This window comes from Helicoverpa zea, chromosome 1 (assembly GCF_022581195.2).
Source record: "Helicoverpa zea isolate HzStark_Cry1AcR chromosome 1, ilHelZeax1.1, whole genome shotgun sequence".
Lineage (NCBI taxonomy): Eukaryota > Metazoa > Arthropoda > Insecta > Lepidoptera > Noctuidae > Helicoverpa > Helicoverpa zea.
The window spans coordinates 7,779,903-7,992,443 of record NC_061452.1 but is presented as its reverse complement, the minus strand read 5'-3'; the positions used below and the strand labels follow the sequence as shown (position 1 = coordinate 7,992,443).

The 212,541-nt window shown below is 38.1% G+C and overlaps 10 protein-coding genes across 21 annotated transcripts; 5 read left to right on the top strand and 5 right to left on the bottom strand.

Moving 5' to 3' along the window:
* Window positions 1–6,516: 6,516 nt before the first annotated feature.
* Window positions 6,517–11,433, bottom strand: LOC124634439 (uncharacterized transmembrane protein DDB_G0289901-like). The gene is made up of 3 exons (XM_047170025.1): window positions 11,301–11,433; window positions 7,129–10,623; window positions 6,517–6,870 (listed from the first exon to the last, which is right to left on the bottom strand). Exons 1-3 carry the CDS (start codon window positions 11,395–11,397, stop codon window positions 6,854–6,856), a joined length of 3,609 nt encoding a protein of 1,202 aa, XP_047025981.1. The 5' UTR covers window positions 11,398–11,433; the 3' UTR covers window positions 6,517–6,853.
* Window positions 11,434–13,911: 2,478 nt separating this feature from the next.
* On the bottom strand, window positions 13,912–24,645 carry LOC124634450 (serrate RNA effector molecule homolog). Of its 4 annotated transcripts, none has more exons than XM_047170061.1 (16): window positions 24,365–24,645; window positions 23,564–23,812; window positions 23,289–23,474; window positions 22,311–22,377; window positions 22,030–22,225; window positions 20,872–20,942; window positions 20,623–20,791; window positions 20,158–20,501; window positions 19,891–20,031; window positions 19,499–19,708; window positions 18,809–19,096; window positions 18,616–18,729; window positions 18,391–18,534; window positions 18,029–18,153; window positions 17,263–17,382; window positions 13,912–14,193 (listed from the first exon to the last, which is right to left on the bottom strand). In XM_047170061.1, the coding sequence occupies exons 1-16, from the start codon at window positions 24,502–24,504 to the stop codon at window positions 14,115–14,117; spliced, it is 2,643 nt and encodes an 880-aa protein (XP_047026017.1). In that variant the 5' UTR covers window positions 24,505–24,645; the 3' UTR covers window positions 13,912–14,114. The 4 variants fall into 4 exon arrangements, with proteins under 4 accessions (XP_047026017.1, XP_047025991.1, XP_047025999.1 ...); XM_047170035.1 differs by having other exon boundaries at window positions 20,872–20,951; window positions 24,365–24,644; XM_047170043.1 differs by having other exon boundaries at window positions 17,263–17,379; window positions 20,872–20,951; window positions 24,365–24,644.
* Window positions 24,646–30,050: 5,405 nt separating this feature from the next.
* Window positions 30,051–51,149, bottom strand: LOC124641119. 2 transcript variants are annotated; one of them, XM_047179218.1, is made up of 5 exons: window positions 50,958–51,149; window positions 31,489–32,584; window positions 30,976–31,176; window positions 30,767–30,886; window positions 30,051–30,395 (listed from the first exon to the last, which is right to left on the bottom strand). In XM_047179218.1, the coding sequence occupies exons 2-5, from the start codon at window positions 32,525–32,527 to the stop codon at window positions 30,163–30,165; spliced, it is 1,593 nt and encodes a 530-aa protein (XP_047035174.1). In that variant the 5' UTR covers window positions 32,528–32,584; window positions 50,958–51,149; the 3' UTR covers window positions 30,051–30,162. The 2 variants fall into 2 exon arrangements, with proteins under 2 accessions (XP_047035174.1, XP_047035098.1); XM_047179142.1 differs by lacking the exon at window positions 50,958–51,149 and adding an exon at window positions 34,343–34,895.
* LOC124640865 (sphingomyelin phosphodiesterase) lies at window positions 35,459–67,339 on the top strand. 4 transcript variants are annotated; one of them, XM_047179056.1, is made up of 13 exons: window positions 35,461–35,761; window positions 60,526–60,620; window positions 60,707–61,188; window positions 61,271–61,502; window positions 61,675–61,835; window positions 62,135–62,307; window positions 62,792–62,986; window positions 63,072–63,325; window positions 63,434–63,543; window positions 63,643–63,827; window positions 63,940–64,131; window positions 66,556–66,633; window positions 66,948–67,339. In XM_047179056.1, the coding sequence occupies exons 2-12, from the start codon at window positions 60,551–60,553 to the stop codon at window positions 66,587–66,589; spliced, it is 2,088 nt and encodes a 695-aa protein (XP_047035012.1). In that variant the 5' UTR covers window positions 35,461–35,761; window positions 60,526–60,550; the 3' UTR covers window positions 66,590–66,633; window positions 66,948–67,339. The 4 variants fall into 4 exon arrangements, with proteins under 4 accessions (XP_047034800.1, XP_047035012.1, XP_047034950.1 ...); XM_047178844.1 differs by lacking the exon at window positions 66,556–66,633 and having other exon boundaries at window positions 35,459–35,761; XM_047178994.1 differs by lacking the exons at window positions 35,461–35,761; window positions 66,556–66,633 and adding an exon at window positions 48,986–49,282.
* LOC124641341 lies at window positions 39,516–41,265 on the top strand. Its single transcript, XM_047179438.1, has 2 exons — window positions 39,516–39,687; window positions 40,116–41,265. The coding sequence occupies exons 1-2, from the start codon at window positions 39,564–39,566 to the stop codon at window positions 41,090–41,092; spliced, it is 1,101 nt and encodes a 366-aa protein (XP_047035394.1). The 5' UTR covers window positions 39,516–39,563; the 3' UTR covers window positions 41,093–41,265.
* Window positions 67,340–67,398: 59 nt separating the features above from the next.
* Window positions 67,399–71,446, bottom strand: LOC124641251. The gene is made up of 2 exons (XM_047179330.1): window positions 70,114–71,446; window positions 67,399–70,003 (listed from the first exon to the last, which is right to left on the bottom strand). Exons 1-2 carry the CDS (start codon window positions 71,149–71,151, stop codon window positions 69,734–69,736), a joined length of 1,308 nt encoding a protein of 435 aa, XP_047035286.1. The 5' UTR covers window positions 71,152–71,446; the 3' UTR covers window positions 67,399–69,733.
* A 1,444-nt stretch (window positions 71,447–72,890) lies between these two features.
* Window positions 72,891–79,646, top strand: LOC124632768 (zinc finger protein 391-like). The gene is made up of 11 exons (XM_047167731.1): window positions 72,891–73,172; window positions 73,670–73,867; window positions 73,998–74,031; window positions 74,328–74,586; window positions 74,687–74,938; window positions 75,007–75,180; window positions 75,677–75,880; window positions 76,187–76,357; window positions 77,007–77,196; window positions 77,824–77,994; window positions 78,439–79,646. Exons 1-11 carry the CDS (start codon window positions 73,050–73,052, stop codon window positions 78,511–78,513), a joined length of 1,851 nt encoding a protein of 616 aa, XP_047023687.1. The 5' UTR covers window positions 72,891–73,049; the 3' UTR covers window positions 78,514–79,646.
* Window positions 79,647–84,106: 4,460 nt separating this feature from the next.
* On the top strand, window positions 84,107–110,422 carry LOC124639290 (delta and Notch-like epidermal growth factor-related receptor). The gene is made up of 12 exons (XM_047176600.1): window positions 84,107–84,389; window positions 85,149–85,741; window positions 88,683–88,916; window positions 89,025–89,197; window positions 89,613–89,731; window positions 89,807–89,960; window positions 91,211–91,465; window positions 105,023–105,165; window positions 106,066–106,188; window positions 107,334–107,436; window positions 107,822–108,018; window positions 108,801–110,422. The coding sequence occupies exons 2-12, from the start codon at window positions 85,239–85,241 to the stop codon at window positions 109,017–109,019; spliced, it is 2,223 nt and encodes a 740-aa protein (XP_047032556.1). The 5' UTR covers window positions 84,107–84,389; window positions 85,149–85,238; the 3' UTR covers window positions 109,020–110,422.
* Window positions 93,828–95,458, top strand: LOC124639196. Its single transcript, XM_047176491.1, has one exon. The coding sequence runs from the start codon at window positions 94,162–94,164 to the stop codon at window positions 95,278–95,280; it is 1,119 nt and encodes a 372-aa protein (XP_047032447.1). The 5' UTR covers window positions 93,828–94,161; the 3' UTR covers window positions 95,281–95,458.
* Window positions 110,423–110,755: 333 nt separating the features above from the next.
* LOC124643240 (protein grainyhead) lies at window positions 110,756–206,872 on the bottom strand. 5 transcript variants are annotated; one of them, XM_047182173.1, is made up of 15 exons: window positions 206,441–206,865; window positions 203,827–204,462; window positions 149,931–150,140; window positions 142,929–143,088; window positions 142,132–142,551; window positions 140,058–140,215; window positions 132,876–133,038; window positions 122,871–122,982; window positions 118,167–118,261; window positions 116,856–116,912; window positions 115,581–115,679; window positions 115,146–115,480; window positions 114,286–114,484; window positions 113,571–113,635; window positions 110,756–113,141 (listed from the first exon to the last, which is right to left on the bottom strand). In XM_047182173.1, exons 2-15 carry the CDS (start codon window positions 204,363–204,365, stop codon window positions 113,000–113,002), a joined length of 2,754 nt encoding a protein of 917 aa, XP_047038129.1. In that variant the 5' UTR covers window positions 204,366–204,462; window positions 206,441–206,865; the 3' UTR covers window positions 110,756–112,999. The 5 variants fall into 5 exon arrangements, with proteins under 5 accessions (XP_047038129.1, XP_047038206.1, XP_047038285.1 ...); XM_047182250.1 differs by lacking the exon at window positions 206,441–206,865 and adding an exon at window positions 206,147–206,348; XM_047182329.1 differs by lacking the exon at window positions 113,571–113,635 and having other exon boundaries at window positions 206,441–206,872.
* Between the last annotated feature and the right edge of the window lie 5,669 nt (window positions 206,873–212,541).

The following is a 212,541-nucleotide window of genomic DNA, read 5'->3' as shown; positions in this document are numbered from 1 at the left end:
TATGTATTCTAACTACAATAGTACCTAATGAACACACATTAATAACTTATTATGTTTACTACAGTAAGCTTTATTCACTACCATCAATACATATTTATTTTAAGTCGTGCAATTGCTGTGTTAATAATTTGTATTTATAAATGTTCTCAGTGAGATACTTACGCATTAATAACGCCAAGTTTATCCCATGGCCAACTTGAGAGGAATAACAAGCAGTCGATGTACCTCTATTATCGTGTAAAATAACGGTAGATACAATGTTGTTTTGTTTTGGATAACAGCAGCTATTTTATCCCTTCTTATTGCTCTTGGATAAAGGAGAGAAAAATAAAAGATAATCATGTTTCTTTAAATGTACTACAATAGGCTGGTCGGCGAAAAATTATAGGTACCTTTTTTTAAGCGTTTAAGTTACTTTATTTTTACCGACATTTTCCATTACCTGACACTCACATAGTCAGTAAATTAATTGTATACAGCACACTTAGTAATATTGTGACATCCCTAAAAATGTGTTTAAATAAATAATAAAAAAATATCTAGCGGTCATCGCTCGGTGACACAAGGTGACTGGCTCAGATGATGAGCTCGATGTATATTTTTTAAAGTAAATACACCATAAACCACTGCATGAGTCGAGTGCTAGCAAAAAAGTCGTTACTTATTCCATACGTGAGGCTTTAAAGGTTAACGAAATGCCATTCCGCACAATGGACAATCGGATTTTCTTAATCTTTTTTCACTTAATTTATTGCGGGTTAATCTTTACGTAATTTTATGTGAGATCAATGATCTATCGTAGTTTTTGCGTCTAGTTAAAAAAGCACCATCATTAAACAACAAAAGCTTCGTAGAGAATAGAGTACTAGTGAATAAAAAAAAGTTGATACTTATGATAACTTTTTATCTTTACAATAGAATTGGCAACTATGGGAAAGTGTTGCAAAAAAACCGTTTTTTTTCTAGTGTGAAAAAAAACCTTGAAAAAAAAACAGATAAAAAACTGTTTTTTTTCTGGGCCTTGTTTTTTTCAAGAGTATAATAACTCTTAAATTGTTAGGGCATTTACCGTTAAAGATTAATACTTAAGGTTACATAAAAGAGTCTTAGGTTTATTCTTGAATCTACGGTACTTTTCTGATAAAACAGAACCAAATTTCATGAAAATGTTGGCAACATTCATTGATATTAACTCAACGAAAGGGAAATTTTGAAAATTGAACTAAAAAGTAGGCTAGAAAAAAAAACAACGATGCAAAGTTTTTTTTCATGTTTTTTTTCAATAAAGTGAAAAAAAACAAATCGTTTTTTTTCATTTTACATCACTGAAACCAAGCAAGCTTTTCGATAAAACAGACAAACTCGATACCACCATCATGTTTGATTTGTATGCAATTCTTTGGTACATAATAATAAGTACATATTACCTACTTAAAATGTCGTGCAATTGACCAATTCGTAATACATTTTATGATAAATAAATATGCAATAGGTACATAAAATGTCAGACATGTAAGAATTTACAACAAGAAATGTAGCAGGTCCGCATATTTTAGACGCGGAATCCTGAATGAATTATATTGAAAGTATAAAAAATTCTGCAAAAAAATATTCAAGCGATGGATGCGTAATGTTTATATACTGATACGTACAGTACCTTTTACGGATGTAATGTTGAATGACAGGATATGGCCCTGACCAACCTTAGTCGATATCGAGTGGGTGTGGAGCGACGAACTATATGAACTCAACGTTCCAGTGAAGGTATTCGCTTAAATCGGCATATTCTAGGAATGCTGCAGGTGGCCTGTCGTCTGACTATAATATTGGTTCTCAAGTAGGTATACAGTTCTGTTTTTCTTTATCTTAAGTTATACATAATATTACAAAGTAGCAAACTTCTTTCTTTTGTTACTTTCATTCGTCCTGCTGGTTTAAGTCTGCAAACTTTGCCAGTAACAGAGAGCTACATTATTGAACCACACATGGTAGTATAAACCAGACGATGTCAGAGATGAAACAGAATAAATTAATACATTAAACTAGACTTTTATCGGTGGTTAGGTACTAGCATATCAACCTTCTTCCCACAAAACAATTCACTTTTTGATGACGAAGTTCTGAAATACCGTAGTGAGTCACACATCTAATAACTACATTAAAACATTGCCTGTTACATTTCGAAGCCGGATATTTTGATCACGTTCTGTGGAACTCCCTCGACCCTCACCGCTGACGCAGCACTTATTAAGAACATAATTTAACACAAGAACATTGAACTATGGGATTTACGAGAATCAGTTCTTGGTCGATTCTTGAAAATTATACTCATTTAGATTGCACGATTAGTATTAATTTACTTACATCATCAAAACAAGCTTGTATTTACATAAATGGTTTTGTAATCATTATCCTCACCTCGCATTGTATATTATCTTTATTTTAATTACTACATTTTTATATATTAGGATTATTAATTTTGTTTAAGATAACTATTAAATTATTTATCGTTGGCACACTCATTAATTGTTAGACAATAATAATGCCAGTGAGCCGAATTAATTGGCCATAACACAACGTCTGACTAAGGAACATTTATTATTAGAGCTAGCTTTAGTGTTAAAAGTCAAGCTTTAAATACTACTTCGATAATAATAACCACGATTCCACTGATCAGATGATACGATAACGCACGCGATTATTAAAAGTAAATTAACCGTTTAAAGTAATTCGCCAATTTTCATAAAACCGGATTCGAGTTGACGCACAGAAACAAAAAACTAAAATTGAAACAATTATTTTCACGGTTATGAACTAAAACCTGACTTAATATGGATATATGGTCATATATGGTCTGCGACCTGTTCCTAGGCGATGACAGACGGCTATTTTTTATATTTAGGTAGGTACTATTATAGCTATTCTATCCAAAGTACCGAACACTGAAAATGGTCTTGATGATCAGGAATCGACGACGACAAATATGATAAGTGCCGCCCGTTCATTATCTATAGATATCTTGTATACACTCAGCTGAATGCGGACTTTTTCAAGAGTGCGGATTGTGCCAAGTGATATTTTGTTATAATCTTATTATTATTATTTTTTTTACCGTGCTTGTTAGTGATCCTAAGTTGTCTGTTACTTTTTCAGTTTCTACCCGTGAGAATCTATAATTGGCTTACTATATCATATAGAATTGTTATCCCTTTGTTACAGCTGTTGATTCTCCTTCTAGTAAATAAATAAATAAATAAATAAATATACTGTAATTACAAAGAAGAATATTTTTTTAGTAACAAATAGTAGGTACTATAAATAACAATAGTACTTGGGTACATTCCTATAACTGTCTCAAGAGGGCTTCAGAGTGTTAGTCCCACGTTCGCCTCCCAAAAATCTGCGACTTAGTAGTCCCGTGGTCTGGTTAATACCTACATAATAGGGATATTTCATGTATGTAGATTAGTCCCGTGGTCTGGTAAAGACGTACAGGGATGTTTCTTGTAGGTACATAGATTGATCCAATTTACAGAACCACCGACTCTTATATTCTTGAAGTGTTCTTCAAATCAGCATAATAGAGTTATATGCTGTCATGTTACAATTATTGTTACTAATCAGGGTCAGTGCGTCACGCACTCCAGCTATGTAAGTAGGTAGATGTGTTCTTTGTACTTAACATACGACACTTAATTAGTGTTGCGATTAAAATATTCTGGTAAATTATTTTGACGGGTTACAGTGCTAGGGTGTAAAAAGTACGTAGCTAGCCCAATGCAGCAACGAACTTCTGATTGTGGGATTGCGAAAATTGTGTCTATAACTCATCCAGACACAAATTTTTTTAACGTTTCACGGTTTCTATGAAGTATTCCTACGAGCCTAACTCCTTCTCCCTATGTATATGTATATATTATTAAAGTCTTATAGCAGTAACGATGGTGAATCGTTAACCACCTCGATTATTAAATTAAATTAAATTAAATATTGTTTATTTCAGGTAATTACCCATAACATACACGAGATATAGACACACTAACACAAACATCATGACTTAAACTTTGAAATACATAATACTTAATAAAATAAAATAACAAAATGAAATAAAAATAAAAACTTAACCTACATGTAATTAAAAATTAATAAAAGTCTTTCATCTCTCGGGTTAGATGGACGTTATGAAAAACAGAGGACACAATTTTGTTGGTACTCAGGGCTGCTCTGCTGTAGAATGACACCCTGAGCTTCTGTACTAGACCAACAAACCCTGCAACACTGCTCTCAGCGAACATGTCAGTCGCACTACACCGCCAGGGCAAGTTCATCATTACCCGGAATGCATTATTATATTGTACACGAAGAGTGTTATACGCACTCCTCGTGTACCGGTACCAGAGTTGGCTGGTGTAGAACGACTGACAGTACGCCTTGAACAGCGTCACCTTCACCTGTTTAGAGCAGTGGTAGAAACGCCTGGCTAGCATGTTACTTCTACAGGCTATACTGCGCCTCTGCCGTTCCATATCGTCATCATCCATCAAGTTTTCTGTAATAATATGTCCCAGATATTTAAACTTCGTAACAATTTTAAGCACGGTTCCACATAAGCTTATCGGTAGAAGTACATTATACCTAATCGTGGTGAAAATAATAAATCTAATTGAATACCGCATACCAGTACAGCAAGTAATTTATGTATCTAATAATATCATTCGATAGGTACTAATTATACAATAATTAATTCTTTACCATTGAAAGAATTTTAATTATAATCGCGACAATGTACATAGTTACTTTTATGTGCGCCTACGTAACATAGTTGAGGTGACAGGGATTATATTAGATGAATAAAGAATGGGTGATCAACGCTATTAATAATATATAAATAATGTTGACATCTAGAGTATGATATTCAAAGTATATTTTTACTTGCACAGATATTTTGATAACAATCTGCTCCTTTACTCCAAGGAATATATATTAGCCACCCATAACAATCACTAGGTGCAAATTCAAACTAGGTACCGGCTTCTTTTGAGAATTGAGAAATTCCTGGTGTGAAAACCCAACACCTTGCCAGGTGACCTCCGTAGAGGGGGTCACTGAACCAAAGACACTTGAGACTTCATATAGGGACAGCACTATATCGGTACCTATGCTATTATATTCCATAGTCTAATATCCGCATACACAATTAGAGTAAGACTTGTATACGTAGACCTTCATACTAATAAGTAACGCGGTAAGTAGGTGCTGATGGCAGATGGATGTCGAACGTTTATGAATAATTTATTCGCACAGCATCCGTGAACTAGCCTTAAACAATGGATGAGAGAAGTGGATGATTATATCAGCAAACATACGAGTATGACACGGTTCGTGTGATTTACGATCTGAACAAAATGGGTCCTCGGTTTACCTCCTTAGAAGGCTGCACGTAATTATTGCAATCATTGTTATTCCCATCGTTTCAATGTAATGATAGATATAAAATGATTTTATATTTAACGTATTAAATGATTATCAATGTAAGTATCATTAGGTAGGTACTTTGTTTAGGTACCTATAACTTCGATGCTCATTATACCAAAAGGATGTGGATCGTAATTTTATATCGCGTTTAAATGATTTTCCTGATCATTTAAACTGATAAGTGACTGTTTAGTTCACGGTTCAACACTGGAACATTTAGAAGGGTAGGTATGGGTATGGAGAAGTAGTTTCTCAAAATTCTATCGAAATAATAAGTAACTCCCACACATCTTCTGCATTTATACAATAATTGTTTTAGACATGTTTTGACTATATTGATCATCCCCATGACAAAGTTTTAATTAGTCGTAAATAATTAGGGAATTATGAGATTCGATCTAGGCGCCATTGTAACTTTAGACAGGTCATAATCTCAAGAGGTACAGACGAACATTATTTAAAATTCAATCACTAGAAGTACTACTCTTAGTCACAAAAAGTGGTTGGTATACCTCGTTAGCTATTCATGAAGCGTGTTAAAAATTTAGATAGGTAGGTAGGTACCTACGTAGAGGTGGGTTGTCGCAGTCAAGTTCAAAACAAACATTTCTATATCCTCGTGGGAAGATACATGAGGTGACGTAATACTACTCTAACACTTGGTTGATTAGATCTTCGATATAAATTATTATTGAGACAGCAAATAAAAAAGACGATTTTAGATTGCAATTTGTCATTGATGGCTCAAAATGGGAGTGGTACAGTCTGACGTTTTTATGTGGCTTATCAGAAAAATCTTAATTGTCATTTAATTTTAAAATAGATATGTATTTCCAACATGAATGGAGGAAATAAATTATTCTGGGTAAGGAGGATTTCCTAATTGATTTGAATGCTGTGAATGTGATTTTGATACACATGTCCCGATCGATTTGAACTATGAGTAATGTGACATTTAGTAAGATTTTTTTCTGTAAATGGCATTTGTAGCTAGCTAGGAAGTTATGATTTTGTTGGGTCTTCGGTAAACTATTGAAACGATTTGTAATTTATATCTTTTTTTTATTTCTTTTTCATATAATGCTTTAACAATAATAGTCTTTACTGAGCATACATTCATTGCATATCGATAGCGGATCCAATATCGATACCAGAACTCTCCCGATGACATTTGTTTTTTTTTATGAATTCACACATAGAACAAACGAGAGTGGTATAATAAAAGAAAAGCGTTTATTTCTTTACACAATTTTCCATTATCTATCACATCGTTATCACAATATCTATCGACTATCGTACTTACAAAGTAAAAGTTACATTAAATAAGTCTTCGTTTCCATAACAATCTAATAGGTACGTCTTTAGTTAAATTCGGTGTTTATCGTTTTCCGTAACCTGAAACAAATGGATGAAAAAATTAGATAACCGTTTTCAAAGCTTTTAATTGACTACCTATCCAAGATTGATAAAATGTTTTTTTGTACAGACGCAAATTAAAGTTAAAAAATAAAGAGATATAAGCTTAGAACTGTGGGGAAGTTTTCGTCACACGAAATTAGATTGAAACTCTAAATCACCCACGTAATTAGTAGTAAACATCGTTTAAAAGTTCTGGGTTAAGTGAACGTCTTATGGTGATTTAATGATTCTTACCTCCTTTAGTGTAGGCTCCAGCTGAAGCATGCGCACTGGCGGAGCTGCTGGCGAAGCTGCCTCCCAGACCGAAGGCGTTGGCGCCTGCCAGACTCTTTGCCGTGGCGGCTGATAGACTGCCCGAGCCCGTCAGCCCATCTGAGTAACCAAGCTTTGGAGAACCGAGACCGCCACTGAAATCATAGCCTGAACCTGTGTTATGAGCGCCACCGCTCAAACCGCCATTATAAGCTCCGCCAGTAGAACCACCGCATCCTCCTCCACAAGGACTTCCTCCTTTTGTATTTCCCGCGTGGTTGTAGCTTGATCCATGTGTGTTATATCCGTGGGAACCAGCTGAAGCACCGGCTGCAGCCCCTGCGAACGCCGCCGCACCTGCTGCACTGCCAGCATGAGCACCATTGCCATGAGCTCCAGAAACCCCGGCAGGTCCCGTTATACCACTGTTCGCTCCAGGAGCTGTTCCGTGAGCCGAATTAATGTTTGCGTTGGGAGAACTATAGCCGCCTGCGTGAGATCCGTGAGATTGTCCACCGTGGGCAGGTTTAGCTCCACCTTTACCATCATCATAAGGTTCAAGGACGCCAGGTGGTCCTCCAAATCCGCCAGTGTACGCAACAGCATTAGCATCAGCTGCAGCTGTTGCGTGAGCTGTATTGGAAGCATCGTTATGAGAGTGTGAAGCAGAGCCTTGAGGATGTTGAGAACTGCAACTACCAGAAGTGCAAGCGGCAGGCTTTGAAACGCCAGTTGGTTTATTATTGGGTGTGGCACCTACGGCAGGAATAGTATAATCATTCGGATTTAATATACCTGGAGCCCCTCCAAAGCCACCCGAGTAGGTGGGACCGCTAGGTTTTGTGGTTCCGTATGATCCTGTTTGAGAGTTAGACCCAGATTGAGTATTAACTCCAGATATAGCTACACCTGTGGCCGTGGGTGAACTGACGCAATTTGGTGTCTTGCAGCCCTCAGCACCACTGCCTGCAGTTGGTGTATGTTGGTGAGGTTGGAGTGTACCCGACTGGTCATTATAACCTCCGGTATATTGTGAATTCACGGGATTGGCGTATGCAGGCTTGGTAACTCCAAACGATCCGGATTGCGTATAAGCGTCTGCTGATGATGATCCACTGACAGGGTAAACGCCACAGTTCCCAGTTTTACATCCACCTGTATGACTTCCCGGTGTCGATTGCGACTGTGTAGGAGTATAGTTCGGACCCGATACGGTTGCACTGATTTCATTAGGTTTGTTTACTACAGAAGGACTTTGGTAACCACCGGTGTATGAAGGCACTGTTGAGGGGTGGGCACCGGAACCAGGTTTTATGATACCAATGGGGTGCGCATTTGCATTAGCTGAAGCAGAACTGCCCTGAGGGGAATAACAATTTGGTGTTGTGCAGCCTCCAGAGGTGGGGTTGATATAAGTTCCTGAGGGAGTATGAGCAGGGCTAGTGGGACCGGTTTGATGGGCATCATATTTATTGGGATTAAAAACTCCATCTGGTCCACCGAAACCTCCGGTATACGTTGGAAGTTTTTCGTTGGAATTTATGCCAGTATTCGGTTTCGTACTACCAGAGTATCCTGGTGATATAGGCCCAGTTGTAGCACCTGCGCTTGGTGAATACGCGCCACAATTTCCAGTTTTGCATCCTGTAATGCCATTGTTGTTCACTGGCGACTGTGTGTTATGTGATGAACTGCCTGGGTGAGCATAGTCATTTGGTTTAAGCATGCCAGCGGGTCCACCGAAGCCACCTGTATATGTTGGTAATTTATCATTAGGTGTTGATCCACTGGGTTTGTGACCATACGATCCTGATGGAGTAGCGGATCCAGGAGCAGAGGGGTATCCAGAACAGCTAGGCGAATTGCAACCAGTTTGATAACTACCTGAAGGTTGTCCATTTTGTGGCGTAGTTCCATGAGCGTGGCTTGGGTGTCCGGTCGCTGTAGGTGCAGCTACATCAAACTCATTGGGATTTAATACTCCAGCAGGGCCGCCAAAACCTCCTGTATATACTGGAAGTTTGTCAGCTGATGGTTTACTTATATCAGTTGGTTTCGTGTGACCAGCGTGTCCCGGTAAATTAATCGAAGGTTGCTGTCCAAAATTAAGGGGAGCTGGTGTTGGGGTATAAGTAGGCGCACCCGAATTTTGATTTGCTGGCGAGCCAAAACAGTTTGAACCAGCGCAATTGGAGCTTGGAGTATTATAAGATGGACCATTCGTCACGTAATTGTCTGCCGAAGGTGAATGTTGTTGGTAGCCTGTTGTAAATGTATTGGTATTTGGGGAAGAATATGGCCCTTTAGGTTGGTTATCACATTTACCACCATCACAAATCGGTTTCTGCGCACCATTGTTGTATGCTCCATGAATGGGTACATTATAACTTGAAGGTGAACTGTCATATGAACCAGATGGTCCTGCTGGTTCAGCATGACAGTTTCCCGAGCTGCACTTTGAACTCAACTTAGGTGTTTCCAAATGTGTGGATGGTTTCTGATAGTGAGAGGTTACTCCAGTATTTGAATTAGATGGTTGATGATTGTTTGCAGCGCTGGATCCTTGGTTGGAGTTTCCGGCACCATAATAGTTGGGTTTTGAACTTAATGGTCTAGCGGTATTGCAGTTTCCGTTGGAGCAATCGGAATTGGCAGCATTATATGAGGTTTTGTCAATATTTGAGGATTGGTCTTTCGCATCATGAGCGGAATCTGTTACAACACGAATATCATTTGAACCATAGTCTCCTTGAGATACACCACCTTCTAGGCCCGATCCACACTGACCCGAAGCACATTTGTGTGAATCTGAACCAGTTGAACTTCCGCTGGGAGACTTAGGTTTACACTGCCCAGACGTACATTTTTCAGAACTGCCATCACAACTAGGTCCCTGACATCCGGGTCCTGATAAAGCTCCTGCTCCTGCTCCAGCTGTAGCTGCGGCATTAGCTGTATTATATCCTGAAGAGGAACCATGAGGAATTGATACTGCATTATCTCCTCCAGTCGAGCAGGATCCGGATGAGCATCCTCCATTGCCATGTGCTCCACCATTCAAACCATAACCAGCGGCTCCTGAAGTGGAACCATGGGTGGCTGATACGCCATTATCTCCTGCACTCGGACAAGATCCAGAAGAGCATCCTCCATTGCCAAGTGCTCCAGCATTTAGCCCAGCACCACTAGCGCCTGAAGAGGAACCGTGAGGAACTGCTACACCACTGCCCCCAGCGTTCGGGCAGGATCCAGATGAGCATCCTCCATTTCCGTGTGCTCCGCCATTATATCCGAGCCCATTGGCTCCGGAGCCGCTGTAGCTAAAAGAGCTAGAGCTTGAACTTGAACTAGCACTTGAAGAAGAAGAACTGGACGATGATGATTTTGAGAAACTTCCTGAATAGCTAGCTCCAAGCGGTATAGCCACAGGTATGTCACCTACGCCACCAAAGGAACCAGCAGCGGCACTCGATTCAGCTGAAAAAAAATACATACGATTGATCAATAAAATTATGCAGGTAATTATTAAATATTTAAAGTAAATCGGGAAGGTTTTAAATTAGACCTAGACTAGACCCTAGATTAGACCTATCCTGTGAGTCATAATAAAAAATGTTGGTAATCGAAAAAAAAAGGGCCGGAATCAAACCAGTATCTGCGCTAACCGTGGTGGTAATTGAGTATTGTTATTGTGATGTACTTACTCAATGTAAGCAATTATGAATTGTAATTTATGTTAATAATGGGAGATCTTAACTGTTACAAAGTTACAATATTTAAAACTAACAAAAACATATCAAGGGAGCTTCTTAGGTAATGTTGTTTCAAATATAAACCTACTGTTACATACCACACAGAATAACGTGTGGGTACCTCCCCTCCCAAAATACACAAAAAATACGGTACATAAAAAAACCATAGATAGGTACCCCGTACCCGCATAAATAAAGTTACAAAAAATACATAAACATAATGGCCACCAGATTTTATCACTCATCACTATTTTGAATGCCAATTACTTAGATATAATTAGATAGTTGCCCGATAATGAACTTGAACTTAATATAAAATTAATGGCAATATGACTTAATTGATGGTTTCTAATTAGTACGGGCTATACAGTAGGTAACAGCATGATATAAGGATACACCTACCTTTAGCCGCTGCCCCACCCTTGACCCCATATCCGTAAGGGGTAGCTGTCACTAAGCTCGCTGATATCAGAAGCACGGCACAGGTGAGCTCCATCATGGTGAAGCTTCTCACACACAATGTTTTTGTTCTGCAGCCGCTTGCTTTTATAAAGCGATACACAAATAGACGCTAGTGTATTATAGCAAAAAACCAGTTGGTGTTACCGCGAATCGGAGGCTGTATTAGCGTAGGCAGTGAGTATTGTTTCCCGTGTTCTTAAAGCGCTCTACAGCTCATTGTAATACAGACGTGGTTCTTACCGATAGTGGCTACCTGATAATAATAAACGTATTACTCATTCCATCATATGTCATCCAAAAACTAAATGGTCGGGAAAACACGCTGACATACCCATACTGTGTATTATGATATTTTTATTGTTGCCTGAAGTAGCAATGTCAGTGATGAGATGTGAGCGCGATACTAATTAGTAGAGGAATGCTTTTGTTGTTCATTGAGTAGCACAAAGAGCTTTAAGTCAGTGCTGAAGCTAGTGGTCTTAGAGATTTGAAATACATCATACATATATACAGAAATACACAGCTGTTATGCCTTTGCAGAAATGTGTATTGGGCAGTTACAGTCAGCTCCTCAGGCGTAAATTCTGGTTTCCTCAAGATGTTACTTACGATTCAAAGAACGATGAGACAATTAAATATACCTACAAAAAACACGGATATTAAACTGAACTGCAATCAATAAATTCTACTCAGCTACTGCCAGTTAATGGCCCTACCGACCATTACTAAGTAAATATTGATGGACCCAAAAAAAAATGTTCAATAAAAACATGGAAGTAACAAATTGTTATAACGCATTTTGTTTCCTTCTCTGCCTTTGTCGATTTATTGATACAATCGTCAGCATCCAATAGATCTCAGTTCAAAAGAGCTTTTCAGAAGATCCTGAGCAGAAGCAAAGATTTGGTAGATAAATAAGTAATTTCCAAAACCTTGCTGATCCAATTTGTGTAGTATGCATATGTTAATAGCATTAATGAAATGAGTCACCAGATATTTTTATCAGGCACTTGTCACATTAATTAGCACTCTGGTCACATATTTCTGACAACTTATACGACGTACCTAAGTATGCAAGAAACCAACTTACCTCTGTATTTGTTTATAAAACTCCGTTAGCAGCGATATTCTTAATACTGGCTCAGGTTCTTTACCTAAGTATTCTCTTGGGTAACTGGATATTCCAGGGGTCAATCCTGGGTCCTTATCAGATTTGCATTTGTGATGTCTTGAATATATGTAATTCCCATAATTGTAAAGGACTATAAATAGACAGACGTGAACATACCTGAATAATATTTTTCAAATATTTTCTATACTCTATGCAGATGTTAGATAGAATCTTTCCAAATGCAATTCCTATTCATGAAGGTTGGTGTGCCCATTTGATGGGCATGCAATCCAAAGTCAGCTCCGCTATGCAGCTTGTTGTAGCGTTTTCTTGGTAGCTAATGTTTAAGGGCTAGACATCTGGTTCCATAACATAGAATTTGTAAAAAAATGGATTTTATTTACAACTTTATATACCGAAATCCATAGACATGAAGGTTCTTTTTCAACAGGGTTGGTATAGACTAGATTTGAAAAATTAGATTATGAATAACAGCATCAAAACTTTGAAAGGATCTCAAGTATAGCGATTGCAATGCAATTGTTAAGACCCATAAATATGCTATTGTAGGTTACGTAAGCGAGGGTTGACATGCAGCGAGTCGCTTCGCTTGTCGTGTGACCGCAAGCGTGCATCCCGCACACATCCGGGTGACGCGTCGCCGTCGCATGGATGTTCTCACCACAAATTCTCCACACATACCTTCTATATTTGTACCAATCATACATACAGAGTCGTGCACTCGGCATTGACTTACACGGAATATAAAAATACCAATCACGTAATGGATTGTCCTCTTATGGTTTAATTTATGTATTTATCCCTAAGATGTAATGGAAATGGAAATATGATACAATAAGTTGTTATGCGATCACTTGTGGAAGAATCAGTAAATGACAACAGCTCAGCGTTCCAGCTAGCCTAATGTAAGATCCAAGGTAATTCCAGAGGTCAAGGTTTATATAGCTAACCTTGCAGAGGATACAGCTTTAAGTATTTATGGAACGATTTACTTGGTAACATTTTAAAAGGTTTATTCATAAAACACATCATTCTTAAGTAAAATTATAAATATTTTCCTGTTTGGTCCTAATTTCGAAGAACCGTACAAAAAGGTCATTACAACAACGAATGAGTTTCAATGCTATTAGAAAGAGCTCTGAGATGTTAATTCCGTGTCCGCCACGTATGACATCACAATTCCATTCCAATACGTGATCCTAATAAGTCTAGTAGACTCGTAGTGTGCTCGTATGTCAATTCTGTTGAATAGCAACTGAGAGACAACTGCGGCCTTCTTTTACAATTAAAGAAGTTTTACTATATTCGCTACTAGTTTTACTATATGCAATCATTCAAAATCATGGTTGATGGTAAGATAGGAATGTTCCTGTATCAAAATAAGCGGGATCTATATCTACTCAAATAAAATATCAAACGTGAAAATAACTTATGTATTCGTAAAATACACTTAAACATGTGACATATCTTTTCCATAGCTTAAATCTAAGAGATGCAATTAATTTTAGTGGTAAAACAAGTGAAATTATATACAATGATTTTTTAACAAAATGTTGTTTGTGACCAAATCTAAGTGCCTTTGTGACCGTGTCCGTTTGGGGTCACTGTTGTAAGGGTCCACGTTAAATGAACTCGTCGGGTTCGCGTGGGGCGTCCAAGTCACGGTAGTGTATCACCGGGCGGAATTCGGCGCCGCCTCCCCTTTAACAATCAACCACATTAACTACGTTAGTGGCAACTCACCCAGCGCACATATCAAATGGAATTGCACTCACAAACACTATTTTACTACTGAAAATCACACTGCATCAACTACGGCATTTTGTTTGACATCTTAGCTTCCCGGGAGGTTATTTATGTGAAGTTATAGAGGATTTATAAGTCAAGGTTGTAAGGAATCAGAATAAAAAGATGGCACGTTAGAATTTTGGACAGTTTATTAAAAAACATACAATAAATATGGTGGTAGAAGTTGACATTGTAAACATAAATAGGTAATCCCTTCAGAAAAATACAGTTAACATATTTATTTAACCGTGTAAGTTTTAAAGGTTTATATTAGACTAATTTCAAAAAAGTATAGTCTTGAATGTATGGATAATTACAATTTATTTTGGATTAATATTTGTTTAAAGTATCATTTTACTACGCATTGAATAGGTTACTTGGACTCGTTACAAGTAAAACCGTCAAGGTTCAAAAAATATTATACAAAATTGTATTGAAATCGAAAGAGAATTTGACTCTATACATGTATGTATCAGCTTATTCACTAATCAAATGATCAGACAACGGAATGCTTACAATAACAATAAAATCTATAGACAATTATTATACTCTGTTATCTACACACATGTTTAGAATATGTCACCGCTGTCCGGGAAGTCAAGATCGTTGTATGCAATAATAGGCCGGGACCGGTCCACATTTTCCCTGGAAATTATTTTAACTTATATGTCCATCGCAAATAATTCTTCGGCGAGTATATGAGGATGCACATTGAATAGTTGGATGCAAAAACCCAAATCAAAATATAGCCACATTCAAAACCAAGCAATAAATATAGGCAACAAAATAAATCAAAATGTTAAGGTCATGCAAAAAATGTACATCATTCATATTGTTTTAATGCTTGCTCTAAATATTAAGTTAAATTCGTCCTCTATTCTCACATGAACTAGTCATCGGGGTGATACAAGTTTGGGTTGTTTATTGGTTACCGGTATTTTTATTTTATTTTGGATCAGTTAAAATGCATACATGTTACTTGGAAACGAAACCGCAAAGAGTACCTTTAGCACGTTCCCGGAGAAATATATTTTTATTTGACATAGTAATGCTTAGCACGATCATTTTGAATACATTATTGAATCTCCATAACGAGAATGCATTAACTTTTGAATACATAGTTGGTGCAAAAAGCGTGATACAAAAGTTGTTTTTAGAATAGTTATTTTTAATCGTTTTTACAGATGCATTAATATCTATTGTGCCATTTATGGCCAGTTTCTGAGCTTACTTACCGATTATTTATATAAAGAAGTTACGGAAATTACGTGAAACAAAAGTCAGACAAAATGTGAACAATAATTTTGCAAAGGCTGTTTCATATGATAAATAATAGGTAGATGTTGACGTTGCACATGCTTATTTTCGAAGCATAAAAAGACTATTGATTATGTTAAATTGAGTCTACCAATGATCTAATATCTTATTACCATTCCGCGTTGTATGTGGTTGCACTGCATCTATGCAGTATGAATTTAAATCTGCATTTTTAACTTTTTACGACGAGACCAACTTGAGAATGTCTATAGTAACAATTATAATACAGTGTAAACTCTCCATGTGATGATGATGATGTCCTCCTAGCCGAATATCGGCTACGACGGCTGTTCTCACGTAAGGAGATTAACCAACTGCGCAGGACATATTATAGTGCACGAGCATTTGCGCAGACACAGGTGCACTCACTATTCCTTAACTCTCATAGCCCGATGGGACGGTAATCCGACACGGCCGGAGAGAGATCAGGCGCAGGACCGACATTTACGTGCTCTCCGATGCACGGGTGTATCAATCACCAACTTCCAGGCTCCGGGCTGCTTTGTGAAAGTCTTCTAAAACCCACAAAGCGATTTCGGCCCGACTCGGGAATCGAACCCGAGACCTCGTGCTCAGCAGCCGCACTTGCGACAGCTAGACCAACGAGGCTCTCCATGTAACCCTCGATTTAACGACAAACTCCCAAGAGCGTCGAAATCAATTGGCTTTAATTGGTTAAGCTTGTTTTCAATTCTGAGTTTTCTTCTTTCCATTTAACGTCACGTCTTTATAACGCCATAAAATGCAGTCCCTTCATTGTCGTTATATAGAGATAGCACTGTAGTAGAAATTGCAATTATAACCTATTATTTATTTTTATAACCTAGCTTTATTAAATGTTTTAAATATCTGTAATACAATAGTAATTACATAATATTTGTAAGTAGTGAGTAACGCGGTTTTAAGATTATTATTTTTTATTATTTATATTTATTCTGTCTAACTTTGAAATCTTTTGGTGATGTTTAGGGTCAGAAAATACAATTTAAACGTACTTAAAAAGCAGATAGCATGCATTCTTCAACTACATTCTGTTTCATGCCTTTGTGAGTGTAAAGAAGTGTTTACATTTAACACATATTTGTGAACAGCTGTAAAACTTCATTGTGACTGGACACATTTAGATTATGATAGATTTAAAAGTTATGTTAGTTTCAAATTGATGTTTGTTCGATGATTTGTGGAGGGTAAATGGTACATGACCACTAATTTAATTGAAAATAAATATTATTATACATTATATCTACATTAAAATAAAGGTGGAAATTGGCCGAGAAACATAATGTAAACATTATCAAGCTTTTTACGCAGTTACTTTTCAATGTCAGTTAATAGTTTAGGTGTCAAAGTATACTTTTTCCCGCATTAACATGGTAGTTGAAAGATTTGTCGGGGAAGGCACCTCTTGTAAGTTTCATAGAATGTTGTATTGTGACTTAGAAACCCTTTCACAAATAGACGAACGTATATAGCGTCTTCAGAGTTTTGACTTACTAAAAGCTTATGAACTGATAAATAAGTATTACATTTATCAGGTATTAGTGAGAGTTTGTTAGAAGCCAATTTCATATTTCAATGACAACGTCGGTAAAAAAAGCCTGATACAGTGTAGGTATACATTACAAAGCAAAAGCACAGATGAATAGAGTGGTGGTGCAATGTTACCTGGGCCTGCTGAAGCGCGGGTGCCGGGGCGCATAGGCGGCGGGCGGCGCCCACGCGCCCCAGCCCCAGCCGCGCGCGCCGCCCGGCCCGCCCGGGCCCCCCGGCCCACCGCCGTACCTGCTAAGGGACACAACAACTAATAAAGCCCAACTGAATACACACAAATTTTAGAAGATTCTGCTAAATAGTTTGGTGTGTTATGGATAAAAATGATCTTAATGACCAACCTAATCTCCATCTAGAATCATAAAAAAAAATATATTGGCACTCGATAGCTGTACCTGTTATTTGTAAATAGGCTTCATAAACAGGGGATTTTAAAACTCAATGATAACCTGGTACTCAGTCCGAAATAGTCCTTGCCAAGTTTTTACCTCAGTGACTTATGCAGTCAAGTTTAGTTTACTTTTGACTTCACATGATCTCCTTCATATCGTTCAAATTGACATAGAGCTATTGTGAAAGTGTTTGTAAGTCGTGGTGGCGAACTAGGTAAAGCGCCAATCTCTTAGTGAGTGTGTTCTATTCCAGGCAAGTTTTCTAAGTTTGTATGTACTTTCTAAGTGCATATATCCTGGAGACCAACGACTGATTAAAGGTGAAGGATAACATCTCGACCCGCATTGAGCAAGCCTGGTGATTAACGCTCAATCCTTCTCTGTGTGAGAGGAGACCAGTGCCTCTGAGTGGGACAAAAAACGATGATGATGATGTATGCAGGTATATTATGTATATTCTAATAGTGTAAGTATAGCGGTGTACTGACGGTGCGGGCGGCGGCGGGTGCGCGGGCTGCGGCGCGGCGCGGGCGGCGGGCTCGGGCTGCTGCGGCCGCCGCACGTCGCGCACGTACGCGTTGAAGTACGCCACCTCGCGACGCACCTCGTCCACCTGCCAGACAAAAACGAATTTAAAATTATATCTTGTAAAATAACCGCGAATGTTAAAGGCCTTTAGATATCGGCGCAATATGGCGGAGAATTGAAATGTTTGACAAAAGACATTTCATTTTAATCGGTCTAATGAGACTCATTTCGAAAGATGACGACAAAATTGATTCAAATTAACGCAATGGCTTCGAAAAGGTTTTCCTGACAGAACAAAAATATTCATAATGATATTCCTTACCTTTTCACCATGCTTGTTGAATATATGTTTTCTGATGAAGTCGGGACCTTTGAACTTCTTGCCACTGAGGGGACACAACCATTTGTCCTTTGCCAACTCTTGTGTGTTGGCCAGAATGAACTTCTCGACTTCGGCGTCCGTATCCTAAACAAAGAAAACATAATGAAATATTGCTATAAAAGTATCCTGTTTTTTAACTCGTTCAGTTTGAAGTCAATTAATTACCTTAATTCCAAGTTTTTGCAACTCTTCGTCAGAAAGTGGTTTCACGTCTTGCAAGAATGCCGACATCTTGCCTTCAAATGTTTTCACGTAGTCTTGTATCTCCTGCTGTGTTGGCTGCAATAAAAATCCAACTTTAAATATATCTTCTATTTATATGTACAACAAAACAAGCTATAAACGGGGCCTCTGTTACCTTGTTAGCAGGAGGTCCAGACCTCGCGTGCATGATACCGCAGCGATTAGGCATTTCATCTTCGTAAGGATACTCGCAATGGTTGTAGTAATCCACAGAGTGAACAATACGCAAGTATAGCACCAGCCGATCTAGCACCTTCATGAGCTCCGGGTCCGGTTGTTCAGAGGAGACAGACTCGGACGAAGCTTCAAGTCCTAATAACTCTTCCTCTTCAGTCGACGCTTCTTCTATTAAATGTTCCGTTATCTTGTGAAGCACCGGGTTCTTTGAGTTCAAACTAAAGCTCTGTAGACAAGAATAACAATTTTCAGCTTAGACTTTCCGAAATTCACAACCAGTGATTGTACAGCACTCTATATGTACTATCGACTAATGACATGAATAATCAACTCCGTCGTCGTTTGAAACTGTCAAAATAATAATGGCTTTACTACAAAAACTTAAACATCTGTTTTACACTTGTCTAAAAAAATTGTGGCTGCAAAATGAACCATATGTCAACGTCATAATCTGTCATTTTTTTAGACAAGTCTTAAACTGACGTTTAAAAGTTTTTGTGGTAAGACGGTATAGATTTAGGTATTCATTTTAGGGCATGCTGAATTTTGTTTTTAGATGTAATTGGTTTGATAGTACATAGTCATGAGTCAAGCTGCAAATAACAACACAATACACGAAGTATTTTACCTCAGTCCTGTTGCCTTGATCGCCATCATTAGCTTGTTCATCAGAGCTGTCGTGCCAGAGCTTGGTGCGCGTGTCGAGCAGGTGCGCGAGCCGCGCCGCCAGCCGCGCGTCCGCGCGCAGCACCGGCCGCTCCAGCGTGATGCCCGACACCGGCCGGATGCGACGCTGCAGGTCGCGGTTCACTATAGCACCCAGCTCACATTCGCGGAGCTAAAATAAATAAATAAATAATATATTGAAGAAATATCATTAATAGTGGTGCTAAGCTGCGTCCAGTTAGACTGGAAGGGAAAGCTCTTGACTGTTGCTTGCAAATTATATAGAAACCAAATAATGTTATGCTTTTTGTATTTGAAAAGTTAACTAAATTAGAAATCAGTGTTGGTACTCACCCTGATATTATTAAGGTTCCAACAAATATCTTTGATGTTGACGTCACGACGGAAGGTGACCCAGCCGCGACGGAACCAGCGGCGCTCTGGGAGCGGGTCAGCCAGTGCCACGCGAAGGAAGCCACCGTAGCGTTTGCACATCTAAAAAGCAAAAACCTTACAGAACGCTTTTTCTTTCCCTTTTTTGAGGTCAAGTCGGCAATTTATCAAAGCATGTATCGTATGGCATGATACAAACACAACATGACAAATAACGTTATTACTTACAGCTTCAACTTCAGCCTTAGTAATAGTTGGAGCTAAATTCCTCAAGAATATGGAAGTAGTTTTGTGTAACGCGCGAGTTTCCTTCTTCTCCATAACGACGTCACTGACGGACTCTGCTTTCTCATCGCCACTTTTATCTTTTTCTTTGTCAATTTCATTGTTGTTTTCAGAAATTTTCTCCACGCTCGGAGACTTTGACTTGGACTTTTCCTTCAGTTTGGGGGATTTGTCAGGTGTTTTAGATTTGGACTTGGATTTACGTCGAGTGGTTGCTTCGCCTTCGTCTTCTGAACTTGATGATGAAGAGCTAGATGACGAGGAACTTGATGAAGAGCCTGGCGGTGCTGTGAAATATCATTAAGACTTAATTTTTGTTGCTAGTTTCCTTAAAATATTAATAAATAATAATGGCCATTTTTTGTTCGTATTGTTTTCTATTTCAATGTACAAGTTTTTGACACTTACGAGGTTCCTTCTCTTTCTCCTTTTCCTTTTCTTCGGGCTCCCCCTCAGTACCGGTAGAGTTGAAGCGGGAGAACAACTTCGCTTGCTCCTGAAGTTGACGCAAATGGGGATCAATCTCCATTGTAAGTGGCGCTGTGGGTTTCGGCGACTCTGGCTTTTTCTCTTCTTTCTGTACACCAGAAAGATTTTTATTTCAGCCACCATATTTTTCATAGACAAATAAACAAAATAAAACATTACACAACAAACCTTATCATTATCATCCTTCTCCTCCTTAATTTTGACATCATCATCATCAATAATAACTGGCTTGTCAGGATCTAATTTATCTAAAAAAAAATATGTATTTTAATATAATATACACTAGCTGCCGCCAGCGGCTTCGCCCGCGTGGTGTGTTGATAAAAAGGGGAAATTATAAGTCTAGCCACAAAATTATTTATTGGACACATGAATAAACTTCTAATTTTATAACTAAGCAATGGGCAAATGACATAGCCTCTAATAAACTAATTCATGTTTTTTACAACGCCAACTACTAGAAAGCTTCAATAAAAGATCATCAATTATTGTGACCTTCTTATTTATACATTGTCATCTAATTTACTAACTCGGCCTCATTTTTCCAAAATCGCTCTTTTTTTTATGGTAGAATTTAATTTGAATTAATTTTATTTAGCATATTGCCATTTATAACCTTCAATTAAAAAACATTGTATTAAAAATTGAAGTTAGTGACGAAAACGAATCGCTGCAAAACCGACTCCACGTAGTCTTGTTTGCCCTACCCCTAGAGTGCAATTCAAAACCGCGTAGACCGCCGCAGCCGTGACAGAAGCCATGCTTGCTGCATGTTGCATGCTTACTTCCATGCTGGGTCTATTAATATGGGATTTGTTATATTTTAAACAAAAAACTCAGTACAAGTTAAAAAATTAGAAGCTAAATAAATATTTTTATGATGTCACTTAATAGTATTTAGAAGTTTACTAATTTGTAGCATGCATTCTAACGCATGCTACAAATTTAGATGCAAAAAAATAACCATCATGCTGAGTTGTATTTAGAGTGGAAGATAACAAGTGGCTAAGATAGTATTATTAAGATGCTCGACGTTTTATTAATTGTGGCTGACTTAATAATTTAGAAGGCAACATACATTTTTGGGGGTGAATAATGATATTAAAAAGAAGCCTGTTTAATTAGCACCCAATAAAAAGTAGCCTATGTGTTAATCCAGGGTATCACCTATCTACATACCAAATTTCAATCAAATCGGTCCAGCCGCTTTTGCTTGATTGAATAACAAACATACATCCATACATTCTCACAAACTTTCATATTTATAATTAAAGTAGGATTTAGGAATATAATATTGTAAATTATATTTAATGTATTTAGCAGTACCTGCTTTGTCATTAGTTGTAACATTGTCCTGTGGTGGGGGTTCATCCAGCTCCTTTAAATCTTCTTCAGTGCCACCCTCAAGTTTAATGACAACAGTATCCAGAAGTCTTATCAGTTTGTCAGACTTGTCAATATCTACAGAGACCTTGTCTAGTTCACCTTTCTCCAGTAACTCGAGAAACACATTGAGCCGATTCTGCAATCATCAGTTTTAAGTCAGTTTTATGCTTACAAATGAAGGGAAAATGTGATTCTGGGATTCAAAACATATTTTAGTCTACCTTCAATGCACCAAGCTGCTCCTCTTTTCGTTTTACAGACTCTTCAGGGTGGTATTTGATCTTGAACCTAAGAAACAAAATACGTACATTAGTTTTAATTTTTTTAAAGGCTGTCAAGTCCATAAAACACTAAAGAAACAAAGTAAATAGACCGATTTTTATACAAGGAATTATAAAATGCTAAAAGCAAATTAAAATTCTACAACATTTTTATGTGGTAGCCTAAACATTCAACTTGATGACAATGGCAATATACTGGTAAAATTTCAATTAAATTTTGATCAACAATATCTGTTGCAGTACATTTCCCTTACATATACATAAAATAGATACAATACATATAAAACACAAGTGGAAGTTTGTGTTTAAAAATCGGCCTCTGCAAATAACTACATATAAGAAATAAACAACCTTGTGTAACACATCCAGACTGGTTGAACTTCATGTCACAGAAAACTAAAATTGCTTAGTATACATATATTTAAAAAATCTCATAATCTCACCTGTTCCACACATGTGGAATATAATAGCCCTACCCCTAACAGAAACGAAACCTGTAGCATTGCGCGCTACGGGTCAACGCGAAATAAACTAGCTACACACAGCATTTAATCATTTGATAAAGTTTGATTAAATTTTTCTTAATGATGTCCGGCAATCCACGCGAATACACTGTAGACTGTAGGAAAAAAGGTAATTGTTAACATTTGCATAGCATCTTTGAGAAATTCTAACCATAACTTGGGAAACTTAACATCTATATTATATAATAATTTTCTTTTGTTGGGACTGAGAAATGTATGCTTAGAATTTCTCGATAACCAGCAAATTATACAAAGAGTAAGTTATTGATTCTCCATATTAAAGAGTCCAATTCCCCACTTTAATTTAATCATGCAAAAATAATTTAGATCCCCCATTATTTTTGAAGATTTTAAGGTGCTTCTAGGTAAGTAAATTAATTTGAATGATGCATACCATTCCTCATCTTTATGAGCAACAAAAAACTCATTTAGCTGTTGTCTCCTAAACTCCAGCTTGTATTCATTGTACTTCTGAATAGCATCATCAACGGTGATGGAGTCATCTTGGGCTGCAAGGAATGCCTTGAATGACATCATAGTTGGAGGGCCATCTGTTGCTCCCAGTGGCAGAACAGTATCCCTGTAAACACAATGGTTACAAGATTAGAGATATGCAAATTTTATACTGTTGTAATTCTAGGGAAATGTACAATAACAATGATATCACACCTTGCAGGTACTGGTGCCATAGGCTGGCCATAGCCTTGATGTGCAGGATGAGGGCTGAAGTGATCATGAGGCCAGCCATACCCATATGAGTCATGTGGCATGCCCCCATATCTCCTGTCATCAATAGGCCAGTCAGGTCTGATGCGCTTGCTGGGTGGACCTTCACCCCTGACTGGAGAGTATCCTCGGCTAGCACTTGCTCCACCTCGATAATCCCTGTAATCAGGGCCGGATCTACCTCCACGAGACCTAACAGTCAAGAAATACATATTTTATTTATGAAAACTAACAGCACAATTCTAAATACTCATTATGTACCCTAATTACTTAACACTGGAACTTAGACAACTAACTAGATGTGACTTTTCAATGAACAAAAGTATATACACTATTATTTGAAAGGGCTATTTGTACATTTCATTAGTTACATAGTAAGAACTAATAAAGTTCAACGGTTATAAGCATTTTACTTCTATGTGTGAATGAGGTCACCTAGAAGAAAATATGTGTCCACATCAACATTATGGCTAATACATACCTGTTGTAAAATTTAATTTTCAAATATTATATAATGTAGATTGCAACTTACTGATGTCTCTCCTACTTAATACGAATATTTACAAAGGTTTAATATAATATTACCTTATTATGAGAGCTATAGAACGTTTTATAGGTTTTGAGACTTGGGTGGGAATTTTTGGTGGTTCAAAGGATTGAGGTTGGGATCTGTAAGAAATCAGGGACGCGGGGATTAGTAATTCTTAAAGTAAGTATTTATAGTAAACATAATGTTTGGAATACCTCTCGGACCAGTCTTCTCGACCACGACTCCTTTCTTCGCGTCGGTCACTGCTACGGTAACTGCTTCCTTCTGCGGTGCCCCGCTCACCGCGAAACTTATCGCGTCTTTTCCGATCGTATTCATCATCACTATCAGCCATATTGGAACAATAAATCTACCCTTTTGTTAACAAAATCACCTTATTTTAATACTTTTCTAGTTATCTGGGTAAACTTTCAATTAAAACGAAAGCGAAAGAAATGAATGAAATCATTCATAGACTAAACAGAGAGAAACCGACAGACAGCTAATTCATAGATTGTAGAGTGTTGCTCTATGGTTCGTTCAATTCGAAACGCATCATTGTCTTTGGCTTGGATTCCGGAGGGGAATGTCCGCGGAGATTCCGCGGTAAAATAATATAAAAATCTGTCATCATCATCATCATCATCAGCCTATCGCAGTCCACTGCTGGACATAGGCCTCTCCAAGTGCACGCCACTGAGATCGATTTTCGGCTTCTCGCATCCAGCTCCTGCCAGCCGTCTTGCGCAAGTCATCACTCCACCGTGCCTGAGGACGTCCTACACTACGTTTGCCGAGGCGTGGTCTCCACTCTAGAACTCGTTTACCCCAACGGTTATCGGTTCTTCGGCTAATATGGCCAGCCCACTGCCACTTCAGCTTGCTGATTCGGTGGGCTATGTCGACGACCTTGGTTCTCTGACGGATTACCTCATTACTGATGCGATCCCTCAGAGAAATGCCGAGCATAGCCCTTTCCATAGCCCGCTGAGCGACTTTAAACTTGTGAACCAGCCGTACCGACAGTGTCCACGTTTCGGCTCCGTAAGTCATGACAGGTAGGACGCACTGATTGAAGACTTTTGTCTTTAGGCACTGTGGGATCGACCATGTTAGGACTCGACGTAGCTTCCCAAATGCAGCCCAACCCAACTGAATTCTCCTATTCACCTCGTCCTCAAAGTTGTTTCTACCTAACTGCAATGTCTGCCCGAGGTATACATATTTCCGAACAACTTCGAGAACGGCGCCGTGTATCGCAATCGGTTCCGGTAGAACATGTTCATTGAACATGACCTTGGTTTTGTCCAAGTTCATCCGTAGGCCGATGCGTAGAGAAGATTCAGCCAGGTCGTTCAGCATCTGTTGTATCTGTTGTTGTTGTCCTGCAGCGTTTCCGCCATGATGACGATATCGTCAGCAAATCGCAAGTGAGAGATGTGTTCGCCATTGATGTTGATGCCGCGTCCTTTCCAGTTCAGCGTCTTGAACATAATATCCTCCATTGCATTAGTGAACAGTTTCGGGGAAATAACATCCCCTTGTCTCACTCCTCGATGCAACGGTATGGGCCTTGTTTGCTGATTCTGTACTTGGACGGACATTGTAGCGGCTTCGTAAAGACATCTCATCACTTGGATGTATCGCCAATCTACTTGACAACGCTGCAGGGACTCCAGAACCCACCAGATTTCAACCGAGTCAAAGGCCTTCTCATAGTCCACAAATGCTAGACACAGGGGCTGATTATACTCTTCGGTCTTCTGTATAATCTGCCGCACTGTGTGGATGTGGTCTGTGGTGCCGTATCCGCTCCGAAACCCAGCCTGCTCCGGTGGTTGGAATTCGTCGAGTCTTCGCGCAAGTCGGTTCGTGATCACTCTTGAGAACAGCTTATAGACGTGGCTTAGGAGGGAAATGGGTCGATAGTTCTTCAGCTGGGTTTTGTCTCCCTTTTTGAAGAACAGGACGACAACACTCCTACTCCACGCCTCTGGAGTTCTCCCTTTAAACAGGACGGCATTAAAAAGCTTCTGGAGCTCCCCCAGTAAGGGGTTTCCTCCTGCTTTTAATAGCTCTGTTGTAATGCCATCCTCACCAGGGGCTTTTCCATTTTTGAGCTGTCTCAGAGCGATCTCGATTTCGCCACTGCTGACTTCTGGCAGGTCTTCGGTGAAATGGCGTGTTAATGTGGCTCTAGAATCCTCATTTCCGGGATCAGGTCGAGATGCATGCGATGCGTATAACCGGCCATAGAAATTTTCCACTTCCGAAAGGACTGCCGGCACCGAAGAAACGACTTCTCCACTTGTTGTGGTCAGCTTCGTCAAGTGGCTTCTTCCAAGAGATTGTACGAACACCTTTGACCCCCGATTCAGCTCAATTGCTCTTTCAATGGCAAGAGTATTGGAGCACCGGAGGTCGCGTCGTATGTGCTTGTTGATCTCTTGGTAAAAATCATTGGACAATTGGATAAAAATCTGTACGACTTGAATAAGGAAAAAAGAACAACGAACATGATACATATTTTGATATTTATCAGGGAGTTCCATATGCTTACTAACACGTAAGTATGATTTATTAATTACTAGCTGGTGCCCGCGATTTCGTCTGCGCAGGTTTAGTATTTCGAACAATATGTTTACAAATTGTAGCCTATGTGTTATTCTGATGTATAAGCTATATTATTGTAAAGGACAATGCTATTCTTTGTATGGAAGTTGGGCTCAAGTGTTGCCCACAGTAACTGCATAGTGTATTATGTTCCATAGGCTTATATTAGGTCCCAGACCAAAGCATTTCGAAATCTATCCCGGGAGTCCGGAGAAAAGCTGGTTTGACTCTTATTCAATATTACATAAAAATAAGCTTACGAACTCTTAACTATTCCACTTTTATTACCTTAATTGAAATGAATTATATTCATTGACAAATACGAGGTATTGTACACGACAACTTTTTTTTAACCGACTTCCAAAAATGGAGGAGGTTCTTAATTCATTTGTATTCTTTTTACTCATAACTCCGTCGTTTACCAACCGATTTCAACAATTATTTTATTGTTTGAAAGGGCTTACTTCCTCAATGGTTCCTTTGTCATCCGGCCCAGGGTCTAGTGATGGAATCTCTAAAAAAATCGGGAGCGACTCTCGAAAATTGTAGACACATATCGAGTAAAATCATTCGGGTATATGTCTCAGACACCACAAAACTGTAAAGGTTAAGATCTGACCTGACAATGGAGACGACAGAGAGACGAGGGAACTCCTCAACGGTATCTACTAACTACCTCATGTTCGAGCTTATATTATTCGTCTTGATATGATGTTTCTAGAAGATAGCTCATTGCGCAGGCGTAGCCTTGTAGATTTAAACCGTAAATTCAAAAATATTGCGGTAATTGCCTTTTTTTCAGAAAATCATTGTCAGTTCTTATTAGAATCCAACGCTTTTAGAATTTATTTGAAAATCACAGTAAAAAAAACCATTCCAACATTTTCCAGTACTGGATCCTGACAGCGAGATCCTTAGCATTGAGATCGACAATATACATATGAGTAAGACTTATTTGGCAGAAAAGTCTTATCAGATTAATTTCTCGGGACCCCTGGGACCGATTTCAAAAATATTTTCTTTTCATGTTAAGAGTGAAGTAAAGAACCTATTTCAATCACTCCCACTACTGGGCAAATGGCACAGACTTTGTAAAGCGATTGTTCATGTGGAATATTAGAACCGGTTTTTCTCCGGACCCCAGGGACCGATTTCAAAAATATTTGGATTTCATGTTAAGAGTGAAGTAAAGAACCTATTTTGACCACTCCCACTACTGTGCAAATGCCAAAGACTTTGTTAAGTGACTGTCTAAGGAGAATATTTGAACCGGTTTTTCTCGGGACCCCTGGGACCGATTTCAAAAATATTTTAATTTCATGTTAAGAGTGAAGTAAGGAACCTATTTCAATCACTCCCACTACTGGGTAAATGACACAGGCTTTGTAAAGCGACAGTTCATGTGGAATATTAGAACCAGTTTTTCTCCGGCCCCCAGGAACCGATTTCAAAAATATTTGGATTTCATGTTAAGAGTGAAGTAAAGAACCTATATTGACCACTCCCATTACTGGGCAAATGCCAAAGACTTTGTTAAGTGACTATCTAAGGAGAATATTTGAACCGGTTTTTCTCGGGACCCCTGGGACCGATTTCAAAAATATTTTAATTTCATGTTAAGAGTGAAGTAAGGAACCTATTTCAATCACTCCCACTACTGGGTAAATGACACAGGCTTTGTAAAGCGACAGTTCATGTGGAATATTAGAACCAGTTTTTCTCCGAACCCCAGGAACCGATTTCAAAAATATTTGGATTTCATGTTAAGAGTGAAGTAAAGAACCTATATTGACCATCCCCATTACTGGGCAAATGCCAAAGACTTTGTTAAGGGACTATCTAAGGAGAATATTTGAACCGGTTTTTCTCGGGACCCCTGGGACCGATTTCAAAAATATTTTAATTTCGTGTGAAGAGTGAAGTAAATAACCTATTCCAACCACTCCTACTACTGGGCAAATGGCTCAGGCCTTGTAAAGTGACTCGTCATGGAGAATATTTGAACCGGTTTTCCTCGGGACCCCAGGGAGCGATTTGAAAAATATTTGCATTACGTGTTCAGAGTGCACTAAGGAACCCCCTGAAACTACTCCCATTGCTGGGCAAACTATGAGCCCAGACCCTGGCATTGTCCTTTCATTAAAATCCATTCAGTAGTTTTTGCGTGAAAGAGTAACAAACATCCATACATACAAACTTTCGCGTTTATAATATTAGTAGGATTTAGTGCTCTACAGATGATTTTATTGTAGGTAGACGATCAGCAAAGATTTTTTTATTTAGAACTTCCGGATGACAGAGAAGAATTTTAATTTAGTTTTCAGATATGTTTACTTACTTGAAACAGATATTGGGTAATCGAAAACGGACAGCTGAAGATGTGAGTGAAACAGTAGGTACAGTAGATAGGTACTTAACTTACCTACATAAACATATTATAGGTACGTCACATTTATTTTTGAGTAGCCGTTTGGGGTTGAAACCCTCGGCCTGTGGGGTCCAAGTGCTCATCTGATTTTTAAAGATCTGGCAAAGCGACTTGGTGACACTCCAAGTGACCATAGGCTGGTTTTTATTTTGGTTAAAAATTAAGCATTGCCATCCAACGTGGCAATGCTGCCAGCCTCTTGGGTACCCTCCCGGTGGGCAGCGATGAGGAGTTTTTTGATGCCATTTTATAATTGTTTTTAGTTGTATATATATATATATATAGGTAAATAAGATTATTTTATATGTTTTTGTGTACTAGTCCTTTATTTAATTCTGCTATATACTCCCCTATAGACTACCTATGTATGTAGCTATCCTATCTAGCCCCTAATATACTCTTAATACCACTTCTTTAGGTAACTACTCCATTATGTACTACCCCTTGCGAATGTGAATTTACATCCTTTTCGGATGGATGTGCCCACAACCTATTTTAAGGACTAGATCCCCTTTTTTATTGAACCCTGGATAAAAATTGGTTAGTAGGTTGTTAGTAGATAAATTAAACATTTTTGTTGAAATAAAATGGCACGTTAAACTGTAGGTCCCGGCTGTCATTGAACATCCTTGGCAGTCGTTACGGGTAGTGAGAAGCCAGTAAGTCTGACACCAGTCTAACCAAGGGGTATTGGGTTGCCCGGGTAACTGGGTTGAGGAGGTCAGATAGGCAGTCGCTCCTTGTAAAGCGCTGGTACTCAGCTGAATCCGGTTAGACTGGAAGCCGACCCCAACATGATTGGGAAAAGGCTCGGAGGATGATGATGATGATGTTGAAATAAAATGAATTAAACGAAAACGTTTATAAAAATCAATTTATTCCAAAACTGTTTCTCTGACATCTATTGCTGAAAGACACGAGACGGATGGTTTAATTTAAATAGGAGAGAAAACAATTTCACTACTGTAGGTATTATTTAGAACAATGCAGTTCATCAGTGAGGTCGCCACAATTGTCATGATTGTCGCATTGCGCAGCTCGTGGCACGCAACGTTGATTCCTGCAACGCAATTCATGTGCACCGCAACTGCCACCGCAGCCGTCAGGTTCGTCGCTTCCATCCGCACAATCGGCCAGGCCGTCACAGAATCTTGAACTCAAAATACACTGGCCATCAGTGCACGTGAATTGATCGGCAGGACATTCTGTAAAATTAAACAAACAGTAGATATTATTTGGATTCAGCTATTCTCCTTAGAATACTGGGTCAATGTTGAGGCAGTAAAATAATAGGAAGCGAACTGCGTATTTTGGAAGATTAGGTAGAAGTCAAATTATTCCTACATTTATCTTCGCGTCGGGTTCAAGCTGATGAAAAGCTAAGAACCAATATCAAATTCCACGACTTCTCGACTCACGAGTCTTACGATTTGAACGTGGTTGTAGGGGATGCCTGAGGTTTTGATAGTCACAGGTAACGTAAGTAGAAGAGTTCTGTCAGCTAATTTATTTATTCTAAGTATCATATATCATAGGTACCTCCTATGTATATAAAATCAAAATCTACATATCTTACCAGTGGTGCAGTTAACTTCATCGTACCCATCCCAGCAATCGATTACTCCGTCGCATAATTTCGTGTGAGAGAAGCAAGATATGGAGTGGCCGCACCGAAACTGCTTCGTCAGATCGCATTCTGGTGGAGTTTGATTATTGTTAGTATGTTTGAAATAGCCTTTTGGTATAGATAGATAGGACGTTATTTTTGTACCTAAGACACCTTACCACAGTACATTTCATCAGATCGGTCATAACATTGAATTGAACCATCGCACCGCGCTTCAGCAGGCACGCAGAGGCCATTCCGACATCTCCACTCATCTGGCGAGCACGTCACAAGCGTCAGCAAGCGGCACACGCGCACTCCTCGTGCTTTATCTACTAATTGACAAGCTTCAGTTTCTAAGGCACATAGTCCTCCACAACCTGGAATATAACATGAGTTTTATACTGTTGTTATCTATTGTCATGGGAACTTAAATAACAGTTAGTTCTCGAAAGCGCCACTGGCCCTGGACAAGGTTCGACTCCTGAGTCGGTAAGTGGTTGACGTTTTAGCGTTCCCGCACCTGCTTTAGAGGACACGCCAGCCCAGTCGCAGTCGTCTTAGAAAATCCACGTTTGAGGCATATTAAAAAAAGTCTAAGATCAGAGCTTGTTAGGTGATTAAACCTCCAACTCTCTCGATAAGAACTAGAGGCTATAATTAATATATAAGGATTTATTCAACCTGCTTACCTGTAGGGTCATCATGATCTATAGGTTTTCTACAAACGGACTTCCCGCTATTTTCATCTAACATGCAGATTTCGTTTCTTTGGCACGAGCAAAATCTTTGAGACAAATCTCGGTTGTTGACCTCCTTTGGCTTTTCAGATTCATCCGCCTTTCTTGAAAATTTAGGATATGTTCTTATGTTCTTACGTATTTTGGATATTACGTTCATTAATGTTGAATTATCAATGTTGAAAGAACTATCATACTCTGTTGTAGTTAAATATTCGTCTGTAGTATTGACCTCTGTCATTGAACCTAGGTCCAAATAAACTTTCGTTATAGCTGACGCCGTCTCATTGATATCTACGTTTTTTGTTGGCACTACGGTTGTACTAATTTTGTTGGTCATACCTTTTAAATTAGGATTAGTAAAATTGACCAAAATAAAACTTATTATTACAATAGCTACAATCATCACACTTATTGAGCAGGCTTGTATTTGAGTTCTCTTCTTCACAGGACTATCAGCCGAAGCAAAATTAATTATACACCCAAAACCTCTCAGGCTTTTTCTCAGTCTCTGTCGACCCACACTATTAGTATCCATTTCGTAAGAAGTGTATTTTTGTCTAAAGCTGGAATCAATTTGTTGTGATATGGAAGGAATGCGTAGTTGGTTTTCCACATTTGTGGGCTCTAAGTCTCTTGTAAAGCTTTTGTTATATGAACAAACATCTTGTCTTACATTTGTATCAATAAGTTGTACTTGGCGTTCATTTACAACCGCTTCATCTCTTTCTATTGTTACGTCTTTGTTAGGAGTGGAATGATTATGTGGCGTGAAGTTTCTCGGTGGCTTCAGTTCATATTTTCTTATTTTACCTTTGCATGTGTAGCAGTATGTTATCACATTTCTATCTTTAGGCGGAGCTGTAATAATAGCACTCCGTAAGTTACTATTTGTCCAAAGATGGGAACAATATAGTGAGTTTAAATTCACCGAACTGTCGGTGTTAACAGTTGTCGCTACGGAGCCATCGAAACTCTCTGATAAGGTCATTATGTTCTATAAAGTGCTTGTTTGTCATAACTTCTATAAATAGACATAATTTAAATCCTGAAACAAAAATCATGATAAATGTAGTTAATGGTTTTGACGTTATCGATGCAATTCATAAAAAGCTGTTCTTTCTAAATATGTTTTAGGGAAAGATACCCCTTAAACACCCTTAGAAACATTTGGGTAAGTTCCAATTTGTAATAATGTAGTTACTTATATGTATTATACTTGTAAAAGTAGGTATAGATTATAATAAATATCGCGTAACAAATTAAACAGTAATTTGATTCTGAAGAAGACCTAACCAATTAAGATCCCCCTTACATGGTGTAGAGTTCACTAAATTATATAGAAGTAACATAATCTCTGTTAATGAAGCGTGTAAATGATATAGTTTCCAGTTCACAACCCTAATTTTCTTTTTAACCCTTCCAGGTCTTGTGGGTCTTAGGCCTCGGCCTCGAATTTTGCGGGCAGCGGGGCGGCAGCGGCTGCGGCGCGGGAGCGGCAGGATCTTACGCGTATAATCAAATGGACCGGCCCTCGAATACAGCGGCGCGGGAGCGGGCAACGAGCGGTACACTCGGTGGCCGCCCGCGCCGCCGCCGCTGCCGCCCCGCTGCCCGCAAAATTCGAGGCCGAGGCCTTATAGGTAGCTACTGCTTCAGTTCGATTAGTTAATTCAGCGCTTATTCGGAAAAAAATCATGTCATCCGGAATAACAATGCTATTATTCATAATAAACTGTCGTCAAATCTGGTATATATAGGTGAAAACAAACCTAAAACGCGCCATGAGTCTTGGCGGCTGTGGCTGCTAGGCACTTGATCGATTCGATGGTTTAGCTTTCTTATGTAAGTGCGTTTTTAACAGATTGTGTACGCACAAAAACGAGAATTCTAAGTATTTCTCTCAAATGTGATTCATTAATTTGAGAGTTTCTTTGATAGAATTAACCAGTGTAGCGGTTTGAAGAATTACAAACAATATTGTCATTTATTTAAATTCGCTAGTCATCAACGGTGTCAAAGCCCCATCATAGCACATTTTTTGCGTTAAGTCGATTGTATTGAAATCAAATGATTGTAACTATAGCAGTACCTCATGTCTTTGAAATGTTTTGTACACATTTTAGAAATGGCTCCCCTACTGAAAACTTTCACCCGCCTCGACTGAACGCTGAGAGCTGTTACATAATTAATAATACATCTGATGCACTTTACCAGCACTCTGCAGTATTTTTCTATTTTAACTAAAATCTCCAGGTTCATATGTACTTTTTATTAAATGATCCTAAACTTCTTTTGTTATCCATATAGTGTTTAATTTTACTATTTCGTACAGATTCGTTAATGCTGTGTATCTTTATTAACATTAAAATTATTTTGGTATTAACTCCTTCCAATACAAGTTACTACAAATATGTAAAACCGCATCAAAAGTTCTACACACTCCAGCTAACCTCAGCTCTGTTCCGTGGCAAGCCTACTTACTATCTTCATTTTTTTTTATCAAATGTAGGTAACATGTAGTTTGGAGAGGTACTGATACAAATTATTATATCGAAGAATAACTTCAACTGATCTTGACATCGAACTATGCACTAATTACATTAAAACGCAATGTAAACAAAACAAGATAGCAAATGCTTTTAGCGCGGTACAAAACACAATTTTAATATATAAAATAGACAAATGGTAGGTCAAGAACAATTTCTAGGTCAAACCAGCATTTCAACATCGTCTTAAGTCTACTTGAACTACTCCAGCTCCATAAACACTGACTCTAGCTGTTATAAAATTAAGATACACTTACATGAAGTGGTGTCGTCCATTTCGTTCGTCTATATCACTTCTCAATAATTAACTATTTTAAAATATTGTCAATTGGAAGTTATCGAACACGTCAGGTCGCTATGCAGCCGCGTGCCGTGTATCGGACTACCGTTGCCGGTGACAACGTCTAACAACCTTACATCAACACCAGCACCCCGTACATCGTACCAGTGTGCGAAAGGGATTAATAATACAGCTGCAAGGCCAGTTAGAAAGGGATGAAATAATAGGGTTGAAGTCGTATGGTGTACCAGCGGCCAAGGTCCGTGCTCGTTCAAGAGTGACACGTGCTATGCAACTGTACGAACATCTGTTCTCTTATACTGGTAATAATTTAACGGTAGATCCACTGTTAGGTAAGGCTATATCCTGATAAGTCTATTTTGACACGTAGATAATTTGTTTGACCTACTAATTGTCTGCCGATATTTAACAAGTAATTAGGAATCAATTTTCAATAAAGCGCTTTGCAAAATTGCGTTTTGCTAAAGCTTGCTGGTGAGGAATAAACATGATAATATTTATTACCTGCTAACTTGGAAGCAGTGCATAAACTATAGTAGAAATAATGAAAATGGCCCACTCGGTATTTTGAAAATCCGAGTTTGTGTTTTGCATGTTCCATGTTGAAAATAAGGAATGGCTTGGTTCGGAAACCTCCGTGGAAAAAAAATCCGCTGATTGAGACAGAGACTCGACTATTTTATAAATAAACATAAATTATGAGTACCTAGCCCTATATGGTAGTTATTATAGTTTTTGCTGTTGTTGATATTGATGTATTTTTTATCAGTCAACAAATATGATTCACCCGCTGCAGCAGCGCATTGACCGGGTCATACAAATTTAAAATATGGATGGTGTAAATTATAGTGATTGATTGACACGACATTTTTTATGCGGATGTTATTAGGCCGTTGCTAAAACGGTCTTGTGTGTACCGCTTATCCCGTGAGTATTGGTGCCGAGCAGAATTGTCGCAGCGCCGCAGTGCTAGGTGCGCGGTGTCGGCGGGACGCGGGTGCATGTGCAGCATCTCGCGGATGCAGCCGCGGCCTTCGGTGGTCGGCGTGGTGGCTGAGACACGCAACTGGAGGAAGGCACAACTCTCACTGCGCGCGCCGCGTGCGGTTGTGGTCACTCGCCCACCTCCTCGCCTCGTTCGCTCGGACGTGCTGCGGCTCCACACACCTCAGTGTTCTGTCACACAGCTACCCGTATGCGCGTTATACCGTACGTCGCGCAGTTTCTCTCGAAAATTAATTAGTATGTGAATGCGGAGTTTTTATTTGTTCAACACGAAAACGAGTGAAATGTTGTTCGCTCACTGATCAGCACGCATTTGCTTCGCCTTTGGACAGGCTTCATGTGAGGGACTGACCACTTCTTTTCAGTTACGGTAAGTGTGATACAAAACATTTTAGCACTGCAATTTTTTACCAAGTTAACACAGCAAACTTTCACTATACGTTGAAAGATCCTTTCAAACGACTCCAAACTATTCTTCAGTAAGTTGGATTAAAACATAACAATCCAATTTGCTCTGTAATTGAAGAACCAAGAATACAGTGTGTAGGTCAGAAAGTCAGATGTCCCACTTCTCATCGAAACGACATCGAGTTACCAGCAGGCGAACTGTTATTTTGTTCGCTTATTGGTTACGATTTTCGCTACTGATCCAAATTAATTGAGTCGCTCTAAATCTTTTTGAATTATTTGCGTCTGACCTTTAATTTTGCCTTTAGTATTAAGAATTAGACTTTACTTTCTTATCAGATATGGGTTACGCAAAATAAAACATGCAAATAATAACAGGTCGTTACCCTTATCTAGCAAAACATTTAGGTAATGTCGTAGGAACCTAGTTGTAAATTATAACGTCATCAAAATAATACTTATTGACCTACTAGATAAAAAGAAGAGGACTTAAAAATACATTCCTACATTTATTTGTACATGTTTGAAATGTAAACATTCCTTGATACGAAAACGTAATTTAATCATGTTGAAATAAACATTTCGATACATTCGGATATTGAGGAAAAATTGGGGCAATGATGCTCATTTTTATTATATTATCTGTTTCATCATTTTATAATCATGGTGAATTGTTAAAATGTCTCCGGCGAAAGCCTACCTAACTAGAAAGGTTACTTAGATGATAAAGCAGACTTAAACCGTAACTATCTATCTCTGTGTACTGAGTATCGAAAAAAGTGAAATTCGTTTGTGTTTACAGATTCCCAGCATTTCTTACAGTCACGTCTGAACTCAATTATGTGTGCAGATGATGATGATGATGTAGTAAATCCAGTTAGTTCTTCTTAACTTAATGTATTCTATGCTTGGGTTTGGTTTTGTTAAAATTTGACTTTTTCGTCATATAGGAATCACCCCTACTCCAAAATTAGATTAAATGCGTGAGTATTGCATAAGCATAAAGGTAAACATATTTGGTTTAGGTTGCCTTATTATGGTAATTTTGGGGACATTTTACGTTTTTTCACTCTCTCTAATGTTTATTTTTATTTAAAATGGTTTATTGTTAAACCAATTTAATAACTTTTTAGTAATAAATTTTGCATCGCCTTTTGAGACTCGTCCGAAAAAAAAATTTAAGCGTATCTGCCTATATTTTTACAAACAGATTGAAACCTTACTCAAAAATTAGCGAATGATAGTATCGAAACCACTGTGATTGCAACTACTTTCTTTCTGGCAAGCCAAAGGAGGCTAACGGCGGTTGTCACTGTGCTCAGAATTAATAAGTGTTATGGCACGTTTTGTATTACCCGCATGGAATATAAATAGCTGTGACAATTTTGATAATGCGTTATTTTTATTGTTATTCAGTTGAGTGTACAAGTAATGCACAAATAGATACTTACTTACAAATGTTTGTCGTTTACAAATCGAAATTGATGTCCCGGATATGACTTCTAAACCTAGTTTTGCAGCTTTAAACTTTCCTATGAATACTAATTGATTTGTGATTCCTCGAGTTGCACTGGCTTTACTTCTTAAATATTCATGTTGACGCAAAATATTGAGGTATCACTTAAAAGAGCTTTAAAGTTTCTTTGCTGAAATGTTAAAATAAAGAATCTCGTTGTCAGTGTTCGTAAAATAGGTTCGAAATAAAATTAGGCAATTTGTCATTAATTTTCAATTAAGCATCAATCGGTGCCTATAATAATCGTTATTATAACATCATTAGACAACATTTACTTTATGGAAATGGCGGCTTCATTACGCATCAATAGTAAGGTGGTTTCTCCTAATTGAACCTAAATATTAAAGACAAGTATGCAATCTGCCGCACACTATAATACAATTATCACTTATTAGAGCAATATCCATTTATGGATATTTGGGCCTGTACAGATGGTCATTGTATTTTTGTGCAAGAACTAGGAAATACTAAATTACGTCTTCCTGTTGCTCATGCAAATTAGGTGTCACACAGTATAGTGTTTATCAGGACTGGTAGCAATCGAGTAACTAGGTAAGACTTATGTGGCGAAAAGAGGGACTATTCAAATTTCTAACAGATCTCCAGCTATTAGTTAGTACGATTTGTCATTTAAGAATTTGATAAAATTGTGAGTCTCTTCGACTTCTGGATTAAACTTATGACCCAAGAAGTCGCGCTTGCGACTTCTAGAATGAGCAACATCCACCTTTACACCAAATAAACATTCAAAAGATGAAGTAACAACAGCTACCGACTTGCTGAATTTATTTGTATAAGGATGCGTTTAAGAACTTGCGTCATACATGGAAAGCATGCTTGCCTTGGCTGTAATAAAACCACTTGTATGCATTGGACCAGGGTGGCGCGACGTTATGTTGAAATGTCAACGTCTGTTGGTAACTTTTGCCATCCGTATAATAAAATATGTACTCATCTAAATTTTATTTGGTTAAATAACTAAAAAAACGCAATCAATATAAGTCGTAGATCTTTGTAGTAAATACTACATACGCAAACGAAATGGTTCGTGATAAAAATAATTAAACGCTACGTGAGTCCTACACACAATGCGTCCTTGTTTCAAAACAAAGGAGTTGATCGAACAAAGGGTCCACCTCTGAACATACAAGGAATTTATTGTTCTTATCACTTTATCGTCAATGTTTCCGCTATCTTGGATGAGTCTAAGGACTGAATTATTGACTGCGTCTTAGTAATCTTCCTTAGTTAGGTAGAGGTACCTACCCATAGCAGGAGCTACAAACTGCTTGTATTGATGATTGATGATTGTACAATTTGCTAAGTAACGACAGTTACGCACGCTAATATTTATTTTATAAGACCTAGATAAATATTAATAACTTAGTTTATAACTTTATTGTTCCACTTGGTTACGATGAGGCGATGTTTTAAGATAATATCAAACATCTAATTTAACAAGGTACCTAGATATTATTTCAATTGTATTAGGTACATTATAGAGAATTACAATAATTCAGGGCCTGAATTACAGTTTGTTATGATTAATTCTTCTATTGGCTCAAAAGTAAAACACACTGGCTAAAGCCACATGGATATGTAAAAGTGTAGTGTACCATTTTGATCTTTAAATCTGATATTTATTTAAAACTAGAAACAATGTTATATTTTGGAGGTATTTTGCTAATAAATTCGAGCTTATTAGATGCGTTTTAGGCTAGCTATACAGGAAAATGGATTCGTATTTTTGAGTTTCCTCATGGATATTTATACTAGGTTTAAATGATTTGTATTTTTAAATATTATGCCATGCAAAACTCTTTTACATAAAGTTTGAGGATTTGTTTTTTAATTTGTTACCTAATTTTAGAGGAGCGTCCTATTTTTCTAAAATCTGTATTATCAATTAATTATCAGAAAAAAATTAAGCGACGGGGTCGTTAACGTATAACGCGATAAAGATAACAGATAGATTAGATAGATAGCATAATAATTCCTATAATACGCATGCAAGTTTATTATTATACTCAGGCTTCGTCCTCGGGATTAGCAAATAATACTTGTAGTACCGCCTAGTGTAGCCATTCACGCACTTTATTTGAGGGTAGATAAAAAAAAAATAAAAAGTCACTTCTGTCACCGAGGTGGGAGTTCTCCTGTCACGCGTCATTCGCTTTTTAGTGCTCGCCACGATCGCACATCGTGTCTTCCCACTGTTAAATAGTGTTAAAAAGTGTTAATAAATAACATGCCGAAACGTAAAAGTGAAGAAAGTTGTGATAAATTATTTAAGAAACTCAAGAAATTGGAGAAAAAACTACGACAACGTTGTCGCAGCCGATCTTCGAGTTCATCAAGGTCCGGTATTCAAGGTCAGTTCACAATTAATTATATTATCAGGTATAATGTGCCTATTGTGAATGAGTATTAATTTAAATGTTGCAAATGATCTTTGTAAAATCATGATCGACAAAAAATTGTTATACCCCCTGGAACTTATTTATTTATTTCTAACTGGTTTTTTCTGCTGGGTTTGCGTGCTTCTCTTTGGAGATGATACTACCCGTTTAATTAGTTTTGCGGACAGTATTGTAGGACTGTTTCTTAACTAATAAGCAGACAATGACATTTTCTAAATACCTACATACCTATTATTTATTAGAGTGTATGTACATGGTGTTTAATGTTACCGATTCGGGTTTGCGTACTTCTCTTTGGAGCTGTACTACCCAATAAATTAGTTTTGCGAACAGTACTTTGGTCTGTTTCTTAACTAATAAATATCGTATATCGGTTACAGAAGAACATGTGGCTTATAGCGAGGACTGCGAGAATAACATTGTTGAATTGCTCGACGGAAGCAACCTGTCTAATGTGGAAGCTATCAGCGGCGGCGATGCCGACCCGCTCCCGGAGTGCACCGCGAGCCAGGCTGCGGAGCCCGTCGTAGCCGCTGGTACCAGCGCGACGCCTACTGACAATGTTGCCAATGCGCTTTCTTGTGCAGAATCCGCGGATGCAATACCAGAGAGCGTGATACTTGATATACTAGGTGAAGATCCTACCATATCGAATACTTACGGACCCGAAGTACAAAAGGACTTAGCAGTCAGATTGGAGCATATTGCCACGCATGGACTGACTAAGGAGCTCCGCAAGGATCTACAAGACAAGTATCTGTTGCCGAACAACTGCAGATTAATTAACGCGCCCGGCCTGAACGCTGAAATAAAAGCCGCTGTTTCCGATGTTAACATCAAACGGGATAGAAACATCGAATTTAGACAAAAACAGACTGCTACAGCCATAGCATGTCTGAGTCAAGCAATAAATAAACTTATTTCAAAAAATAACGCAGATCCAGAATTAACAAAAATGTTAATGGATTCGGAACGTATATTATGCGATTTGCAATACAATGATTCAGTTATCAGAAGGAATTTCATTTTATCTTCGTTGAATAAGGATATGAAGGACCAACTGCTTAACACCAAGCCGGATAATTTATTGTTTGGTCAAAACCTGTCCGAAACGATAAAGACGGCTAAAGCCATTACTAGATCAGGTGCCGATTTGAAGACGCCAGTGCAGAAGCCTCAGGCAAGTAATAAGAAGCCACCGGCATCGACATCGACACCCAGGAATTTAAACTGGAAGGGCCCCTTCCCCCCACGGAAACAGCCGAATCAACCGAAGGCGAAGGGGCCACCTCCGAGCAGTCGGCCATCGAGCTCATCGAGACACTCGCAGCAACCGCCGAAGCGCAGCCGCCGCTAGACGTGGTAAATTATGCAGGCAGGTTGCCTTTATTTTATAAACAATGGTCACTCATTACTAATAATCCTTTGGTATTATCTTGTATCAGAGGCTATGAAATTCCTTTTGCGTGTCCAGTTAACCAATTATCTCCTCCGATTACTAAATCATATTCAGAGACGGAAAAACGTGCCTTTTATGAAGCTATAAACAATTTATTAGCTAATGGAGCTATTTCAAAATGCCAACCTGTAAAAGGCCAGTTCTTATCAAGTGTGTTTTTGGTACCTAAACCAAATGGTAAATTTCGTTTTATTTTGAACCTGAAAAATTTAAACAAATTTATTAATACTAATCATTTCAAAATTGAAGACTTACGTACAGTACTAAAACTAATAACACAAGATTGTTATATGACAAAGATTGATTTGAAAGATGCTTATTATTTCATAAAAATTCATCGTAATTCCAAAAAATATTTAAGGTTTCAATTTGAAGAAAATTTATACGAATTTAATGTTTTACCATTTGGATTAAGTACTGCACCTTATATTTTTACAAAGGTGATGAAACCTATTGTCCGTTTGCTGCGCTCCGCCGGACTTATATCAACTAATTACTTAGATGATTACTGGTTGATGGGACAGTCTTATGAACAATGTTTATATAATACAACACAGACTAAGAAATTAATAACCTCCCTTGGTTTCCTAATAAATGAGGAAAAAAGTTCTATGATACCTAGCAAGATATGCACGTTTTTAGGATTTGTATTAGATTCTGAAAATTTCCAGATTACCTTACCTACTGAAAAGATTACTCGTCTTAAGTCTGAAATTCAAAAATTTTCAAACATAAATAGATGTAAAATTCGTGAATTTGCACGACTCGTTGGAACATTGGTTTCAGTTTGTCCAGCTGTGGAATACGGCTGGTTATATACTAAGCTTTTTGAACGTATAAAATACTTAAATTTAAAATCAGATGATAATTATGATAGATATATGAGTTTACCAGTTGTAGGAAGAAATATAAATGGGTTTGGTATTTACATCGATATATTTACATAATATTTACAAGATAAATTGAGACAATAAAAATATACATTTTCTTCCTACCAAAGAGAAAAAACCGACTGCCGACTGGTTTGACAAGTCTTCATTTTTACGAACGTAGCTGCCAAACCAGCCGGCCAGTACCAATAAGTGGCGAAAGAGGTAGGTCACCACATCACCCCCCCCCAGAGACCTTCAAGGGCGATAATAAGCTGGGAAGTGGACGCGACGTCCTGACCGCGTCGTTCTGATGACGCCATCGTCAGCCGAAGGTAAGCCTCGGTTATCCGCGTCAGGTGAGTAGTGATGAGTGTTATTGTCGAGTGGTGACTGTGGTGAGTTATGTGCGATAGTGTTGTGTGGTGAGTGTGCTGTGGTGTCAGGGTCACGCAGTATGAAGGCCGGCTTGATGCGGTCTATCGATACTGTGACCTGTTTACCGTTCACCAGTAGTTTGAACACCTTGTCACCTCGTTCGAGCACCTTGTGAGGTCCAGAGTATGCCGGTTTCAGACCACCACCAGCAGTGCAGTCCCTAAGGAACACGTGCGTGGCTGTAGCCAGCTCCTTGAAGACAAATGTCTTGAAGCGGCTGTTGTGTCTGACTGCTGGTGCTGGCTGCAAACTCCGGACAATACTCCGAAGCCTAGAAAGGTAATCGGTCATGTCGACCGTTTCCTCGACCTGCGGGTCGAAGAACTCGCCTGGAAGGCGCAGTGGCTGGCCGAACACTAACTCGGCAGCGGAAGCCTGTACGTCTTCCTTGAAGGCACTGCGCACTCCTAACAGCACAAGTGGAAGAGATTCCACCCAACTGCTGCCTGCGTGGCAGGTGATTGCAGCCTTCAGTTGACGGTGGAATCGCTCCACCAGTCCGTTGCAGGCTGGATGGTAGGCAGTGGTCCTACGATGCTGAAAGCCAGCAATGCCGGATAGGCACTTAAAGAGGGCCGATTCGAACTGCCTACCTCTATCGGTAACGATATCCGATGGGCAGCCGAATCGGGCAATCCATCCACCCAGTAAGGCCTTTGCCACGGTTTCTGCAGTGATGTCTGCCAGGGGTATTGCCTCAGGCCATCGCGTAAAGCGATCGACGGCGGTGAGACAATACCGGAAACCTTGACACAGCGGCAAAGGTCCTATGAGGTCAATGTGGATGAAGGCAAATCTCGCCTGGGGCAACTTAAAGGTCTGCAGTGGTGCAGAGACGTGCCGTGTGGTTTTAGAGCGCTGGCAAGCCAGACAACTCTGAGCCCAGTTACGACAGTCCTTCCTAACCCCAGGCCACACATAGCGGGCTGCAATCAGCCTGGCAGACGCCTTAGTACCAGGGTGACTCAAGGAGTGCAGGCTGAGAAAAATTGACCTGCGCAGCTCCTTGGGTACAAAAGGTCTAGGCGTGCCGCTGCTGAGGTCGCAGTACAGCTGCTGTTGTGAACCTGGGACGCTAACCAACTGCAGACGCAGTGAGTTGTCCCCGGCGAGCAGCTGCTGCAGCTCCTGGTCATCTTCTTGTGCTGCAGCGATCCTCTCGACGGGCACAGGTTGAGTAATCTCCTCAACCCGCGAAAGGGTATCCGCCACGACATTATCCTTCCCGGAGATGTGCCTGATGTCAGTAGTGAACTGAGCAATCAGGTCCAGGTGACGGAACTGTCGTGGGGAACAGTTTTCTTTACGAGAGGTGAAGGCGAATGTGAGAGGTTTGTGGTCCGTGTAGATCACGAAGTCACGAGCCTCCAGCATATGCCTGAAGTACTTCACGCTCTCGTAAATAGCGAGCAGTTCACGGTCGTAAGGAGAGTACTTAACCTGCGCGTCGCTCAGCTTCCTGGAAAAGAATGCCAGAGGCTCCCATGCTCCTCCGGTACGCTGCTGTAGAACTGCACCTATAGCCTTGTCAGACGCATCCGTGACCAGCGCCATCTTGGCGGTGCAGTCAGGATGCGCCAACAGTGCTGCTCGACACAGACTGTCCTTGCAGCCCTGGAACGCCTCACGTTGGTCCGCTGTGAAATTGACAGGGTGCGAACCCTTCACGGAGTCGGAGAGCAGGCTGTTGAGAGGTGCTTGACAGGCTGCGGCATTCGGGATGAACCTGCGGTAGAAATTTAGCATCCCGAGGAATCTGCGCAGCTCCCTGACCGTTTTTGGCTCAGGAAAATTCTGGACAGCCTCAACTTTGGCAGGCAACGGTCTCGTCCCTTTGGAAGAGATGTGATACCCTAAAAAATTAACCTCCGACGCACCAAAGACGCACTTAGCACTGTTGATGACCATACCATACTCTCGCAGTCTGGTGAACAGCTGACGCAGGTGCAGCTCGTGCGTCTTTTGGTCTTTCGAGAACACCAAAAAATCGTCAAGATATGCGTATGTAAAGTCCAAACCCCTGAGCATCTCATCCACGAAGCGCTGAAACGTCTGTGCGGCATTTCGAAGCCCGAACGTCATGAACGGAAATTCGAAAAGCCCGAACGGAGTCGTGATCGCAGTCTTCGGGATGTCATCCGGATGCACTGGAATCTGGTTATAAGCCTTAACTAGGTCAATCTGCGAGAAGATGGTACAGCCAGACAAGCTGTGCGCGAAGTCCTGGATGTGCCGGATAGGGTATTGATCCGGGACAGTGCGTGCGTTCAGCATCCTGTAGTCGCCACAAGGGCGCCATCTATTGCCCTTTTTAGGAACGAGGTGAAGAGGCGACGACCACGGTGACTCGGATAAACGGCAGATACCGGACCGCAACATGTCATCAAACTCGGCCTTCGCAATTTTTAATTTGTCCGGTGCTAATCTGCGTGGGGATGAAGATACTGGTGGTCCTGGCGTAGTACGAATGTGGTGTACTGTATTGTGTTTGGATGTGTCGTGTATGCCGCGAGGTCGAGTGATGTCGGGATATTCCCGCAGTATGTGTGTAAACGCGGAATCACCGAGACTCACCCTCACCGAAGACACATCATCAGAGCGGCGGACAGGCGACGCCGGGGTGGAGAGCGTAGTATGGTTGTCGATGAGGCGTTGGTTCCTGCAATCGACAACCAAATTATAATAAGACAAAAAATCCACACCTATTATCGCCCTTGTAACGTCTGCAACAATAAATCGCCAGGCGAAGTCGCGGCGCAACCCTAGGTTTAATGTTAAGCTCACAAAACCGTAAGTGTTTATCACAGTGCCGTTTGCTGCACGCAGTTCATACTCTGTTTTTCCTAATCGTCGCGGAATCGCCGACCGGGGGTATACACTGAGGTCGCTGCCGGTGTCAACCAAAAACTGTATCTTCAACCTTTGGTCGGTGACGAAGAGGCGACCAGCGCTCGGACAATCATCGGCCGCCATCACAGATTGCCCCGCGCATTTCCCGACGTTGTGTAGTCGCACGGTTTAATACACTTCTTAGCGTTATCACCGAACCGCTGGTGGTACCAGCACTGCGATCTTCTGGAGCTGGACCGGTGACGTGAGCGACTACGGGAACGGCTCCTGTTGCGGGATAACCTCTCGAGCTTGAGCGCCATCTTCTGCATCTGCCGGTTTAGCGCGGCGATCTCGGCGTGCAGACCGCTGGTGGACGACGACGGTGCAGTGGCGACGGCAGCTGTTGATGCCACCTGCGCGGGACCGGTGATGACGTGGATACGGTCCGCTAACTCGGCCAGCTCGGCCAAGTCCAGCTTGGATTGCGACGCCACTATGGTCTGCGTACCTGCTGGCAGACGGCTCGTCCACATCGTCCGCAGAAACTCCTCGGGAACACCTGGACCGGCGAGGTTGAGGAGGTGCCGGTAAAACTGCGACGGCTTCCGGTCGCCGAGCTCCTCGTGCATGAGAAGCTGCTTCACCTTCTCCTCGCGTGAAGCTGACTGCCTCTTGATGAGCTCGGCCTTGAGCTTTTCATACTTATCGCTGGCGGGCGGGTTGGTGATTATGTCTTCGACGACGTCGGCGTATTTCGGGTCGAGGTGACCCGTGACGTAGAAGTACTTCGTCTCGTCGGTTTTGATGTTCGCCAGCGCGAATTGCGCGTCCATCTGCGCGAACCAAAGCGCCGGCTTCTCAGGGTAAAACGGTGGAACTCGCACGCCCACGCGGCATGCCTCCGCAGCGTCGATGCCGACTTTGCTAGTCTCAGCACCGTCAACGTCGGCTTTGCTGATCGACATTGTTGTCGTGCTCAGACGGGGTCACCAAATGTAGGAAGAAATATAAATGGGTTTGGTATTTACATCGATATATTTACATAATATTTACAAGATAGATTGAGACAATAAAAATATACATTTTCTTCCTACCAAAGAGAAAAAACCGACTGCCGACTGGTTTGACAAGTCTTCATTTTTACGAACGTAGCTGCCAAACCAGCCGGCCAGTACCAATAAGTGGCGAAAGAGGTAGGTCACCACACAGTAATACTGCAACCTGATCTGAAGTGGTGGTATGCTGCATTACATAAACCTTTCAGTAGAATTAGAGAAGATTGTTATAGTCTGGAAATTTTCTCAGATGCCTCAAATACGGGGTGGGGGGCTGCCTGCGGAGAAGATAGGGCCAGTGGGTTGTGGAGTGCACAAGATAGAACACAGCACATAAACTTTTTAGAGATTCAAGCTGCCTTTTTTGGTTTAAAAGTCTTTGCTAAAGAACTAAGTAATTGTCAAATTCTGCTTCGCGTTGACAACACGACGGCCATCTCTTATATTAATAGAATGGGCGGAGTTCAGTTCCCTCACCTCACGGATATAACAAAGCAATTATGGCAGTGGTGTGAGGCTCGTGCATTATTTGTTACAGCTTCTTATATTAGTTCCTTAGATAACAAAACGGCGGATGCAGAATCTAGGCGCGTACACCCCGATATAGAATGGGAATTAGCTGATTGGGCCTTTCAGAAAATAGTATTAAATTTTGGTACACCTCAATTAGACTTGTTCGCTAGTCGAATAAATAATAAGTGTGCTGATTATGTTTCATGGCATAGAGATCCAGATGCGATGACAATCAACGCATTTACAATTAATTGGGCCGAATATTTCTTTTACGCATTTCCCCCCTTTTCTGTTATTTTAAAAATGTTGAGAAAAATTTTATCTGACAAGGCTAAGGGTGTTGTTGTTGTTCCCTTGTGGCCCACACAACCCTGGTATCCTCTTTTTAAGAATCTTCTAGTATCAGACTTAATATATTTTGAAGCCGATTGTAATCCAATTGTATCTTTCCATTCTAGCAACCACAACATCCACACCAAGATTACCCTGGTGGCAGGGATATTGTGCGGACAGCGTGGTTGAGGAGAAGTATACCACCTTCAGCGATTAATGTAATGATGGCCTCCCTTGCCGACAGTTCATTCAGACAATATGATGTCTATCTTAAGCGCTGGTTCTACTATTGTAATGAAAATGGTTATGATTTGTACAATGCATCAGTCCCACATATTATCTATTTTCTAACTAAGCTTTATGAAGAGGGATCCCAATATGGAACGCTGAATTCTTGTAGATCTGCTTTAGCTCTAATAATTAGTAGTAACCTAGGAGCAGATGACAGGATTAGAAGATTTTTTAAAGGCATATTTCGTTTGCGTCCCCCCTTACTCAAGTATTCCGTAACATGGGACACTTCAATTGTTATTAATTACGTAAGTTTACTATATCCAAATGAATCATTACATCTTGATAAAATTTCAAAGAAGTTAGCAACTCTTTTAGCATTATTAACTGCACACAGAGTACAAACCTTTTCTAAAATTAATATAAAAAACATCGAGACATTTCCTTCAAAAATAATAATTAAGATTCCTGACTTTTTAAAAACAACACGCATAGGTTGCATGCAACCAATTTTAGTTTTACCATTTTTTGAGCAACAGCCTGAAATATGCCCAGGAAAAGCCTTGCTAGCATATCTGGAAAAGACCAGACTACTTCGGGAAGATGTTGACTCCCTCTTCATAAGTCTTAAAAAGCCATATAGGGCTGTAGGTCCTCAAACTTTGAGTCGATGGATCAAAGAGACCTTAGGTGATAGTGGGATCGATGTAACCATATTTACAGCGCACAGTACAAGACATGCAGCTACGTCTGCGGCGCACAATTTAGGAATAAATCTAGATCTTATTAGGAAGACCGCCGGCTGGAGCGGTTCTTCCAATACATTCTATCAGTTCTATAATAGAACCATAAGTAATGTTAATACCATAGAAGATGATTCCTTTGCAAGGACGATTGTTAATAGAACACTTAATCAATAACTTTGATTGTTGCTCATATAAAAGTTGATTGTTGTTAATATTGATTATAGAAGTCTAAATAAAGCAAATTAATTTTTTCACTTAAATCTCTAAAAGTCTACAAGTATTATTTGCTAATCCCGAGGACGAAGCCTGAGTATAATTAGTGGTTAAACGAACTTACCTGTAAGTGAAGTTCTATCACAATTATGCGAAGGCTTCGTCCGAAGGGATTAGCAACCCTCCCTCCCAGTTGTCCATAGACCCCCCATAGTCGTGAAATAATTATTTGCTTCCTCTCTAAACTAAATGACGCGTGACAGGAGAACTCCCACCTCGGTGACAGAAGTGACTTTTTATTTTTTTTTTATCTACCCTCAAATAAAGTGCGTGAATGGCTACACTAGGCGGTACTACAAGTATTATTTGCTAATCCCTTCGGACGAAGCCTTCGCATAATTGTGATAGAACTTCACTTACAGGTAAGTTCGTTTAACCACTAATTATTACTTCCATTCATCATTGTTTACTAGATTCACGTCTCTATTTGTATTGATTTAAGATTAATACGCATCGTTCAGGGACAGAGTTCACGACGAGGCCTCGACATGCTAACTGCGATATTTATTAATAAACATTGATCAATAGGTACGTACTTAGTATAACAAAGAGAACGCTGCTAAAACAAGGAAACTTCGTGGGAATTACTACTTAGTTGCAATTACTCGTCACCATTAATACACTGAATAGCGTTTGTTATTTAAACACAAGGAGTGTAGTGTATATTAATGGGGATTTTAAAAGTTCAACCGTTGAAGCTACGAATGGGTAGTAGGTGTACATAATAATGATTTGAATGTGTAAAGTGCTTGATAACAAACCTCATTAACTTTTTAATTAGAATCGCGGTAATTGTAGGTAAGTGTTGTTAATTTATAAATTAATCGTACGCAAAACACGTGAGCATCCGTGCGACTGGCTGGCATCGCATATAACGACATGTAACACTAGCCTGGTTACAGCCTGCCTCGTGTGCTGCTCACCTGGGACACGTCCTACAATGTAAGGTTTCCCTTAAGTACATACTCAAAAATAACATGTACCTTTGTTTATTACTTTTCTGTTTCGTTTTTATGGAGCGCACTGGTACTGCAATTAATGGAACAGCGAGTTAAATTATAGCTTTGTATTAGTCATCCATTCCTCGATTCCTATGAGAATTGTCATATGCTTTCAATGTCTCAGGTACCTACGGCTATGTAGGTAGGCCTTATTAGGTAGGTACTGCTATTTTCAAAATATGCTGGAAAACTTTACACAAAACGCTAGGAGTCCAATAGGCAAATTACCCAAGTTAATAAAATAAAAAGCTGTATTTTAGGTTTACGTCACAGTATTAGATTTTAGTTTTAACTAATAAATGCGAAAGTTGGTTTATTTTCTACGCTTTCACGTTAAAATCTGCGATTGAGGACTAGATTCGGTATGGCTTGAACCCTGCTTTACCTCCGAATATCCATAGATAAAAATTAAAATTACATTAACAGAAAACCTAATTTTATCGATAGTTAAAGACTTATTTTTTTTCCGAGTAGTTTTGTAAGTTACGTACGGTAATATTTGTGAATCGCGTAACTGAGTCATGAAATATTAGATCAAAGAAGCTTACGGTACATTATTTGACCCAGATATTATACAGATGACGTCAACACATTTTTTCAGTAAGCAGTAGTATTTTAAATCACATTACCATAATGTTATTGCGAATACATAATATGTAATATTTTATTATAAATAAAAAGCATTGTGTCAATAAACTGCTGATAAGTGAACATACATCAGTGATCACCTATAATATCAATACTTATACTTAATATTAACATACTTACTACCCTACACAGAGTATTTTTCTTTATATGATAATATGTAAGTAGTCTGTAGTTAGTATTTAGATCATCTTGTAACCATAGCAAAGTTTTCTTATCACGAAAGTCCCGTTGTTATGAAGGTTAATCGTTCGAGAACAATATTGTTTTGGAATAACATCATCTGTTTTTAAAGTGTATCATAGTATAAGGCACGTCTGAGTAATCGCACGACAGAAGAGGTCAGTCTTTTTATCTGAACAGCGTCACAGCGCCGGCGGTGAGGTCAATTATCGTCTGATTTCCACAAGTGCTTTATTAACGCAATCGTCTAATAACTGTTGATTCTATTAATTCATCGATATTACTCACAAGCGTGTTTTTAAGATAAAACTTTATTTTTTTAATTGCCTCAAGCCAAAAAAGAAACTAGATTACTGTTCAGATACAGTCCAGTATTAGGTGTGTGTGTTCCTTGCGAGCAGTGCTTGGTGATTTTGCAAAAATTTACACTAGTAGATAAAACATTTTAGAGGTACGTGATTTTGCTCGTATTTGTGATCAATTAACACGCTATTAAGGGTGCATTATTAAGAGTTCTGATTCAAAAATTTCTGTACAAAAGTGAGTAGGTTAGCACATTGTTTTTGTATTGATGTTTTTGTTTGGTGTTCGGCGTAATAGATTTTCATGTACGTGAGAGAGATAATTTGCACTTTATTACTCACCTCAAAAAGAAAATCGATGTCAGAAAAGTTTAATAATTGATTTTCAGGAGAACACACTAAGAAATTGTATTAATCCAATTGATTAGATAGCCGTATGCGTTTGTACACGTTTTCCGGCGTCCAGGCCGGCTACTAACACTATTTATACTTCACTATAGATAGCTTGCGCTGCGCGACACGGACACTGAATAGCAAATGAGAAAAATCTGAGCAATGACCACGTCGCGCCCTCAACCTCGACCAGCCTGCAGACGCTTAATTCTACATCAATTTAACATGATCTTATGCGTTACCTATTGTCTTTTAAGAAATTTAAACGAGCATTGCCTTTATTAATATTCAATCACGAGATTTGTTTGCCAAGAATTTTATCAACATGCTCTTTCAGCCATTTGTGATAAATTGCTGTTAGGCATAAAATTCTCATTAAATTCCAAAATAGACGCAAATTCCACCTGTCCTTCGAGTCCGCCCCGGTTTATAATTTGATTAGCATTTCCAGCGAGGAGAACGAATACGTAATATATACATAACATCAGACAGGCGTATTATCTATCTAATAGAGGGGACGTGCTAACAAATATAATTGAAGTGCATTCCGATGAGAGCATGTGCTCACAATAGGTGAAAGTAAGTTCGATGAACCAAACGAAAGTTTTTACAAAGGGATTCTGGATGCCAGCCGGGACAGCGCGTGTGAACGCGCACTCTCCAGAAAGTAAAATGTGCAATTGTCTATACAACAATGAAAATAGTTTCTAACTGCGAAACATATTTTTCTGTAATTCAATTCAGAATATGTGTAATTGTGTACATATCTTTCTTATTTTTAATTAATTGTCTTAAAAAAATATGTTTTTAAAAGCCTTCGTATCGTTGCTCAAACGCGTTTATTTAATTGCACCCGGTAGAACCCCTTGGAACTTATTAAAAAGAAGTCCCTACATATCTAGATAGCAGGAATATAAAATAAGGAAGCCAAAATTATGTTAAACTAATGAAGTGAAAAGATAGAAGCGAGTATCAGCTGTTTTTACTAAAGCGTATAATAGCGTTTGTTTAATAAAAAAATAATAATAAAATTGTGCGATAAAAGCGTTTGTTTACATCGAACGCACGGCCATGATTTCTTTGACGAAACTGTATATTTAGCGAGCACCATATTGGGGCAAGTTGTTGCATAGATGCTACTAGTGACAGCCAACACTTAGGTACGCCTTTGCATCATTCATGAATGCATCGTGAATTCGCGACCGTGACATTTTTGGAGAAAGTAGAATATAATTAGAGTTTGTTAATAGTTTAGAGGTGTCCGAATTAATTGTAGAGATTATTTATGAATTATTTATATTAGAATACTGACTCTTTAAAACAAGTAATACAAGATTCACATAATAAAATAATGATAAGGTGACAGATAATGAAATTATGATTCATAAATAATAAATAAATATCATTACAATAACGTAAACCACAAGATGTGAAGGAGCAATTTAGAGAAAGCTTATCGAGAAAGCTTGGCACTAGTCCAGAACACGTAAACCGACTACAAGAAAAATATGTCGCTTGTTGGAGTTATATCACAAAGCCTACCGTCATTATGTTTAATGGAATTTAATTTTATGATGGGGGATAGAATGGTGTTGCATAATCATAAACCCGCATGGTTATATCGAATCAACTTTGTTCGGTATTTAGTCCATTGACCTGAAATCGAGTTTTAAACTATTAGCATTGAGATATAAAGGATTTGAAATATTTATGAAAACATATGCGGGTATTTTTCAGTAAACTTATCTAGGTATGTGAACTCGTATTTCACCTCTTGTAGGTACGTTACAGCGAAAGAAGATAATGAAGATATTCTTAATTAGTTCACGGTCGAACCCCACAAGTTATTCATTGCTGGAAAAGTGTTCTAGTTCTTCAGTCAAGGTTTATGACAAATACATATATCCCATGGTTAAAAATCCTAAAAGAAATATATAACTTGTTATTATATAACGAATGTACTTAATCAGAAGAGACATATTTGGTTGCCAGTTTACTGACTGGTTGTGTCTATTTGCGACCTCATTTAGCGACCTTCGGGGTTAGGCAAAGATTGGTAATACTACATGCCCTCCAAAAACTCACACTTATTCGAAGCAAACTTAACTACTACGTTACTGCATCTACTGCATTTAATAATCTTAATAATACATACATTTTTATGTGCAGTAATTACTGCAAAATCACCTTTCTTTTTCTTAGTCGCGTGTAATTGGAGTGGCGGGAACCCATAGTTGCTCATTGAATCTGTTTCACATTTTGGGGAAATGCAGAAAATTCACTTGGAGACTTCAGATAGTCGTCCTGTATCTAGAGCGAGCAACTGAGCGATAGGGTCCTGGATCGACTTCAATCGCATCTTCATCACACCTAAATCGAAATACCTAATGTGAACAGTTGGTAATTTGGTATTGCCACAAAGAAAAGTTTTATATACCTTTGTTTTCATTCTTGGTGTGATAAATAAGGTGGTATTTTTAAGAAAAGGTTACTTGGAACAGGTTTTTAAGAAGTTTTTTTCCCTTTGCTTTGCGAAATCGGCAATTTTCTTGTTTACAAGTATGGTAACTTAAAGGACAATCACCCTTACCTTTTCAAATTCCTCCTTTATCTTTGTGGTATTTATTTACTGCCACTCAAATATACCGGCAGGATGCAATTAGGAATGCCATCACGGGTAGGTATTGTTGTAGAGCGAATAACAATTTATCCGATTCGCAAATCTCGCAAAATAGTGACTAACCGTTTAACGGTTTTTTTTCGTTAATAACAAATCTGAGATAGTTATTGTTGTTTAAGCTTGAAAGACAGTAAGTACCAGCAGTGGTTATACAATTAAATCAACTAAGAAAGAAGACAATCAGTAGGTAATAGACAGGCCCGCCGCTAGCTGTTTGTTCGCCCGCGTGCAAAACTGATTATGCCGCCCTACGACTACATACGTTTTGTCAAAAAATATATAAGGGGGGGGGGATCCAGGGGGTCCGGACCCCCCGCCCATTCATATCCATCTTACTTGTCCAACAGAAAAAAATATGTACATGCACCGCTCTGATTGCAGAAAACCCACCTACTTTTGGATAAATAACTATTGCAATACATAACATACATTACACATAACTTTTTATTTACTTGAAATGTATAAGCCCATAAGCAAACTAAGCAATTGCTTAGGGCATCAATGCAGTGCAATCATTACCCAAGTGGCCCCTATGTATTGAAAGATTGTGATTAACTTAAACTAACGCACTTAAATATCTATAACAATGTTTAAAGTCAGTAAAATACGTTATTTGGTGGGTTTCCCGTAGAAAAATTATAAGACAAATTCCATATGTAAGGAAGCGCGAGCGGAGCGAGCGCGAAATTTTTATTTTTAAAGGACACAAAACAAATAAAAATCACTGTAAATTAACAAAGCAAAGTCAAAAAGTAAGATATGCACAGAAGTGAAGTGCAAAAGCCGCGAGCGAAGCGAGCGCGATTTTTTCCTTAGAGTTTTCATGAAGTAAACATATCATAAAAAGCCATAACGGACGTGCGCGAAAAATGTTTATTCGGAATTGAATGCCTCAACAATTAAACAAAGATAAAATGCGATATCTGATATGGAGCCGCGAGCGCAGCGAGCGCGAATTTTTTTGGGGATGCAAAGGGTGAAACAGTCAAAATTGATAGGAGACGACCAAAGCTAGGGCGGCTTTTTCCGAAATTTTATTGGTTTAATTTTGCCGCCCCCTAAATAGCATTTGCCCCACGCTACGCCACTGGTTGATCTTAAATCGTTTTTAAGAATCTTTAATTTTGAAAATGTCCTTTCAACAGATGTACCTAACTGAAACCGGCAGTATAAGTAATATTCTTAGCGCTATTGCTGAGTTCGGAAATATTGAAATCAAATCATTAATAAAAAGATATTGTATTTTTTAAATATTACGTGATAACTCGCTAGATTTGCCGCCCCCTAGGACGTGCCGCCCGCGTGCTGTGCACGCGCTGCACGCCCGCTTACGGCGGGCCTGGTAATAGATACGGCATGCATAAGACATGATATTGTAATACATCCGTGGAGGGTTAATGAATTAGTGTTTCGTAACCAATAAGTATTAAGTATAATTAAAACCCTACGGAAGGCGATCGTTATGCAAGTGCAATGTTCCGTTGGCGACAGTAGCTGCGGTAACGGTGAGCAGCGAGACGGTGACTGTTCCTCCCTACCACCAACAGGAGAGATTACATACAGGTTTTACTTGCACATCCAAACAAGAAATCTAGACTCGTTTAAGAATCTAGAATAAAATAGAAAATTACGGACACATGACTTAAATTGGTCATAGAAATAGAAGCATAGCTAAATGGTGTGTCAATTCATTTGAGTAACGAACTATGTAAATGTGTTATATAACTTTAAATAATAACTTAAGAAAATAATACTTTCTCGTCACAATGCGTGCAATAAATAGAATTTAATGTGAATAGGAAAAGACATATCATCATATACATATGATTACAATGATTACGAATAACCTCATTTACCTGTTACTGTTGGTAGGTACATACTTGAGTGTCGGATAGCGAGCACAGTCATCGTAACAGTGAACAAAAAATGACAAAGGCTCGATGGCGTTGATTAGGTAAGCTCACGAATATCCAAATTACGACCATAAAGGGAGAGCACGCGGTATGGCCAGTGAAAGTGGACACATGCTGTTTCAAGCGGGCAGTGGAAAGAAAGTGGCCTGGATGAATAATCCTTGATTTGACTGCCATCCGCGGAGAGAAAACTTACGCAACCACAACTTTACGTTTTTATGCAATTGCAATATGAACCTGCAATATTCATTTTTAACCGACTTCCCAAAAAGGAGGAGGTTCTCAATTCGGCCGGTATGTTTTTTTTTTTTTTTTTTTTCTATGTATGTACATCGATTACTCTGAGGTTTATGGACCGATTTACGTGATTCTTTTTTTGTTCGACGCGGAATAGCTGCCAGTTGGTCCCATATTCATCAAGTCAGGATCTGATGATGGAAACCCTGAGAAATCGAGGGCAACCTTCGAAAGTTGTAGGCATACATAAGGTAAAAACTTTACACTCAGGCGTATGCCTGAAAGCACTATTCAACAGTGAAGGTTTGGAGCTGACCTGATGATGGAGACCAGAGAGGGTCGAGGGAACTCGACAACTGAATATGTAAACTACCTCGTGTTTGGGCTTATATTATTTGAATTGACTAGACCTTTGCAACAGTGAAGGTTCGGAGCTGACCTGATGATGGAGACCAGAGAGGGTCGAGGGAACTCCATAACAGAATATGTAAACTACCTCGTGTTTGGGCTTATATTATTTGTATTGACTAGACCTTTGCAACAGTGAAGGTTTGGAGCTGACATGATGATGGAGACCAGAGAAGGTCGAGGGAACTCGACAACTGAATATGTAAAATACCTCGTATTTGGGCTTATATTCTTTGTATTGATGAGAACTTTCCACTTATATGGATAGTGACAAGTATTTGTATCACTGAAAAGCTGTAAATAAAAAACTTTTTTACAAAAAAATTAAACCGACTTCCAAAAACACTAAAAAGCAAAAAAAAAAAACTAATTTTAGGTGCATCGGCCTAGAAGTCGGTGGCAAAATTAACTTAGTAACATCCATTAGACACCGACTTCTAGGCCCATGCACCTAAAATTAGTTTTTTTTTTTTGCTTTTTAGTGTTTTTGGAAGTCGGTTTAATTTTTTTGTAAAAAAGTTTTTGATAAATAACAATATTATATTTTATACACTTTTCGAAATTTGAATTAAAATATACCTGTAATTTTCAACCTTTTTTCTTCAATCCCATCATGTTCACTGTAGGAAGTTGTGGTTTCACAAAGAGCTCTTACTTAAAAAGATCATTTTCCACTTGTATACCTACAGGGACCGTCAATTTTCACTTTCCGTGCCTGGTGGTGGAAAGGTCAAAATAATTTCTAAGCTGCGCGGTTAACTATCTATACTGCGTTATATTATATTTTGTAGAGGTATATTTTCGTTCCTTATCTTAATGTTTCAATTGTTGTCATGACATAGAAAAAAATATGGACCCTATGAACTTTCAACTCATCTGGACATTGACACTGTGGCCTGATCGATTTTAATCGTTGTTGTCACCAACAACAGTGATGTATGTACTACTTGACGAAGATAGAGTTTAACTTAAAATTAATTTATGAAATAAACAATACGGTAGATTTTTATATCTAAAAGTAGAGTTGTGTGACTTACACACACTTTTCTTTCGTGGCGAATTTACTTAACCCAACGTAATCATACAAACTTCAGCCTTTAGCTAAGCTTGTTTCCCATAAACGCAATTTTTACAGTTTGTCAGTCAGCACACACTTTGATACACCCCTTTTTCTGTTTTAAAAACGCGCTGGCGCGGCTTTGCCTCAGCCACGAGTTCTATTTACGAATCATAATTTCTATGACGATTGTGTGAACCAATTTTAATAATTATTTTTTTATTTGAAAGAAGATAGCGTAAGGAATAAAAAAATATGTAAACTAAGTTAAAAAATGCTTGCATATACGATTAAATTACAAACTTAGTTTAAAATCAATTAATTATTTTTCATTTCTATACACAATAAAACACATGAATTTTGTGAGTTATATATCTAGGTATACCTATGTATATTCTACCTATCAACGTTGCATGTCAACAAATGCTTTTATTGTTGGCGTGGCGTGGCGTGTGCAAGCATGATAGTCATCATGATATCCTCCGGCTAGCACAAATGACGGTTCCTATGTGAAATGCATTTCTTTTGTGCAACCACGGCATTATTTCATTTAAAAGCAAAATTTTTATACCTTAATCATCATGGACAAGCCTAGTTGGTACCATGTAATATATCGTATTAATTCTACCGTTAAGTTTGAAAACCAGATTGAAGATGCGATATTTTTTTCTTCCAATGAAAACACACGTAGAAAATTGTAAAAGGATTGAAACAAAAATACTCGGTACTTACTGCACACGTCTACTGCAATGAACCCACTGGCACAATGAGAACCGTACAGCTAATAGAAGTACCTAATCTACTTGAAAATCGCTCAGGATTAATCAAAATTACATATTCAGGTATATTTGACCTATTGTCGGCTCTGAGTCATAATACGTAACACAATGTTAAGATGTATGAAGCTGATTACTATAACAACAATGTATTGAGCGATTGCATTGTTGTGGAGTTATGATAGGTGAGCAAACGCACCGTGCGATACGACCGTCACTTTCCAGCAAAGTCAATGAAGCGGGGAGAAAGTGCCGACCTCCACGTCCGTATACAACTGCCGTCTGTAAAATCCGCTGACTCATAAAACATTCGCACTTCACGCGTATCGTGGAAGCAGTGGGTATTCCTTACTGCCATTGCAAGTATGCAGTTCTATTCTTATGGATTTAGGCCCTGACCAACGGACTCAATTATAATATTTTATATTCATGTTAATCCAATTATATTATTTCCGTTAAGTTTGTTTTGGTTCCGCTTTAACTTTTTTTTATATCGGAAAAGGATTATTTATATAAAGAAAAAGTTTTAACTGTCTGCTAATTATTATTAATATGAAGCACGTATAAGTTGCCTACTCATTTTTCCTGTGCAAATGTAAAAGTATGAGTCAATTTCCGAGACATCTTGTTAAAAGTGAAACTGACATTTAAACTTGGAATGGCCAAAAAAACAATATAACGTTACAATATTATGTAAAACAGGATTTGCTGCACAGTTTCACTTTTAGCTAATATCTGCCTACAGCGAAGAGCTAAGAAAACTAATCCTGCTAAACTATGCTACCACCAAGTTATGCATTTGGCAATTTAAATACAACTATAAAATTAATTAAGTATCAGTTTCGAAAAACGAATAACTCATGATTAAATGAAATTCAATTGTGTAATGAATTACTATGCATAATTTCAAATGAATTTTAAGCTCCTGGTAAGTAGATGGGTCGACTGTAATTGACCTCCTATTAATAAACTTACCTATACTTACATATGTTTACGACTAGGAAAGGTGTTTAATTCGAAAGTTTTCTGTAAGAATTTTAATTTGTTTATAAGGTATTTACCACATAATAGCTAAAATAACGGAACTTTATGGACAAGTATAGAGGATATCGTTACTAAGAAAGAGAGAGCGCTTTTATGACTTTCACGATTTAAATGAGAAACGCTTTGTCATATTCTATGCCTAACTTAGTATTCACATAAATATAGATATACGATATTTACTTAGTTGTAAAGGTTACGATGATGTCAGAGGTCATTGATGCGATTCGTTCGGTTTCATTCCGCGGTTTCTGGTGGTCATGGCATAAATCTAGACGAACGAAACGAGCTTTCTTTACAAGATAGTGAAGAAGAAAAAGTGATGGATGTTTGACAGCATTGAGGAACTTGAGGAATAAGCATTTTAATTGATAGCTAAGCTTTTCGAAAGGCAAACACTAACGAAAGGCTATCAAGCAATAAAAATATCTACGTAATAAAGTTGAACTTTTATAATAAACGTTAGTTTCATTGCCTGTTGAGATTTGTTATTTTAATTGCGTCTATTCATTAGTCAGGCCCTTAAGTGTTTACAGTAGCCGTACCGTTATACAATATTTTAATGACATATTAAAATGTATCACAATAAGACGTGTGTATTTGTGTTATGGGGAGCTGGTTACATAAATGGTAATGTGTGGCGTGAACTAGTTTGTTTGTCATGATGTAACTGATATAACACATTTAACGGCATAGGACATGATGGCCAAATGAAAGTTAGGTGATTCTAAATGAAAGCGGCCTTCACATGTTAGGGCATATGCGAGTACTTGTAGTGACCCTTGCATTTCGTAAACGAAAAAATAGAAATTGAGTTCTAACATTTATCTCTATGTCCTAATTTATTTTTATTTATTCATATATGTATATGGGAAGAATAGTATAGTTTTATAGAAAAGATTTATCAGGTATTTAAATACCTACTTCATTGAAATGTAGACGATGAAACAAAAAATAGGCTAAGAGACAGGATACGGATGAAGCGAAAAAGTACCGTTAGCGAAAGTCGGATAACCCAATTTTTATCATAACAGAACATAATTTAGGCGTATTAAATAAATCAGAACGGATGTTAGTCAAAATAAACTAAACACGAAATGTTGCATTGTATAATTTTATGACATTTGGCAGTTATGTAAAAATTGTGATAAACAACAATCACTGCTATTCGTCCTACTTCTTCACAAGTTACGAGCTTGCTTGGATCAAAACTAACATATCATAAAAATGCTGCCATTTAGTAAATACGTTATTATGGTAGAGTAGTTTCCTTCAAAAACGTTTTTCTGGACCTTGATAGTTTTTTGCCAGGATTGATCTGGTAGACGCGGTCACTGCTTTGTTTAGTTAGATTATAAATCTACGTAATCAATTAAACTCATTTGTATTATTGATATTGTTTCAGATACTTCTTTCTTCTTCTCTCAGTTATGATTATAAGGATACGATGGCTCATGCAATGGATCGCCACAGTTTCTCTAAGTCTGATGATGACTTCAGGTAATTTCCTAAAAACAATTATTTATTGAGTTCGTTTAAATTAACCATATGCCAAACATTCACCAAGTAATTTGTCATGATTACAGGTAGCCCTATATTTCTGCAACAAACCGGAAGGAATCATCGGCCAGTGATAAAATGGATGCCACCTAACGACGATTGGAACTGGACGTTGACGCCACGCAACGAGGAACCATTCTTCCTTCCTTCTAATTATAATCATACACTACCGCCATCCGCTAACGAGACTGAACTCATTGCTCACATGACAGCTTTAAAACGAAATTACTCTCGTCTTCTATGGGACAGCGACAAGAGTACTAACCTTCCAGTATTTGTGGAAAAAGCTTTAAAACTTCTTAATTTAAAACAAGTTTATTACGAAGTAGAGCACTCTGTTATGTCTAAGGTATCGTGCACGGCTTGCAAAGCCGGCGCCGGCCTTCTTCAACATTACATAAGACTCGGTAAAAGCAAAGATGAGATCAACAAGATGATATATCAATTCTGTGTATCGTTAAAAATTCAATCGGCTCGTGTTTGTGAAGGTATTACGAGACTGTTTGGGGTAAGCAACTTATGAAAACCGAACAAATTAATTGTTTTTTCTCGTAATATCAGTTCTTTACCATAATCTTCTCTTATTTCAGAGTGAAGTAGTCTACGTATTGAAGCGTATCACAATAGGTCCCGACGAAATCTGCAGTTTTGTGATCGGTGACGCGTGTGGCGATGTCTACAACCCTTACCACGAGTGGGAAGTCGCTTTCCCTCCTGTGCCCAAACCCGCTGTGCGAGCACTTGACGCTCCTGTCAATAAGGCTCCCACGTTTAAAGTGCTGCAGATTTCCGATACACATTTTGATCCTTATTACGCTGAAGGTGCGTGTTAATGGTTTTGAGTAATAGAAAACTGACCAGCCTAATTTACGGTCATTAATTTTGTCGTTAATATCAAAACCAATTAAAGATACAATAAGGTCAGGTTGATATACATGGAGGACAACATTATAAAATTTATTTGTTATATTTATTATTGTTAACCCAATTCCAGGTGCAAATGCGGAGTGCAACGAGCCTCTCTGCTGCCGAGCGTCCAGTGGGCCTGCACTGACGCCGGGCGGAGGCGCCGGCCGCTGGGGGGACTACCGCAAGTGTGACACACCCAAACGTACCATAGACCACATGTTGAAGCACATAGCAGACACTCACACCGTACGTATCATTCTAATATTTAGTAAATAAACCCATCTGAAGCCAAGACTCAGTAAAATGGTAAAATCTAATAAGCATAAAAGGGGAATGCGACCATAATGGGCTGCATGACAATTTGACATGGGAAGCAGTGCGGTGCCTTAATTGGATAACCACTTTGTGATGCTCGAAATGAGACCGTACCAGTTCTCGTAATATTATAAAAAAAAAATGGCCCAACACCGGAAGTTTGAAATCGAGCTGCACCAATCTAATAAATTACTTTGAAAAGATAATAATTTACTATTGTATTTTTTCAGGACATTGATTACATATTATGGACGGGAGATCTTCCACCTCACGATGTATGGAACCAAACCAAAGAGGAGAATTTAAAAGTGTTACAAGAAACTGTAGCACAAATGTCAGACATGTTCCCCGGAGTTCCGATATTCCCTGCCCTTGGGAATCATGAGTCATCTCCAGTCAATAGGTAAGAATATGTGATAACACTGCACGTCGCAATTTATCAAGTGCCGTCGGGGTCATTTTAATTATGATCCCTTTCTAGATCGTGTGTTCTTGGAATATAAGCAGTGTAAATTACGCAATGACAGCATTGATGCGGATGTAATACCACAGATACATCTATATAAATATTACTCATTGATTGCTTAGCGTGCGGAAATACCTGGCCGGTGGACACTAACCGCAATAATGTCGTGTTGCTATTCCGAGAAAGCATGCTAGGAATACATTAGATCAACAACGGTTCTGACGGAGTGTGGGAAACTCGTCTGCACTTTGTGACCTTTTAAATATTTTACAGACTTTTATATCAAACTTTCAAGTTGCTCAGGTACTATATTTTCTAGCATGATCGACCTATCTTCCAAACGCCAAAAAACTATTCAATGAGGATGAATCTATTTGATACAAAATGTTGACATGTCACTTACCGATTTGTTCACTTTCAGCTTCCCACCGCCTTACATAGCATCTTCAGAGCTGAATATAGCGTGGCTGTACGACGAGCTGGACGCACAGTGGCGTCGCTGGCTGCCCGCTGGAGTCTCCCACACGGTGCGTCGCGGGGCCTTCTACTCGGTCCTCGTGAGGCCCGGCTTCCGCATCATATCGCTCAATATGAACTACTGTAATAATAAGAACTGGTGAGTACATATAAGTACCTTTGATCATCAGTTCCTCAATTGTAATTTTGCGAGTAATTAAATCCGTCATTTTCCATTTTTCCAGGTGGTTGTTAATGAACAGCACAGATCCAGCAACGGAACTTCAGTGGTTAATTTACGAACTGCAATCTGCGGAGTTCAGTGGTGAAAAGGTCCACATCATTGGCCATATACCACCGGGCCATTCTGACTGTTTGAAAGTGTGGAGCCGAAATTACTACGCCGTAGTTAACCGATATGAATCAACGATAACAGCACAATTTTTCGGGCACACTCATTTCGATGAATTCGAAGTTTTTTATGATCCGAACGACCTTGGTTAGTGAGCCTTATCAATTTTATCGAACTATTTAAAAGTCACATAATACTTTTGCATGTTGTGTTTCATTTCATAAATAACCGTCATATATGTTATTGTATTCGCAGGTCGAGCAACAAGCATAGCGTACGTAGGTCCCTCTGTGACACCGTACTACGATTTAAATTTAGGTTATCGAATATATTATGTAGATGGTGACCATGAAGCCACTACTCGGGTAACTATCTGTTGATTTACTAGCTATTTGCATAAATAAGCAAGTAAACATAAATCTGGTTTATTCTGTTCACTTAACTTACCTAAATACATTTTTCAGCAAGTGGTCGACCATGAAACTTGGATTATGAACTTGAAAGAGGCCAATCTGTTTGGTTACCCGATCTGGTACAAGTTGTATTCGGCACGGTCTTCATACATGATGCCGGCACTCCGGCCGCAGGACTGGGACAAGTTCATCGACGACATGACTACCAAAGAAGATGTTTTTAACTTATACTACAAGTAATCTATCGATTTCAATAATATTAGCTATTTATACTGCTAATTTTAGCACTTATCAGATTTATCTACAAATGGAGATGATTAAAGTAATATTGAACTTACTATGTTCCAGACACTATTGGAAGAACAGTCCACGTCGAGGCACGTGTGACGGCGAGTGTCGCAAGCGGCTGGTGTGCGACGCGCGCTCGGGGCGGTCGCACGACAGACGCGCGCTGTGCGGCCTCATAGAAGCCCGCATCGACGGCGCCGCGCCCACCCCACAGACCTGGCGAGCCTGGCTCTATAATAGCCTGTCTGTCTCGTGAGTTGCTCGCTACTTAACAACGCTTTGTACTTACGCCTTGTATATATCTGTGTTGGGCACATCGCATTATGCTCGGAAAAACTTTTAATATCTAGCCTGCTAGTCATTTAAACATCTCTCACTCTACTCTTTAAAAAATATAAGTACACATGTAGTGAGCAGGCTAATTGGTCAATCACAAAATTGCTTTGATACGAGTATAATGTGGCTGAACAGAATATAAGTAACTGCAACTAATAATAACAGGTCGACATTAATTCGCGGCTTCAATTGGCATGAGGCGAATTAGGCCTAAAGCATGTCTCTATAATGTATATGTTATGGACCATGTGATTAATTCGGGCATTATAAATAATGCCCGAGCATTATGAATAATGTCTAGCTTTATCGGGCCAAGTGATTAATAACTATCTTAATTTCATTATTTATCACATTGCACGGGCATTATTATATTGCTACATGACAGTTGGGCAATTTGATAATAAAGCAAAAAATTGAAGTTAGTGACGAAAACGTATACCACGTAACGGTTGCCCGGGTAACTGGGTTGAGGAGGTCAGATAGGGCAGTCGCTCCTTGTAAAGCACTGGTACTCAGCTACATCCGGTTAGACTGGAAGCCGACCCCAACATAGTTTGGGAAAAAGGCTCGGAGGATGATGTGACGTAAACGTATCGCTGCAAAACCGACTCCACGTAGTCTTGTCTGTCCTACCCCTAGAGTGCAATTCAAAACCGCGTAAGTGTGGAGGGGCGAGGCGGCCTGCGAGCTGAGGCGCAGGTAGTTTTAACGCTCGCCGACGCGGCTGAGGCTGGCCGGCCGAGCCGGCCAGCAAGCTGAAGCTGCGGCGGTGAGCGTGAAAACCATCTGCGACGATAAGCTCGCATGGGACCGCCGGAGCCCCGCAGCACCGGAGCCGTGACAGAAGCCATGCTTGCTGCATGTTGCTTGCTTACATTTTAAACGTACTGAGTTAAAAAATTAGAAGCTAAATAAATAAATTTTATGATGTCATTTAATAGTATTTTAGAAGTTTACTGTTAGAATGCATGCTACAAATTTAGATGCTAAAAAATAACCATCATGCGGAGTTGTATTTAGAGTGGTTTACTTAGATATAACGAGAGAGGATAACGAGTGGCTGAGATAGTATTATTTAGATGCTCGTTAATTGTGGCTGACTTAGTAATTAAGAAGGCATCATATATTATTCGGGGCGAATCCCCTTTAAATATGACTTTCCTTAACTTTTAAATGCAAAAACTAGTGGATTTTTAAGGCAGAAGTCCTTCATAATTAATCCAAATCATGAGGCTGATTATTTAAGTGGTTTAATATTTATATGTTACAGCCTTTTTATCGTCCCACTGCTGGGCACAGGCCTCCTCTCACACGGAGAAGGATTGAGCATTAAATTAAATGGCAATAACAATAAAAAATTGAATATAAATATGTTATTACTTTGCTTGTATTACTTTGCCCAAAAGGTCACGGGCAATATGTATAGTGCTCGGTCAATTTGATTATTTGAATAATTATTATCAAATTGCACTCTCATATTGGGCATTTTTCATAATGACCGGGCATTATGTATACTGCTCAATTTATCACTTGGTCCATAACATATATATTTTTTTTATTCTAATGGACTATAATCATGGTTGTTACCAGCTTTTACAGGATCTGGCTACAGCCAATTATGTGCATCTGCAAGATAAAGGACTGTGTTCCTCTTGATAGGACATTATATAATAAAATAACTACCTCCGTATTAACTGCCAATTTATGCAAATATTGGCCAGTGAATTCGAGAAACTATAGTTTTGGCCGGGTCGTCAAAGTCGGCCACTTGTTCACTGCCTTCTTTAAAGTGGAACATAGCGGTATATGAGAACGATAAAGTAACCGCATTCCAATTCCTACGTCAGTCAACGGCTTTAGTATTTGCGCAGTACTTATAGTTCGGCCATTCAGAGAATGCGTTCCTGACACGTCGCGATTGAACTGACGACGTAATAACATTCATTGATTATTGATATAATAATGTTGTTTTAATGCTCCTCAATTGTTAAAACGGTAAACAACCAGCAAAAATATTTTTATCGTAACTGCAACGCCATTGCAAAGTTACGTCGTCAGTTCAATCGCGACGTGTCAGGAACGCATTCTCTGAATGGCCGAACTATAATACAATGTAATAAGCCTTTTCCGCTCTGGCCCTTCAGCTGGTCTGAGTTTATGCGCATGTGCGCATTCGAATGACTGAATCAATCAAAGAGTCTTTATTAAAAGTCGGCAGTCTGGCCTGTAATTCTTCTTCATGCACGGTCCGGAGAATCTGGTTGCCATATGTAAATACAATATGTAAAATGCTTATATTAAAAAAAAAATATATTTTGTAAATATATTTCTTACATGCAGAGAGCCTCCTCCTCCTTCTGTACAGCAAGTATAACGGTGGTGGAATTAGAATTAAGTTTACTGCACAACAATGCTAAGGTGAGCATAATCTATACTAAGCTATGATTCTATGTATATTTATAAAGCATGGATGTATTCTATTCTTTCCTAGTAATATCTAACGCAGCCAAGATCGGTAATGCCCACGCAATTTATCGTGGTTCAGGAAGTTAAAGGCAGCAAGTAATGGTGATGGTATAAATTCTACCCTGATTCGACAACTACCTAGGTATCTAAACCTTCCCAACAAAAAAATATGTAAATATTTCAATTTTTTACTCTACAGAAAAAACAATATTTCAGTTGTTTCATATTTTAGAATTTTAATGTTAAGACATTTTTATAATTTTCAGGATGTCCATGATAATGCAGATACCTCAAGTGGCGTATCAAATACCAAAGTTCGTGATGGGCCTCGGCTGAGAAAATCTTTAATATAGAATGTGCAAAAGTAAGCAGGCCACCGGGCTAATCTCGACGAAATAACATTTCTACAAACGTTCGTCGATAGCCTCCTCCTAATCACCATAAACAGTTATTTATTATTTCAAATTATATCAATTAAACGATGTGCCTTATTCTGTTTTAATGAGTAGTTAATTACTCAAAGTTATTTTATTAAATGAATCAGGAAACTTCTATCGAACAACATGTTTCGGTGGTTTTTAATAGCGACCACATTAAGTTCTAAGCGTATTTGTAAATATTATTTTTAATTGTATAATAAATTACTTAGTTTGGCTAATGCTCGCTTTTTATTTCCTATAAATAATAAATGATGTAGGAATATTGACAACAGTTAAATTATTTTTAAAACGTTTTATTACCAATCAAAGACATAGTGGAAATAACACTATTTACAAGATAAAAAGGAAAACTAATAATACATGTCATGAATTTCGAAATTTAAAATTAATTATTCGACAAAATCAGTATCAATTGACATACACGTCGTCATTCATAAAATTAAATCTTGAGTATTATAATTATTTTTAAAATTAAAATGTGTATACTTGGCCCCGATATACCGTCATCATTTAATAGATTAGGCATAAATAGATACACTAAACTTAAAACACTGGTCTTTTCACAAACAAACAATTTGATATTTTACAAAATATTGACCTTTCAGCAGGTGCCTCTGACTAACCTACATACATTATTTACAAAGCATAACAAACTACACACTCTTCTTACATAACTTATAGATAAAAAAGTTTGTCCATGTTTGAAATATTTCAAACTACATTACTACAACTGAAGGCGAAGTAAAGGCACGTTGTAAAGGCCACTTGCCACAGCCAGAAGTCGCGCAGAAATTATATATTATTGGTGTTCGTAGCGCCAGGCTACTGTCCTGCACCGGCCATGATAATGACCTGAATGACGAGTACCTTCTTATACATCTGTCGTTTTTCCGGGCTACACAACTTGCAGCTGGTCACTTTTGGCTATTGCCAGAGACTCGTGAGAAGGCGCCTTTATTAGTAAGGAGTGTAAAATGGTTCTCAAACAAATAAATGTAGTATTCCTCTAGTTCACGGGTAAAGGGTAAGGCACCGGTATAGTTATTATTATGCAGCCTAAGATAAAATTTCTATTTAATCTTTTGAACACCGTTTTATGTCCTATCAGTTGCGAGTTAGGTCATGTAAATGTCGTACAAAATATTTCTGCTCAGTATTTTCCTGTAAGTTTAAAACTATAGCATGATATCAGAACCAGATACCTAATCATTATCATGCAAGACTAGGGCGCAGTTTCGCAGAAAAAAAACAATGACTTTAAAAAATAATTTGGGTAATAATTTAGTATGTGCGATAATTTAGGTTACGATACCTCTAAAATAGGTTATAATCAAATTAGAATAAAGATAAGATGAAAATAACAAAATTGACGACGAGACGACATTAGTCGTCAAGCAATTAATTAATCACTCGAAATTTTTTCAACTACATAGTTTTTAGGAAACATTTGAATTCCTTTTATTTAGCTATATTTTATGTTTAGGTAGGAAATCTGCATAGGTATTATTGAAATTAACAAGAGATTAAATCGAACCCTCTACCTGTATACAGAATATATAATTCACAGGAACAGAAGCAGTTCTCTAGATTTCAGTACATTTATCGCACATTAAAATTTTACCCTATTTAACGCCATAACACGCTTAGTATGAACCTTAGTAGAAGGTATTCATTGTAGGCATACCAAGTAGATTACAGATAAAACCTATAATAGCTAAGTAATAGTAGTGATGTCTTATAAACCAGTCTTACTTTTGAGTAATACATAATGATTTGTAATGCACATAGTCAGTCCCATTTTGAAAAGTTATCTTTGAATCACATCGTAAGGAGGTCTTAATGAACCAATGACAGTTATCCTGATATTCAGGTTGATTGAGTAACCATGTTCTCTTACAGAAGTTTAGTAGATTCTTAATATTGGTTGTAATTAGAGTTACTGGTCAGAAATAAATTCATAAACTATTGATATTGAATTTGAAAAACGAGTTTTCTTGTTCCTCCATTATGTAAGTGCCATTAAGTAAGACGTTAGCTTTTCCCAGGAAGAAGAAGAAGAAGAAAATATTTATGCCATGATAATTAAAGCTTCGTTTTGCCAACACTCAATATGCGAAAGTGGGTCATAATTGCTTACTATTGTAATAAAGTCAGGATAAGTTATTGATTCATGCTGCTTGTAAATCAGCATCTATACATGTTAGGATAACTACTCAATGACAACTGTTCAAGAAAGGACTACCTATGTTGTTTTCTGAACACGATTTTGAAACAACTATATCTTTTGTGAATTTAAAAATATGAAAACCCGTAGAGATCCTTAACATAAAATAGTAATGGTACCTAATATAAAACTGCCAAACACTCTTCCTACTGACTTTGTGGTGAACTATAAATTCATTAATTGATAAAAAAATGGCACAAAATCAGACATGGGTTTACCCCCTTAATCTCAAATAGGATTAAAATAGTTATTTCAATGCATATACAATGCAAATTAATAATAATCAAATTTAGCTACTTCAGTAACATTGCTTATCAATTGGAATGTAATTGAGAAATTAAACAAAAAAAAAAATAAAATCACTGGCATAAATTGAGTTGTAGAGAGATCACAGAAGTCTACGCAAGTTCTTTCTGCTTTTCTTTGTGCCAACAGCATAATCACATTTCTTTCTTTTGGAGGGGCTGGGAGCATTAAGGTCGTATTGATCACAGCTCTTACCTGGATGCCTGCTGCAATTACAATGTCTGCAAAATTGGAAACAACAAGAAGCACTTGTGCACTCAACCCACTCCTCTCCTGTAGGTTCTTCTGTTACTTTCGCAGGTTGTGAGCAACGGACACAGGACACCTGCATTCTTGAATCCATTGATGCAGTCTGAAAAACATAACACATTAAGTTCACGAGACTTGACTTTTATAGTTCTAGCTTAGATGTAAACATGCATAAAAATATGGCTTTTTTCTTAAAAAAAGAAAAACAAATACCTTCATGAACTTCCTGAATCTGTTTGTTCTTGGTGAATACTGTGGACTACTGGGTGTACTGCTTACAGGGTAATCTTTCATATCATTGTTGATATCTTTGAGACAGGCATCATACAACCTTGTGCCTTTGATGATCCTACTACTGCGCTGTTTAGCACGATTCTCTCTGTTTTCTTCTGCTGATTTAAGATACTTTCTTATTTCCAGTTTCTTTTCAATACTGCTATGTGAGTTCCAAATATCATTCCATGTGCTGCTTACAGCACAAAAGTTGCAAATATCTTCATTACTTAGATAGCGAAAAATATTTTTTAAAGGTGGTATGGCACATTTCTGGTTTAACAATCCTAATATATCTATTTTTTGGTTGGGTCTGGCTAGAACAGGTTGTGGCTCTCCTAGTGTAGGTTGTAATATTTGCTTGGGTACTGTTGGTAGCTCATGCCTATCACATGATAGTGAATGTATGACAAAATCTAGTTTCCTACCAGATTTTTTACAGGGACTTAATCTACAGTTCCTCTTCACAGGCGTTATTGGATATGAAAATTTCTGTTCGCATATGTTCAATCTGTAGATAAATCTTTTATGTCTTCCAGTACCATGTGAGGTTTCTGATGGTGTACTTGTGGTGGTGTTTTCTTTATCTTCACTGACTTCCAAACTCTGAATTTTACCCGCAATCCATGTTGTAGGAGTAGGGATTGTCGATGCTTGTTTTGTAGATTCGACGCTAGAATAAGGGCGTTTTGCAGCCCGTCTTGGCGGTGGAGTGTTCGTACAATTGTCATTACGAGGTTTTAACTGACCGTACCTATATGCCACTTCAGGTGTAACATAATCCACATGGATTTGATCAATGTAAGCTGTAGTCGCTACCACAGATTGATCCAGAAATGCACTCGATAGTTCCGAATGTTCCAAGGAACCAGGTGTGTACGATGTATGATATCCGCTGTCCTCGGCTTTGTAGTAATTCAAGTTGTCGAAAGAGAGGATAGACCTCGCATTTTCAACGTAATCGGAGTGCACATCCATTGTAATTTTTGTTACTTATCAATTTCTTTTCACTTTAATTCCATGGTAGACGCCAATTTCTAACGCAGAATCCTCATTTTGAGTAAGAGACACTTCAGAAGTATTTAGGCACATAATACAACTTAATATATATCGTTGTTAGTATCGTTAATGAAATCACTTTTTAATCATAATTCGTTCGACTACATACTTTCAACAATAATTCAAGTAATTTCAACAAACACAAAAATCATCACAAAACGTCCATAAAACTAGATTGTTGAAGCATCGTTGAAGAGCAGCAACAGCTAAGCACAGATAACTAATTGTTGCAAAAGTGAACCGTTGAAAACCAGCTGAGCGGGAATAGGCAGTCTGTGGAGTCTTATTCCCGCTCCCCGCTGAGCTGGTATTCAACGGCTGGAATTCAAAATTGATTTAATATTATTTTTTATCGATACGTATGTAGGTATACTACGTCAATGTTATTTTTTTTGAGAAATTCTGTGGAAATTATAACAGCTGCTCATCAATTATTTATTTATAAAATTCATTCTTATGCAGTTTCTGGGAAAGCCAGTGAAACTTTGGATAGTCAAAAATAATTCTGAATTTAAGTTGCATTTCAAAGTAATATTTATTTAGTTGGAAGTCTATGTTTCTTTATTTATGCAATATTCGGATTAAGTATTTGTCATAGATATAATATTACTAAACAAGATTGCGCACGCTCAAAATATATATTTACGAAAATGAACTCTATTCTAACGCAATAAGGTACTAAATTGGTTGCATAATACACAGAGGCAAATCCGAGCCGAGAGGGATAGTTCGAACGGAGGCTGTTTGTCTCTTTCTAACACCTTGCCAGCATAAAAAAATGTTGTGATCAAAAGTTTTGTCTTCCCAAAAACAATTGAATCACTTATATTTTTATCTTATTTTAACAATTGTAAGTCAACAAATAAATAACAATCGCATTAATTTATTCGTATTTATTATTAAAACATAAACAACATAAATTTTTATTTTGCTTTTTTTTATTTTCTAGCGGTAACCCTGAACATTCTTGGCGCGTAATCAGCATTTAAAATTTTGTTTATATTTTTTTGTATTAAATCAATTTAAACTATTAAAATGGTGAAAAAGTGTTGCGTTTCTACTTGCAAAAGTGAATCCTATGGTGGTTGCAATATATCGTTCCACAGGTTAGCTAATAATAACATTTTCGTAAACCAAACAACTAGGGTGCCCATGAATTCTTGTAACGAGTTAAAATATGGGTGATGGATTTTAAAACTGTTGTACTATTGTTATAGCTTCCCAAAAAATGAAGAAAGGCGACATAAATGGCTCAGCAGTCTATATATGAAGTAGAAATACAAAAAAAACAGTCTTCACTTCGAATCTTCCTGCTTTTATACTGCTAATTTCCGCTAATTATTAAAAGCCTTTATTAGTATTTTAAGGTCACAAACTGCGTAAGTTAAAACTTCAATACTAATCTGTGTTTAATAATCTTAGCTAATTCGGATTTGTCTCACATAGCTTATTCTCATAGTCACCCTATTAGAAAGGGACAGACAGCCTCCGTACTAACTGTTTCACTCGGCTCGTTTTTTGGGTTTATATGCGCAGTCCTGTTTACTAATATTATGTCTATGGTATTTGTTCTCATTTCATTATAGCTTGCTGCAACATATAGGATAATCTGTGGCTCATTCATTCTCTTGTCCTTGTCTTAAAAAAATACTGATTATTTATGGTTAATGGTGGGTTACAGTGAAATAAATAAATATGTATTTATTTTTCGTTTCTAAATTGCAAATGAAAGCAAACTGACAAGAAAAATATAATAAATGTTCTTTTCTTTAAATCGTTTCATATTCCCAGTTGTTAGTTAGGGGATTGTTTCTAATATGGCTTTGAGTGTTAGAGATTTGTGTAGACTGTGTGCAAAGAAAGACGAGTTTTCAAAAGATCTATTGCACGAAAATAATCGCAATGTCTTAAAACTGTTACAAGATTTCATACAAATTACCGTAAGTGATACTTTTACAGTATTTTGTTTCCCTTATTATTATAAAACTCTAGCAAGACATGATTGAAAATAAAATTGTACCATTACTTTAATATCTAATACGTCTTTAGAACATGAATTAATTTGTTTTTATACTCTCACGCTGATCAAAAAGTACCATAATGAAAAGTTAATTATTTCCAATTCACAAACAGAATCACATCTGAAAAATCACATACTAAAACAACTTACGGCCCTTTCACACGGCAGTCCAGTTTTTTGCAGGATACCGTTTTTTGCAGGATCCCGTTTGATCGCAAAAGATATTATATGCTAGTGTTCACACGAGCAAACCGCATGCAGGATCCTGCAAATTGCTGTTCCCGTCGTAATATCTTTTGCGATCAAACGGGATCCTGCAAAAAACGGTATCCTGCAAAAAACTGGACTGCCGTGTGAAAGGGCCGTTAGATAAACTATTTTTGCATGACTCAATACTTAACATTAACTTTATCATAGATCTACGAGGACGACTCTTTGCCGACGAAGATCTGTCTGAACTGTGAAGAAAAAATGGTGTCATTCCAACTTTTCATTCTTGAATGTTATAAAACCCAAGACACACTGCAAAAGATGTTTGATGATCATGACTCCCATGACATCAAGGTAGAACAAACACAAGCAGCTATGGAATATGATGTTTCTATCAAATCAGAGGTAATCATTACATTGCATACAACTATGTTTTTATTTCCAAGTTTAAAACATATTTCATAAAATAAATTAATTTTTATATCTTTTCCGCAAATCTTATTTGTTATTGATATGTTGATGTATAAAATTGCAGGTCAAAGATGAAATGTCAGCAGAAGACATAGTTTGTAAGTACAATTTTTCTATTTAAATATGTATAGCCTTCTTAAACAAAATGATTATAAAAGCTGGTAGTACCGTAAAATGGGGAAATTATTGACATTGCAAATTCCATGTGCATTTAGCATTATACACAAATAAATCGTGGCTGGGGGCTGAAGTTGTTGAAATGTGTTCTAGTCAGAAATAAAATGTTATGTCACTTTTAATTAAACTTTTTTTAGTGCATATCTTGTATTATCATTATATATTTCTTAAAATTAAAACTATTAAATGGTGATTATATTCCGACTAATGGTTACAGGTGCATTAAACAATGATCCATCATTGTCAGTAATTGATGCTTTCCCTGACAGCAATGATGAACATGATGACATTGACATACACAATGTGGACGTTAAGAATGATGATGATGATGAAGACTATCTTGATGATATTGCCATAGCAGCACTGAAACCTATCAAAACAAAACGCATCACAAGAAGGGAAGTTACAGAACAGGACACAGAAAAGTTAAACCAAGTTCTTAGAAAGTCTTATTCAAAAGTAAAGGATTTTGTAAAGTAAGTGAGCAAAAGATTAGTTTGAACTGCCACCTGATGACCATATTGAAATTCCTCATGACAATGTTGACTAAACAAATCAAAAACATTATTTTTTTAGGATGCAATGTGATTTTTGCGGAGAGAAACAGAAAACATGGAGTCACCTTCGAATACATTATTTCAAAGAACATAATAGTGGGCCATATGCTTATTGCCTTTGTGGGTTTGTTGTAAGATCCAAAAGTGTTCTTTACAAGCATGTATCAGAGCACAAGTTAGAAAGTAGAAAATTGAGGAAGGAGGAAGAAGATGATAATGAAGAGAAACAAAAGAGGGAATATGCAAGTTTGAATGTTAAAGATTTTATAAGGTAGTATTTTTATCAAGTAATAGAAACAAGATAATATGAATCAATCTGTAGATGTTATATGTTTTCAGGTTTATATGTCCACATTGTCAGAAAGAATGTCCAAGTTGGTATAGACTAAAGGCACATTCTGAGAGTATGCATAAAGTATCACCAGTAGTGTCTTGTATATGTGGCATCACACTGAAATCTAAGTCAGTAATGTACAAGCATGTGCATGATCATAGAAATCCTAATGTACTGTCGTGAGTATCATATCTGCATTTACGTCAATATTTAGCCATACATAAGAGAGAACCGTGCTGAGTCTTCTCGGCTCACCAAGTTAGCCCAGTAGCATTCACTGGAGCTCGATATCGTCGCAACACAAACACCCTGACAAGACTTACATGTTACAAACCCAGTGTCTTCAAGACTTTTGCAGTGATACTGCTACAGCTCGTGAAGATTGTGAAGTGCTACCCACATAGATCGGTCATCGTACAATGGCCGTTTAGATACCGTAGGATATGCCTATGGACGTCCCGCGAATTATACGCATTTGAATTCTGCTGCGGCGTTATTTTAAAATATTGTACTTTTGATTGAGATTGACTGTCGTTAAGTAACAATTAAAATCCTTTGCTATTCTGACCCGTGTGTTTAGCTGCTCACGATAGTAGGACTCACGCCGCAACTCTCCCGTCCGTGCCGATGTCTCATCAAATTAATTTACTACAATATTTCCTTTTAATTCAACAGGTGTGACAAGTGTCCCCGCATAACAAAAACATTATCAGCTTTAAATAAACATAAGATGAGACACATACCGAAATCTGAAAGAAAGTTTTGTTGTGCATCTTGCGATAAAATATTTACTTCAAAGGACGCGTTGAAATCACACGAGAGATCTCACATTCCGATAGAGGAACGAAAAATATATCGCTGTGATATGTGCAATATGAAGTAAGTAATAACTATAACCAAAGGTTTTTTTTTAATTAAATTCTGGTGGTTTTATATCAATATTATTATACGTGTAGTATAATAATTGTGACCATGGTATGATTATTAACGATAACTCGCAACATAGTCACACTTATACTATCATTGTTTGGCCGTCGTCTTTCTTCAATGCAAGAGTTGTGCCGCCGGCCAAAGAGTCGGTATTAAAAGAAATCTTTAAGTAAACATCTTTCGTGAGTGAAACTTTTGCATTTTAGCACTACACTATGCAATAAAACAAAAAATTAAAACAATATTGTCCGTCAGGTTCACGACGCGTTCATCGGCGGCGTCACACAAGCGCGTGGTGCACGACAAGATCAAGGGCTACGTGTGCGACCTGTGCGGCTACGCGTGCGGCACCAACGGCGAGCTGCGCCAGCACCGCGCCATACACAGCGACGACAAGCCCTTCGTCTGCAGGAAGTGCTCCAAATGGTTTGTAGATGTGCTTTTATACAGGAATTACTTTTATCCAGTGCGCAAACTTTGTCAACTTATAGTTAAATAAGTTTTATAGATACGTATATTTTTATTTTGTAGTGTTTTAGTACAAAAAAGAAAAGTTATTGATATCTAAAGATGTTTATTTTGTAACCGATAGTACGGTCACAGGCGAAACCAGTTTACTGACGGAGCTCCGCTCGGCGCGCGTAAGAATAGTTGGTATCCATATTTTGCTGATTTTAAGGCGGACAAAAGAATGAAAAATTTTTTTTTTACTGATGGTGCAGATATGTTCTGTTAACGATTCTGGACCACCAGTTTTTTTTTACGCACTGCTTAAAATTCATTCCTGTATGAAAAAGTAACAATTTAATTCAGCCATTTTTGCGTGAAAGAGTAGAAAACACCCACGCATACAAACCTTCACTTTTTCGGGACCGTACCAGAAGGGACTCCATTACTAAAGCTTCGCTGTCCGTCTGTTAATAGGTATTATCTCATGAATCGTGATAGTTAGGCAGTTGAAATTTACACAGATCATGTACTTGTGTGTTTAATAGATGTGATTCTTTGGCTCGTTTTATAGATAATGGTATGGGATTCTTCTTAGTTTTATATATAATATTAATATGACTTACAGCTTCAAGACGTACTCAAACCTGAAGACACACATGGACACTCACGCGGACACGTCGTACGAGTGCTACATCTGTCGCCGCGTGCTCAACAGCCGCCGCACGCTGCGCAAGCATCTGCTCGTGCACGAGGAGAAGTGCAAGCATGTCTGCTCCTACTGCAACAAGGCCTTCAAGAGGCGACAGACTTTGAAGGTATGGGATTTTATTTTAGAAAGATAATTGCTTTATTATGATTATTGGTTTGCTGTTTGTAATTATCCGAAAGTTAAACGACCATGCAAACTCCTTGCAAACTAATCACATCAAACCAAAGACTTCATACATTGCAAGTTTATTTTTTTATTACGGATAATTAATCCACAAAAATGCCCAGTGGTCAGTTGCATTTGATGGACAAATCGATATCGATCAAATAGACATATTGACAGTATTGCCTTTCAATCATCCACAAACAAGCAGCACATTCAGGCTTTTCTTCCAATTAAATAAAAAAGATATCAGTAATGAAAACTTTAAACACAATAATATCATGTAAATCACATGACATTGATATTTTTAACCAGGCCACAGTGAGAAGGATGCTGAGCCGTGTTTTCTGTAAAATAAATCTAATTTGATTGTATTGGTCGATTCAGCTTTGTAGTTGTGTATTACTGTGTAATTTAATACTCATGTCTGTACACGATATATTTAGATGGTACACAATAGTTTAAAAGTGGGGACCTATAATTGGCTGCATATTACATAAGGCGTTTTATAATTATTTCATGTTAATGCTGTTGGTACTCCAAATAATAAATAAGAAATATATTTGGTCAGGTACACATGTACACACACACGGGCGACAAGCCGCTGTCGTGCAAGTGGTGCGACGAGCGCTTCTCGTACGCGTCGACGCTGCGCTCGCACCGCCTGCGCTGTCACCCCGACAAGATGGCCGCGCAAGCGCATGAGAACTACTCCAGTTATGCGCATGCCGCCATGCAAGAGGTATGTCGATAATCCTATACTATATAACTAATATTAATCTTCATTGTTTTCTATTTATATTAACTTACTAGCTTCCGCTGCCTGTGTTAATCCAGGGTCTCACCTATCTACATACCAAATTTCAACCAAATCGGTCCAGCCGTTTTTGCGTTTGTTTCAAATTTCATTTGTTCATCATATATTAGTAGGATTATCTGTTTATGGCATCAAATAAGAATATAATTGACGTGAATATTTTTGTGTTTTTCGCTATTCTTACAAAAGTAAGTTATGGTTCTATATTTTCATTCAGTACTTGAAATGCTTATTTGTGTCACTGTTATTCCACCCTTCTTTATCTTCGTCTTGTCACAGAGCAGTCGATATAATGGCCGGTCACGTCTTTTATTTCTTCTATCTTTATGAATATATTAAAAAAAATCTTAATATTCAATTAATTTACAGGATTATATCAAAAACGACGTGGCAGCCGTAAATCTTCCAGTATCGGTAGCGAAAAATGAAGTCGAGGCTATGTAACCAATGAAGGCAGTGCCGATGATAACGCGAACTATATGCAATCAGCAAAGAAGGAATTTAGCACTTACGTACATCGTACAGAATAGGTATTATTAGACTTAGTAGAAAACAATATTTCAGTTAAAATTCTATTGTTCCAATATGATTTTTTTTACTCTAAGACAAATATATAGATGTAAATATTTATTCATAGTTATACTTATCAAATACATAGTTATTTGACACATATATTTCTTACTTAAAATTATTTACATAATTAACCTAGCTGCAATATACCGTATTGGATCAGTTTTAAAACTGACTAGTGTGCGAATTTTACAACTAAATTATAGGTACTTTTGACAATAACGTCAATGTATAAACTTATAAATGTTTTAGCCCAGTCAATTTAGACATTTGAAATAACAAAAATTTGAATTTTGACCCTAACGTTTACACGTAAAATTCATAAAAAGTCAGCATAATAGGCCGTGGAGCAGGCCCAACAGAAACACATTAAAGAAAATGCATCAATTACGCTGCTTCGCTGGTACATCTATATATACGAAAATGAAACCCGCTTTCCGTTGTCACGAAATAACATGAAAACGGCTTGACCGATTTGGCTGAAAATTAGAGGGGAGGTAACTTAGTTTTTGTCACCATCCGGCTACGGGACGCGGGTGAAACCGCGGGCGAAAGCTAGTAAATAAATAAAATGTATCTAGCTGATATCTTACAATCACTATATCTTTGAAATGGTGATTCTTATGAAAAAAGTGAATTATTTTATAGATATTTTAATGATCTACAGTCATGGTCCCAAAAATGAGAAAAAGTCGATTTTGCTCACTGTAACAAAACCTACATGCTTGAGCTACTGAAGTGAAAATATTTTATTTCTAATGATGAACTCAAGGTCTTCACCAAAATACCGCTCTTTGCGAATTTATGTTATTTAAGCACCATTATGTTGTCTCAATTGACTAGGCTATTTTGGCAATTCAAGAAGTTTAGTGCCTCTGAAATAATAGATAGATAAAAAAACACTTAATAGTTTTTAGTTAATCATAATTGTTTAACGCAATTACGTTGTAATTCTTTATGGAAGCATGTAAGTTTAAAACTGGCTAGTAAATAAACTGATGACCATACCTTCGATGTCTTTTTGTTAAACTAACAAAACCCTCTATCAAATGAATCGACGTATCGAAATCGATCTTTATAAAGGACTTTTACACAACACGCCTCTGGTGTATAGAGAGACTCGTGATTGCATAACATCTGGATCTCCTGTTCGAGATTACGGGTTCAATTACGTAAGTTCTAATGTGACTGGCCGATCAACTCTGAATGGAAATATCTGTCTACTAAAGAAAAAAGCGAATGTGCCCTAAGTAGGCCTCAAGTTATCTTTCGACATAAACAGGTGGTTAGCAACCTAGTAACCATTCTGAAATTGAGCTAGAAATACTTTTTTTTTCTTAGTCCTAACTGTCCCACTGTTGGGCAAAGACCTTTGTTAATTAAGTGTTTTTTTATAACACTTGATTACCTGCCCATATAGGCTTCCTAACTCAATATCACATACATATGTGATGTCTCGTTACGCACACAATGAAAGACTTCACACATACTACTAGGTACAAACGTAGATAGGTAGGGTGTCTATTATGAGTAGGTTACTGGTCACCGCTATGACCCTTCTCTATTGATGAACATTAGTCAGCTGTAATATGAAGATAAGAGTCACAGGGCATGTTTACATTCCGTTAACTGTCTTTATGTACGAAACACAAATTATATGACAGGGCGATTAGTGTCGTGTGCGTATAAAGCTTTCACCATTACTTAATTTATAACTTTGACAGACTTAACAAAAACTGTTACAAAGTACCGAAATAGTCGTTATAAGATTATTAATGCCACATTAATGCAAACATAGGTGATTGGAAATACCAGTACCTGCCTACGTGCTTAGTCCTAAAAAAATATATTTTACCTACTAGTTACACTAGAATTGGCATTTTGAGGAAATGTGGTGCATCTAAGGCCCAAATTCACCGACAACGTAAACGTCAATATTCTATGTATTTTCACGTTCAAGTTTCAAAGTACACAGTGGTTTTAAGAAAGAAGTTGGGCCTAAGTGGGCTCCTTGAAATAGGTAGGCCTATCATTATTCAATACCCTTACGATATTCTTGTTCTTTAGTAACAATGTGCGCCATTTATTTGTTACAATCTTTTTCCTGTTTTTAAAAAAATGTTTCAAAAGAATTCAAGATAACGTTGTACGGAGCAAAATTTAAAATCCTTCCGAGAGCGGTAGCTCGCGACCGAGTTTCCATCTTGTATCAAGTGACGCACGAGCGTATCCCCCATTTTCCGTAAGTACCCTTAGTTGCTTATTTAGCTGTAGGTAGGTACTAGATATATAGTTTCTAGACTTTGTGGGTATCAACGAGTGTCAGAGAGCGCTATTTGTGTATGCTATTGTAGATGACCAGAAATACCCGGACGAAATCATAGGCTGAAAGCGCTATCAAACTCATACATGCCTTATTTAGTACCTATATTAATAAGTAAGCACACGGGTATTCACATACGGGTTATTCCCGCTCGGTAACACCCTTTCGTGAACACTGTGGACGATCGGGAAAAAAAAGTTTCGTTCGTTCACAGTGTTGACCAACGCTAGTTATTATTTTTGTGTAAAATGGTTATTATACACATGATAAGGCCACTTTTATTTTCTAGTTAATTGTGTTTTAAAAGATCTAACATAATCCATTAAAACATTTTAAAAATCCATGACATTTTATTTCCATATTTTAAAAATAAAAACCAGCATTCATGGACACTGCGAACGAACGAAACTTTCTTTTCTCGATCGTCAACAGTGTTGACGAAAAGGTGTTACCGAGCGGGAATAACCTCTACATACTTACATAATGTATATGTACATACGAGCCCTCACTATTCATAGATTTCACTAATCACTTTCCCAGAGGCAGTGATTAATAGCCAGCAGTCGTATTAATAGATTACTGTAACAGTAAATATCGCGTAGTGGTGCGTCGCTCGCTGAAAGTGAAGCGAGGCATGTCGGAGGTGGATCCGAGTGGAGATAAGGGTAGTCAGTCACACACGTCAGAGCGTTGGCGCGCCGCCAGCCGCCCCGAGGCCGGCGCGTCACGGCCCCAGCGCCCCGCGCTCACGCTTCACTACTTCTTACGTAACACTGGAAAAACTAAACACTTAGCGCTTACGTCGAGCTTTCATAAATTTCGACTTAGACATAAATTACAGTCGCCAGAGCAAAAATGGTTTCAAAGTTTAACACAAGCTTTGTTTTTATGTTACGAAAGCAAGAGAGTTTTTCAATTACCTACCAAAGCTGAAAAGCAACGTATATGCAATTAATGAAACCGCTATCATTTCGAACCCAGGAAAACGTGAAAGGTAAGAATTTCCTCCCAGGAAAATCCAATAACGTAATGTTTCCGCCTCGGATGTCGACGATAGAGCGAAGTGGAGGAGAAAACCGAAATCGAGGAACGCCACGCGTGAAAATTTAATCATATGAGGATGAGAAATTAACTGAATTGCTTTCTTACGTTGTTCCATTAAAAAAATGAATATAGGTTCATATTTTGTCAACCACTCTTGCTTTCTTTTTAAGGGAACTTCTGGCTTAACTTTAACTTACTGTAGTAAAATAATTCTAACATGAGATAAATTAAGCTTTGACATTTGGAAAAAAGTTAATTTGGTAGAAACATCTCAATTTTAAACAACAAAAATGATTACAAGAGATTACTTTGTCACAAAGATCGCTTCTGAAAGATTCCCTCTAATATGCATAAAATCATATTCTGTTACGAACAACGGGGTTATTGTTACAGAGTAGTTAATACTAAACTATCCATCTTTTCACTAGCACCAACTCCCTCCCCTCGATAACAATTAATTGAGTTTTGGTAACTATCGGAATGATAAGCCTGAGCGACTACAGGCCAGATAACTCGCCTGCACTCTTAATTACCTTTCAATATCAGGCGAGCAAAAGTAGATTTAGGAGTCAGCAATTTATTAGTACTTTGCAAGTTAATAGAGTTTATTTTAGAAAATTGCAAGATGGTAAGACTTTTAATTTTAGCATTTTATGAGCAGTGAACAAAGATAATGTAAAGGTACCTGGGTTCTTTATTCCAATTTAATTTATTTTAGAAGCACATTGGTACCTACTCAAAAACCCTTTTTACAAACATACATTAATTGAGATTAAGGACCAGTTAAATAATAAATTGTGCGACGGTTAATTAGCTGCTGGATTTAGACAAGATTTGGGTATCAGATACATGTAATAAATAGGTACATTAGCTCACGCCTAATTGCTTACGCGTTACGTGAATACGCATTAGTAGAAGACCTTTTCAGATGGATATACCCTTATTACCTATGTTAGTACCTACATATTAGTTATCTACAGTTTTTTTACTCATCATTAGTGGAAAATATTTGAAGCCAATTAAAATACTTAATGATTAATTATTATTGTTATCAGTCTATTGATTATGTACTTACAAGAAGATAAGATACCACTTGAACTTTAATCAAGCGAAGTCAGCGAGTCGTAATTGAAAGTCCGTAAGTAGACGTTATTAAAGCTGGCAGTACAGTTCGCTTCATTAGCCCGCGCCGGATATCAGATATGGACGCAATTTCCTGTTTTGATTAGCATATCAATCTATTTATTGACTAATTAACTTCTACGATACGGACTGACTGGGATATAGACATTTACATTTCAGAAACGTGAAGCCTCTATCAGCTTGCGTATCGTCCTGATAAGAGCGTATAAGTAGATTGATACATTAACTAATCGAAATCAACTGCGATTGCAAAAGGAAATTTAATCTTCTGGGCACTTCAAACTTTTCCCCTTGTTAAAGTTTCTAAACATTAAATCATTTAGGCAGGTTTATGGATTAATTTGCGACGGGGTCAAGAAATTTTGAGCAGTTAGGTACTTCGTTTTTTGTATAATTGGTAGATATTAAAAACATTCGATATGTATGGGTAAACGAGATGGGTTACGAGAGGAGACATTTTGGATGTAACCTATGATATTAAATCACGTTATTGGAACATTCCAGTAAAATGTAACGCAATAAATATTGAGAGCAGGTAGCGCGGGCTCGGGGGCGGCTCAGGCCTGATGTTTATAGTGAGTCTGGTGCGCCGCAAAGCAGACCGCATCACCGCCGCTCTATCAGCCGCACTACGACGAGACCTCTCTGGCGCCATTCTATCTTACCCAGCATACGGTTCCAAAACAAATATAATTTTGAACAACGATCACAAAACGTATTCCGAGCTCAAACCCTTAGTAAAATGCTAATTCGGAGAAAAAAGGAATGGTTCGTAGCTGCGGGCCTTATAGCTTTAAGGAAATCGTTGGCAATACAGGCGTGGAGTAAAATGAAGCAAAGATACAGGCGTGTGGGGGCGCGCGTGCGGGGTGCAGGGGTGCGGAGAGGCGAGGAGACGGAGGGGCGCCCGACAACCCTTAGTGTCGCGGAGGCTGCGGCCGGTTGCGTCGCCCACCCCGTGCTACGCTGCTGCCCTGCCAAAACATTGCTTCATTCTCTACTAATTAATCAGAGCTTCATTTGTTTTGATATTTGCTCAAATAAATATACGAGAATTTATCATGTTTTGATATTAAATCCAATGAAAGACTTTTCTTCGAGTACTGAGATATAGCAGACGAAATAATTATTCTAATTTAGTGTTAACATTAGACGAGAGTAAACTGTTTATCTTTCTTGTGAATAGTGAAAGCATTTGTTTTCACACCCCATGATATTATTATCATTCCTGCGACCTTACGTAAGTATAAATTGTTCATGACCACTGAAAGAATATATGAAGGTTATTTCAAAATAGAAGTATAAATATACTGTTGTTCAGCTTATTACGAATGCATTTTTATGCTTGCTGCTTTATTTTATCCATGTTGTCGTAGCTATGTTTTTCTCCATCACATAGTTTATGTAAATAAAAAGTAAACAAGTTGCGGATTGTTAATACTCCTCAAGTTCAAATTGCGTAAATAGATATAGACTATATAAATATATATACCTACAAAAATCTTCTAGACAGAAACATGAACAGTCGATTTCAGTAAGTAGTTTATGATAGTAAGCCTTTGTGATTTAAAATGAAAATGAGCTATCTTAAGTTGATCAGAGGGCTACACTTGTTTCTGAAGAGGGTCGCCACTCAGCGTGAGAGCCTTACAGCTTGTCCAATTATAGATGTTTCTATCAAGAGGTGTCTGACGATAAGACGTTCACGTTTATTTATAAGCGAAGACAATGGAAACGAATTTTATGGTTTCATTTTCAATAAATGTAACAGTACACATAAGTAATTGTGCTTCGTACGTACAATATGGATAGATTTATAGCACTTAGCATCTCAAAGAATATATTTTCATTTTTAAAATTATTTGCAATGTAAATTTTGACATTTAATTTTTTATAAATATTTAAGGTTCAAGAAAGTATATTCATATGTAAATAAAATTAACGAACACAATTCAAAACATGTGTACAAATATTATGTTAAGTAAAATTTTGATTTCAGCTGGTCTCCCCGACTTTCCACAAGCTACAAAAACAGCGGTTGTGCCAAATAAATTCGTAACTAGATAATAAGTAAACAGTAGTAAGAAGCATGAAGCCGAGCAGCATGGGCGGTCGCGGGATGCCGCACTCTTTGTTAATGGCCTCCGCGCTAATCCTGTCATTAGCCGGCGCCTGTTACTGTGAGCTGACTTTATCTTCTAAAGACGAGATTAAAACAGTATCAAGTTCCCTAGCTCCACCGACTTCACCACTTAAAAAGCTTTACGCGAAACCATTAGAGACTACAGTGGCCTCGACGACTGCATCTTCAACTACAAAGAGTAGCTTAAAAATAACAAAAGCGTACGCTCCGACGGAGAACCCGGCGACCGCGCGCCATTCAACTATTAAAGTGTACACAAGCACAAAGGGGGTAGTGAAAAGTGCAAGAAGGCAAAAGTTAAACACTAGTTCTAGTGCCCTCGGCGCCGCGCATTCACCAGCGAGGCTTCAAGAGCGCCTGGGGGCGATAGATTGCGATCTGGCCGTGCTGCCGCGCGAGTCACGCCTCTGGCGCGGCAACGAGACGCATGAGCTCAATCTGCCGGTCACTGTAAGTACACTCATGAATTCTTATTCCATCCTACACATACACATCATACACTAAATAGATACAAAGTATATTTCAGTTTTGCAGTTTCATTTGAAAATGTTCTTGGTTCTTAGTATACCTGTATATTACAACAGACGGCTGTCAGATACTGTCTAGTGTCTTGATATGGTACTCTCGGGAACTGACCTCCTTGTGTATTCGTATCAGCTTCAAGATTATTACTGTTGTGGCTGTATAGGTGTCCCGAGAGACTGCTACGAAGGCTACGTTGCTACGAAATATATTGTTGGAATAATTCCTGACCTACTTGATTTATTTTATTTTGCTTTCTAAGCTAATGTTAACTACGTGACATAAATAAAACTGCTCTGATCTTGAAAGGTCACTACGGTCTCATTTTTAATCTTGGTATGGAATGGTCGTTTTTTTTCTTAGCGACCTTTTAGCATTAAAGTCGCCATACACGTTTGAATGTACAATGTGCACATGGTAATATTGTATACTCGGCAGATTGTCGTGTGTTAATTATTCCGACACACGAAATCGCGAACTACACGCACGACCGACTAATTGTAAAAAACAATCAGTTTATTTTATTTTTATAAAGTTTATTACGACGTCCGTCACGCCTGTAGTAAATTATGGGGTAGGTTATGCGGTCACTGGATTCAAATGAGTATTGTGAAGTCACAGCTCAATGAATTTTGCATGATATCCTATTAAACCCCAAGGCAATACGTAACGAGCCATTAATTAGACGCAGCCCCAATTAGGGATGGTAAGTGGGAATATAAACCACACTGTTCACCTGTATTCCCTGAAGAATTATGTACAGAATATAAAGGAGTACTGTTTCGAAACCTTTGTTATAACAATGAAGGTAATTATTAATTTAATTGCTATTCTTTCGTAGTATAATCTCTCCTCATTTACTGAATTATCTAAAACTTGTACTTACTGGGACTTACTTCCTGCAAATTGACTAAAAAGTCGCCTATGTATTATTCTCATAGCCTGCTGCCTAGTTTCATTAAAATCCATCACGTAGTTTTGGCGTGAAAGAGTAACAAATATACAGATATACACAGGGACATCCAAACATTCATAGGAACTTTTAATTTAATTTAATGAAATGATTACACTAATTAGTTCATCATCTGCATAGGATGATAGAAATAGCTTTCAGCAGCAAGTACTAGTTCAATTTTAAAAAGTAAATAAACACTGTAAGACAGTTACTATTGTTTTAGACGTTACACATTTCAGTAAACTGGTAACATTATGTATATTAAACTCCGATTATTTTACTCCACTTGGGCCCTTACATTTTCAAAATAGAATACTTTATTAGGAAAATCCGATATCCTTTAGTTCGATATATTTAAGTAGGTACTTGTGTGGATACCTCTTCATCGTAAGAGGATACTTTTTCTATTATTGTATGGTATTAGAAACCCTTCCCAGAATTGTACGGTATAATTTACTAAATTGTTATTTCAGTCAAATAAAACGATGAAAAATAATTTATTTATTCATAGAGCTTATTATGAGAGATAAATCTGTGATGTTTGCATATGTAGGTCCGTCACATGGAAATTGCATATATGCATTGAAAAAACAAAGCTCAAGAGCTTCATCGGTTCGAGTAAGGGTCTACTCCCGATTGACGAACACGGTAATTTTGGACACGCAAAAGGATTTCATTACAAGAGATGAAAATCATACTCATGTATGTAGTGCTGACCCACACTAGCCAGTAGCTTTATTTAAATAATCTCTTAATACTGCTACAACTCACATGAAAATAAAGTCATAGCTATAAAGATATTACCCAAACGAAATAGCGAAGATTGCAATTCTAAAGAAAATCCAATTTATCTATACGTCTCTCGTAAGAGGTCGTGGTAGCGGTTATTCGGACTTTGTCCGTCCATTTTGCTTTAGAGCTAAAGTTTTCCTTTATAAGATGGCCGGTTGTTAGTATAAAATATAACTCGAGAGTTTACTTTCATATTAAAGGACATGTTAGCAGCATTAAATAACACATGACGTATAGAAGTACCTATTTATTGATTAAGTTAGCAATACCAAAGTGCGAGTATTACCTACTGTTATGCTACTTACGTACAATGCAGGCTTCTGTGAAATTCTAGTTCGAAATGTACACGGTACATTTCCCTAATATTCAATCCATAACATTGTTTACGCAATTATTTATGCGCATTAGATGCTGCGTTATGGCGCTTAATGCCATGTACCATTATATGCCATAAATAAGAAGCAAGACGTGAATGTACTAAACTTAATCTCCATGGGCAATTTATACAATGTCTTTTCTTCCGCGCCCTTATTCCAGAGTATAATATTCTTGTTCGCGCAACTTTGATCGTGACAGCAGCGAGCACGCCGAGGTCAAATACATAAACCATAAATCGTCGTACTGAAGGAGAAATGAGGAAAAAAGCTTTTTTGCTCCACTGGTTGAACTCTATTCATTACTTCTGTTAAGGAAAACGTCTAATCCATTATTTATGTACTATTGGACTGTTGTGTTGTCCTAGTGATAAAAGGAGAATTGTAACTAAAATATGATTGAATATCATTTATTTGGTACCAAAGTAAAATGATTTACTAATATTATCTTATATGTATTCACAATAGTGTATCTACATTTTATGTATTTACGTGATAATGTTTACGTTATCGACCTCCTTCGCGTTGTCTGTGTCGTTTTGCTGTGGGTAATATTTTGTAGCCGGCACATGTCTGCCGCTCACCTCTACGTTCAAAATTCATTCAGTTAAAGCTGTAACTAAAAGCCCGCAATCAGCATCGCCTTTGATGCATATTGAATGATACTGTAAATATGACAGGGGCCATTTCAATTAGTATTCACAGAGGTTGACTTGTTAATTAATGAATGTGTGACTTTGTGGTGCGGATGGCGGAGGAGTGCGCGGGGAGCGGCGGCGGTGGCGGCGGGGGCGCGGCGCCTGCTGCGGCCGACGAGGAGTGCCCCCCGGTCATCGTGTCGTGGGAGGGCTCTGCCGATATTCAGAGCGGAGACATCCTTATCGTCCGGATCGCGGACTCCTTGCTACTCGACACCTTTGGCCAGGTCGACGTCAAGAATGGCACTCCTGAGGCGAACGTTTCACACGGCGATGGGGAAAGGTCAGCGGTATTAATAAAACTGTGAATCTGTGACCTACATTGTTAGCGGCAGCTTTAAGCAGTGACCCGTACCATCTCGCCGCATCGTTACAGCGATTGATTTTCCAGGATACATCGCACGCTGCTGCAGCCAGCCGTGTACCAAGTGACGCGCCAGGGCCACGAGCACTGCGATGTCTCCGACGGCATGCTGCTGGACATCACTCCTCTCGACGAGCGCGGAGCCAAGCTTTTCACGCTGTATGACAAAGATCTAACGGAAGGCGTTAATTTACTCATAGGTACTTAAACATTACACACTTTAACATACTTTATATTTTGACACGCCATTTATTGCTAAGAGTTTGAATACAAACACACTGATGGAAAAGTTGATATTTATGTTGCTCGGCTTAAAATTATATTGTTTGGAAGATATATTAAAATTTGAAGCTTTGAAACAGTTAAAGTAGATGTCTATGTACATTACAAAACCGGAAAGAGGAAGGAAGTTCGAGGGAAAAACGTCTACGCCTACGGTTTTATTCTGCGATCGCACAAAAGATATGTGCGGAATTCCCACCGTATAATGCATCGCGTGCCGAAGGTGGCGGTGTGAAAACACAGTGACTCGCTCTACTTGATATATTTCCAAGGTTTACGTCTCGATAATGATTTACGAAACTGTCGCTGTACTTATAAAGTGCTTTCTTTCAGTTGTTTCTGAAAACTGGAAATCTCAATGTGTGCGACTAAAAGTAACGGTGAAGTCGGATAATTGTGGTGAGTCTCAAGACTGCTCCGGAAAGGGTGTGTGTTACACTAACGTGTCAATGGTATGTAATAGATGACTAGATAAATGTAGTTTGTGATAAGGGTTGCGGTTGACAATGTAATCGATGTGTTTGTAGGAAGGGTACGAGTGTCAGTGCTGCCCGGGGTACGTGGGCCCGCACTGCGAGGAGCGCGACGCGTGCAATCCGTCTCCGTGCCTCAATAACGGCATATGTGTCGACCTCACGCAACCTCTCAACGGCGCCAACTACCGCTGTCTCTGCCCTTATGGTGCGCATAAACATTTACTAGGCTCTAAATCGTAGATTTTATGTTAAGGTCGGTAATATTTCTGTACCAGGATAAATATTTAAGTGTGCCCATAAGGTAAATGTACAAAAATACAGCGATACAAGCGGCAGGTCTATCATGCAACTGAACATCATAGTGGCCCCTGAGTTCTGATCACTAAAATGATAACTTCTTTTGATCTAAATAGGATTATTATGATTGAATATAAAAGGTCAATCGTCCATCCAACAGACTAACAGAAAACTTTTTCTTCAACCGGGTTCATTCATTCATCCGGGTGGATTCCATTTCTATTTCGAACGTACATAATACGAAAATCGATTAAGGAGTAACCGACTATCTAAATGATCCGTAAATTGAGTTGTCTAAAGCTAGCGTGTTTGTGTGAAGAAGTGAAGACGTAAGAATGTAGAGGACGCGGGAGATGTTACTTGATTGTGGAGCCAATGCCCGCAGGGACCTGATAGGATCTGTTGTCCGGATTAACGGGTCGCATGTATAAGCTGAGAAAAAAAGCTTAAATATAGACTGAATTACAAGTGACCTCGTTATTTATCAGTGAAAGAAAACACAGAATAGTGCTAGGAGGCAAATGTTGTATGACATCGATCATGATTAAAAATACATTTTAAATGAGTTCGAAAATAAATTTTGTTTTCGCTGAATTGATCGTCGATATGACGCAACCTTGCTACGATTACGTAACTATGCAACCATTTTTGCTTGTTCATATTGCATGTTACTATTGTATATTTGCATATATGTTAATGTTAACATTCTTAGCTTACGTTACATATTCTTGAACATATTGTTACAATGTGGACAAAAGCTAAGTTATTGCTATGTTTTCTCCTCATTCTTTTTATTTCAAGTTGAATTTGAATAAATCAGAATGAAACTTTTTTATTCTTTGTTGAACGTTTTAACTCAAACAGAAGCTTACAAAACTTTTGCTATGGAATTTGAAGTAAAGAATTTGGTTTTGGAGTAGGGAAAACGGTTTAGAGATTTTAACAATTTAATTTATAAAACGTACCTACCTAAATCTATAATTTTACCAAGTACACGAATCACAAAAAATGATTTGTATTTAGATTTACATAATACTAGAGACAAAAGACAGGTAGAAATATCATTAGCTAGAACTAACTTATTTAAAAAAAAAAAACCTTTTAATTGTAAATATGTAAGAAGGATGTAAAATAATTGTGATTGTTTTTCCTATAAAGGTTTTACGGGCAGAAAATGTGAGCGGGACCCGTGTTACTCATCGCCATGTTTGAACGGTGGCTCGTGCATGAGTATGGCAATGAATGGCTCGACAACTTTCCACTGCGCGTGCGCGGACGGCTGGACAGGCGCGCACTGCGAGCTTTCTATAACCGGCGGCGCCTGCGCCTCCAATCCTTGCGTCAAGGGTATCTGTATCGAGCACACCGATAATGACGCTGACGGACAAGATTATCGCTGTTTCTGCCAGCCTGGTAAGAAAATTTTAACATACTTTACAATAATTTGATAATTTAATCTACATACTAATCTGAAATACAGTATCTTTTACATTTCTTGCTATTCAGCTCTCAGCAGATTTGGCAACACTTTTCCTTACCACCTAAAATAACTCAAGCCGTAGGTGTCTACTTGGCAAACGAATCTTTGTGCTAAACTATGCCATTATTCCTATATCTCATTGACACACTTATCTGTGCATAACATTGTATTGAATGGTGAAAAAGCCTTCCAATTTTGTAATACCTGAAAATAAAATTGCTGATTATTGTTCAGATCTGTGTAAGCGCTACGCTTTCCCAAGTGATATAAATTGGCTATTAGCGACCGCCATCGTGTAGGTAATACGTCATGTATCCTGGGACGGGCTCGTGAATACGTCCGGAACAATACGATTCTAATGACAGTCCATTTCCCCAAATCAGTTGCGTCATTTATGCTGGAACCGCATTCCTACATATGTATGTATGTATATGTTCCTGATTGGTGGTTCCGTGGTAAGTGGACGCATATAAAGTGTATATACTGTGAAGAGTCAACATTTACGAAGAGCTTTATTATTGACTGTGTTACATGAATTGTAATCTATAATATAAAAATGAATCGCAAAATGTGTTGGTAAGCGCATAACTCAACAACGCCTGGACCAATTTGGCTAATTCTTTTTTTGTTGTGTTTGTTATTGTCAGGAGAAGGTTCTTATGAAAAAAAAATTGGGGAAAATAGAGAAGTCAGTTGACGGGAGCGAAGCCGCGGGCAAAAGCTAGTTACAGATATATTTGCTTATGAGTATTACGGCACTACTGGTAATCAAATTATAAGTGCGAAGTTTAAGCTTAGAGGTCAAATAAAGCTTCGGAGCTAGGTCAATTTAATAATGTTTGAAACTTGTGTGGGGGTGCTGTAGAGCAAATTTGCGCAGTGATTTATTGGAGTTAAGTTGGAAGGCTGCCCGCGGCGGCTATCCGTCCTGCGGTTTCATGCGGTTTCGTCCGCTCCTAGTTAACTCCCAAGGCTTCTCTCGAAATAGATTTTTACTTACAATCATATAAATGTTTCAAATCCCCTCGACATTTTTATTGTCTTCCCTTAAAAGGCCCTCAAAGAGACGCTTTTGTTCGAGCTAATCTGAAGAGGGCTGGAACCTCAAGTACGTGTTTATTTTTAGACCTCAGTCATTCTGTTTAACTTTGTATGTAATATTAAATATTTATTTATTTAATGAGTGATATTAATCAGTGACTGTATTGAGCTATGATTGATATAGTCCTCGGTTATAATCTGAGGTACTTAATTAATAATGTTACATGGTTATGAGAAAATTACCTGGTTGTACGCCAAAAAAACATCAAACAAAGTACATGGTAGCTACTTATTTTGAGACGTGTTCATGTTATTACTTTTTTGTACGAACATTGTTTTAAGGTCGTTTTTTCATTCGAAAAAAGCATTTGGATGTAAACGAGGCATAAACAAAAAGTATAGTCTGACGATATTAACAACATAACCATGTTTATATAAATGTGAGTTCCCAGTACCTATTAATGGCCATGACTTTGAAATAAATAGTCGTGTGTTAATGTTAGTTAATCCACTTATACGTTTTGAATGAACATTAGGTAAATAATTTGATATTAGCTCGTAAATGCTGTTTATTAGCATACCGTGCATCGAGGCTGTGTAAAGTATCGTGTTCCGTTCCGTTGTAACGGGTTCATAAAACTTAAATAACTATTACGTTGTTGAAGCATACACATCACTATATCACGTTAACGTCATGTAGTCCGCCATGTAAATGTAGTGGAATAATAATGTGTTCACCATAATGTCCATAATGAACCTCAGAGTGTTAGCTGTGGCATTAGTCTGTTGAGGATGTCACTTTTAAAATTAATTATACAAACGCGAAGTCATTAAAAATAACAATTTACATAAATATTTATTATCAATAAACGTCAGTATAAGTATAAAATAATAAATCAAATTTTAATCGAGCCACGAAAGGATGGGATTGAGAATTTGTAATTCAAATATATTACGATCGGACTATTAATTTGATGAGAAAAATATTTATTAACTTCTGGAAAACACAAATAAGCGCTTTACGACATCAAATAAATCTGAGTGAATTAATCAAGTGTATTTTTCTACTGGAAAAACGTTCGATGGCGGGTTGCAAGTAAACATCCCCCGGGACAGATTGTGTCTTGTCATAAGGAAGCTACGACTTTATTTTTCTCTATACTTTTTCTCATCTCAATTTATCTTTTTGCTTAAAGAAGACTGACAGTTGTGACGTCTATCGGTGTAGATCTGTGTCCATACTTTTAATTCTTAAAAAATAATAAACACTTGTTTCGGCTCAGTGACTTTATTTATAGTGAACACAGTGAAACATACAGTGACATATATTAAAGTGGTTAATAAAAACAGTGCTTAAGGTTCTAAACTATACAAAACAATACTTACAGTGACTTTGCGTAATTGAGTTCTACCCTCTATTTTTAATAAGTGTCGGATATTCTCGTCTCTCTCGATTTGACAGACCGACGGCATAGACAGAGGGCTGATATTCTCGTTATCTGTCAACGATCGACATCGAGTTAACAGCGCCATCTAGCGTGTGAACGGCGAATCACCTCAGACGCAAGTTACCTATTTGCCTACCATCATGCCTGGTGTCAATTGCCACGGTTGCGGTCGCTTTATGGTACCGGCAGAGGGCGCTAAATGTGGTAAATGCAAAATGGCGTACCACAGAGGGTGCGTAGGAGTTGTAGCAAAAGGCGTTGTCCCTGCAGGCTGGCGCTGCCCAGAGTGTAAGAAGAACCTGTTAAGGGACAATAGGGCGGATACTCCAGTCAGAGGTCTTGCGGAAAGCCCTCCCTGTTCTAGCACCAGCCCTGTAGAACATACAAGCGTGGTGCCGAGTTCACCCAACACCAGGACTGTTAGTTGTTCCAGCCCTTTACCTGAGACCGTCGGGCAACAATCTGCGAGTCTATCGTCTGTTCCTCCTGCGCCGCAAGCTGGCTCCGACTTGACTCTAGTGGAGGAGTTGAGGGCGATGCGTGCTGACCTTCTGGAGTTCCGCAGCAAGATGCTGGAGGAGATGATGGATCTTAAATTATCCATGCAGAGCTGCAATACCCGTATTGACGGCCTGGAGGCCAGAATTAATGCACTGGAACAGCGGCGGGAGACCTCCCCTTCCACACATTCATCCGTGGAGGGGATTGTGGAAGAATTAAGGAGGGAACTGAACGACAGGGATCAAGACCTTCTCAGTAATGACATCGAAATCTCAAATATTCCCGAGAGCACAGCTGACAACCCGGTTCACATTGCCAAGGTAATAGGCCTCAAGTTGGGGGTCACGCTGGAGGAACGTGACATCGTCAGTGCGGAGCGGGTGGGCGGTAGGCAGCTCAACGCCACAAGCTCTGCCGGTCCGGCGGTGCCGCGGCCGCGCGCCATAGTGGTACGCCTGGCGCGGCGCGATGTGCGCGACCAGCTGCTGGCGAGTGCGCGCGTGCGCCGGGGCGCGACGACTGCTGACCTGGACATGTCTGGCCCGCCGCAGCGTTTCTTCCTTAACGAGCGCCTCACTAAAACTAATCGCCGGTTGTTTCGGAAGGCGCGAGACGCTGCTAGCCTCTTCAGCTGGAGGTTTGTTTGGACGAAGCGAGGTCGCATACTGGCTAGGAAGGGCCCGGGTGACTCCACCCAAAGAATCCGCACCGACGAGGACATTGCTGCGACTATTGGATCTGTCAATGAAACAACTTGATTACTGTCTGTTTTTATTATTTTTGTCATTGTGTGTGTCTAGCATTCATGAGTGGGGGAATATGCGTCACACTCTTTTCTATCAGGGGGTTATCATATTTTGCTTATATGGTGAGTCAAAATTGTTTCAAATCTATATAACTATATTATATAAACACGTTAAATCTTACACTAACATTTCACAAAAATTATTATTATATACATTATATATAGAAGCTATACACATTATATATCAAAGCTATATACACAAACAATATCTACAAAAACTATATATATTTTATACAATAGCTATATACATTATACACAAAAAACTATATACAGTACAAACAAAATCTATATACATAATTAAATTTACAGTACATAACAAATGCAAATGACTCCAGCTAAATACATCAAGTTTGGTTTGTTAAACGCAGGTTCACTGGGGACTAATCAAGATCAATTTCTGATAGCCATGGGCAACTATTCCGTGGATATAATGGCTATCAACGAAACTTGGTTGCGCAAGGGTGAGGATGGCCGCGCGCCTAGTGTGCCTGGGTATAGACTTAAACACATACCGCGTCCCACGACTGTCCGTGGTGGGCGAGGCGGAGGGGTCGCATTTTACCTTAAAAATGGAATCACTGCGCGCATCAGACCTCATCCTGAGCACAGCAATGTGGAACAGCTCTGGCTGAACCTCAATGTCAATAAAAAAAACTACTTATTGGCACTGCTTATCGTCCACCATGGCTAGAGTTACATACTTTTCTGGACGCCTTGACTGACAGCATTAGTGGGTTGGCACCTTATGATCATCTGATTCTGTTGGGAGACTTTAACGTTAATATGTTAGATGTTGATAGCACAAAAACGAAAGAACTTACGGAGTTTCTCAATCACTTGAATATTCAACAGCTAGTGCAAACACCCACACACTATGTGGGAGACAGTAGTTCGCTAATTGATGTTGTCTGCACAGATGCTCCTACTCGTAACGTCATTGTGAATCATATTAGTGAGCTTGGCCATCACTCGTTTATCACATGCGAGACAATTTTTAAAAAGCCTACGTTCAAACCCAGGTCGGTTGTATTTCGTCCGCTCAAAAACATACTGGAGGACTACTTCATAATGGATTTGGGGAATATACCATGGTCATCGGTTGGTGACATGAGTAATGTTAATGATATGGTGCAAACATTTAACTTCTTTTTGAATCAGCTTTTTGATCTCCATGCTCCTCTCAAAAGCATGACCTTTAAAACCCGTCCCACTCCGTGGATAACTGATAATGTTAGGCTAATATCGAAGATGAGAGATGAGGCAAGGGCACGGTTTCGCAAAACTAAGTTACCAGGACATAAGCAATATTATCTTCAACTCAAGCATCAAGCTATTACGGCCCTGGCTAGCGAGAAGAAATCATATTTCACAAAGAGCATCAATGACCATATTAAGGACCCTAAACTGTTATGGCGCAACCTAAAGTCTGATGTGCTGCCAGATCACACGCAAAGATTACTACCAGGACATTTCAACAACCCTGATGAAATTAATGCTGCGTTCCTGGATGTGCCGGGCAACTGTCATCTAAATGTGTCACAGCAGTCCTACTTTGAGACACATAGCTTTGGTGATGCCACATTCAGTCTTACAACGACCAACGCCGAGGCTGTTCTTAAGATAATTAAGAGCCTGGGATCTAATGCACAAGGTATCGACTGTATCAGCCTTGATATGATATCCCTTGCTTTGCCTAATGCCTTGCAAGCCATTACTGATATAATTAACTGCTCTATTACCACGAGTACATTCCCTGAACTATGGCGATGCGCTATCGTCCGACCTATATCCAAAAATAATAATCCAGTCAGTACAAAGGACTTGAGACCTATCAGTATTCTGCCTTGCCTCTCCAAGATTCTAGAACGGGTAGTCTACTCCCAAGTAGTAAATTTTCTGGAGGTAAATAAAATTCTTCCAGATCTGCAATCAGGGTTTAGACAGGGTAGGGGTACTGCAACGGCTTTGGCTGATGTTGTAGGGAATATTCTTGAAGCGCGCGATAGGGGGGAGGGTACAATCCTGGCATTGCTAGATTTTTCCCGCGCTTTTGACGCAATCAACACCACTCTATTGTTGTCCAAATTGGCTTTCTACGGCTTTGACCCTGATGCAGTTGAGTGGTTTAGAAGCTACCTTTCCGATCGATCTCAGTTAGTGGAATTGCACACAGAAGATGGGTCAAGGGTGTCATCCGCCCCCCTCCGCGTGTCGAGGGGCGTTCCTCAAGGCTCGATTTTGGGGCCCCTGTTGTACATACTGTACAGTGCAGATATCACAAAGTCATTCATTCACTGTAATTACCATATGTACGCCGATGATATACAATTGTACATCTCTTTCAAGGCTGATGAAACATCTGTGGCTGTGCAGAAAATCAACGAAGATTTGCAGAGAGTGGTTGAATGGTCTGAAGTGAACTCTCTGGTACTTAACCCCCTTAAATCGAAGTTTATAGTTCTGGGTTCTAGGAACCAAGTGCGTACAATCTTGACCACTAATCCTGCGTTGACAGTCATGGGCGAGAGCATTGAGAGAGTTGAGCTAGTATGCAATCTGGGTTTAACTATGGATCCCGAATTAAGGTTTGAGGCCCATATCAATAATGTTCTGCGTAACTGTTTTTATAGACTGAAGGTTCTGTATGGAATACGAAAGTACCTGTCCGTCCCATTGCGCAAACAACTCGTTGACAGTCTTATTCTATCTAGGCTAAACTATTGTGATATAGTGTATGGACCATGCCTTCTTTCTAGGACAGAACACGTTATACAGCGTATTCAAAATGCCTGTGTTCGGTTCTGCACAAACATTCCTCGAAGAAGCCACGTGACTCCGTACATAAATAATCTGGATATATTAAAGATGGCAGCCAGGAGGAGGCTGCACTTGGCCAATTTGCTTTTTGGAGTTATTGATTCAAAAAAACCAGAATACCTATATAGCAAGTTGACCTGGAAACCCATCCGTTCAGATCATGGTCTCCGGTCCGTGGTATGCCCTCTGGTGGTACCAATGCATCGTACCATAGCATTCCGAGGTTGTTTCAAGTTTGCAGCCACACGCTGTTGGAATGATATCCCTCCACCATTGCGACGCCTGAAATCAAAGTTACCATTCAAATACCTACTTAAAAAACATTTATTAAGGGAACAAACTGGCTGATACGCATGGTAACTGTTTGTATTGTCACTTACCTACGGGGTCATGGCGTACATGCGCTGGTGTAGGGATTTCCTGAGGCGTGGGATGCATTGGAGGCACACTTGTAGCAGAAGCGTGGCTCCTGATCGTTGAGCAATCTTGGAGGAGGGGCTGTGTCGGCTCATATTGCTCCAAATATCCTTCATCTGTGTTCTTTGTTATGTCCTCATATATTTTTATGTACCTGTGATATCAATTCATTACGATTTTAATGTTAATTCTAAATTTAATTAAATCATTATTATTCCTTACTTTTTATATTCCCTAATTTAACTAAAATGTTGTTTTTTAATTAAAGTTGAATGCTGCTTACTACGTACTATTCGCAATCCACGTGTAACTTCTACTCACCCACCGTCATGACAAAGCATATTTTATAACACCTCGCACGATCCCAAACTGGGATAAGATAAAACTTAGTCACTCGTTGCTCAAGATACTTATCTCGTATGATACATACACACTATACAATATTTTGTAAAGCATATTACCCTCTTATAATAAAGTACGAAAGCGTTGTTAGGAATTTATAGTCTATGACATTTAAAAAATGTAGGGTTGTTAGTCTATGAAAAAGAATGACTGTGGTGTGAATTGTCATGATGTAAAAACTAGTGAGAACAATGTTATAATTCCTAACAAAATGTGATTGTATTTCTTTAACTATTAATAAAGGCTTTCAAGAATACCAGAAGTTTGAATACCTACAATAGGTTATGGGCCCAGAACGCCCGAGAAGAAAAAATTAAAAACCGGGATTGGGTAATGAAAAACCCAACATAAAAAACAAGTGAAAAAAAAAAACTAAAAAACAGTAATAACAAGGAAGAAAATAAAAAACGGTGAAAAACTAAAAAATGGAAAAACCTGAGATAATACAGATAGAAAAATTAAAAGATGCGGAAACATTTTTATTGTGGAAATTTGAATTCAATATACACTTAAAAGCGGCAAATCTTGCAAAAACAATTGCACAAACAAAAGAAGATGACAAGAAAAGTGACTTCAGTATCAAAGATGCTCAGGTGCAAAGAATTATCATAAGCAGTATTGATAAGAAACTAAAAGGTCACATAATTAATTGTAACAGTGCACGTGAAATGTACGTAAAATTATGTGAAATATTCGAAGGTTCTGAGCAAAGAAACAAAGATGCATTATTACAAGAGTTTTTCACATATAAGAAACAAGAGAGTCAATCGCTTTCCCAATTAATAAGTGAAATAGAAAATTTACAATTTCGTATAAGTCAGCTAGGAACAAAAATAGATGATGAAATGGTCATATCCAAAATACTAAGCTGTTTACCAAATAATTTAAACTATTTTATAACTTCTTGGGAATGCATGGCAGACGATAAGAAAACCCTTCAAAATTTAACAAACAGACTTCTGGCTGAAGAAAATCGAATGTTGAAAGCAAAAGAAAGTGACAAGCAGCTAGCATTTCAAGCTACATCTTCATCTACATCAAAGAAAAAGTTTAATGCAATAAAATGTTTCAAATGTAACAAAACAGGGCACATGAAGAAAGACTGTAGAGCCTGTAGTATCTGCAAAAGGGACAACCATGAAGATAAAGAGTGTAAGTTTAAAAATAAACAGTGCTCAATCTGTAAAAAAATTAATCACAGAGAAGAAAATTGTTTTTTCAAAAATAAGAATAAGAATGAGAATGAAGAAAAAAGTAACAAAAGAATAGAAAAGGCATTTTTTACAAACGGTGAAATTCAAGAACCAAAACTGAAAGAATTTGTTGTAGACTCTGGGTGTACTGCACACATGACCAAAAATGTAGACATACTAAAATTTTTTGAATGCAAACCATCATCTGTTTTGACTGCAAATGAAGAAACAATAGAGGTGAAAGGGACTGGTAAAGTCATTGGAAAAAAATGTACTCTTAATAATACCCTGCTTGTTCCTGACTTATCACAAAATTTATTATCGGTTAATGCAGTTACAAACAATCAAGGAGTGGTTATATTTACCAAAGATAATGTAAAAATATATAAGGAGTCAGAATTAATTATTATTATTTATTATTAAGCCTTTATTGCCAACATAAATGTGTACAATTCACTATTGAGTTTTTTTTTTTTTTTTTTTTTTTTTTTTTTTTTTTTTTTTTTTTTTTTTTTTTTTTTTTTTAGCATGCAACTAGATGTATTTACATTGTAAGTATTTATTTCATAATCCTATTACTATTAATTTCTCCTATCTGGTTTGGTGTCAGCGTGTCCTTGTGACACATAGGCCTCCTCCAGCTCTTTCCATTTTACTCTTGTGTAAGTTAATCTATGCCATAGTGTACCTGCGTTCTTTCTTATGTCATCAGACCAACGTTTTCTTTGCCTTCCTCGTTTCCTTTTTGTTTGAAATCTAGGATTCCATTCGGTAATATCTTTTGTCCATTTATTCCTACTCTCTCTCATCATGTGGCCTGCCCATCTCCACTTAAGTTTTTTAGTTTTGACTACAACATCTTCTAGTCTCGTGATTTGTCTTAAATCTATAGCTCTCTTTCTGTCTTTTATGGTGTAGCCCAGCATACTCCTCTCCATAGCTCTCTGGCACGTGGGAGAATTAATATTAACAGGAAAAAAAGAAAACGGTTTATATAAAATTAATTTGGATGATAATAATATGCAAGAAAAAACACTGTTAATGAAAGAAAATGGCACTGCCTTAGAATGGCATCAAAGACTTGGACATCCAGGAAAGAAAATACTAGATATATTACCAGATGTGGCAGATGGAATAAAAATAAATGGATTAAGGCAAATAGACGAATGTGAAATCTGTACACAAGCTAAACAAACAAGACTTCCATTTAACACAGTAAGAAACAGAGCCAGTAGACCACTTCAATTATTACATACTGATGTATGTGGACCGTTCGAAAACAAAACGTATGATGGCTATAGTTATGTTTTAACCGTCATGGATGATTATACTCATTTTACAAAAATATACTTGCTTAAATATAAAAATGAAGTTAAAGAAAATTTAAAACATTATATAGAAGAAACAGAAAGAGAGAGAACAGAAAAGGTATCTACCATAAGATGCGATAATGGAGGTGAATACACAAGCAATGATTTTAAAAAATGGTGTACTGAAAAGGGAATAAAACTAGATTATACAGTACCATACTCACCACAACTAAATGGTAAAGCAGAAAGACTAAATCGAACATTATTAGATAAAACCAGAGCATTACTATTTGATTCAGGGTTAGATAAAGAAATGTGGGGTGAAGCTGTATACTGTTCTACTTATATTATAAATAGATTACCAAGTGAATCTTTGAAGAATAAGACACCTTATGAGATGTGGCATGGTAAAAGGCCTAATATATCTAATATATGCAAGTTTGGTTCAATAGTATATGCTAAACAATTACATTCGAATATTAAGAAACTAGATCCAAGAAGCAAAAAGTTAATCATGATTGGATATACTAATAATGGATATAGATTGTGGAATAAAGAAGAAAGAAGAATTGAAATAGCAAGGGATATTGTTATAATTAATAATAATAAGAAAATTGGAGAAAAATATGAAGAAACAGGAAGTTCGGTGATAACAGAAATAATACCAGGTAATAATGAAGAAGAAATAAATCAAGAAGAAGAAAGTGATGACAGTTATTATGAAATAGAAGAGTTAGAACAACAAAGTAATGTAATAGAAGATAACATCCCAGATATTATTGATGAAGTAGAAAATGATGAAAATAAAGAAAGTAATACTGCAGAGATAGAAACTATAGAAACTATAAATACAAAACGACAACGGAAAAAACCAGCTTACCTGCAAGATTATGTATTACTTACGTATGATGAAGTCATGAAGTCTGCTGAAAAGAATAATTGGGAGAAGGCCATAAATTCGGAGAAGGAATCATTGGAAAGTAACAATACATGGGAAATAGTTGATGTAGGAAGAGCAAAAGGACACAAGATATTGTCAAGTAAATGGGTATTTTGTATAAAAGAAAATGGTACTTACAAAGCAAGACTTGTAGCAAGAGGCTTCGAACAGCAAAGCATTGACTATCAAGAAATATATAGTCCAGTAGTAAGTCAATCAGCAATAAAATCATTAATAGCAATTGCTGCTTCAAAGGAATATGAAATGATAACTTTTGATGTGAAAACAGCATTTTTGTATGGCGAGTTAAAGGAAGACATATTTATGTATATTCCTGAAGGATATGAAAGACAGCCTAATAAAATTTGTCATTTAAAGAAAGGACTATATGGGCTAAAACAGGCACCAATGACATGGAATAAAAGATTTACAGAAACTTTAAGGAAACTTGGACTGAGAGCTTCAAAGTCGGATCAGTGTGTGTTTTTTAATGAAGACAAAACTATAATATTGGCTATATATGTTGATGATGGTTTGGCCATATCAAAAGACAAGGAAAAGTTATTACAGATCTTGCATCAATTGGAAAAAGAATTTATCTTAAAAACATATGAACAACCTCAAAACTATATAGGTTTTGAAATAAAAAGATCAGAACAAGGCATCTTGTTGCATCAGCAGAATTATACAGAAAAATTACTTAGAAAATATAATATGTATGATTCCAAAGCTGCAGATACTCCATGCATTGTGGGAAAGGAAAATGAATCTAAGGTGGCTACGTCAAATTTCCCATACAGAGAACTAGTTGGTGGATTATTGTATTTGTCAACCAGGTCAAGACCAGATATCAGTCAAGCTGTGAATGAAGCAAGTAAAAAGGTAGAAAATCCATCAAGGCAAGACATATTAGCAGTAAAGAAGGTGTTGAAGTACTTGAATGGAACGAGAGATAAAGGGATTTTGTATAATGCTGGGAAAGATATTACAAGATTGCATGCATATTGTGACTCAGATTATGCAGGTTGTACAGAGACCAGACGAAGTACAACAGGGTTCATAATAATGTTGGCAGGTGGACCTATAGCTTGGTGCTCCAAAAGACAGCCGATAGTAAGTCTATCGTCAACTGAAGCGGAATATATAGCAGCAGCAGATTGCGTTAAAGAGTGTTTATACTTAAAGACTTTTATAAGTGAATTAATTGGTAGCAGTATTAAGATTAGTTTGAATATTGATAACCAGAGTGCTATCCAATTGATTAAAACAGGTTCATTCAGCAAGAGATCTAAACATATAGATGTGAGATTTTATTTTATACACGAAAATTATAAGAAAGGATATTTAGATGTTATATATTGTCCTACAAATTATCAGATAGCGGATATGTTGACGAAACCACTATATAAAGAAAAATTTAAATTTCATTGCGATAAAGTTGTTGTGTAAATTGAGAGTTATAATTAGAAGTGTTTAAGTTAATGTTTTGAAAACTTGTTTAAGTTAATGTTTTGAAAACTGATGTGTTTCTGAAGTAATTATAAGGTATTTTTAATTTATGTTCATATATTAAAAATAGGAGAAGGTGTTAGGAATTTATAGTCTATGACATTTAAAAAATGTAGGGTTGTTAGTCTATGAAAAAGAATGACTGTGGTGTGAATTGTCATGATGTAAAAACTAGTGAGAACAATGTTATAATTCCTAACAAAATGTGATTGTATTTCTTTAACTATTAATAAAGGCTTTCAAGAATACCAGAAGTTTGAATACCTACAATAAGCGTCGGTCGCCATTAAAAATACATTTTTATTTTCAGTAGCTGAAATAGTTTTTGACAGATGTTTAAGTTACAGCACTGACCTCTATGGTTTACAGGCATAGATAATTAATGGCGCGACCACATGTATTTTGATCATATGGAGTAAACTAATTATATTCTATTATATTCTTCAAAGAAACACTATTTATTTAATATATATTTAAACACAATTTATTTAACACATATTCGCATAATCACCCGTTGGACGCCATAACGTTAGTTTCGGCTGTCGCTGAAAATCAGCGCTGGGACTTTGTCTCGCACGGGGTCGCAGCATCATGCTGAGCGAGGGCCGTATTGCGTGGTTGTGACGCATACTACCCCCTCATGTTTGTTTTCTTTCTATTTTAGCCCTTTTTTGTTTTATTTATTATATTGATTGTTTATGTAGGTACTTATGTATGCGTCCTCAATTACGTAATTAAATGTATTTTCTTTCTTTCTTTTTTTCTTTCTAAAGCCTACACACTCATTTGGAATGAATTACGCAAATCTTCTTAAGCTGTACAATCATGAATTCCGTAATTTAATTTTAAGTTAAGTGTATGTCCTGCTTTGATACAGAATATTTTAAGGACAAATCTTTACGTTAATATTTAAGGAAAGAAAATTAAATTGAAAGAAGAGCTTTTGCACTTAATACAGCAGTGGAGAGCTGACACACCTGAATAAAATTCGGCTTTTATAAAGCGATGGCGGATTACACAATCTTGACCTTAAAGATTCAGGGGTTATAATTAAAATTATATTTATTGCTTATTTAAGTAATTTATTATTTAAATGAATGAATGCAGGTTATACGGGCGATCGGTGCGAGTTGGAGTATAATGAATGCGAGTCGTCGCCGTGTGCCAACGGGGGTACCTGCATCGACCGCGTCGGCGGGTTCGCATGCTCTTGCGGGCGCGGCTACTCCGGCAACACGTGCCAGCTCAAGGTCAGTGCCGAACTGCCGACGCTCACTACATACTTAATAGATAATGATCGTGGACGTTGTCTTCCGTAGACACTAAATTGTGCCGAAATACTTCAAACGTGCCAAGTTTTTTGTCTACACGTAATTATTTTTGTAAGGCATAGATTTCAACCGATTCTGCATTTTTGGAACTTGTTATCTTTGAACGGTTTTCTGATGCTATTTTTAATTATGATCATAAAACTTTTAATTGAACATTAAGATAGCGTTGTAAATATGATGAAGACAATGCCTAATAAAGTTTATTACTACCAGCTGCTATTTAGAGAATTCGGATGAAAAATCCTAATTATACTTTAATCCGCCTTACGAATGATCAGCACGAAAATTGAATCACAGATACAGTAATGACCAAGAAAATCACCCAAAAGTTAATTCTTATGTTCTATAAACAAAATTAGCATTCATGTTGCATCTGTTATGTCTCTGTTGGTGACTAACCCACGCACATTGTTTTAATATTAATAAGTTTTACTTTGAAGACTTCCGATTTTGTTTAATACAGTCGGCAACACGTAATGTATGTTTATAAACCGAAGCTATTTGTTCGCATTCCCATTATTGTTAGTGTCATATTTAACAGATTTGATTCATTATGACAAACAGCACAGAAATATTTACATGTATATGTAGAATATTGATATTGCCTGTTACGGACAGTACCCAATCATTGGACATAATTATGGAACAATTGCCGATCTAGCTAGGAGATACCCCCAAGCATTGATATACAAAAAAGCCCACCTAGTGAATTTATTATTTTATTTCTTCTTTTTCAACAAAGTACCTGTCCTGTACCTGTTCCCAAGTCTTTTACAAGATTATGAAATACTAAATCATCATGTATATTATCATGATCAGGTGGACCTGTGTGCTCCGAGTCCGTGCCCCGCGCACCGCATCTGCCTGGACCGCGGCAACAACTACGCGTGCGAGTGTCCCATGGGCTTCGTGGGAGACGAGTGCCACATCCCTACAAGATCTGTAAGTATACAGGGTGTGTCGTTCACAATCACATTAAATCCTATCGTATATACTTTATGATATTCTATGGCGAATTGTAAAAAAAAATAACCTGATCCATTCAGTGGTTTAACCACAGGAGTCATTTTTCGTTTTTATAATTTACAACATCATGTGTAAAGCAGAGATAAAGTTAGGAGTATCGAATGTTTTGATCAGTTGTCAGCTGTCAGTTTTCAAGGGAGAATTTCAGTTGTTGTTGTGTAATGACTGACTTTTATATGGTGTTCTAAATTTCGCACATTTTTATTCTATTTACTTTGTTTGAAAAATTCATTTTTTTATTTTTACGTATTTTTCTTTTTTCTTTGTGTTAATCGATATATATTAACCAGTATATTAACGCATTTCATTTAATGTGATTATGAACGACACACCCGATATGTGTACTACGTTATCACCAACCCGCATTGAGCAAGCGTACTGATTAATGCACAATCCTTCTCCGTGTGAGAGGAGGCCTGTGTCCAGCAGTGGGACGATAAAAAGGCTGTAACACGACAACACACACAACCTACGTATATTGGGACGGAATGGCAAAATAATTATCACTACAAACTTGTCTCCTTGCTGTAAACTCACTCATTATACAAATATACAGTCAACTACATACTGTAACTTATTATATCTAAAGATATTGTGCGAACATCAAGATATGGAATGAATACTAGTAACATGTTTCTATTCAAAGTGTTTGTGAATAGACTCAATAGAACTATAGGATGAGATAGAATCTTTGAATACAGGTAGTTCCACATAGTAGATTCATCAAAATAAGTGAAAAATATTTATGCAGTTGATTATGATATAATGCGAAGTATTTAAGGTCTACCATGGAACTATTAAAAAAATATATAATTAATGTTTTTAAACAAAACAATGCTCTGTTCCCAATGGCGAATATAATCGTAAAATTAATTACTTTGTTTGTTCCGTACATACCCGTGGAATTAAACTTTTCCGCTCAGTTAGGAATCATTTAAGTATTTTGTAATTAGTTCTTAACATTGTAGCATAATTAATTTTACCTCCATATTTTTATAGTTTAATTGAAGCTTATTTTTTTATATAAATATCTAACGTCAGCTTTGTTTGTAATATTCCAGGCATGTGACAACAATCCCTGCGCGCACGGCGGTACGTGTTGGAGTGGGATCGAGTCTTTCTACTGCTCCTGCCGACCGGGGTATACTGGCAAACTATGTGAAGGTATGACAAGCAACGAAATTATTTTCTTTACTGTGTTTTAAAAATACATATTGCAAAAAAATAACATTTTCCTCTTTTGTTTTGACAATGTGCTTACTCCTAAAAAGCTACATAGAAGTCAAATTCAAAAGGTTTTCTTTCAAATAAACTTTTGCAGGCGCTAATGAAAAGTCAGCATACATAACATATTATTAGAAATTGTCCTAAAATAAATTTCATAGTCCTGTCGCATTTTCACTGAATGAAGTTACCAATTAACTCTAACAAGGATCTCATTTTCCGATATGATCCGATAAACTCCTTCACATAATTCTCGGAAAATGTTTTCAAATTTTTGAAATATGTTTTGTAACAAATAATGGAAAAATATTTTCCACATTTTCAGAGGACTTCATCCTCGAATCCGTGGTGGGCAGTGAAGGTGGTATGGACATAGAGCCTCGCCGGGGCCGGTTGGAGAGCACCGGCGGTGGGTCTGTGCGTGAAGTGCGCATGCCTCTGGGCTTGTACCACGATCGTCTGCATAACGTGTACATAGCTGCTGGCACGCTCGGCGCAGCCATCGCTATTGTTGGCGTCGTGGTCAGTATTCAATCGGTTTAGTTAACTTACATGATATATTTTATATTTTTTGCACGGTAAAATGTATTTGGTATCATAGTCTGGGCCAGAACACCACATACAATTACAGCCTTTTTTTATTGTCCCACTGCTGGGGACACACGGAGAAGGATTAAGCGTTAATCACCATACTTGCTCAATGCGGGTTGGTGATTTCAGATAATACATATATTCCAGGTTTCATCGAGATATTTTCCTTCACCTTTTTATCAGCCATTGGTGTCTAAGATACCCATACTTAAGAAGTAAGAAAGTACATACAAACTTAGAAAAGTTGCATGTACTTTCGAAGAACATCACTTGTTCCACAGAAATCATTACCAATTATAAACACAACAATAATCTCCACGTGAGACGAAGGATAAACGTTAGATAAGTTTCATAAATAATTTTGATAAGGGTGCTACGGGCTACGCGCTACGAACTCCCGACTCGTAGCAATTCTGCTACGAAGCAGTAGCGAACATGTTAGCGACACTATTGTTCTGTTTTTTTATACTTTAAAAAACTCTAAAAACATTTAATTTCGTAGTAAAAAATATCCTCTGAATCCAACCTATTACATACTTTTGTTTTATATAACATAACACTGTTTCTGAATTGTTAATTTATATTCTTCGGTAACCTTTACGCCTGCTCACGGTTACGAAATGATTGCATAAGATTATTCAATGCAGCGTTAATTGGAGAAGTGCATGCACGTTCAGGAGCTGTTGTGTGTAATGAGGAATGTGTGTGGTCAGGTGACGGCGTGCCACTGCCGCGTGAACAAGACGTACTCGCGGCTGCTGTCGCGGCTGTCGCGCGTGGCGGAGCCGGGCCCGCCGCACCACTGGCTGCAGGACAAGCGCGCGCCCCCCGCCGCCACGCCCTTCCCGCCCCCCTCCAACACCCTCGACACCACCGACATGTACTACACCCTCGACTTCAGCGACAGTCAGAGCTCGCCTCTCATCCAATAGCAATCATTCCAGAACTGCTCCGAAGGGGAACGGTTCAAAATACAGATCTAAGTAGAATAGGCGATGAGCCCTGTCCCACCTTTGTGCGCTTCGACTCTCCGTAACAGTCCTGCGTTACTTCGCATATTTTAAAATCCATTTCGGACAATTAAATAAAATGCATTGCATTTAATGTGCCATTATAGAAAGTAAAATATTTATCATATCTATTTTGGAATGTGAAAGTGTTGTTAGCGATTACCTTTTTTTCAATAAACAAAGTTTTACGCCAAAGTATAATAATTGCGTGGGAGATACCGTAACTATCAGCAAGGTGAAGCCATTAACTCGTGGCCTCGAGACGCAAAAATACGTACCTATAGTTTATGATTATAGCCGTAGTAAATTATGTAGTGTCCCGCTGTCATGAGAAAATTTCAATATTCAATAATTTATTTGAATTTTTGTAATGATGTATCAAGTACCTACTAATTTTTAAACGTTTAGATGATATCAAATAATATACCATTTTAGATCAAATTGTACTTTTTATAAGTTATCTTATTAATTCAATCAAAGTTTTAAAACAAGAAATCTAGGTTTTCCGCGTAACTACTATTATATGGCTAATATAGCTGTAAGTATACGTAATTCTATACTAAGTGGGCGTGATCTTATTAAAATGTTTTAGAATTTATTGTATTACCGTTCTAGTATTTTATAAGCAGGCTTCTGCAGGTATTAAGCTAATATGCTTTATCACAGACATAATTTTCAATAGTTTTTTGGATCTATATTATTATATTAATGTATGATTACTCAAGCAATAGTTTCTGCAGTTATTTAAATAGATAGGCTTTCGTAGAATGAAATATATGATCATTTATTGACTAGCTCGAACATTTGGATTTCTTTATATTCACACTAAGTGCCTGTCGGAACGTTGGAGACGCTTTACATTTATCTACGATTTTGTTTCATTTCAAGATATCACAAATAATTAAAACTGAATCAATGAATGTGTTTGTGGTTGTTGAGGCTATGAATATTCGACTGATCTTCAGCTTAGATGTTTCACAAACCTTTTCTCTAGCTTGCTTTCCGTGTCTGTGCAGAGTATCTAGAAATGTTTTTTGACTTCGTGCTTTATGTTTACAAGGGCAAATAAGGTCCTTTTTATTAAAGTCATCTAAGTAAAAAAGGAAGTAAGAGACACTATTTAAGTAGTAAGTTGCTATAGTTGCCTGAGTGTAAGTTATTGCTCTTATCTCATCGGATTTTTAAGTAACGTATCTAGTCTTACTTCAAGTCTTTGTCTTGACGCTTTCGTAAACTTTGAAGCTTTTAAATGTACAGAATAATATAATTACAAATTGTTAACGTAAAATATTAAGATTAATTAAATGTAACTATTGAAGTTGCAATGCTGTTTCATTTGTCTCGTCTTACCTTGTTGTTTCCAGTTCAGCATGTTACTTTTTAAAGTTAAAGCCATACGAATTAACATGGCGTATGTTTTATAGGGGTAAAACTACCAAGTTTTACTTGGAAAAACCTCAAAGTAACCTTCGGGTTCAGTGTTTTATCATGCTTATACGTGTAAGCTAAATAAAATGAAATATTTTAGTTTTAAATTAAGGACAGTTACTTAGGGACGAATGGTGAAAATATCATCATCAACAAATAGTGCTCTCTGAAATAATATAGCGTAGATATGATCAAAGGTATATTTATAATTAACATTGAAACTATAGTGATGTTTTCAAGAAAAACATTTTTATTTAGATTATAAACTTTGATAAAAATAATTATATTAATAATATTTTTATGACAACTTACAAATATTCATATAAAAGAATAACGTAACATCTATTCAATTAAACCTTAAGTACAGTACAATTTAATAACGAAAATGTGCTACCACTTTCGGGTCGTGTTTTAACTAGTGTGACTAACATCTCGGCGAGTGTCAGCCGCGCGCCGCCGCAGCGCCTCTCCCGACACTAATATTATAATAATCAATCCAATTGACGTCATCATCCTCCTCCCTCATATATAACTTTATAGTAGAACTCTGATTACACATTGCACAACCTTGCCGGCGGGACCAGCGCCTGGCGGCTCGCGGCTCACGCTAGCGTTTTACTACTAGACTGTATTATTGCTACTGACGTTTGTGACTTATGACGAGATTCTGAATCACGAGCTAACATCATTGTAAGTAAACATTAAAGCTGCACAATTTATATTAATAAGTATATAAATAAATATAATTACTTGCATACGTATGAGTATAAAAACAATGCTGTTAGAGTCCGGCCGTCACGCGGCACTGGACATTGAGCAACGGATTCGTAACCAAAACGTAACATTTAAAGGAAATTAAAATTCCAGTTGTGAAGATATAACAAGTGTACGAAAGCCAAATGAATGGAAGATAAGAGTTGCGCGAAGGACGGAACAAGTCACAACGCAATCGCAGCTAACGCTGAGTGAAACAAAAACAACACGTTACATTATAAATATATAATATAATATGTACTATATCTTAATTAAAATTCGATGTCTACCTGCAAGTCACATGAGACACAGTAAAAAGAACTAACATTATGTTAAAGAATCTACGTCTAAGAACATTAAGTACTCTAAATTATGTCATAATATGGCAGTTATTCGAACCCCCGCAGTCCGCGGCCGCTCTGACGCGCCACCACGCATACACTGATACAGAACCAACTTCTGGATTTTGAATAATCGGTGGAAATAACTTAACAATAATTTTATGCTTTGCTCTTGACAAATGATTAATATAATTGTGAACATATAGTTTCTGATATCGAATAAAGTATCAGGTTTTTTAAGTAATTAAGTATGGAGAGCTTTTGAAACAAATAAACTTAGTCGCTACAGTAAGACCGGTACGAAATCTTATAATATAAATAAGTCTTGGACATAAAATACTTCATAAACTAAATTGTTGTCATGGCCCGATAACCTACGTATCGAAAATTCTTTTATTTTAACAAAATGTATTAATAGAATCTTAAAATTATACACAAACCACTCCCATCGATGATAATGTTAATGTTGTTCGGATGGACGACTTTGTGACTATGTTTACATGACTATTATACATCCAACATTATGCGGAACCTCGGCTCTATCTCATTAAACTGTTTGACGTCATTACTTCCTTTTTAATGTTTTGATTGATTTCTGGCAATGATCGAAACTAATTCTGATTCAAACATCTGGCTACAAAATGTAGCCATAGCGTTATATTTTTAATAAATAGTAAACTTTCTTTGAATGTAGTCACCTGGTGGAAGCAATGTACGCATTCTTGAACCTAAAACTAATATCAACTTCACTACTTGTAAGAATTGAGCGAGCTTATAAAGCAAACTTAGGCTTACAAAACTTAACAAAGTGGATGGCATTTAATTTGACTTAACTCACTTATATTATACTATGATAACATTAATTATTATGACGAAGGCACTTCATGCTTTTCTCAGTGTAGATATATTATAACTACGTATAAGTTTGTGACAAGAATTTATTACTTTATCATCATGGCAAGAATAAAAGGTACCTGTTGAAATGTTAACTACATACCTATGATAACCGAGTGAATGGCACACACGTTCATATTCAGCAACAGATCATCGTCATTTACAATACAATTATATTAAATTAACGAAACATTATGTTCTTCTGATAACCAAACATCCAATTTCTTGTTCGCCATCACCGGGCAATCGAATCACGATGTAATTTCATAAGGCACTAAAATAGATATTTACACAACGGTCTCGACTCGATCGCTTAGAGCTTACAACGATGACCGAAACATTCTGTAACATTCCGCTTCGAACAAAGTAAAGAGGGTGAATCGCTTACAAGTAAATTTCAACCTGAGATCGACACTTTTGATACAACCTTATCCCATAAAGATTTAGCACGTAACGAGTGTAAATCGGGAATGCTTATAGTGAGAGCTAGGGGTCGAGCGGCAGCTCCACGAACGTGATGTCGTAGAGACGGTCGTCGTCGGCGCCGGCGGCCGGCCGCACCTCCAGCAGGAACAGGTCCTCGTTGCAGTAATATGCCAACATTTCATCGTCAATTTTGGCCGTAATCCTGAAATTAAATATACGTCAATATGCTTACACTCGCATTTTTCCTCTTCACTCGGGAAAACTACTTGCACAAAAAGGAACACGTGCAATTTGATTAAATGACAATTTAATTTAATTAACAGAGCTATAACAGAACATTTAAACAATATTAATATTATGTGCTCATTAACATAAATTAGGTGCGAGTGCTTACCAGCAATGCAGCTTAGGTTTGGGTCTATATTAAGGTGTAACATCAGACCAGGGGAGGCGATTAAGTGACTGGCACCTATTATGAAGCTCATTAATAGTTAAGGGGAGATCCGTTTTGTAAAGCTTTGCGTATTATCAGTTAGTGGCGCGCCGTCGGGACAAGCGATGCTGCATTAACGCGAGGCGGCCGGTGCGTTTACGCTGACTAATTTGTCTAAGGCCAATGAAAACCACTTACCCTTTCTTGTTCTTTCGATAAAGATTATTAATTGCCGAACTTGAAATTTTGTACTTATTCTCAATCTGAAAATAAGCAAAAAACAAAACAGTTACAAATGGGCCTTTCGCCATTTTGAACCGAGACGTCTCGTCTAACGGAACCGAAAGTTCAGTAACCGGTCTAGTGGTTTCTTATAGTGAGGACAATACGCGCGAGGACCCGCCGGAGGTCCGGTGCCGGCCGTGCGGATGTTAATTACAACATGCGGTTATGATGATCGTGTGTTTATTAGACGGGGTTATAAAGCGACCAATCGGTTACAGCGGCGGGCGGCGGCTCGGCCGGCGACCGGACCACCACCCGCCGACGAAGCGTCTCGATTTCTTGCGTTTACTTCCAATACAAGTATACAATGATATATTCATTGACGAACGACGAGAAACCGAGAAAGCAGCGGACACCATCTCGTTCGCTCGTGTTCTATGGTTAGCTGACATCACCAAGGTTATTTTCGCGTGCACCTGGATACATCACACGCGACATGTCGAGGTGCACGCTGGAGTCATAATCGATTTCTATTAGCAAGAAACGATTCCTTTTGCTTACGGATGGTAGTTTTTTGATTTAATCATCATAGAATAAACGTCAAAAAGCTACGGTTCGTAAGCAAAACGGGTCGTTTGTTGTCATAGTCACCGGGTTGATGTATTAGAGAGTGTTTGGGGGTACTCACGGCGTGCAGCAGGCCCTGCGTGGTGGGCGGCACGACGTGCAGCGCGGTGTACACGTCCTCGGTGTCCTGGCGCACGTACAGCATGACGCGCTCGCTGAGCGGCGGCGTGGCGGCGCGCGCGCGCTTGCCCACCACGCCCTCCAGCTCCAGCGAGTCCTTGCGGTCGCTGTACGGCGACAACCCTCCCACCTCCCGGTACCTGCATCACATACATTTTTTTATTAACACCTTTTTATTTAATCATCATCATCTGCCTAGCCTTTTCCCAACTATGTTGAGGTCGGCTTCCAGTTTAACCGTATGCAGCTAAGAATCAGAAGTGTTTTTCTTGTATCTCATGTACGAATATTACCTACCTAATAATATTAATTTCGACGAATAAAGTTTTTACCTTGTTAGTAAACAAGTAGCTCTATGATGTTAACGGAAGTGATACCGTAGTATCAAATTAGCTATCAATATTATATTAGCATATTTATGTTTTATGAACAAGAGAACCCGGAATATAAAAGAGGTAGTGATATATCAATAAAAATAAAACAGAATTAACAAATAGAAATTATAGTTAAATTTACAATGCACTTTGTTAAATAATTAAATGGCCAAATATTGACTTTACATCGATAGTATTTAAGAGCGTTATCTTTATAACTCTGTCATATGTATGACATTCATTAATGTTCATCTATATTCCTATTAGCTATTCCACGACCTATTCTGTCCATATATTATCATATGAATAAATACGATAATATCAATAAATTGCTTTAGAATATTAAGCCGTGATTTGTTCAAGAGTGGCATAATTTTCTATGATTAGTTATTTTTGAAGCGTGGTGAGCGTAACTGAAGCTACATACCCGGGCGCGTCGGGAGGGAAGTGGTTGTGGAACTTGAGCGCGGGCGCCTGCGGCTTGGCGGCGTGCAGCAGGAAGGGCGAGGCGCCCTTGAGGTGCGCGTCGGCCAGCGCGGACTCGTCGTGCCCGTAGAAGCCCTGGATGTCCATGCCGGCCAGCTTGTCGATGTCCTCGGCCGGGCTGAATAGCACGGGCGGCTTGCCCAGGTCCGCCATCGAGTAGAACTCGCTGCGCTCCGTCACCGGGTGGTAGATCTCGTCCAGCTTCTTCCGATTCGTCGCAGACATCTTTCTTTTCGCTGCTCTCCTCTCTTCGTCTCTTGTTTTCCTTTCCGCACCCTTCAATTTAAAAGTAATGCAATTACATTATTGTATGCTGATTATTTGGTAAAAATGTTATGAGGAGACTATGTAGCGATTTTATTGCTTTGCATCTTACCTTATCACAGAAAACTTTGATTTGACAGTAGCCTCTGTGATAAACTTGTTGGTCTCGGGGGTCTTCAAATGTATCAATCTGTATATGTAGTGGTAAGCCCTGTAACATAGGAAACATATGTTTTATAACTTTCAGATACTTTTAAATACTAATCCGGTTTTTTTACAGTGATTTGCCATTTGCATGAATTATATCCAAATAGGGAGTTAGAAAGAAGGCTAGGTATAATTCTCCAATTATATGAGCACAATAACTCTCACGGTACCTATATGCACGTCTATTATGATCTCATACATACAAACAAATCGGCTATATGTTGAGTTAAGTAATTTCACGCTTGAAGTCTACACTTATCTTAGAATGATAACAAAAAAACGGTTTTAATAAACGTTCATAAGGGATAATTGCGATAAATTTACGAATAAGGAAAAAATATGCACGTGTCTGAATCGAATCGCGTTAAAACGTCTTAATTGCGTTCGTTCGAGGTCGGTGTTGCGGCGGCGTCACTGCGCATTGGATAGGTAATTGAGAGGCTGATAGCGGACTGGTTTCGTAACAGGCGATGGACATGCGCGGCTCGAGAGTGACGCTCACAGCGGGTCACATGTGAGGGATGATCAGTAGCAGGCGACTAATTTGTTGCAGTCTGTATGGCATGTTAGTCAGCTGAATCTACACACGAAGGCATGTGATGTTGTCGATAGGCGGAGCGCGAGCGTGCGAGTGGAGAAGCCGCGGTGCGGTTGTGGCTTGCGCCGGCGGCCGCGTCGCCCATGCCCGTGCATCGCTTCCATGGTTATCGAGGCGTCTCCGGCGACAACGCGGTTACCGACCTCATGCCTTCACGTCGACGTATCGTTACATTAATGTACATACTTTCAATGTGGTAAGCTTAATTAACATTTTGCAATACAAAATAAATTAAATGACATTTGTAGATGGGTACTGCTAAGTCTCCTTCGATTTCCCACGCCTATTAAAATAATACCTATCAAGGTATGCATGCAACCCATAAGGATTATAAGATTTCAATGAGCAGTGCGATCGAATAAAAATGTAAAATAATTTACGGCCGGCAATATAGAAGTAAATTGCCGTTTTCCTCAACAAGGCTCAAGAGCAATATGTAAACAGCTTTATTTATTTTCATCGACATGCATTTACATATATTAAAATAATCTACCATTGTAGCAACAGTGATTTATCTATTAATTAACTCGACTGTTAATTTACATCTGCAATCCGATCTGTAGGTAGTTGTTGATGACTAACCTTTACTCCTTTTTGACTGCTGAAATCTGTACTCAAGCACTGCACAGCAATGTTGATCTGTAAACAAAATAAAAATCATGTCAGCAAAAGCTACACATATAGACATACTTCGTCATATGCATAGCTATGTGCCAGCATATAGACGAGCGCTACAGTAGTCGTGAGATATACCTAAACGAGAAGATAATAATTAGAAAATGATATGCGTAGAATTGTATGAATGTATAAAAAGCATACATGGCTAAAGGCGTTTCAATGAAACTCATTGAGTTTGTGGTGAGTGCACCGCAGCGTACGGCATGCAGTTTGTCGTGAAGGGCGCGTTTGGCGTGGCGCGCGGTGGCGGAGGGCGGGTCGGTGCTGGACGCCGCTCATTACCGCGGTCTATGCAAATGACTCTCTCGCGTTTTTACTCGCCGCCGACACCGTCACGACGGCTGTCCATACACATATTAACTGTCGCAAACAACTCGCATCCGCTACGGTGCGCCGTTCAACAATAAATAATTACAGATATTGATAACTGACCGGTAACCGCGACTACGTCTCAAGTCATTTACAGCATTCACATAAATCAGAAGAAAAATAACTCGCATTTAATCCGAAACGCTTTTAATATAGGAAGGTTAATTTTTAGCTATCAATGTTTATGATCTGAGTCGAAATTGTCATTCGATGTAGAGTCGTTAAACGTTAATTGCCCCCTTGACTAGCATTAGCATACTGTCATAGAATTGAGGCTATTTCACGCGGACTTTTAATTGTTTGATGAATATTTAAAAGGCTATGTACATAACATTATCAATGAAGTATACGTTTTTGTACCGCTAGTAGTAGATACTGTATAATTTTATGTAAGCAATTAAAAACACAGTGTTGTTTATTATTCAACAATATAACGAGTGTCCACGGTGGAGCGCCGCAGCCCCGTGCGCCCGGCTGCCGCGCGCCCCACGCGCTTTTTGTTTCATTTGGTAAAGTCACTCGACCAAATAAGGATGCAGGACTCTATTTAATTGCACTTTAATAAGTGTAATAAAATCATGTTCTGTGTTTTAATTTTGTTCGTATATAATAATCACGATGAGTGTAGCGTTTACATACGCGCTTTAAATATGCACATATTTTTGCATTAGTGAGCCAAGTCGTCATTCAGCGCGCAGGCACACTGTCAGGAAGACACATTAGCCCATTAGTGTTTGTACACGGACCAAGTTTGTTCCATTTTTATTGCAATCTGGTAGGAGCTAAGCGCCTGGGAAATACTGGCTGAACGTAGTGTTGTGTTAGTTCGGTAATGGCTTGTGGTACCTTGGCGGCGCTCTCGAGCGGGTTCCAGTAGACGGCGATAGCGTTGTGCGCCACCTCCTCGATGCAGCCCGCCAGCCCGATGCTGTTCTTCGTGTCTGTAACAAAACAACAAATTGTCATTAATCTTGTCTTCGGGTAACTGTGCAGTAATGGCGGCGGAGATTTCGATTAAGATATCAACGCACAATACGTCATCGAAGACGGAAATTTATTTGCTGGGCGTGAATAATCACGTGATAGGATCAATTTATTGACGACTGCAATGTTTCCATTTCTGCCCTTCCTACATTGAGGTTTATGGGCAGTAATTAGCAGATTTGCATTCGGTACTAATTGCGCATGGACTACATAAATTCCGGGCAATATTCCAGAAAACTTTCCTCTTAACAGTGACTCAGCTGTGTAGTGACATTTTATTTTGTTTTTTCCATCTAGAGTATGAATCTCTACTATATTGTTTTTTTTTCATGGATTAAAACCAGCGGTAGTTTTAAAAACAAGTAGGTACGTATTAGGTAAGTCAACTAGTAATTTCAAATTCTTTATTAGAACTTACTAAGTACTTAGCAAATAGTAAATTCATGAGAATGTATAAAAATTAAAACATTACCACATTTTATAGTTCTACTGTCCAGTTAATGGTGTACATAATACTCAGTAGTTGACTAATACTTATTTCCATTTTATTACATTAGTAGCATTGCCAATAGGCAAGTAAATAGTTCGAGAAAGGTTCAGCTCACGTTGATCCAGTTGTTACTCTGATGTTGGTATTGTGACTACGCAATAGTCAAAATCATAATGAAGTGGCTGATTTCAGGGGGACAAAGTAGTATATGATTAGGAGAATTGTACATAGAGGAATGTAAGTGTGAGTCCTGGCAGTATCTGGAGCAGCGCTGCGGAGTGGCGCGCGGGTGTCGGCGACGCGTGGGCGCGGGCTATCAGTCGGGCGCGCAGCGATCTGTGCGGCCCCGGCGACGTCGCCGCTGACGTGTTTATGAGCCGCCGGGGGACGCCGCCCTCCGACAACCTTATTGTTTTAACAGCCTCTTACAAATTTACGAGACCACGCAACATCCTGCTATGTGCTAATAAATCCGCCCACCACAAAACTTCCTATGTAAACAGATTTCTTGCTTTACTTTTTTATAAAGTACGGTTTATAGTTGTAGAGAAATCATTCAGACGTTGATTGATACTCCAATGCTCATACAAAAGATTTTCATTTTAAAAATTTTGTTAGTACCTAATAACTTAATTGATTTAAATAAGAAACAAGTTGCAGTAGATATACGATTAAGTGCAGACTAGACACCAATTTGGTATTTCATAAGTATAATATAACCTTTATATTCAAGTAGGTATAAATATATACTTCTGAAACAGATTTATTAAAACGAGTGAATCTCTCTGAAAGTCAGTATATCCATAAATCGAAATAGTTCAATTGCCTAGTAGACCACCACAGGTATAGATACTTTCCTATTTAAATAGCTACTTCTAAATAAGTAAAAACATATTTAAATAGCTTTAAAAATAAACGTGTAAAGTAAATACCGAATTTTTTGAGTTGTTTTTTCTGATCAAGCCTACCGATGTATAAAATTACTTACAAACGGATATTCCTTAATATCGTCAAAACAACGAGTTACTGAAGAGTAATCTGTCGAATCATTGAGTCAGTGGGGCGTGCTATATATAAGAAAACTGTCAAAAGAAATAAGTGTGGACGCAAAGAAGCTGCGCTGAACGTGGACACGCGATATACGAAGACATGTAGGTAATCGGAGAAGGCATTGTGCGGGCGCGCAGTGCGTTGCGACTCCGGCCGCCCCCCGCGCCCCGCCGCGCTTTCACACGCCTGCGCACAGGTGTCCGGTGTCGCCCTTGACGCTGCTCCCAAGTTCGTCGCATACATTCATGGTGCACTACCTCTCTGCCTATCACCTGCATTACTTATCACTACCATACACAGGGCCGTCTTTAAACTATTTGAGGCCCTGGGGCACATTAGGATCATGGGGCCCCTATGACCTTGAGAAAACGCTAGTGATAATATATAAAGAAAATAGACAAACAAGGTTCTAAATTTATTTTTATTCAGTTACTAACTTTAAAAAAATAGGATATATAAAAAATAATCTACAAAAGTAACTCGCTTAGCATAAAATCCTTAGATTAACTCTATGTTGATTGCAAAGGTACCACCCTTCTAGATTTAAGACGAGCAAAATTGTTAATCCCTTCTTCAAAATCTATGGTAGGTATTGAGAATATCACATTCTATGGACATCAGCGACAAACTAGTTAATCTCTCTTGAAGCATTGTACTTCTTAATTCATTTTTTATTCGTTTCAATTTGGAGAAGGAGCGTTCTCCGCCAGTGGCGGCGTAGCATCGGGTAGCACCCGGGGCGGGCTACTTACTGAGCAAACCCTTCCAAAAAAAAAACGACAAAATATAATCACGTAGTAAAATCATACAGAATTAACACAAAAGTACCCAAATAAGTTTGAAAAAAAGCGCTGTAAAGCGAAGATAATTTTTTAAAAATTTTGATTTTTCGGACGCAAGAATGTACGTAAAGAATTCAAAGATTCAAGGCGGAGATGTAAAGAATTCAAAGAAAACTATTGCTAAAGTGTAAAGCGCGAGCGCAGCGAGCGCGAAATTTTTGACATTTTTAACACAAAAGTAGGTACCCAAACAAATTTGAAAAAAGCACTGTAAAGTGAAGAAGGCGCGAGCGCAGCGAGCGCGAAATTTTGAGTTTTGGAACACAAAAGTACTCAAACAAGTTTAAAAAAAGCGACCAGAAAGTGAAGCAGCTGCGAGCGTAGCGAGCTCAACATTTTTTGACATTTGGGACGCAAAAGTCCTCCACCTCCGCTTACAAATAGCGCCTAAATAGCTTAGAAATATTCACTGTAAAGTGATTTTTTATTGATATTTTAAGGACTCTCTATCTAATCTGGCAGGAACTAGGGGGCCCCATTCGATCGCGGGGCCCTGGGCACTTGCCCATAGTGCCCAGTGGAGAAGAGGGGCTTGACCATACAAAAGCAACCTTCCTACTAGGTTTGAATCTTAATCCGACAAGACGTCTATCAACTAAAATTGTAGTTTGTGTGTTAAACAAAGTAAACAAATGAGAAAATGAAATCGGAGCCGCAACGCTTTACGGATATAATAAAACTAAAAACAAATACATTAACTTAGTCTTTTGAGAAATAAAATACAAAATTCCTTTGTGTTTAGACATTAATTCATTCTATGTAATAACGACAACAAATGAAAAAATAAAACTTAACTAACATCGAGATAAGCTAAAAAACCTTGACATTAAACTTGGCTCGACCGCGCGAATTAATGGCTTCCATGTTTTTATTTTCCTTGAGATTTAATTTATAGGCAGTGCTTGTGGCCGCGGCGTCACTCATTACAAATGCTACAGGCCTCACTTAAGTAATGTTAGAATGTGTAAAGTGTCATATATCAGCGCTGTTTACTTCGAGCCAAGCGATTAATAAGTAAGCGTTCCGTTGATGACGTAACTCCCTAACTAATCGGTTAACGCATATATTTATTAAATCGCAGATATAGGTATTATATACATTTATAGCGTTTGAGGTTGTAAAAAAAATACCATAATTGATTTCCATTACAAATACGAAGCGATATCAGAGCCACGCTTTTATAGTTTATTGATATTGCGATGATAGGAAAATCGCAATTTTATAAAATTATCAAAAACAATAATTTCCTAAGGCAAAGCGTTGGCGCTGGTGCTGGCCGAGGCCCATCGCGCAATTAACATGCTAATGAGCGCGCTCTCCGATATCATCGCTGTAATTATGTCCGCGCGCGACTATATTGTAGGATTGCTTATTATGCTCTATCCTTTTTGTAGACATTCGACACGCGTACTCTTAGGTAGCCAAGGTCAGAAACCTGCACTTTTTCTATCAAAAGGTACTGCGACGAAGCAAGCAGGTGTGTCCAGCGCGTCGCTGGCCAAGAGATTTCTCACGAATTTTAACGATTTCCTGTTACTCGGCCTCATAGAGCTCATCGTGTCAGATATCTTTATTGCATAGTTTCATTTGCCTGCGCCGGGGAAACTTCACATCTAGTTTTATATCTATAATCTGGTTAATGTTGGAATGTGTCATTACAGGTAGCGTAATATAAAACTGTGAGCGTCGGACACAGGCGATGCGCAGCTAGGCGGTGCGGTGGTGCGGCGCCAGAGGTGTTTATTTTTAGTCGCAGCGATTGATAGGTTCACCGGTCGGTGTGGGCCGCGGCCGTCGTGCGCGTTATTTATGCAAATGTCCTAACGAGATATAATGGTGGTGCGGCGGGGTGCGCGGGTGCGTCTCCGCGTATCTGCCCGCAGCACGGTAATTAGGTCCTGCGTGCCGAGCGACCGCCACCGCCCGCCACCGCACGCAACCTCTCCGCCATGTTTCTGTGTCGCCTCGAGCACGACTCTGTTTTTGCACAGGTATCGTGTCTTAAACCCTTGTATGCGCTACTACACAGCGTATACTTAGCAAAAACTCTACAGTCATTGTTCTTCAAATTATCTTAGTTTGATAATTACATAAATACTCACTTATCGTTACTCACGCAAGATTAAACGCGTTGATTAATGATAAATATATGTTTTAAAGTGTTAGCAATAAAACAACACTCACCGGCATCTAATATCCTCTGCTTGACCGAGTGCTGTCTGCCGTGCCAGAACTGCCACGCTTTGATTTCATCCTCCGGAGATTTTTCTTCTCGGAACATCAACATGACTACGCTCTGAAACAAATTAAAGACACACTATTAAGTACAAATTAGTTTTAAACTTATAACTGCAATGAATCTATTGGGTGCTGTTTAAATAGCTAATCTTCTCTGCAAATAAGACAGCATATAAATTAACACGCAGGGTGGCCATTAGAAACACCTGACATCGGACAGCTATGCCTCTACTTTATTTATTGCTAACTTTTAATGGCGAAAGCACAGACGAAGCGCCCTGAGCATTTCGCGAATAAGCAAAACTCGATTACCGCGTGCATTTCTCAGCTATTACGTTAAACGAGTGCGATTACGTCGTTACGGTGGGCATCTTAATTTCTTACACATTTAAATGCTCTTAAAAAGTAACGTGAAACCTTTGGACCATTTCCGTTCAGATGAAAAAGTAAAATATGCTGTTAAGACGATTTCTATCGACGCGTTAGAAAATGAAGTGAAAAAGAAGTGGCTTGCGCGAGGCGTGGTACCGACCGTGCCTTATAGGGCTAACGACGAGAAAGCACCTCCGATCGTCGCCTCGGATTGATGGATCGCCGCGACATCATGCCCAACCGCGTCTGCTCCTTCCTTCCTATTGCCAAGATAAATATCTTCAAAAATCAACTTGCGTTTTGGTCAAAATGGACACGACATAGGTATACTTATGTAGATACATTAACGCACCCTTCTTCCCTGACTGCACTGAGAAAAGTGACTCTATAACCGTCCCTGGCTCAAATACCTATTTACAACTTAACTGTGACTTAGACGTGATTATCAAATCATGAATATGCATGGAAAGAGATAAGCTAAATAAGATGAAGTATTCGGCGTCAGCACACGGCAATTACGTTTGCTTTGCAATTAAATATAACCAGGACCCGCGGTTACAGAGTTGGCCGGGATAATAAAAACACAATTTTACAGTAAATCGATGAATTTACGAGTAATTTGTGTCGGCGAATAGTTCAGCGAGTCTATAAGCGGGCCATGGGCTTTCTCCGGAGATCGGGCGCGCGACGTAAACCCAACGGAACCGTGCATACTAATAGATAGCCCATGTATAACATTGTAACGGTTAACACCGCCTCTACCTACTGTCTCATCGTTTATAATAAATAAATATAAACATTTACCTACTGCTTTATTAGAATTCCGCATGCCACAAATATACATATGTCAAAAAAATGGGTAACACTAAGAAAAATAACTCATAGGTTTCTAGCGTCCATAGTATTCACATGGTATATCGCCTAGAATTAAATGTGTGGATGAAGTTCAATATATTTTTTTTTTGTCATTCTTTATGCTTCCCGTTAATTTATGTGTTGTGGATAAGCGGCGACTCAACCGGCTACTTTTGTTTATTGTATTGGAACTAATGATTCATAAACACTTGCTAACTAATTTAAAGTCCAACTGGTAACGGTTTACGTAATTTAGTGCCTATTTTCTTGTTGCAATTGGTACTGAACAATGTTGGCTATTGTTGCATGACAAAGATACATTGTAATAACTGGCAATCATAATTGTTTGACTTACCGCACAATTTATCAGAGACAGGCTTTATTTTGATTTCATTAAAGACTTTAATTTGACATTATGTAGGCACAAGTTTGTGGAGCTTATTGCGAAAACAATAAGGCTGGCAACAATTGCATTCAGATTAAACAAATCGCTGCTTGTATGTTAATTCACTTCATTTGACAAGTTTCGTGGGATTGGAATGTTATAAAATTGTATGTTGTTCGATTCAAGATTACTAGAGTTCATTTATTTTATGATTCACCTGTTACATCTCGAAAATTGTGTGTTAACTTTATTCTTTGCATTTTTCCTTATTTATTTTTGTGTTGATTACCGACGCCACTGAATATAATAATAAATGATAATATTTGAAGTTGTGCAAAGTTTTGATTCGTATATATTTAGACATGTATCCGCGTGATCGGATGCCTCTGTCATGTCCGTGAGTATTTGTCGCGGCTGAGCGGGCGGCGCGGGCCGCTGTGCGTGGGCGCAACGCTTGTTCCGCGCGTTAATTGGATTTTTAATCCGAAATGACAGAATTATGTGTTCTTGTAACACAAACTTATATAATGTCCAACTCATAACTGTAACTAAGATTTTATTGAATGATATTGTTAATATGTTTACTTCTAAGAAATTATTCAGGTGTACCTATGGACTGTAATAATTACAGTCCATTGAATTTGTGAAACATTCATTTTGATAGGTATGTACAAAAAGTACCAACATAACATGAGCTCATTGAAAATATCGAAACAATCACGTAACGTAAATTAGTTGTTGAATATTGCGTTAAGATAATGATGTAGTATTACCGTTTTATTTGTATTCACTGCATCATGAGTTTCACAAAAGCATGTACGGTTTTGGCTCGTGGACCAGTTACTTCCAACTTTTCGGGCCGTCAATTAATTAATCGAGTGTATCGACATTCGACCCGATTTCAGGAGCTCGGTTGACAATCTGAGTTATCTGATTAAGCACGCTTTCTCTCGCTGTGTCACACACGCCGGGGACTGTTGTGCCCATGTGTCGGCCGCCGCCGATGCGATTACGCTCTGACAAGCACTCTGCATTAATTTCGTCACTCTATTTGAATAAATAGCCGATTGCATATGTATATCACATGCCCACAACCAGATGAACCGTTCACGTGACAGTTATCGAGCGCATAAATCGTATCGTGAATAGCCACTAAGTGAGGAATTCCCTTACAATTATCTAAGTGGGTTGTTTTTTTTATTATTGAATTGTATTAAAAAAATTTCTTCTTTGTAGATATTAGTAGTATAAAAGTATATTAGCAGAATGATATGCTTTTAATCAATAAACATCAAAGTTTCAGTTAACTCCATAATTCTCTTATGCCAGGCGACGAGACTCATGCATCGGAGATAAATGATTTAATTAAACATAACGCCCGAACGTGTATCACTTTATTCCTACATCGATCCCTATTTCTCATTGATGTTGTTGTCGGCAAGTCCACAAGAGCCAGTCTCTGAGACTACACACCTGTCTTATTGTTACCTATAAATCGTGACTTAATAGCATCGTTAACGTAACAATTACTTCAGATTTAATCTTGAGTTACGTTCGTGCACGTAAACGCTCAAGTAGTGCATAGCGATAACTAGCGGAACGTTAAGAGACGCACTCGTCACCTCGTCATCGGTTACCGCGAGTGGGTGCGAGCTCATGCGGAGCCCGGGGCTCGGAGGCTCCTCTCTCAGATGCTTCCTCGTTAGTCGGCGGCCGGGCGCGCCGCCCATCCATCAGCTCCTATCTATTTTATGACAATTATTTATGTTCACTGCGTGGCAAAACTATTTCGCTCACCGTTGAGCTTTATCGATAGCGCAGAAGTAATGTCCTGCCGTCTCGATAGGCTATATCTGATACGGATACGTCTGTTTGTTAAGTGCGCTAGTTGTCTGTGCTAGTTGTTTTAACGCCTAGGTTATTTGCTGTGAATGTTCTCCGCAGTGAATGTCGGTTTCGACATAAATTCTGAGCGAAACTGTGGGTGTAACTGCCGCGCAGTTGCCTACGTGTCGGTATTTATTTCACATCAGGTGAAATATATCAATGACCATTTTTGTCCCGTAAACAAAGCGATAACAGTATATGTATTTCGTTTCCTCGGACTTTTATTCAAACGAGCCTTCGTAGGCGCTAACTAGCAAAATATTCCCGTAGAACCTTATGCCTTGCTTTCTAATCTAAATCTGAGATGAGGCGATAGGCTTCGCAATTACTTATGTACAGACACTGTAGAGAAGCTTAAGAATATTTAAATGAAGTGATACCAAGAAGTGAAAATACTTTAAGTATTGGAGGGGTATATTAAAGAGCGCATTATGTCGTGCGTGCGTCTATTGGCAGGGCGGCCGCGGTCGGCGTCTGCGCACGCCGCGAGCTACGGGAGATTGCTAGAGATGTGCAGCTTCCGCCGCCGCACAAATTGCCCAGTGTTCCCGTGCATCCGCCGCACTTACACCCACCTTCTATAATTGAATATTAAGAACGTAACACTATATTAGCTGCAATATGTCTACGTAAACGTGATATTATCATGATCGCGTGAGAACAGCTTATCCATAAACCAATACCTCTGTAATGAATGCATCTGTCATTATACTTTTGAAAATTAAAGCACATCGTTAATGTTGCAGCGTAATAGAAGTAGCAGTTACAAATAGACGGTTTCAGAACGTATTGACTGTTTTAATGGTAGCGTTGCGCAGTGCGCGCTGACCGCTAAATCTCGATTAAATCGGAGCAATTCCCGCGACACGTCGAGCGTCGGATTAACATCCGAAGCCGCGTTGTAACACTAATCTGCTTAAATGTCGAAAGGAAATGTCAGATTGTAATGTGCAGGGCCACAGACAAGGCGTGATGCGGCTTATGCCGGTACCTACCGCTGAGGGCACTGCTTTCAATAACAGAAACTACTCGTACTAACTATTGAACTAATCATCGTAAGTCAATCCTTGTCAGAAATGATCGTACGCAATTAATGCCAATACCTGCTACCTTCCTTGGAACCGATTAATTGTGGAACGATATTCATAGAAAGAAAAGGCTTTACTGCTTCAATAATAAGATGTAGGTACTCAAGTATTAGCGTAATTTTTGGTCTTAAATCTTTTATGTACACCATATTGGTGACAATCTTTAGTTAAGCTCTGAGTCACTTTAGTGTTACGTAACCGTATCTTATATCACCCTAATGTCGCTGATTACGGGCGGTTGTCAACCGGCGATGGTATCAAGGATTGACGTTAAATACGCCCGCGCCGTCACAGCACCAATACCGAAACAATGACGGACCCCGGATTACGTAACACTACTTACGGCTAGACTGTCACACCACTGCTTATCTGCTTGTGAAATTTATACTGAATTAAAATACCCTTCGATAGATATAAGCAGTAATCTTTGTACACCATTTGTACATTAGATTTTATTTCAGCAAGTAGTACCTATGTGAGATGTTACTCGAAATTCGTGATGACGATACATTTGATTTTACTTTTACGATCTATTATATTGTCTAACAATATATTCTCCGCAAATATTATAACTTCATATTTTTTTAAACAATTACCTATAAACATGCATATTCATCCACACTTCAAAGAAAGTGCTCTATTAAGTGTTGCAAAAAAATGTTACAGGGCTAATTACGAAGAGTTATGTAGTTTCAGCAGTTACGTATTAACATATTACCGAATAATACGTAATATTTCGAAAGTGTAATAGTTATCGAGTGGCGTTATGCGAACCTGAAACCGAACGTGGAAAATTCACGCTCGGTCGAGCGGCGCGAGCGCACCGGCCGAACCGTGGGCAAACTACGAACGTGCACGGTGGCTTTTTATTGTTTGCTCAGATGCGAAATACGTATCATTATATGTATGTGCACTTCATTATAATTAACGTAACACGTTTATAACACGTGTTGTGGTGTAACAGTCCCACTGCAGCCGCACTCTGTATAATACAAATTAATTAAATCCATAGAATTGTCAAAGCTTAATTCAAAGCATTGTACTTATAATGACTCGTTCACTGTATTATAAATAAATGCAATTAAAATGTAATTCTGTATACCTACACACATTATGTATGAGTATTAATTGAATTTCTGCAGATAACGGGACAGTTCATTTGCAGACAACGCAATTATCTGTTTTTTTATCTTAAAATGGAATAACCGAAATTTTTATTAGTATGAGAACCGAAAAAAGCGAAAAAAGCAATTAGGTACATTAAAATCCCATATATTATTCTTGAAAAAATAAGAAACAGCAGAAAAAGTACATTAACTTGAGAGGAGACCGCTCTGCTGATAAATAACCATATCGATATATACCTCACGTTAAATATATACGTATATTGAAAACCATTTTTAACTTACACAGGAATGATGTAAATTAATAAATTGTTCAATTCCTTGATATTACGTTTTACCAACTCTTGACTTAATATTTTAAGGTAAAAAATGTAGTAAATATTACTTATGAAGATAAAGAATGTCTATCCCAAGCAATTTAAAGAAATGCCGTTACCGAAAGCTTTCTGTTGTATAATTCTGCAATTTATAATCATTAACGTTTTTCTGATTCGACAGGGCTGAGAGAGGCGCGGGGTGCAGCTCGCCGCGCCGAACATGAGATGAGGGTGCAAGCTAAATTGAGACATCTCAACACGTGATTGATTACGACCATGATTGGCAACTTGCAACTCACAACGGAGAACATGCAAATTTTTGCATACAATTTTTTGTACAACATTGTGAAGCCTTTCTCGCGAATTTGAGTACGAAAATTTCATTACAGCCGATTGCTCCCTGTGAGAAATATTCAGTCAGTCTCATATGACAGCCCTTCACTCGTCTGTATAGATGCAGTCGGCCGAAAGGTGAGCGCCGGTAGGAACTGCGCGCTCAGAATGAAAACCGTTATAATCCCTCATCAAGCGTAATATGTTCAGTGTAAAAGGCATCATTAACGATTGCCTTAAAAAGGCAAACGGGAGCAATCATTAAAGTCGCAAAATATTATAAAAAGAAAATAAACAACGTGTCTCGTTACGCGAGTTTCCGTTGCTACGAAAGTGAACACAATGATGTCAGTGCGCGCCGATAAAAAGCCGAGTAAAAAAATCCTTTGAATGAGTAGACGCGGACACGCAACACATGGCTTAGTCGTACTTCACGATACACAGATCGAACGGAAGCTTATTATTGTAGGTGCATCTATTAATGCCGCCATGTAAATTGCATTTTTTAGGTTTATTTCTATTGCGTTGTATGTTTTAATGTATGAAGCACACAATTAATTAAATAACTTAAAAATGATAACGCTAATCATTAAAACTTTTATTGTAATTAATATTATAAGGCGGTTGACTTAAGAACGGCTTTTCTGTATTATTTTTATACAAGGATCAAGTGTGATTAATGACGACGGATGTTATTAAAATACACCTTAGCATAATACACTACTATATAAGATACAGGGCGATGCGCAAGCGCAACCCTTGCAATGATGCAGAATAACAAACAACGTCTCCGTGTTACTAGCGAGATGATTAATTGCCACTATATGCTGTGATTGATTGAGCTCTTTTCATAATGTTTTTTGTACTCCAACTATTTTTGCGGAACGACATTTCAATCTATTCAACCCGTTTAATGTCTGAAGATAACATTTTAAAATGATATTTGTCATTAAATACTTATGTAAATGTCCGACCATGGCGTGTGAACGCTTCCAATATTAAGAGGAAATTAATTCAATCGAGTGCTTTGTATCTGCGGTGTTTAATTAGGTGCAGAATCTGGAATTGGTTTAGTGTGGTGTGTTCGTCGGTGGAAAGCCACGGCTCGATGGTATCGGACTGAGGCAAAGCTCCGCCGAAACAGGGGCGTGCCGGCTGTAATTACAATCCCGCCACGCACACCCCGCTACCCACAGCCCAAATATCTCTGTTTACTAAAATTTTCTTACAATCTTTTAACCGCTTTTTGGCAAAACTTATTCAATTCGCATCGCGTGTGGATTCGGTTACTTAGACACGGTTGATAACGCGATAAAATTGTTTCGTAGATATAGTGTAGGCATGGTTATCAATTTTGTGCTCGTTTGGATTTAAATGTAGCCATTAAATATTATTTGTTTGTATTAAATACACCATGAAACCCAAAATGATAGAAATATATTGTAGGTTAAAGGAAGATTTCTCACGAGTTTCTCTAAATTGTTTAGTTGATTCGTCTCTGTGCAGACCATAATTTCACCTACAGGCATATAACATGAGAGAGATTCTTCAGTCTCTGTTTTCTTTTTGAAACCTTAAAAGAATTCTCGTTAAGAAAACACGATGTTTGCCGCATTGAAATTGTTTTATCATAATGCAGTATGGTTATTGTTTAAAGGGAGCGATATTATCCGAGCGGAGGCACGGACTCCCGGGGCGGTCATTGTATTCCTATATGGCGAATGTCAAAAGCGTCGTCTTAATTATCGGGCGCGGCTATACAATGCGGACTCGATTGCGCCGAGATAAGCCCTGTACACCTATCTGAGTCCGTATTGAATGCGATACGGCCGGGCCGCGGCCGGACTCGCGGCCCACTTACTGCCTTAATAATAACTTCAAACGTATGTCGCATTGTATCTCTGATTATTCCGATCTAAGCCCATTGAATACAGATAAAACGTGTTTGAATATGTTAGGCGCTGTCAAAAAAGAAAATTCAAACATCGAATAAGAAGTTGCGTGAGCATACCTACTAGTCTGTGATGACGTCTCTTACTGTAGTATGAGTAACGTCCCGTTTTATAACCAGTACAAACAATAACATTAAAATCAAAACAATACAAAAAACCTACTTCAATTATCTAAACCAGATTAACCAGATTACCAAATGTGGAATTTCTGGTTTATCAAGATTACATGGTTAATGTGTATTATGGTGCAATTTTATTGTGTCAACCTTCTCTCGGTAAGTACTATCCATCATGTTTTTCAGGGAAGTGTCAGGAAACAATAATGATGGGATTTCCGATTTCCACGGCGCGCCGACACGACACCGCGTCGGTATAATTGTTGCGGTTAATCTTTTGTCTCCGCGAGATTCTCACGAGTAAATGATTAATTTAGTCACGTCATTGTAGTATTAGTCAAGATCAAGTCGTGGTGGCCTAGTGGGTAAAGGACCAACCTCTTACCAATGCAACTTTTCTAAGTTTGTATGTACTTCTAAGTAAATCTTAAACACCATTGACTGTGTTTCGGATGGCACGTTAAACTGTAGGTCCCTGCTGTCATTGAACATCCTTGGCAGTCCGCTCGGAGGATGATGATGTACTTGTAGTTTTAGATATTGACTTGTACTTGAAATACAACTGTTATAGAGGTATATATTACGCACATATATGTATAAATTAAAATATGAGGCTGATTGTTAGCTTTGCATTTGAAAACGTTTCAATTTATAGGTTAATTTTTATTGAAAAGAAACAGAACTGATACCTACTCGTTACCAGATTAATCACATTTTACAGTCAGTAGAGTGGGTCGAGTTTTGAATTTATAAATACCTACCAATAAGAATAAATAAAAGCACCTTTTGCATGTTTGGTAATTCAAGTAGCCGGAGAAAGAAATATGATGAAAGTGAATACTTGAAGGTGAACCAGAGGCGGGATGAAACTGAGCCGGGACGCCTGCGGTCGCTCCCGACGCGGGGCGAGCGCCGCTCACACTTATCTACTTGCCACTTACCACCACTTATTTGCACACTGCTTACGGTAGCCCTTGTGGCAATTACCTCGAAACGTATAACAGACTATTACGTGTACCTTTCTTGTTAATTAAGTTACATAAAATATATTATTCGCCTTTAAATTTTACCGCAAGTAAAGGGTAAAGACAAGCCTATATTTTAAAGTTCTGAAATATCATTATTCTGTGTCTTACGCATTATTGCATTGTACAAAAAGTTATTGAACTTAATTATGCTGTGTTGAAAGAAAAATTATTTCATCAATACGATACTAGAGCCTACATATATTGATAAGGTTACCCCTCGGGAGCAATAATTTAGTTCATTTTATTTGAGCAGTAGTGAACCTAATGCAGTTATAAATTGAGATGTTCGTAGAGCGGCGGCGCGCGGTGCTTCGACGTCGAGGCGCGGCGTGTTTTACGATTCCCTCCGCGAGTACGTTTACTGACCACTGCCGCAGCTTTCTAAGGTCCAATACAAGTAAACATCCGGCCACTTAACCGTTAACGTCGATAATTTCATTGACTTTTTTAACTGAGAATGTCCAGCATTCGTTGAATTTTATTAAAAGACTCACCTTGACTGTTTGGTTCTTGAGTGGTTTATCAGGATCGTGAATGTACTCTAGCGTGATGCCGTAGAACTGGCCTTTGTTGATGTATGTGATGCGGTCATCCTCGCGGCGCTGCGAACTGCTGCTCGCCGTCTCCAGGTGGTACTTGAAGCCGTACGGGGAAAACCTGGCGCAAACGAGAACAAGTGTTATACAGCATCGAGCGCGGCGGTCGCTATGACATGTACGACACCTGCGACTTCGAGATTTAAGATAAACACAAAAAGCTTGCGTATTACGGAGTAGCGCAGTAGGCGACTTGTCGTTAATGTTTGTTGGAACATAAAATGCACAATAAGAGCTGGTTTCTGTAACATTTAGAAAAAGTGCGATTTCTTCTTTGAGATACTTATCTACGGATACACGTTCTCGACAATAAAGTTTCCATGAAGTAAAGCAATAAAAGTGTGCAAAAAGTGGAAATCTTAATTGCTCGGCCGGTACAGCTTGTCAGCGGCGTCGTTACATAAAGGCGCGGAGATCCAGTTCGTAGTGCGCAATGAAAAACTGTGTTTTCTCGCGATTTCCTGAGTGCTGGGCCGACGGAAGGAAAACCCCGCTAATTTAGCGGTGATCGCGTGCCGCGGCTCGTTAGCGACACCGAGCGCCTCGCACGCTGCCGCGCACGCCACGCGCTGGCCGGCGCCCGCGCCCGCCTTGTCGCGCCGCGCATCTCGCCGCGACCCACGCGCACTCCGCACTCGCGCGCTAGCTGCACCGCCGAACTAACTACTCATTATCTGACCAGCCTATTGTGGCACCGACTTAACTTATGTAACATGATAAAAACTAATAAATCGTTATGAAACGTTTAATCCTTTAAATCTGTCTGAGGAATGCGGATAAAGCAGTTTGCGTCGATTTAGTTCTACGGTTACACCATTACCCAAGCTTATTGAAAACAATTTGGTAAACAGCCCCGCTGATGTTTGCGATTTGAGCCGAGCTTGTGAAGATAAAAGCCGTGTAATGCAAACGCAGGCCGACATTGACGGATCGGTCGCGGCGGCGCGGGCGCTCGCCTATCTGATGCTCTCTAAGTGATTCCGAACACAATTTACATTTGCAATGTTGCTTTGTATTGTCATTTCAACTACCCTTATCCTTTGTTTACTTACGTTTGATGGACTGTTCGTACTACGAGCGAGATTATAATTTTGCAATACTTCCCGATCAATAAATACGAAAGCAATGGGTAAAAGACAATGAGAACACCAATAGATATTCGGATTTATACGAACATTCGGCGTACGTACATGAATTCTTTATATTCAGTTATAAATAACACATTGTTTTCGAATGAGCTTCATTACAAATTTCAGTGGCGAAGCAGCCAAAAAAAGACACTTCCTGAGTGGAGACAAGAGCCTTGGCTTTCATGAATAAATCAATCGGCGAGGCGCGGAAATTGATGAGTGCGCAAAAAGTCTTGGAACGCAGCGACAACAAAGTGCTCGCAATAAAAACGCACTCCGCGATAACAGTCGGCGAGGTTCGCGTCCCGCAGAGCCTCCGAGCGCTCCGAGCGCTCCCGCCCAAATTAGATGCGCATAAATACAAGCCCTCTAGATATAACCTTATACTCGCCAAACAAAAACACCATTTATTGGACACTACTATCATTTCTTGCACTTTTTCTCGAACTAACTTGGAAAGTACAAGAAAAGCTCTATTGAAAATTTCACACGTATTCCTTCTAAACAATTTAACATTGCAAACAATTTAACGTTGTTACATTTGCAAACAATTTAACATTGTTACAATATTACAGCACTTACACTTTCAATCGCCTCAATTAATTATTCAGAAGGCACATTTAGTTCGTGCACTAGGAAAGCTTTGTCTGTTTTTGTATAAATTGTGAAATTCCAGGCTACACAGGCTACGTGAAAACAAGCGAATTTACAACAGTTGGTATTAAAAACTCGTAAAAATGACTCGTTAGCGACCATTAACATTTTTTATCTTTTTCCTTGTCAGACCCAGGGATAAATATGCAAGTGTCTATGTACTTATACGGATTTTTCTTAATTATTGCACGGCTAGTACTGGTTTTGTTTCCCATATAAATAAAGATAAAAAGTTTGTTTATGTCTGAAACGTCACATTGAGAGATCTCGAGCAAATTATAGAACGTAAATGTACTTCATCCACACGACTAACTCACTCCGCTTAAGTCTCAATTTGTTATGTAAATTGTACACCATTGTATGGGAAAACGCATACTGCTTTAATGTTTGAAAACCGCAAAGAATTTAAAGTTTTTTTTTTAATGCTGGTGTATTGTTTATGTTTAGAGATTTGTTAGCTGGTTGTGATAACCTAAACTACTAGGTTCTTGTAAAACCTAGAAGCAGTATTTGTAAATGAAAGGAGGTTTGTTCTAAATTAAAAGATATTATCTTTTAATGGTAGGGGCGGTGTACTTATAGTTTACAGGAGATAGCACGTAACACGCTACGCGCGGTGGCGGGCTGGTGGTGCATCATGCACGCGGCTGCTTAATGAGAACGCTTAGCCTGCGTAATGGCAGCGCGCTGATTGCCGGCTGCGGCTGACGACCGACACACGCAGCCACGCCACCCTATCATCATAGCTTAACTATCATTATTCGCTGCTATACGTATCTGCAAATGTTTCATAGAAGCTTTCCTACCAACTACGCTTGCAAGAATGTCATCATCATACACGCGCGTGCAACTGTGCCAAACGCATTAAATGCCATTTATCATTACAATTATAATAAAGGCAAACAGTGTTTGTCTGTAGAATACAGTTCCCAAGACAATAAAACAGATAAGTAGATTGCAAGTCTCCAAGTGATCGGGCAAACGGAATGAAAACGTCGTTTCAATACTTAACAGAGGCAGAGGAATGCCGTTTAAAGTATACATTCATTTGGCTTAAAGCGGACAGATGTTAGGATCGCGTGTACAGCGCAATCCTGAAGCATTGCTACGATATTGCTCTCTACGTTTAAAAGCTCCAGTAATGAACTTGTAATATTAAGGACCATATAAAAAATAACTGTGTATTTCATTACGATTTAACTTTATGTGCATTAATGTTATCAAACATATGGAAATACATATTTATAGAAATAAATTAAAAACAAAAAGTCGTTAGGATATTATATATCTGTTAATTAATTAATTCTCTGATACGGAAAAGTATGTCCGCTGGTGCCTTTTGAAGTGATAATCAAATACACACATATTACTTGATTGAGTTACTATGCCTTTTAAAAGCTCATTCCAATGTTGAGAATTCGAGAAGTAAATAAAGTGTTGGTTTGATACATCGAGAGGTATTGGTGTACTTAACTGACCGGTAAGTAATAGAGCTAACATTTGTGAGGGCGTTGTAATTACGGGCACCGGCGAGGGCTGGTAATCGGGCAGTCGGCCGGGCGGCGCGCCGTATCGACAGCGAACGTTATTTAAGACGGTAGAAGCGACCGCGCTATTTGGCCCAAATGCAAGCAAGTAATTATCGAGATAATAATGCTAATGCACTTATCATGTCGACGACTGCTTCCGCCGACGACGCGATGTTTCTTTCCAATGATTTCATTTGATGTTAACATTTTAACTTAAATCGTACTGTTTACTTATAAATAATTAAGCTTTTAAAAGCTTGTTTTCAAATGTTGAATTTTCTAATTTAAAAGCCCATTTAGTATGTTCTATTTGTAACATATGTTTTGAAAAGTTTTAGAGTAAATCAAGTATTCATTTGAACAAAAAAAAAATTGTTGAAAATACTAAAAATAAGCTTGATCACAAAAAGAAACAATACAATTATATTGTCACCATTCAATTAAGTCGGTACAAGAATATTAAGAATAAAAAGCAATGTTATTGCTAAGTTTACTTACATTCGTTCCATCTCTTATCCAATTAGGTAGCGTGTAAATAAATATACATTTAGTATTCAATAGGAGCATTAACGAGCAGTCGAGGTAGAAAATACTTATTGAGACGAATGACGCCGCCTCGAGACCAGTTGACAAAGAACATGCAACTTAAAAAATAGCACCTGGGAGTTGGGTAAAACCGCTGACTCCTACGATCATTGTTTTATGTGGGAACATATCTTGGATCTAGGAATGGAAGAAAACCATTCTACATCAGTAGTATATCATCCCGCGCAAATTGTATCAGCTGGGGAAAACAAGTCGGCGGTCGTAGGCGAGGAGCTAACTACTGCAATGTTGCGCAATGTTGCACCGAACTACAGCAAACTGCAGCTTTCAGCTCCACTCATAAATAAGCTGTGGAACATAATTCATGCACAGTACCGATCACAGCGCGAGTACTCAAATAATTTAGGCAGTAGACGGCAGTTCTGGCAATTTTATCTATAGTCTACTGTCTTTAAAATGTTCTGCATTATTAAATAACAAGCAAAATTTAGGTTATTGGCGTAACGACTTTTTAGACTTTAGACTAAGATGTACTGTTGTTTCAATCTAAATATCAGCTTTTGTTCAATATAAAATATTCCGAGCTTTGTTATTTGTATCTGTCTAGTTTCAACAATTGATATAAGTGCGAGTTTTTTCTACTTATCATAATTTCAAACAAGAACCAACTCGTGAATTAGACAGAGACAATGTTTCTGAGGCATACCGAAGCAATATATTTATAACTGAAGCAATCCTAATGAAATGTATCAACTTTTACTCATTGAGTCACTGTATAAATGGCGAATTTATTCGAGTACGTAATTATGCGAATAACATTTACTGATACTGACTTCCTTTGATAAGTTTGTAACACATCCAAAATAATTTAATTCCAAAAGCCAACTATTTAGAGATTAAGAAACTAAATCACCTTTTTCAGCGTTTCATTATCACGCGCGTTTATACGTATTTATCAGTATTTAATTTTCTAAATGTCCCGAGTATGTTTTTCGAAAACATTATTTTCATACAAGTGCATTGAACCTGTTGTGGGTATTGAAAACATCTAAAAATATTACGTTTACACGCAGGCGCGGAATGTTTTAGGAAAATAATAAACACGAACCCTTCTAGTAAATTAACTTGTCAGTTAGGAAATTACTAATTCACACCTGCTTTTACTGGTTGTATTCAAAGATCACGAAATATGAGTTAGCACCTTTTAGAGAACTATTCCGGTAACAGCTTAACAACAGTGCGGACGAATACAGGCGATGTCGGCGCTCATTCACAATAACATTCAATGCTCCTGAATGTGTTTCAGTGATATAAAAACGAATGAAACTATATTCAAATCGTCAAATATTGTGGGTATTATTAGTTTTTACAAAAGGAATATCCACTTATTTATCTAAGTTTTATATAGAAATATAAATTACAATTGTTTTTTAGAGAATGTTTTCGTTTTTGACCGTTTGCTTTAACGAAGTTTTTTTTTAAATAATACCTATCACTAATATTTGCGCAAGTTGATAAGTGAAAAACAGCTTTTTTAGGCCATTTTGTAGTAGTTTGTTACCAGATTAGGAATATTCTTAAATTAATTAATACGTAAATAAAGGCGAGTTTCTCACAGTATTCACATGCGTCCCCTATGCGTTTTCGCTCCGGCACGCACCGCGTGCGGTCCTCTCAGATAGAAATCAAGCAGCTAATTATATCAATACTGGTTAAATAACTAATTTATATTTATTTAAATCAAAATCCGTTCCATTAAATTATCATAACTAGTCATCCGTAGTATTTAACGAAAGTGGTGCAAATGACTCTAAATATTGACTTATCTTGTACCTAAAAAAATGGCAATAGGTAAACTGTAAATATTAAACAAAATGTATTATTGAATTATATCATATATGGTTGGTTTATTATTTTTACACAAAACAGATATGCGTTGGTGGCCTGAGAGCCGCAAACCGCAAGGTTTTTTTTAAGGTAGCAAGAAAAAGTAGAACACAACATAGGCAAGTTTGTGAAAGAAAATACTTATAAGAAATAAAAAAAATGAAGTGTACTTAATACACTTTGCTTTTTCATTAAATTGCTTTGTTTTTGACAACGTTTCTTGGTTTCCACATATTGCTTGCTATATCGGTAAGTATGTCGTTTATGTCTTTTGTTAGGATAACTTTTCTAACGGATTTTCGGAGTTTTTTTCACTGTTTACCAATTTCGACATAACTTTGTTCCAAACTTTAGCGTTCCAGATGGTATCAATTTCATTTGCAACGGTATACGTACATCCTAAACTATTCATATAGTTTTAGAAGCAGTAACAATGTATCGTTCACTGTGTGTGTCCGAAGTGACCACAAAATGCCTACGTTTCCTAGAAAGGACCACATTATAACCGTCATGCGGGGAGGTGCAAAGTGCTCGGTCAATATTGTCGTTTGAACCACTCGCACCAGCAAATTACGTACACATTACAAAAAAGGTTTGATCGAAACGAATTGACTGTTTAAGTTACGTGTTTATACCGGCCGCGAGTTGTTTGGCTTTTTTACCTTCGTAAATACTCGGGGGCAATTTGTTACAAATCACTGGAAAAGGGTTAAGTTTATTTATCTAGTTCGATTTGTAGATTTTAGTGCCAATAAAATTGACGAAGACAGTTATAATTTAATTCGAACATGATTTTATTTTGGTTTCTGTGTTTTTCCAAATGTCCTACAATTCACGTCGAGATTTACCGCACCAAAAGCGAATATTTTACTCAAACCAGAAATTCTATTTTAATGATTTAAGAAGTAAAACAATGAATGGTGCGTGATTAAGGGATTTTGTGAATGTTCATTAATTAATTGTCTTAACGTAATTATGACTGAGAACTGACAAAACTCCGTTCTCTGAATTAGATACGAGTATCGTATACATATTAAATGTTGAATTATTTAACATGATTAGTAATTTACGCAGAATCTCAACTCGTTTTAGGTAAAAATAATAAAATGCTAATACATGGAACTCGTATCAAGCGGCAGCCTGTTTTCGATACTGTGCATAAAAAATGACATTGCTGTGTTAAGGTATGAATGAATGCTGTATTGCTTTATACGTGAGTTAGTCTTACATTCCCGTGCCGTCGATAGCGCGAGCATATTCTGAGATCAGTACCATCACTAGTACTCGGGGCCCAGAGGCTCGGACTAGGAGATTGAATTGAGCTGAGTACTTACAGTTTAGCGATTTGTATCTTGTCGGCATCGTTCTGCCGGCCGAAGTCATGCCAGGGCCTGGTGCGCGGCGCCTGCGCCGGGGAGTGGTGCGCCGACGGCGTCCCTCGGCCGTCATCGCCGACTCCCGGTTGCTGGCATATCACCGTGTAGTCGAACGACTGCACAAATAATAATACACATTATAATCTTCATCGCGTAACATAAAACCCAATATGTTTATGACATTTAACACATTCTTATTAGCATAGTATCTTATTAGATTGTCACTAAAGTCCTAAATTCAAAGAAAAATAAGTTGACAGCATATTTTTTTGTCGCGTATCCAATATTGTCTCACATTATTGTAGATAATTTGCTTTTTAAATTTGGTAGGTAGGTACGATCTTTGGATTATAGTAAAAACAAAACTTAGAGATATTTAATGTCGCAATCTCCCATAAATTAAATCTAATTGGCGTCTAATTTATGATAATGGTTACACATTAAAATATCATTGTAATTACGTCACCGTCACTACCTGTGCTCACAACATTGAAACTAATTACAGTTATGCCGTGAAAATGTTAAGCTCGGGATACTGATAACGAATAAGGAATTAAGTATTTACTAAGATAATGTATTCAGCTCCACAGGAATGTAACATTCGTGTTTGAAGTCGATGAACAAGTTCGGAACAATGTTCAGTAGCTGGTGTCAAGTTTAATTTATTTAGTGTCAGTATTGTCGTTCTTTTGTACGAAGTTAACAAAAGGCAAAATAATAAATGTGCAATCTAGATCAGTCGGGAGGCAAGTAGGTAGTTACAATGTTCGTGATCGCCACGCCCTAGGAACTGTTAAGTCCTTCAAGACCACTTAGCTCAACCAGATTACCGGTCATGTCAATTTGTTATTTTAATATGTAAACTCATAAATTTCAAGTCAAATGCGAGGTGTTTGCAATTGTGTGGTTTGAAGGTCTTGCGTGGCGTCAACTCCATTGTCTGAACGATGCACTTGCAATTAGTGGACTTAGCTATTATACTTATACATCATCTATTAGCAAATTACTCACTGTTGGCATTCTTATTAGAATTGTTCAACAAATATGTATTCAAATTAATTCAGTTAGGCCGGATTACGTTAAATCTTCTGTGCTTCTTTAATCCAAACTATACTTGATTCGATAAGTTTTGAAATTACTTTAAATCTTTAAGCAGCCAGTAACTGTGAACGGCTCAAATCTGACTGAATCGATTTGGAAAAAAAAATTGTTTGAGTGGCGAGTATGACTAGAACTTCCTTGAAATAATTAAGATTTTATGACAAAGATACACCCAAATTGATTCTCATTTCAAATTCTTTGATCAAATCTTTACAAAATAAACGGGTAATTTTGGTATTTCCGCTCGAATATAGGATGATGCAGGTACATAGACCAGTATAGACATATATTTGTATATATTGAATACGGTGGTGCTGAACGGTTCGGTAAGTTCAATTATTCTAATGGACTATCAAATGATGTCAAAATATCAAATTATTGCAAATATCAACTATTGGAACAACGACATGCACATCAGTAACTCTGAAAGCTAAGTTTTCATAAGTATTATCATGACTTGACCAGCCCATCAATATATCCCTTCTGTTGGGATTTAGAATGCCTTCAATGAAATGAATACGTGCTATAATTTATATAAAGTACTACAAATAGAAATATAAGATAAAGTGTAGAGCGCGGGTGGGCTTCAGCTATTGTGCAACTTCACAGAAATGGGTCAGTTGACAATCTAACATTACGGGTAAGTTTCGATATTTACATGAAAATGTATAAATGTACCTAGAGATACTTAGAAGAGAAGAAGTCTCCTTCAAATGATAAGTGGAATGTTGTTGTAAAGCGTCTGAGATAAGCTGTGAAATTCGCAAAATGTCTCATGATTCAGCTTGGTGTGACTGAATACATAAATGAGCAATACGATAGTGACATCGCAGCGATCTGTAAATATATTGATAAGTAAGTGTAGAGTGTTATTGTTGTGTATGTGTGTGTGTAAGAAGCCCGCCCGCCCGCGCCCTTGTCGAACACCGACCTGCTGGATTGCGGACGCGTGGTCCCGGGGAGTCACTGCATCGGCTCCGATGCCGCTATCTGGTGAGGGCAGGTCCACTGTGAGCCCGGCTGCAGCAATTACACTCTTGCTGTGATAGCGAGGGGTTGCGTATCGATCACTAAAGGCAGACGCGGATGCAGACTCCGCATCACCGTAAGGCGGTGCAGCCCTTTGCTGGTAGCCCTCGCCAACGAAGTATTCTCTGTAGTAGGGTTCGCCGGCGAAGGTGGCTGGCTGACGCGAGTACTGGTCAGCGTAGGGGGTTGGACTGGGGGTGCCTGGCGGCGCGAACATCTGGGCTGCGTACATGGCGGCGTCCGGCAGCAGCGAGCCGGCCGAGGAGGCGCGCGAGGGCGCCGGGGACGGCGAGGCCGCTTCGCCGGGCTCGCCCAGCGCCACCTGCGGACACACGCGCCGGTTACACGCGCTCTCCCACGACAATTGTCCGCTCCGCAACGTCGACGCGTACATGCCGCGTCAAAGCACAGTTCACAGCTTCACGTACACTATGTCGATGGATCGTATCACGTTCACGATTATCAATGTGTGTAATCCCGAAAAAGTGTAATGGTCCTTTGGTAGTGACCGAGGTCAGCATGCACTGGGCGGGCAGCACTGGCCGGCCGGAGTGGGCGCGGGCGGGCGCGGCTAGTGCGTCGCGAGCGCGGTGCTCGGCGCATCGTACGACAAACGCGATAAATAAAACATGAGTGACCGGTACAGTAAGTGTGTGAGTGCGTGCGCGCGCGGCGGCGGCGTGCGGACGTGTGACGCACCTTGTGTCGCGGCGGCTTGAGCGCGTGCTCGGGCTCGTCGACCACCTTGCGGCTGAGGTCCTCGGGCTCGCGCTTCACGAGCCCCGCGTGCAGCAGCCCCGAGAGCTCCGCCAGCTCCGCCCCGTGCGCGCCATTGGCCGCCTTCAGCGCTCCGCCGGCCCTGCGGAGGGGAGACAGGCGTGATTGGCGACGCTGCGCGCGCGCCGCTACGAGTCCGCCCGACCTCGCCATGCGCGCGCTAACTCGTCGTACTATCATTCTCGCTCTAGGTGTTACACACTGTCAAATTGTCATATGGTATTTTCCTAGCAATCAAAATACAAATAAAATTATCATACTTGTTGCAGTTTGCAATATTATTTACATGATTGCAAGGTTTACTTTATATTTCTTAGTAAATATCTAATCCGAGATAAAGTTATTTTACGGACATCTAGTTTGCACGGTTTAGTCGATCCTAATATGGTATTTTAAGGTACAAACTTACTTGTAATCTGTATAATTTAAAATTGTTTACATATTTGACACTTACTATTTCAACCAATTTATGTAGCTTGCAACTGAGATTTGTAACACACAATGCCAGCAATATACCTGCATAATTCAAATGTTTATGTGATTTCAATTATATAGATTAACATCTCAATTAGTGATATACTATTTATAGTAAAAAAGATATTTACACTACACTTATTTCTGTAAAATATGAAATATGTTTTTTTTTACAATCCTGCGGTAAACTTTGTTAGCTAAAATCATTGAAGTTGGCTTGTACACTTCAACAAGAAACTTGTAAGTAATTAAGTCGCTGAAATACACATGCTGCCATCTATGAATATAGCTGGGAACTTTGTACTAATAGTAGACTTGAATTGTTGCTACAATAATACGCTTTGTGTAGTGGAGTTACGAACTCATACATTCACACGCTATTCATTCAGCGGAACAATTTAACAAACACTCAACAATCATATTTTGTTAAATACTTCAGTTTTATAGCACATGAGTGTACTACATATACACACGTAACGGAAAAATGTGCTACGAAATTTCGTAGGCTTTGGCATACTTTGGTTGCTACGATTATAGTTCGGCCATTCAGAGAATGCGTTCCTGACACGTCGCGATTGAACTGACGACGTAATAACATTCATTGATTATTGATATAATAATGTTGTTTTAATGCTCCTCAATTGTTAAAACGGTAAACAACCAGCAAAAATATTTTTATCGTAACTGCAACGCCATTGCAAAGTTACGTCGTCAGTTCAATCGCGACGTGTCAGGAACGCATTCTCTGAATGGCCGAACTATAGTGTATGCTGCAGCTACGTCACATTTATTCGAACTAATTGTAACATTTTATTGTTAAAAAAAACATCTTTAAATTAGGCGCTAATTGGTGATTGGTTAAAAATAATAATAATTAAAGTGCCCTTATTGCGTACTACGAACCGCTACGTATTTCATAGAACTTCGTAGCACCGTAATTACTAATGATTTCTGTGAAAGTCGATAAGAACAGCGTGGCTTCTTGGTTGGGGCATGATGTTCGTTTTATCTGATACTATATGGTACACAATCTTGAATGCTTCGAGAATAAAAATAAGCAACGGTAGCCGATTAGATCGTACAAAGTATTAGATAGATACATACCATAAGTAATTGTACATCTATTATTTAACATGTTTCAATTAATGCTGTTAGCGTTTCTTTAATTTTGTACCTACTACTTGTTTTTGTTATTATTATTTATTTATATGGTTTATTGAGCTGGTAGGCCAAATAATTAAAAAGGTAAAATTCCCTGAATTAATAGTGCAAACCTGTATATAAAATTAGGTGTTAAAAATAATGTTTCTTTTAAAGATCGTTAAGAAGTTATATATATCTATTTTTCATTAATTGTTATTTAAATATAGGATCATATAGGATAGACTTGTAGGTATAGTACAAGTTTACTACGACTACTTACAACATTCTGAGTAACAAAAGGCGACAGAAATATCACAGAAATACATATTATACAAGAACGTATCAAGTAGGACAGTTTACATGTAATAGCGATAGCAAGTTCATTTACATGGGAGCGTTTTGATTTGTTTGCATGTAAGCGCGCACCTCGCGAGCGGCGCGGGCGCGGCTTTCGTCGGCCGTTGTCAGTGCGCGCCGATTTATGATAATTGAAGACATGTTTCACCGGCGCTCAGATGTTTATTTTAGATAAGAGTCTCTCGCGGCACTATTTCATGCGTCCGAATTGGTCGGGACGCGCGACCTCCCGCGAGCCGAGCCGCGGACGCTGCTCGCCCGTGTCCGATTGCAATTCTCGCTTTGCTCATTCTTCACGATTTATGCACGCGATTTGTAAGAGAAACGCGATGAGTGTGAAATCGCTCATTCGATAAGATAAAGCTCAGCTGTGTAAAATATTTCTGTGGGGATCGCCAAATTTCCGTAGAGCGAGTAACGAACAACGTGACATGCGAAAAGTGAAGCGAATTTGTAATTTCAAGAGAAACTAATTTTTAAATCCTTATAACCAACCCACTAGCTGTTGCCGGCTCATGCAAATGTGCGAATGTGCAAGTTTTATAATCCGAGGTTGGTATGCCCGCGGCGTGACGCGTAGATATCGTTATTCATATGCGTGGAGCACAATGCCGTGTTTGCTTGTCGCTCATTGTTGACGCTTGTACAAACGGGACAAAGCGCGTTTCGCTGACAGCTGACGCTTCTCGCCCTGTGGGTGCTGCCAGAATGGAGTACCCAGCAAACTACTTGCGATAGTTTCGCAAATCTAATACCCATTTTAAAGTTAACTACGAATAAAGCACAATTTTGGCATAGATATCAAACAATAAAAATAAATTAGCACGAGTTATGTTAAAGGCCGCGGTTTCTGTTGAACCAACACTATCTTACAGTAGTTGTGAATTAAATACCAAATTGTCAACTTCGTATTTTTAAACCGCTCTCAAACCATTTGCACAGATCGACGAGATTAATTTTATAATCCTAACGTTAAAGTAATACATTCGTACGCGCAAGCCCCTCATGCAGAATATTTATTTCTCAAACTTTATCAGGTAGCGGAATATATTTCCCAAACTGTTAATCAGATATCAGTGTCATGTTGCTCGCGATTAACATAACAGTAACTGTAATAAAAGGCAAGAATGATCACCATCTCTAGCTGCGTACTACATTTTACATGCAAATATAAATTTTCTTATCAATGCTGAATCGGCTCGTCGCTCGGATGCAATTGCCATTATAATTATTTGCAATGTTTACTTAACACCCTTTCACACATGATGAGATCTCGACAATACGATGCTAGGGTGCAGCGACCCTCGCTCATACATGCATTCAATGCGTTTATCGAAATACCTCTTACGATACACAATGAACACCTTTCATATTTTTTATTTTTGATCTGTACGTACAATTATAGAAAAATGCTGGAATCATCTTATCAAAACATTTAAATGCACTGTAAGTTAAAGTTAAATACCGGTTTTTGTGTTATACTGGAAAATGTTATAAATGTGTATTTTACGTTATTTTAAAGAGCAGGTCTTTTTACAATTATATTATGTATTTATACTTTTTTAATGCAAGAAATGGTCTGAATTTATTTGCAGTAATTAAAAATTATAAGACCATTTTAATACAAATCTACTACCACCACAATCTTCAAGGACAAAAGCTGAGTGAACTCAGCTTAAAATAAGATTATGTTATGTTATTAATTTACCAACTAATTATTTTAAATAAATCTCTTCAGATAACGACTTATTTATCTTAAAATTGAATGCTGAAAGCTCTCATGTAATTCCGTGGAACTCTGGATAATAACTTAATAAGCAAACATATGCGCAGCGGGCGCTATCTGTAACAACATCTGAAGCGGCGACAGTTTATCCATCGTTTGACGAACTGATTACAATCTCCCGAACGATAAACGAGACGGAGGAGGCGCTTGCAGCGGATGCGACCGACGTAATTTCATTCTATTTGAATATATCATTCGACTAAATGTAGGTTTATTGCTACTTTTCTCACGGAACTAATACATTATCAAAAACTTTAATTGAAAACGATTTCGCCATTTGTCTCTGTCATTAAATCGGGCGTTTGATTACACATAACTGTCTCTGGCCATTAATTTCCAGTAAGTTATTCCCTAAATCGTAATCAATTAAGTACTTCTACCGACGAGTACCTACGTAATATAATAATAATGAGTTCCTTTACTATCGGCATAACGACTATCAGGCGAGCTTCTTTGCGCAGCTGTTTCAGGGGAATATATTCGCATGATAAAGAATGGTCAAGAAAGAATGGTCAATCCCCATTCTCATTTTTCGCTACGTGATGACCGCCACTGTCAGGGACATAACGATGTTACCATCTTTTTATGCATTATCCTCATAAGAGGGTCCGTTATATCCAAGGGAATTGAATGGTATTAACTACTGTGTCTTTAACAATACCGACGTATCTTCAAGAGGAAACCGGTTCTAGTCCTAAATGGGTCACACGGTTCCAAGTCCCTGAGTTTTTGTTAAACCACCGCGACATTAACGACACATACGCACAGCCTGCTCGCTAAATTAAACTATTCACTTTCCGCTTTTAGCATATAGATAAGTTTTTTATTTTATTCTAGCGTTTATAAAAATATTACTATATGATATTATATGACGAGTATTTAAACTGTATTTACAAAATAGTACTTGCTTACCTCAATATTAATTAAATACGCAGATAATTTCTATCATTAGCTCGTAAAATAAGTTAGGTACATTAGTGTGGAGAAACCGACTTCCCGTTAGTACAGCAAGTGCGAACAGTGACAGGGTCAAGAGGGCGAGGCCCTCCCTAGAGGCATCCCGCCGCGCGTTTCTATGCTAATCTTAGCGTTAGCATTCGACAGCCTCCGACAACTATTAATGGTTATAGCCGCCGTTTCCATTTAATACCCGTAACATCCGCGTAGTCCTGTGCCTAGAGTGCGGTTAGCTGCGCCCGCGCACTACGCAATGCGTTTACGAAACGCTTTCACGCCTACGTCAACGAATCTCGAAGGAATACATACGGAACTAGTTCATTTCTACATCTATCGAGCATTCAATTCAAATAATACGAGCGATTTAGACAACAAATAGTGTGCTTCAAACCTGACGATGCACTGGCTCTGAACTATTAGCATACAAACGCATTTGGAGACACAGCGCGCGTATGGGTGCGGGCGGCTGAGAGCATTCGTTATAATTTTGAATGTATGAATGAGCAATAGCGGCGCGCGTTGAACCGTGCGCGTGGGACGCGTGCCGACAATGACTCGAGACAAGTCCTGGGCGTCCTTGTCAATGTGAGCCGCTTCCAGCCACATCCGTCTATTGTCATTATTTGTATTTATGCACTCCCGTAAACAGTGACGAGCATGACGGGCGGAATGGAGCGCTCCGAGTGTCACATTCTAGAGCGTCGGGCGGCAGCAGCCGAGAGCCGGGATCCGCAGACCCTCGGCCGCGCCGCCGTGTGTGGTGACACGTGGGAGGCTTTTACCACTTCCACAGTTCTCTATTCTTATATGAACAACCTATATTACACAACTTCCACACATACCAGTTATACGCTTAACTATATATGTATTCAGTAACAGTTACTTATTTTACGTTGACAACGAAATAAAATTCAAAGATTTACATTTTCACGGATTTAAAACTAGTTTCCTTTATAACTAGTGTTTATGGAACATAATAAAACATTAATAAAAGTTTAAATGGTGTGTATAGGGTCAAGTTAACATTATGCACTCCTTGTATTAAGAATGTGACGCGGCGTTTGCTCATTTTTGCGTCGCTATTCAAAGGATGCTGTTAACAACCTCTTTCAAAGAGCGAGTATAATTTGATCGGGGTCGCGTTTCTATGGGAATTCGTTGAATGCACCGACTGTATTCATAATCATTTGGAAGAATTCAAAAAGTGACAGAGGATTTTCATCCTTTTAGTGATTTACATTTTATACAATTTATTCCATAAAAACTATATTTATTATTGTATTTAAATTTATTTTATCTAAATGGAGACGAAGTAAAAAAAAGAAGAACAGTGATTCTAGGTCGATAATCCCAAAACATTTTTAATAAAAACACGTGTTTTGGTAAAATGTTGGCAAATAGCAAAAATATGTTAATTTCGGCATAATATTCAGCGGCAGTTGGAGGGGTAAGGTGCGCGGGGTTCGCGAGTTGCGAACTGCTATTTCGTTAATCCCGCCATAAGTATTCAAATGAGCGCTCATGATTTATTGAGTGGAACATTAACATTTTTATTATTTGTTATTCTTACACCTTTCGTTGGGGCCGGAAGCCACGCGGCGTCTTGTCTCAGTGTACTCGTCCGTGAGACTTGAGCAACACACACAACCCCCGGCCCCGCCTGCATCTCTACGTGCACAAAAACTCCACTACACAAAGATTGCATATTATCATAGTTTACATATAAATTTTACGCGAATTCATTCCGTATTCACCGCGCCACAGAATTCGGCGATTATAATGATAATTGCTCCGATACACGAACGTTCAATTTGATGTACGGCCGTGAGAATCGACGATTGATTTTCCGCGATCATTCTTTGATTCCACTTGATTGTTAGGTATCGATATTTGGGATTGAATTTACATATTCGATTATCTCTCCTTAGGTTTTTGCTACATGTATGTCTTTTTTTGGATTTATGAGTAGCACCAGATATGTTTATAATATGCTTCTTATGATTTTTTACCTAGTCCGCCGCAGTGTTTACTTGGTATTCATAGTATTTGTATATTAAATAATTAGAAAAAAATATATGTAAAATGATAAATTATGACTCATTAGACAAATGATAATGTGTAAACACAGTAGAGCAAATAAACAAAAATATGAGTAATTCAACTCAGTGGAGGAGCAGACAGGCGAAGAAGAAGCAGTTGTGACTCACGGCCAGACGTCGACTAGCTTGGCGTCTTTGTGTAAGTTGAGGTGCGCGTCCTGGCCCAGCGGCGGCAGCTTGTAGTACTCGATGGGCTGGCCCTGGCCGTCGTCCGCCACGGCGCCCAGCACCGTCGACGTAGCGCTCAGCGGGTGCTCCGCGCTCGAGTAGTACGCGCGCCACGATTCTCCGCTCACCTCCATCACCTCTTTGCGTCTCCTGCAACAATACAACGTACTTCAGAACAATGCATCAAAATACTTGAACACACTAACTACACAGGTGCAACATCACCGCTAAACTTATCAGTCCTCTATTTGTAATGCTCCATTCAAGTCATCGTATAGTAGTTCGAGTAAACATAGCGTAAAATAGTGGTATACAAAACCACGGTAGTTTTACGAATGACTCGACTACAACTTACGAACCAGTTATTAGGCGTGACCATTTTGGTACGGATACTGACCTTTGATGGTACCCACCGGCGATCATCGTATAATGTGACGCTACGTTTGCTAATTGTTGCGTACACAGAGCATGAGTCAGCATTGCTGGTGTCTGGCCCGAGAGTGAAATGACTAGTTATTGGAACGGGCTCCGAACAGACGCAGGGGCGTTGTCTAATTCGGGTGAGTTTATGCAAGTTCGTTCAGTACTCATACGTCACGCGGTCGGGTCGCCTGGTGCCGCGCAACCTGATGTAGAACAGGTCTGAACCGCTCGCAGAACCGGAAGGATACGAGGCAAATCCCTGCTCCCTCGCTAACCAGTTTAGGTCGTCTGACGTCACACCCAGCGGTATCCGACGATGCAGACAAATAAATAAAAAATGTTGGAAGCACGCGTCGGACGGGTTTGACCGGATCGTAGTTCTACCTGATTCCTGTTCCTGGTGTGTTAATACATCTTGGCATTTGTTGTGTGAAATGTGACATACTTATCCACTACCACTTTCTTTCCAGTCAACTTGAAAAGCTAAGCTACACCGATATTCCAAAAAAACAACTTCTGGAATAGATACCTACATCGAAACACTTTAATCCATGTACGCAGTGATAGCTGTCCGGCAATTCCTATGTATGTTCTGAATTGTAGTTGCAAAAGTTACAAACTTCGTTAGTAAGTAGTACTGTTAGTTGGATAAGATATTCTGTGAAATCAGGATATTTAAAAATTCAAGTCCAGGAGCATTTCGGCGAGTCATTATCATGTTGGCGCACGTCATTACCAAATCAATGAAGCTACCCAGGCTACAGAATGTCGCGTTAGTGTCAAGTAAGAATAGAATGTGCGAATTGGATCAGAGAACTGGAAAAGCCAGCTTCTGGCATTTAACCAGCCGAAGCGTGAGTCATTTGACGAGTTAACTGGCAGGCGGTGGCGCAGGGGGCCGGGCGGAGTGCGGGCTGCACCACGTGAATGAGATTCCGGTAGGTGCGCACGTAAAAATCGTGCAACGAATCTAACAGGTTTGCTGGGGTCCTTGCGAGGCCACCGGGACTGGTCTAACCTGCCCTGTGCAGCCGAACCTCGAATTTCCGATCGTTTCCTATCACGTTTGCCTCGAACCGATACATGTAAACATACGAACTTGTTTACATTATAAACTCATTCAATTGCTTACATTCTGGAAGTATCGGAGCTCGAGCGTTGTGCAACCACTTTGACAAAGCTTCGGGTGACTGGCACCTCAATAAATAATTAATTGATTACTCTTTTCTGGCTGTCAATTGTTCGAGCCATTTAATGTTTCGCAAGTCGCCATGTTGCCTACTCCTTGTATATTTGTTTGCTGTTGAGTATTGAATGGAGCGATTAGAAAGTATCGCGCACAGCTGTCACGACGATGTGACGTATGCTAGAGCGGAACGGATGACTTTGGCAAAGGGTTGAAGAAGCCTTGGCAACGCAAACAATGCATTCGACACGGACATTGCACGCACGACTATGCTCAGACAGCTTACAAAATCCTTGGTAGGATTAAAGGAATAATGTTGCTGTTGTACAATATTCAGTTCTTATATAGAGTGGGAGTAGTTTAAGATCCACGTGAGAAGTTTAGTGAGATGAAAAAATATAGTCATATGTACCTACAAAGATACGCCTGAGTGAAAGCTCGGCTATGAAGTTGTCTCAAAGAATATGAATTTCGTGCTCGGTCGAGTCGGAGACATTGCGGGATGGATTTATCGGAGGTGTACAGCGTACAGCGAAACGATCAGTCGGCGGCCGGCGAGTTTCGAAAGGCGGCGCTCGTCCACGTCCGGTGACGCGTCCAACTATCGATCATTCGGTTCGTTAATAAATAACACGTTGGCGTCGCTCGCCGCTTATCTGCTGCTCGGGCATGTGGAAAAATTTGGTGTAGGTGTCGTAACGGAGCGGCACGCATGTCTCGTAGGGTTGCGTGCGCCCGCCTGCCGAGCTTATCCTCTCCGGTCGTTGCCACTCGCGGCTGCAGCTTCAATATTCATCTCTTAATTAAAATCCAAGAATAAAGATTAAATAATTACTCGATAGTACAGCAATACCATCGTGGGCTAACATCTACTTGTAGAGACGGTAACATAATATTGTCTCTACTATTCACTAACAAAACTAAAGTTCTTAATACAACCATGTAAGTCTCGGTGTAACGATGCAAACTTTCACGTATAGATGCATTTAGCCTGTCTTCTCATATGCAATAACCTCACGTAGATATGTATCCATAAATGTTGTTGTCGCATTGCAGATATATTGAATCATGCGCGGAGAACAGGCCGCGCGGCTTCACCTCGCTCACCCGGCAGGTGCAGTACTACCTTCAAGGGAAAGTGCAGGGTGCGGCACAAATCCACGCATGTTTTATCATCAATGATAAGAGAAACTAGTACCTATCGCAACTAACGACTCATTACCAGCGCTGAGCGAGACTTGATAGAAACTGATGATTTAAACGATTATCTTTCATTACACTATAAATAACATTGTACATAATTAGGCATGGTTTCTGCATATTAATATTAAAATTGGTATTTTTCTTTACTCAGTAAATGCCTCAATAACATTGCAATAATTCTACACAGGTAATTTATAAATCCAGCCATTGTATCGAAATGATGATGTCAAGAAATTACGAATCCTCATTAGTCGAATGCAATACCCTAATTACCCCGTTGAAAGTAGAGGTATAGATAATAAGCTCAACATATAAGCGTTTATTAGTGCAAAAGTGAAAATGACATTAATAATCCATTTTGTATTCCCACATTAAAGCCAACGATTCGAGTTGGAATGCAACTTCGCTGCATTTTGTCAATTAAAGAATTCGCTTGCTTGGATTGTGGCAGCGCTGGACGCACACTGTTATGGCAGCACAAAAAATGTACATTCTTCATACCAGTATAAATAAATAAGGGATGAGTACAGGGAGCAGTGAGCGCGAACGCAGCCACGCTGGGCAAAACTAAACGAGGAGCATTTTCGACAAACCTCTTTTTGCGGCCTGACGAGGAACGCATATGCGATGATTCATTTACGGACTTCTTCGCCGTACAAGTATGGCCAACATTATTACTTCTGTTTTCTTGGCAGCATTATGTACGGTCAACAAGAAATGTTTTCTCAGAAATATGCGCCCACGCAGATTAAAGATGGAAACGCAACATGGGCACTAAATAAGTCATGTCTCCTGTCTGCGTAACTAGTGGCATTCAAGTCTGAAATTTAACGTCGCTCTATAATTACGCGCTGAAGCTTACAATTACTTTGTGCCAGCCAGCAACAATAGATATCTACCAACATAAATATTTAGATTTTCGGTATCTGCCCACGTTCTATCTATTATTATTCGGAATGTTTATAGGTATTCTATTAATGAATGACTATAAATAAAAGGGGTGATATTGATACATTGATAACGATTTCTTTGGGGGCTTTCTTCTTCGTGCCATAAATATTATTAGTAAGGTGACGTTAGTGTCATTGTTTAAATTCTATTCAAAACGAGAACCGTTACTTCTCAAATCGCATCTTATAAAAAGAATATGAATTCCTTTAAAATACAGTCACAGATGTAGTTGACTGAATTCACGTTTCTTTATAGAGTCACTCATAAGATTTTATTTAAAATCTGACATTTGGCAGGAAATAAAATGTAATTCAGAGCGCACGAAATTGTTATTCAGAATTCTTTTTAAAACCGTTGATTGACCGTTGAGTGACAACGCTCAGTAGGTTGAGTGCGGTTGAATGCGACGTTAACTCGCGACTATAAGAAGTGTTCTTTGTATTGTGAGGCCGGGCGGCGGCGTGCGGCGCTCGCTGGACGCCTGACCCGTCACAGGCATCACTACCAATACACGCTTCATTTACAATGGAGAATAATTGTTATAATTGGACTTTTCAATTTGTACTAAAATCTGAATTTATTTTGTTTTTTTTTTATTCTATGCAATATTTTGCATAACATGTTGCATGCATTTGTAAAGAAAAAAAAATATGTTTTACATGTGTCCCTACATTCTCATCAAAATAAGTTCAGGTTTAACCTAAATTCCGAAACACTAAACTTGAGTACCATTATAAAAAACTAAAACAAAAACTTTATCTGCAAACAATACGCATGGAAGACAATTTGTGCCATTTACAAGTGAGGGGAAGTGCGGAAATAGAGACGGCATTGAAGGCCGAGCGCCTGTCTGAGTGTCTGCGACGCATAAGAATATGCTCACAATTATTTCACCCGCGAACATAACAAAAACTCAACCAAGCACTTATCATCGATCATTTTAAAACGAATTATCTTTAACTAGCATTTAACAATAAATAATCATCCCATTTAAAAACGATGTAAATATTATTATGTTATCTTTGAATTATAAAGTAGTAAATTGAGAATATTTCTAACCATGAACAGCCACATAAAAATATTACTGTAATCGTCTTAACGGTCGAGACGCGGGACGTACAAATGTTTCGGTTTCACTACAAATCAAAATGATATATACAATGGAAGTTGCACGCATTAAGCTCTAGTTAAGCTCGCGTAAAGTGTCTTATTAGAAGAGTTACGAGCTTAGAAAGAAGGAACGCCCGCGGCGCCCGCTCCTCTCTAAACCCAAAATAAATGCATCGTTTCCGTTTTGTCTGACTTTTCTAATTTGAATGCTGTGTGTGGTCCATGCTCATCGAGAAGGCGTTACTTAATAGCTTGTAGAGCCTTTATTGTAAATCAGACCCCGACCAGTATAAATCTGTAAACAATATAAATAATTGTGTTCACTAATAACATTAATGGTTTCGTAAAGTAATAAGTAAGGATGGTCGTATCGTTATCTTGGAAAACAAATGAGGAACAATATTGTGAAGCGCAGCTCATTCCGTGGCGCAGCTCAGTCAGTTAGTCATGTTTGGGCTGAGCGACTTGCATCGCCTGATTAAAGTCTGCACGTTTCAATGGAAATGTTAATGCTCTCGATTGTGTGCTAAACGTGATACTCACCGAACGACCAACTGAACAAAGAGACCATATCTATAAATTTCATGATGCGAACTAAACGAATAAAAAACCTATAAATGACACTACAAATGAATTTTATTCTTTAAAGCTACAATAGTGGAAACTTTGATACGTATGCTTGGATAGATTTGGCTGCTGTCGTTAAATCACCATGAAGATATAAATTAAGAGGTGGCGGTCTGCGCAGGCACACAATACGGCGCGCGCATTGTGCCGTGCCAATTGAAACAGGTTGCGCTTGGCAGGTATCTATATAAAGTGATTTATGCCCGATTATGTTATACTCCTGCGACTATAATTAAACCGCGAAGCCATTATTCCCCAAAGATCTACTAGTTCTGCGACACTGCCCACGGAAATATGGCAATGCTGATTTAATGCATTCAGATTTGTTATCGCATTGTTTAACTTAGATGAACTGGCGAGACTGTTAAGTCTCTCAAGCATTGAGCAACTATTAGTCAGCTATTACAGATAAAACACGATTAATATTGATGTCTTACTATAATGCTAGCTAGACACTTAAAGTTATTTACAAATTCCATTCTTCGGTCGGAACGTCCACGCGGACCGCTACGTAAACACCGTCATTTAGCAGTTAATACGTAAACCGTTCTAACAACAGCCTAAAAAATCTTACTCGAAACGATTAAGAAATACCTGTACCTACAGATAGACGAGTCAATAAGCTTTGTAAAACGAATGTAAATATTTGTCGTATTAAGATAATTTATCGGGAATTCTGTATGGAAAAAGTGACAGAAATAATAAAAACTTGTGTACGAAGTAGTAAGTGGCGGTGCGCGGACAGCGGCCAGGCGGCGGCGCAGGCGCCTCGCGGCTACGCAGCTTTTAAAAAATCGCAAACCACTCGTCAGCAAGCTGACAATTGTGAGAACGCGATCAATTATCCTGTGCAAATAGTAATTGTCAACAATAAATAAAGTATGAATTAAACTGTGCAGGAACGTTTTCATTATCGGTACACTGTTAAAATAACATGTCAATCATTTTACGAAGCAATCAGCGAGGCCGCGATGGCAGGGCGCGAGATAAGCTTTTAATTACTCCAACGCCTATTTACATATTGTAGGAGATACTCGTGGATATATCGCAATTAGGGGCGTATACTTCTTCCTTTTACGCCTCAGAGTGGTTGGCTCTGTTGCAATGGATAACATCTGTTTGACGGAAAGATTAAATGCTCTCACGAAGAAAATTAGCAATATGCTGTGCGCCACACATGCGTGCCGACTGAATTGCGATTTCCATTTTGTAAAACATTAAGCAACGTTCAACAACATATTTTATACACCGAAGTCCGATTACTGCTCATGTCTACCTATGTGGAATATGATTTGCATTTTATAAAGTAGCGTGCTAATTCGAAATAAATTTGTGTTTATTCGTATCATTAGCGTTCCTATAAGCTCGCTTAATAAGTTGCGCGGAATTAATTTACTCATTAAAATCAAAAATATAATTTTGTTGAAAATTATTATTTCTTTTTTTGCTAATGATTGTTTAGTTTTTCATTTTGATTATAAAGATAGTATTGCTTTTTGTGACATATTATGTATAAAGGTATGACAGGGTACCGTACAACTGTTTCTAAGAAAATACCTCAATTTTGTATAGATAAGTAAATATTAAACTTAGTTTATGCAGTTAGTCAGTCATTATGTATGTTAAGAAAACTATTAAGTGATAAAGTCAGTGACTGTTCGATATACATAGTTGATGTTTGCTGGTCGCTGATGGAAACGTACCTACTTATAACGCGCCAAATCGGCGCCTGATAATTGCGGAGGTAGATAATTTACGAGCAGTCTAAATAACCCAGCGCCGTCATCGTCAGCCTTCCGCCACCACGTAACCGCCCTCGAGGAATGTCTCAATAAATATAAATACATATCAGGATACCGAATGGCGACAAAACAAAACTATCAATCAGAATCTTATTTGCGCATTCATTTTACGTTTTAACCGACCCTTACGAGTCTTGTAGCCTTATAGGTGGCACTTTATTAATTTAATCGAGATCATATGTGGCTCTGCTTCATTTGGTTAAATCAACTTTTCTCAACTTTCTAAGGAAATTTTAACATCATTAACTGTTGCTATTAAAGGCACGGAGCTGGATGATGGAGCACCGGCCAAGAACGTTCAAATCTTATTAGTGGGATAAATATCCGTTGTCGTTTTTTTGCAGTAGGTAAGATAATTTTATAGTTAATTTACGTGCGATAGAGTAAAACGGCGTGTTCGTTCGCTACGCTGCCCCGCCCGTCGCCCGCACCGCAGCGCTATCTAAATGCAAATCGGATAGGTTCGGTGGATGTCCACGATAAATCAGCCTCACGGGCCGCGCTCCGTTATCCGTCCGAGTCGCCCTCGGGCGCGACCGTGCGACGCAACACTACACTATCATACCATTTCACAATGCAATTATGCCAACACAAATTATATGGACTATAATTAGATTCTGAAGAACTACATGCTCTTCAAAACACAGATAAACATAGGTTTTCAAATTACCTAATGACAACACTGCAGAAGAACTTCCAACTATGTGTCAACTATACTATCAATTTGCATGAAATTATATAAAACGGGACGAAAATGATACTCTATCAGTAATCCGCAACGGTCAAGGCTTTTCATCTGAGACGTTAATTACTTATTTTAATAAAAAGCGATGCGAAAAAATTTGCCCCCTGCGATAAGTTCGTCAAATTTATTCTAACTGTGCAAGCATTGTGATCGATGTGAGGAAGTCGACGCTTACCTTTAGTAAAATCTATTTACAGGTAAGTATATTTAGTTGTATTTGCAACAGTTATTAGTTAAACTAATAGCGACAAGAGAAGTATGTCTGTTCTTAAGCCTTGAAGTGAACCTAAACGCAATAGGTGCTTAAGGAAACGCAATCCACAGAATAATTTATCATTAGTGTAGTACAAGCGCAAACAGACGTCGGTGCTAGGTATCCAGTGACTGTATCCATTACCGTAGCGGAATAAACATTTAACAAATACCTTGTAGCCATGCATCTCGACAATCTACAACGTCACACCAAATGTACCAGTGTACACGCATACCGAGTATTCTAATAAAATCTGTGTTGCAATTATAAGTTTAAATTCTATAACTTTATTTAATAACACGCTAATATACATTTACCGTTACAATGTTATTTATTTTGTATAAACTACAGTAAACTCATTTTGCTTTTATGAAGTGTGCAAATCAACAATTGCCTTTAACTAGTCGTAATAAGCGGTATTTCAGTGTGCTTGTTTAAGTATCGAATCATAAAAGCTGTGTTCACTTGCAATCAGATATCTGCACATAATTGTCGCTCGGTAGCAGCGTCCATTCCTACTTCATAACCGTTTTTATCGACTAGTTCCACTAGTTGGAATCTAATTAGATTAGCTGTGTTCAAGTCTCAAGATTAAAAATTATCTCCGATCGGGCCGAACGGAAATGTCTCTGTAATAAAATTGTTTTCTGTTACACTTTTTTTTTCTATCTTCCGTTCTCGTTTACCGCATGTCGTGTCATGATGTCATTGAACACATAATCTATTACTAATAATGCCTCATAATTATGTGTTGCACTTTTTATTTGCTCGTAAACTTAAAGTTTTTATGGTATATTTAATAACTTCTTGTATACAGTAAAATTCATGCAATAATATTCTAATTTTAAAAAGCACCAATCGTTCAACTTCTAAAATAAATTAGGTACTCTTACAAACATCTCAATCATGAGCATTATCAACTGTTATATTTATTTGCATGGGTTAAAACCACAATCATTGAACGAGAATTCATCAAACATCATTGCTTGGAGCTTAATTCTAAGATCTTTAACTTCATATCCATGCTCTTGTTTATTATTGGTATAGATAGACGATTTAACGTTATTGCCAATTTCCGGCAGTCTAATTAGCAAGTCATTAATAGTTCAATGCTATAACAGTTTATACTACCAATGAGTACTGACAACGCCGCTCACAGAAGATTTAGTTCACAATTTAATGGTAGTCCGCAATAATTAATTAGATTCGAATCAGTTATTTGATATTCACAGAAATACTTAATAAAGATAAAGTTTTATAGTACATCTTAACATAAGAATATTTATAATAATGACTAATGATGTTATCAAAACCATTCCGTCATTATAAAATGATCGGCATCGAAATTTATTCAAAATAAATATTAATTAAGAGGCTCGAGGTCCAGAGGAAATATTTTGATCGGAGCGATTTTCATCATGGTTAAATATAGAGGAGTCATGAAAAAGACGCAATTTTATGTAGATACAGACACTTAGCGGGCACAATTATGCAAATATGCAACGTCGATTATTGGCTAGTAACCACCGACTAGTTGCGGGAATTTATCGGCGACTACCTGTAGCTACTGTTGCTGATGTATGTCCCGGCTAAGAGCTGCTAATTGCTTATGCAATATCTCAAACATTAAATATCTCCTTTGCGTTATATAATGACAAAAAAACTTTTTATTTATCGACACCTGTACGTATGTATCTGTAGCTGTCAGCATTCTAATTATTTGAATAATTAATGACATTTGTGTGTCGAAAGTATTCGAAAATAGTTTGGCTTTTTCTTTTTGAAAAGTGCTTAAATCACCTACCAGAAACTGGTAGAAACGCCTGCAGAAACAAAGTAGAAGTACCTGCTGTTAAACTTTTCATAGAAACTTATCAGTATTAAATATGTATCAGCCTACTTATTCTGTTATATATTTAATTCGATATTTTCTTATTGGATTGAGAGGGAATATTTCCTAACGTGGCACTTTTCTAACAACATTCGGTACTGCAAGAAAAATTAAAATCAGAAGTGACTTTTTCTAATTACATAGTGAAACTAATTAGAAGTACCTACCCTTATCCTCTAAGTAAGCGCCTTATGTAGAATTATACTTTCCACGTATTTTTCATCTCTGATAGAAAAAGCCTTCATTGATACATAAATTGATAGTTCGTCATTTTCCAAGATAAATTAAACGCTTTAATCGATATTTCTCGTGACTACAAATCTAGTGAATACTGCAAGTGTCACATCGGTATTTAATGTGGCAAAACAGACGGCGCCCTTGGCTCATAATAGATATATATGTTTATTTATTAATGCAGTGTAAATAAATTAATTAATATTAGTAGTTGCGCACGATTGCAATCTGTAAATCCAATACAGTATTTCAACTGCAGCATACCTCTATGACTATACGCTTCGCCTCTTAACTTGTACACTATATACAATTTATTTGTCAAAGCAATGTTCAAAAGCAGCTATGTTTGGCGTTTAAGACGTAGAGGGAATAATACGCTTCTTATTCCGAGTTATGCCCGATTCGTCATTTTAGTGATTTGGCATCCATAAAAAACGTGTCCCAGTTGGTCATTCGATAAAATATTTTATTTTGCTTAGTCCCAATTGGTCATCCGTACTTTATTTTGTAAAAAGTACTGTCAACAAGTTAAGCTTTACAATATTGTAATATGTTTTTTTGTTTTTTTTTTTTTTTATTTTGGTTATGTTTTTTTCCGAATATGGCAAGACGCTATTAATAAAATCGCGATTTCAACGGCGTCACACAACGCACGGCCAAAACCAAAATACCAGGATCGCATAAATCAGATGAGTAATATACCAATCAACGAGTGTCCATGGAACTGCCCACCGTGTACTAGGACCGCATAACTTACAGGAGTATAGCAGTCAAGAGTGTCAGGATTTTACGTTTTTTCCTAATTGTAGATAAACATACCAATTTACACCATCATTCATCATTTTTATGTATACAATCTCTTTGCTAGTTATGGGCCCCTGGTACTTTTGTTACCGGCACAAAAAGTATCGAGTCACATTTTCGGGTTTATAAAATGTTGTCTTCACCTGTGTTTTAATGTAAATTTTATTATATTTATATGAGAGCTATACCTTTACCTACATCGAAGTTTTTCATTTAAAATTTCTTCTAACACTTTTATTTCTGACGGTACTCTGATACGTGAAATTTTATGCGGGTGACGAATCGGAACTCAAAATTTAAATATTAAATTATTTATTTTGCTCGAATGACCAATCGGGATTTGGTGTATGGAAAAAATAGTTGGTGACCAATCGGTATTAATGACAAATTGGGAATAACTCCTTATTCCTACCCCGTGGGAGACCTCACTGTAATATAAATGATGATTTTTCACCAAAACTCTTTGTATAAGCAATTATAAGTGCATTTTGTCGGTTGTGTCTGTCATTAACTTAAACGTACGATGTTATTTTAAGGGCCGTAATCGCCGTTCCAGCGAGCCTCTGCGCTTTTTTGCGTACGCTCACAAAAAGCTATGCATTTAAACGCTTGAATTATGAAATTACAGTATTGAGTGTAAACAAGAATTGTTGAGAGGCGAAGCTGAACGTATACACGCAATTCATCGTATCTATACATTGTACAGTATCCTATGTGCCAATAAATTGTATATACGTAGTATATACACACATCAAAAGTGTCTAGGGATCAACATATATTTTTGCAATAACTTTTCTCCTGATTGATATTAATTAAAATTTTCTTTAAGGATTCATCAAATAAAGTGTTTTCGTTTGTCACAGTAACGATAAACCAAGTCACCTTTGCACTAATAAAGAAATTTGCCATTTTCCTAATAAAGGGATTTTTGACATTTGAAACACTAACACAAAAGTTCGAAAAAAAAGACTGAAATAACAGTTTTCTTTAAAAGTTTATTGGGTAACTTAAACAATTAATAATCCGTGTTTCTACCGCGAACACTAACAACACAAGAACATCGGTTTGGCATACTCAAAATGAGTTCATCCAAATCACGATGTGGAATGGCCGCCCATGTTCGTTGCAACAACAAAAAAAGGTCTTCTTGCGACTGGATACCCTCCATATTCGGCAGAGCTCTTCTCTGTAGCATATCCCATGCATGCTCAATCGGGTTCAAGTCTGGCGACTGAGCAGGCCAGGGCAGGACATTGATGTTAGCTGCCGCGAGAGTCTGTCTTACAACTCTTGCGGTGTGCGGTCGTGCATTATCATGCATTAACTGAAATAAGGGACCGATTTGCACTTGTAGAGGAACGATGACGTCTGATACAATCGTCTCAGCATAAATTTGAGCGTTGAGGTTGCTTCTGATCCAAATCAACTCAGTTCTTCCGCCGATCCAAATACCCGCCCATACCATGATGGTTCCACCACTATAAGGATGGACTTCCTGGCAGGATTTTAATCGCTGTTGGCGTCCAGGGGTTCTCCAGTGTCGTATACGTCTTGTATCCGGTCTCATACCAAAACGAGACTCATCAGAAAAGCACACGAAACGCCATTGTTCTTCTGCCCAATTTCTGTGTTCAAGAGCCCATTGATATCGAATCCTACGATTGTGCATTGCTATAGGTGGTACCCGTAGCGGTCTTCGGGAATGAAGGTTCACTTCATGCAAGCGGTTTCTGACTGTTTGGTCGCTAATTAAGTTCCCTGAAGAGTGATGAAGCCTCACGGCTAACATCATGGCGGTTATTGTTGGAGCTCTTCGAGTTAAGATTTGAATGTATCGGTCTTGTCTCCGTGTGGTGCAGCGATACCGTCCTCCATGGCGCTCAGCTACGGTACCAGTGCTTCGGTAACGTGTCCAAAGTCGACTGATAACACTCTGACTTGTATTCAGAGCTAAAGCCACAGTACGTTGCCGGGAACCAGCTTCTATCATTCCCACGGCTCTGAGCATTTCTTCCCTGCTTAAATGACGTCGCCGCTCCATAATAACGTTGGTTTTAATCAGTAGTAGGGAAACAGTAGCACTAATAATGTCTTCAATGCGTTGTATGTGTTTATAGGGAAAATATTGACAGCTGATTTTCATCTTTTACTCGAATTTGATTCACAGTTCCTGATTCAAATTATGAAATGCACCAAAAAGGATCCATATAAATTTATAAAATCATAAATTTATTACAAAGCCACATCTCAATCTCAAGAAATCCGCATAAAAATGCTTGATCCCTAGACACTTTTGATGTGTGTAATTCATTTCCCGAAAACATTGAATCACAGAAAAAACAATTATATATGATATATGCAAGTATCTCGCAGTATTGCAATCAAATCTTAGTAATTTATTGTTTAGATATACCAATCTTTAATAATTCACTACTTATAGGAGTTTTTTAGTAAACATTTAAAAATAATTTGATTATTTCCGAAAATTAATTTACGTAAATAAAATATGCTTATAGATAATAAATAAGCATATTTTATTTTTACAACCTTATTCTGCAGTAGGTATTATCAAGGAGAATCATATGAAATTTGGACTCAACTTTATAGTCTTAAGTTTTTCTCATATGGTGCTATTAACAGTTTACGAGCATTATTAAAATGTAAGTCTACTAACAACCTAATAATACTAGCTTGACTACTAATTGATACAAATACCTATTCGAGCTTGGGTAAGTCGTCTCGACGGCAAGCTGGCATACCTGACCGAATTTATTATCATATATTGGCACAATATAAATGAGTGGCCATTGTCTCAGCTAAAAGTATCCACTTACATGTTGCTGTTTGCTGACATATCCTAATACATTACGCAAGCTCTACACCCAGAGACAAAGGCTGTCTATTGATGAAATCACTGTATTGATTCACAATGCGTAAATTCATTCTGTTATGACAGGCGAGCATAAATTCACGGCGGGACCCTCGGATGCTGCGAAACAATGAGTGTCTCCCCATCGGTTGATTGTCAAAACTGTGAGATATTACCTCGGGCCGCCGTAACGCTCATGGACACAGGCCAAAGAAAGGGTTGAAGAAACAACAATGGCGCGTTTCGCAATTTTCTTTTTAATGATAGGGTAGACAATGGTCAGTGCGACGCTCACCGTGTGAAATCACCGAACACTATTTATATGCAAGATGGCCTTATAGAGCAACGGAATAAATTAATACGCTTTTTCTACGAGATAAGCTTATGCGAGCTTTGTCACGACCATGTACAATAAACTTGATTAATCGTTCAAGTTATACAATTCTGCGCTGTTATTATTAAATCAAAGTTCGTTTTAGCATTAGATGACCCCTTTCAACTAAGAACGAAAAAAATAATCATGAGATACTTAGATAAAAATACATGAGTGGTCAATTTGAAAATACGATATTCAGAGAGCTAGCCCTCGTGTAAGGTTGAACTTATTCGTTTGAGTTAATCTCACGTCACAGCTATAATGTAATAAACACCTGCGAGTAACCGCAAAATTACAGGCTCCCGATGTCAGCGCGGCGCTGCGCACAATAGCGCAGGCAGTGGCCATAACAACTGATTGCCAAATAACAGGGTAAAGTGTCATAAGTACCGGTTGCCGACCGACCCGACACTGTTTAATTCATTATTGTTGTTTACCGCATTTGAACTTTATCTAACTCCGGGGAATTAATTACGCGCCAAGCTAAAGACCGCAATCGGTGATAATTAATCAATGTTAATGAATTTGCCATCCAACATATTATTTATTTAACTGGAAAAAACTTGTTATCCATATTCATAACTAATGCTATAGTGTTATGGCTAGCATTTGGCCTTTTTTATTAACATTCGTTCATATTGATTTATTATTAAAACAGTTGTTACAGAAGTACCAAAAGTTGAGTACGATTTAGTTTATTCTTAAACTAATACGAAGTTCAGTTTAAAGATGTTTAAATTGTAAGAGAGAATAATTAATTATTTTCGCTTTAATGACAACATTCGCCGGTTGCACAAAAACCCTAAAGCGTTGCGGCCCTAATAAAGGGTAGCGTATAAGAAAGCGACAAAAAATTAAGAATCGCCCCGATGAGCCATTATCTTCGCATGTTAAAAATAATATGGTCATAGGGTTATGCACATTCATGCGAGCCACGTCCAGGAGCGCATTTGAATATTCCTTTGTGGCGTGCACCCCCTGCCTGCGCCGGACTTCACACGCTCTCGGCAGGTACCGCAACAACCCCGGGCCCGCCCTGCGACCATCCAGCGCGATCTACTACGACACAACAGTTCTGATACTTTATGCCGTACAATAAGTAAGAGTATTTCAAATTTTGCTAGTCAAACAGAATAGGTGACAGGGATTACAGAAAAAAATATGTAAATAGGAAATCATTTTATTAAATGACACATAAGTTAAGTAATAGCTGTATAATCCCAGTAATTTAAAATACGTAAAAAGCAATACTTCCTCATTTAAAGCAGTTTAAATATTTTTCCGAACATATAGACTGTACATAAAAAGTCAGTCTAAATAACATTAGAATACATTGAAGAAGCAAGTGTCAAGACTGGTTAATCGCAGTATTATGATGGACTCGCAATAACATTGTTCGTACACCATGATTGCTAATAATACGATTATTATTAGTTGCGTACTAATGTTATAAGGTTGAATGCAAATCGACGATGATTTGTTTAAATTAAGTGTACCTGGGCCGTTAGTATTGTGGACAATATTACGTGTTGTTGGTGCGTTCCGAATGAATTCTTGGGAAGCAATAACTTGCGCGCTTTAAATACTCGTATATTGCACGAATAACATTTTAGACTTCACTGATGCTATAAATATTTCACCAAGGGCTTTTTAAGTTAACTTGTTCTGTGTTAGCAATATTAGTTATATCGCTGTTATTCGTCAATTTAATATATTAGCTATCGAACATACTAAACGATACATCTTAACAACTAACTAACGGGAGATAAAGTTTGGATGACGTGGTTAAAGGCGACTTGACGAATCTTAAGATATTGAAAGTCGTTAAGTGGAAGAAAGCAATAAATTTTAAAGTTCTGTTAGGGGAGTTGTATTTTACGACATTAAAATAATCTATTGCTTCAAAGTAATTGTTTTTGTGACTAACTACGACTATCACTGTTTCAATTATAGCCATTCAAATGATTACACACGTACTATCACGATCTTTTGAAGGTTCTCATTTACCTTTAACTATAGAAATAAAATGTACTTTGAGCGCAACCAATGGTATTCGATTATTTTTATCGATACATGAGTTATGTCCAACAATAACGCCATCGAACGTTTTACTAAAAAGGAAGTTTGTAATAAATCCAATCGTACACCTGCCATTCAGGCGTATTCACATTTATACGGCGATAATGTTGACGATCCAAAGTTGCAATAAACTACGGTGGGTGTAATATCGCGTGTCACTTGACATTCGTGTGTATTCAGCTTTACCGTGGCAGGACGGCGCACGGCACAGGGCTTTAGAAAGCGCGCACCAATAAATACTCGTCCGATTATGATCTACGGCGCGTAGCCCGTAGCCACGCCGCCTGCGATACGTATGTAGTCGCGACGCGTTGCGCTTACCACCGGATCCCCGCAACCGTCACAATTGATCGATATTGTACACAAATGTGTAGAATGTATGTATATACATGTCCACAATACCTTCATTTATACTTCACTTTAAATTTTAGAAAATCAAGTAAACATCGATTAACCGCATAAATAAAATTGAACTTACGGTAGTAGGTATGTTATAAACATCGGTCTACTTTATGTACGGTTTCTTAAGAGCAATGGAGAACATTTCGAGCCATGCCTACCCTTGAATGCGCCCGAGAGAGCGCTGGCTTGTGGGCCACATTCCGCGCTGCGCTCACGCATCATACCTAGAAAAACTTACACAGCGCGCGTGGGATTCTCGGGAACATGCTTAATAATCACAAAAACACTGCGCTATGTTAGGATACAATGAACATACATGTAATTACTTATCCCTGAAGATAAACATTACAATGTACCTACACAGCAATTAATAGTATATTATTTTTGAAGTAAGAAGCGAGTTTATCTGAATTTTTTAAACGACTCGGTTATTTTTCGTCGATTTGATGACTATTGCAAATACTTAATTACAACACTTTTAATGACAACTTATGTTTATGACGTTCATTGAAATCGCGAAGAAAATTAATAGTGAGATAAAAGGGATTCACATCGAGATATTAAAAGTTTAATTTAATACTCTTAGTTATTTAGTGAAATTCCTGTAAGTGTAGTGAAGCTAAGCAACTAATAAAATGGTAATTGCATACCATGTGTAGAGTGTAACATGCGAGGTTCGCCCGCGGCTCCTATTAGCATACAGTCGGCCGCGCCACTGCCATATTGACATCGGCGATTCGCCAATATCGACAAGTCGCGTATGCGTAGGAGGCACACTCGCGAAATGTTACAAATGTGGGTCAGCCGAATATCAGCTCAACAAAGTAATTGGATATGGAGGTAATTGTACACCTATACGCCGATTATGTTTTACTGCACCATACTCTGTTATTATGATACCAGTTTATGATTTATTCTTTATTAGTCGCAATTTAGAAAGATAAATGCTTTCAATGTACATACCAGGTACTTATACTTCCATCTCGGGTTTACGGCTACAGCCTGTAGTTATAGCTTCCATGTATGCTAATATAGTATTATGTTGATCAGAAAGCTATTAGCTGCTTATCTGTCTGCGGAATTTTACCGACCTCTCGGAGCTATGTCGATGCATATTTGCACGGCAATAACACATCTCACTTCAAAATATATAACACTGTTACGTAACATAAGTACTTTCTGTTACTGTAGGTTATTCTTACGTAAATACTTGATTGAGCTGGAACAGAGCGTTAAGCCCGCATCAGCGTTATATATGACAAGGAAAAGTCGATTAATAATAAGTAATAACACAATCTCTCTAACAGTTAATTATTACTATTTGTGCCGGACCACTATCCGTATTTGGAAAACATTACGACGTTGCATACCTTATAAACTTATAAAATATGTTGTTTGTATCTCAAATGCTAGAAGTGTAACACCTCCACAACATGGACAGTGTTTTCTATCAGTGGATTATGATAATATAACAAACAGTAAATATCTGTGGTTGCAGTGCAGCTCCACCTACATGCGGGTGTGTGACGTGCGCGCAGGGTATGTGCACGTCTGCGCAGGCGCGGGCGTCTCGTCCACACATGTGGTCCGCGTCTGCTACTTTCACGCGAGTCGGCCGCGCCCATATTAATTGCTCCCGTTCTTCGGCGAAGCTTTATTTATTGCCCTCACCGGTGATTGTGAAAAGCTTTGAGTGGAGTGTACATTAGTTTTAGTTTTATCTCGTGTATTTGATCTGACGTGTGACACACGAGCGCGCTGACCGCGTGCGGCCCGCGCCTCACGCAATACCTACTCGCTGCGAGAGCTTTTCGCAAGAAAACTATAACGGAGTCGGCCAGTGATACTGCTTATCCGCGTTCCGTGAGAAAATGTGCCTCACGCTGTTTGCCGTTGTCTTCGTGCGGCAACACTCAAGGAGTAAATAAAAAATCAATTATTATCTAAACAAAAATGTGAGCGGTCGCGCGCCGATGTTTTTAGAGAAATAAACATTAATTGTTTGCACAACGACCGCCGCCAAAACCAATATTGGATATTCGAAAATACTATTCTAATGTATGTCGTGGTACATGTCACCACTTGAGGCATCAGGCTCTTTAGCGGCGCTTTTGGTCTTCGTAATATACCTACGTGACTTTTTTACCCAATTGCTTAGCAACACTACAATGCGCGTTTACAAATACAACCAAACATGAACATGTCTTATTCAATTCTTTTCGTTTTCGTGTAATTTATTACAAGCAGATTAGACAAAAAAATATAATTATGTAGTTTCATGGCTCACATAAAAAATACATTGCTACAGCAGTGAGCCTAGACGTTAGCAATTACATTTACGATCAACCTTCATACTTATTCACATCTGATATCGTAATTAGCTAAATTGAAGTCTCTTGTTATGAATAAACAAATATATTAACATTACACATACATATTCATTAAGCACCCAATAGTTGACGATATTTATGTATTATATTCTGAGATTTGACATGAGTCCAACTTATAACATTAACTTCGGTTGTTTTATAATCAAATTTTAATAAATAACGCATTAGGCAAAAAACGGCCACGCTTGAGGTCTCACGGTCAAACTCGCTATAAATCTGTTGACGAGCGCTGAGCGCGGGGCGCGGGGCGAGGGGCGGGGGGGTGCGCCGCGACGCGGAAGTCTTGCCGTCATATTACCACCTAATTATCTGCTATAACCGAGAATCAGAATATATTTCGAATTATGCGTCACTACTAAATGGATGCGCGTTTTTGCTGCTTCCAAAATGCGGCAATCACGCTAATCATATAGAGTTGTTCAGCTAAATTAAAAAATCACCAAAAATTTTATACGTCACAAATAATACAGGAAATGCGAATCCAAGTTCGCTATATATTTGCATGATTATATGTCTATGTATAGTCGTCATGTTAATTTACCCAAAATGTGTCATAAAATCAGGTATAATTGAGGTATGCATTATATATTGTAATTTGATGCATTTTGTGTCATATCACAATAATAGTAATTGTTATCATAATATTTTCTCTAATTGTCAATCATAAAGTTATGTGATTCTGCAATGTAGTCTTATTTTGGTCACAAAGATCAAGGATTATTGTTAAGGAAAACTGTAAAAAATAAAATACCTAAATGGCTTCTGTGTGCCGGAAGATACATAAAAAATATAAAGTTTAAATTGTAAGAAAAAATAGAATTTAATCATATTTATTACCTACCTGTAGAATAAACCAAAATATTTGCAAGAGTATTCATATGTACACATAAATTATCGAACAATATCTCATGTAAGTTAATAGCTCAGTTAAACTACCCTCTAAATGAGATGACTGTTCGGTAGTAGACAACCTTCTCAAAATCTATCAAATTTTTCAAAGCAAATTATCAAAGTTTTGGACAATAAAACTTTTGAACAATTATCAATTTTGTTCAACAACTAAGTATAGAAAGAACTAGAAGTAAAGCACTATTTAACCATGAGAGTAAGCAAGTGTATGAGAACTTATATTTAACTATTGTAAACACATATTATCTTAAGCCAAATTACATTGATATGACTTAAGACGGATACTAAATAATTGTAATTTAATTTGTAGTACAAACAGATGCTACAAAACAAGCAACAATTACACGTTACACATTCAGGAGCAGATAGCGGGTTATTAAGATTCAAATAAGTAGCGATTATTTACAATTGATATCGCAAATCGTTACGTTACGCCCCACGATGTTATCATAATGATTCAATACATTGGACACTGGTCAAGATGAACAGGTCACGACAATAATCCAAAATACCTGCGGAACAAGTCGAGAACTGGTCGGCAGGGGGGCAGCTGGGCAACCCCGCATCAACGTCCGAGGGCGTTTTGCATGACGCGGTCAGGTACCGGTCAGTAGTGACGCTCGTCCAATAGGGGTCACTTGTGCACAATGGAGTGTCCGGTCCACCCCACAGTGCGTCGGATGGGGTTCGAATTAGGAACAGGTTGTCGCGGACAGTGGTCGGTGGTTCAGTGCGCGGTCGGCGGCGGTGCGGTCCGGGTGCGGCGCCGCTCGATACTGCAGCGTCGCCGGCCGCTCGCCCCACACGCCGCCGAGCGCTCACTCGACCCGCTCGGAGAAGGGTGACATCGCAGCTCTTCCTCTTTGTTCACTGATAAAGGGTTGCCGATTGTTTGAACAGGAGCTTTTGTATTCTACTTTATTTGTAATGTCTTAGGCGCCGAAACCGTTAACGAAAAAAATTTCTACGATGTATGAGACTTCAGTCAACGTACGAGTATCTGAGAATTTTTTCCATGAAAATAAAACTATATTCCCCCAATCAAAATCATGATTATCTCGTGGCCAAGTGGTCAAGACAAACGTCCATACATTAGAGTTCAACGAGCCACGCTTGACTGATACCTACACTATCGAGGTCGATCAGTTAAACGACACTCGATAATAAAATCGTAACTCATTTAAGTGACACGAGAGCTTTCTTTTTTATGGACTTAATAGGTAAATACATTAAGGAAGTCCAAAAATACCAGGAATTTCAATCAATACACGTTAAATCGTAGCCGTAGTCGACTCTAATATTAATTGCTCGTTTTATAATGACAATTAAGAAATAATTACATTGTAAAAAGTTTTTTTGATTCCGACACATTGTTTTAGAGAACTGTCAGCAAGGAATATTTAGTTAAATCCTTGAATTTTTTAAGACATAATTTTACTACTACAAAATAACGTAGCCCGTAGTCGCCAAATTGGGCATGTTTACGTAGCAACTCGTAGCCTCGGGTAAATAAACATTCCTGTATGATGCAAGATCCACTCACTATGACATACTGTAGCTAAATACTAAAAAATAAAAATATGAAGTTAAAAAAATTAATATCAATTAGTTATCTCTTGAGAATCACCTACCAAATCACATTTCCATACTCCGTGGAAATAATTGAACAGAAGGAACTTAAGACTACAATTTAATTACGATAATACAGCGTGAGAAAAGCGCAGACGATGTTAGAATTAATTAAAGTTATGGCCTAAGGAAACATAAAATGTCGGCAGTGGTCGAGTAATTAGAAGTCAAATTTGAGTGAAGCCGAGAGGGTCTCGACGCGGAAGTCGCCGCCACGCGTTACTTTAATTATCCCGTAGCGCCACCGAGCCACCGCACCGGGGAACAAACACTCGCACATATACACAGCTCAGCTCAAGTACGAAGTCTACGTTATCATTACAAAACAATAACAGATCTATACTTATCGTCCGCCGCTTACAAAACAAGTCCTTGATAGTTTGGAATGTCTCCTTCCGGCTTTACTCGCGCATACCATTTTTCGCGATTTAATGCAAAACCTCGGATTTTATGGTTCATTTATTTAACTAAGAGATTGTAGTCAAATAACATTTAATGTAATGATATTTATAAAATATATTTAAACTGGATCATGTTTTATTATTTCATATTATGAAATATGATTAATGAGTGATCTTATCTCATGAGGTAAAATTTAATATCACTGCATACTTAGTGACTAATTTAGGTTGATGAGTGAACAACATGAAACTACAAGAGTGCTATCACAAGCAATAATTACGTCTAACGAGTTCAATATCTATCCTCTAATTTTAATTAAATGATAAAAGTAGAACACTTACATTAATTGATTGGAACAGAAAATGCTTCAAACATTTGCCGTCTCCGAATTTTATTATAACGGCCATTAATTTATATTGCGTTACACATAGCGAACGATTTAGACTTGGTTTTTTTACCGTTTTACATAATTACAAAATTATGCCTTATATTTATGAGTACGTACGCGCGGCGGTCAGGCGGCGCGCCCACTCGCTCGGAGGAGCGCTCTCCAAGAGATGGATAGCCACAGATAATGTGTCATGTTCGCTTTTTAAGTAGCCAAATAACACTAACTAGCCAAGCAGATCGCTAATGGCACGTCTAATATGACTCTTAATAGATTATTTATCTAAGCAGACTATTGTAGCCGACTCTTGTTTGGATAGGTAATCGAAATCGAAACTTTTTTCTAAGCAGTATTAATTTACCATTTATACGAATTGAATTAGGATATAGTTTAAGTTCATATTTAAATGAAAACAGACATGTGTTAGCTTAGTACATATTTGTATTAAGTAGGTTCTTATTGCTGTGGCAACCCGTAGTTGAAATGTGTAAGTATAATGGTGATACAATTTGCAGACCATTAAACTTAACATTATATCGCTTCGTTTTTGTAACTTTGCACTAGGTCATTAATAATATGTACCTGTTATATTGCAATTAGTCATATGACCGCTCCATACATATCAAGTATGTGATTGGCGTAACGAGAACAACCACCGATTTGGTCAATAATCGCCATAAGTATGGAGAGTACTTTCGCGTACCGAATGCAATAATAATTGGAGGGTCCGATTTATCACATTGCTGTTCTCCGAAACGCCTGAACAGTTCTTGTGCAAGCCCTTCACGTCGTGCGCACGAAAATATCTCGAGGAGTCCATGCCGAGTTCACGTAATTATAGGTGGAAAAATACATGCATGGGAAGTTCGGATGTGGATTTTTTTATCTCTTATTAATTCACTTAACCGTTTTAAGCTGTGCAAAAAATAAATAATCACAGTAGGTAAGTAACGAATATTCTTTCTTTCAAAGTGACCCTTTGCTTTTGCACTGTGAAACTTCATCTATAATAAGTGACACAAAGGAAGGGTCAAGCTTTCACAGAGAAATAAACGTTGCTTCCCACACTGGTCATTCACAAGTACCGGTCATCGGTGGTCATCGAATATTTTGTTTACGCATTGTCTCCCCGGTAAAAAACAACCCTTTATGCTTTGAATAGATTTTGTCTTTTGAAAGACTAGAGACAGACGAATGCGTCACCCCTATAAATTGTTAAAACGGTCACTATTCATCGTCTAATGCGCAGGTAGACATATGGTGTAAAATTACACAATATTATTATTTAATTTAAAAAACGAAAAACTCCATATAAAAGTAGAAAAGAGAAAACGAAAATTTAGTATTATAAGTAACTACTTTTACTGGGCTAATTTATCCTTCTCTGTTTTAGTATAATAACAATAACAAAAATATGTCTTTACTCAATTCAATCGAGATGCATTGGTAGTACCAAAGCAAATGTTTTATATGATCTAAGTTTGATTCTAATTGATAAAATTGTAAGTTAGTTACTATAATAATTTCTCCATCAAATAAAATGATTGGCATCAATGATATCAATCCAGCTATAGGAGTCAAGTTTTACAATACGACTATCGATGTGTAGATACGTTGATTTATTAGAGGCTGAGACTAAAGGTACAAGTTCAAGCACCTGGCAGTTACACGGCTTGATGGTGAGGTACCCTGTGATCAACGTACTTTCTGCAGGCGCGCCGAGTGTGTGATGCTGCACACACCGCGCGCTCTATCGACACTCGGAGAAAGTCGACGTGATCATGATAAGCCACCAGCCGACGATAAATTTATGCGCCCTTTGTTTCTTTTCAACGATTTATCAAAAAAGACCCCCTTTGTGCACACGTGACGATCTCGCATCTATGTTCCCGAGAAATACTACAAGCGGGTCAAGCGGTCACGGTTTGTGTATTGTTAAGCTGTATTCATAGTGTAATTGTGCGAGAAAATGCTTAGGTTGGATATCAATAGAACAGCAAGACTAACTCTCAGCAGATGAGGCGCTAAGTATACTAATGTAAGCGGACAGTGTGAGGCTCGCACTGTTATTACCGCGAGGAACCTGCTGTAACAAGATAAGCAACAGTGTACAATAATAATAAAAACCGTAATGTATCGAGTGCCGTAAATTGCTTGTTTTGTTCACATAGGCCGCGGGCGGATCAATTTGACCCTTATCGAGAAAATAACCGACGAAAGCGCAGCCCTATTAACTGCGTCGAGAAAAAATTAATTGTTCGTGATTATGGATTGTGGATAATTGATTGTCGGCGCGGACGGGATGTGTCGGCCATCCTCCCTCGGTGTTACATTGCGGCGACTGTCTACTTATAACCGCGAGTAAGGGCTCACTAATATATGACTATGTCCATGTAATATGTTAGTACTATTAATGTTACCTGTTCGGCGCCATTCGAATTTGTTAAATACTAAATAAATTGCTTCTACCATAAAAGGAAACTCTGTAGTGACTCAGACACAGATGATTGACTTAGCATAATTGTTGCAGCATCGTTTGAATGCACTAACTGCGAGTGTTGTTGAGGTTTTACCATAAAATACTAACTAATAAGAATTTATGTTAGGAGGAGATATCATTTTAATTCCAACAGGAATATTAATGCATAAAAAGAAAACGATCGCTGCAAGTGCATCCTCCCCAGACTAAAGTTATGATATCACGGTGTTAAGTTCTTTGTAAGGATGTGAAGACTATTAGGTAAACCAATCTAATTTATAATTTCGGCTAAAGTTTTATTTCTAATATGAAATTAAGCCTTGTGTTTAATTACGATCCTTATCGTCTTACTTAGGTTTAAGTCGTAATATGCCTACTATGTATTTATAATACATACATAAAACATTTTGTCTATAGTTGTTGGTATTACCAGAATACAAAAATATCTAAATTTTTATACGACCTACGTTTATTTTAATTTGCACTATGCAAAGTCAGATTCTCAGTTGGAATAGGTACATAGACGTCCACGTCACGCGTACTAGAAGTGAACAACCCACATTATGCGATTATTATCAAATAGTACACGGTCGATGTGCATACGAACAATATCATTAATTGCCACTTAACTGACTATTGATACCAAAAGCGAACAAACATGTATAGCTTGGATAAAATACGATTTCGTGACTTAATCTGTGAAGTATTTGTTCAACACGTTTGTATTTCAAAATGCATAACAATATTAGACTGCGTTTAAAGACACTTGTACAAACTCTAAATCACACGTAATAATCATAATTAACGCGGGTTCACAGCATATAATATGCACCAAGATTAATAAAGTGCAAAGCAAAGTTATTTGTAGGCGAGTACTCAACTCTACATAAATGTTATATCGATCCTATTTTATTGGACTTGCCCGTCGTTGTACGTAAGTACACTAGTTATGCAGGCTTTGCTATGCGCAAAGAATGTAAAAGACTAATATCATTCTCGTAAACTTTGTTAGTAATGCTTTCGATATTCACGGGAATCATAAAGTTAATTTCCACACAAATAGTGTCATGAATTCTTAAACAGCTTCCTAACGGGCGACGTCGATAAACACGCGCACGTTTATGACAAAGTAATCGAAGTCGAATTGTTAATTGCGTACGTCGAATGAATTTAAAAATGCATGGCATTTAAATGCCAGCTCGGTCGCCATTTTAGTTCGACGCGAGAGAGACTATCACCTTGAACACGACTTAAATCTGACAGCCTCGAATGTCACTCTCGCCTGAACCAATTAAAATAAAATTAAAGTATCGCCAGTTTTTGTCACGTTGCTCGTTGTTTGTGCTTCGAGCATTTGTTTCACGTTTATTATTGTATTTTTTGGACACTTGCGCCGCATTATTGTACCCACACATATAGGCACTAAAGGATCGATATACACAGTGGTTTGATATAGTAATTTCAGCATTAAGGAAGTAACAATACCAATATAGGTATCGAAGAACAGTTGCATTGCAAAAACAGCTCATAATTTCATAAAAACAAAGTAGAAAAAAAAATAACTTTTTGCCATCAGTGTCGAGCTTTTATCAGACGCACATCTGTAGACGAAAAGGCAAGAAGTAAATAAGTTTACGATCGTGTCACATAACGAACAACGAGGTAGTAATAATAAATTGATATAGTTATACATATATACAGCTAGTAGTGGCATGCGCAGTGAGCATTGCGCATGCGTCGTATGTGTTACAAGTTGCGAAAGTTTTATGGAGCGACAACAAGGCGGGCAGATCTGAAAAATAAGTTTATAACGTACAGTTACGGCAAGTGATTGAGAGATAAGTTTCCAGAACACCTTAACCAGTAAAAAAGTGTGACGGTGCACTAACACTGCTTCATTCATCTGAAGATAGCCATCGTTTCTTTCTCAGTACCGCTAAATTACATTTCTAGTAGCCGTGTAGCGCGTTTACGAGGCACTTTGAAGATGCTACGGTGTGTCCGTAATGGCTATTGCAATATTATACGGTCAGATGCTCGACTGATATCAACGTATTCTCTACTGTATAATTTTTGTCCTCAGAAGATACCATACACAGGGTCAAAGAAAATTGTGGAGGGTACATCTTATGATGCCTAACATTTACTGCTTATCAAACATCTAAGTTTTCTTAGAAAACGAGGACATTATATTATACTGACGAGACCTGCCGTTTTTACAACTTTTTAGTGTTTATCGTTAACTATAAAAATCCTGCGATAGTGATAGGTGCCGTTAGCGTGCTGCTTAGCTACAGACTACATTGTTATCATTTCATTCCGCGAATATTTTATACACAGCCATGGTGTATTGGTCGTTACTACTAACTCGACTACTGAATTTCATTCAATGGAATGCTATAGGTAAGCGAACGCAGATGGCTCGAGCAGACTTCGTTATCTCTTTCGCGCATATTCTTTGGCAGCCGTCAGTCATTCGAAAGCTGACGCAGAGCACGAGTATTAATACTACACGTACCTATACTCTATGGACCAGATACTTATCTCGGAAGCTATGTTCGAACTCAATTATTTATGACTTGCCTCCACGTATGACAGTTGCATTACGAAAGCTAGACTAGCAAAGTAAGCTCATACAATCTATATGAATCAGACCAGTTACCTACTGAATGTAAATGATTCAAAAGTAGAACAAAGTTGAATTATAAGTCAATTTCGTCTAACAAATATAATGTAAATACGAGCCATTAATCTTACGTAACGAAAACTCGATTTGCCGTTTATGAGACACAATAGCAGAACAATAGCGCTTGGCCTTATTCGAAATAACGAGTATCTATCAACACACAGCTCCCGCCTTCGCGCCCCTAAATGTATGATATCGTTGACTAGACATTATCATATCGATACAGTGCATTGCAATCTGATTAGACGACAGTTTTAATTTTACGTCAATATCCTCGGGCAGCCATTTCAACATTAAGCTCATAGAAGACAAATTACAGTCACTCATAGGTATAGAAGAAATCAAATGTTTTGCAATCAGAAGAATAAGTGCGGAAGCGATCAACTTTGGTATCACTGATTAATCAATCATAAATGCTATCGTAAAACTGTGATACCCAAATGAACGCCGGCGGCAGCGCGGGCGCAGCGGCCAGGCTCCGACGCTACGTTACACCTCTATGTTGCTATAAAATTTATGAGGGCTCTATTTTGGAAGCTAATTAAAAAATGTGATAGCCGTTAGAATAGTCCGATCGTGAGAGAGTGATAAAACTTCTGGGAGTAATTTGAGTATTAAGCATGTTATACAGCATGCATTGATATTGCTTTACTACACTAAATTAATACAATTAGTCTTTTAACAGACCAAACCAAGGAGACAAGATCTAAAGTCTAGAACGAGACAAACATATTTGAAAGTTATTGGTACCTAAGTGTTAATGAAGCGCATGTCCAATCAATAGAGAATTTAAACGGGACTCAACAGAGCAATATTTATAGCGACCCGGCGCCGCGCGGTCAAGCCGCTTATCATGGACACCGCGACGCACGGAAACCTCCGCAATAGGTACTTACTGCTCACTGTAAAATACAATCTATGGCGTTGCCATCGAAATTAACACAACGATTAAACAAATACAGTAAAACTGTTGTGTAAAAGCTCATGGAAAGTTAATCGTGGAACATTTTATAGAAGTTATATTATTCATTTAACAAATTATAAAAAAGGTAGCCCAGCTAATGGCAAATGTTGCCATAAAATTAGTTTTTATAATTTGATCATTTTTAAGAGTTGATGGGTATCAAGTCCAATTCGTGTAAATTAACAGATTATCGAAATTGACTAGACATCAAACAAATAAATAACATAACTGTCAAAGAGATGACGAATAAAGTTTTATATGCATCAATAAATCCAATTAAAACTCAAACTTGATGGAGACTCTCAGGTGAACGAGCTCTTAGCCAAGTATAAACATTTAGACCTAGCTGCATCGCGCTCACCTCCATTATTCAAATTGTTCTCAAAAGTTGTCTGTAATAACTTATGGTGTCGTTTAATTCACTCATTGCATACAGTCTTTAGAAAACTTCGAGATATATTTTAACATTAGTTATCGATCCAAAACGAATTCGTTTCTAATATATTGTCTCATTAATTACAGTGCCGCGTCGACATGAATGAATTGCGAGCTGATACAGAACCTACGTCTCGGAATTTAGTCACGCAATTATTCCGGGCCGACTCAAACGTGCGCCGAACATCGAATCTTAAGATTTCTATTACACATAAAATAATTTGCATATAATCACTCGAGAACCTGATAAGAGTAACATAGCTACGCTAGATATAGACTGAACAACTTATGTTCGTTTACTCGAAAAGCCATCATCGGTACGACCCGCATTAATCAAACATCGTCCGACGCCAAACTTGCAATCGTATCGAATCACTATCCAACGGAATAAATTTACTTAATGAGCCGTCTAAGTGGTTCGTTTAGCGCTTTGTAATAACTGAATCACGTTCGTTTTTCAGTCGGCGACTAGGACCGACGGTGACGAATGGCGACAACACGCCGCACTCGATCTTCAGAGATTTATGCTCGGAGTAAATTAGCGCGAAGGGCGGAACGGTGCTCGAGCCTAGCGCCATAGAGAGACAGTCGCGTGCTCGTTGTGACCTATCACTACAGCGATCTGCTTAATACGAGACATGCGCCCGCGCTTGCACTTTGCTCGACATTACAAATGGCACCTCCCACAATGTCATACAATTGGAACCAAAGTCGTGTGTAGGACTGATAGCCATCAACTGACATGCCTACAAGTAAATGCCTCTTTCGAGTACTCTTGAACACACATTGTTTTAAATACCCTGCCTGGTGTTTACATATTTAACTTAACTAAACAATGAGTTTACAATAAAATATCACAACGTGAGTGATACGCAATAAACAAACAGTGAGTAAAAGTAATATTGAAGACATTTGAATAATTCATCTCGAATTATACTATGTAGGTATAATTGATTGAAAACGAATGTGCCCAACTTCAAAATTACTAGGGTTAAGTAGTAATAATAAAGTAAGGTTTAATTTATTAACTTTGCATCATAGATATTATATCAAAGGTATCGGTATGTAATTCGAGTTAACATTTTCTGTCTCTTAGAATACAGGCTACCCTGGTTTATGAGAACTACTCCTGGGGTACTCTTCATTTGTACATAGTATTTTAGAATGTATGTATTAAACCCTAGAATTCCTACTACAGGTACTTATCACTTAAAAAATAATAAAAATAAATTTTGAACACGTAATTTTCATTAGGGATTCCCAAAGGAAAACTGGAAAAAAACCTTGTTTATAGTAGTTCTACATTATGTACCAATTAGGGCATGCAATTTCGGTAAAACAAAAATTACCGGTAAAAATTCGGTAATAAAAATATTTTTACCGGTAAACCGGTAAAACGGTAATTTTTGTAATTTTTTTAAAATGTGATTTTATAACAATAAGATTGGGTAGTCTTAAAGCAAAAACTAAATAAATATGCAAAGTATAAGGTGGTAAACGTTTTTTGTGTCGTGGGCCGTAACAAAAAACATGTCAGTACCATCCGTACGCGATGTCGCCGACAAAATGCAAGAGAAACGGCTGCGATGGTACGGACATGTAAAAAGGAGTGACACCTGAGGACATCGGCAGTGTGAATGTGATACTCAATCTCAATATACCCGGTCAAAGGCGCAAAGGCAGGCCGAAACCGTGGTGGTTGTGTGTCGTGATGAATGACATGAAAATCTGCGAACTCGAAGAGGAAGATGTCTATTCAGGAGGATAGAGCAAAGTGGTAGAAGGAAGATACGGAAAGCCGACCCCGTGACAAGACGGGATAAACGCTAAGAATTACCGTAAAAAATATATTTTTCATTGAAGGGAAAGCCCTTTTTTATGGTAAATCATCAAATGACAGACTCTTTCTGTCTAAAACCCATGTTTTTTAGTAAGTGTTTTATGGACCAGGGTAGCGGTAACTCTTTCGAACAATCCCGCGGCCCCGGCAGGCCTTGGCTCTGCTGGGCCCCACTGGGTTTGCTGACATCTCCCTGAGGATCCTGTGGAACAACGCGCGCCGCTGACACGGGTCTGTTGTCTATGCAGACGGTGGAACGATGAGCCACCCGAACTCACCGCCCACAGACCGACGCCTACGGTGGCCGGGAGTCGTCTCTCGACCCTTGGCGCCCGTGGTGTCTTCCTGGTCCACTACAGCGGCTGGGATGAGAGGTGCTACTCGCAGTTGCTCCGCCGTCTCCTTCTCGAGCATGACTGCTTCGCAGAAGGGGCGACGGCTTCCCATTCCCTCTAGCTCCGGACCATGGCTTGAACCAGGGAAGGACGCGAAAGGTCGCCGCTGCCTATTGCCTCGACGACAAAACGGCGGTACCCTTCCCAGGCAGTGCACACCTGGACTGTGTGCTACACCGTGTCCTCAGAGCTGTCCGCATGGTGGTGAAGTAAAAGCCCTTGCTCAGTAAGGTCATAGAGTAGGTAAAATAAGCATTAGCTACATTTGTACCTAGTATGAGCTGACAGCTATGAGGAAAAAAAACAGAATAACCGAATGAATACAATTTGTTTAGATTTTATAAATTAAGATGAGGAAGAAGATTTGTATCTAACCTAGAGATAGTTAAGTTACTTTTCTAAAAAACAGCAACTTTAACACTCTTACAATACGTAATGTATGCAACATTACATTATATTCAGGCTACATAACAAGATTTGACGTTAAATGAACAATTGCTATATTTTATCAGAAAAACGTAAAAACCGGTAAAAACCGGTTTCATATTATTTTTACCGGTAATTTAAAACTCGCAAAAATGGGCGATTTACCGGTAAAAACGAAACCGGTTAACCGGTATTGCATGCCCTAGTACCAATACAGTATAGGTACAGGTTGTTCATCCAGTACGTATACATTGGTTACCGGTGGTTAGGAAAACCACACTTTATTATTGAGTCTGCCCTTGCGAGTTATTTTATGAGTGCTAATTAAGCTTCTTGTTTCGCGAGCTCACTCTCGATCCTGAAACTAATTATTAGTTCTCTGTGAACTTTTTATCTGCCGCCCACGAACAATGGAAACGTGACTGTACTGGCGATCTCGCCGATGTATTATTACTGCTGCGTCCTCTGCCTTGACCACTGCCTGTGGGATTCATACGAAGTACATAGCCATGCCATCCATTTATTACGTCCACTGTGTACACGTACGTACGTATGTATATAGGTAATGGACATTCTCTTAACACGATAAGGAAATACTTTAACCATATAAGGACATAACTATGTATATATTAAAAACAACGCTCGAAACACGACATCCTCCTTTGGAACTTAAAATATCGGCAATATTACAAAAGACACTAAAACAACCACATTACCTCTTTTTACAGCGTTCACTTTGGATTCGCTCAAAAATTGCTTCCAAAGGTATATCAACAAATCTGTGGCAATAAGATTCATTGTATTGAGTCGTTACCGATTCAGAATATTGTCTTTTGTTTGTTTGATGTTGTCAAAAAAGTCTGTTATCATATTTTACTTTTGAAACTTACAGAACCATGTGGGTACTGGCCTTTTTATTGTAACTTACGTCAGTAAGGATTGCAATTTTAACCGCGCATAAATTAAGCTCCAGTGTTATGTAATTTAATTGGTTTCAAGTGTTTCGTGAACATTTTTGCAGAGCGCGAGACACATTTGGAGCGTATTGAATATGCATGCACGTACCGAGGGCTGCGTCACAGTGGCGTTAATAAAATACGAACAGCGAATCGCTATAAAACCGTCTTAGCCACGGGTTCAAATAACGACTGTCAATAAAACGTTTATGGTAGTGTGTACTGAATGACCATAAATTGGAAAGATTAAGGTTAATAACGCGATGGATATGATAACTGCTAAGAAACGTAAAGCACACGGCTTAGACAGACACCTTTGTGCATTTTCAATTTGCGCCTGGCTCAGGTGTCGGCTAGGTGTTGTACCTACTGACCATTACGATAACGTATCGTAGGTACTCGTTTATAAACTTATAATAGACACCAATTATAGAGTTTCCGGTACAATTTAATATTCTAATAATATCTCCAGCCATTACCTACGAGCGAATTAAGCAAAAGGCTACTTAAAGTGAATACATATTATAGAAATCTAAAGATTTTAATTAACAGAATAAAAACAATTATTGCAAATTATTAAAAGTATATTTAATACAAATAAGCTACCTATAGTTTGACAGGGATTATTTATTTGATTAAATATTTTGGGTGCAACACTGCTAAATCAATTAATTAAGCTTTGATCATTAAAATACAGGAAGACACCGATCTCGGAGGACACAGACTTATCATACATTTAGATTTAGATGCTCAATTCCGTTTAGCTCATAAATAAATAACGCATTATTCATTAAATATAACCATTGACGATATTAATTTAGGAAGGTTAACAAACACTAATAAAGTGTATTTATTTTATGACATGAAATTATCTTATGAAACTTTCAAACTGAAGAATTACAATCTAATCTGTTTACTTTTAGTAAAAACATTCATAGTCGTATTTCTCACATCGATACTTAAAACACGACAAGTAGCGCCATCTACCAACAACTAAGAGAACTATATCTATTTACTGTACGCCAGAGACATCTATGACGACTTGGGCGAAACTTTCACTTTTTATCACTCGTATCTCTATAGAGTAGATGAACACACCCAATTTTTTTTGTATTATTTATAAATGTTTTTATTAATGATTAGGTAAATAACTGTTATTTAAAAGAAATACTTCTGACAATTTTCCTTTGAATTATTTGTGTGAAAATTAACATGAAAATAATGTGACATTTAAAATAAACTCATCTTCTATATTCTAATGAGAAACAGTAACTAACCTCTAGAAATAGCATAGGTGCCTTAAAGTACCTGCGCATCTAACTAACGTGTCTGTACTCAAACAACCACATAAAAAGGGCTGCGCCCTAATGAGAAAAATGCGTTTGCTTTTTACCTAATGAATATATCAATCAATCAGCGGCTCAGTTTCACCGCTCATTGGGTAAATGCCTAGGTACTAAATTATGCTGGAGTTTATATCGTCTTAGTAGGTATATAAAATAAAACCCACAAGGATTGTTAAGGCGGCCATTGATTGGCGGAATAAGACAAGTCTGTCGCGATCGCTGCTGTAAATATGCTGACCACGTCCACTATTGTTTTAAATAAAATGCTATCTGTAGGTACAAAAACGAATGCACCAACCGACTGCACCATCTCGTTAAACCTTTTGGTTGTACGCGGCCTCATTCAACATTTTGAGTCAACGATTTGCACTCATACTTTTGATCGAATGTTTCTCAAGTAACTCACATATTTTGATAATCATAAAGCCACGGATAAACTGAGGTTTTTTTTCAAATAAAGTAGATAAAGTAACAGAAATATTAAAACAGTAGGTATACATTCTTGCAACTCAAATGAGAGTATCAATTCATTGGTACAGTGATATCCATTAGCGGCTGGACGAACATATCGTTATTTTACAATATTACCTAGAGCTACAACTCCACACTATACCTGCAATCGATTCTCAGTTTAAAACACATCGATATTCAGTTTTTTTCTGCTCACAGTACATCTTGTATCCGTAATAGGGAGGACGATGTTACTCAGCCGCTCTGTTTATTTCGAGGAATACATGTACATATGTATCCACGATTAATTCTAGAGACGCATAGTTCGATTTATGTTACTGGAACTTAACGAAATGTATGAAATACTGACGCAGTTCTCCGTAATTGTATCCCGATTAGTACTGGCCTCGATACAATATGCGAGCAAAAACAATGATCCGAAAAAGGCGACAAAATTAATTATCGCGAGAGCTCAGCCCATCGGAACCGGTGTCTTCATTCTTGATGGAGCTACGCTTTTTGCCAATCTGGCAATCAGTCAATAGCGTATCTACCTACAGCATGCACAAATACTGGCTTTAAGCTTTTTACAAACACTAGTAGCATTACATTTTTGTTGCATATTATGAGACAGCAAAGCAATGAGACATCTTTTAAAATTTATGACGAACACATCGAATGAGATTTCACAAGTTTAATCTACAAAATAATATGTTGGAATAAATCCAATATTAAATCATCGGGTACTCTTGAAATAGTCGTAAAGTATTGTTGGTAGGTAGTTAACATCTTTAAATTATCTCTATACAGCGAAGAGTGATAATTATACCATTCAAGTGTCGAATAAATTCCGCGTCAACGGAGCTTGTCTGGTATTGAGATAGCATTACGCTATAATTATTTCCTTTAAAGGTAATGCATAACAGAAATAACTCTAGTCTATGATTTTAAAACTACATGCTTATTTACATTTTCTGATTATCGATAACTAAAGTTGCCAATGCGATAGGAGGTTCAGAACTAAAACATACAAAAGCATTTAACCGAATAGACGACTGATTGACATCACTGCCTATAAAACAAAAAAACTTAACGTAAATATTGTTTTTAGTAACAAAGCTGTTTTACTTTATTGCACCAATGTAGTTCGATAAATCGATAGGTATTTCAATTTTTGGACACGTTAACGTCCCTATATAACATCTTCTCTTCTTTGTTAAGCTTTGTTATTAAAACTTTTTTTTTTTTTGGGTTGCCTTTATTTAATTTATTTTATTTTTATTCTTGTTAATCGATCAATGTTTTTTTTTTATGGAACACTAAATACAAAGACAACATTTAAGTTAATAGCACAATATTCACCTTATAACTTATAATTACCAGAGTTTCAAAACTTCTGTCTCAGGGGAGTTAAACATTCTGAATGCTCGTGCGTTGCAAAAGTCGCCTATTATACGTAATTATGCGGCCGCATAAACCGAGCACTTTGCTGCTCAAGCCCCAATTACACTTAGCGGGCCTCTTAATATTGTTCATTATGCTAAGGAAATGACAAGATTTTGCTAGAATCCATTATCCTTATAAAGACGTCGCGTACATATATACGCTTCTTGCGATCGATCAGATAAAAACGCATTCAATCAATATACGTACTCCTATTATGGTAATTCTTAGATCAAATCTCAACCTCTAAGCTTGGACTAAGGCTAAAAGAATAAGATAAATCATTTCAAATAGCTTGTTTTATCTATAGGAAGTAGCTTTTATCTGTGTGACATAAAGTATTAATTATTTATAATATTACATATAATATAAAATATTAATTAAGTAATTAAAAACATGACAAAGGAAAGGATCGCTTGTTTTGTCATGTTTTGAGATAAAAGTTGATTTTCCACAATCATGAATTTATTTTACCTAAATACTGAACTTTACTCAGCATACTGAATGCATATGCATTATTTGGGTAAAGAGGAAGTGTTTTAAATTCCTCAGAAACGACAAGCTATTTAAAATATAGCACATGAGTCAAAACTTCCTGCCTAACGAGGAAAGCTTGGATTAAAAGTTTTCCTTGTTGCTTCGCTAAATAGAATTGAAGAATATGTGTGCTATGTTTAGCTTGTCTTAAATTAATTACAGAAAAGTTTTATATAATTTTTTGAACCGCAACATGAGTATGTGTTAATCCTTTAACATATATGATAGTATTTCGCTGAATCATTTTCTGGTTCATTGACACTAACGTTCGAGCTTTAATCATATAACTTCCTGCAGACTATTGCGCATGTAAAGTGATTTATAGAGCTTCCTAAATAGAGAACTTCGTTGTTAATTAACATTGTGCTTTTTTAAACCATTTAAGTAGAAGAGAAACTTAGTACGACAGTTACAGCGAGCGGCGCAAAGTCATCTAGTTTTCATGATCCAACGCACACATTAACGGTTACGTTTTTTTGTTCCAGCCATCAACTATCAGTATAATATAATATAAACTGATTACCCACTTATTTATAAGACAAGCTTCATATTAAATAAAAGATTATCAAGTTCTCCAACCATTATTTGTTATCGCGTTGCCCTTTCCGCAGCCTATATACTCATAAACACTTCGATGACTAAAAAAAAATATTTGGAAACTTTGCAATTCAATGGTTGGTTGATTATTTATTTATTCTTGCAGTAAATCTCAGGTACTAAAATAAGAATTGATTGATCTTAAAAAGGTAATAAATTAGGAACGTACATGTAGCGCAAAAACAAGGTTAAATTATATGGTACTTGCATTTCCTCCCTTTATCAGAATCAACGACGGTTTATCAACACAAAATCATCAATCACTTAAGTAAAGATAAATAGATATTATGTGCTTGTTACTAAATATTCTATTGGCAGATGAATTTTCGACATAAAATATGGCATCGAGTGTAGGCAAGGTGAAGACGTCATTAACCTCCTATTTAATCAAATCCATTACGTATCTAACGCTGCAGATTGCTTGGATCAGGTATAAATATAAAACCTGTTGGCTTTACATATCTATGTTTGAAGTTTAAAATAAATTTTATCTGCTTACTTCCAGTGAGTTCAGCTTAAAAGGGTGTAGTTAAATGACGCAGGACGTCATTCGTGGCGACTACTGAGACTGTAATCTCCATCAGCTACTGCCATTGCGCTCCGTCGAGCTTCAATTCTCACAGGATATCAAAATTACATCTCATTTTATTTGTATATTTCTAAACATGCCAATAAATATTAAGACAGCTATTATAAGTTACAAAAATAATTAAAGAGTTTAAATCATGCATGCAAACATGCCTTCATTTGTTAACCTACCCTGACTATTGAAATGTTATTTGTGTTATTTTTTAGGGAGAGAAATAAAACATTTGATTTTAATAGTGTTTAAGAAATATCATAAAAATAAGAAATATTTTTGTACCTATATTTACAATGGACAAACGTTTTCTAATGATCTTAGGCCACAAAATTCATTTAAAAGTGTTGAACAACTACATTTATTAAGTAGGTAGTAAGTAGGTGATGAATGAGGTGAATATGACTGTATCCACAAAGGTACTATTTGTTCAAGATAAAAATATATAACTGAGCTAAGCAACTTAGCCAATCAAAATAATAACAATGGGTGTATTCTTTAAAACCGTTTCCATATCCGAAATGGTAACTAAATTTTTTGCCGTTGAATAAATAATATCTTCAGTTTACCACAGAAACAATTACGCGATTAAAAAAGGTTTTTTAAACATTTACCTACCATAATTAAATAATTATGTTTACGTGTAGGTTTCAAGGTCAGAAAACGACGTAAAAAGTTTGAACGAAACGTCATGTCAAATTTTTGAAAACAGAGTCTGTTATAGGTACCTTAGCTACCAACAATCTTTTTTTAATACAAAGGTCAGTTACGAACATCAAACGTTTTAATATTTTACTCCGTGTAAAATATAGCTTTGAATGCACAGTCGTTAATATTTTCCGAATTCAGAATATGTATTAATGACATTATTGGCTTTTGCTAGCATCAATAATGTTCTAGTTGTGGGGATATAAGAACACCTCTCGTGGTGTTAACTCAATGATGAAGGTAGTTATTCAAAATTATTGCTATGCATGGTTAGATGCTGGCTGTAAAATGTAATAAAAACAGAAGCTAACATTTTTATATAGAATACAATGTATTCATTTCCTATGTCATTCAACTAACTAGTGTTAAACTTAAAAACACAATTACCGAAAACATTTCGCAGGCCTCAACTAAAATGCAAATTGTACTCGAACATGCAGTTTATATTAACTTAAATGCAATAAGTGGACATTCCACTTCAGTTGAAGACTTAACGGAACTAACCGGAATACACGCATCTCGTGGGGTGCATCAGAAAAATTATCGATTTTATTATCGTATCGAAACCTGTTGCTTGTTAGAAGCAACATTTAACATACATACAAACATTGAATTTAATTATATACTTAGGCCCATTATGTGTCAGCGGTATAACTCAGTCAATCTCCACATTTTGCACATTTGTTTTAAAAATCCTCCACGAATCAAATTCATGTTGCTAACGCCCTTGAACTCTTGATAATTTGCAGAAGTCGTGGAGTTAATCATTAATCAAGAATAATATAAATTTGCATAAAATACGTTTATATGAATAACATCAGATAAGAGACGATATTCTTTTAAATGGACGTCTGCGAATGTCTCCCTGGTACAGCGCAATAAAAATGGATGGCTTCGGTATTCTTCTACGTGGTGCAGATACAAATTGATGTTCCAGTATTTAATGAGGAACATTAGCGTGTGCAAGCCATGGACGTGCCTCGGACCGATACCATTTGTGGCACTCATTACAACTTTTGACCAAGTACGGCCGTAACGGTGAGCGCTTTTCTTTCATGATTTACCAAACTCATTTGCAAAAGTATTTCGTCGTGTATTTATTTCTCGTTCTGTGTTTGCTCAAAAAGAATTATACAATGATACCCGATAGTATGTAGCTTTTGAAAAACTTAAAATGTTTTAGTATATTAATTTAAAAATTGCCTTAATAATATTAATTTAATTTTGTCTGCCCGCCTTTCAATTAGAATTTGCATTTACAAAGTTCAAGGTAAGATTTAAGTCTATAAAGCAAATATTTGAATTTATTGCTTTTGTAAACGTTTAATTGTTTTGTTGTGTAGGTGTGTTTTATAATGATAATGACCATTGACAGTCGTTCAAAAGATTTGATTTAAACATAGAAACAAAACAAGTAATTAAGTATAATTTCATAGATAATTTTTATAGCAGCGGGCAAGATTTCAGGACAGCTGAAAATCAGGCTTATTTGCTTGACATAGAGAAGCTTTAGTCTACACAAAAATTTTCCTTCGTTATACATTTTGAAAAGTATTGCGAAAAAAAGTTAAAAGCAGATAGGCATGACTGAATACGGTATGACGTCCTCCTAAGAATGTCACGTAGCGTAACAGGTACATACCTGCAGCAGAAACGTAACTTCCTTCCACTTAATTAGTTTCGCACCGCATTTACTCATTGCGAAATTGTTAAGCAAGTTCGCATTTACTAAAAGATGACATCCACAACTAATGACACATTTCCGCAATCAATTTAGTACCTAATTTGTTATAATTTGTTAACAAAATTATAATTGACTACATTTGTTTCGAAGTATTTTTATCGTATTTCTGTAAAGTTCACGTGACTCTTCACAATAAGTAGGTATATTACTCATAGACAACTTACATACGGTACTTTTAGTTCCGTATAACAGCAATAATATGTTAACGATAATCAACAATGATTCACTCAGTACACAATAAAAAACCTATTTGAATACATCTTTATTTATACGCTAACATTTTAAACCCTTGTCATCTAAGTGTATTGTCCTTTATGGGCAATGTAACATGATATTTAGTGAGATGTTATCAAATCCACACGTTAAACTAATAAATGATGCAGTCAATATAATTAATTGATAATTGTTTATAGTGTTCGCGCTAACTGTACTCTTTAAAGGGTGCACCGACTCACCGAGTGAGAGCCTCGACTGGAGAAAGTGCGCAAAGCCCTGTTATGGCGGCAATTCTCATTCCTCCGCCAGAGCCTTTTCTCCTATTATTCGCGTAAATATGTCACTTCGGTATTGCAAGTACAGCTATAATTTCTTATAATGCGAGTTAAATATCAGTAGCACCATTCTTCAGATATTGTTACTAAATATACCTAACAATGTAAGGTAGGTAACCGACCCGGAACTGCTGGAAGCTAAATTAATTGAAACCACTTAACTACAAATAAGGTACGATAATTACCATAGTGTCCAGACATCGGAATAACAATTTTCTTATTATAATATTACAGACCCACGCGTAATTTCGAATAAACAAAAAGGACAAAGAAATGGCTTAAAATTGCATATCAACATCTAGCTTGCCCTTAATTTTTATAATTTAAGTCAGTTATCCTTTTCAAAGATGACGCGTTACGTAACTATGTCATGGAAAGCACTTAATCTGAGGAAACGTAATAATCGTTCAGGGTGCATTATATAACGTAGTTCCTTCAGGATGCGAGTGACATTGAGGGTAATAGCTAATGTAATAAAGCTATAAGCATGTTACTTTACAGGTAATTATAGGTCTGATACCAAGAAGATCATGTCCCATAGATTGTTCGCTGTTGCTATAAGATGCGCTTGGAAATATGGAAAGCGTGGCATAGAGCACAAGCGCATCAACACAAGAGTGTGACCTCTGCGAGGCGCGCGCGGCAAGGTCACGAACGCGCGTGCGCGTCAGTCGTGACCCGCTCGCGCGCCAAGCCCAACAAAACACTCTGCAATTTTGGTATCAATGAAAACAACAATAGAGTATACAATCATTTGTACTTGAATCTCAATACAATGTCTTGGCTGTATCTAATGCGACACCGACGGTATTCTGGCCCGCTCCTAGGGCATACAGCCTCTTAATTCTAGACGAGCCAGATGCTTTTTAAGGGCAACTGCATGCGTCATATAATCAATTCAAGTCATGTCCAACCATTACCTATAAAGCTTTTCTGCAATACTAATTAAATGATAGAGCATTCCGTAAGCGAACGTCACGAATGGACGTATATTCATAAACAAATGCGGTTTTTTCAATAACTATTAATTAAGGTGCTGCAATTAACTGCCTCTGTAATTATTTGTGTAATTTGAGTACTCACGTATAGTTCTACTAATGATAAAATAAAATGAGCTTGGTTATTGTGCGATGTAGTAAAATAACGAATTCGTTTTCCGCAACCAAAAATGAGTCAGTGTGAACCTACACTAAATAGCGACTCGCTGAGATCATGGACGGTTTTATTTACTAAGTTTCATAATAACCTATATCGCTGTTAGAATATTTATACGCTACTTATAAAGTTTCTAGGCTCAAAACGAAGTACTTGAGTTTCAGCTGGTCTCCATCTTAATGAAACTACTTCAAGGAACCTAATTAAAGCCGTCTTACGCCCTCATGGATTACTATATATTTTTTAATTCATAAATCAGAATAACAACAGACGAACTAACAATGTAACACCGAAGCCCCACAAAGGCCATGAACTTATGACTGGAGATGACGTGACGCGAAATTATTACACTTACATAATAATAAACTTCACACCTGGCTCATAGATTTTGTTTGACTTCGGATGTAACACGTGCCTTTAGCAAAGGTTGCCATTAGCACACAGTTGTTGCTTGCTGAAGAACTCTGGCCACAGGGACAAGACTTGTAAACATATTTCATAAAAGCAGAAAGTACTCAATCACATCGACAATTTGCTTACTTCATTATGAGCTCGCATAGAAGGAAAGCTGTTAGAAGTAACGGTTGATTGTCGTGTGCCTTATACGCTGGTGGTAGGAGAGAGATGGCCGGGAAAGGGATACATTATTCAAGGGGATCATTTACATCGCGGCGCAGCGGACGTGGTGGATCGCAACTCCTTGTATGTGCGGCGGTGGCGCGTACGGAACCCACTGCGCCACACAAAAAACCTTCCATATTGCTCCTTGAGGTTTCCTTTTTTTATGCTCTTGAAGTATTCGCTTAATGATCCAACACAACGTCCATCCATAGATTGCATTCAATTTAAAAGATAAACTTTATCTTTACCAAGTAGGTAGCCGATAAAAACTTTAAACATTCTTTTGTATTGACGTGCTTAAAAACATTGAATTTATTTAACAATTAACGGTAAATTAAAGGCATACTTAGCCATTGATATATACAAAATAGTATAATATACTGAAAGCCCGATATATTACATAAACGATACGAAATCCAAGTATTGGACAAACGGACTAACGATGGCTGTGAAGGAAGCACATTCCGTATTTATTGTAAGATGAACTACTAACGTTAAAATAAACGTACTTTATGGCATGGTTAGCGGTCTTCTAACAAAACGTTTTTGATTTATAATTTTCTATACAATTGAGATTTGTTAACGTCTTTTCTTAGTCCGTAATAAAGATTATACTTAAAAAGATTATCATAAAGATTGAACTTGTAATTGATGAATCAAATCCACTAATGAATGTAACCATATTGTATTTAAGATCTACCTGAAAAATTTGGTAACTGTGAGCAATAAGAAAATTTTTATTTACTTCTTTCAGCGTTTGTTTACCTTAAAAACACATTTATATTGCATTTCATACTAAATATTATTGACTTTACCAAAGTACCTAATCTCAGTTTTGTCTGAAAGATCGTCATAAACTTTCAATATGTATGACTATTTTAGTTAGGAACCCTAATAAATAAGTAGATATTTACAACCATGTCACAAGATAAAATGCGGTTAAAAACGCTGGCAGCCCTAGCAACTGTTTTTACATGAAAATGGAACTCAATATTTCAGACTAAAAAACATGCGTAAATGTCATTAATTCTTGACGAGTCCTGCAGTATCGATTACTTTTATAATTACACCGGCATCCGAAAACATTGAAGTGACGTATCGTATGCGCGAGTGAGAGGCGCGCCCTTGCCTCGGTCCTTGCCACAATGTCGTCGTAAGTTCGGACCCCGGCCATACACCCTGCTCTCGAGGTCGACCTATCTGAGAGAATGTAATATAACCTTAAAGTCCTGCCACACACCCAACAATAACACTCAATTAAATACTTGGCAGATTCATTTTTACTATTGTTTCTTTTTGTTATTTATTGATTCCTGGTGAGATATTTCATTTTCATTGTAAGACAAAAAAGTATTGGCTTATCATCTATTAGCTAGAAATAATATGTTGATCAAAAATAAACTTCCTGAATTCATTCATCTACATATGTTGTACGAATAAGTAATTACAAAGAAGTCTATTTAGCGTAAAGATAGTTTTATAGTAAACCACACTATACTATCGCTGATAATCTGACATAGATCTGCTGAATATCAATTATTCTAGTTAGGTACTCCTCATCTATGACTGCATTATCTACTAACATACAAAGTATGTATAGTTTACAAGAGTTTTTTATAAAAATATTCCTACTGTATACAATTAGCGGACATCGATCAACTATTAAATTGACCGCGGCACGACCACGGCACGACCACGGTACCCATTAGTTCATATTTAGATATAATTACATATACAATCGCCTACGCTTACGTTAGATAAGGTTCATTGCTATACCTTGGAACGTTCAACAATTTTAACTAACAATCTTCAACATTTTTATTTCCCTTGCAAATCAATTATTCTCGCGTGCATGTTTTACAAGACGGGAGAAATTGATTACGTTATTTCCAAAATTTATTTAACATTAACTTATAAAATTCATAACGACCTCGGGGGTTTCCAAGAGAAAGATCATATCTCAAAAGATACATGACATACAAGTTAATGTTTTTGTTATTTTTTCAAAATGCAGGTATTTATAGAATAAATATAAAAATGTGTATACGATAAGTGGCAACATTATTTCAGGTGAAATCTCATAAATGTAAAAGCTCAGTTGAAGTATAAAGTCATTCCCTGCATTTTACCTACGCTGCGCCAACAATTTACATATATTTTTGCCGCCTTTATCGAGTTCCAATTACACAGATAACGAATAGTTTATGTTAGCTGTCCACGGGAATTGTAAAATAGATACAAACGCAATAATTATGAAACGGTATCAGAAATGCATTACATTAACATCAATTTACAGTTCAAATTTAGCATAACACGTGCTACAGGAAATGGAAATAGTTTAGTGTATGCTATCACACAGCATATTATTATTCCGTAAATAGTTTCAAGTGTCTAGTTTAAATCATATATTTCCTCTATTCAGAGTAGAAATATATCTCAAGTTGTAACGTCGAAAACTGTGATTACAGCCGCAACATCAGTGATGTTTATTATCGGTAAGCATAAATTCAGACAAAACATAATTATGTGTTGCCATTAATATAATTGACCAATTTCGTGTATTAATTATACGATCAGAAAAAAAATATTTTATGAAAAGAATATCACGAACATTAATTTCAAGATAATGGTACCATTAACATCTTTCAAATCTCTAACCTAATATGAATAGTAAAGAAACTCCTCACATTAATTATTATAATATTCTCATTATTTATATACTTTTATATATCTACTACAAAAGACCATTTTTGACTGACTTAAATGGTAGGTTTGCATTCAATGGAGCTATTGATATATCAATCTTTCGTATAAATTCTGTAATGATAATCTCCTATGGATTATATCTTCATTGAAAATATAATAAGTTGTGCACTTTTACCGCGCTGTACATTATGACTGTGCCAAAGTCACTGACTACTAATCATTGGTATAAGTTTACACATATTTACAAGACTCAGCGTCATAAGTTACGTTTTGAAATATCTCTCAGAAATATTTACAATGGACTAAAGTAGCCCTGCTTGCTTGCACGCTTCTTTATTGTACATAAAATATAAGAGCGGTCGAAACTGCTGGTATAATGGTATTTACGATGCGGATGTACAAATTGGAAAAAGATGTATAAAGCAGTGAATAGGTTTATACAGCTTTTTCCTAATTAACAGTTATTACGCACTTAATGCTATCTTTGTCAGATAAACACAATTTACGCTTATGGGAGCTCGAGACTCTGGTTTGTTTTATTTTTATCATTTTTTATGAGTTTGATGTGTGTGTGTTATGTAACATTATGTTCTTTTGGAGTGTCGTTAATACAGGTACATATTACATACAGGTACGCTATTGATTAAAGACGAATGGGAAAACAAGACTTGAAGTACCTACAACTTAAGCTACCCTACTTGTACTGTACACCAAGTACACCAAGTGGACACATTCGTGGTGAGTTAAGTGTGTCGAGATGACGAATGAAAGCTCTGTGGTACAAGGGGTACCACAGAGCTTTCAAACTATGTAATTTAAAATGACTTTAATCTTATCACCAAAATTGTTACGTATGTAACCTATTTATCGAGCTAATAAGAAAATCTTACGATATTCGTTAGCACCTGTTACTGTAGTAATATGATGCACAAGCAATCCCTCTGGAGCAATATAAAACGAAAAATATGTTTTACCAAATTGTCGACAGAAAGACATTCGCAGGAGACTATTAATAATAATTTTAATGAGCTGACGCGGCGACGTCGCGGTCAGATTCCTATTTCATCGAACAAATTATAGTAAGATATTTATGGCAGCTATAACTCAAAGCAATCCTATATTTTGTTAAGCTCACATTTGAATTATAAAATGTAAAAATACTTCTTGACCAACACGGGATAATAGATGTATTCAAGAATGAAATTGTTTTCACAAATGGTTATTTAACTATCGACTCTAAATTAACATCGCCGAAATGCTAATTTGCTTAATTACTTTGTAAATGCATTGACCATTTGTGGCATTTAATATGACTCATCTATAAATGTTGTTAAAAACACAGTTTCATTGATTTAAGACTTACGAAATATTGTCTCGATTTTTTAAATATATCATGACAAGTTTCTCCGTGTTTTGGAAGGCAAGGTATATTGGGTTGTCCGGGGAACCAGGTTCTGGAGGTGAGACGGTAAGGTAGACAGTCACACCATGTAAAACACTAAACTGCATTCAGTGAAACTGTCCGAGTCTTTTTCCCAACTATGTTGGGGTCTGCTTCCAGTTTAACCGGATGTAGCTGAGTACCAACGCTTTACAAGGAGCGACTGCCCTTCCTGACCTCCTCAACCCAGAAACCCGGGCAACCCAATACCCCTTGGTTTGACTGGTGTCAGACTTACTGCCAACCAACCCCACACTTGGTTAGGCTAGGCAGATTTTTCTTTTATATTCTTGAGCATACTAAAAGTACAAATAACTGTTGTGCTCAATGTCTCATTGATTCGAAGCTATGCAGTAAAAGATTCTAGTTATAAAACCGTCGAGGTTCTAATGATCTACATAGAGACACTATAAGCCTAGGTAGCTAACACTGCAGCGTGATGTCATATCAGCCCATAAACGTCCACTGCAGAACATTGGCCTCATAACTGACCACGTCAATGGAATCTCTTAAGAAAATATCATAATTAAGAGTATGCTGGTAACATAGCACTAGGATTACTGCTTCTCTGTAACTATGTATATGATAAAGTTGGTTTAGCCGTACATTTCGTACAGTTTACTAATCGCTGCCGCTGCAGCCAAATAAAGGCATGAAATGACTTCAGTGTAGAAGTTCTGAAGAACATAAACACTTACGTGGTTAACAGTCAAAAGCTTAAAGTTCACTCAATCAGAATAATAACGAAAATAAAACTATTTGAAGATTCGCTAGCGCTCGAAGAATTAGTCGTTATGATTTCAAGTATTTTATCCAATTGGCTGTTATTTAATAAAAATATTAATTTACCTGTATAACTTTTTGATTATGTATCAATAAAAACGACAACCAAAAAATAATATGCATTTATTTTATATTTTTTGTAAGACGGCAATCTTAAAATTGGACTGAATTGTGATTATATGTACCCATATATTATTATAATGGCAAGCCGTATAACGAATCAAGTTAATAAAAACGTACATTCATATACTTATAAGGTAAAGCTAGCCTTGTTGACGTCCGTTCCTCTCTGTCACGCAGATCAATACCATGCTCCGTCCTTGTCACACTAATAAGCTACAACACACTGGCGGGCTTCACACACTCATCCACAATGTTTCATTGTGTGTGTGCACACCATGTCAATGTGATGAATAAACAGTTTCTCCGATTTTACGACTCAATGATTATAGATACCTATCTATGCAAAGTTGGTTAATCATTTTGAAATAGTTAAGTGGTCTTGGGAAAGAATTAAAAACAAAATAGTCGATATATTGACGCAACAATTAGGTGATTGTCAGTGATAATCATTGTTATCTCATAATTGTAACTCAACATTAAAGTTCAGCTCAACTGTAGACAGTCACATAGGTTTGTTGTTGAACAAAGCCAACACCCATTGACTATTACATTGACGTAGCTAAGAATGGTATCAGATGATCTTACAGCACATTGTTGATTTACAAGCGCAATCAAACAGAAAAGTCGCGCCGCAATTTACAGAAACATTCTAATTAACAGAGAGCCACGCCTCGTAAGTTTCGAGAATGTTGATGTAAAATAAAATTGTAATACATTGATCGATCGACCTCAAAGCCAAATAAGCATTTTGCTGGCGCTACAGGAGGCCCCAAGCCTTAGCGTACCTAAATCATGACTGAGCACAAATAATAACGACCATCATTATGAATACGCTTTACTCGATGCCTGAAATAATAGACGCGTTGCTTTGTACAATTAATTCTAAGACGATCCATTATTTTTATTATTAAATATTGTATCGTATTGTAATAAAAGCCTTTTCAATACCAACAAAAAAAATTGTTCCAGAATATTTGTGTGTTTTATTAATTACCAAGTAAAACCACGACACGACCATCATCTCTTCAGATGTTAAAGTGAGATTGTCACAAACAAACTGGTTTTAAATTAGTTACGATAAAAACAAACAACGGCCTTTAAATGGAATGTATTTAAAAACGACTTTAGTATTAATTGGTCAGTCTTGAATAAGACCACGTTTAATTATCGGCGCAATCACTATATACAAAGGGTAAACAACGGGACCGACTGTGGCCACGACCGACTAAGAGGATAACCACAAAGGAATCCCCGAACTCACAAAAAAAAGTTGCATATCTCTATGAATATTTAACTTCCCTTCTGAACCTTGCGTGTATTCTCAGCCTTAAACCATAGTGCCATAGAAGTGAAATTTATACACCAAACAGTTCCCATACTCCGTTGATGTTCAATTCCGAACCTTGATGTAAGATAATAAAATCCTATAATGGATTCGCCGTTGTGTAGTCGTGGTTACAAAAAAAGAATGAAATATTTATCTACTTCTGGGTGTGGATGGGTTCCCTTTCGAAAATCATTGACTTCATAAAAAAAAAATATTGTGATTGTATGCGCCCATGAACAACCTTGCACGTTGTTTGTTTCAATTTACTGATATACTACAAATATGCCTACTTGTGACCTTTTAAAAATCTTATTTTTGACAAAAAGAGACTTAATTTACGAATGAATATCAACAATATGCGTCATCGACAAAAAGTTGTGGAAATTTTATATCATATTGATACATTTTATCTGAAGTTACGTCATCATTATTTATAAAGCCTCAGTAGTCATTGAGATTATTTTCAATGTAATTCCTATAAACGTTTCGATCGATCGATCCACACTGTTCTTTAGTTCTGAAGAAATTTTATCCCCCGTCGAGATTTCTGTCGGACGCTGGCTCGTCGGTGCCTAAAGTTACATAGCAACGTGTGCTCGTGTGTGTAGTACGTGCCTGTGTGTGCGTGCGGGTACCTTCAACCTCCATGTGATGGGAAGTGAACCCTTTACGCGGGGAAACCGTTTTTTATTTGCACTCGGACAGCGGCATCAGGTAGAAAGGATGATCGTTAATTTTTAAAGGACACACTGAACTTTGAGTTTGAACAGTGACTATTCAATATGTGGTATATCTAATGTAAACTGAGAGTGTTATTTCTGTGTTTTGTATAACACATGTTGTTTTAGCCGATTGTATAAGAAAAACATTTTGAAAAATTATCAAAAAATCGGTTACATACATCGAAATTTTAACATGACGCTTTCCCACAGTCTTTTTAAAAAGAAAAAAAAATAAAACAGAAAATTCAAATTGTGACCGTAGTGCTACGAAACGCTCGCGCTACGGGAGAGGGCGCGCGCCCGTTGATGTCTTTTGCTAAGAGCTTTAATATCTCGCGCTTTCACGAGTTTATTGACTCCTCTTTAGCCAACATAGTACACCGGCCGATCATTTGCTGTAAACCAACGAATTTTCTCGCATATTATAATGAACAGTTTTATAAATATACAAATAAATACATAATTCTTCAATAAGTAAGAACCTTATTATAGAGGTTGGTTTCAAATCTACTGAACTGATTTTAAACAAATCTTGGAAAGTAGATTATTAAATGGAAAGTTCCCCCATGACACCACAAAAAACAATAAGTATACCATATTGCCTCCGACAGGTATCTGTGGAGATCTAAGGGGGAGGCCTATGGCTGAGTACTATGGCTGAGATGATGATGATACCATATAGCTTTACTTAATAGAACTACACTTGTACACTTTTGTTTAAATGTCGTGTATAACGCGTTTTCTTTTATCACACGAGTATACTTTATATAAAATGTACTCATGTGTTACATCGCTCTACTTGTAAGTATTGCACTTTATCGTTCTATCTGATGAATCAATATATAGCATGCTCATACGTGTACGCACAACGATTGTAAATCAAAAGATTGTAAATCAGATCAAAAGAATCACGAGCACTTTTAGGGACTGAAAATTATACCCTTTATACATATATTACTTGACTATTAAGACCCCAACATAGTTGCTAAAAGGCTCGGAGGATGGGATGGGGATACTACTTGACTATTAAAAATCTGTTTAAAAAATTACACTAAGGAATGTAAGCCGTCACAATGCACACGATATGGCACAAACGTGAAACCAACTAAAGGCAAAGCCGCCCGATAAAAAGTCTACATAACTGTTATGATTTCCAAAAAAAGCAGTTTACTGGCCAAATAATTACATTAAATAATGATTGGGGCGAGAAGCCGGGCGATGGTAAGCTCATCTCGAGGGCTCGCCGCAGAGCGCGAGGCAATAAAATAAGGCTGAGGCGGGACGCGGGGCGCGGGGTGCGGGGCGCGGGGTGGGGGGGGTGCCGCCTGTCGCCTCGTGCGCTCCAAGCCATGAGATGCCGCGGTCCTGATGCCATGCAGCGTAATGCTGGACGACGTAGCCAACAACCAAATATTGAAAATATTGTTCACTAACTCATGTAACACGTAAGGGAACGTGGGAAATTAACCTGAATTAAAGGCTATTTAAGTCAAATATTGCTCGATAGTATATAGGATTATATACTAAATGATTTCTTGCCTACAACGTGCACACATGATCGAACATGTCTATATGTATAGTAGTGGTTATAGACCCGCGAGCCGCTCCTGCTGCGCGCCGCGATGCAACAAAAAGTCATCATTAAAGTGTTGGAGGCGCGCCGGGTGAGGCTCGCAGCCTCTCGCTCCATCCTAAACGATTCAGCCGAGTTTTTATCACTTACCAATCCATATCGAGCTTATTTATTCATTTTTACTTACAGCTCTCCCGTTTTAAATTCCCTTATCAACTTAATACTCTTAAAACTACATCATGATTAAGTATAAAGATCGATATTTCATATGTTTTTCAGAAACCCGATACAGAACAGAATGTTTGTTATAATATGAACAATAAGCTGAGGCACTACCACAATCTTCCTTTTCGAAAACAATATTTTTAAAAGTCACAAATAAGAATTCGTAAGAATTTTAATTTTAAAAATATGTATTCTAAGTTTTTAACCGATTTACCAAAAAGGTGTTTCTCAATTCGGATGTTTATAGTTTTGTTTAAAATCAAACTGCTTTTAAGTAAATCAAACCAATTATATAAAAAAAACGTATCTGGTCAATCCACACGCTATTCTCACGCACGATATCTCATAGAATAGATTCCCTCCTATTTTTAAGTCCATTTTCTTAATATATTCCGAAAACTGGTTGTAGAGAGAGATAACATATCTATAATTTATAGATTAGCTAGTGGAAGAGTTGATTATGGTAAGTGATTTTAGTCGGGAGACAGTTACGGACAGCCGTTCGAATGCCTTAAAGTGTTGAAACAGTGACGTAGCTGCTTCGGCGGCGTTCTGTAAGCGTTCAGTATCAAGATTTACTTACGTAACCTACTATGTAAGCTGTTTAAAGAATGAAATCATGCTTTATATTAATCTACGAACTAAGACAAGGAATGAACACTAATTTCAATACGTTCTCCCTGAAACAAAGTCTTATTAGAGTGTTGATCGATAGTGCACGCATAATGTTCGAGGTACCGTGTTACATCGTTATAGCGTGTCTGCGTATTATTTCTACATTAGAATAAACTAATACACAGGTGCCGCTTATGAAACTCGTCTGGGCAGCAAACAGACGTAACTAATTTGAGTAGTTGCGGCGAGATGTAGACGAACGTCATGCGATATGAATGACATGCAAGCACATGGCGCGGGCTTTTTGCGACAATTACGCTGAACTCGCCAACCGCCACTACGAGTGTAATCACGACTCTGTGGCTTATTATTCATTATTAACGATCTAGATTAACAATAGAAAGAAGATGATATTGAGTGAGTATGTTAGGCATTTTTTTTTTAATTAAAAACTTTTAAAGCTAGTAGCTCTTGCCAATTACACTGTAGGGGCTTTTTAATATCTGTCGCGTGAATAAAAGTTGAATCAAAATTAAAAAAAAAAACAAATAGGTTCTTAATTTATATGTAGTTCGAGTAAGATTCGTTGGTACTGGGACCGTGCATGTGCTGTTGAATGGGATAAAATATGATTTGCTTCTTTTTTATTTCATCCGAATGATTTCAACCACATCTTATCAGTCATCTGAACGGTAATGTCCATCATTCATATTTTTTTATCCAAACCCTGTGGACCATAAATGACATTTCCTACAATTCATGGGCTTTCTTTTAAAGTTTCCCTCGATTAGGTTATCGGTTACTTGCTTTCAGGCCTAACGTAACGATGTACTTTGCTGAACTAATGCTTGTAACATCGCTACCCATATCTTCGCGTTGTGCAAAGGTTAAGCTATAAAATATCATTGAACAGTACAGCAACATTGTTATGATTATATTATAATGGCCAGGGTCCATACAATGGCAATTGGCAAGCTCGCAGCATCGTGGTGCGGGTGTGGGGCGCGCTGGCCGGCGCGGACGCGGCTCTCGCGGCAAGTTCAAGGTGAGCGCGTCGCTCCGCCCACACGCGCGCTCCTAACGCGCACAACCGTTACACTCGGCACTGGACCTCCGACACCTCATTCTTTCAACTCCACACACTTGCACACACAATCAGTTGTAAACTACCCTAATCGCCACGATCAAGTGCTAATGCTAACACGTTAATGAATTAATTTGACCCCGTTATGGCTGTAAGCTGAAATTGGGCGCTAATGCTGGACACTAAACTTTTCGGTAATAGTAAACATGACTTGTTGTCCATAACTGACATATACCACGCAGCAGTAACAAAATCAATGTATATTCTTTTAGGGATGTACAATGTCGTTTCCAACATATTACCAAAAACATGATAAATATCAAATATATTTTACCCGGTGATGGAATTCCAATATGCGACTGTATTGGAATTTCCCACTATCAAAGACACCTGGCAACAGAGGCAGCACAATATTTCCATATAATCTCATAAACACGAAGCTATAAAATACGATACGTAACATCGGTGTTTATGGAAATACCATTTTAGACAAAGTTCGATAATATTTAGGTACCTATAAAAATGTTAAAGTATAGCATAGTTAAAGAAACTTTAAATTTTTGTGTAATATTTAAATAACGGCTTGCTTATGTTTGAAAAAAATACTGTGAACGTATGAAGGATGAAGAGTGAGAGAAGAGTGATGGTTACCTGGGTATAGTGATGACTTGTCCGAGCTCGTCGACGACGTGGTCAGCCAGCACGAGCACGGTGGGCTGTCCGGGCGCGCCCACCACCACGGACACGCCGCCGTCCACCAGCTGTCCGCCGCTGCTCACTAGCTGTCCGTCGTCCAGCTGCCCGCTAATCATCTCCACGCGCTTCTGATCCGGGGTCGTAGTATATATGACAGTTTGCTTCTCATCCTCATAAATTAAATCTATAGGAGTCTTCTCGTCCATAGACTCCATTCCTTGGTCGTAGACGTCGGGCTGCACTGGTACTTTGCTATCGGTTGCATATGCTGCTAACTCGTGGGGTGAGTGGCGGTAGGAGTGCGCCTCTGGAGGGTAACCATCATCGGAGTCCATCTCGACTTTGTGGGGGTAGTAGTCGTGCGCGGGCTGCACGGGCGTCATGGTGGCGAGCACGGCGTGCGCGGGCGCGGGCGAGCGCGGCGCGGACGCGGGCGACGCGCCGGCGCGGGGCGAGCGCGCGCGCTCCTCGCACGGCGACGCCGACGCGGACATACCGCCGTACCGAGACACGGTAGGCGACGTCTTCGTGAGGGCGGAGGCTCCGAACTGGAGCACCCCGCTCAACACTCGACTCCAATGACTTCAATTTCTGAAAAAATATCTCGTGTAAATTCTATGACATTCAATGAATTCACTAAAACTAGTAAACCTTTTACTTGCCCGCTTGTCTCTAGAATATTTCATAAAACGCATTAACCTATTTAAAGATGCTTAGTATGAATAAATAATTTCAATAATAGGCACAAACAGACCAGCCTAATTCTTGTTCGAAATATATCGTAAATAGGTTCCTAGCATCGACCGCGTATCATAGATGCCAAGGGCAAGCAATAACAGCTGATTCAAATCCAGTTAGAAAAGAACGAGTATCAAGTGGCACCTGATCGCCGAGAAGCGCCCGAACTTGTTCAGCAGCCCCCTGCTCCGGCCGGCGCCGTACCAAACGAGACGCACCACCGAACGGTACAAACTGGTAACTATTGTATCCACGTGCTTGTCAAACTTGTCAGTAAACAATTATTTACAAACAAATCAGTTACGGCGAAACGTAAGTACAGGTGCCACAGTATTCTTACTGACGTCTCGTCAAAAACCTTGATAGCAGTCATATCACAGCACCAAAACAGACAATTGATTTGATATCATTTACCGAATTTATGAGAATATAAAACACAGACAGACTTACAGACGCATACACTCGACTACCGAATACACTAAATCTAGCTATCGTTGTCGGTCTGTAAAAAGACAAAAAGAATCGTATTGGTTCAGAAGCTGTAGGTACTGAGAGGGATACTGAGTTCTCGGTGCATTTCTACGGAGCCTGAGAGCGCGAGCGAGACGAAGATATGGCCGACACGCTAGCTTGAAAGTGACCAGCGTATGAGTTGGTACTATATATAATATATTATTTATACTGTATACCTTTAATACGACTGTGCAATAAGGAATTTTTCACGATATAAAACTTTACTCTTTGTCTCTTTATGAAATGAAACTTTATTCACAGTACATTTGTAGGTATTTAAACTTCATCAGTAGTAAATAATAATTAACATGACATTTAAAGCTACCTGATATAATCATTTATAAACTATATAAATAGGTATGTTGGCTTAATCATACTGGATAAGTACCTAAATTTATAACACATATTAAGCAGTCAGTACCTACCCTCAAAAAGTAATATCACAAACTGTTGTAATAAACAAGTCAATATAATCTTTATTGTAGTCTCACATTACACCTATCCTATGTATTTATATGATAAATCACAATAATAGTTCAAACTTTTATAACCAATAACTCAATTTAGGTTTACTATAGGTGTTTATATATTTTGCATGAATAATGACATCGGGCTTTGTGCATTAAGTAAAGGCACCATCTTTGTCCAATCGAAAAATTGCTTGCGAGGAGCATTACATCGGTGAACTGAAGGAGGAAAAATAAAATTACAAAAAGGCTCTGCCGCTGAGCTGAGCCGAGTCGTCAAAGTGTGCGCGCGCACACATGGACAGATGAAGCTCGCCGAACACGTCGTTACAAGACATAAGCGCACATAATTTACTCACACGCAGAAGTGAATTGGTCATGACTGTACTCTAGCGTACACGAACTACACACACGTTTACGTTATAGACACGAGAATTGAAAACATTTTAATTGAGTACATACTCAGACATTTGACTACAAAAAAGAAATACGGTCGCTCATGCGAAACGTCAAAACAATAAGTGACGAAAAATATTAAAGTGGACATCTTAACAAACCATTGAATCAAGTGGTGTGAAAACAGATGCACTATCGTTATCACTAACAACTCTAGCAGAAGAGACAAGCGGGCACGTCATTGCACTGGTCCTAAGGTCGGGGGCGGCAGCGGCGCGAGCGTCCTGGCACAGGCCGTCACGCACGCGCGTCAAACTAGTCTCGTGACGTCACGGCCCGCCAGGCGAAATTACAAAACCGGCCGGGCGGCGCAACCGACTGCGCCAGCAAGCGGCGCAGCGCAGTGGCGGACGCGCTGCCGCCCGACCCCGACGCGCCACCGGCGTTTCACATACCGTGGGCGGCGTCACGACGCTGTGCGGCGCGGGCCGGTGCGCGGGCGCGGGTACACGAGCACGCGGCGAGCGGCGCTACGGAGCGCGGGCGCAGGTGCTCTGAGCGCAGCAGCCTCCGCAGGCCGGCGCCGCCGCCCCCGCGCCTCCCCGCTCCGCCCGCGCCGCGCTCTCGCACGCACCAAAACGACGAATTTATCTTCCGTGCCTGCTGGCCCTCCTACTCGAGGACGTTGCCCAGGGTGGCTCCTTGAAAGAATTCAAGTCGATACTAAAATATTTATTCATCAGCATGCAATACACTAGACATATTGGGTGGAGAAGATGAGTCTAACAGTATTTGTTCTATGTCCTCTTGGAACTTTTAACTCGTTGTAACTGAGTACGCCGGGCAGGCGGCGGCGGCGGCAGCAGCGCCCGGGGCGAGGAACGCCGCCGCGTCTCGTTGGCCTGCAAATCTACGCGGACACGGCGACGTCGGTTACAGCCGTTACAAAATCTGCGACTCGCAATGTAGTGATTACCCAACTTTACGCAAGTTCCCTTATTGAACTTTAATGCAATGATATATCCAATAAATGTCCGGCTTGCTGCTTCGTGTTATATCAAGAAATAAGAATTAAGTATTGTAATTACTATATGTACACATATGAAGAAAATTACATTATTACGTACTAGCTTCGAACCTAAATAGTGCCCATATTTTTAAATATGTATAATTTAAAATAAATAGTTTTTATTTTCAAAACCATGTTCTAACTCTTAAGATTATAAAATGTCACAAAGCCAAAAGTCGTTATGAAATTGTATTTAAACCTTACCTTGTGTACCTATATAAGTGCAATTTCAGACTAGCGGTTATTTCGACTTAGGTACACGCCATCGATTTCAGACCCCAAAAATCTAACGGGCGCATATGAACATATTATTCACTCGAACTTATGATAGATTCATACCGACTGGTACTGGTGGACTGGTGATTTGAGCTTTTAAGTACAACAGCAACCGCAGCAACACGCGATTTCAACAGTTTAAATAAGTAAGCTTGTTTACCTACGTGCATCTAAAACGCTACTCTGAAACCGCTCGAAGCTTGACGAAGTCGCAGAATACAAAATAAACATTTTCATTGAAAGAAAATAAAATGAAAATGTATGTTATGCGAAGGTCGACCTTATTATATCTGAATGCCAGTGAAAAATAAGCTTATGATGTGTCGCGAAACAAATCAGTGCTTTGTAATACTTAGTACATTAATTGCGGTAACTTTGTTTTCATTCGAACTGTAATGATAAACCCGCACGTGTGCTACCAAAATAAAAGGCTTACACTTTAATACTTATAGATATTATCTAGGGACCTATCTATCTTTCCTTCCTCTGTGGTACTTATATTGATTACTGATCTTTGTCACCAGATATTGACTGTCTGGAGCTTTTGAAGTTAGGCTTTTACTTGCTTGCCAGTTCATTAGAGTAAGCTAGAAATATTTTTTCTGACAGTTATAAAACATTGTTTCAGTTTTCCATGGTTATACAATCCTTCAATATTGTGATATTAGAACCTCGCCTTAGAAAGCCAACATACTATTATTTGCATTTTAGGCAGCAGTAAGTTTATCAGCCGATGGCGTATTTCAAAAATCGACTTCAGAAAACTATATTTTTAAGGATTTTTTTTTGTATAAAACTCGCGTATGTAGACGATATGGTATGTGTTTTGAAGGACGTGAACGGAAATAGTAAATTATTGCAAATGCCGGGACAAAGGCAATTGCTGATCGAGTAGGTATAAGTTTGTCCGACCCGCGAGACTTCACTTCCACTAACAGCGATTGCCATTTTCGATTTTCATTTCATTAGTACTTTTCTCAAATAATGCATTGAAATTAATAACACTTTTTTTTTATAATATAGGTACATAAGTGTTAGTATTAAAAGTTTAGTAATACTTCTTTCTTTCTCCTGCCCTGTTCCCAATGTTACTTGGGGTCGGCGCAATATGTCATTTTCTTCCATTTTCCCCTGTCAATCGTCATACTGACACTCACTCCCTTCCTATTCATATCATCTTTCAGGCAATCCATTCATCTTTTCTCAGGTCTTCCTCTTCCTCTGCATCCATTTACATTCACACTTAGCATACACTTTGTTGCATGCGTATCATCCCGTAGTAACGCATATATTATAAATCATCAATCGTCATTGGTCATATTGGGGCAAATATTACCCTGGTCACTTCTTCTGCTTCATAGATGGAGGATACATCTACCTGTATATGACAGCTCAAAGCGTAGATAGATGTAGGTGGTAAAATGAAATCTATGATCTGCTGAAAGAACAATGTCAGGTTTCGGCCCACCCAATCAACTTTTAAAACTAAATTCTCACTGACACAAAGTTCTTTACTACAAAAATTTAAATATAAAATACTAACTTCTTATAAAATATTTAATTGTTATCTAGAACTTTTCCAAAAAAAATATCATATTATTTTGTTTATCGAGTTCAGGTTTTTCGTTTTAATAATTTGGAATAATTTGGTTTTGAGAAGTTCAATGCACAAGTGGAAAAACTTCTAACATTAAACTACACAAAAAACTGTAAGAATTTTCACTGTACATGAAATATTTTTATTGAGCCTAAGTTACTATGGACGTCTGACATTGTTCTTTATCATGTACGACTGTACTATACAATACTACTAGACTATACTACTTATAGACTATACACGATCGTTAATTGACATACCAATTATTAATAGATCTTAATAGAACAACCGAATCACCCACCCTATCTGCAATTTCAATACCTAGATATCTACTGAAGTCTTTAATTCCAAAAACATCCAGGTCGAGAGGTAGTGGTCATAGAATACATACATTAAGTTGGAAAAACTTTGTATTATCTATATAGCTCTTCCCGGACGATTCATCCGCATCCAGAAAAGAATAGGTCTTGGCCACGCGGCTTAAAATAGTGTTTAAGCAAAATTCTTTGGCTGATGGTCTCACCTTCATAGAAAACCAAACATCTGAATCAGTTCAGGAGCAAAAACTCACGCAGTAAGGCAATATAAAACACCGAATAAACAGCAATTTTCAGGCTACATATCTATGTACATACAATATAATTCAAATTGATAACCTCAGGCCTCCGTGTTATGGGTACTGGGACAGAAAACCTCTTCGTGGTGCACCTGAGGGAATGGGATGCCGTCATCTCCTTCTGCTAAGCAGTCATGCTCGAGAAGGAGATGGTGGAATGACTGAGAGGTCGCACCTCTCATCCCAACCACTGCGGTGGACGTAAAAGACACCACGGATACGGGGTATCGTGAGGCGCTTCGCGGCCACCCTAGGCGTGGGTCTACGGGCGGTAAGTTCGGGTGGCTCATCGTCCCACCGTCTGACAGAAACAGGCCCCTGACGATGACGCACGTTGTTCCCCGCGCGAGAAGAAATGTCAGCAAACCGCAGCGGGGCCCTGTAGAACCAAGACCAAAATTGCCAAAATTGTCCGAGGGAGATAAAAAAAAACATCCGTATTATTAGGTCGATTAAAAAATGAGTACCTACGGACAGACAAGTGATTGACAGACAATGAAACGGTGTTTCTGATAAAAATATTTGCATGTCGGAGGCGTCATCAGGATGGCACTATCATCCGACATCAGTTAGGGTAATCAAGCAAAGAGATAACTCAAAGAAACTCAAAACTCAAACAAACTAAAAACTCAAACGTTTATTCAAATTAGTCAGAACAAAAGACAGCCCCCAAACGCCCGCCCTTCGCCACTTCCTATGTGTTTTGGCTTGGGGAGAAGAAGTGGCGGAACAAACTCCCCAGCAACACATGTCTGTCTGTTAGGTTAGAAGAACCATTACAATACAAAAATTATAAGACACTACAATTAGTTTAGGTACTACAACGCTAGGCAATAACACTAGGTACACTACACGTAACGAAAGGCAGTAACGCGACAACTCCACGAAGACTCGACGAAGCCTCGACCAAGACTCGATCAAGACTGAACCAAGACTGAGCTCCGCGGACGCCACGCTGACCGCCACCACTCTGCTAAGCGCGCCAAAATGTTGTTTCACCGGAAACGCCACCAGAGGGCGCGCTTGCGTGACGTTTAGTGTCCGTACTATTGACAGTCTCCGACACGGCCATCCTGCGTAGACCCACGTCCTCGTGGGTTAATCTGCAACAACACAAACAACACAGTATGCACAGTACAGCCTCGGCCACTCCTGACCACAACAGTAACTCTCGATCTTTGTTTTACGCTCTTACTTCTCTCAAGGAAATGAAACAAACTTCAAATGGCCTCAATTAGGTCTTTAACAAAAAATCTAGGTGACAACTAGTTCTCAAAAGCTATACCCAGAGCAACCGAGTACTAAACTCTCACAAGCAACAAATCAAACTCCACATTTAATTGGGAAATGATCAATGAAAAGAAAGAAAATAATCGTTTCATTACAATAATTCAGAATCAAAATTAGGAATTTCAAAGTAAAACTGATCACTGCCTCTTACAAGAGACAATAAACTCTAAACTGATAAATTAAAACAAAACATTTAAGCTCTACATGTGACCATGGCTACACTTAGCCCAGTAACCTCCAGTTACTCTTTACTCTTTACTGCGAACCTCACATAGGAACGCCGAGTCTACCCTGGACTCATTGGTTTCCACTGAAACCCGACCTCCGCCAGAGCTGACTGCTTACCGCGTACTCACGGACTACTCACTGAGCAGACGCCGATTTCTACTGAGCTACGGCTACACGACAGCCTCTGGTACGGTCCGATCATCATGCAAACTCAAACACTCCTCAATATCATAATTACTTCGTTCCATCTCAATTTCATCAGTGATACTTTGATTTTCCGGCCTATCAAGTGCGAATTGATTTTTAATTAGAATCAAAGGACAATGCTAATCTTTGTATGGAAGTTGGGCTCAAGTGTTGTCCACAGTAACTGCATAGTGTATTATGTTCCATAGGCTTATATTAGGTCCCAGACCAAAGCATTTCGAAATCTATCCCGGGAGTCCTGAGAAAAACTGGTTTGACTCTTATTCAATATTACATAAAAATAAGCTTACGAACTCTTAACTATTCCACTTTTATTACCTTAATTGAAATGAATTATATTCATTGACAAATACGAGGTATTGTACACGACTACTTTTTGTTAACCGACTTCCAAAATGGAGGAGGTTCTTAATTCATTTGTATTCTTTTTACGTTTGTACGTGCATAACTCCGTCGTTTACCAATCGATTTCAACAATTATTTTATTGTTTGTAAGGGCTTACTTCCTCAATGGTTCATTTGTCATCCGGCCCAGGGTCTGGTGATGGAACCTCTAAAAAAATCGGGAGCGACTCTCGAAAAATTGTAGACACATATCGAGTAAAACCTTGTCATTCGGGTATATGTGTCAGACACCACAAAACTGTAAAGGTTAAGATCTGACCTGACAATGGAGACGACAGAGAGACGAGGGAACTCCTCAACGGTATCTACTAACTACCTCATGTTCGAGCTTATTTTATTCCTCTTGATAAGATTTTTCTAGAAGATAGCTTATTGCGCAGGCACCTTGTAGATTTAAACCGTAAATTCAAAAATATTGCGGTAATTGCCTTTTTTTTCAGAAAATCATTGTCAGTTCTTATTAGAATCCAACGCTTTTAGAATTTATTTGAAAATCACAGTAAAAAAAACCCATTCCAACATTTTCCAGCACTGGATCCTGACAGCGAGATCCTAAGACTTATTTGGCAGAAAAGTCTTATCAGATTAATCTCTCGGGACCCCTGGGACCGATTTCAAAAATATTTTGATTTCATGTTTAGAGTGAAGTAAAGAATCTATTTCAATCACTCCCACTACTGGGCAAATGGCACAGGCTTTGTGAAGCGATTGTTCATGTGGAATATAAGAACCGGTTTTTCACCCGGACCCCAGGGACCGATTTCAAAAATATTTTAATTTCATGTTAAAAGTGAAGTAAAGAATTTACTTTAACCACTCCCACTACTGGGCAAATGCCAAAGACTTTGTTAAGTGACTATCTAAGGAG

Coding starts and splice junctions, on each gene's coding strand:
- LOC124634439 (XM_047170025.1), bottom strand. CDS start 11,397: ATGATGGAGCTCACCTGTGCCGTGCTTCTGATATCAGCGAGCTTAGTG. Junction 10,624..11,300: donor GGGTGGGGCAGCGGCTAAAG/GTAGGTGTATCC, acceptor ATTTTTTTTCAG/CTGAATCGAGTGCCGCTGCT.
- LOC124643240 (XM_047182173.1), bottom strand. CDS start 204,365: ATGTCCGCGTCGGCGTCGCCGTGCGAGGAGCGCGCGCGCTCGCCCCGC. Junction 115,481..115,580: donor TCAAAGTTTTCTGTGATAAG/GTAAGATGCAAA, acceptor TTTAAATTGAAG/GGTGCGGAAAGGAAAACAAG. Junction 114,485..115,145: donor TTCCCTCCCGACGCGCCCGG/GTATGTAGCTTC, acceptor TATGTGATGCAG/GTACCGGGAGGTGGGAGGGT.
- LOC124632768 (XM_047167731.1), top strand. CDS start 73,050: ATGGCTTTGAGTGTTAGAGATTTGTGTAGACTGTGTGCAAAGAAAGAC. Junction 74,032..74,327: donor GTCAGCAGAAGACATAGTTT/GTAAGTACAATT, acceptor TAATGGTTACAG/GTGCATTAAACAATGATCCA. Junction 77,995..78,438: donor CGCATGCCGCCATGCAAGAG/GTATGTCGATAA, acceptor ATTAATTTACAG/GATTATATCAAAAACGACGT.
- LOC124641341 (XM_047179438.1), top strand. CDS start 39,564: ATGCCGAAACGTAAAAGTGAAGAAAGTTGTGATAAATTATTTAAGAAA. Junction 39,688..40,115: donor ATCAAGGTCCGGTATTCAAG/GTCAGTTCACAA, acceptor TATCGGTTACAG/AAGAACATGTGGCTTATAGC.
- LOC124640865 (XM_047178844.1), top strand. CDS start 60,551: ATGATTATAAGGATACGATGGCTCATGCAATGGATCGCCACAGTTTCT. Junction 62,308..62,791: donor GAGTCATCTCCAGTCAATAG/GTAAGAATATGT, acceptor GTTCACTTTCAG/CTTCCCACCGCCTTACATAG. Junction 64,132..66,947: donor TATAATAGCCTGTCTGTCTC/GTGAGTTGCTCG, acceptor TATAATTTTCAG/GATGTCCATGATAATGCAGA.
- LOC124641251 (XM_047179330.1), bottom strand. CDS start 71,151: ATGGATGTGCACTCCGATTACGTTGAAAATGCGAGGTCTATCCTCTCT. Junction 70,004..70,113: donor GATTCAGGAAGTTCATGAAG/GTATTTGTTTTT, acceptor TATGTTTTTCAG/ACTGCATCAATGGATTCAAG.
- LOC124639196 (XM_047176491.1), top strand. CDS start 94,162: ATGCCTGGTGTCAATTGCCACGGTTGCGGTCGCTTTATGGTACCGGCA.
- LOC124639290 (XM_047176600.1), top strand. CDS start 85,239: ATGAAGCCGAGCAGCATGGGCGGTCGCGGGATGCCGCACTCTTTGTTA. Junction 89,732..89,806: donor GTTACACTAACGTGTCAATG/GTATGTAATAGA, acceptor ATGTGTTTGTAG/GAAGGGTACGAGTGTCAGTG. Junction 105,166..106,065: donor GCAACACGTGCCAGCTCAAG/GTCAGTGCCGAA, acceptor TATCATGATCAG/GTGGACCTGTGTGCTCCGAG.
- LOC124641119 (XM_047179218.1), bottom strand. CDS start 32,527: ATGACCTTATCAGAGAGTTTCGATGGCTCCGTAGCGACAACTGTTAAC. Junction 30,887..30,975: donor ATCTGATGAAATGTACTGTG/GTAAGGTGTCTT, acceptor AAACTCCACCAG/AATGCGATCTGACGAAGCAG. Junction 30,396..30,766: donor TGAAGTTAACTGCACCACTG/GTAAGATATGTA, acceptor TTAATTTTACAG/AATGTCCTGCCGATCAATTC.
- LOC124634450 (XM_047170035.1), bottom strand. CDS start 24,504: ATGGCTGATAGTGATGATGAATACGATCGGAAAAGACGCGATAAGTTT. Junction 23,475..23,563: donor ATGGCACCAGTACCTGCAAG/GTGTGATATCAT, acceptor TTGTGTTTACAG/GGATACTGTTCTGCCACTGG. Junction 20,502..20,622: donor GGAGAAAGAGAAGGAACCTC/GTAAGTGTCAAA, acceptor GATATTTCACAG/CACCGCCAGGCTCTTCATCA.